The 269,525-nt window shown below is 41.5% G+C and overlaps 5 protein-coding genes and 205 non-coding genes across 211 annotated transcripts; 66 read left to right on the top strand and 144 right to left on the bottom strand.

Moving 5' to 3' along the window:
* The first annotated feature begins 18,609 nt into the window (after positions 1-18,609).
* Positions 18,610-20,076, top strand: LOC137394054 (uncharacterized). Its single transcript, XM_068080771.1, has one exon. It carries the CDS (start codon positions 18,610-18,612, stop codon positions 20,074-20,076), a length of 1,467 nt encoding a protein of 488 aa, XP_067936872.1.
* A 173-nt stretch (positions 20,077-20,249) lies between these two features.
* On the top strand, positions 20,250-22,784 carry LOC137394053 (uncharacterized). Its single transcript, XM_068080770.1, has one exon. The coding sequence runs from the start codon at positions 20,250-20,252 to the stop codon at positions 22,782-22,784; it is 2,535 nt and encodes an 844-aa protein (XP_067936871.1).
* A 25,623-nt stretch (positions 22,785-48,407) lies between these two features.
* Positions 48,408-48,487, bottom strand: Trnal-uag (transfer RNA leucine (anticodon UAG)). The gene has a single exon. It is a non-coding gene; the product is annotated as a tRNA-Leu (tRNA).
* Positions 48,488-48,859: 372 nt separating this feature from the next.
* Positions 48,860-48,931, top strand: Trnae-cuc (transfer RNA glutamic acid (anticodon CUC)). Its single transcript has one exon. It is a non-coding gene; the product is annotated as a tRNA-Glu (tRNA).
* A 238-nt stretch (positions 48,932-49,169) lies between these two features.
* Positions 49,170-49,251, bottom strand: Trnal-aag (transfer RNA leucine (anticodon AAG)). Its single transcript has one exon. It is a non-coding gene; the product is annotated as a tRNA-Leu (tRNA).
* A 1,213-nt stretch (positions 49,252-50,464) lies between these two features.
* Positions 50,465-50,544, bottom strand: Trnal-uag (transfer RNA leucine (anticodon UAG)). The gene has a single exon. It is a non-coding gene; the product is annotated as a tRNA-Leu (tRNA).
* Positions 50,545-50,916: 372 nt separating this feature from the next.
* On the top strand, positions 50,917-50,988 carry Trnae-cuc (transfer RNA glutamic acid (anticodon CUC)). Its single transcript has one exon. It is a non-coding gene; the product is annotated as a tRNA-Glu (tRNA).
* Positions 50,989-51,244: 256 nt separating this feature from the next.
* Trnal-aag (transfer RNA leucine (anticodon AAG)) lies at positions 51,245-51,326 on the bottom strand. Its single transcript has one exon. It is a non-coding gene; the product is annotated as a tRNA-Leu (tRNA).
* A 1,198-nt stretch (positions 51,327-52,524) lies between these two features.
* Trnal-uag (transfer RNA leucine (anticodon UAG)) lies at positions 52,525-52,604 on the bottom strand. Its single transcript has one exon. It is a non-coding gene; the product is annotated as a tRNA-Leu (tRNA).
* A 700-nt stretch (positions 52,605-53,304) lies between these two features.
* Positions 53,305-53,386, bottom strand: Trnal-aag (transfer RNA leucine (anticodon AAG)). Its single transcript has one exon. It is a non-coding gene; the product is annotated as a tRNA-Leu (tRNA).
* Positions 53,387-54,584: 1,198 nt separating this feature from the next.
* On the bottom strand, positions 54,585-54,664 carry Trnal-uag (transfer RNA leucine (anticodon UAG)). Its single transcript has one exon. It is a non-coding gene; the product is annotated as a tRNA-Leu (tRNA).
* A 372-nt stretch (positions 54,665-55,036) lies between these two features.
* Positions 55,037-55,108, top strand: Trnae-cuc (transfer RNA glutamic acid (anticodon CUC)). Its single transcript has one exon. It is a non-coding gene; the product is annotated as a tRNA-Glu (tRNA).
* Positions 55,109-55,364: 256 nt separating this feature from the next.
* On the bottom strand, positions 55,365-55,446 carry Trnal-aag (transfer RNA leucine (anticodon AAG)). Its single transcript has one exon. It is a non-coding gene; the product is annotated as a tRNA-Leu (tRNA).
* Positions 55,447-56,644: 1,198 nt separating this feature from the next.
* Positions 56,645-56,724, bottom strand: Trnal-uag (transfer RNA leucine (anticodon UAG)). The gene has a single exon. It is a non-coding gene; the product is annotated as a tRNA-Leu (tRNA).
* Positions 56,725-57,424: 700 nt separating this feature from the next.
* On the bottom strand, positions 57,425-57,506 carry Trnal-aag (transfer RNA leucine (anticodon AAG)). Its single transcript has one exon. It is a non-coding gene; the product is annotated as a tRNA-Leu (tRNA).
* A 1,198-nt stretch (positions 57,507-58,704) lies between these two features.
* On the bottom strand, positions 58,705-58,784 carry Trnal-uag (transfer RNA leucine (anticodon UAG)). Its single transcript has one exon. It is a non-coding gene; the product is annotated as a tRNA-Leu (tRNA).
* A 372-nt stretch (positions 58,785-59,156) lies between these two features.
* On the top strand, positions 59,157-59,228 carry Trnae-cuc (transfer RNA glutamic acid (anticodon CUC)). Its single transcript has one exon. It is a non-coding gene; the product is annotated as a tRNA-Glu (tRNA).
* A 256-nt stretch (positions 59,229-59,484) lies between these two features.
* On the bottom strand, positions 59,485-59,566 carry Trnal-aag (transfer RNA leucine (anticodon AAG)). Its single transcript has one exon. It is a non-coding gene; the product is annotated as a tRNA-Leu (tRNA).
* A 1,198-nt stretch (positions 59,567-60,764) lies between these two features.
* Positions 60,765-60,844, bottom strand: Trnal-uag (transfer RNA leucine (anticodon UAG)). The gene has a single exon. It is a non-coding gene; the product is annotated as a tRNA-Leu (tRNA).
* Positions 60,845-61,216: 372 nt separating this feature from the next.
* Positions 61,217-61,288, top strand: Trnae-cuc (transfer RNA glutamic acid (anticodon CUC)). The gene has a single exon. It is a non-coding gene; the product is annotated as a tRNA-Glu (tRNA).
* A 256-nt stretch (positions 61,289-61,544) lies between these two features.
* Trnal-aag (transfer RNA leucine (anticodon AAG)) lies at positions 61,545-61,626 on the bottom strand. The gene has a single exon. It is a non-coding gene; the product is annotated as a tRNA-Leu (tRNA).
* A 1,198-nt stretch (positions 61,627-62,824) lies between these two features.
* Trnal-uag (transfer RNA leucine (anticodon UAG)) lies at positions 62,825-62,904 on the bottom strand. The gene has a single exon. It is a non-coding gene; the product is annotated as a tRNA-Leu (tRNA).
* Positions 62,905-63,276: 372 nt separating this feature from the next.
* Trnae-cuc (transfer RNA glutamic acid (anticodon CUC)) lies at positions 63,277-63,348 on the top strand. The gene has a single exon. It is a non-coding gene; the product is annotated as a tRNA-Glu (tRNA).
* Positions 63,349-63,604: 256 nt separating this feature from the next.
* Positions 63,605-63,686, bottom strand: Trnal-aag (transfer RNA leucine (anticodon AAG)). The gene has a single exon. It is a non-coding gene; the product is annotated as a tRNA-Leu (tRNA).
* A 1,198-nt stretch (positions 63,687-64,884) lies between these two features.
* Trnal-uag (transfer RNA leucine (anticodon UAG)) lies at positions 64,885-64,964 on the bottom strand. Its single transcript has one exon. It is a non-coding gene; the product is annotated as a tRNA-Leu (tRNA).
* A 372-nt stretch (positions 64,965-65,336) lies between these two features.
* Trnae-cuc (transfer RNA glutamic acid (anticodon CUC)) lies at positions 65,337-65,408 on the top strand. Its single transcript has one exon. It is a non-coding gene; the product is annotated as a tRNA-Glu (tRNA).
* A 256-nt stretch (positions 65,409-65,664) lies between these two features.
* Trnal-aag (transfer RNA leucine (anticodon AAG)) lies at positions 65,665-65,746 on the bottom strand. Its single transcript has one exon. It is a non-coding gene; the product is annotated as a tRNA-Leu (tRNA).
* A 1,198-nt stretch (positions 65,747-66,944) lies between these two features.
* Trnal-uag (transfer RNA leucine (anticodon UAG)) lies at positions 66,945-67,024 on the bottom strand. The gene has a single exon. It is a non-coding gene; the product is annotated as a tRNA-Leu (tRNA).
* Positions 67,025-67,396: 372 nt separating this feature from the next.
* Positions 67,397-67,468, top strand: Trnae-cuc (transfer RNA glutamic acid (anticodon CUC)). Its single transcript has one exon. It is a non-coding gene; the product is annotated as a tRNA-Glu (tRNA).
* Positions 67,469-67,724: 256 nt separating this feature from the next.
* Positions 67,725-67,806, bottom strand: Trnal-aag (transfer RNA leucine (anticodon AAG)). The gene has a single exon. It is a non-coding gene; the product is annotated as a tRNA-Leu (tRNA).
* A 1,198-nt stretch (positions 67,807-69,004) lies between these two features.
* Positions 69,005-69,084, bottom strand: Trnal-uag (transfer RNA leucine (anticodon UAG)). Its single transcript has one exon. It is a non-coding gene; the product is annotated as a tRNA-Leu (tRNA).
* Positions 69,085-69,456: 372 nt separating this feature from the next.
* Trnae-cuc (transfer RNA glutamic acid (anticodon CUC)) lies at positions 69,457-69,528 on the top strand. Its single transcript has one exon. It is a non-coding gene; the product is annotated as a tRNA-Glu (tRNA).
* A 256-nt stretch (positions 69,529-69,784) lies between these two features.
* Positions 69,785-69,866, bottom strand: Trnal-aag (transfer RNA leucine (anticodon AAG)). Its single transcript has one exon. It is a non-coding gene; the product is annotated as a tRNA-Leu (tRNA).
* A 1,198-nt stretch (positions 69,867-71,064) lies between these two features.
* On the bottom strand, positions 71,065-71,144 carry Trnal-uaa (transfer RNA leucine (anticodon UAA)). Its single transcript has one exon. It is a non-coding gene; the product is annotated as a tRNA-Leu (tRNA).
* Positions 71,145-71,516: 372 nt separating this feature from the next.
* On the top strand, positions 71,517-71,588 carry Trnae-cuc (transfer RNA glutamic acid (anticodon CUC)). Its single transcript has one exon. It is a non-coding gene; the product is annotated as a tRNA-Glu (tRNA).
* A 256-nt stretch (positions 71,589-71,844) lies between these two features.
* Positions 71,845-71,926, bottom strand: Trnal-aag (transfer RNA leucine (anticodon AAG)). Its single transcript has one exon. It is a non-coding gene; the product is annotated as a tRNA-Leu (tRNA).
* Positions 71,927-73,124: 1,198 nt separating this feature from the next.
* Positions 73,125-73,204, bottom strand: Trnal-uag (transfer RNA leucine (anticodon UAG)). Its single transcript has one exon. It is a non-coding gene; the product is annotated as a tRNA-Leu (tRNA).
* Positions 73,205-73,904: 700 nt separating this feature from the next.
* On the bottom strand, positions 73,905-73,986 carry Trnal-aag (transfer RNA leucine (anticodon AAG)). The gene has a single exon. It is a non-coding gene; the product is annotated as a tRNA-Leu (tRNA).
* A 1,198-nt stretch (positions 73,987-75,184) lies between these two features.
* Trnal-uag (transfer RNA leucine (anticodon UAG)) lies at positions 75,185-75,264 on the bottom strand. Its single transcript has one exon. It is a non-coding gene; the product is annotated as a tRNA-Leu (tRNA).
* A 700-nt stretch (positions 75,265-75,964) lies between these two features.
* On the bottom strand, positions 75,965-76,046 carry Trnal-aag (transfer RNA leucine (anticodon AAG)). The gene has a single exon. It is a non-coding gene; the product is annotated as a tRNA-Leu (tRNA).
* A 1,198-nt stretch (positions 76,047-77,244) lies between these two features.
* Positions 77,245-77,324, bottom strand: Trnal-uag (transfer RNA leucine (anticodon UAG)). The gene has a single exon. It is a non-coding gene; the product is annotated as a tRNA-Leu (tRNA).
* A 372-nt stretch (positions 77,325-77,696) lies between these two features.
* Trnae-cuc (transfer RNA glutamic acid (anticodon CUC)) lies at positions 77,697-77,768 on the top strand. The gene has a single exon. It is a non-coding gene; the product is annotated as a tRNA-Glu (tRNA).
* Positions 77,769-78,024: 256 nt separating this feature from the next.
* Trnal-aag (transfer RNA leucine (anticodon AAG)) lies at positions 78,025-78,106 on the bottom strand. The gene has a single exon. It is a non-coding gene; the product is annotated as a tRNA-Leu (tRNA).
* A 1,198-nt stretch (positions 78,107-79,304) lies between these two features.
* Trnal-uag (transfer RNA leucine (anticodon UAG)) lies at positions 79,305-79,384 on the bottom strand. The gene has a single exon. It is a non-coding gene; the product is annotated as a tRNA-Leu (tRNA).
* A 372-nt stretch (positions 79,385-79,756) lies between these two features.
* On the top strand, positions 79,757-79,828 carry Trnae-cuc (transfer RNA glutamic acid (anticodon CUC)). The gene has a single exon. It is a non-coding gene; the product is annotated as a tRNA-Glu (tRNA).
* Positions 79,829-80,084: 256 nt separating this feature from the next.
* Positions 80,085-80,166, bottom strand: Trnal-aag (transfer RNA leucine (anticodon AAG)). Its single transcript has one exon. It is a non-coding gene; the product is annotated as a tRNA-Leu (tRNA).
* A 1,198-nt stretch (positions 80,167-81,364) lies between these two features.
* Positions 81,365-81,444, bottom strand: Trnal-uag (transfer RNA leucine (anticodon UAG)). The gene has a single exon. It is a non-coding gene; the product is annotated as a tRNA-Leu (tRNA).
* A 700-nt stretch (positions 81,445-82,144) lies between these two features.
* On the bottom strand, positions 82,145-82,226 carry Trnal-aag (transfer RNA leucine (anticodon AAG)). Its single transcript has one exon. It is a non-coding gene; the product is annotated as a tRNA-Leu (tRNA).
* A 1,198-nt stretch (positions 82,227-83,424) lies between these two features.
* Positions 83,425-83,504, bottom strand: Trnal-uag (transfer RNA leucine (anticodon UAG)). The gene has a single exon. It is a non-coding gene; the product is annotated as a tRNA-Leu (tRNA).
* A 372-nt stretch (positions 83,505-83,876) lies between these two features.
* Positions 83,877-83,948, top strand: Trnae-cuc (transfer RNA glutamic acid (anticodon CUC)). The gene has a single exon. It is a non-coding gene; the product is annotated as a tRNA-Glu (tRNA).
* Positions 83,949-84,204: 256 nt separating this feature from the next.
* Trnal-aag (transfer RNA leucine (anticodon AAG)) lies at positions 84,205-84,286 on the bottom strand. Its single transcript has one exon. It is a non-coding gene; the product is annotated as a tRNA-Leu (tRNA).
* Positions 84,287-85,484: 1,198 nt separating this feature from the next.
* Positions 85,485-85,564, bottom strand: Trnal-uag (transfer RNA leucine (anticodon UAG)). Its single transcript has one exon. It is a non-coding gene; the product is annotated as a tRNA-Leu (tRNA).
* Positions 85,565-85,936: 372 nt separating this feature from the next.
* Trnae-cuc (transfer RNA glutamic acid (anticodon CUC)) lies at positions 85,937-86,008 on the top strand. The gene has a single exon. It is a non-coding gene; the product is annotated as a tRNA-Glu (tRNA).
* A 256-nt stretch (positions 86,009-86,264) lies between these two features.
* Trnal-aag (transfer RNA leucine (anticodon AAG)) lies at positions 86,265-86,346 on the bottom strand. The gene has a single exon. It is a non-coding gene; the product is annotated as a tRNA-Leu (tRNA).
* Positions 86,347-87,544: 1,198 nt separating this feature from the next.
* Positions 87,545-87,624, bottom strand: Trnal-uag (transfer RNA leucine (anticodon UAG)). Its single transcript has one exon. It is a non-coding gene; the product is annotated as a tRNA-Leu (tRNA).
* A 372-nt stretch (positions 87,625-87,996) lies between these two features.
* Positions 87,997-88,068, top strand: Trnae-cuc (transfer RNA glutamic acid (anticodon CUC)). Its single transcript has one exon. It is a non-coding gene; the product is annotated as a tRNA-Glu (tRNA).
* A 256-nt stretch (positions 88,069-88,324) lies between these two features.
* Positions 88,325-88,406, bottom strand: Trnal-aag (transfer RNA leucine (anticodon AAG)). Its single transcript has one exon. It is a non-coding gene; the product is annotated as a tRNA-Leu (tRNA).
* Positions 88,407-89,604: 1,198 nt separating this feature from the next.
* Positions 89,605-89,684, bottom strand: Trnal-uag (transfer RNA leucine (anticodon UAG)). The gene has a single exon. It is a non-coding gene; the product is annotated as a tRNA-Leu (tRNA).
* Positions 89,685-90,384: 700 nt separating this feature from the next.
* On the bottom strand, positions 90,385-90,466 carry Trnal-aag (transfer RNA leucine (anticodon AAG)). Its single transcript has one exon. It is a non-coding gene; the product is annotated as a tRNA-Leu (tRNA).
* Positions 90,467-91,664: 1,198 nt separating this feature from the next.
* On the bottom strand, positions 91,665-91,744 carry Trnal-uag (transfer RNA leucine (anticodon UAG)). Its single transcript has one exon. It is a non-coding gene; the product is annotated as a tRNA-Leu (tRNA).
* A 700-nt stretch (positions 91,745-92,444) lies between these two features.
* Trnal-aag (transfer RNA leucine (anticodon AAG)) lies at positions 92,445-92,526 on the bottom strand. The gene has a single exon. It is a non-coding gene; the product is annotated as a tRNA-Leu (tRNA).
* A 1,197-nt stretch (positions 92,527-93,723) lies between these two features.
* On the bottom strand, positions 93,724-93,803 carry Trnal-uag (transfer RNA leucine (anticodon UAG)). Its single transcript has one exon. It is a non-coding gene; the product is annotated as a tRNA-Leu (tRNA).
* Positions 93,804-94,175: 372 nt separating this feature from the next.
* Trnae-cuc (transfer RNA glutamic acid (anticodon CUC)) lies at positions 94,176-94,247 on the top strand. Its single transcript has one exon. It is a non-coding gene; the product is annotated as a tRNA-Glu (tRNA).
* Positions 94,248-94,503: 256 nt separating this feature from the next.
* On the bottom strand, positions 94,504-94,585 carry Trnal-aag (transfer RNA leucine (anticodon AAG)). Its single transcript has one exon. It is a non-coding gene; the product is annotated as a tRNA-Leu (tRNA).
* Positions 94,586-95,783: 1,198 nt separating this feature from the next.
* On the bottom strand, positions 95,784-95,863 carry Trnal-uag (transfer RNA leucine (anticodon UAG)). The gene has a single exon. It is a non-coding gene; the product is annotated as a tRNA-Leu (tRNA).
* Positions 95,864-96,235: 372 nt separating this feature from the next.
* Positions 96,236-96,307, top strand: Trnae-cuc (transfer RNA glutamic acid (anticodon CUC)). Its single transcript has one exon. It is a non-coding gene; the product is annotated as a tRNA-Glu (tRNA).
* Positions 96,308-96,563: 256 nt separating this feature from the next.
* On the bottom strand, positions 96,564-96,645 carry Trnal-aag (transfer RNA leucine (anticodon AAG)). Its single transcript has one exon. It is a non-coding gene; the product is annotated as a tRNA-Leu (tRNA).
* A 1,198-nt stretch (positions 96,646-97,843) lies between these two features.
* Positions 97,844-97,923, bottom strand: Trnal-uag (transfer RNA leucine (anticodon UAG)). The gene has a single exon. It is a non-coding gene; the product is annotated as a tRNA-Leu (tRNA).
* Positions 97,924-98,295: 372 nt separating this feature from the next.
* Positions 98,296-98,367, top strand: Trnae-cuc (transfer RNA glutamic acid (anticodon CUC)). Its single transcript has one exon. It is a non-coding gene; the product is annotated as a tRNA-Glu (tRNA).
* A 256-nt stretch (positions 98,368-98,623) lies between these two features.
* On the bottom strand, positions 98,624-98,705 carry Trnal-aag (transfer RNA leucine (anticodon AAG)). Its single transcript has one exon. It is a non-coding gene; the product is annotated as a tRNA-Leu (tRNA).
* A 1,198-nt stretch (positions 98,706-99,903) lies between these two features.
* Positions 99,904-99,983, bottom strand: Trnal-uag (transfer RNA leucine (anticodon UAG)). The gene has a single exon. It is a non-coding gene; the product is annotated as a tRNA-Leu (tRNA).
* Positions 99,984-100,355: 372 nt separating this feature from the next.
* Trnae-cuc (transfer RNA glutamic acid (anticodon CUC)) lies at positions 100,356-100,427 on the top strand. The gene has a single exon. It is a non-coding gene; the product is annotated as a tRNA-Glu (tRNA).
* A 256-nt stretch (positions 100,428-100,683) lies between these two features.
* Trnal-aag (transfer RNA leucine (anticodon AAG)) lies at positions 100,684-100,765 on the bottom strand. The gene has a single exon. It is a non-coding gene; the product is annotated as a tRNA-Leu (tRNA).
* Positions 100,766-101,963: 1,198 nt separating this feature from the next.
* Trnal-uag (transfer RNA leucine (anticodon UAG)) lies at positions 101,964-102,043 on the bottom strand. Its single transcript has one exon. It is a non-coding gene; the product is annotated as a tRNA-Leu (tRNA).
* A 372-nt stretch (positions 102,044-102,415) lies between these two features.
* Trnae-cuc (transfer RNA glutamic acid (anticodon CUC)) lies at positions 102,416-102,487 on the top strand. Its single transcript has one exon. It is a non-coding gene; the product is annotated as a tRNA-Glu (tRNA).
* A 256-nt stretch (positions 102,488-102,743) lies between these two features.
* On the bottom strand, positions 102,744-102,825 carry Trnal-aag (transfer RNA leucine (anticodon AAG)). Its single transcript has one exon. It is a non-coding gene; the product is annotated as a tRNA-Leu (tRNA).
* Positions 102,826-104,023: 1,198 nt separating this feature from the next.
* On the bottom strand, positions 104,024-104,103 carry Trnal-uag (transfer RNA leucine (anticodon UAG)). Its single transcript has one exon. It is a non-coding gene; the product is annotated as a tRNA-Leu (tRNA).
* Positions 104,104-104,475: 372 nt separating this feature from the next.
* Positions 104,476-104,547, top strand: Trnae-cuc (transfer RNA glutamic acid (anticodon CUC)). Its single transcript has one exon. It is a non-coding gene; the product is annotated as a tRNA-Glu (tRNA).
* Positions 104,548-104,803: 256 nt separating this feature from the next.
* Trnal-aag (transfer RNA leucine (anticodon AAG)) lies at positions 104,804-104,885 on the bottom strand. Its single transcript has one exon. It is a non-coding gene; the product is annotated as a tRNA-Leu (tRNA).
* A 1,198-nt stretch (positions 104,886-106,083) lies between these two features.
* On the bottom strand, positions 106,084-106,163 carry Trnal-uag (transfer RNA leucine (anticodon UAG)). The gene has a single exon. It is a non-coding gene; the product is annotated as a tRNA-Leu (tRNA).
* A 372-nt stretch (positions 106,164-106,535) lies between these two features.
* Trnae-cuc (transfer RNA glutamic acid (anticodon CUC)) lies at positions 106,536-106,607 on the top strand. Its single transcript has one exon. It is a non-coding gene; the product is annotated as a tRNA-Glu (tRNA).
* Positions 106,608-106,863: 256 nt separating this feature from the next.
* On the bottom strand, positions 106,864-106,945 carry Trnal-aag (transfer RNA leucine (anticodon AAG)). The gene has a single exon. It is a non-coding gene; the product is annotated as a tRNA-Leu (tRNA).
* Positions 106,946-108,143: 1,198 nt separating this feature from the next.
* Positions 108,144-108,223, bottom strand: Trnal-uag (transfer RNA leucine (anticodon UAG)). The gene has a single exon. It is a non-coding gene; the product is annotated as a tRNA-Leu (tRNA).
* Positions 108,224-108,595: 372 nt separating this feature from the next.
* Trnae-cuc (transfer RNA glutamic acid (anticodon CUC)) lies at positions 108,596-108,667 on the top strand. Its single transcript has one exon. It is a non-coding gene; the product is annotated as a tRNA-Glu (tRNA).
* Positions 108,668-108,923: 256 nt separating this feature from the next.
* Trnal-aag (transfer RNA leucine (anticodon AAG)) lies at positions 108,924-109,005 on the bottom strand. Its single transcript has one exon. It is a non-coding gene; the product is annotated as a tRNA-Leu (tRNA).
* A 1,198-nt stretch (positions 109,006-110,203) lies between these two features.
* On the bottom strand, positions 110,204-110,283 carry Trnal-uag (transfer RNA leucine (anticodon UAG)). Its single transcript has one exon. It is a non-coding gene; the product is annotated as a tRNA-Leu (tRNA).
* A 372-nt stretch (positions 110,284-110,655) lies between these two features.
* Positions 110,656-110,727, top strand: Trnae-cuc (transfer RNA glutamic acid (anticodon CUC)). The gene has a single exon. It is a non-coding gene; the product is annotated as a tRNA-Glu (tRNA).
* A 256-nt stretch (positions 110,728-110,983) lies between these two features.
* Trnal-aag (transfer RNA leucine (anticodon AAG)) lies at positions 110,984-111,065 on the bottom strand. Its single transcript has one exon. It is a non-coding gene; the product is annotated as a tRNA-Leu (tRNA).
* Positions 111,066-112,263: 1,198 nt separating this feature from the next.
* On the bottom strand, positions 112,264-112,343 carry Trnal-uag (transfer RNA leucine (anticodon UAG)). The gene has a single exon. It is a non-coding gene; the product is annotated as a tRNA-Leu (tRNA).
* Positions 112,344-112,715: 372 nt separating this feature from the next.
* On the top strand, positions 112,716-112,787 carry Trnae-cuc (transfer RNA glutamic acid (anticodon CUC)). Its single transcript has one exon. It is a non-coding gene; the product is annotated as a tRNA-Glu (tRNA).
* A 256-nt stretch (positions 112,788-113,043) lies between these two features.
* Trnal-aag (transfer RNA leucine (anticodon AAG)) lies at positions 113,044-113,125 on the bottom strand. The gene has a single exon. It is a non-coding gene; the product is annotated as a tRNA-Leu (tRNA).
* A 1,198-nt stretch (positions 113,126-114,323) lies between these two features.
* Positions 114,324-114,403, bottom strand: Trnal-uag (transfer RNA leucine (anticodon UAG)). The gene has a single exon. It is a non-coding gene; the product is annotated as a tRNA-Leu (tRNA).
* A 372-nt stretch (positions 114,404-114,775) lies between these two features.
* Trnae-cuc (transfer RNA glutamic acid (anticodon CUC)) lies at positions 114,776-114,847 on the top strand. The gene has a single exon. It is a non-coding gene; the product is annotated as a tRNA-Glu (tRNA).
* Positions 114,848-115,103: 256 nt separating this feature from the next.
* Trnal-aag (transfer RNA leucine (anticodon AAG)) lies at positions 115,104-115,185 on the bottom strand. Its single transcript has one exon. It is a non-coding gene; the product is annotated as a tRNA-Leu (tRNA).
* A 1,198-nt stretch (positions 115,186-116,383) lies between these two features.
* Trnal-uag (transfer RNA leucine (anticodon UAG)) lies at positions 116,384-116,463 on the bottom strand. The gene has a single exon. It is a non-coding gene; the product is annotated as a tRNA-Leu (tRNA).
* A 372-nt stretch (positions 116,464-116,835) lies between these two features.
* On the top strand, positions 116,836-116,907 carry Trnae-cuc (transfer RNA glutamic acid (anticodon CUC)). Its single transcript has one exon. It is a non-coding gene; the product is annotated as a tRNA-Glu (tRNA).
* Positions 116,908-117,163: 256 nt separating this feature from the next.
* Positions 117,164-117,245, bottom strand: Trnal-aag (transfer RNA leucine (anticodon AAG)). Its single transcript has one exon. It is a non-coding gene; the product is annotated as a tRNA-Leu (tRNA).
* A 1,198-nt stretch (positions 117,246-118,443) lies between these two features.
* On the bottom strand, positions 118,444-118,523 carry Trnal-uag (transfer RNA leucine (anticodon UAG)). Its single transcript has one exon. It is a non-coding gene; the product is annotated as a tRNA-Leu (tRNA).
* A 372-nt stretch (positions 118,524-118,895) lies between these two features.
* Trnae-cuc (transfer RNA glutamic acid (anticodon CUC)) lies at positions 118,896-118,967 on the top strand. Its single transcript has one exon. It is a non-coding gene; the product is annotated as a tRNA-Glu (tRNA).
* Positions 118,968-119,223: 256 nt separating this feature from the next.
* Trnal-aag (transfer RNA leucine (anticodon AAG)) lies at positions 119,224-119,305 on the bottom strand. Its single transcript has one exon. It is a non-coding gene; the product is annotated as a tRNA-Leu (tRNA).
* A 1,198-nt stretch (positions 119,306-120,503) lies between these two features.
* On the bottom strand, positions 120,504-120,583 carry Trnal-uag (transfer RNA leucine (anticodon UAG)). The gene has a single exon. It is a non-coding gene; the product is annotated as a tRNA-Leu (tRNA).
* A 372-nt stretch (positions 120,584-120,955) lies between these two features.
* On the top strand, positions 120,956-121,027 carry Trnae-cuc (transfer RNA glutamic acid (anticodon CUC)). Its single transcript has one exon. It is a non-coding gene; the product is annotated as a tRNA-Glu (tRNA).
* A 256-nt stretch (positions 121,028-121,283) lies between these two features.
* Positions 121,284-121,365, bottom strand: Trnal-aag (transfer RNA leucine (anticodon AAG)). The gene has a single exon. It is a non-coding gene; the product is annotated as a tRNA-Leu (tRNA).
* Positions 121,366-122,563: 1,198 nt separating this feature from the next.
* On the bottom strand, positions 122,564-122,643 carry Trnal-uag (transfer RNA leucine (anticodon UAG)). The gene has a single exon. It is a non-coding gene; the product is annotated as a tRNA-Leu (tRNA).
* A 372-nt stretch (positions 122,644-123,015) lies between these two features.
* Trnae-cuc (transfer RNA glutamic acid (anticodon CUC)) lies at positions 123,016-123,087 on the top strand. The gene has a single exon. It is a non-coding gene; the product is annotated as a tRNA-Glu (tRNA).
* Positions 123,088-123,343: 256 nt separating this feature from the next.
* Positions 123,344-123,425, bottom strand: Trnal-aag (transfer RNA leucine (anticodon AAG)). Its single transcript has one exon. It is a non-coding gene; the product is annotated as a tRNA-Leu (tRNA).
* Positions 123,426-124,623: 1,198 nt separating this feature from the next.
* On the bottom strand, positions 124,624-124,703 carry Trnal-uag (transfer RNA leucine (anticodon UAG)). The gene has a single exon. It is a non-coding gene; the product is annotated as a tRNA-Leu (tRNA).
* Positions 124,704-125,075: 372 nt separating this feature from the next.
* Trnae-cuc (transfer RNA glutamic acid (anticodon CUC)) lies at positions 125,076-125,147 on the top strand. Its single transcript has one exon. It is a non-coding gene; the product is annotated as a tRNA-Glu (tRNA).
* A 256-nt stretch (positions 125,148-125,403) lies between these two features.
* On the bottom strand, positions 125,404-125,485 carry Trnal-aag (transfer RNA leucine (anticodon AAG)). Its single transcript has one exon. It is a non-coding gene; the product is annotated as a tRNA-Leu (tRNA).
* A 1,198-nt stretch (positions 125,486-126,683) lies between these two features.
* On the bottom strand, positions 126,684-126,763 carry Trnal-uag (transfer RNA leucine (anticodon UAG)). The gene has a single exon. It is a non-coding gene; the product is annotated as a tRNA-Leu (tRNA).
* A 372-nt stretch (positions 126,764-127,135) lies between these two features.
* Positions 127,136-127,207, top strand: Trnae-cuc (transfer RNA glutamic acid (anticodon CUC)). Its single transcript has one exon. It is a non-coding gene; the product is annotated as a tRNA-Glu (tRNA).
* A 256-nt stretch (positions 127,208-127,463) lies between these two features.
* On the bottom strand, positions 127,464-127,545 carry Trnal-aag (transfer RNA leucine (anticodon AAG)). The gene has a single exon. It is a non-coding gene; the product is annotated as a tRNA-Leu (tRNA).
* Positions 127,546-128,743: 1,198 nt separating this feature from the next.
* Trnal-uag (transfer RNA leucine (anticodon UAG)) lies at positions 128,744-128,823 on the bottom strand. Its single transcript has one exon. It is a non-coding gene; the product is annotated as a tRNA-Leu (tRNA).
* A 372-nt stretch (positions 128,824-129,195) lies between these two features.
* Positions 129,196-129,267, top strand: Trnae-cuc (transfer RNA glutamic acid (anticodon CUC)). Its single transcript has one exon. It is a non-coding gene; the product is annotated as a tRNA-Glu (tRNA).
* A 256-nt stretch (positions 129,268-129,523) lies between these two features.
* Trnal-aag (transfer RNA leucine (anticodon AAG)) lies at positions 129,524-129,605 on the bottom strand. Its single transcript has one exon. It is a non-coding gene; the product is annotated as a tRNA-Leu (tRNA).
* A 1,198-nt stretch (positions 129,606-130,803) lies between these two features.
* Trnal-uag (transfer RNA leucine (anticodon UAG)) lies at positions 130,804-130,883 on the bottom strand. Its single transcript has one exon. It is a non-coding gene; the product is annotated as a tRNA-Leu (tRNA).
* A 372-nt stretch (positions 130,884-131,255) lies between these two features.
* Trnae-cuc (transfer RNA glutamic acid (anticodon CUC)) lies at positions 131,256-131,327 on the top strand. Its single transcript has one exon. It is a non-coding gene; the product is annotated as a tRNA-Glu (tRNA).
* Positions 131,328-131,583: 256 nt separating this feature from the next.
* Positions 131,584-131,665, bottom strand: Trnal-aag (transfer RNA leucine (anticodon AAG)). Its single transcript has one exon. It is a non-coding gene; the product is annotated as a tRNA-Leu (tRNA).
* A 1,198-nt stretch (positions 131,666-132,863) lies between these two features.
* Trnal-uag (transfer RNA leucine (anticodon UAG)) lies at positions 132,864-132,943 on the bottom strand. Its single transcript has one exon. It is a non-coding gene; the product is annotated as a tRNA-Leu (tRNA).
* Positions 132,944-133,315: 372 nt separating this feature from the next.
* On the top strand, positions 133,316-133,387 carry Trnae-cuc (transfer RNA glutamic acid (anticodon CUC)). Its single transcript has one exon. It is a non-coding gene; the product is annotated as a tRNA-Glu (tRNA).
* Positions 133,388-133,643: 256 nt separating this feature from the next.
* Positions 133,644-133,725, bottom strand: Trnal-aag (transfer RNA leucine (anticodon AAG)). The gene has a single exon. It is a non-coding gene; the product is annotated as a tRNA-Leu (tRNA).
* A 1,198-nt stretch (positions 133,726-134,923) lies between these two features.
* Positions 134,924-135,003, bottom strand: Trnal-uag (transfer RNA leucine (anticodon UAG)). The gene has a single exon. It is a non-coding gene; the product is annotated as a tRNA-Leu (tRNA).
* Positions 135,004-135,375: 372 nt separating this feature from the next.
* Positions 135,376-135,447, top strand: Trnae-cuc (transfer RNA glutamic acid (anticodon CUC)). Its single transcript has one exon. It is a non-coding gene; the product is annotated as a tRNA-Glu (tRNA).
* A 256-nt stretch (positions 135,448-135,703) lies between these two features.
* Trnal-aag (transfer RNA leucine (anticodon AAG)) lies at positions 135,704-135,785 on the bottom strand. The gene has a single exon. It is a non-coding gene; the product is annotated as a tRNA-Leu (tRNA).
* Positions 135,786-136,983: 1,198 nt separating this feature from the next.
* Positions 136,984-137,063, bottom strand: Trnal-uag (transfer RNA leucine (anticodon UAG)). The gene has a single exon. It is a non-coding gene; the product is annotated as a tRNA-Leu (tRNA).
* A 372-nt stretch (positions 137,064-137,435) lies between these two features.
* Positions 137,436-137,507, top strand: Trnae-cuc (transfer RNA glutamic acid (anticodon CUC)). Its single transcript has one exon. It is a non-coding gene; the product is annotated as a tRNA-Glu (tRNA).
* A 256-nt stretch (positions 137,508-137,763) lies between these two features.
* On the bottom strand, positions 137,764-137,845 carry Trnal-aag (transfer RNA leucine (anticodon AAG)). The gene has a single exon. It is a non-coding gene; the product is annotated as a tRNA-Leu (tRNA).
* A 1,198-nt stretch (positions 137,846-139,043) lies between these two features.
* On the bottom strand, positions 139,044-139,123 carry Trnal-uag (transfer RNA leucine (anticodon UAG)). The gene has a single exon. It is a non-coding gene; the product is annotated as a tRNA-Leu (tRNA).
* Positions 139,124-139,495: 372 nt separating this feature from the next.
* On the top strand, positions 139,496-139,567 carry Trnae-cuc (transfer RNA glutamic acid (anticodon CUC)). The gene has a single exon. It is a non-coding gene; the product is annotated as a tRNA-Glu (tRNA).
* Positions 139,568-139,823: 256 nt separating this feature from the next.
* On the bottom strand, positions 139,824-139,905 carry Trnal-aag (transfer RNA leucine (anticodon AAG)). Its single transcript has one exon. It is a non-coding gene; the product is annotated as a tRNA-Leu (tRNA).
* A 1,198-nt stretch (positions 139,906-141,103) lies between these two features.
* Positions 141,104-141,183, bottom strand: Trnal-uag (transfer RNA leucine (anticodon UAG)). The gene has a single exon. It is a non-coding gene; the product is annotated as a tRNA-Leu (tRNA).
* A 372-nt stretch (positions 141,184-141,555) lies between these two features.
* Trnae-cuc (transfer RNA glutamic acid (anticodon CUC)) lies at positions 141,556-141,627 on the top strand. The gene has a single exon. It is a non-coding gene; the product is annotated as a tRNA-Glu (tRNA).
* Positions 141,628-141,883: 256 nt separating this feature from the next.
* On the bottom strand, positions 141,884-141,965 carry Trnal-aag (transfer RNA leucine (anticodon AAG)). Its single transcript has one exon. It is a non-coding gene; the product is annotated as a tRNA-Leu (tRNA).
* A 1,198-nt stretch (positions 141,966-143,163) lies between these two features.
* Trnal-uag (transfer RNA leucine (anticodon UAG)) lies at positions 143,164-143,243 on the bottom strand. The gene has a single exon. It is a non-coding gene; the product is annotated as a tRNA-Leu (tRNA).
* Positions 143,244-143,615: 372 nt separating this feature from the next.
* Positions 143,616-143,687, top strand: Trnae-cuc (transfer RNA glutamic acid (anticodon CUC)). Its single transcript has one exon. It is a non-coding gene; the product is annotated as a tRNA-Glu (tRNA).
* Positions 143,688-143,943: 256 nt separating this feature from the next.
* On the bottom strand, positions 143,944-144,025 carry Trnal-aag (transfer RNA leucine (anticodon AAG)). The gene has a single exon. It is a non-coding gene; the product is annotated as a tRNA-Leu (tRNA).
* Positions 144,026-145,223: 1,198 nt separating this feature from the next.
* Trnal-uag (transfer RNA leucine (anticodon UAG)) lies at positions 145,224-145,303 on the bottom strand. Its single transcript has one exon. It is a non-coding gene; the product is annotated as a tRNA-Leu (tRNA).
* Positions 145,304-145,675: 372 nt separating this feature from the next.
* Positions 145,676-145,747, top strand: Trnae-cuc (transfer RNA glutamic acid (anticodon CUC)). The gene has a single exon. It is a non-coding gene; the product is annotated as a tRNA-Glu (tRNA).
* Positions 145,748-146,003: 256 nt separating this feature from the next.
* Trnal-aag (transfer RNA leucine (anticodon AAG)) lies at positions 146,004-146,085 on the bottom strand. Its single transcript has one exon. It is a non-coding gene; the product is annotated as a tRNA-Leu (tRNA).
* Positions 146,086-147,283: 1,198 nt separating this feature from the next.
* Positions 147,284-147,363, bottom strand: Trnal-uag (transfer RNA leucine (anticodon UAG)). The gene has a single exon. It is a non-coding gene; the product is annotated as a tRNA-Leu (tRNA).
* A 372-nt stretch (positions 147,364-147,735) lies between these two features.
* Trnae-cuc (transfer RNA glutamic acid (anticodon CUC)) lies at positions 147,736-147,807 on the top strand. The gene has a single exon. It is a non-coding gene; the product is annotated as a tRNA-Glu (tRNA).
* Positions 147,808-148,063: 256 nt separating this feature from the next.
* On the bottom strand, positions 148,064-148,145 carry Trnal-aag (transfer RNA leucine (anticodon AAG)). The gene has a single exon. It is a non-coding gene; the product is annotated as a tRNA-Leu (tRNA).
* Positions 148,146-149,343: 1,198 nt separating this feature from the next.
* On the bottom strand, positions 149,344-149,423 carry Trnal-uag (transfer RNA leucine (anticodon UAG)). The gene has a single exon. It is a non-coding gene; the product is annotated as a tRNA-Leu (tRNA).
* Positions 149,424-149,795: 372 nt separating this feature from the next.
* Trnae-cuc (transfer RNA glutamic acid (anticodon CUC)) lies at positions 149,796-149,867 on the top strand. Its single transcript has one exon. It is a non-coding gene; the product is annotated as a tRNA-Glu (tRNA).
* Positions 149,868-150,123: 256 nt separating this feature from the next.
* On the bottom strand, positions 150,124-150,205 carry Trnal-aag (transfer RNA leucine (anticodon AAG)). Its single transcript has one exon. It is a non-coding gene; the product is annotated as a tRNA-Leu (tRNA).
* Positions 150,206-151,403: 1,198 nt separating this feature from the next.
* On the bottom strand, positions 151,404-151,483 carry Trnal-uag (transfer RNA leucine (anticodon UAG)). The gene has a single exon. It is a non-coding gene; the product is annotated as a tRNA-Leu (tRNA).
* Positions 151,484-151,855: 372 nt separating this feature from the next.
* On the top strand, positions 151,856-151,927 carry Trnae-cuc (transfer RNA glutamic acid (anticodon CUC)). Its single transcript has one exon. It is a non-coding gene; the product is annotated as a tRNA-Glu (tRNA).
* A 256-nt stretch (positions 151,928-152,183) lies between these two features.
* Trnal-aag (transfer RNA leucine (anticodon AAG)) lies at positions 152,184-152,265 on the bottom strand. The gene has a single exon. It is a non-coding gene; the product is annotated as a tRNA-Leu (tRNA).
* Positions 152,266-153,463: 1,198 nt separating this feature from the next.
* Positions 153,464-153,543, bottom strand: Trnal-uag (transfer RNA leucine (anticodon UAG)). Its single transcript has one exon. It is a non-coding gene; the product is annotated as a tRNA-Leu (tRNA).
* A 372-nt stretch (positions 153,544-153,915) lies between these two features.
* On the top strand, positions 153,916-153,987 carry Trnae-cuc (transfer RNA glutamic acid (anticodon CUC)). Its single transcript has one exon. It is a non-coding gene; the product is annotated as a tRNA-Glu (tRNA).
* A 256-nt stretch (positions 153,988-154,243) lies between these two features.
* Positions 154,244-154,325, bottom strand: Trnal-aag (transfer RNA leucine (anticodon AAG)). The gene has a single exon. It is a non-coding gene; the product is annotated as a tRNA-Leu (tRNA).
* Positions 154,326-155,523: 1,198 nt separating this feature from the next.
* Trnal-uag (transfer RNA leucine (anticodon UAG)) lies at positions 155,524-155,603 on the bottom strand. Its single transcript has one exon. It is a non-coding gene; the product is annotated as a tRNA-Leu (tRNA).
* Positions 155,604-155,975: 372 nt separating this feature from the next.
* On the top strand, positions 155,976-156,047 carry Trnae-cuc (transfer RNA glutamic acid (anticodon CUC)). The gene has a single exon. It is a non-coding gene; the product is annotated as a tRNA-Glu (tRNA).
* A 256-nt stretch (positions 156,048-156,303) lies between these two features.
* On the bottom strand, positions 156,304-156,385 carry Trnal-aag (transfer RNA leucine (anticodon AAG)). The gene has a single exon. It is a non-coding gene; the product is annotated as a tRNA-Leu (tRNA).
* A 1,198-nt stretch (positions 156,386-157,583) lies between these two features.
* On the bottom strand, positions 157,584-157,663 carry Trnal-uag (transfer RNA leucine (anticodon UAG)). Its single transcript has one exon. It is a non-coding gene; the product is annotated as a tRNA-Leu (tRNA).
* A 372-nt stretch (positions 157,664-158,035) lies between these two features.
* On the top strand, positions 158,036-158,107 carry Trnae-cuc (transfer RNA glutamic acid (anticodon CUC)). The gene has a single exon. It is a non-coding gene; the product is annotated as a tRNA-Glu (tRNA).
* Positions 158,108-158,363: 256 nt separating this feature from the next.
* Positions 158,364-158,445, bottom strand: Trnal-aag (transfer RNA leucine (anticodon AAG)). The gene has a single exon. It is a non-coding gene; the product is annotated as a tRNA-Leu (tRNA).
* Positions 158,446-159,643: 1,198 nt separating this feature from the next.
* Trnal-uag (transfer RNA leucine (anticodon UAG)) lies at positions 159,644-159,723 on the bottom strand. Its single transcript has one exon. It is a non-coding gene; the product is annotated as a tRNA-Leu (tRNA).
* Positions 159,724-160,095: 372 nt separating this feature from the next.
* On the top strand, positions 160,096-160,167 carry Trnae-cuc (transfer RNA glutamic acid (anticodon CUC)). Its single transcript has one exon. It is a non-coding gene; the product is annotated as a tRNA-Glu (tRNA).
* Positions 160,168-160,423: 256 nt separating this feature from the next.
* Positions 160,424-160,505, bottom strand: Trnal-aag (transfer RNA leucine (anticodon AAG)). The gene has a single exon. It is a non-coding gene; the product is annotated as a tRNA-Leu (tRNA).
* Positions 160,506-161,703: 1,198 nt separating this feature from the next.
* Positions 161,704-161,783, bottom strand: Trnal-uag (transfer RNA leucine (anticodon UAG)). Its single transcript has one exon. It is a non-coding gene; the product is annotated as a tRNA-Leu (tRNA).
* Positions 161,784-162,155: 372 nt separating this feature from the next.
* On the top strand, positions 162,156-162,227 carry Trnae-cuc (transfer RNA glutamic acid (anticodon CUC)). The gene has a single exon. It is a non-coding gene; the product is annotated as a tRNA-Glu (tRNA).
* Positions 162,228-162,483: 256 nt separating this feature from the next.
* Positions 162,484-162,565, bottom strand: Trnal-aag (transfer RNA leucine (anticodon AAG)). The gene has a single exon. It is a non-coding gene; the product is annotated as a tRNA-Leu (tRNA).
* A 1,198-nt stretch (positions 162,566-163,763) lies between these two features.
* On the bottom strand, positions 163,764-163,843 carry Trnal-uag (transfer RNA leucine (anticodon UAG)). The gene has a single exon. It is a non-coding gene; the product is annotated as a tRNA-Leu (tRNA).
* Positions 163,844-164,215: 372 nt separating this feature from the next.
* On the top strand, positions 164,216-164,287 carry Trnae-cuc (transfer RNA glutamic acid (anticodon CUC)). The gene has a single exon. It is a non-coding gene; the product is annotated as a tRNA-Glu (tRNA).
* A 256-nt stretch (positions 164,288-164,543) lies between these two features.
* On the bottom strand, positions 164,544-164,625 carry Trnal-aag (transfer RNA leucine (anticodon AAG)). Its single transcript has one exon. It is a non-coding gene; the product is annotated as a tRNA-Leu (tRNA).
* Positions 164,626-165,823: 1,198 nt separating this feature from the next.
* On the bottom strand, positions 165,824-165,903 carry Trnal-uag (transfer RNA leucine (anticodon UAG)). Its single transcript has one exon. It is a non-coding gene; the product is annotated as a tRNA-Leu (tRNA).
* A 372-nt stretch (positions 165,904-166,275) lies between these two features.
* On the top strand, positions 166,276-166,347 carry Trnae-cuc (transfer RNA glutamic acid (anticodon CUC)). The gene has a single exon. It is a non-coding gene; the product is annotated as a tRNA-Glu (tRNA).
* A 256-nt stretch (positions 166,348-166,603) lies between these two features.
* Positions 166,604-166,685, bottom strand: Trnal-aag (transfer RNA leucine (anticodon AAG)). The gene has a single exon. It is a non-coding gene; the product is annotated as a tRNA-Leu (tRNA).
* Positions 166,686-167,883: 1,198 nt separating this feature from the next.
* Positions 167,884-167,963, bottom strand: Trnal-uag (transfer RNA leucine (anticodon UAG)). The gene has a single exon. It is a non-coding gene; the product is annotated as a tRNA-Leu (tRNA).
* A 372-nt stretch (positions 167,964-168,335) lies between these two features.
* On the top strand, positions 168,336-168,407 carry Trnae-cuc (transfer RNA glutamic acid (anticodon CUC)). Its single transcript has one exon. It is a non-coding gene; the product is annotated as a tRNA-Glu (tRNA).
* Positions 168,408-168,663: 256 nt separating this feature from the next.
* On the bottom strand, positions 168,664-168,745 carry Trnal-aag (transfer RNA leucine (anticodon AAG)). The gene has a single exon. It is a non-coding gene; the product is annotated as a tRNA-Leu (tRNA).
* Positions 168,746-169,943: 1,198 nt separating this feature from the next.
* On the bottom strand, positions 169,944-170,023 carry Trnal-uag (transfer RNA leucine (anticodon UAG)). Its single transcript has one exon. It is a non-coding gene; the product is annotated as a tRNA-Leu (tRNA).
* Positions 170,024-170,395: 372 nt separating this feature from the next.
* On the top strand, positions 170,396-170,467 carry Trnae-cuc (transfer RNA glutamic acid (anticodon CUC)). Its single transcript has one exon. It is a non-coding gene; the product is annotated as a tRNA-Glu (tRNA).
* A 256-nt stretch (positions 170,468-170,723) lies between these two features.
* Trnal-aag (transfer RNA leucine (anticodon AAG)) lies at positions 170,724-170,805 on the bottom strand. Its single transcript has one exon. It is a non-coding gene; the product is annotated as a tRNA-Leu (tRNA).
* A 1,198-nt stretch (positions 170,806-172,003) lies between these two features.
* Positions 172,004-172,083, bottom strand: Trnal-uag (transfer RNA leucine (anticodon UAG)). Its single transcript has one exon. It is a non-coding gene; the product is annotated as a tRNA-Leu (tRNA).
* A 372-nt stretch (positions 172,084-172,455) lies between these two features.
* On the top strand, positions 172,456-172,527 carry Trnae-cuc (transfer RNA glutamic acid (anticodon CUC)). Its single transcript has one exon. It is a non-coding gene; the product is annotated as a tRNA-Glu (tRNA).
* Positions 172,528-172,783: 256 nt separating this feature from the next.
* Trnal-aag (transfer RNA leucine (anticodon AAG)) lies at positions 172,784-172,865 on the bottom strand. The gene has a single exon. It is a non-coding gene; the product is annotated as a tRNA-Leu (tRNA).
* A 1,198-nt stretch (positions 172,866-174,063) lies between these two features.
* Positions 174,064-174,143, bottom strand: Trnal-uag (transfer RNA leucine (anticodon UAG)). Its single transcript has one exon. It is a non-coding gene; the product is annotated as a tRNA-Leu (tRNA).
* A 372-nt stretch (positions 174,144-174,515) lies between these two features.
* Trnae-cuc (transfer RNA glutamic acid (anticodon CUC)) lies at positions 174,516-174,587 on the top strand. The gene has a single exon. It is a non-coding gene; the product is annotated as a tRNA-Glu (tRNA).
* A 256-nt stretch (positions 174,588-174,843) lies between these two features.
* Positions 174,844-174,925, bottom strand: Trnal-aag (transfer RNA leucine (anticodon AAG)). The gene has a single exon. It is a non-coding gene; the product is annotated as a tRNA-Leu (tRNA).
* A 1,198-nt stretch (positions 174,926-176,123) lies between these two features.
* Positions 176,124-176,203, bottom strand: Trnal-uag (transfer RNA leucine (anticodon UAG)). Its single transcript has one exon. It is a non-coding gene; the product is annotated as a tRNA-Leu (tRNA).
* A 372-nt stretch (positions 176,204-176,575) lies between these two features.
* Trnae-cuc (transfer RNA glutamic acid (anticodon CUC)) lies at positions 176,576-176,647 on the top strand. Its single transcript has one exon. It is a non-coding gene; the product is annotated as a tRNA-Glu (tRNA).
* Positions 176,648-176,903: 256 nt separating this feature from the next.
* Trnal-aag (transfer RNA leucine (anticodon AAG)) lies at positions 176,904-176,985 on the bottom strand. Its single transcript has one exon. It is a non-coding gene; the product is annotated as a tRNA-Leu (tRNA).
* Positions 176,986-178,183: 1,198 nt separating this feature from the next.
* Trnal-uag (transfer RNA leucine (anticodon UAG)) lies at positions 178,184-178,263 on the bottom strand. Its single transcript has one exon. It is a non-coding gene; the product is annotated as a tRNA-Leu (tRNA).
* A 372-nt stretch (positions 178,264-178,635) lies between these two features.
* Trnae-cuc (transfer RNA glutamic acid (anticodon CUC)) lies at positions 178,636-178,707 on the top strand. The gene has a single exon. It is a non-coding gene; the product is annotated as a tRNA-Glu (tRNA).
* A 256-nt stretch (positions 178,708-178,963) lies between these two features.
* Trnal-aag (transfer RNA leucine (anticodon AAG)) lies at positions 178,964-179,045 on the bottom strand. The gene has a single exon. It is a non-coding gene; the product is annotated as a tRNA-Leu (tRNA).
* A 1,198-nt stretch (positions 179,046-180,243) lies between these two features.
* Trnal-uag (transfer RNA leucine (anticodon UAG)) lies at positions 180,244-180,323 on the bottom strand. Its single transcript has one exon. It is a non-coding gene; the product is annotated as a tRNA-Leu (tRNA).
* A 372-nt stretch (positions 180,324-180,695) lies between these two features.
* On the top strand, positions 180,696-180,767 carry Trnae-cuc (transfer RNA glutamic acid (anticodon CUC)). The gene has a single exon. It is a non-coding gene; the product is annotated as a tRNA-Glu (tRNA).
* Positions 180,768-181,023: 256 nt separating this feature from the next.
* Trnal-aag (transfer RNA leucine (anticodon AAG)) lies at positions 181,024-181,105 on the bottom strand. The gene has a single exon. It is a non-coding gene; the product is annotated as a tRNA-Leu (tRNA).
* Positions 181,106-182,303: 1,198 nt separating this feature from the next.
* Trnal-uag (transfer RNA leucine (anticodon UAG)) lies at positions 182,304-182,383 on the bottom strand. Its single transcript has one exon. It is a non-coding gene; the product is annotated as a tRNA-Leu (tRNA).
* Positions 182,384-182,755: 372 nt separating this feature from the next.
* On the top strand, positions 182,756-182,827 carry Trnae-cuc (transfer RNA glutamic acid (anticodon CUC)). Its single transcript has one exon. It is a non-coding gene; the product is annotated as a tRNA-Glu (tRNA).
* Positions 182,828-183,083: 256 nt separating this feature from the next.
* Positions 183,084-183,165, bottom strand: Trnal-aag (transfer RNA leucine (anticodon AAG)). Its single transcript has one exon. It is a non-coding gene; the product is annotated as a tRNA-Leu (tRNA).
* Positions 183,166-184,363: 1,198 nt separating this feature from the next.
* Trnal-uag (transfer RNA leucine (anticodon UAG)) lies at positions 184,364-184,443 on the bottom strand. Its single transcript has one exon. It is a non-coding gene; the product is annotated as a tRNA-Leu (tRNA).
* A 372-nt stretch (positions 184,444-184,815) lies between these two features.
* On the top strand, positions 184,816-184,887 carry Trnae-cuc (transfer RNA glutamic acid (anticodon CUC)). The gene has a single exon. It is a non-coding gene; the product is annotated as a tRNA-Glu (tRNA).
* Positions 184,888-185,143: 256 nt separating this feature from the next.
* Trnal-aag (transfer RNA leucine (anticodon AAG)) lies at positions 185,144-185,225 on the bottom strand. Its single transcript has one exon. It is a non-coding gene; the product is annotated as a tRNA-Leu (tRNA).
* Positions 185,226-186,423: 1,198 nt separating this feature from the next.
* On the bottom strand, positions 186,424-186,503 carry Trnal-uag (transfer RNA leucine (anticodon UAG)). The gene has a single exon. It is a non-coding gene; the product is annotated as a tRNA-Leu (tRNA).
* A 372-nt stretch (positions 186,504-186,875) lies between these two features.
* Positions 186,876-186,947, top strand: Trnae-cuc (transfer RNA glutamic acid (anticodon CUC)). Its single transcript has one exon. It is a non-coding gene; the product is annotated as a tRNA-Glu (tRNA).
* Positions 186,948-187,203: 256 nt separating this feature from the next.
* Positions 187,204-187,285, bottom strand: Trnal-aag (transfer RNA leucine (anticodon AAG)). Its single transcript has one exon. It is a non-coding gene; the product is annotated as a tRNA-Leu (tRNA).
* Positions 187,286-188,483: 1,198 nt separating this feature from the next.
* Trnal-uag (transfer RNA leucine (anticodon UAG)) lies at positions 188,484-188,563 on the bottom strand. The gene has a single exon. It is a non-coding gene; the product is annotated as a tRNA-Leu (tRNA).
* Positions 188,564-188,935: 372 nt separating this feature from the next.
* Trnae-cuc (transfer RNA glutamic acid (anticodon CUC)) lies at positions 188,936-189,007 on the top strand. Its single transcript has one exon. It is a non-coding gene; the product is annotated as a tRNA-Glu (tRNA).
* Positions 189,008-189,263: 256 nt separating this feature from the next.
* On the bottom strand, positions 189,264-189,345 carry Trnal-aag (transfer RNA leucine (anticodon AAG)). Its single transcript has one exon. It is a non-coding gene; the product is annotated as a tRNA-Leu (tRNA).
* A 5,841-nt stretch (positions 189,346-195,186) lies between these two features.
* Trnal-uag (transfer RNA leucine (anticodon UAG)) lies at positions 195,187-195,266 on the bottom strand. The gene has a single exon. It is a non-coding gene; the product is annotated as a tRNA-Leu (tRNA).
* Positions 195,267-195,638: 372 nt separating this feature from the next.
* Positions 195,639-195,710, top strand: Trnae-cuc (transfer RNA glutamic acid (anticodon CUC)). Its single transcript has one exon. It is a non-coding gene; the product is annotated as a tRNA-Glu (tRNA).
* Positions 195,711-195,966: 256 nt separating this feature from the next.
* Trnal-aag (transfer RNA leucine (anticodon AAG)) lies at positions 195,967-196,048 on the bottom strand. The gene has a single exon. It is a non-coding gene; the product is annotated as a tRNA-Leu (tRNA).
* A 1,198-nt stretch (positions 196,049-197,246) lies between these two features.
* Positions 197,247-197,326, bottom strand: Trnal-uag (transfer RNA leucine (anticodon UAG)). Its single transcript has one exon. It is a non-coding gene; the product is annotated as a tRNA-Leu (tRNA).
* A 644-nt stretch (positions 197,327-197,970) lies between these two features.
* Trnal-aag (transfer RNA leucine (anticodon AAG)) lies at positions 197,971-198,052 on the bottom strand. The gene has a single exon. It is a non-coding gene; the product is annotated as a tRNA-Leu (tRNA).
* A 1,156-nt stretch (positions 198,053-199,208) lies between these two features.
* On the bottom strand, positions 199,209-219,779 carry LOC137394819 (monocarboxylate transporter 12-like). Its single transcript, XM_068081587.1, has 11 exons — positions 219,665-219,779; positions 218,305-218,388; positions 213,945-214,157; positions 212,151-212,294; positions 209,890-210,072; positions 209,240-209,357; positions 208,632-208,836; positions 207,677-207,902; positions 205,653-205,832; positions 204,434-204,559; positions 199,209-199,470 (listed from the first exon to the last, which is right to left on the bottom strand). The coding sequence occupies exons 2-11, from the start codon at positions 218,366-218,368 to the stop codon at positions 199,346-199,348; spliced, it is 1,584 nt and encodes a 527-aa protein (XP_067937688.1). The 5' UTR covers positions 218,369-218,388; positions 219,665-219,779; the 3' UTR covers positions 199,209-199,345.
* Positions 219,780-227,295: 7,516 nt separating this feature from the next.
* LOC137393204 (uncharacterized) lies at positions 227,296-257,559 on the top strand. The gene is made up of 12 exons (XM_068079652.1): positions 227,296-227,428; positions 227,838-227,935; positions 229,018-229,139; positions 229,994-230,165; positions 237,737-237,882; positions 238,373-238,455; positions 243,240-243,509; positions 244,471-244,592; positions 253,628-253,765; positions 255,920-256,002; positions 256,102-256,328; positions 257,420-257,559. The coding sequence occupies exons 1-12, from the start codon at positions 227,389-227,391 to the stop codon at positions 257,473-257,475; spliced, it is 1,557 nt and encodes a 518-aa protein (XP_067935753.1). The 5' UTR covers positions 227,296-227,388; the 3' UTR covers positions 257,476-257,559.
* Positions 257,560-257,762: 203 nt separating this feature from the next.
* On the bottom strand, positions 257,763-266,748 carry LOC137393205 (replication termination factor 2-like). Of its 2 annotated transcripts, none has more exons than XM_068079654.1 (7): positions 266,606-266,748; positions 264,276-264,359; positions 263,725-263,819; positions 258,856-259,047; positions 258,481-258,559; positions 258,186-258,300; positions 257,763-258,031 (listed from the first exon to the last, which is right to left on the bottom strand). In XM_068079654.1, the coding sequence occupies exons 2-7, from the start codon at positions 264,342-264,344 to the stop codon at positions 257,763-257,765; spliced, it is 819 nt and encodes a 272-aa protein (XP_067935755.1). In that variant the 5' UTR covers positions 264,345-264,359; positions 266,606-266,748. The 2 variants fall into 2 exon arrangements, with proteins under 2 accessions (XP_067935755.1, XP_067935754.1); XM_068079653.1 differs by having other exon boundaries at positions 257,763-258,034; positions 266,606-266,722.
* Between the last annotated feature and the right edge of the window lie 2,777 nt (positions 266,749-269,525).

Raw genomic sequence — 269,525 nt, 5'->3', positions numbered from 1 at the left:
TGCAGCACCCAAGTAATTGGTACCAAATAAAGGTGAAATATCTAAAATACGCACAAAACTTCCATTCCTGCTGTGAGTCACAGCGAAAGCTTTGTTCAAATGTGATTATTTCATTTTAAGCACCCAAGTATTAATAACGAATGATTAGTCTTTCCCGCTTTGTTCAGTGAAGGATAAGTCTATTGATAACTCTATAAATTTGCTATGTGCCAGGTAAAGAACTGCTCTAAATCACTTCTGAGAAAATTCTATACTGTACGTAGTATATGGTATAATGCAGGTAGGCTAAAGAATTCTTGGCCACACAAATTTTCTATTTATAGAACGCAAACTGCCTAAGAATGTTCTTGAAGCTATCACCTGCCTGCGCATGTTTTGAATTTAGTCTTTAGGCGGTATGTGGTCTTTGATTTTACACACGCTGTTGCTTTTGTCACAAGTTCATGTCATAGCCTGTCGTCAATACTCTATGTTTTACTAAACTATAAATGTTTTATTACCTTTGGCCTATTCCATGCCTTAGTTATACAGTAAATGCCTTACACGCAGCCCTACATGTATGTAGTGAGTGGTAAGTTACTAGGTGAGTGGCATTCGGAACACTCAGGCAGAGAACTTATGAATTGCTTATATGTGACCCAATAAAGTAATAACTTACCCAGAGCTCATGCATATACATGCAGCTAGTAACAACATCAGCGCAGAGACTTTATAGAGCATCATGAAGTCTGGGCGACCTATGCCAAATGGTTTTTTAAAGCAGTAAACATGATTTCGGTCATTGATATGATGAGCTAAATTTTTGGCATTGTTAAGATATTACTAAGCTATTGTTGAGCTGCACAGCTGAGATTCGAATGCTTGTAATGTTATGGATCACAGGCTTGTTCACAACAGGTAGAATATGTACAATGTATGTGGGAATTTGAGCAGAGTCTTTGTCTATAGCTAAATTTGTAACTTTATCTCTTGTTTACTTAACCAGTCTCTTGGTAGACCTAATCCAGTCTTGCCAGAGTTTTGCCTACAAGCAAGGGGCTAGATCCTGCCCACAACTATACTCGCTACCAAAGGGGCTACTTCAGCCACGGTTTAGCACTAAGTGCTATAGCAAATGGGCCTCTCCAGCCACGGTTTGCCAATTATTGAGTTGGGCGTGCCCGCCCACGGCTCAACAATCTGTCCAATGCTCATCGGGTTATTTCTACTGCAGGAGTACAACCTAGATCCTGGTCTAACTCTAGACCATGTACATAGAGCAGTGCAAAGCCAATTCAATCTAACCTACTAAGTAGGGATAGAGTTTGGAGTTGTAGGAGGTTCACACACATTCTGATTCTTGTTCACCAGAGCAGCAGCTGATTATATACATCTCATTTTACTCTGGTTGGCTGGACTGCGTCATCAAACGATAGCCAATTAGAAAACAAGAAAACAGATGCAGCATTGACTAATCAAAATCCAGGATTTCAAAAAACATTCAATCAGGAGAATGCTCAAAACAGGATACAACTAATACTGAAACAGAAAACAACGCGGCTACCCATGAGTTAACAGTATATAAAGTTATAATGGCAATCTTCAAACGTCCGTAACTCGGGGGTCGTTGTTCTAATTTTAATGTCCCTGCTACCATTAGATAGCTTATTTTCTGTTCTTCCTTTGCTATATAAGTTTGTATTTCTACTATGAGACAATGTTTAAAAACGGGCCTATTTTAGCCCACCCACAGAGGGCATTAGTAGAAGGTAAAAAAAGAGCCACAAACCTATAAAATATAATTGATTATGATTAAAAATGAGTATTAAATCTTTGGCAATAAGACTTAAAAAGAAATAAAATACAAGATAAAATGCGAGAATAGTACTACTGAGAACCATAATAAAATATATATATATATATACACAAAGTACTAAGCGGTACAGTAAGTTGCTAGTCAGTAGGCAAAAGTAATGAATAGAAAAGGAACCTTATTGAAAAAACCATTAAAAATCAGGTTTATGTTACAGTGGTGCAGCATTAATATACAGTGAATCCTAGGTTACAGCAATCCTGTCCAATTAATATAATGACATGTATATTGAAATGTTGGGAATCCAAGACGAAAAGAGACATTGATTCGTTAATACACTTTATCAGATTACCACCTAGAGTTTTAGGTTGTGGTCAAAGAAGAAAAAAGTTAATCAGCGAAATTTTCAGAGACCACAACATAAAACTTGTAATTAAAGGAAACCAACAAATTATTAACTTTCTAGAAGTAACTTTTATTTTGAGGCACAGTTATTACCTAAAAACCAGGCATCAGCATAACATAATACATATGTATATAAACACAGCAGCCACTCTGAAACCCTAATCAACAACTTCCTTATAAACATAAACAACCGACTCGGCACGCTGTCATCAAGCAATCATGAATTTGACAAAATGAAACAACCATACCAAGATGCACTAAAACAAAGCGGTTACAATAAAAATGAATTCCAACACACAACAGAACCAACAATAACAAACAAAAACTACAATAAACAGCGCAAAACAATTTGCCACAACATCTCATATAGCTCAAATGTGGCAACCAATCTACATGTAGGAATAAAATGCAGTCAAATTGTTAGAGGATGCTTTCACAAAGCGCATCCCTTTCACAAAATCTTTAACAAACACGCACTTAAAACCCGCTACTCATGCATGTTGAATATGAAAAGCTTAATAACCACAAAGCTTCGTTCAATCAGTGAAGTAAACAAAATCTGACAGAACTTAAAAAACGAGTTTGGATTTTAAGACAACAATAAAAACTTTGAGATAACTTTGAAAATGAAAGCACATGTCCAACTCTGCAACAACAGAACAAGATGCTGGAGCTTATGCCTATTGGAAAAGTAGTTCATAAAACTCAAACTAGAACTATCAATACTAAACAAAATGAATGAATTGACCTCAACATGCAGGCATGCGTAGAGTTATTTGTTTGGGAATTTTGTAAGTGCTGCCCCCCTATTGCGCCATTTTGGCAATACCATCGTCAGAGTCTGACGAGTGCTAAATGTGGTACAACATTGTAGCTACTGTAAGAAAAAGGGTCAACAATCATCTAACTTTAATATGCTGAAATCTCCGAGCTTAGAGTTTCTTTCCCTAACTTAGTTTTTTGAAAACGACATAAATTTATGTATATATATATATAACTTATCGTTATCAAATTAACAATATATAGTTTGATAATGATATATCAGGTTATATCATTATGGTTTTATATAAACACATGTATGTATATATATATATATATATATATATATATATATATATATATATATATATATATATATATATATATATATATATATACTAGCTGCATTACCCGTCTACAGGAGCAGATTCACGGGCAGCATAAGGTTTATTGAGAGTTGGCTTTCATACCGTAAAACAACTCCAAATATGCAGTTACATCTCCCTCTCTCCATCTCTCCCTCTCTCCCTCTTTCCTCTCTCTCCCTCTCCCCCTCTCTCCGTCTCTCCCCTCTCTCCCCTCTCCCTCTCTTCCCTCTCTCCCCTCTCTCTCTCTCTCCCTCCCTCCCTCCCTCTTCTCCCTCTTTCTCTCCCTCTCTCTCCGTCTCTCCTCCTCGCTCTCTCTCTCCTTCTCTCCCTCTTTCCCCTCTCTCCATCTCTCCCCTCTCTCTCCTCTCCCTCTCTCTCCCCTCTCTCTCCCTCCCTCTTCTCCCTCTTTTTCTCCTTCTCTCTCCCCCCTCTCCTCCTCGCTCTCCCTCTCTCTCTCCTTCTCTCCCTCTTTTCCCTCTCTCCGTCTCTCCCCTCTCTCCCCCTCTCTCCCCTCTCTCTCCCTCCCTCTTCCCTCTCTCCCTCTCTCTCTCCCTCTCTCTCTCCCCCCTCTCCCCCCTCTCCTCCTCGCTCTCCCTTTCTCTCCCTCCCTCTCTTTTTCCCCCCTCTCTCTCTCCCTCCCTCTTTCTCTCCCTTTCTTTCTCCTTCTCTCCCTCTTTCCCCTCTCTCCCTCTCTCCGTCTCTCCCCTCTCTCTCTCCCTCCCTCTTCCCCCTCTCCCTCTCTCTCTCCCTCTCTCTCTCCCTCTCTCTCTCCCCCCCTCTCCTCTTCGCTCTCCCTCTCTCTCCCCTTCTCTCCCTCTCTCTCTCTCTCCCCTCTCTCTCTCCCTCCCTCTTCCCCCTCTCTCTCTATCCATCTTTCTCTCCCTCTCTCTCTCTCCCCCCTCTCCTCCTCACTCTCTCTCTCTCTCCCCTTCTCTTCCTCTCTCTCTCCCTCTCTCTCTCCCTCTCTCTCTCCCTCTCTCTCTCCTTCTCTCCCCTCTCTCCCTCCCTCTCTCCCTCTCCCTCCCTCTTCCCCCTCTCCCTCTCTCTCCCTCTCTCTCTCCCCCCCCCCTCTCCTCCTCGCTCTCCCTCTCTCTCCCCTTCTCTCCCTCTCTCTCTCCCCCCCCTCTTCTCCTCCCTCTCTCTCCCTTTCTCTCCCTCTCTCTCTCTCCCTCTCTCTCTCTCTCTCTCTCCCTTAGTTCAACGCAACACATGCGGATAAACAACATTTTTGGTTTTTCTGTCGGGCGTATGAAGAAACAGTTTTCGGTGTGTGCCTACTTTTGAGCAGGCGACGTATAGCTGGTCATGGCTGATGCAAGGTGACAGTAAGTCGATAGCAGCTGCTCTCTTTCTTTTCACACTAGCGTATCGCAACCCTCGGAGTACTCGTGAAAGTTCTGTAATAGTAAGTTACAGTAGGCCTACTTGTAGCTGGAAAAAAATTAGTAACTCGGCTGCTGAAGGAAATGAACATGACCCACTATCACAAACAGCGGCAAATCCAACGTTATTAAGTAGTGGAGATGTGGCAATTCATAGACAATACAACGTCATATAAGAAACACTTACCTTTTTGATGTGGAAATTTAGTAGGTGAGAAATGCGTTTTTCCAGTGGCTCCAAGAAACAAACGTTTACGTGACCTTCTCGGTACACGTTGGCAGTAAATATTAATTGCATGTAAATAACTACTCGTTAATTTATTTTATTTAATGAATAGTACATTTGTATAGCTGTATAGACACCTTTGTATAGGCCGCAGAACTCAGGAAAGTTGTTTTTTAACACGGCAGAAAATTTGCCGTTAAAAAAGCGTGCTAACCGGGAATTTCGGTTAATGCGCCCGAGCGGTGAAAGAAAAACAACAGAATCGCCACACCTTTATATAAGCCGTTTGGCTCAAATCGTCAGAGAAAAGTAGCGGCTAATAGTCCATATTACGAAATTACGATAATTAGTACTCATATTAATTCGGTTGGCTTCGTTCGACCGAATGGAAAAAGAAAGACCGCTCTATAATTTATTTACCGTTACTACACATATTAATTCAGTTCGCTTCATACGACCGAAATTCGAACGACGATAAAAGGAAAGACCGCTCTATAAGGCGGACAATCAATCAATCACACAGACAACGATTGCCGTTTATATAGTAGATATATATATATATATATATATATATATATATATATCTACTATATAAACGGCAATCGTTGTCTGTGTGATTGAGTGTGTGATTGATTGTCAGTAGTATAGTGAGAGCAGATCTACACACACTAGGCGGAGCTTAGGGAGCAGGAAGTGACATCACATCAGGATCTGTTTGATTGACAGTTGGGGGGCGGAGCTAGGCGGTGTTGAGTCATGGTGTGAGTCATGGCGATCTGTGTGATTCGTGGTGCGAGTGAGTAATGGTGTGAGTTGGTTGGTGACGTCGCGGTGGTGGTGTCGGTGGCCGAGTGGTGAGTCGGGCCGCGAGACGATTCGCGGTTGTATTTGGGATTATCGGATTTCGTTGGCGTCCGGTAGAGGTCGCCCTTCCGTGCCGTTTCGGGGATTGACGGAGAGCTCGGTGGCGACGGGTTGACGGACGGTGGCGGATGGATTTCGAGATCGTCGGAGCTTGTATGTATTTTCTTTTTTCCGATCCCGAATGAGAATGATGTGTCTGCGAACGAATATTCATTTTGATTGTAAACTTCATAAATTCTGAAATTATCTATCGCCTCTAAGTCTTCATCAGGATTAAAACTTTTCAGAATTGACGGAGCATGCAATCTGAAGGAATTCAGAGAGAAATTAAAACAAAGATTATAAACTCTGTATATCAAGACAGTAATGAGTTAAGGAAATGATATTATGATTAAATTTTATATAGTTTATTTGATGATATATCATAGGGATTTAAACTTACTATCAATGGATATGTTATTGAATAAAAGTTTTGTATATAAAAATGCTAAAACATAATATAAAAAAGACTATTGAATTTCATTCAATCCCAATTTTCTTCTTCTTCTTTCATTGTCGAATGAGAATGAACTGTCTACAATCAAAACATACATTATTTTTAGTGAGATATAGTAAAAGTAAGACATACAATCAGATTAGATCATTCATTCAAACTAAAAATCAAATATAATGTAATACTTACTGAAGAAGAAGAAGATCCATCCTTTTTCTGAATGGAATCTTCCTGTTGAGATACGGGAGCCTGCAATTGCAATGATTACAGTCAGGATGGTTTACTATATCCTTGCTGAGATAGTAGACTCTACATTCACAATGGACTCCAACTTAAATTGTAAATTTCAATTGCATTAGTCATCGAATCATAGAATGATATGCAAGATGTAATGCAGACAGAATAGGATATGCAATCAGCTAGAGTAGGACATACAGACAATAAGAAAAACAAATATGTTACATCACATAGTCAGACTAGGACACACAGACAGAGGAGGATATTCAGTTAAAATAATCTGTTTTAATCTGAGTAGGGATATAACATACACTTTGCTAAGATATTGGAGTTTGCAATTGCAATGAATACAATCAGCCTAGAACACATAGTTACTACTCAGAAGAGAAGATTCATTGTATCATTCCTACATAACATCTAGATTGAATTTGTAGTACTTACTGTAAACCGTAATCTTCCGTTGAGATCTTGATAGAACTTTTCACGTAAGAGAAATCGACAAGCTTTTCGCTTCCGAACGCTTATTTCCATTCCATGAGAGCAGTAACCCCATCGCTTCACACATTTATCTACACAATGTAATCGTTCTTGAAATTTCCTTTTTCTGTTGTCTCTGGTACTCATTGTGAAGTTATGAACTGAATTGAAAAGGCATATTCGCTCGAAGGATTTATAACAAGTAGAAGTGTTGTCGTGGTTCAATAATTTTGTGATCTAATGATATATATAAACAGTTTTCGCGAAATTCACTTTCGCGAAATTCAATTTCGCGAAAGTTGACTATATAATATATATGTGTAATTTCGCGAAATCCAATTTCGCGAAATCCAATTTCGCGAAATCCAATTTCGCGAAATTCACTTTCGCGAAATTCAATTTCGCGAAAGTTGACTATATAATATATATGTGTAATTTCGCGAAATCCAATTTCGCGAAATCCAATTTCGCGAAATTCACTTTCGCGAAATTCACTTTCGCGAAATTCAATTTCGCGAAAGTTGACTATATAATATATATATGTGTGTAATTTCGCGAAATCCAATTTCGCGAAATCCAATTTCGCGAAATTCACTTTCGCGAAAGTTGACTATATAATATATATAATGTGTAATTTCGCGAAATTCAATTTCGCGAAATTCACTTTCGCGAAATTCAATTTCGCGAAAATCTGTTTACTATTTTCGCTTCATTAATTCCTTTGGACACACCCATCATTCTTCAATTCACTATATAAGCGTTGCATAATCTGATGGAATATTCTGCCTCATTAACCATCTCTTGATACCTACTTATATTTGAGAATTTGGGTCGATCGAGTGTTGATACCATAAGGCTTGTATGCTTCAGCTAGAATTCTGTTAGCCGGCTACTCGCGATTAAGTTTGTTGAGTGTCGCTGTTTTCAATGGCTGTTGTGTGGACAAGCGCCTTGGCATTCGACTTGATTGTTTTCCTAGGTTTACCTATGGAATTCTCCTGTTTGGTTTGGCTTAACCATTCCATAACAGTTTCTCGACCAGTAAATAGATGAAGATGATGAACTAGTAAAGGGGCATACATGGATTAATATGTGGATTATTTTGAGGATAGCTCCAACTCAGTGTGAGTATATCAATATATAAAACTTATATCAAAAAGTAAATAATATTCGGTTGTATTTGTTACCAACTTTATTTCGATATAAAGTATATATGTATATTCAATTGTAAAATATAGAAAAAAAAATTTATGTCAGATCTTCTAGTAATTTAACAATTTGGGAAGTTCCTTGAATATGTACATTGTCAACACCTTCATTTTCTTCGTTATTAAGACTTTTACTAATTTTTTTTTCATTCCAATCATATCTATCTAGTATAGTTTTTCGAACTACATGATCTCGTGTATCTGTTTCAGAAATTTTTAGCATAACTGTTAGAAAATCTTCTATTGAACATCCTCTGCTCCAAAATATTGCAAAGAGAAGACAGTAATCTCCACATGTTGTTGAAATAATTGTTTCCAATGAAACAACCTTGTTGCCAATGACGTGCAACTAAATTTTTGGTTCAACAATTCCATTTCTAATTATTTTTTCAAAAACGGTAAAACCAGACCGTTATCGTCATGACAATAAGAAACACACCGAGTTTGTTCAACGCAAAGAAAAGCGTCAGGAATTTTGTGAGAGTAAGAGTTGCTAAACAATTTTACACCTATCTTGTGGAGAATTTTGTTCTGAAGAAGATACATTTAAAAGTAAAACGATATATGTTTTCATTTTTTGAGATATTGCTTAAATACTAACGGTATATCGGATTTTTTTGAAAATCCGTTTGAATTAACTTGGGCAGAATAATCGTTTGGTCAACAATTAACGTGGTAGCGAAAGAGTTAATATACAAGTGAGCAGTGATTATAAATGTATATATAATAATAAAATGTGAGTAAGATAAAAGCTACTGAAGATACAATAAACAAAGCTAGGATTGTGCTAGTCCATGTTGATATACAAGGGAGCAGTGATTATAAATATATATATATATAATAAATCGTGAGTAAGATAAAAGCTACTGAAGATACAATAATCAAAGCAGGATTGTACTAGTCTATGTTGATGTACAAGTGGGCAATGATTATAAATGTATATATAATAATAAAATGAGAGTAAGATAAAAGCTACTGAAGATACAATAAACAAAGCTAGGACTGTACTAGTCCATGTTAATATACAAGTGAGCAGTGATTATAAATATATATATAATAATAAAATGAGAGTGAGTAATGTGAGTATATATAATAATACATTTTATTATTATATATAATTATAATCACTGCTCACTTGTATATTAACATGGACTAGCACAGTCCTAGCTTTGTTTATTGTATCTTCAGTAGCTTTTATCTTACTCACATTTTATTATTATATATACATTTATAATCATTGCTCACTTGTACACCAACATAAACTAGTACAATCCTAGTTTTTGTTTATTGTATCTTCAGTAGCTTTTATCTTACTCACATTTTATTATTATATATATTTATAATCACTGCTCCCTTGTATATCATCATGGACTAGTACAATCCTAGCTTTGATTGTATCTTCAGTAGCTTTTATCTTACTCACATTTTATTATTATATATACATTTATAATCATTGCTCACTTGTATATCAGCATGGCCTAGCACAATCCTAGTTTTGCTTATTTTATCTTTAGTAGATTTTATCTTACTCACATTTTATTATTATATATACATTTATAATCACTGCTCACTTGTATATTAACATGGCCTAGCACAATCCTAACTTTGTTTATTGTATCTTCAGTAGCTTTTATCTTACTCACATTTTATTATATATACATTTAAAATCATTGCTCACTTGTACATCAACAGGGTCTAGCACAATCCTAGCTTTGTTTTATTGTATCTTCAGTATCTTTTATCTTACTCACGTTTTATTATTATATATTCATTTATATTCGCTGCTCACTTGTATATTAACATAGACTAGCACAATCCTAGCTTTGTTTATTCTATCTTGAGTAGCTTTTATCTTACTCACATTTTATTATTATATATACATTTATAATCACTGCTCACTTGTACATTAACATGGACTAGCACAACCCTAGCTTTTATCTTACTCACATTTTATTATTATATATACATTTATAATCATTGCTCACTTGTATATCAACATGGCCTAGCACAATCCTAGTTTTGCTTATTGTATCTTTAGTAGTTTTTTATCTTACTCACATTTTAATATTATATATACATTTATAATCACTGCTCACTTGTATATCAACATGGACTAGCACAATCCTAGCTTTGTTTATTGTATCTTCAGTAGCTTTTATCAATTATTCTAAAGTGCTGTAAAAGATCATCAGGAGTGTTAATAAAGTACTGAGAATAAGTATGTGTACAATTATTATAAAGTGCTGTAAGAGAACATCAGGAGTATTAATAAAGTACAGAGAATAAGTATATGTACAATTATTATAAAGTGCTGTAAGAGATCATCAAGAGTGTTAATAAAGTACAGAGAATAAGTATATGTACAATTATTATAAAGTGCTGTCAGAGATCATCAGGATTGTTAATAAAGTACAGAGAATAAGTATATGTACAATTATTATAAAGTGTAGTAAGAGAACATCAGGAGTGTTATTAAAGTACAGATAATAAGTATATGTACAATTATTATAAAGTTCTGTAAGAGTTCATCAAGAGTGTTAATAAAGTACAGAGAATAAGTATATGTACAATTATTATAAAGTGCTGTAAGAGATCATCAGGTGTGGTAAAAAAGTACAGATAATAAGTATGTGTACAATTATTATAAAGTGTAGTAAAAGACCATCAAGAGTGTTAATAAAATACAGAGAATAAGTATATGTACAATTATTATAAAGTGCTGTAAGAGATCATCAAGAGTGTTAATAAAGTACTGAGAATAAGTATATGTACAATTATTATAAAGTGCTGTAAGAGATCATCAGGTGTGGTAAAAAAGTACAGATAATAAGTATGTGTACAGTTATTATAAAGTGTAGTAAAAGACCATCAAGAGTGTTAATAAAATACAGAGAATAAGTATATGTACAATTATTATAAAGTGTAGTAAGAGATCATCAAGAGTGTTAATAAAGTACAGAGAATAAGTATGTGTACAATTATTCTAAAGTGCTGTAAAAGATCATCAAGAGTGTTAATAAAGTACTGAGAATAAGTATGTGTACAATTATTATAAAGTGCTGTAAGAGATCATCAAGAGTGTTAATAAAGTACTGAGAATAAGTATATGTACAATTATTATAAAGCGCTGTAAGAGATCATCAGGTGTGGTAAAAAAGTACAGATAATAAGTATGTGTACAATTATTATAAAGTGTAGTAAAAGACCATCAAGAGTGTTAATAAAATACAGAGAATAAGTATGTGTACAATTATTATAAAGTGTAGTAAGAGATCATCAAGAGTGTTAATAAAGTACAGAGAATAAGTATGTGTACAATTATTCTAAAGTGCTGTAAAAGATCATCAGGAGTGTTAATAAAGTACTGAGAATAAGTATGTGTACAATTATTATAAAGTGTTGTAAGAGAACATCAGGAGTATTAATAAAGTACAGAGAATAAGTATATGTACAATTATTATAAAGTGCTGTAAGAGATCATCAAGAGTGTTAATAAAGTACAGAGAATAAGTATATGTACAATTATTATAAAGTGCTGTCAGAGATCATCAGGATTGTTAATAAAGTACAGAGAATAAGTATATGTACAATTATTATAAAGTTCTGTAAGAGTTCATCAAGAGTGTTAATAAAGTACAGATATTAAGTATAAGTACAATTATTATAAAGTGCTGTAAGAGATCATCAAGAGTGTTAATAAAGTACAGAGAATAAGTATATGTACAATTATTATAAAGTGCTGTAAGAGATCATCAGGAGTGTTAATAAAGTACAGAGAATAAGTATATGTACAATTATTATAAAGTACTGTAAGAGATCATTAGGAGTGTTAATAAAGTACAGAGAATAAGTATATGTACAATTATTATAAAGTGCTGTCAGAGATCATCAGGATTGTTAATAAAGTACAGATAATAAGTATATGTACAATTATTATAAAGTTCTGTAAGAGTTCATCAAGAGTGTTAATAAAGTACAGATATTAAGTATATGTACAATTATTATAAAGTGCTGTAAGAGATCATCAAGAGTGTTAATAAAGTACAGAGAATAAGTATATGTACAATTATTATAAAGTGCTGTAAGAGATCATCAAGAGTGTTAATAAAGTACTGAGAATAAGTATATGTACAATTATTATAAAGTGCTGTAAGAGATCATCAAGAGTGTTAATAAAGTGCAGAGAATAAGTATATGTACAATTATTATAAAGTGTATTAAGAGATCATCAGGAGTGTTAATAAAGTACTGAGAATAAGTATGTGTACAATTATTATAAAGTGCTGTAAGAGATCATCAAGAGTGTTAATAAAGTACAGAGAATAAGTATATGTACAATTATTATAAAGTACTGTAAGAGATCATTAGGAGTGTTAATAAAGTACAGAGAATAAGTATGTGTACAATTATTATAAAGTGCTGTAAGAGATCATCAAGAGTGTTAATAAAGTACTGAGAATAAGTATATGTACAATTATTATAAAGTGCTGTAAGAGATCATCAGGTGTGGTAAAAAAGTACAGAGAATAAGTATGTGTACAATTATTATAAAGTGTAGTAAAAGTCCATCAAGAGTGTTAATAAAATACAGAGAATAAGTATGTGTACAATTATTATAAAGTGTAGTAAGAGATCATCAAGAGTGTTAATAAAGTACAGAGAATAAGTATATGTACAATTATTATAAAGTGTATTAAGAGATCATCAGGAGTGTTAATAAAGTACTGAGAATAAGTATGTGTACAATTATTATAAAGTGCTGTAAGAGATCATCAAGAGTGTTAATAAAGTACAGAGAATAAGTATATGTACAATTATTATAAAGTACTGTAAGAGATCATTAGGAGTGTTAATAAAGTACTGAGAATAAGTATGTGTACAATTATTATAAAGTGTATTAAGAGATCATCAAGAGTGTTAATTAAGTACTGAGAATAAGTATGTGTACAATTATTATAAAGTGCTGTAAGAGATCATCAAGAGTGTTAATAAAGTACAGAGAATAAGTATATGTACAATTATTATAAAGTACTGTAAGAGATCATTAGGAGTGTTAATAAAGTACTGAGAATAAGTATATGTACAATTATTCTAAAGTGCTGTAAGAGATCATCAAGAGTGTTAATAAAGTACTGAGAATAAGTATATGTACAATTATTATAAAGTGCTGTAAGAGATCATTAGGGGTGTTAATAAAGTACAGAGAATAAGTATATGTACAATTATTATAAAGTGCTGTAAGAGATCATCAAGAGTGTTAATAAAGTACTGAGAATAAGTATATGTACAATTATTATAAAGTGCTGTAAAAGATCATCAGGAGTGTTAATAAAGTACTGAGAATAAGTATGTGTACAATTATTATAAAGTGTAGTAAAAGTCCATCAAGAGTGTTAATAAAATACAGAGAATAAGTATGTGTACAATTATTATAAAGTGTAGTAAAAGTCCATCAAGAGTGTTAATAAAATACAGAGAATAAGTATGTGTACAATTATTATAAAGTGTAGTAAGAGATCATCAAGAGTGTTAATAAAGTACAGAGAATAAGTATATGTACAATTATTATAAAGTGTATTAAGAGATCATCAGGAGTGTTAATAAAGTACTGAGAATAAGTATGTGTACAATTATTATAAAGTGCTGTAAGAGATCATCAAGAGTGTTAATAAAGTACAGAGAATAAGTATATGTACAATTATTATAAAGTGCTGTAAGAGATCATCAGGAGTGTTAATAAAGTACTGAGAATAAGTATGTGTACAATTATTATAAAGTGCTGTAAGAGATCATCAAGAGTGTTAATAAAGTACAGAGAATAAGTATATGTACAATTATTATAAAGTGCTGTAAGAGATCATCAAGAGTGTTAATAAAGTACAGAGAATAAGTATATGTACAATTATTATAAAGTACTGTAAGAGATCATTAGGAGTGTTAATAAAGTACTGAGAATAAGTATGTGTACAATTATTATAAAGTGCTGTAAGAGATCATCAAGAGTGTTAATAAAGTACTGAGAATAAGTATATGTACAATTATTATAAAGTGCTGTCAGAGATCATCAGGTGTGGTAAAAAAGTACAGAGAATAAGTATGTGTACAATTATTATAAAGTGTAGTAAAAGTCCATCAAGAGTGTTAATAAAATACAGAGAATAAGTATGTGTACAATTATTATAAAGTGTAGTAAGAGATCATCAAGAGTGTTAACAAAGTACAGAGAATAAGTATGTGTACAATTATTCTAAAGTGCTGTAAAAGATCATCAGGAGTGTTAATAAAGTACTGAGAATAAGTATGTGTACAATTATTATAAAGTGCTGTAAGAGAACATCAGGAGTATTAATAAAGTACAGAGAATAAGTATATGTACAATTATTATAAAGTGCTGTAAAAGATCATCAAGAGTGTTAATAAAGTACAGAGAATAAGTAGATGTACAATTATTATAAAGTGCTGTCAGAGATCATCAGGAGTGTTAATAAAGTACAGAGAATAAGTATATGTACAATTATTATAAAGTGTAGTAAGAGATCATCAGGAGTGTTATTAAAGTACAGATAATAAGTATATGTACATCTAATCTGATTGTATGTCTTACTTTTACTATATCTCACTAAAAATAATGTATGTTTTGATTGTAGACAGTTCATTCTCATTCGACAATGAAAGAAGAAGAAGAAAATTGGGATTGAATGAAATTCAATAGTCTTTTTTATATTATGTTTTAGCATTTTTATATACAAAACTTTTATTCAATAACATATCCATTGATAGTAAGTTTAAATTCCTATGATATATCATCAAATAAACTATATAAAATTTAATCATGATATCATTTCCTTAACTCATTACTGTCTTGATATACAGAGTTTATAATCTTTGTTTAATTTCTCTCTGAATTCCTTCAGATTGCATGCTCCGTCAATTCTGAAAAGTTTTAATCCTGATGAAGACTTAGAGTTCATGTAAATCTCACTTCGATCCAATATCATGAGAGCTGGTGTCAACCATTGAAATGATGAGGGAATGTTATACTTTTGAGGTTCGATGATCGAACATAATACCACACGCTCTCCCTTACGTTCAACGAAGAATTGCAACGCAATCTCACAATTGTCATTTTCTTCAGACTTATTTGCTTGTATTACTTCTAACGAAGCTGGAATATCCAAAACTTTTAGATCAATCCATTTCCATGGTTCTTGCATTTCCTCGGTTTTAAAAACTGTTGCAATAGGTGGCGTAATTTTCTCATCTCCTTCCATATAATTTTCCTTGGATTCGATTAACCGCTTTACTACCGAACTTTTTCTTGATGATCTTCGTAATGACGTAGTTCTGTTCAATCTAGACTTGGTTGGTCTTCTATACTCTCTTTGTTTCATATTCAATTGGGAAGTTCTTTCAGAAATAATGTCGATATTCATACTATTGGAAGTTGACTCCTCAGAAGCTCCAGTAACAATCAACACTAACTAATAATACTTCATCAATTTATACATTATCTTTAAAAAAGTAGTGGAACCATAACAGCGATGGATAATTTCAGAATTTATGAAGTTTACAATCAAAATGAATATTCGTTCGCAGACACATCATTCTCATTCGGGATCGGAAAAAAGAAAATACATACAAGCTCCGACGATCTCGAAATCCATCCGCCACCGTCCGTCAACCCGTCGCCACCGAGCTCTCCGTCAATCCCCGAAACGGCACGGAAGAGCGACCTCTACCGGACGCCAACGAAATCCGATAATCCCAAATACAACCGCGAATCGTCTCGCGGCCCGACTCACCACTCGGCCACCGACACCACCACCGCGACGTCACCAACCAACTCACACCATTACTCACTCGCACCACGAATCACACAGATCGCCATGACTCACACCATGACTCAACACCGCCTAGCTCCGCCCCCCAACTGTCAATCAAACAGATCCTGATGTGATGTCACTTCCTGCTCCCTAAGCTCCGCCTAGTGTGTGTAGATCTGCTCTCACTATACTACTATTGTCCGCCTTATAGAGTACCGTACTTTTCCGACTATTAGCCGCTACTAGGTATCTAGGGTGCGTTAACGGGATTCTCCGGTTAGTACATGCCTCTACTATACATAACCTATCCATCGTAGAGATGAACGATAAATACTGATATGCTAATATTGTATCTTTAGGAGTTGTTTTCTCAATATGTTGAGTTACCGATAACTTCCGAATATTGGTGATGCGATAGATTATAGAGCGGTCTTTCCTTTTTCGATTCGGTCGTACGAAGCAAACTTAATTAATATGAGTAAGTAGTAAAATTAAATTAGTAGTAAATATTAGCAGTGAATTAAATAAAATTTACTACACCATAAATAAATTAATGAGTAGTAAATTACATCTAATTAATATTTACTGCCAACCTGTACTGGGAAGGTCATGAACTGCGTAATCTAGCTAAAATTAGAAAGCGGAGGTAGTCTAGAATCTTGATATTCTACCAAACGACATCGTCAGTCTAACTCAACATCTTTTCTACTATTGCGTCTCAGGCTAGAACTTCCAGGTTTAAGGAAAGATCCAATAAGATTGTTACACGCTGGCAGGGTGTCTCTAACTAACCTGAGGTGGGAGATTCGGAGGACAAAAAGGTATTCTTTTGGAGTTTGGACTTCCAAAGCGGTGGACGCACTGGGATCGAGATCAACTCAATAACGCTTTTTGAATTATAGAAAATTTGAACTCAAGGTACTTTGAATTATTGCATTTATCAGTAATCGTGATTGATTGAGATAGCTACGCTAAGTTTGGTATACTGTTGTTATAGCATTGCCTTAGTTATAAAACCAGTAAAAGGAGCTATAACAATATCGTAGATTTTGCCAACATGTTAACAAGCACTGCTATGCAAAAAATTTGTTGTACCTATACATTGTGCATTTTAATTATCTGTGTAATCACAAAAATCAGAATCGGCTATCATATCATCGGCTATCAACATAAATAGTTATTTGTTTTTTAACTCGGACGCAATTAATGAACTCGCACAAAAAAGGTTCGTTTTTAAGTTGGCAATTCTCAAACAAAAATTTAACATTAAATTTTAGGCTAATTTTATAGAGCCATCTTAGGACAACACTGTCACTACCATAAAAGTCATAAAGATCGTTGGTTATGTTATCAACGAATAATAAAATTGCTGGGAAAGTCGCAAATATGCGTCTACGGGGGTCGACCTTAGAACACGCATAAATGAGTCTACTTCACTGAAAGGGTTGAAAACGTTGGATTTGCCACTGTTTGTGATAGTAAACATGTTCATTTCCTTCCGCAGCTGAATTATTTTTACTTATTTTCCAGCTACGAGTACTGCAGAACTACGGCTACTACAGAACTTGCACGGGTACTGCTACTGCATTTTACCTACTAAATTTTTACTTCAAAAAGGTAAACACTTCTCATTCCATGTTGTATTGTCTATGAATTGCCACACATCCACTACTTGAAAACGTTGGATTTGCCACTGTTCGTGGTAGTAAACATGTTCATTACCTTCCGCAGCTGACTTACTTTTACTTTTTTTTCTAGCTACGAGTACTACAGAACTACAGCTACTACAGAACTTGCACGGGCACTCCGAGTATTGCGATGGGCGTCGGTGAGAAGAAAGCGAGCAGCGTATATTACAAAAAAGCACACCATCTTATTCACTTTTAGAAACGCTTGAAGCAGTACAATGCCTTCCAAAAAGCCTACTGCCCAAACGCAAGAACAGATTGATTCCCGTAGAGAAAGAGACCGAATTCGCAAAGCAGCAGCTAGACGAGCAGAAACTGCAGAGCAAACACAGCTACGCCTACAACGAAACAGAACTGCTACTGCAGCTGCTAGAAGTGCAGAAACTGCAGAACAAACACAGCTGCACCTACAACGAAACAGAACTGCTATTGCAGCTGCTAGAAGTGCAGAAACTGCAGAGCTAACACAGCTACGCCTACAACAAAACAGAACTGCTACTGCAGCTGCTAGAAGTGCAGAAACGGCAGAGCAAACACAGCTACGCCTACAATAAGACAGAATAGCTACTGCATCTGCTAGAAGTGCGGAAACTGCAGAGCAAACACAGCTACGCCTACAACGAAACAGAATAGCAGCTGCTAGAACAGCAGAAACCGCTGAACAAACACAGGTACATCGAGAGCAGGCCGGCATAGATGCTGCAGCTGCTAGAAGTGCAGAGACTGCTGAGCCGACCCAGCAGCGACTCCCACGGCAAGATACACTAACTACAGCAGCTGCTTGGCCGCCACAACTTACCAGGCGCCGTGCATGGGCAGAAAACTTCGCACTTGACTACAATCCTGTAACACAGTATAGGGCCCATCAGAAATTTTTTATGGGACGAATGTCTAAAAAGTGTTCCAGATGTAATGCCTTACACTGGAAAGACGAAAGGCCAGGCATTTGTTGCAACAATGGGAAAGTTCGCCTACGACCATTCTCTGAGGATATTCCACCTGTATTGACTCGCCTATTCCAAGGCGCAAATCCTGATTCTGAACATTTTTTTGGGAATATACGAAAATATAACAGCTGTTTTCAAATGACATCATTTGGAGCTAAAACCATTGATGAGCCTGGATTTAACCCAAATTTCAAGGTTCAGGGTCAAATCTACCATTTGATTGGATCCTTGCTTCCGATACCGGGTGAGCAACCACAGTTCCTGCAAATCTATTTCATGGGTGACCAGCAGGCAGAGGCAGAACGTCGGCGTGGTATTGTTGAAGGAGTGCGATTAAACGTAATCCGTGAGCTGCAGGATGTTCTACACGAGCAAAATAAATATGTGCGTGATTTCAAAACTGCTCGGGAGAGGCTGCCTGAAAACACGGATGACTTGCGAATTGTCATTCATGCTGACAAACACCCTGTTGGAGAGCATGAAAAAAGATTCAATGCTCCTGTCATAGATGAAGTTGCCATTCAAATAGTTGGACAGCAGTTTGAAAGGCGGGATATTGTTCTGCAGTTACGCAGCAATGAACTGCAGAGGATATCTGAGACGCACAGAGCATATGACACCCTGCAGTATCCACTCATTTTCTGGCGAGGTGACGATGGCTACAACTTTCAGCTGCGACAGACTGACATTCGCACAGGAGAGCCAGGTACACGAAAAGTTTCTGCTATGGATTTTTATGCTAGCAGGCTGATGGTTCGTGATGGTAGCTTCAACTACATTCACAGGTGCCGAAAGCTGTTTTTGAAGTTTGCAGTTGATATGTACGCTAAAATTGAAACTGAAAGACTTAGCTTTATCCGCCACCATCAGACACGGCTAAGAGCTGATGACTACATCCACCTGCGTGATGCAGTGGCTGATGATCGCAATGCAAACCAACTAGGTAACGTGGTGATTTTACCTTCGTCTTTTACTGGTGGCCCACGCTACATGCATGAGCGTATGCAGGATGCCATGACATATGTGCGACATTACGGCAGACCAGACCTCTTCATCACATTTACCTGCAACAGCAAATGGGATGAGATTTCCAATGAATTGCTGCCTGGTCAGCAAAGCTATGACAGACACGATGTGGTTGCAAGAGTATTTCACCTAAAACTAAAGCAACTAATGGATTACATCACCACCGGTGCAATATTTGGCGCTGTGCAATGCCATATGTACACCATTGAATGGCAAAAACGTGGACTCCCTCATGCACACATTCTAATTTGGTTATGCGATCGCATCAGGCCAGAACAGGTTGATTGTGTCATTTCTGCAGAAATACCAAATCGAGTGGAAGACCCCAGCTATTTGAAATTGTCACCAAGCACATGGTACATGGTCCATGTGGCCAGGTAAACCCCGGTTCACCCTGCATGAAAGATGGCACATGTACCAAGAAGTACCCTAAGGCTCTCATTAAAGACACAGTTACTGGCATAGATGGGTATTCATTGTATCTTTATACAATGAATACCCATCTATGCCAGTAACTGTGTCTTTAATGAGAGCCTTAGGGTACTTCTTGGTACATGTGCCATCGTTCCGCTGATGATGGAGGTTTCACCAAACAACACACATTGCAAGCTGTTGGAGAGGCCTACGACATCACTTTGGACAATAGATGGATAGTGCCTTACTGCCCTTTGCTGTCCAAAGTATTCAATGCGCACATCAATGTCAAATTTTGCAACTCAGTGAAGTCCATCAAATACATTTGCAAATATGTCAACAAGGGTAGTGATCAAGCAGTGTTTGGCTTGGAAAGAGATGGAGCACAGGTTGATGAAGTAGCTCGCTATGAGAGTGGAAGGTACATCAGTGCAAATGAAGCGATGTGGCGCATCTTCAGTCTCCCCATTCATGCACGACACCTGACTGTTCAGCATCTGAGTGTCCATCTTGAGAATGGCCAGAGAGTGTATTTCACTGAAGCAAATCTTCAGCAACAACTTCAAGAACCACGTGACACTACCCTTACAGCCTTTTTCAAGCTTTGTACACTTGATGATTTTGCCAGGACGATTCTGTACTGCCAATTGCCAGCCTATTACACCTTTGACGCATCCACAAAATGCTGGAAGAGACGAGTTCATGGAGCTGCAGTGCCTGATCATCTTGGCATATATCAAACTGATGCCCTAGCACGAGTATACACTGTTCACCACAACAATCGTGAATGTTTCTTTCTTCGAATCATGCTACATCACGTGGTTGGCCCAATGTCCTTTCAGCATTTAAGAACTGTTGAAGGTCATGTCTGTGCTACTTTCCATGAAGCATGCAGGCGTTTGGGGCTATTGGAAGATGATGCACAGTGGAGGGAGGCCTTGGAAGAAGCTGCAACTGTACGGTCACCTGCCCAAATGCGCAAGTTGTTTGCTATTATGTTAAGCACCTGCCAGCTTTCTCACCTTCTTCAGCTGTGGGAAGAGTTTAAGGAACATTTGGCTGAAGACATCCTGTTTCATGAGCGACAACTGCTTCAGGATCAACAACTGCAGTTTACAGATAGAATGTTCAATATTGCTCTTATATTTATCGAGGACCAAGTGCTCGAGGTCACAAACAACAACCTCTCAGTTTATGGACTTCCCAGGCCTGTTAGAGTGGAGCAACCTGTTGTTTGCAGGGAAATATTACGCGAAACAGCGTATGACCGTGAAGAGCTTCGTTGCCATGTTGAAACCAATGAACCGCTGCTGCTGGAAGAGCAAAGAGCTGCATATAACACGGTTTTGGAGAAAATTGAACAAAACAGTGGCGGTGTGGTGTTTCTTCACGCACCAGGTGGGACCGGCAAAACCTTCGTCACTAATCTTATATTGGCGAAAGTACGAGAGTCTGGAAAAATTGCTTTGGCTGTAGCTTCATCTGGTATTGCAGCTACCTTACTCCCTGGTAGCCGCACTGTGCATTCAGCACTGAAACTGCCTCTTAATTTGGCCAGAACTGAGAATCCTGTGTGCAATATCAAAAAGAACAGCGGAACTGCCCAACTTCTGCAACGATGCGTTCTTATTGTGTGGGATGAGTGCACAATGTCGCACAAGCTCGCATTTGAAGCTCTAAATCTTACACTAAAGGACTTGCGTGAAAATAATAGACTTTTCGGTGGGGTAACTCTTTTACTTTCTGGAGATTTTTGCCAAACGTTGCCTGTCATACAAAGAGGCACACCCGCTGATGAGATAAATGTATGTATCAAAGCATCATTTTTGTGGCCGTCTGTTGTGCAGCTGCATTTGACAAGAAACATGCGTGCCGCTATTCTTGGCGACGAAACGAGTGCACATTTCGCTGCTGGACTGCTGCGTATTGGTGAAGGGCGTTTGCCAGTCAGTGCTGAGGATGGTTTGGTGTCACTTGATGGCTACGGCACTTTTGTGGATTCAACCGAAGAACTTCAGGAGAACGTCTACCCTAATCTGCGACAGAGGTTCCAAGATGTTTATTGGTTATCTGAGCGAGCTATTCTTTGCCCCCGGAATGATGCAGCTGCTGCCATAAACTCACAGCTTTTAGCCCAACTACCTGGCAATTCAAAAACCTTCACTTCTGTTGATACGTCGTTGACTGATGACGCTGCTGTAGAATATCCTGTGGAATTCTTAAACTCACTGGACTTGCCCGGACTTCCTGCTCACAAATTGCAGCTAAAGATAGGAACACCGATCATGCTTCTTCGCAACCTCAATCCTCCAAAGTTATGTAATGGCACTCGGCTAATTGTTGCGCAAATGTTTTCGCACGTAATTCAGGCCAAAATCATTTCAGCATCTGGTAGAGGAGAATACGTTTTTATTCCAAGGATCCCAATTATTCCAACCGATCTACCATTTGAATTTAAAAGGATTCAGTTCCCCATCAGAGTCTGCTTCGCTATGACCATCAACAAGTCGCAAGGTCAGTCTCTCAAAGTAGCTGGTATCGACTTACTGTCCCCCTGCTTTAGCCATGGCCAGCTGTACGTTGCCTGCTCAAAAGTAGGCACAAGCCGAAAACTGTATATTCATACACCCGACAGAAAAACCAAAAATGTTGTCTATCCACAAGTGTTGCGTTGATTAACATTGTCTTATTGTTATGTCATGCTTGCATTAAATTAACATTATACTGTTATTGTGTCATGCTATGTTCTTCATGTACTGCTATACCTACTTATTATCCACATGCAGCATTTTCTAGCATGTTTCTCAGTATATATATATTTTCATGCATTTGTTTTCCTTATTGTGTCTCATAAAAAGGCTATCATGTTGGCGTTGTTTTATTATTGTAAGGTGCTAATGCTGTATCTGCCTTGACATCGTACTGTCTGTCCTGTTATACATGTAAATTTTACTGATAAATTTTATTAACACAACCACATTACTGCAGCACTGTTTGTATATACCATGTCAAAACACAGGCTATAATAGGCGAAGAACTGGTAAGCCATGATTAGTGTTAGAAGTCTCCATTCGATGTAGAACTGTAGAAGTCATGTATAGTGCGTGTAGATGTCTTCATTCAATAAATGCTGGCGATAGCTCAGCAGTGCAATAGCAAAATATTTTGTAGAATTTCTTACAACACGCACAATTTTTCAATACTGCCAGTTTGAACAATTTCAGTTCGCCTAGCAATGTCAATTTAATTATCAGTTCTCTGTACAAAATAGGACAACTCCCATTTTAGTGGTTTGAGACTGATGCATTGTAGACTAGCTGTAAAACACATTGCAGAGTTCCTTTGTTCTCCCCAAAATGATTGACATGTATGACTGCGTATGCTGTCTGATCGGCCCAACAATTTCAGTAGACTGCATAGTTGGAGTTGTTTTACAGTATGAAAGACAACTCTCAATAAACCTCTTGCTGTACAAGAATCTGATCCCGTTGACGGGTAATGCAGCTAGTATATATAGAAAATTGTTTCCTCGCCCCGGCTAACCCATATGGGTAGGAATTTCTGCTCTAACTCGGGTCTCCTACCAGAGACCTGAGAGTTTGAGCAATCGCCTCAAGATCTTAGCTGTTCCCAATAGCGCACTTTTTTGCAACTCACCTGAGTTGATTGTTGTCGGTATCTGGGCAAGTCACATATTATGCGCCAGTGTTATTGCGTCCAGTGCCCCAATGACTACTGGAATTACAGTTGTTCTTACATCCCAGCATTTTTCAATCTCTTCTCCAAGAGGGAGGTATTTCTCTACCTTTTCTTTTTCTTGCTGGCTATATTGTAGTCATTGGGTACTGCTATATCTATTATAGTAGCCTTCTTGTTCTCCTTGTCCATCACCACTATATCTGGCTGGTTTGTTAGGACATGCTTGTCCATCCAGATGTAGAACTCCCAAATGATCTTAGCGCGGTCGTTTTCATTGACCTTACCAAGAGCTTCTCACCAGTGTTGTGGTTTATTAAGGCCATACTCATCACATAGACTTCTATACACAACACTTGCAACATGATTATGCCGCTTAGTGTATGCGTTTCCTGCTAGCTGCTTGCATCCACTGATGATGTGTTGGATGGTCTCAGGTGCATTTTTGCACAGTCTGCATCTAGGGTCGTCTCTAGTGTGATAGATTTTTGTTTGGAGTTGCCTTGTTGGGAGCACTTGCTCCTGGGCTGCCATGAATAGCGACTCTGTATTTGCCGTTAGGTTTCCTTTGTTCAGCCACATATATGTCTGGTGAAGATTACCAACCTTAGATATTGGTCGGTGGTAAGCACCATGAAGAGGTTTTATGTGCTAGTCAACTTCCTCATCATCACGGCGAAGGTCCATTGTCAGAGCAGCCGATTGAAATTCAGCTAGCAACTTATCTGAAATGGCCGTGGAGGCTGCATAGGCTTTGGTGCTTTGTTATTCCTCTTTCACTGTCTGCTGTACACTTTTGAGTCCCCTACTGCCATTTTTCCTATCGAGATACAATCTAGTAGTATCAGATTTTGGGACGAGTGCTCCATGCATGGTCAGCAGTTTACGAGTTGCTATATCTGTTTCCTTGATGACTTCCTCAGTCCACTTTATTATGCCTGCTGGATATCTTATTACTGGCAGTACGTAGGTGTTTATTGCCATGAATTGGTTCTTGGCATTGAGCTGGCTCCGTAGGACCTGCCAAAGGCATTTCTTGTATTTAGTAATGGCTTTGTGACGTACCTCGGCTTCGTGGTTGATGTTGCTTTGCATAGTCCCCAAGTACTTGTACCCTTCTTCTATATCTATGATGGTACCATTTGGCATTCATAGGCTATCTGTGAGAATAGAATGGTTCTTCTTAAGAATTAGTCTTCCACATTTCTCAATACCGAAGGTCATTCTGATGTCCTTGCTGTATACCTGAGTGAGGTGTATTAGCGAATCAATGTCCCTTTCTTTGTTAGCGTACAGCTTGATGTCATCCATGTAGAAGAGGTGGTTTATCTTGGTGCCACTTTTAGACTGGTACCCATAGTGAGTTTTCTCCAGTATATTGCTTAGAGGGTTTAGGCATATGCAGAAGAGCAGCGGTGATAAGGAGTCACCTTGATAGATGCCTCGCTTAATTTTTACACTCGCCAGATTTTTGCCATTAGCCTCCAGTTCCAACTTCCATTTGGTCATTGACATCTTGATGAATGCCACAAGAGCAGGGTTAACATTGTACATACTGAGACACTCAAGTATCCAACTATGGGGAATTGAGTCATAGGCCTTTTTGTAGTCGATCCAAGCCATGGCAAGATTGGTATGCCTTCTCCTGCTGTCTTGACAGACCGTCCGATCCACCAGTAACTGATGTTTGGCTCTTCGGGTGTTGCGCCCAATTCCTTTCTGAGCACTGGTCATATAGTAACTCATGTGCTTTTCCAGTTTGTCTGCAACTATTCCTGAGAGCAGTTTCCAGGTGGTGGCCAAGCATGTTATTGGTCAATAGTTTTTGGGAATCGGCCCCTGCTTTGGATCTTTTATCAGAAGTACAGTTCGTCCTTTGGTCAGCCATTCCGGATGGTCGCCTTCTTCTATTAGGCATTCCATCTGCTTAGCCATTCTAGTGTGAAGTGATGTCAATTTCTTCAACCAGAAGGCTTGAATCATGTCATGGCCAGGTGCTGCCCAGTTCTTCATACGCTGCACTCTGTCCACTTCGCTGATGATGAGTCCTTGCTGAGCCACAGTGTGTTGGTGGCTCTCTTTAAGCCTCTTCAGCCAATTTGCAGTGGTGTTATGAGTAGTCTCTTTTTCCCAGATATCCTTCCAGAACTTTGAGGTGCTGGATCGGGGGAGGATCTGACATTGACCTTCGCAGTTCACCTTTGAACTGAGAACACACTTCAGATGGATTATTGATAAACAGTTTGTTCATTCTCTTGTTATCCCGCTCTTTGATGTACCGCTTCAGTCGTGCCGAGAGTGCTACTAGCTGCTGTTTGGCAGATTCTAGAGCTTCTATTGTGGCTTCCCTTTTTGGACGCTCCAAACTGTGGTTAGATTTTTCACTGAGCTTAATAACTTTCTTGCGCAAGTCCTTGATCTTATTTTGTAGCCTCAGCTGCCAAGATGGAATGGCTTGAAGCCTTGTTGACAGTGGCTTAATACCCATCTCCTCCAAGACGACGGTTGCCGTACTGTAGATTAAGGCATTAGTCTCACTGATCGATTTAGTTAAGATCGACTCCAGTGCCAAGTTAATGTCTTCTAACAGCTTCTTGGGTATGGTCTTGCTAACTCTCCGTAGTGGTACCCTGCTTCCATAATCATTAGCAGCTGGCATCTTGTTGATGATATTTTCCGCAAGCTCCTTCACCCTTGGGTCAAGGTCAAAGTGCATGTCTTCTTCAACTTGTGAGTCAACACAAGATCGTGTATGTGTGACGGTGTGTGATGATATGCACTCTTCGTTAGTTGAGGTTACTTGGGTGAACTGTTCCCTAATTTCATCCACCTCAAGTTCTGATATGAGGTGCAGCTTGATTATGTTACTCCTCTGAGCTACAAGTTGCTTAGCGGTTAGTGGCAATTCAGGGCACATGTTTATTCACAGTTGGCGCATCCTTCCCATATAGCCCCACTTTTGAGGTTCACTCATAAAGTAGCACTGCATGAGGTCCGTGTTATCAGTCCAAGTCCATTTCATCCGTTTTGAACTAGTAGCCCATTTTCCACTGCCTTGTCCTGGTTCAGCTACAGGCAGCGCGGACCTTGTTTGACCGGGCGACGTCCGAGCCGGCATGGCTTTGATTATTGCACTCATCATAGAGGTTGTAGACATTATACAAGCAAGGGTCTTGTCTAAAGACCACCAGAAGGGTGCAGTTGTTGAGGTTTGAACTTAGGACCTAATGATCACTGTCCGGACACCTTACCAACTATGCTATCCATCGTGTATATATATATATATATACAGGCCTTGACTTGGACCGGCTCAACAAAACTTCAACTGTAGCGTTGATTTGCCATAAACTGCCACCTCTATTTAACCACCATTCTAAGAGAAGGGTTAGCAAATAGAGCACCACTCTCTAATTAGCCGCCACCTCTAATTGACCGCCACTTTGACATTATTTCATCTTTACAAGCCCATAATAGAAAGTGATCCATAGAAAAGTGTTCACAAAATCATACTAATAATGACTTGGTTACATCAATGACAATTACAGAAACTATTTCATTGTTTCTGTTTGTATCAAAAATTGTTTTCCAACTACAAAGCATTTCAGTTTTTTTCATTAAAACTTGGCGAACAACACCACATAAATAATAAAGAACTGTATCAGGCTAATAGTAGGTCCTCGTTTAGTTTCTTAATACTTTGACGTATGCAAAAAGCGGTTTTCTTTTACGATAGTATATGAATGACTAATTTTAGATGAAAAGTTGTGCTGAGCAAGCAAAACCTTTACGCGTTGCTTTTATGCAAAACACAACTCGTAAAAGCTGTGCTCTGCTAAAAGAGTTTTTAGACGCTAGTATTGACCAGCTCAGCATAGCTAAAGAAGAATTAAGGTCAGAAAAAATTGTGGCAGGTATTGGACAGTCAGAAGGTGCTCGTTTTATCGAAAGCAACAACCAGAATGCAACTGGCCGAGAAAATGATGCGCATACTTTGGTTTCAAAACTGTTAAATTTTGTTTCTGCATGTGTTATTAGTATGGTTTGTTCATGTCAATTGTTCATGAATATATATTTATGCATTTGACATATTTGTAAATTTAACCTGAATTTACACTACAACAATGTAAGGTTAAAAAATTATGTACTGTATAAAGCTTTTGCTCTTGGCTATTAAAAACTCCGTTGTTTACATTTCATAGGTCAAATGTGTAATTTCTTTGAGTTTAAAAAAAATTTTCAGAGCAATTCTTTGCCCGGCTAATCTAATGCCTAACAGCTGAGCACTTTTCCAAAAGTTGACGGAAGTTCTAGAGTAGTTTATGCATATGCTTGTGCGTGAGTAGCTATAGTTGGCAGAATGTAGAACTTCTGATTAAGTTACTTTTTTCAAACGTGTCAAATATTGTAAACTTCTTTATTCCTACTCGAATTCTACTGAACCTAGCGGAAAACTGCTATAGTAAAATTTTTTTCTGATGAGGATGAGATAGAACAGCAAGGCATCGCACGACTACTAAAGATTTCCCTGCCAACGAATAGGCATCTATAGAACATTTTCTTGCCGACGCACAGGCCCCCATCAAACATTTCCTTGTCGATGCACATAGACCTGCATATTTAAAGACATTGAATATTTACTCGCTGACCCGACAGACACGCAACTACTGAGCATTTCCAGCCGACATACTGTCATTGAGCACCCAGTGGGAGAACACACACCAATCGACAGACTAAGGAGAGCTAAGTTGTATCAATTACAAATTAAGCTGAAATAGATAGATTTGCGTTTGAATTAAATTAACTTTTGGATTACCTTAAGTTTTATATGTTCTTATAGCAAGATTTTCTAGAAATCAAAATAGGGATTTTCTAGAATTGGTATAGCAAAAATTTGAAACTGTTTGCAATTGTTCCTTTTTGTATTGCTACAATCTGCTCCTGCTGGCTTGCGAATTGGCTACTTGGGTAACTAGGGGGCTTGACACAGGACTGGTCTACTCGGTTTGTTTACTGGTTGCATGTGTACGTACGTGTATGTAGCTTAGCATTTATTTTAATGCATCAGCTCAAACAGAACATTGGGTTTGTGTTGCATATTTAATGGTATAATTTCAAAGCACAATCAAGTAGTATGATTGTGGTAAATCGAATTTAAAAAAAGGAGTTACTCTGAACTTGCTATTGAGCCCATTTCGAGCCACGGTGAGGCAAGCATGAGGAGAACACTCGTGACGACAAGAAGCTCTGAGCGAGGTAAAAGGTCATTGTTACACAAACACGTTACTAATCAGATCAACACAGAATTAGAAATCATGGAAAACTTTTTACAAGATTGTCACACAGTAGCCAAAATGAAAGAATTTTTTGATAAAATATATGAAGTGTTTCATGATATAAATGCTAAGTGGATAGAGTTAAACAGTCTGACAGAGGATAAAGAAAAGATAACAACTCTTAAAAACAAGTTTGCCTTTTTTGAAACAACAATTGATAAAAATAAGAGAGCCCTTTTTGAAAGGATAGAAGAGGCAACAAATGAGGATCTTGAAGATGATATAGATAGCAAGACTGAAAGAGAGTTGGAACAAGCGGCTGCCAAGTTCAAACAGCTCATGGCTAGAAAAAGGGCTAGAGTTCTGAACAAATCTTCTGTAGCAAGCACACCACTACCAAACAAAGAAAGAACTTCTCGATTAACAGAACCTACTCTAGCTCCTTCAATAGTCAAGACAAGTACGCATGGCTCAGAAACAAGCGAAATACAATCACTCACCAATGCATTGATTGCGACAATGAAGGCAACTATGAGCTCAACTCTAGAACCTGATGTTTTTCGAAGTTACCCTACCTCTTTTAGAAAATGGGAAATAGATTTTGATGTGTATGTAGAATCGGAAGGCCTCACATGACTTCAGCAGCTGAGACGCTTGAAAAGATTTGTGGCTGGCAAGGCATTTGAAGCAGTTAGTGGATACTTTCTAACTAACACAATGGAAGCTTACGCTGATGCTAGAAAAGATCAAAGGGATCGATTTGGGAAACAATACAATGCGGCTCATAGATCGAGAAAAAAGCTGGATAAATTCCAGAAGATTTGCCCCAGAGATGCCAGTTCTGCAAGAGGATTTTTGAATCTCTTAACACATGTCAAATCTGCTATGGGAAATTGTGAGAGCTTCGCACTCTAAATGACAGAAACCGAAACAAGCTGCTAGCTAGAAAGCTGTCAGAATAAATGCTCCGAGCCTGGGCAAAAAAGGTGAAAGCATATAAAAAGGACAAAGACCGCTACCCATCTTTTGGAAAGTTTGCAGACTTTGTAAAAGATCAAGTTGAAGATTTGGAGGAAGAGCAGAAAATCAGCATACAAAAAGCTAAGCAAGCAAAGTGGCATAGCGCCAATGCCTCTGGAAGAATGATAAAGGTCAATGCACAGCCAAACCCAACTAAATTACGCAGCTATGCAACAGGTGCTTCTAAGCCTACAGAATGCCTCTATTGCAAAAAGGCTCATCCTATCAAGAAATGCTGGGTCCTTGCAAAAATACCCCAAAAAAAGAAGTACTCTTTCTTTCATGAAAACGGGCTTTGCTTTGGATACGTGGAAAAAGGCCATAGATCTAAATATTGTCAAAGCAGGGCAACATGCTCAAAGACATGATGTGGAAAGAAGCACCCAACCGTACTTCACATGGATACCTCAATGATACTTAATAACTGGCAAACATCGAATCAGGCTGAAAGCTCGAAACCATTCAGGGATGGAACTGCTACACCAAAACAATCAATGAAAGAAGACAATAAAGAACATAAGCGCATACCTTAAAAAAAAAACTGGTGGCACAGGTAGCTGTCTCAGCATGATTCTGCCTGTGCATATTACGAATGATAAGAGTCCTGAAAAAATCAGACTTGCATATGCACTTTTAGACTCTGGTTCAGACCATTCATACATATCAAAGGACAAAGCGACATGTCTCGATTTGGATCCGATGAAAGAGCTAATAACTGTGGAGACTTTAGCAGGCGAAACCACTAAACAAGTTAGTTTCTATAAAGACATCAAAATTCAAGGCTACAAACAGATGGATTTGACTTACCTAGACGCATATGGCTTACGCAAGATTTCATGCAATCGTGATCATATTCCCCACAGGGGCAATGTAGCAAAATATGCTCATCTGAAGCAGTTTGAAAACAAACTGCCACCGTTGATGGACATCCCTATAGGAATTATGATAGGGACTAACTGTCCTGAAACTTTTGCACCACTAGAAGCCCAAGTCAAGGCCAAGGGCGTACCTTATGCTAGAAGATCTATGCTTGGCTGGGCTGTGTTTGGAGCTAAAAATAGAGGCAAGGAGATCGGAAACTTATTACACACTGTACGCACATTAAGATTGATGAGCATGTAATGATATCACAAAAAAGAACTGCAGCAGAAGCTAAAACTAGACCAATCAACCCCACGAGTTGTGAAAGGTGTTGACCCGGAAGTAAAGAAGGTGAAAATCACCAGAGCGACCAAGGCTTCATCTAATAAGCCTCTAGACCAGAAGATCGAAAAGTATGGCACCGTTGAGACGCTGATAAAATCGTTTGCACACTTGCAACAGCTCGGCCAAAATAAATCATTCAAAGTTGCTCTAATAAATCCAACCTGTTAAGACATTTCATCAGCACGAGCACTAGTCATCAAACTAACACAGAAAAGATATTTCCCAGAAAAGTTAAAACGCCTGAGGAATGGAGAACAAGTAGCAAGAGGTAGCTCACTGAAAGGGCTAAACTCATGTTTGGATGGTCAGGATGTGAAGAAGATTTGTGGGAGGGTAGCTAAATCCCCTTCGCTCACCGACCCCGAGAAGCATCCCAAAATCCTACCTAAAAATCACATCTTGAGGGACCTCGTCGTCAACCACTACCATAAAGAGTCCCACCACAAAGGTCTCACGTACACCTTGACGCTGATGAGATAAATGGCCATTGGTTCATATCAATAATGAAAGTAGCAAAACACCAGTTAGTAAAGTGCATTGTTTGTGCAAAGTTGAAAAGGAAACCAATGAAACAGCAGATGGGTGACTTGCCAGAGAATCGCACAAAATGCTCACTACAAATCTCACACGCTGGTATGGACTGCTTTGGTCCATACACAGTGAGAGACGTTAGAAAATAAACCAAGAAATATGGCGTAGTTTTTACGTGCATGTATAGTCAAGCTGTACGTATTGAGATGTTAAATAATCTCACATCTGACACTTTCCTCAATGCTTTACAATGTTTCATTTCTTTAAAAGTTACAGCGACGAGCCTCTGCTCAGACAATGGTACAAACTTTGTGGGAGCGAAGAACTTGATGGAGATGGAAGCCAAGAAGTATTTGACTGATAAAAGGATAGAATTCACGCTCAACACTCTTGGTGCGAGTCACCATAGGGAGGTCTGGAAGCGTCAGATTTGTACGATTCGGGCCGTTTTAAATGACAAATTTTGACAAAGCAACAGATTAGACGGTACCGAATTAAGAAGCACATTTTACGAAGTGGCTTCCGTCATCAATAACAGGCTGCTGGGGACGATCAACGTATCCAACTAAGATGAGGAACCAGTCACACCGAACATGATCATCACCGGAAAAAGGGAGGTGACCCCAGCGGCACCCGGACAATTTTATGAAGCAATTTATTGTCACTCCAGATAGAAGAAAGCACAATATATTGCTGGAGAATTTTGGCAAAAGTGGAAATTGGAGTATCTGGATAACATCATGCTCTGACAAACATGAACAAGAGCAGTCGATAGCCTCCAAGTAGGAGACCTGGTGTTGGTTGGTGATTCGAACGAACCAAGAAATTTCAGGCAACTGGAACACGTTGTGGAGGCATACCCAGAGAAGAACGGCTTAGTTCGTAAGGCAAGAGTTATGCTGGGAAACCGCCAGCTAGACAGAAAAGGAAGGAAAATGGGCGAACCGCACTATCTGGAGCGACCAATTCAAAAGCTGGTAAATCTATTGGAAGCGAAAGAATAGGTGTCAATATTTTGGTAACTCTACTGGTAGGTACATGTATATATTCTAATATATTATTAGTTGGTTTCTCCATACTAGGTATTAAAAGTTATAGACATAATTACTAGTTTAGCAATTCTACTTAGACGTATGTTTCTATGCATCATCAAACCTGACAGTGCCTTGCGACATGGTGGCATGTGTCTGTATCATTTAAAGCGTAGAACTTGGTATTTTATAATAAAAGGATCACGAGCTGTGACTTCTTTTTATTAACGGAAATATAAATTTGGTAGTTTTATATTTGGAGGGAGTGTAAAAGGTTACATGCACTTATCCGTGCATGTATCACACTTCCTAACATGACTCATTCCCAACGCTTTTGGTTTATGTACTCCGTGAACCCAATTCTTACTTAAATAGTAAATTGGCTTGTTGCCAACGAGCGACTCAGTTCAGCTTAGGCGAGTTTTGGTTTGAGCAATTTTAGGCAATGGACACTGTATATGCCTGGGGCAGCACTACCTGGTTTGTGATTGGATGGGGAGATCTGTTCAAATTGGGTTGACCCGTCTTGCGTTATTTAGCAGTGTTTCTTAGTGTTTGGCAATCCGCCACCAGGCAAGAGCAATCAGTTCACAGCTGACTTTACAGCGAGCAACATTAGTAAACTTTGAATTCCAATAATTTTATCACATTTTTCTAACAGTAACAGTACTTCGAGTTTGCAAATGGCAAAAGGTATGTTTTTTAATAATATTATTTCCTTGCCTTTTTAATACTTTGTAATTGTAATAATTTCTTATGCATTTTGAGAATTTGTGTGTTAATATTATGTGTATTTAGGAATTAGGGTATTTCCTGTTAATTTTAAGCTATTGTTGCCTTTGATACTTTGTAGATTTCATGGTTTGATGGTTAATAAACTTAATTACAAATCAGTGCATCGAAACTGTCCTACTCGCATTCTACTGAACCTAGCAGAAAACTTCTATAATAGGTATAACGCTAATGTAATTTCAAAGGTATAATATAATGTAATTTTGCATCAATCTAGTTCGCTGTGATAGATCATCAGATGTGTTCACAAAACAGAATAGGGTAACTGCAAAATGTTCGTAAATACAAAGGCTATTTATTGGTGCAGGTGATACAGCATCGATCCACCAACCCATATGTTTAGAGTTTAAGTATTGTCAAACGTTCTCTTTTATCTTAACCTTGCCTCCTGGATACAGATAGACGAAGAACAAGTAGTACTGCCTTTTTGTAAGATATGTTGTTGTTTTACTTTCTTGTGAACGTTTAAAATATTTGTGATTACTTTTACTTTGCAGAATAGACTTTGCTGTTTAAAAAAATGTATGCAAATCGTTGTAAATAAATTTCGAAGATGTGCGCTTCCCATTAACTTATTGTAAAATTACCTCAATCATGGTTCATAAAACTACTGAGATTTATCTGAAGAAGGAAAAAAGATTTCAATGCAAACCAATAATACTGTAGTTATGGCACAGCCCATAAATTAAAAAAGCATTGCCAGTTTTTTATTTTTGGTATGATCAAAGGGGTGTATAGGGTGATCAAAGGGGTGTATAGGGTGATCAAAGGGGTGTATAGCGGTTTACGATAGGTTCGTAGCTTGCAAGTGTATAATGCTGGAATTGATTCACTGATTTGGAGATAACTCTTTGCTGTTGTATTGAATCAACACCCAAACCGGTAAATCTACAATTGAACAACATAATTACAAGTTATTCCACTACAATACAAACAACAACGGTCTTATAAAAGATAGAAAACTGTCTACACAAACCTTTTGCCGTCTTTAAAAACACTCAAGGAGCTTCAAGTAGTTCAACGAAACCAATTACTGATAAATGTCAAAATGTTGTCATCAAAAACAGTTGCCTATTAATCATCAGTTGCGTATTACTCGTTGGAATTAAAAAATTATAATGTTAAGCTTGGATGGAGGGTAATTATCGGAAGTAAAAACATGTTGAGACACCGGGCCGGCCACCAAAGACAGTCCGATACCACTGCGCAATTATCAGCGCAGTTGGCCAAACACACCGCATGCTGGAACAGCTGTAGTGACACATCAGACCCAAACACAACAATGTTTTAATTAACAAAATACAATAAAGTTGGTGAGTTAGCGATAGACAGAAATGTTACTAAGGTTTACTTACAAGGTGAGTTTGGAAAAATCTTAGAACGGATTAAGCATATTATATGTATTTTACTGTCCCTATAAGGCAAAATTCTTATAACGTAATTGTTTCTGAGATGGAATATTTATGTTGTAGGATTACCTACTGTAATCTAAGTCTTCACTAAAACAATAGCAGAGTTTTGGGTCTGCTTAGTAATGCTTCTAGTGTAAGTATTTTAACTGATGTAAAGAGTTGCATCAGAAATATTCATCCCTGCAGTTAGTTGAACAATTGTAGTGTAGTGGTTCATATCGCTTGTCTTCATACCTGGAGGTTCCGAGATCGAATCCTTAACGAAGTGGATGTTTAATTGCTAAATTTCAGTTGCTATAACTACACAGACACTGAGATTTATCTATACCCAGGTGAATGCCTGGCATTACCCAGTAGTGAAAAAACATTGCACACCTTCGAGGTATACGTTCTCGCTATATTTCTATATCTTTATTGAGCGTCCTCATCGAAAACTTCCCATTTTGCGTTTAAACATTTGGCAGCAGTGGGATTCGGACTGGACTAAAAACAGTACTTTTAGACTGGTGCCTAAAACAAGCGCCTCAGACCACACAGCCATGCTACCCATGGTAATGTCTGAAAATATGGATGCTTTAATAGTGAAATTTCGAATGGCTAGGTAATTGATCATTTTTGTGAGATAAGAGTACAGCCTCATCAACCATCAATGGTTTTGCTGCGAGATTTTTTGAATCCCGAAAAGCTATGCTACTCGTATATTTGATCATTGCCAATTTTACAGAGGCGGCAATACGCAGCCGATTAAAGAAGGCATGGCCTAAGCGTTATCTTCATCTAATTATCATGGCAAGGACTATCCCATCTAGATGATGCAAAGAGTCAAGACATTCTGGCATTCGATTCGTAAGAAATTATCATTTACGATAATTGCTCTGCTGCGTATTATCTCACTGCCGTGGTCAGGGTTTGATTCCCCTTCTAGGAACTCTTACGTTTTTTTTACAAAATTTTATTGGTTGGTAACGTTATTTCTGTAAGTTTCAGTTCAAATAAATAAATTATAGTTATAGTTGAGCGTGACGAAAATGTTTCAATCCGTGGCAAAACGGGATGCGCGCAAGGATTATTTTGACGCCGTCTTCGTTTTTCATTCATTCATTATCTTGTCTAATTTTACATATTTTAGTAAAGTAGTAACATAAACTTATCTTTCAACTTTTTCCTTCAGAAAGTGGGCTACTCAAAAGGAGATGTTCCGTAGTCAGGAATTTGTGTTGAATTCAATTAGAATGTTTTTTACACCTATGTGTTTCGACATTTCTGAGCTAGAGAGCACTTTCGAAATGGGAGGAGACAAGTCCAAGTTTGCTTGGCAAACCTTACATATCAAACAAAGAAAACTATTTTATAATCTCGAACAATAATAAATGCTTTTATTTGATATTAGGTAAGTCAACTCTCAGCATTTTTTAACCCATGCCAGGGATGCAGCAAGACTCCTTGTTTCACTGTCTTGATCAGTCTGTTAATGAATCAGTCTGTAAATACAGACTAGAAAAAGATGTTAGTGTTTCCGATGCAGCAAGTTTTGAGATGCGTGAAAAGGCATGAAAGGCTGATTGGGAATGAGGGAAGTCACGAATGACATCATAACAGCAAGAATAAATTCATTCGCATTTCAAACCAACAAGCTAGTTAGTACATATTACCAGTGGTGCAGAAGCCTCCATCGAAGTGAAACAAGATCTTGAAATGGCAAATGTGATAGGAGAGAAACAGCTTTCAGAATTTACTCAGAAGAGGTTTAGCACCCAAAAGATTGATTTCCATGCATCCCTTAAATCAAACAAGCTCAAAACCTTCACCACATTACCATCAGCTAAGAAGAAATCAAAAGAAAAGTCCTAGAGTGTTTGCACCACAAGTGTCCTTTGGCGGGATATTGCCAAAGCCAAGGCCGGGTCGTAGTCTACACACACAAAAAAAACAACAAAGGTCCTCGTGGTTATGAGCAAAAACAAAAGTATCTACCCAAATATCTCACCAATCCGATGAGCAGCACATACAAAAACTAAACCAATTGACAGAGCCACCCATCATGTAAAAATATTCCAAGTTTCAAGTCATGTCTTGTACAACTCACCTTATGGTTTCTCAAAACTTGTCCCAAAGTCCTTATTAATTTGAGACTGTCAAATTGCTGTTTTAGAAACGATCGCTGCTAGCCTAACCTAACGTCCTGATTCAACATCTCACTTCTATCGGGGCATTGCAAAAAGAGGGAATCAAAAAGTTCGGGAGCACTCAGCAATGCCCCAATAATTACTGAGATGTTGAATTGGGACGTTAGGTTAGGCCAGCAGCGACCATTTTTAAAACAGCAATTGGACAGTCTCAAATTAATAGTGACTTCGGGACAAGTTTTGATAAACCATAAGGTGAGTTATGCAAGACATGACTTGAAACTTGGAATATTTTTACATGGTGGGTGGCTCTGTCAATTGGTTCAGTTTTTGTATGTGCTGCTCATCAGATTGGTGAGATATTTGGGTGGATACTTTTGTTTTTGCTCATAACTACGTGGATCTTTGTTGTTTTTTGTGTGTGTAGACTACGGCCCGGGCTCGACTTTGAAAATATCCCGCTAAAGGACCCCTGTGGTTTGCACAGATTGTTTGACCGTTTGTTAGTGATCAGCCAACAGCGTAACTTGAATTTGAGAAAAGTGTTTTCATTCTTTTTTGGCAACATCAGCTGGTCCCTGGCTAACTCTGATGGCTCTATATTGAAGACTGATAAGTTGGCTCTGATGGCTGCTGTCGAGAAAGATGTTGATGATCAACCATCAATCTATGTTAACCAGGATGAGCTACCAGTCTTCGAGGCTGTTTTGATTTATGCTATTCAGGCTCTGAAAGCTCCTCCAACTTTTGGCATGGTTGCAAGTCAGCTTTTGCAACAGATATTTAGTATTGCAAGCGTGTATCACACATGTCGTGTGGATTTTGTTTGTGCCACATACCTTAATATCAGCATTAAAGGAGGCGAGAGAAGTCGTAGAAGTGTGAAAAGGAGGCAGTAGGTTGCTTTATTTAGTTCAAACCAATCATTACCAAAACGGTCTGAATTTTTAGCAGATGGCTCAAACAAGACTGCCCTAGAAAAATTTTTGAAGAATACATGGAGCAAGTCAACAGTGAAGCAGAAACTACATCTTGTAATAGCTTTTTCTCAAGAATGCCACATGATTAGCTATGACCTTGATGAATTGATCGCTGTAAGCCTAGTAGATCCTTTGACGTCAGACCATGAAGAGGCAGATACCGCATGTTATCACATATCGCAAAGATAATGGAAGACAAACCCAGCTCAAAGGTTCTAATCAAGTGCCAGGACACAGATGTTTTCCTAATCTGTCTATCTTTAGTAGATGAGCCGCCATCACAGGAACTCATTTACTGTCGTGGTAAGAAGGAGCGGTTGAGATATGTAAACATAGGCTGTCTGTTCACCACCCTCACACCCGAATGATGCAAAAAACTGCTTGGACTCTATGCTCCAAGTGGATGTGACAGTGTAAGTGCATTCTATTCCAAAGGGAAGAAAACTTTTTTCAAGCTGCTAAAAAACAATCCTGAATTCTGTAACATACTGAAATCATTGGGAACAGATTTTGAAGTTGTTGGTGCAATAAGAGTCTCTATTGAGAGATTCATATGCAGATTGTATGGTGAAGAGACAAATGCCATCAATGAAGCACGGTATAAAATATTCCAATCACCGTCTTGCACATCACAATCAAACCTACCACCCACACTAGATGAGTTAAACCCCCATATATCTAGCGCTGCCTAGCGGGCCGTGATATGGAGAAAAGACAAGCAAACCATTATCAATGCCCCATCACCCCAGCCACATGGATGGTTTATGGAAGGTGGAGAGCTTAAAGCTAGATGGATGACACAACAACCAGCACCTTCTGATGTGCTCATAGACATGTTTTGTCAATGCACAACTGGGTGCCAGTCTCTTCGCTGTCAGTGCAACAATACAGACCTCAAGTGCATGGACATGTGCAGGTACAGCTGCTGTAGCGATAGAAATGAAGAAGATGGAGATGAAAGTAGTGATGCAAAAGACTCAGATGACTGTGAATTAGAAGGTTAGCATTCGAGTGGTATTGTAACCAGAGGTGTGCTTCACATTTGATTAAAATAAATATGCATGTGTATCAGACCGTATAAAAGACTGACTAATTGCGATTTCACTTACGTAATAAAGTACAAGGTTCAACATAATAAGCATTAATGATGAATATATGTATACTAAACTATTATATATACATACAATTATTATATGTAATATTATACGATATTATTTATAGGGTCTGAGTCTTTAAAATAGCTTTGCATTCTGTTATGCAGCTCAGTAACAATATGAGAGTTGCCGAATAACAAGGACAAACTGTTAAGCTGCCACAATATCAACCAAACTGGGAAGACATAATATTAAAAAATGCAATTATAACATTTTTCTAATATTTGAATAATAAATGTTTTGGTTTTATAAGAATTCATTCCAACTTGGGTTATTACTGATTATTTAGTATATACATTATATATGCCATTTTCATTATCACATTGTTGGTAAAAGCACATAAAACATTACATACATTTATTTATTTAAAATAATAACTAATTATATTGCTCAAAAATGGAGAATCTGAAAAACAAACACTTGAAATCAGCTTGAAAATCTGATCTAGATGCAACTCTTATCACATAGCCCACCTTCAAAGGAAATAAATCACTTTATTTGACAACTTTTTGATGCCTTCCTACTGCCTCCTATCTCGCATTTTTTGCTGAAACCTTTTCTAACATCGGCTTTACAAGAAAATATGGCTTCCAATGAGCAATGTCATACGCGCTGGGCGGGTCGTCGTCAGTTTTATCACCAGCATCCATACTAGGTGGTCTAGTGGCTAGGATCTGCCGGAGTTTCGAGAGTTTCAAGTCAAATAAATAAATTATAGTTATAGTTGTGCGCGACGAATATGTTTCAATCCGTGACAAAACGATGTACACGCGAGGATTATTTCGACACCATCTTCATTTTTCATTCATCATCTTGTTTAACTTTACACCTCTTGCGTCATCTTGCTAAAACTTCTTCTAACATCGGCGAGTAAAAATATTTGGCAGCGGTGGGATTCAAACCCACACTCCCCGAAGGGACTGGTGCCTTAAACAGCGCCTTAGACCGCTCGACCACACTACCTCATGCCATCAGCTGATGCGAATGTTCAGGCGTGAGTAGATGTGTAATATTAGTTTTAGCCCGCTCAGCACCCTTACAATATGCTCAAAATTTGCGAAATCTTCTCGGTATCATTGTAATCGCCAAGTCGCATCAGCTCTGCATCCTTATCGATTCGCGTAATGGCCTTGCCATGTTCGTACTGTGTCGCAGTGGCTGCATCGATATTTTCGTCCACGGTTCAATCGAACTGCATTCAACACCAATACCTCAAGACGTACGTTCTCGCTATATTTCTAATCTCTATCGATCGTCGGTGAACAGTGCCACTGAAAAGCGGATTCGGAAGCAGCCTTTTGCGGCTGTAGGATGCGCTGCAAACGGTCGAGCTTCTACTCGCATAGCGTTTTGAAACTACATATTTTCCAATAATCAGTATATGACGGCGACGTAGATGCAAAACTTTCTCTAGCCCACTTTTTATGTAACAGATCGGTGGAGCCATTACGGAAACAGCGAGAGAAAACTCGGGTGTCCTGGTGACGAGCATGATCGCTATGGTACGCGTATGTAAGCATGAAATGCTAATGCGTGACATGAGTTTTCGGACAGGCAAGCTTTTACATGAAAATATGGCTTCCACGGAGCAATGCCATATGCGCTGGGCGGGTCATCATCAGTTTTATCACCAGCCTCCATATCAGGTGGTCTAGTGGCTAAGATCCGGCTTTTCCACCGCCATGGTCGGAGTTCAATCTTCGTCTGGGAAGATGTGTTTCCTCCGGTGTCTTTTGTATTATCCGCGCAATACATTTAACCGCTACAAGCCGCACGAGTTTTTGAAATATTTTGCTTCCGCGAAACAACAAATTTACAGTTGGTGTAAAACTTCATGGCGAGAATCCGAAAAAGCAGTGATTTTTTGCGAACTAAACTACACTAGGAGACGCGACTGGGCATGCGCCAACGCTCGCTTTGTTGCTCCTCACGCTTATGGTCTATAGAACAATTTCGTCACTGCATCGTTCGTGATTTCATCAACGAGCGTTCTTCTTGGTTTCGCGTCAAGAACTTCATTGCAACCTTCCGTGAGATGTTCTATCGCAATTCGCATTGCAGATTATTGCGAGTTTTAAATAGGCGCTTCTCGCAACACTTTGCGCGCGTAGTTTGGGAAAAGAGCTGACGCCCAAAACGAGTGAGAATATTCCTCATTTCGAGATAAATCATTTGGCAGCAGTGGAATTTGTACCCACTCCCTTTTAGACTGACGCCTAAAACCAGCACCTTAGACCACTCGGCCATGCTACCCTCGGTGATGTCAGAAAATTATGGATGCCGTATTGGGGAAGTTTAGAATGGCTTGGTAATTGAGCAATTTTATTTCACATACTTCCGTACAGTTACTATATGCTTAATTGTTCGAACTTAGCTTTTGGCGGACACAAAAAGCTTTCCTTGACCTATCCTTATCCGCTTCCGACTACGCAAGCTCAGTTTTTGTTTGTCAACTGCAGTTGGAGCACGCACTGTTTCACAGAATTCTCTCTCTTCAGTCTCCAGTTCTGAAAACGGTAGGTACGTATCATGTTTGTCCCTCCTCGAGAGGGACATCATACCCCTTGCCTTCCTGTCAAGGCGTAGTCGGTGGACGAGTTTTTTTATACTCCGAAATTAACATTTTCTTACCTTGACTTGACTCGGTTGATTTGCACCCACCTAACCTTCGCCCTGTCCTTTTGAAAGGGGGATACCCAGGTCGGATTCTTCTTGTCTCACCCTCTTTAGCTCGGAGCACATGCTTAAGCCTCCTTATGAGTTATTGGTGGGATATCTGTTATATCAGAAATACTTAACTGAAAGGTCTCTGTTTATAATGGGTTGTCATGGCTCTCCTGGATCAAGTTTCCGTACCGCTGTGTCTTGAAACTTGAGAAAGAGGTTGTTACTTTGTTGTTAACGAAGATGTCAGGTCCTTCTCTTTTCTTTGACAGACAATCAAGAAGCAGAAGACCAGCCTCAACCAGTGACCATTGATGATGAGAACGGGACAGTGGAAGATGGCAAAGACATGTTCTTGAGGGAGCTGAAAAGGAAGATCTTTGAAGTACTCCCGGATTCCATACTACCCCCTCCAGATCATAAAGTAAAAAGGTATGGTAGCTTCCATGTATATCTAGTTGATATTGGTTATATTCCATGTTTATATCATGATAGATATAGTGGTTACATTGTCTTATAGATGTACATGATATATATCTAGATGAATAGATACTTATGAGTACATAACGACATTTTCTGTTCCCGTAAAACCAAGAATATCGCCGAACAGATGTTTTCTCATGACAGACCCCAAGGTGATGACGATACAGACTATAGTCTCCCCTTGTCTCAGGTCACGACTTCAGCCATAGAAACAAGCCTTCACATCAAAATATCCCAGAATAAGAGGGTTCCACGTATCAAACTACCAAGTACAGGGAGACACTCTCAAGTCGTCTTACAACCGCACTGATGATGGCGCTGCACTTCTGGGTAAGGCATCTAACAAAGCCCTCATTCCATGCAAATATATCGAGGATATGGAGACCCTTACAAAGCAGTTAATGCTTGTTGCTAATCATTCAGATTGGGTCCTTGGCAGCTCTGTTGCGCTTTTGCAACAGGGTGATACAGATGTAGTCATCAGATCGATTGAGAGCTTATGTCTTGCACAATCCCACACTGCTGCTTTGCTTGCACTCTTACTTGCTAATTTGGTGCATGTCAGGTGAGATCAGTTGGTCTCTACTTCTGCTCTTTACTCGGCCACCAAGTCTTCTTTGCTAAAGCTTGCCATGCCGCTTAATTCACCACTATTTGAAGAAAAGTTGGCTGATTTGACCTCACAAGAAACATCGACAGCATCCAACAGAGCGTTGACATCAATAGTCAAGCAGCAAAAATGGTCACTGCAACCAGCTGAACCAAAATCATAGAAAGAAGGTGACACTGGTGAAAAGAGTAGTTTTCAAAGTAAAGGAAAGGCGCCACAGAAAGGCAAATCCTTCAAAATTCAAAATACTCAAGAAGTCCGTCGAAAAAAAGGAGGCGGCTGTCTCACCAGTTACTGGCAGGTATGGAACAATCTGCCCAATGCTTCTACTTGGCTAATATATCTGTTAAAACATGGGTTACGTTTAAACACAAAAGCTCCTTTAAATTATCCAGTACCACAAACACTCTCAGAGGACTTGGTATCAGAGCTATTGGTTTTAGAGTCCAAAGGTGCCATAGAACCCGTCGCAGGAGACCACAAGGGTTTCTACAGCCAAATATTCTCAGTACCAAAGATAAAAGGGCATTTGAGAATAATTATAGACTTATCCAGACTGAACAATTGGCTCACTGCACCCAAATTCAAGATGGACAACATACAAACAGTACTAGCTGCTCTGGACAAGTCGATGTGGATGGTAAAGTTGGACCTTACCGATGCTTTTTTTCATATACCCATTCACACAGACAGCAGGAAGCTTCTACAGTTTATGATGAATGAATGACCAATGCAGTTCAAGGTTCTACCGTTCGGGTTATCTATAAGCCCTCTCACCTCCATGAAGGTCATCTCCACAGTAGCGGCTCACCTATGACAACGGGGGGGGGAGGGGGGAGGAGGGTGATGCTGATAACATACCTAGATGACTGGCTGATCTACAGCAAGTCAAGGGAGGTCTTACAGTCCCAGGTTTTGACCGCTACCAACCTGCTACAAGACCTGGGATTCCATATCAATTATAAGAAGAGCATGCTAAATCCCACACAAGTATGGACATTCCTAGGCTTCAATCTAGACACCAGGAGAGGATTAGCTCACCCATCTCAGGAGAATATCTTAAGACTGGCTACCATGTGTCGGGCGATAGCAAATAAGGGGGAGATAACTGCTCAAAGTTTCTTAGCGATGCTTGGTCTGATGAACTTCTGTGCTACGACATCGTGGAGAGCAAGGCTTTGAATGAGGCCACTGCAGTTCCACCTACTGAGTCACTGGAGAATGTCCAAAGGCCACCTACAAGATTCTGTGCCTATAACCAACTACATGAAAGAGCACCTAGCCTGGTGGACCACAGAAAACCTTCAACTAGGCACTCAAATGAATCCACCTTAAACGGATTGCGTGCTACAATCAGACGCCTCAGGATGGGGAGGTATATTCGACGAGGAAACAGCTCAAGGAAGGTGGGGGTCGTGGAAAAAGACTCCACATAAATGTTCTTGAACTCCTGGCACTCTACAAGTGCCTTCAAACTTTTCAGAAGAGTTTGCTCGGAAAAGTGGTCTTGTGCCAGAGAGACAACACAACAGTCGTAGCCTATGTAAAAAAACAAGGAGGGACCAGATTGCCACAGCTATACACCTTAATCTGGGAAATCCTGCACTGGTGCGACGAGAGGAAGATTACACTGAAGGCATACCATCTGCCTGGCAAACAGAATGTCATCGCAAACATGTTGAGTCGGGTGACTTCACCAACAGAGTGGTCGCGGCACCCTCAGGTGGTCAAGAGGATTTTCAAACAACGTGCTCTCCAATGGTGGATCTGTTTGCAACCAAGTTGAACAACAAGCTACCAATATACTTCAGCCCTATGAAGGACCATCAGGCAGCAGGAGTAGACGGAGTCAACCATGGACAGACTGTGGGGTAACGCGGATCCTCTCATAAACTTGCTCCCCTGGTACTGAGGAAAATTCTCCATTCTCAATATTGTCAGATCATAATTATAGTTCCAAACTGGCCCAGACGGAATTGGTTGACAGGACTGTTAGGACATGATCGGAGTTCAATCCCCGTCTGGGTTGATGTGTTTTCTCCGGTGTCTTTTGCATTATCCGCGCAATACATTTACCCGCTACAGGCGGTACGAGTTTTTAAAATATTTCGTTTCCGGAAAACGACAAATCTACAGTTGGTGTAAAAATTCATGATGAGAATCCGAACAGGAAGTATTTTTTTTGCGAACTAAACTACACTAGGAGACACAACTGAGCATGCGCCAACGCTCGCTTTGTTGCTCCTCACGCTTACGGTCTATAGAACGATTTCGTCACTGCATCATTCGCGGTTTCATCAACGAGTGTTTTTCTTGCTGTAGCGTCAAAAACTTCAGTGTAGCCTTCCGCGAGATGTTCTATCACCATTCCCATTCCAAATTATTGTGAGTTTTAAATATGCGCTTCTCGCAACACTTCACGCTCGTAGTTTGCGGGAAGAACTGACACCAAAAACGAGCGAGAATACTCCTCATTTCGCGATAAAAGATTTGGCAGCAGTGAGATTCAAACCCACACCCTTTCGGACTGGTGCCTAAAACCAGCGCCTTAGACCACTTGACCATACTACCCACAGTGTTGTCAGAAGAAGATGGATGCCGTATTGAGGAAATTTCAAATGGCTTGGTAATTGATCATTTTTGACAGATAAGAGTAGAGCCTCATCAACCATCAATGGTTTGCTGAGAGATTTCTAAGATCTCGAAAAGCTATGCTACTCGTATATTTGACCATTGCCAGTTTTACAGAAGCAGCAATATGCAGCTGATTAAAGAAGGCATGGCCTAAGCGTTATCCTTATCTAATTATCATCGGAAGGACTATCCCATCGAAATGGTGCCAAGAATCAAAACATTCCGGCTTTCCGGTGGAGAGAAGTTATCATTTACTATTAATGCTCTACTGCGTATCTTCTCTGGTCATTTGCTATAGTCAGCCATCCAAGGTGGTCAAGTGGGTAGATCCAGCGCACTCACCACCATGGTCGGGGTTCGATTCCCTCTCTAGGAACTCTTGTTTTTTGTTTTACAAAGCTTTAGTGGGTGATAACATTATTTCTGTAAGTTTCAAGTCAAATAAATTATAGTTATAGTTGGCGCGACGAATATGTTTCAATCCGTGACAAAACGATATACACGCGAGGATTATTTCGACACCATCTTCATTTTTCATTCATCATCTTGTTTAACTTTACACCTCTCGCGTCATCTTGCTAAAACTTCTTCTAACATCGGCGAGTAAAATAATGGGCAGCTGAGGGATTCAAACCCACACCCCCAAAGGGACTGGTGCCTTAAACAAGCGCCTTAGACCGCTCACCCACATTACCTCATACCATCAGCTGATGCGAATGTTCAGGCATGAGAAGATCCGTAATAGTAGTTTTAGCCTGCTCAGCACCCTTACAATGACGCTCAAAATTTGCGAAATTTTTTCAGTTTCATGGTATTCGCCAGGTCGCATCAGCTCTGCGTCCTTAACGATTCGCATAATGGCCTTGCTGTGCTCGTAATGCGACGCAGTGGCCGCAACGAAATTTTTGTCCACGGATCAATCGAATGGGATTCAACACCAGTACCTCAAGACGTATGTTGTCGCTATATTTCCAATCTTTATCAAGCGTCGGTGAGCAGTGCCACTGAAAAGCGGATTCGGAAACAGCCTTTTGAGGCTGTAGGATGCGCTGCGAACGGTCAGGCTTCTACTTTCATAGAAGTTTTGAAACTACATATTTTCCAATTATTGGTATATGACGGCGACCAAGATGCAAAACTTTCTCCAGCCCGCTTTTTATGTAACGGATCAATTAAGCCTTTACGGAAAAAGCGAGAGAAAATTCGGGTCTCCTTGTGACGAGCATGATCGCTATGGTATGCGTATGTAAGCATGGATTGCTAATGCGTGACATAAGTTTCTGAACCGGCGCGTTTTTACATGAAAATATGGCTTCCGCGGTGCAATGCCATATGCGCTGGGCGGGTCGTCATCAGTTTTATCACCAGCCTCCATATCAGGTGGCCTAGTGGTTAGGATCCGGCGTTTTCACCGCCATGGTCGGAGTTCAATCCCCGTCTGGGAAGATGTGTTTCCTCCTGTGTCTTTTGCATTATCCCAGCTGATTGTAGCCTGGCCGAGTGGTTTAAAGCGCTGGTTTGAGGCACCAGTCCGAAAGGGTGTTGGTTCGAATCCCACTGCTGCCAAATGTTTTATCGCGAAATGAGGAGTATTCTCGCTCGTTTTTGGCACCAGTTCTTTCCGCAAACTGGACGCGCGAAATATTGCAAGAAGCACGTATTTGAAACTCGCGATAATCTGGATTGTGAATGGTATTGGGACATCTCGCGGAAAGTTGCAATGAAGTTTTTGACGCGAAACAAAGAAAAACCCTCGTCGTTGAATTCACGAATGATGCAGTGACAAAATCGTCCTATAGACCATAAGTGTGAGGAACAACGAAGCGAGCGTTGGCGCGTGCCCAGTCGTGTCTCTTAGTGTAGTTGGGAGAGCAAAAAAATTACTGCCTTTTCGGATGCTCAGCATGAAGTTTTACACAAACTGTATACTGTATATTGTAGCCCGCTTTTTATGTAACGGATCGGTGGAGCCATTACGGAAACAGCGAGAGAAAACTCGGGTGTCCTGGCGACGAGCACGATCGCTAATGTACGCGTATGTAAGCATGGAATGCTAATGCGTGACATAAGTTTTCGAACAGGCGAGGTTTTACATGAAAATATGGCTTCCACGGAGCAATGCCATATGCGCTGGGCGGGTCGTCATCAGTTTTATATCAGGTGACCTAGTGGTTAGGATCCGGCGTTTTCACCGCCACGGTCGGAGTTCAATCCCCGTCTGGGAAGATGTGTTTCTTCCTGTGTCCTTTGTATTCTCCGCGCAATACATTTACCCGCTACAGTCTGTACGAGTTTTTAAAATATTTCGCTTCCGCAAAACGACAAATTTACAGTTGGTGTAAAACTTCATGACGAGAGTCCGAAAAGGCAGTAATTTTTTTGCGAACTAAACTACACTAGGAGACGCGACTGGGCATGCGCCAACGCTCGCTTTGTTGCTCCTCACGCTTACGATCAATAGAACGATTTCGTCATTGCATCGTATGTGATTTCATCAACGAGTTTTTTTCTTGGTTTCGCATCAAAAACTTCATTGCAACCGTCCGCGAGACGTCCTATCATCATTCGCATTGCACATTATCGCGAGTCTTAAATACGCGCTTCTCGCAACACTTCGCGCGTTGTTTGCGGGAAGAACTGACACCAAAAACGAGCGAGAATACTCCTCATTTCGCGATAAAACATTTGGCAGCAGTGGGATTCGAACCCACGCCCTTTCGGACTGGTGCCTAAAACCAGCGCCTTAGACCACTCGGCCATGCTACCCACGGTGATGCCAGAAAAATATGGATGCCGTATTGGCGAAACTTCGAATGGCTTGGTAATTGAGCAATTTTGTCAGATAAGAGTACAGCCTCATCAACCATCAATGGTTTTGCTGCGAGATTTTTTGAATCCCGAAGTGCTATGCTACTCGTATATTTGATCAATGCTAATTTAACAGAGTCAGCATTACGCCGCCGATTAAAGAAGGCATGGCCTAAGCGTTATCCTTATCTAATTATCATGGCAAGGACTATCCCATCGAGATGGTGATGAAAAGAGTCAAAATATTCCGGCATTCAATTACTAAGAAGTTATCATTTACGATAATTGCTCTGCTGCGTATTATCTCAGGTCATTTGCTATAGTCAGCCATCCCAGGTGGTCTAGTGGTTAGGATCCGGCGCTCTCACTGCTGTGGTCGGGGTTCGATTCCCCGTCTGGGAACTCTTCTCCTTTGTTTTACAAAATTTTATTGAGTGATAACATTATTTCTGTAAGTTTCAAGTCAAATAAACTATAGTTATAGTTGGTGCGACGAATATGTTTCAATCCGTGACTAAACGATATACACGTGAGGATTATTTTGACACCATCTTCATTTTTCATTCATCATCTTGTTTAACTTTACACCTTTCGCGTCATCTTGCTAAAACTTCTTCTAACATCGGCGAGTAAAAATAATTGGCAGCGGTGGGATTCGAACCCACGCCCCCGAAGGGACTGGTGCCTTAAACCAGCGCCTTAGACCGCTCGGCCACACTACCTCATACCATCAGCTGATGCGAGTTTTCAGGCGTGAGTAGATGCGTAATACTAGTTTTAGCCCGCTCAGCACCCTGACCATTGATGCTCAATTTTCGCGAAATGTTTTCACAATCATTGTAAATCGCCAAGTCGCATCAGTTTTCCGTCCTTAACAATTCGCGTAATGGCCTTGCCGTGTTCGTACTGCGACGCAGTGACCGCAACGATATCTTTGTCCACGGTTCAATCGAACTGCATTCAACACCAATACCTCAAGACGTACGTTCTCGCTATATTTCTAATCTTTATCGAGCGTCGGTGAACAGTGCCACTGAAAAGCGGATTCGGAAACAGCCTTTTGAGGCTGTAGGATGCGCTGCAAACAGCCAAGCTTCTACTTTCATAGCGTTTTGAAACTACATATTTTCTAATTATCGGTATACGACGGCGACCAAGATTCAAAACTTTCTCGAGCCCGCTTTTTATGTAACGGATCGGTGGAGCCATTACGGAAACAGCGAGAGAAAACTCGGGTGTCCTGGCGACGAGCACGATCGCTAATGTACGCGTATGTAAGCATGGAATGCTAATGCGTGACATAAGTTTTCGAACAGGTGAGGTTTTACATGAAAATATGGCTTCCACGGAGCAATGCCATATGCGCTGGGCGGGTCGTCATCAGTTTTATCACCAGCCTCCATATCAGGTGACCTAGTGGTTAGGATCCGGCGTTTTCACCGCCACGGTCGGAGTTCAATCCCCGTCTGGGAAGATGTGTTTCTTCCTGTGTCCTTTGTATTCTCCGCGCAATACATTTACCCGCTACAGTCTGTACGAGTTTTTAAAATATTTCGCTTCCGCAAAACGACAAATTTACAGTTGGTGTAAAACTTCATGACGAGAGTCCGAAAAGGCAGTAATTTTTTTGCGAACTAAACTACACTAGGAGACGCGACTGGGCATGCGCCAACGCTCGCTTTGTTGCTCCTCACGCTTACGATCAATAGAACGATTTCGTCATTGCATCGTATGTGATTTCATCAACGAGTTTTTTTTTTTGGTTTCGCATCAAAAACTTCATTGCAACCGTCCGCGAGACGTCCTATCATCATTCGCATTGCACATTATCGCGAGTCTTAAATACGCGCTTCTCGCAACACTTCGCGCGTTGTTTGCGGGAAGAACTGACACCAAAAACGAGCGAGAATACTCCTCATTTCGCGATAAAACATTTGGCAGCAGTGGGATTCGAACCCACGCCCTTTCGGACTGGTGCCTAAAACCAGCGCCTTAGACCACTCGGCCATGCTACCCACGGTGATGTCAGAAAAATATGGATGCCGTATTGGCGAAACTTCGAATGGCTTGGTAATTGAGCAATTTTGTCAGATAAGAGTACAGCCTCATCAACCATCAATGGTTTTGCTGCGAGATTTTTTGAATCCCGAAGTGCTATGCTACTCGTATATTTGATCAATGCTAATTTAACAGAGTCAGCATTACGCCGCCGATTAAAGAAGGCATGGCCTAAGCGTTATCCTTATCTAATTATCATGGCAAGGACTATCCCATCGAGATGGTGATGAAAAGAGTCAAAATATTCCGGCATTCAATTACTAAGAAGTTATCATTTATGATAATTGCTCTGCTGCGTATTATCTCTGGCCATTTGCCATAGTCAGCCATCCCAGGTGGTCTAGTGGTTAGGATCCGGTGCTCTCACCGCCGTGGTCGGGGTTCGATTCCCCGTCTGGGAACTCTTCTCCTTTGTTTTACAAAATTTTATTGAGTGATAACATTATTTCTGTAAGTTTCAAGTCAAATAAATTATAGTTATAGTTATAATTATAGTTATAGTTGGCGCGACGAATATGTTTCAATCCGTGACAAAACGATATACACGCGAGGATTATTTCGACACCATCTTCATTTTTCATTCATCATCTTGTTTAACTTTACACCTCTCGCGTCATCTTGTTAAAACTTCTTCTAACATCGGCGAGTAAAAATAATTGGCAGCGGTGGGATTCGAACCCACGCCCCCGAAGGGACTGGTGCCTTAAACCAGCGCCTTAGACCGCTCGGCCACACTACCTCATACCATCAGCTGATGCGAGTTTTCAGGCGTGAGTAGATGCGTAATACTAGTTTTAGCCCGCTCAGCACCCTGACAATTGATGCTCAATTTTCGCGAAATGTTTTCACAATCATTGTAAATCGCCAAGTCGCATCAGTTTTCCGTCCTTAACAATTCGCGTAATGGCCTTGCCGTGTTCGTACTGCGACGCAGTGACCGCAACGATATCTTTGTCCACGGTTCAATCGAACTGCATTCAACACCAATACCTCAAGACGTACGTTCTCGCTATATTTCTAATCTTTATCGAGCGTCGGTGAACAGTGCCACTGAAAAGCGGATTCGGAAACAGCCTTTTGAGGCTGTAGGATGCGCTGCAAACAGCCAAGCTTCAACTTTCATAGCGTTTTGAAACTACATATTTTCTAATTATCGGTATACGACGGCGACCAAGATTCAAAACTTTCTCGAGCCCGCTTTTTATGTAACGGATCGGTGGAGCCATTACGGAAACAGCGAGAGAAAACTCGGGTGTCCTGGCGACGAGCACGATCGCTAAGGTACGCGTATGTAAGCATGGAATGCTAATGCGTGACATAAGTTTTCGAACAGGCGAGGTTTTACATGAAAATATGGCTTCCACGGAGCAATGCCATATGCGCTGGGCGGGTCGTCATCAGTTTTATATCAGGCGACCTAGTGGTTAGGATCCGGCGTTTTCACCGCCACGGTCGGAGTTCAATCCCCGTCTGGGAAGATGTGTTTCTTCCTGTGTCTTTTGTATTCTCCGCGCAATACATTTACCCGCTACGGGCTGTACGAGTTTTTAAAATATTTCGCTTCCGCAAAACGACAAATTTACAGTTGGTGTAAAACTTCATGATGAGAGTCCGAAAAGGCAGTAATTTTTTGCGAACTAAACTACACTAGGAGACGCGACTGGGCATGCGCCAACGCTCGCTTTGTTGCTCCTCACGCTTACGATCAATAGAACGATTTCGTCATTGCATCGTATGTGATTTCATCAACGAGCTTTTTTCTTGGTTTCGTATCAAAACCTTCATTGCAACCGTCCGCGAGACGTCCTATCATCATTCGCATTGCACATTATCGCGAGTCTTAAATACGCGCTTCTCGCAACACTTCGCGCGTTGTTTGCGGGAAGAACTGACACCAAAAACGAGCGAGAATACTCCTCATTTCGCGATAAAACATTTGGCAGCAGTGGGATTCGAACCCACGCCCTTTCGGACTGGTGCCTAAAACCAGCGCCTTAGACCACTCGGCCATGCTACCCACGGTGATGCCAGAAAAATATGGATGCCGTATTGGCGAAACTTCGAATGGCTTGGTAATTGAGCAATTTTGTCAGATAAGAGTACAGCCTCATCAACCATCAATGGTTTTGCTGCGAGATTTTTTGAATCCCGAAGTGCTATGCTACTCGTATATTTGATCAATGCTAATTTAACAGAGTCAGCATTACGCCGCCGATTAAAGAAGGCATGGCCTAAGCGTTATCCTTATCTAATTATCATGGCAAGGACTATCCCATCGAGATGGTGATGAAAAGAGTCAAAATATTCCGGCATTCAATTACTAAGAAGTTATCATTTACGATAATTGCTCTGCTGCGTATTATCTCTGGTCATTTGCTATAGTCAGCCATCCCAGGTGGTCTAGTGGTTAGGATCCGGCGCTCTCACCGCCGTGGCCGACGTTCGATTCCCCGTCTGGGAACTCTTCTCCTTTGTTTTACAAAATTTTATTGAGTGATAACATTATTTCTGTAAGTTTCAAGTCAAATAAATTATAGTTATAGTTATAATTATAGTTATAGTTGGCGCGACGAATATGTTTCAATCCGTGACAAAACTATATACACGCGAGGATTATTTCGACACCATCTTCATTTTTCATTCATCATCTTGTTTAACTTTACACCTTTCGCGTCATCTTGCTAAAACTTCTTCTAACATCGGCGAGTAAAAATAATTGGCAGCGGTGGGATTCGAACCCACGCCCCCGAAGGGACTGGTGCCTTAAACCAGCGCCTTAGACCGCTCGACCACACTACCTCATACCATCAGCTGATGCGAGTTTTCAGGCGTGAGTAGATGCGTAATACTAGTTTTAGCCTCCTCAGCACCCTGACAATTGATGCTCAATTTTCGCGAAATGTTTTCACAATCATTGTAAATCGCCAAGTCGCATCAGTTTTCCGTCCTTAACAATTCGCGTAATGGCCTTGCCGTGTTCGTACTGCGACGCAGTGACCGCAACGATATCTTTGTCCACGGTTCAATCGAACTGAATTCAACACCAATACATCAAGACGTACGTTCTCGCTATATTTCTAATCTTTATCGAGCGTCGGTGAACAGTGCCACTGAAAAGCGGATTCGGAAACAGCCTTTTGAGGCTGTAGGATGCGCTACAAACAGCCAAGCTTCTACTTTCATAGCGTTTTGAAACTACATATTTTCTAATTATCGGTATACGACGGCGACCAAGATTCAAAACTTTCTCGAGCCCGCTTTTTATGTAACGGATCGGTGGAGCCATTACGGAAACAGCGAGAGAAAACTCGGGTGTCCTGGCGACGAGCACGATCGCTAAGGTACGCGTATGTAAGCATGGAATGCTAATGCGTGACATAAGTTTTCGAACAGGCGAGGTTTTACATGAAAATATGGCTTCCACGGAGCAATGCCATATGCGCTGGGCGGGTCGTCATCAGTTTTATATCAGGTGACCTAGTGGTTAGGATCCGGCGTTTTCACCGCCACGGTCGGAGTTCAATCCCCGTCTGGGAAGATGTGTTTCTTCCTGTGTCTTTTGTATTCTCCGCGCAATACATTTACCCGCTACGGGCTGTACGAGTTTTTAAAATATTTCGCTTCCGCAAAACGACAAATTTACAGTTGGTGTAAAACTTCATGACGAGAGTCCGAAAAGGCAGTAATTTTTTGCGAACTAAACTACACTAGGAGACGCGACTGGGCATGCGCCAACGCTCGCTTTGTTGCTCCTCACGCTTACGATCAATAGAACGATTTCGTCATTGCATCGTATGTGATTTCATCAACGAGCTTTTTTCTTGGTTTCGTATCAAAACCTTCATTGCAACCGTCCGCGAGACGTCCTATCATCATTCGCATTGCACATTATCGCGAGTCTTAAATACGCGCTTCTCGCAACACTTCGCGCGTTGTTTGCGGGAAGAACTGACACCAAAAACGAGCGAGAATACTCCTCATTTCGCGATAAAACATTTGGCAGCAGTGGGATTCGAACCCACGCCCTTTCGGACTGGTGCCTAAAACCAGCGCCTTAGACCACTCGGCCATGCTACCCACGGTGATGTCAGAAAAATATGGATGCCGTATTGGCGAAACTTCGAATGGCTTGGTAATTGAGCAATTTTGTCAGATAAGAGTACAGCCTCATCAACCATCAATGGTTTTGCTGCGAGATTTTTTGAATCCCGAAGTGCTATGCTACTCGTATATTTGATCAATGCTAATTTAACAGAGTCAGCATTACGCCGCCGATTAAAGAAGGCATGGCCTAAGCGTTATCCTTATCTAATTATCATGGCAAGGACTATCCCATCGAGATGGTGATGAAAAGAGTCAAAATATTCCGGCATTCAATTACTAAGAAGTTATCATTTATGATAATTGCTCTGCTGCGTATTATCTCTGGCCATTTGCCATAGTCAGCCATCCCAGGTGGTCTAGTGGTTAGGATCCGGTGCTCTCACCGCCGTGGTCGGGGTTCGATTCCCCGTCTGGGAACTCTTCTCCTTTGTTTTACAAAATTTTATTGAGTGATAACATTATTTCTGTAAGTTTCAAGTCAAATAAATTATAGTTATAGTTATAATTATAGTTATAGTTGGCGCGACGAATATGTTTCAATCCGTGACAAAACGATATACACGCGAGGATTATTTCGACACCATCTTCATTTTTCATTCATCATCTTGTTTAACTTTACACCTCTCGCGTCATCTTGTTAAAACTTCTTCTAACATCGGCGAGTAAAAATAATTGGCAGCGGTGGGATTCGAACCCACGCCCCCGAAGGGACTGGTGCCTTAAACCAGCGCCTTAGACCGCTCGGCCACACTACCTCATACCATCAGCTGATGCGAGTTTTCAGGCGTGAGTAGATGCGTAATACTAGTTTTAGCCCGCTCAGCACCCTGACAATTGATGCTCAATTTTCGCGAAATGTTTTCACAATCATTGTAAATCGCCAAGTCGCATCAGTTTTCCGTCCTTAACAATTCGCGTAATGGCCTTGCCGTGTTCGTACTGCGACGCAGTGACCGCAACGATATCTTTGTCCACGGTTCAATCGAACTGCATTCAACACCAATACCTCAAGACGTACGTTCTCGCTATATTTCTAATCTTTATCGAGCGTCGGTGAACAGTGCCACTGAAAAGCGGATTCGGAAACAGCCTTTTGAGGCTGTAGGATGCGCTGCAAACAGCCAAGCTTCAACTTTCATAGCGTTTTGAAACTACATATTTTCTAATTATCGGTATACGACGGCGACCAAGATTCAAAACTTTCTCGAGCCCGCTTTTTATGTAACGGATCGGTGGAGCCATTACGGAAACAGCGAGAGAAAACTCGGGTGTCCTGGCGACGAGCACGATCGCTAAGGTACGCGTATGTAAGCATGGAATGCTAATGCGTGACATAAGTTTTCGAACAGGCGAGGTTTTACATGAAAATATGGCTTCCACGGAGCAATGCCATATGCGCTGGGCGGGTCGTCATCAGTTTTATATCAGGCGACCTAGTGGTTAGGATCCGGCGTTTTCACCGCCACGGTCGGAGTTCAATCCCCGTCTGGGAAGATGTGTTTCTTCCTGTGTCTTTTGTATTCTCCGCGCAATACATTTACCCGCTACGGGCTGTACGAGTTTTTAAAATATTTCGCTTCCGCAAAACGACAAATTTACAGTTGGTGTAAAACTTCATGATGAGAGTCCGAAAAGGCAGTAATTTTTTGCGAACTAAACTACACTAGGAGACGCGACTGGGCATGCGCCAACGCTCGCTTTGTTGCTCCTCACGCTTACGATCAATAGAACGATTTCGTCATTGCATCGTATGTGATTTCATCAACGAGCTTTTTTCTTGGTTTCGTATCAAAACCTTCATTGCAACCGTCCGCGAGACGTCCTATCATCATTCGCATTGCACATTATCGCGAGTCTTAAATACGCGCTTCTCGCAACACTTCGCGCGTTGTTTGCGGGAAGAACTGACACCAAAAACGAGCGAGAATACTCCTCATTTCGCGATAAAACATTTGGCAGCAGTGGGATTCGAACCCACACTCTTTCGGACTGGTGCCTAAAACCAGCGCCTTAGACCACTCGGCCATGCTACCCACGGTGATGCCAGAAAAATATGGATGCCGTATTGGCGAAACTTCGAATGGCTTGGTAATTGAGCAATTTTGTCAGATAAGAGTACAGCCTCATCAACCATCAATGGTTTTGCTGCGAGATTTTTTGAATCCCGAAGTGCTATGCTACTCGTATATTTGATCAATGCTAATTTAACAGAGTCAGCATTACGCCGCCGATTAAAGAAGGCATGGCCTAAGCGTTATCCTTATCTAATTATCATGGCAAGGACTATCCCATCGAGATGGTGATGAAAAGAGTCAAAATATTCCGGCATTCAATTACTAAGAAGTTATCATTTACGATAATTGCTCTGCTGCGTATTATCTCTGGTCATTTGCTATAGTCAGCCATCCCAGGTGGTCTAGTGGTTAGGATCCGGCGCTCTCACCGCCGTGGCCGACGTTCGATTCCCCGTCTGGGAACTCTTCTCCTTTGTTTTACAAAATTTTATTGAGTGATAACATTATTTCTGTAAGTTTCAAGTCAAATAAATTATAGTTATAGTTATAATTATAGTTATAGTTGGCGCGACGAATATGTTTCAATCCGTGACAAAACTATATACACGCGAGGATTATTTCGACACCATCTTCATTTTTCATTCATCATCTTGTTTAACTTTACACCTTTCGCGTCATCTTGCTAAAACTTCTTCTAACATCGGCGAGTAAAAATAATTGGCAGCGGTGGGATTCGAACCCACGCCCCCGAAGGGACTGGTGCCTTAAACCAGCGCCTTAGACCGCTCGACCACACTACCTCATACCATCAGCTGATGCGAGTTTTCAGGCGTGAGTAGATGCGTAATACTAGTTTTAGCCTCCTCAGCACCCTGACAATTGATGCTCAATTTTCGCGAAATGTTTTCACAATCATTGTAAATCGCCAAGTCGCATCAGTTTTCCGTCCTTAACAATTCGCGTAATGGCCTTGCCGTGTTCGTACTGCGACGCAGTGACCGCAACGATATCTTTGTCCACGGTTCAATCGAACTGAATTCAACACCAATACATCAAGACGTACGTTCTCGCTATATTTCTAATCTTTATCGAGCGTCGGTGAACAGTGCCACTGAAAAGCGGATTCGGAAACAGCCTTTTGAGGCTGTAGGATGCGCTACAAACAGCCAAGCTTCTACTTTCATAGCGTTTTGAAACTACATATTTTCTAATTATCGGTATACGACGGCGACCAAGATTCAAAACTTTCTCGAGCCCGCTTTTTATGTAACGGATCGGTGGAGCCATTACGGAAACAGCGAGAGAAAACTCGGGTGTCCTGGCGACGAGCACGATCGCTAAGGTACGCGTATGTAAGCATGGAATGCTAATGCGTGACATAAGTTTTCGAACAGGCGAGGTTTTACATGAAAATATGGCTTCCACGGAGCAATGCCATATGCGCTGGGCGGGTCGTCATCAGTTTTATATCAGGTGACCTAGTGGTTAGGATCCGGCGTTTTCACCGCCACGGTCGGAGTTCAATCCCCGTCTGGGAAGATGTGTTTCTTCCTGTGTCTTTTGTATTCTCCGCGCAATACATTTACCCGCTACGGGCTGTACGAGTTTTTAAAATATTTCGCTTCCGCAAAACGACAAATTTACAGTTGGTGTAAAACTTCATGACGAGAGTCCGAAAAGGCAGTAATTTTTTGCGAACTAAACTACACTAGGAGACGCGACTGGGCATGCGCCAACGCTCGCTTTGTTGCTCCTCACGCTTACGATCAATAGAACGATTTCGTCATTGCATCGTATGTGATTTCATCAACGAGCTTTTTTCTTGGTTTCGTATCAAAACCTTCATTGCAACCGTCCGCGAGACGTCCTATCATCATTCGCATTGCACATTATCGCGAGTCTTAAATACGCGCTTCCCGCAACACTTCGCGCGTTGTTTGCGGGAAGAACTGACACCAAAAACGAGCGAGAATACTCCTCATTTCGCGATAAAACATTTGGCAGCAGTGGGATTCGAACCCACACCCTTTCGGACTGGTGCCTAAAACCAGCGCCTTAGACCACTCGGCCATGCTACCCACGGTGATGCCAGAAAAATATGGATGCCGTATTGGCGAAACTTCGAATGGCTTGGTAATTGAGCAATTTTGTCAGATAAGAGTACAGCCTCATCAACCATCAATGGTTTTGCTGCGAGATTTTTTGAATCCCGAAGTGCTATGCTACTCGTATATTTGATCAATGCTAATTTAACAGAGTCAGCATTACGCCGCCGATTAAAGAAGGCATGGCCTAAGCGTTATCCTTATCTAATTATCATGGCAAGGACTATCCCATCGAGATGGTGATGAAAAGAGTCAAAATATTCCGGCATTCAATTACTAAGAAGTTATCATTTACGATAATTGCTCTGCTGCGTATTATCTCTGGCCATTTGCCATAGTCAGCCATCCCAGGTGGTCTAGTGGTTAGGATCCGGCGCTCTCACCGCCGTGGCCGGGGTTCGATTCCCCGTCTGGGAACTCTTCTCCTTTGTTTTACAAAATTTTATTGAGTGATAACATTATTTCTGTAAGTTTCAAGTCAAATAAATTATAGTTATAGTTATAATTATAGTTATAGTTGGCGCGACGAATATGTTTCAATCCGTGACAAAACGATATACACGCGAGGATTATTTCGACACCATCTTCATTTTTCATTCATCATCTTGTTTAACTTTACACCTCTCGCGTCATCTTGCTAAAACTTCTTCTAACATCGGCGAGTAAAAATAATTGGCAGCGGTGGGATTCGAACCCACACCCCCGAAGGGACTGGTGCCTTAAACCAGCGCCTTAGACCGCTCGGCCACACTACCTCATACCATCAGCTGATGCGAGTTTTCAGGCGTGAGTAGATGCGTAATACTAGTTTTAGCCCGCTCAGCACCCTGACAATTGATGCTCAATTTTCGCGAAATGTTTTCACAATCATTGTAAATCGCCAAGTCGCATCAGTTTTCCGTCCTTAACAATTCGCGTAATGGCCTTGCCGTGTTCGTACTGCGACGCAGTGACCGCAACGATATCTTTGTCCACGGTTCAATCGAACTGCATTCAACACCAATACCTCAAGACGTACGTTCTCGCTATATTTCTAATCTTTATCGAGCGTCGGTGAACAGTACCACTGAAAAGCGGATTCGGAAACAGCCTTTTGAGGCTGTAGGATGCGCTACAAACAGCCAAGCTTCTACTTTCATAGCGTTTTGAAACTACATATTTTCTAATTATCGGTATACGACGGCGACCAAGATTCAAAACTTTCTCGAGCCCGCTTTTTATGTAACGGATCGGTGGAGCCATTACGGAAACAGCGAGAGAAAACTCGGGTGTCCTGGCGACGAGCACGATCGCTAAGGTACGCGTATGTAAGCATGGAATGCTAATGCGTGACATAAGTTTTCGAACAGGCGAGGTTTTACATGAAAATATGGCTTCCACGGAGCAATGCCATATGCGCTGGGCGGGTCGTCATCAGTTTTATATCAGGTGACCTAGTGGTTAGGATCCGGCGTTTTCACCGCCACGGTCGGAGTTCAATCCCCGTCTGGGAAGATGTGTTTCTTCCTGTGTCTTTTGTATTCTCCGCGCAATACATTTACCCGCTACGGGCTGTACGAGTTTTTAAAATATTTCGCTTCCGCAAAACGACAAATTTACAGTTGGTGTAAAACTTCATGACGAGAGTCCGAAAAGGCAGTAATTTTTTGCGAACTAAACTACACTAGGAGACGCGACTGGGCATGCGCCAACGCTCGCTTTGTTGCTCCTCACGCTTACGATCAATAGAACGATTTCGTCATTGCATCGTATGTGATTTCATCAACGAGCTTTTTTCTTGGTTTCGTATCAAAACCTTCATTGCAACCGTCCGCGAGACGTCCTATCATCATTCGCATTGCACATTATCGCGAGTCTTAAATACGCGCTTCCCGCAACACTTCGCGCGTTGTTTGCGGGAAGAACTGACACCAAAAACGAGCGAGAATACTCCTCATTTCGCGATAAAACATTTGGCAGCAGTGGGATTCGAACCCACACCCTTTCGGACTGGTGCCTAAAACCAGCGCCTTAGACCACTCGGCCATGCTACCCACGGTGATGCCAGAAAAATATGGATGCCGTATTGGCGAAACTTTGAATGGCTTGGTAATTGAGCAATTTTGTCAGATAAGAGTACAGCCTCATCAACCATCAATGGTTTTGCTGCGAGATTTTTTGAATCCCGAAGTGCTATGCTACTCGTATATTTGATCAATGCTAATTTAACAGAGTCAGCATTACGCCGCCGATTAAAGAAGGCATGGCCTAAGCGTTATCCTTATCTAATTATCATGGCAAGGACTATCCCATCGAGATGGTGATGAAAAGAGTCAAAATATTCCGGCATTCAATTACTAAGAAGTTATCATTTACGATAATTGCTCTGCTGCGTATTATCTCTGGCCATTTGCCATAGTCAGCCATCCCAGGTGGTCTAGTGGTTAGGATCCGGCGCTCTCACCGCCGTGGCCGGGGTTCGATTCCCCGTCTGGGAACTCTTCTCCTTTGTTTTACAAAATTTTATTGAGTGATAACATTATTTCTGTAAGTTTCAAGTCAAATAAATTATAGTTATAGTTATAATTATAGTTATAGTTGGCGCGACGAATATGTTTCAATCCGTGACAAAACGATATACACGCGAGGATTATTTCGACACCATCTTCATTTTTCATTCATCATCTTGTTTAACTTTACACCTCTCGCGTCATCTTGCTAAAACTTCTTCTAACATCGGCGAGTAAAAATAATTGGCAGCGGTGGGATTCGAACCCACGCCCCCGAAGGGACTGGTGCCTTAAACCAGCGCCTTAGACCGCTCGGCCACACTACCTCATACCATCAGCTGATGCGAGTTTTCAGGCGTGAGTAGATGCGTAATACTAGTTTTAGCCCGCTCAGCACCCTGACAATTGATGCTCAATTTTCGCGAAATGTTTTCACAATCATTGTAAATCGCCAAGCCGCATCAGTTTTCCGTCCTTAACAATTCGCGTAATGGCCTTGCCGTGTTCGTACTGCGACGCAGTGACCGCAACGATATCTTTGTCCACGGTTCAATCGAACTGCATTCAACACCAATACCTCAAGACGTACGTTCTCGCTATATTTCTAATCTTTATCGAGCGTCGGTGAACAGTACCACTGAAAAGCGGATTCGGAAACAGCCTTTTGAGGCTGTAGGATGCGCTACAAACAGCCAAGCTTCTACTTTCATAGCGTTTTGAAACTACATATTTTCTAATTATCGGTATACGACGGCGACCAAGATTCAAAACTTTCTCGAGCCCGCTTTTTATGTAACGGATCGGTGGAGCCATTACGGAAACAGCGAGAGAAAACTCGGGTGTCCTGGCGACGAGCACGATCGCTAAGGTACGCGTATGTAAGCATGGAATGCTAATGCGTGACATAAGTTTTCGAACAGGCGAGGTTTTACATGAAAATATGGCTTCCACGGAGCAATGCCATATGCGCTGGGCGGGTCGTCATCAGTTTTATATCAGGTGACCTAGTGGTTAGGATCCGGCGTTTTCACCGCCACGGTCGGAGTTCAATCCCCGTCTGGGAAGATGTGTTTCTTCCTGTGTCTTTTGTATTCTCCGCGCAATACATTTACCCGCTACGGGCTGTACGAGTTTTTAAAATATTTCGCTTCCGCAAAACGACAAATTTACAGTTGGTGTAAAACTTCATGACGAGAGTCCGAAAAGGCAGTAATTTTTTGCGAACTAAACTACACTAGGAGACGCGACTGGGCATGCGCCAACGCTCGCTTTGTTGCTCCTCACGCTTACGATCAATAGAACGATTTCGTCATTGCATCGTATGTGATTTCATCAACGAGCTTTTTTCTTGGTTTCGTATCAAAACCTTCATTGCAACCGTCCGCGAGACGTCCTATCATCATTCGCATTGCACATTATCGCGAGTCTTAAATACGCGCTTCCCGCAACACTTCGCGCGTTGTTTGCGGGAAGAACTGACACCAAAAACGAGCGAGAATACTCCTCATTTCGCGATAAAACATTTGGCAGCAGTGGGATTCGAACCCACGCCCTTTCGGACTGGTGCCTAAAACCAGCGCCTTAGACCACTCGGCCATGCTACCCACGGTGATGCCAGAAAAATATGGATGCCGTATTGGCGAAACTTCGAATGGCTTGGTAATTGAGCAATTTTGTCAGATAAGAGTACAGCCTCATCAACCATCAATGGTTTTGCTGCGAGATTTTTTGAATCCCGAAGTGCTATGCTACTCGTATATTTGATCAATGCTAATTTAACAGAGTCAGCATTACGCCGCCGATTAAAGAAGGCATGGCCTAAGCGTTATCCTTATCTAATTATCATGGCAAGGACTATCCCATCGAGATGGTGATGAAAAGAGTCAAAATATTCCGGCATTCAATTACTAAGAAGTTATCATTTACGATAATTGCTCTGCTGCGTATTATCTCTGGCCATTTGCCATAGTCAGCCATCCCAGGTGGTCTAGTGGTTAGGATCCGGCGCTCTCACCGCCGTGGCCGGGGTTCGATTCCCCGTCTGGGAACTCTTCTCCTTTGTTTTACAAAATTTTATTGAGTGATAACATTATTTCTGTAAGTTTCAAGTCAAATAAATTATAGTTATAGTTATAATTATAGTTATAGTTGGCGCGACGAATATGTTTCAATCCGTGACAAAACGATATACACGCGAGGATTATTTCGACACCATCTTCATTTTTCATTCATCATCTTGTTTAACTTTACACCTCTCGCGTCATCTTGCTAAAACTTCTTCTAACATCGGCGAGTAAAAATAATTGGCAGCGGTGGGATTCGAACCCACGCCCCCGAAGGGACTGGTGCCTTAAACCAGCGCCTTAGACCGCTCGGCCACACTACCTCATACCATCAGCTGATGCGAGTTTTCAGGCGTGAGTAGATGCGTAATACTAGTTTTAGCCCGCTCAGCACCCTGACAATTGATGCTCAATTTTCGCGAAATGTTTTCACAATCATTGTAAATCGCCAAGCCGCATCAGTTTTCCGTCCTTAACAATTCGCGTAATGGCCTTGCCGTGTTCGTACTGCGACGCAGTGACCGCAACGATATCTTTGTCCACGGTTCAATCGAACTGCATTCAACACCAATACCTCAAGACGTACGTTCTCGCTATATTTCTAATCTTTATCGAGCGTCGGTGAACAGTACCACTGAAAAGCGGATTCGGAAACAGCCTTTTGAGGCTGTAGGATGCGCTACAAACAGCCAAGCTTCTACTTTCATAGCGTTTTGAAACTACATATTTTCTAATTATCGGTATACGACGGCGACCAAGATTCAAAACTTTCTCGAGCCCGCTTTTTATGTAACGGATCGGTGGAGCCATTACGGAAACAGCGAGAGAAAACTCGGGTGTCCTGGCGACGAGCACGATCGCTAAGGTACGCGTATGTAAGCATGGAATGCTAATGCGTGACATAAGTTTTCGAACAGGCGAGGTTTTACATGAAAATATGGCTTCCACGGAGCAATGCCATATGCGCTGGGCGGGTCGTCATCAGTTTTATATCAGGTGACCTAGTGGTTAGGATCCGGCGTTTTCACCGCCACGGTCGGAGTTCAATCCCCGTCTGGGAAGATGTGTTTCTTCCTGTGTCTTTTGTATTCTCCGCGCAATACATTTACCCGCTACGGGCTGTACGAGTTTTTAAAATATTTCGCTTCCGCAAAACGACAAATTTACAGTTGGTGTAAAACTTCATGACGAGAGTCCGAAAAGGCAGTAATTTTTAGCGAACTAAACTACACTAGGAGACGCGACTGGGCATGCGCCAACGCTCGCTTTGTTGCTCCTCACGCTTACGATCAATAGAACGATTTCGTCATTGCATCGTATGTGATTTCATCAACGAGCTTTTTTCTTGGTTTCGTATCAAAACCTTCATTGCAACCGTCCGCGAGACGTCCTATCATCATTCGCATTGCACATTATCGCGAGTCTTAAATACGCGCTTCCCGCAACACTTCGCGCGTTGTTTGCGGGAAGAACTGACACCAAAAACGAGCGAGAATACTCCTCATTTCGCGATAAAACATTTGGCAGCAGTGGGATTCGAACCCACGCCCTTTCGGACTGGTGCCTAAAACCAGCGCCTTAGACCACTCGGCCATGCTACCCACGGTGATGCCAGAAAAATATGGATGCCGTATTGGCGAAACTTCGAATGGCTTGGTAATTGAGCAATTTTGTCAGATAAGAGTACAGCCTCATCAACCATCAATGGTTTTGCTGCGAGATTTTTTGAATCCCGAAGTGCTATGCTACTCGTATATTTGATCAATGCTAATTTAACAGAGTCAGCATTACGCCGCCGATTAAAGAAGGCATGGCCTAAGCGTTATCCTTATCTAATTATCATGGCAAGGACTATCCCATCGAGATGGTGATGAAAAGAGTCAAAATATTCCGGCATTCAATTACTAAGAAGTTATCATTTACGATAATTGCTCTGCTGCGTATTATCTCTGGCCATTTGCCATAGTCAGCCATCCCAGGTGGTCTAGTGGTTAGGATCCGGTGCTCTCACCGCCGTGGCCGGGGTTCGATTCCCCGTCTGGGAACTCTTCTCCTTTGTTTTACAAAATTTTATTGAGTGATAACATTATTTCTGTAAGTTTCAAGTCAAATAAATTATAGTTATAGTTATAATTATAGTTATAGTTGGCGCGACGAATATGTTTCAATCCGTGACAAAACGATATACACGCGAGGATTATTTCGACACCATCTTCATTTTTCATTCATCATCTTGTTTAACTTTACACCTTTCGCGTCATCTTGCTAAAACTTCTTCTAACATCGGCGAGTAAAAATAATTGGCAGCGGTGGGATTCGAACCCACGCCCCCGAAGGGACTGGTGCCTTAAACCAGCGCCTTAGACCGCTCGGCCACACTACCTCATACCATCAGCTGATGCGAGTTTTCAGGCGTGAGTAGATGCGTAATACTAGTTTTAGCCCGCTCAGCACCCTGACAATTGATGCTCAATTTTCGCGAAACGTTTTCACAATCATTGTAAATCGCCAAGTCGCATCAGTTTTCCGTCCTTAACAATTCGCGTAATGGCCTTGCCGTGTTCGTACTGCGACGCAGTGACCGCAACGATATCTTTGTCCACGGTTCAATCGAACTGCATTCAACACCAATACCTCAAGACGTACGTTCTCGCTATATTTCTAATCTTTATCGAGCGTCGGTGAACAGTGCCACTGAAAAGCGGATTCGGAAACAGCCTTTTGAGGCTGTAGGATGCGCTACAAACAGCCAAGCTTCTACTTTCATAGCGTTTTGAAACTACATATTTTCTAATTATCGGTATACGACGGCGACCAAGATTCAAAACTTTCTCGAGCCCGCTTTTTATGTAACGGATCGGTGGAGCCATTACGGAAACAGCGAGAGAAAACTCGGGTGTCCTGGCGACGAGCACGATCGCTAAGGTACGCGTATGTAAGCATGGAATGCTAATGCGTGACATAAGTTTTCGAACAGGCGAGGTTTTACATGAAAATATGGCTTCCACGGAGCAATGCCATATGCGCTGGGCGGGTCGTCATCAGTTTTATATCAGGTGACCTAGTGGTTAGGATCCGGCGTTTTCACCGCCACGGTCGGAGTTCAATCCCCGTCTGGGAAGATGTGTTTCTTCCTGTGTCTTTTGTATTCTCCGCGCAATACATTTACCCGCTACGGGCTGTACGAGTTTTTAAAATATTTCGCTTCCGCAAAACGACAAATTTACAGTTTGTGTAAAACTTCATGACGAGAGTCCGAAAAGGCAGTAATTTTTTGCGAACTAAACTACACTAGGAGACGCGACTGGGCATGCGCCAACGCTCGCTTTGTTGCTCCTCACGCTTACGATCAATAGAACGATTTCGTCATTGCATCGTATGTGATTTCATCAACGAGTTTTTTTCTTGGTTTCGTATCAAAACCTTCATTGCAACCGTCCGCGAGACGTCCTATCATCATTCGCATTGCACATTATCGCGAGTCTTAAATACGCGCTTCCCGCAACACTTCGCGCGTTGTTTGCGGGAAGAACTGACACCAAAAACGAGCGAGAATACTCCTCATTTCGCGATAAAACATTTGGCAGCAGTGGGATTCGAACCCACGCCCTTTCGGACTGGTGCCTAAAACCAGCGCCTTAGACCACTCGGCCATGCTACCCACGGTGATGCCAGAAAAATATGGATGCCGTATTGGCGAAACTTCGAATGGCTTGGTAATTGAGCAATTTTGTCAGATAAGAGTACAGCCTCATCAACCATCAATGGTTTTGCTGCGAGATTTTTTGAATCCCGAAGTGCTATGCTACTCGTATATTTGATCAATGCTAATTTAACAGAGTCAGCATTACGCCGCCGATTAAAGAAGGCATGGCCTAAGCGTTATCCTTATCTAATTATCATGGCAAGGACTATCCCATCGAGATGGTGATGAAAAGAGTCAAAATATTCCGGCATTCAATTACTAAGAAGTTATCATTTACGATAATTGCTCTGCTGCGTATTATCTCTGGCCATTTGCCATAGTCAGCCATCCCAGGTGGTCTAGTGGTTAGGATCCGGCGCTCTCACCGCCGTGGCCGGGGTTCGATTCCCCGTCTGGGAACTCTTCTCCTTTGTTTTACAAAATTTTATTGAGTGATAACATTATTTCTGTAAGTTTCAAGTCAAATAAATTATAGTTATAGTTATAATTATAGTTATAGTTGGCGCGACGAATATGTTTCAATCCGTGACAAAACGATATACACGCGAGGATTATTTCGACACCATCTTCATTTTTCATTCATCATCTTGTTTAACTTTACACCTCTCGCGTCATCTTGCTAAAACTTCTTCTAACATCGGCGAGTAAAAATAATTGGCAGCGGTGGGATTCGAACCCACACCCCCGAAGGGACTGGTGCCTTAAACCAGCGCCTTAGACCGCTCGGCCACACTACCTCATACCATCAGCTGATGCGAGTTTTCAGGCGTGAGTAGATGCGTAATACTAGTTTTAGCCCGCTCAGCACCCTGACAATTGATGCTCAATTTTCGCGAAATGTTTTCACAATCATTGTAAATCGCCAAGTCGCATCAGTTTTCCGTCCTTAACAATTCGCGTAATGGCCTTGCCGTGTTCGTACTGCGACGCAGTGACCGCAACGATATCTTTGTCCACGGTTCAATCGAACTGCATTCAACACCAATACCTCAAGACGTACGTTCTCGCTATATTTCTAATCTTTATCGAGCGTCGGTGAACAGTACCACTGAAAAGCGGATTCGGAAACAGCCTTTTGAGGCTGTAGGATGCGCTACAAACAGCCAAGCTTCTACTTTCATAGCGTTTTGAAACTACATATTTTCTAATTATCGGTATACGACGGCGACCAAGATTCAAAACTTTCTCGAGCCCGCTTTTTATGTAACGGATCGGTGGAGCCATTACGGAAACAGCGAGAGAAAACTCGGGTGTCCTGGCGACGAGCACGATCGCTAAGGTACGCGTATGTAAGCATGGAATGCTAATGCGTGACATAAGTTTTCGAACAGGCGAGGTTTTACATGAAAATATGGCTTCCACGGAGCAATGCCATATGCGCTGGGCGGGTCGTCATCAGTTTTATATCAGGTGACCTAGTGGTTAGGATCCGGCGTTTTCACCGCCACGGTCGGAGTTCAATCCCCGTCTGGGAAGATGTGTTTCTTCCTGTGTCTTTTGTATTCTCCGCGCAATACATTTACCCGCTACGGGCTGTACGAGTTTTTAAAATATTTCGCTTCCGCAAAACGACAAATTTACAGTTGGTGTAAAACTTCATGACGAGAGTCCGAAAAGGCAGTAATTTTTTGCGAACTAAACTACACTAGGAGACGCGACTGGGCATGCGCCAACGCTCGCTTTGTTGCTCCTCACGCTTACGATCAATAGAACGATTTCGTCATTGCATCGTATGTGATTTCATCAACGAGCTTTTTTCTTGGTTTCGTATCAAAACCTTCATTGCAACCGTCCGCGAGACGTCCTATCATCATTCGCATTGCACATTATCGCGAGTCTTAAATACGCGCTTCCCGCAACACTTCGCGCGTTGTTTGCGGGAAGAACTGACACCAAAAACGAGCGAGAATACTCCTCATTTCGCGATAAAACATTTGGCAGCAGTGGGATTCGAACCCACGCCCTTTCGGACTGGTGCCTAAAACCAGCGCCTTAGACCACTCGACCATGCTACCCACGGTGATGCCAGAAAAATATGGATGCCGTATTGGCGAAACTTCGAATGGCTTGGTAATTGAGCAATTTTGTCAGATAAGAGTACAGCCTCATCAACCATCAATGGTTTTGCTGCGAGATTTTTTGAATCCCGAAGTGCTATGCTACTCGTATATTTGATCAATGCTAATTTAACAGAGTCAGCATTACGCCGCCGATTAAAGAAGGCATGGCCTAAGCGTTATCCTTATCTAATTATCATGGCAAGGACTATCCCATCGAGATGGTGATGAAAAGAGTCAAAATATTCCGGCATTCAATTACTAAGAAGTTATCATTTACGATAATTGCTCTGCTGCGTATTATCTCTGGCCATTTGCCATAGTCAGCCATCCCAGGTGGTCTAGTGGTTAGGATCCGGCGCTCTCACCGCCGTGGCCGGGGTTTGATTCCCCGTCTGGGAACTCTTCTCCTTTCTTTTACAAAATTTTATTGAGTGATAACATTATTTCTGTAAGTTTCAAGTCAAATAAATTATAGTTATAGTTATAATTATAGTTATAGTTGGCGCGACGAATATGTTTCAATCCGTGACAAAACGATATACACGCGAGGATTATTTCGACACCATCTTCATTTTTCATTCATCATCTTGTTTAACTTTACACCTCTGGCGTCATCTTGCTAAAACTTCTTCTAACATCGGCGAGTAAAAATAATTGGCAGCGGTGGGATTCAAACCCACGCCCCCGAAGGGACTGGTGCCTTAAACCAGCGCCTTAGACCGCTCGACCACACTACCTCATACCATCAGCTGATGCGAGTTTTCAGGCGTGAGTAGATGCGTAATACTAGTTTTAGCCCCCTCAGCACCTTGACAATTGATGCTCAATTTTCGCGAAGTGTTTTCACAATCATTGTAAATCGCCAAGTCGCATCAGTTTTCCGTCCTTAACAATTCGCGTAATGGCCTTGCCGTGTTCGTACTGCGACGCAGTGACCGCAACGATATCTTTGTCCACGGTTCAATCGAACTGCATTCAACACCAATACCTCAAGACGTACGTTCTCGCTATATTTCTAATCTTTATCGAGCGTCGGTGAACAGTGCCACTGAAAAGCGGATTCGGAAACAGCCTTTTGAGGCTGTAGGATGCGCTGCAAACAGCCAAGCTTCAACTTTCATAGCGTTTTGAAACTACATATTTTCTAATTATCGGTATACGACGGCGACCAAGATTCAAAACTTTCTCGAGCCCGCTTTTTATGTAACGGATCGGTGGAGCCATTACGGAAACAGCGAGAGAAAACTCGGGTGTCCTGGCGACGAGCACGATCGCTAAGGTACGCGTATGTAAGCATGGAATGCTAATGCGTGACATAAGTTTTCGAACAGGCGAGGTTTTACATGAAAATATGGCTTCCACGGAGCAATGCCATATGCGCTGGGCGGGTCGTCATCAGTTTTATATCAGGCGACCTAGTGGTTAGGATCCGGCGTTTTCACCGCCACGGTCGGAGTTCAATCCCCGTCTGGGAAGATGTGTTTCTTCCTGTGTCTTTTGTATTCTCCGCGCAATACATTTACCCGCTACGGGCTGTACGAGTTTTTAAAATATTTCGCTTCCGCAAAACGACAAATTTACAGTTTGTGTAAAACTTCATGACGAGAGTCCGAAAAGGCAGTAATTTTTTGCGAACTAAACTACACTAGGAGACGCGACTGGGCATGCGCCAACGCTCGCTTTGTTGCTCCTCACGCTTACGATCAATAGAACGATTTCGTCATTGCATCGTATGTGATTTCATCAACGAGTTTTTTTCTTGGTTTCATATCAAAACCTTCATTGCAACCGTCCGCGAGACGTCCTATCATCATTCGCATTGCACATTATCGCGAGTCTTAAATACGCGCTTCCCGCAACACTTCGCGCGTTGTTTGCGGGAAGAACTGACACCAAAAACGAGCGAAAATACTCCTCATTTCGCGATAAAACATTTGGCAGCAGTGGGATTCGAACCCACACCCATTCGGACTGGTGCTTAAAACCAGCGCCTTAGACCACTCGGCCATGCTACCCACGGTGATGCCAGAAAAATATGGATGCCGTATTGGCGAAACTTCGAATGGCTTGGCAATTGAGCAATTTTGTCAGATAAGAGTACAGCCTCATCAACCATCAATGGTTTTGCTGCGAGATTTTTTGAATCCCGAAGTGCTATGCTACTCGTATATTTGATCAATGCTAATTTAACAGAGTCAGCATTACGCCGCCGATTAAAGAAGGCATGGCCTAAGCGTTATCCTTATCTAATTATCATGGCAAGGACTATCCCATCGAGATGGTGATGAAAAGAGTCAAAATATTCCGGCATTCAATTACTAAGAAGTTATCATTTACGATAATTGCTCTGCTGCGTATTATCTCTGGCCATTTGCCATAGTCAGCCATCCCAGGTGGTCTAGTGGTTAGGATCCGGTGCTCTCACCGCCGTGGCCGGGGTTCGATTCCCCGTCTGGGAACTCTTCTCCTTTGTTTTACAAAATTTTATTGAGTGATAACATTATTTCTGTAAGTTTCAAGTCAAATAAATTATAGTTATAGTTATAATTATAGTTATAGTTGGCGCGACGAATATGTTTCAATCCGTGACAAAACGATATACACGCGAGGATTATTTCGACACCATCTTCATTTTTCATTCATCATCTTGTTTAACTTTACACCTCTCGCGTCATCTTGCTAAAACTTCTTCTAACATCGGCGAGTAAAAATAATTGGCAGCGGTGGGATTCGAACCCACGCCCCCGAAGGGACTGGTGCCTTAAACCAGCGCCTTAGACCGCTCGGCCACACTACCTCATACCATCAGCTGATGCGAGTTTTCAGGCGTGAGTAGATGCGTAATACTAGTTTTAGCCCCCTCAGCACCTTGACAATTGATGCTCAATTTTCGCGAAATGTTTTCACAATCATTGTAAATCGCCAAGTCGCATCAGTTTTCCGTCCTTAACAATTCGCGTAATGGCCTTGCCGTGTTCGTACTGCGACGCAGTGACCGCAACGATATCTTTGTCCACGGTTCAATCGAACTGCATTCAACACCAATACCTCAAGACGTACGTTCTCGCTATATTTCTAATCTTTATCGAGCGTCGGTGAACAGTGCCACTGAAAAGCGGATTCGGAAACAGCCTTTTGAGGCTGTAGGATGCGCTACAAACAGCCAAGCTTCTACTTTCATAGCGTTTTGAAACTACATATTTTCTAATTATCGGTATACGACGGCGACCAAGATTCAAAACTTTCTCGAGCCCGCTTTTTATGTAACGGATCGGTGGAGCCATTACGGAAACAGCGAGAGAAAACTCGGGTGTCCTGGCGACGAGCACGATCGCTAAGGTACGCGTATGTAAGCATGGAATGCTAATGCGTGACATAAGTTTTCGAACAGGCGAGGTTTTACATGAAAATATGGCTTCCACGGAGCAATGCCATATGCGCTGGGCGGGTCGTCATCAGTTTTATATCAGGTGACCTAGTGGTTAGGATCCGGCGTTTTCACCGCCACGGTCGGAGTTCAATCCCCGTCTGGGAAGATGTGTTTCTTCCTGTGTCTTTTGTATTCTCCGCGCAATACATTTACCCGCTACGGGCTGTACGAGTTTTTAAAATATTTCGCTTCCGCAAAACGACAATTTTACAGTTGGTGTAAAACTTCATGACGAGAGTCCGAAAAGGCAGTAATTTTTTGCGAACTAAACTACACTAGGAGACGCGACTGGGCATGCGCCAACGCTCGCTTTGTTGCTCCTCACGCTTACGATCAATAGAACGATTTCGTCATTGCATCGTATGTGATTTCATCAACGAGCTTTTTTCTTGGTTTCGTATCAAAACCTTCATTGCAACCGTCCGCGAGACGTCCTATCATCATTCGCATTGCACATTATCGCGAGTCTTAAATACGCGCTTCCCGCAACACTTCGCGCGTTGTTTGCGGGAAGAACTGACACCAAAAACGAGCGAGAATACTCCTCATTTCGCGATAAAACATTTGGCAGCAGTGGGATTCGAACCCACACCCTTTCGGACTGGTGCCTAAAACCAGCGCCTTAGACCACTCGGCCATGCTACCCACGGTGATGCCAGAAAAATATGGATGCCGTATTGGCGAAACTTCGAATGGCTTGGTAATTGAGCAATTTTGTCAGATAAGAGTACAGCCTCATCAACCATCAATGGTTTTGCTGCGAGATTTTTTGAATCCCGAAGTGCTATGCTACTCGTATATTTGATCAATGCTAATTTAACAGAGTCAGCATTACGCCGCCGATTAAAGAAGGCATGGCCTAAGCGTTATCCTTATCTAATTATCATGGCAAGGACTATCCCATCGAGATGGTGATGAAAAGAGTCAAAATATTCCGGCATTCAATTACTAAGAAGTTATCATTTACGATAATTGCTCTGCTGCGTATTATCTCTGGCCATTTGCCATAGTCAGCCATCCCAGGTGGTCTAGTGGTTAGGATCCGGCGCTCTCACCGCCGTGGCCGGGGTTCGATTTCCCATCTGGGAACTCTTCTCCTTTGTTTTACAAAATTTTATTGAGTGATAACATTATTTCTGTAAGTTTCAAGTCAAATAAATTATAGTTATAGTTATAATTATAGTTATAGTTGGCGCGACGAATATGTTTCAATCCGTGACAAAACGATATACACGCGAGGATTATTTCGACACCATCTTCATTTTTCATTCATCATCTTGTTTAACTTTACACCTCTCGCGTCATCTTGCTAAAACTTCTTCTAACATCGGCGAGTAAAAATAATTGGCAGCGGTGGGATTCGAACCCACGCCCCCGAAGGGACTGGTGCCTTAAACCAGCGCCTTAGACCGCTCGGCCACACTACCTCATACCATCAGCTGATGCGAGTTTTCAGGCGTGAGTAGATGCGTAATACTAGTTTTAGCCCCCTCAGCACCTTGACAATTGATGCTCAATTTTCGCGAAGTGTTTTCACAATCATTGTAAATCGCCAAGTCGCATCAGTTTTCCGTCCTTAACAATTCGCGTAATGGCCTTGCCGTGTTCGTACTGCGACGCAGTGACCGCAACGATATCTTTGTCCACGGTTCAATCGAACTGCATTCAACACCAATACCTCAAGACGTACGTTCTCGCTATATTTCTAATCTTTATCGAGCGTCGGTGAACAGTGCCACTGAAAAGCGGATTCGGAAACAGCCTTTTGAGGCTGTAGGATGCGCTACAAACAGCCAAGCTTCTACTTTCATAGCGTTTTGAAACTACATATTTTCTAATTATCGGTATACGACGGCGACCAAGATTCAAAACTTTCTCGAGCCCGCTTTTTATGTAACGGATCGGTGGAGCCATTACGGAAACAGCGAGAGAAAACTCGGGTGTCCTGGCGACGAGCACGATCGCTAAGGTACGCGTATGTAAGCATGGAATGCTAATGCGTGACATAAGTTTTCGAACAGGCGAGGTTTTACATGAAAATATGGCTTCCACGGAGCAATGCCATATGCGCTGGGCGGGTCGTCATCAGTTTTATATCAGGCGACCTAGTGGTTAGGATCCGGCGTTTTCACCGCCACGGTCGGAGTTCAATCCCCGTCTGGGAAGATGTGTTTCTTCCTGTGTCTTTTGTATTCTCCGCGCAATACATTTACCCGCTACGGGCTGTACGAGTTTTTAAAATATTTCGCTTCCGCAAAACGACAATTTTACAGTTTGTGTAAAACTTCATGACGAGAGTCCGAAAAGGCAGTAATTTTTTGCGAACTAAACTACACTAGGAGACGCGACTGGGCATGCGCCAACGCTCGCTTTGTTGCTCCTCACGCTTACGATCAATAGAACGATTTCGTCATTGCATCGTATGTGATTTCATCAACGAGTTTTTTTCTTGGTTTCATATCAAAACCTTCATTGCAACCGTCCGCGAGACGTCCTATCATCATTCGCATTGCACATTATCGCGAGTCTTAAATACGCGCTTCCCGCAACACTTCGCGCGTTGTTTGCGGGAAGAACTGACACCAAAAACGAGCGAGAATACTCCTCATTTCGCGATAAAACATTTGGCAGCAGTGGGATTCGAACCCACGCCCTTTCGGACTGGTGCCTAAAACCAGCGCCTTCGACCACTCGGCCATGCTACCCACGGTGATGCCAGAAAAATATGGATGCCGTATTGGCGAAACTTCGAATGGCTTGGTAATTGAGCAATTTTGTCAGATAAGAGTACAGCCTCATCAACCATCAATGGTTTTGCTGCGAGATTTTTTGAATCCCGAAGTGCTATGCTACTCGTATATTTGATCAATGCTAATTTAACAGAGTCAGCATTACGCCGCCGATTAAAGAAGGCATGGCCTAAGCGTTATTCTTATCTAATTATCATGGCAAGGACTATCCCATCGAGATGGTGATGAAAAGAGTCAAAATATTCCGGCATTCAATTACTAAGAAGTTATCATTTACGATAATTGCTCTGCTGCGTATTATCTCTGGCCATTTGCCATAGTCAGCCATCCCAGGTGGTCTAGTGGTTAGGATCCGGCGCTCTCACCGCCGTGGCCGGGGTTCGATTTCCCATCTGGGAACTCTTCTCCTTTGTTTTACAAAATTTTATTGAGTGATAACATTATTTCTGTAAGTTTCAAGTCAAATAAATTATAGTTATAGTTATAATTATAGTTATAGTTGGCGCGACGAATATGTTTCAATCCGTGACAAAACGATATACACGCGAGGATTATTTCGACACCATCTTCATTTTTCATTCATCATCTTGTTTAACTTTACACCTTTCGCGTCATCTTGCTAAAACTTTTTCTAACATCGGCGAGTAAAAATAATTGGCAGCGGTGGGATTCGAACCCACGCCCCCGAAGGGACTGGTGCCTTAAACCAGCGCCTTAGACCGCTCGGCCACACTACCTCATACCATCAGCTGATGCGAGTTTTCAGGCGTGAGTAGATGCGTAATACTAGTTTTAGCCCGCTCAGCACCCTGACAATTGATGCTCAATTTTCGCGAAATGTTTTCACAATCATTGTAAATCGCCAAGTCGCATCAGTTTTCCGTCCTTAACAATTCGCGTAATGGCCTTGCCGTGTTCGTACTGCGACGCAGTGACCGCAACGATATCTTTGTCCACGGTTCAATCGAACTGCATTCAACACCAATACCTCAAGACGTACGTTCTCGCTATATTTCTAATCTTTATCGAGCGTCGGTGAACAGTGCCACTGAAAAGCGGATTCGGAAACAGCCTTTTGAGGCTGTAGGATGCGCTACAAACAGCCAAGCTTCTACTTTCATAGCGTTTTGAAACTACATATTTTCTAATTATCGGTATACGACGGCGACCAAGATTCAAAACTTTCTCGAGCCCGCTTTTTATGTAACGGATCGGTGGAGCCATTACGGAAACAGCGAGAGAAAACTCGGGTGTCCTGGCGACGAGCACGATCGCTAAGGTACGCGTATGTAAGCATGGAATGCTAATGCGTGACATAAGTTTTCGAACAGGCGAGGTTTTACATGAAAATATGGCTTCCACGGAGCAATGCCATATGCGCTGGGCGGGTCGTCATCAGTTTTATATCAGGTGACCTAGTGGTTAGGATCCGGCGTTTTCACCGCCACGGTCGGAGTTCAATCCCCGTCTGGGAAGATGTGTTTCTTCCTGTGTCTTTTGTATTCTCCGCGCAATACATTTACCCGCTACGGGCTGTACGAGTTTTTAAAATATTTCGCTTCCGCAAAACGACAATTTTACAGTTGGTGTAAAACTTCATGACGAGAGTCCGAAAAGGCAGTAATTTTTTGCGAACTAAACTACACTAGGAGACGCGACTGGGCATGCGCCAACGCTCGCTTTGTTGCTCCTCACGCTTACGATCAATAGAACGATTTCGTCATTGCATCGTATGTGATTTCATCAACGAGCTTTTTTCTTGGTTTCGTATCAAAACCTTCATTGCAACCGTCCGCGAGACGTCCTATCATCATTCGCATTGCACATTATCGCGAGTCTTAAATACGCGCTTCCCGCAACACTTCGCGCGTTGTTTGCGGGAAGAACTGACACCAAAAACGAGCGAGAATACTCCTCATTTCGCGATAAAATATTTGGCAGCAGTGGGATTCGAACCCACACCCTTTCGGACTGGTGCCTAAAACCAGCGCCTTAGACCACTCGGCCATGCTACCCACGGTGATGCCAGAAAAATATGGATGCCGTATTGGCGAAACTTCGAATGGCTTGGTAATTGAGCAATTTTGTCAGATAAGAGTACAGCCTCATCAACCATCAATGGTTTTGCTGCGAGATTTTTTGAATCCCGAAGTGCTATGCTACTCGTATATTTGATCAATGCTAATTTAACAGAGTCAGCATTACGCCGCCGATTAAAGAAGGCATGGCCTAAGCGTTATCCTTATCTAATTATCATGGCAAGGACTATCCCATCGAGATGGTGATGAAAAGAGTCAAAATATTCCGGCATTCAATTACTAAGAAGTTATCATTTACGATAATTGCTCTGCTGCGTATTATCTCTGGCCATTTGCCATAGTCAGCCATCCCAGGTGGTCTAGTGGTTAGGATCCGGCGCTCTCACCGCCGTGGCCGGGGTTCGATTCCCCGTCTGGGAACTCTTCTCCTTTGTTTTACAAAATTTTATTGAGTGATAACATTATTTCTGTAAGTTTCAAGTCAAATAAATTATAGTTATAGTTATAATTATAGTTATAGTTGGCGCGACGAATATGTTTCAATCCGTGACAAAACGATATACACGCGAGGATTATTTCGACACCATCTTCATTTTTCATTCATCATCTTGTTTAACTTTACACCTCTCGCGTCATCTTGCTAAAACTTCTTCTAACATCGGCGAGTAAAAATAATTGGCAGCGGTGGGATTCGAACCCACACCCCCGAAGGGACTGGTGCCTTAAACCAGCGCCTTAGACCGCTCGGCCACACTACCTCATACCATCAGCTGATGCGAGTTTTCAGGCGTGAGTAGATGCGTAATACTAGTTTTAGCCCGCTCAGCACCCTGACAATTGATGCTCAATTTTCGCGAAATGTTTTCACAATCATTGTAAATCGCCAAGTCGCATCAGTTTTCCGTCCTTAACAATTCGCGTAATGGCCTTGCCGTGTTCGTACTGCGACGCAGTGACCGCAACGATATCTTTGTCCACGGTTCAATCGAACTGCATTCAACACCAATACCTCAAGACGTACGTTCTCGCTATATTTCTAATCTTTATCGAGCGTCGGTGAACAGTGCCACTGAAAAGCGGATTCGGAAACAGCCTTTTGAGGCTGTAGGATGCGCTACAAACAGCCAAGCTTCTACTTTCATAGCGTTTTGAAACTACATATTTTCTAATTATCGGTATACGACGGCGACCAAGATTCAAAACTTTCTCGAGCCCGCTTTTTATGTAACGGATCGGTGGAGCCATTACGGAAACAGCGAGAGAAAACTCGGGTGTCCTGGCGACGAGCACGATCGCTAAGGTACGCGTATGTAAGCATGGAATGCTAATGCGTGACATAAGTTTTCGAACAGGCGAGGTTTTACATGAAAATATGGCTTCCACGGAGCAATGCCATATGCGCTGGGCGGGTCGTCATCAGTTTTATATCAGGCGACCTAGTGGTTAGGATCCGGCGTTTTCACCGCCACGGTCGGAGTTCAATCCCCGTCTGGGAAGATGTGTTTCTTCCTGTGTCTTTTGTATTCTCCGCGCAATACATTTACCCGCTACGGGCTGTACGAGTTTTTAAAATATTTCGCTTCCGCAAAACGACAAATTTACAGTTTGTGTAAAACTTCATGACGAGAGTCCGAAAAGGCAGTAATTTTTTGCGAACTAAACTACACTAGGAGACGCGACTGGGCATGCGCCAACGCTCGCTTTGTTGCTCCTCACGCTTACGATCAATAGAACGATTTCGTCATTGCATCGTATGTGATTTCATCAACGAGTTTTTTTCTTGGTTTCATATCAAAACCTTCATTGCAACCGTCCGCGAGACGTCCTATCATCATTCGCATTGCACATTATCGCGAGTCTTAAATACGCGCTTCCCGCAACACTTCGCGCGTTGTTTGCGGGAAGAACTGACACCAAAAACGAGCGAGAATACTCCTCATTTCGCGATAAAACATTTGGCAGCAGTGGGATTCGAACCCACGCCCTTTCGGACTGGTGCCTAAAACCAGCGCCTTCGACCACTCGGCCATGCTACCCACGGTGATGCCAGAAAAATATGGATGCCGTATTGGCGAAACTTCGAATGGCTTGGTAATTGAGCAATTTTGTCAGATAAGAGTACAGCCTCATCAACCATCAATGGTTTTGCTGCGAGATTTTTTGAATCCCGAAGTGCTATGCTACTCGTATATTTGATCAATGCTAATTTAACAGAGTCAGCATTACGCCGCCGATTAAAGAAGGCATGGCCTAAGCGTTATTCTTATCTAATTATCATGGCAAGGACTATCCCATCGAGATGGTGATGAAAAGAGTCAAAATATTCCGGCATTCAATTACTAAGAAGTTATCATTTACGATAATTGCTCTGCTGCGTATTATCTCTGGCCATTTGCCATAGTCAGCCATCCCAGGTGGTCTAGTGGTTAGGATCCGGCGCTCTCACCGCCGTGGCCGGGGTTCGATTCCCCGTCTGGGAACTCTTCTCCTTTGTTTTACAAAATTTTATTGAGTGATAACATTATTTCTGTAAGTTTCAAGTCAAATAAATTATAGTTATAGTTATAATTATAGTTATAGTTGGCGCGACGAATATGTTTCAATCCGTGACAAAACGATATACACGCGAGGATTATTTCGACACCATCTTCATTTTTCATTCATCATCTTGTTTAACTTTACACCTCTCGCGTCATCTTGCTAAAACTTCTTCTAACATCGGCGAGTAAAAATAATTGGCAGCGGTGGGATTCGAACCCACACCCCCGAAGGGACTGGTGCCTTAAACCAGCGCCTTAGACCGCTCGGCCACACTACCTCATACCATCAGCTGATGCGAGTTTTCAGGCGTGAGTAGATGCGTAATACTAGTTTTAGCCCCCTCAGCACCTTGACAATTGATGCTCAATTTTCGCGAAGTGTTTTCACAATCATTGTAAATCGCCAAGTCGCATCAGTTTTCCGTCCTTAACAATTCGCGTAATGGCCTTGCCGTGTTCGTACTGCGACGCAGTGACCGCAACGATATCTTTGTCCACGGTTCAATCGAACTGCATTCAACACCAATACCTCAAGACGTACGTTCTCGCTATATTTCTAATCTTTATCGAGCGTCGGTGAACAGTGCCACTGAAAAGCGGATTCGGAAACAGCCTTTTGAGGCTGTAGGATGCGCTACAAACAGCCAAGCTTCTACTTTCATAGCGTTTTGAAACTACATATTTTCTAATTATCGGTATACGACGGCGACCAAGATTCAAAACTTTCTCGAGCCCGCTTTTTATGTAACGGATCGGTGGAGCCATTACGGAAACAGCGAGAGAAAACTCGGGTGTCCTGGCGACGAGCACGATCGCTAAGGTACGCGTATGTAAGCATGGAATGCTAATGCGTGACATAAGTTTTCGAACAGGCGAGGTTTTACATGAAAATATGGCTTCCACGGAGCAATGCCATATGCGCTGGGCGGGTCGTCATCAGTTTTATATCAGGCGACCTAGTGGTTAGGATCCGGCGTTTTCACCGCCACGGTCGGAGTTCAATCCCCGTCTGGGAAGATGTGTTTCTTCCTGTGTCTTTTGTATTCTCCGCGCAATACATTTACCCGCTACGGGCTGTACGAGTTTTTAAAATATTTCGCTTCCGCAAAACGACAATTTTACAGTTTGTGTAAAACTTCATGACGAGAGTCCGAAAAGGCAGTAATTTTTTGCGAACTAAACTACACTAGGAGACGCGACTGGGCATGCGCCAACGCTCGCTTTGTTGCTCCTCACGCTTACGATCAATAGAACGATTTCGTCATTGCATCGTATGTGATTTCATCAACGAGTTTTTTTCTTGGTTTCATATCAAAACCTTCATTGCAACCGTCCGCGAGACGTCCTATCATCATTCGCATTGCACATTATCGCGAGTCTTAAATACGCGCTTCCCGCAACACTTCGCGCGTTGTTTGCGGGAAGAACTGACACCAAAAACGAGCGAGAATACTCCTCATTTCGCGATAAAACATTTGGCAGCAGTGGGATTCGAACCCACGCCCTTTCGGACTGGTGCCTAAAACCAGCGCCTTCGACCACTCGGCCATGCTACCCACGGTGATGCCAGAAAAATATGGATGCCGTATTGGCGAAACTTCGAATGGCTTGGTAATTGAGCAATTTTGTCAGATAAGAGTACAGCCTCATCAACCATCAATGGTTTTGCTGCGAGATTTTTTGAATCCCGAAGTGCTATGCTACTCGTATATTTGATCAATGCTAATTTAACAGAGTCAGCATTACGCCGCCGATTAAAGAAGGCATGGCCTAAGCGTTATTCTTATCTAATTATCATGGCAAGGACTATCCCATCGAGATGGTGATGAAAAGAGTCAAAATATTCCGGCATTCAATTACTAAGAAGTTATCATTTACGATAATTGCTCTGCTGCGTATTATCTCTGGCCATTTGCCATAGTCAGCCATCCCAGGTGGTCTAGTGGTTAGGATCCGGCGCTCTCACCGCCGTGGCCGGGGTTCGATTTCCCATCTGGGAACTCTTCTCCTTTGTTTTACAAAATTTTATTGAGTGATAACATTATTTCTGTAAGTTTCAAGTCAAATAAATTATAGTTATAGTTATAATTATAGTTATAGTTGGCGCGACGAATATGTTTCAATCCGTGACAAAACGATATACACGCGAGGATTATTTCGACACCATCTTCATTTTTCATTCATCATCTTGTTTAACTTTACACCTTTCGCGTCATCTTGCTAAAACTTTTTCTAACATCGGCGAGTAAAAATAATTGGCAGCGGTGGGATTCGAACCCACGCCCCCGAAGGGACTGGTGCCTTAAACCAGCGCCTTAGACCGCTCGGCCACACTACCTCATACCATCAGCTGATGCGAGTTTTCAGGCGTGAGTAGATGCGTAATACTAGTTTTAGCCCGCTCAGCACCCTGACAATTGATGCTCAATTTTCGCGAAATGTTTTCACAATCATTGTAAATCGCCAAGTCGCATCAGTTTTCCGTCCTTAACAATTCGCGTAATGGCCTTGCCGTGTTCGTACTGCGACGCAGTGACCGCAACGATATCTTTGTCCACGGTTCAATCGAACTGCATTCAACACCAATACCTCAAGACGTACGTTCTCGCTATATTTCTAATCTTTATCGAGCGTCGGTGAACAGTGCCACTGAAAAGCGGATTCGGAAACAGCCTTTTGAGGCTGTAGGATGCGCTACAAACAGCCAAGCTTCTACTTTCATAGCGTTTTGAAACTACATATTTTCTAATTATCGGTATACGACGGCGACCAAGATTCAAAACTTTCTCGAGCCCGCTTTTTATGTAACGGATCGGTGGAGCCATTACGGAAACAGCGAGAGAAAACTCGGGTGTCCTGGCGACGAGCACGATCGCTAAGGTACGCGTATGTAAGCATGGAATGCTAATGCGTGACATAAGTTTTCGAACAGGCGAGGTTTTACATGAAAATATGGCTTCCACGGAGCAATGCCATATGCGCTGGGCGGGTCGTCATCAGTTTTATATCAGGTGACCTAGTGGTTAGGATCCGGCGTTTTCACCGCCACGGTCGGAGTTCAATCCCCGTCTGGGAAGATGTGTTTCTTCCTGTGTCTTTTGTATTCTCCGCGCAATACATTTACCCGCTACGGGCTGTACGAGTTTTTAAAATATTTCGCTTCCGCAAAACGACAATTTTACAGTTGGTGTAAAACTTCATGACGAGAGTCCGAAAAGGCAGTAATTTTTTGCGAACTAAACTACACTAGGAGACGCGACTGGGCATGCGCCAACGCTCGCTTTGTTGCTCCTCACGCTTACGATCAATAGAACGATTTCGTCATTGCATCGTATGTGATTTCATCAACGAGCTTTTTTCTTGCTTTCGTATCAAAACCTTCATTGCAACCGTCCGCGAGACGTCCTATCATCATTCGCATTGCACATTATCGCGAGTCTTAAATACGCGCTTCCCGCAACACTTCGCGCGTTGTTTGCGGGAAGAACTGACACCAAAAACGAGCGAGAATACTCCTCATTTCGCGATAAAATATTTGGCAGCAGTGGGATTCGAACCCACACCCTTTCGGACTGGTGCCTAAAACCAGCGCCTTAGACCACTCGGCCATGCTACCCACGGTGATGCCAGAAAAATATGGATGCCGTATTGGCGAAACTTCGAATGGCTTGGTAATTGAGCAATTTTGTCAGATAAGAGTACAGCCTCATCAACCATCAATGGTTTTGCTGCGAGATTTTTTGAATCCCGAAGTGCTATGCTACTCGTATATTTGATCAATGCTAATTTAACAGAGTCAGCATTACGCCGCCGATTAAAGAAGGCATGGCCTAAGCGTTATCCTTATCTAATTATCATGGCAAGGACTATCCCATCGAGATGGTGATGAAAAGAGTCAAAATATTCCGGCATTCAATTACTAAGAAGTTATCATTTACGATAATTGCTCTGCTGCGTATTATCTCTGGCCATTTGCCATAGTCAGCCATCCCAGGTGGTCTAGTGGTTAGGATCCGGCGCTCTCACCGCCGTGGCCGGGGTTCGATTCCCCGTCTGGGAACTCTTCTCCTTTGTTTTACAAAATTTTATTGAGTGATAACATTATTTCTGTAAGTTTCAAGTCAAATAAATTATAGTTATAGTTATAATTATAGTTATAGTTGGCGCGACGAATATGTTTCAATCCGTGACAAAACGATATACACGCGAGGATTATTTCGACACCATCTTCATTTTTCATTCATCATCTTGTTTAACTTTACACCTCTCGCGTCATCTTGCTAAAACTTCTTCTAACATCGGCGAGTAAAAATAATTGGCAGCGGTGGGATTCGAACCCACACCCCCGAAGGGACTGGTGCCTTAAACCAGCGCCTTAGACCGCTCGGCCACACTACCTCATACCATCAGCTGATGCGAGTTTTCAGGCGTGAGTAGATGCGTAATACTAGTTTTAGCCCGCTCAGCACCCTGACAATTGATGCTCAATTTTCGCGAAATGTTTTCACAATCATTGTAAATCGCCAAGTCGCATCAGTTTTCCGTCCTTAACAATTCGCGTAATGGCCTTGCCGTGTTCGTACTGCGACGCAGTGACCGCAACGATATCTTTGTCCACGGTTCAATCGAACTGCATTCAACACCAATACCTCAAGACGTACGTTCTCGCTATATTTCTAATCTTTATCGAGCGTCGGTGAACAGTGCCACTGAAAAGCGGATTCGGAAACAGCCTTTTGAGGCTGTAGGATGCGCTACAAACAGCCAAGCTTCTACTTTCATAGCGTTTTGAAACTACATATTTTCTAATTATCGGTATACGACGGCGACCAAGATTCAAAACTTTCTCGAGCCCGCTTTTTATGTAACGGATCGGTGGAGCCATTACGGAAACAGCGAGAGAAAACTCGGGTGTCCTGGCGACGAGCACGATCGCTAAGGTACGCGTATGTAAGCATGGAATGCTAATGCGTGACATAAGTTTTCGAACAGGCGAGGTTTTACATGAAAATATGGCTTCCACGGAGCAATGCCATATGCGCTGGGCGGGTCGTCATCAGTTTTATATCAGGCGACCTAGTGGTTAGGATCCGGCGTTTTCACCGCCACGGTCGGAGTTCAATCCCCGTCTGGGAAGATGTGTTTCTTCCTGTGTCTTTTGTATTCTCCGCGCAATACATTTACCCGCTACGGGCTGTACGAGTTTTTAAAATATTTCGCTTCCGCAAAACGACAAATTTACAGTTTGTGTAAAACTTCATGACGAGAGTCCGAAAAGGCAGTAATTTTTTGCGAACTAAACTACACTAGGAGACGCGACTGGGCATGCGCCAACGCTCGCTTTGTTGCTCCTCACGCTTACGATCAATAGAACGATTTCGTCATTGCATCGTATGTGATTTCATCAACGAGTTTTTTTCTTGGTTTCATATCAAAACCTTCATTGCAACCGTCCGCGAGACGTCCTATCATCATTCGCATTGCACATTATCGCGAGTCTTAAATACGCGCTTCCCGCAACACTTCGCGCGTTGTTTGCGGGAAGAACTGACACCAAAAACGAGCGAGAATACTCCTCATTTCGCGATAAAACATTTGGCAGCAGTGGGATTCGAACCCACGCCCTTTCGGACTGGTGCCTAAAACCAGCGCCTTCGACCACTCGGCCATGCTACCCACGGTGATGCCAGAAAAATATGGATGCCGTATTGGCGAAACTTCGAATGGCTTGGTAATTGAGCAATTTTGTCAGATAAGAGTACAGCCTCATCAACCATCAATGGTTTTGCTGCGAGATTTTTTGAATCCCGAAGTGCTATGCTACTCGTATATTTGATCAATGCTAATTTAACAGAGTCAGCATTACGCCGCCGATTAAAGAAGGCATGGCCTAAGCGTTATTCTTATCTAATTATCATGGCAAGGACTATCCCATCGAGATGGTGATGAAAAGAGTCAAAATATTCCGGCATTCAATTACTAAGAAGTTATCATTTACGATAATTGCTCTGCTGCGTATTATCTCTGGCCATTTGCCATAGTCAGCCATCCCAGGTGGTCTAGTGGTTAGGATCCGGCGCTCTCACCGCCGTGGCCGGGGTTCGATTCCCCGTCTGGGAACTCTTCTCCTTTGTTTTACAAAATTTTATTGAGTGATAACATTATTTCTGTAAGTTTCAAGTCAAATAAATTATAGTTATAGTTATAATTATAGTTATAGTTGGCGCGACGAATATGTTTCAATCCGTGACAAAACGATATACACGCGAGGATTATTTCGACACCATCTTCATTTTTCATTCATCATCTTGTTTAACTTTACACCTCTCGCGTCATCTTGCTAAAACTTCTTCTAACATCGGCGAGTAAAAATAATTGGCAGCGGTGGGATTCGAACCCACACCCCCGAAGGGACTGGTGCCTTAAACCAGCGCCTTAGACCGCTCGGCCACACTACCTCATACCATCAGCTGATGCGAGTTTTCAGGCGTGAGTAGATGCGTAATACTAGTTTCAGCCCCCTCAGCACCTTGACAATTGATGCTCAATTTTCGCGAAGTGTTTTCACAATCATTGTAAATCGCCAAGTCGCATCAGTTTTCCGTCCTTAACAATTCGCGTAATGGCCTTGCCGTGTTCGTACTGCGACGCAGTGACCGCAACGATATCTTTGTCCACGGTTCAATCGAACTGCATTCAACACCAATACCTCAAGACGTACGTTCTCGCTATATTTCTAATCTTTATCGAGCGTCGGTGAACAGTGCCACTGAAAAGCGGATTCGGAAACAGCCTTTTGAGGCTGTAGGATGCGCTACAAACAGCCAAGCTTCTACTTTCATAGCGTTTTGAAACTACATATTTTCTAATTATCGGTATACGACGGCGACCAAGATTCAAAACTTTCTCGAGCCCGCTTTTTATGTAACGGATCGGTGGAGCCATTACGGAAACAGCGAGAGAAAACTCGGGTGTCCTGGCGACGAGCACGATCGCTAAGGTACGCGTATGTAAGCATGGAATGCTAATGCGTGACATAAGTTTTCGAACAGGCGAGGTTTTACATGAAAATATGGCTTCCACGGAGCAATGCCATATGCGCTGGGCGGGTCGTCATCAGTTTTATATCAGGCGACCTAGTGGTTAGGATCCGGCGTTTTCACCGCCACGGTCGGAGTTCAATCCCCGTCTGGGAAGATGTGTTTCTTCCTGTGTCTTTTGTATTCTCCGCGCAATACATTTACCCGCTACGGGCTGTACGAGTTTTTAAAATATTTCGCTTCCGCAAAACGACAAATTTACAGTTTGTGTAAAACTTCATGACGAGAGTCCGAAAAGGCAGTAATTTTTTGCGAACTAAACTACACTAGGAGACGCGACTGGGCATGCGCCAACGCTCGCTTTGTTGCTCCTCACGCTTACGATCAATAGAACGATTTCGTCATTGCATCGTATGTGATTTCATCAACGAGTTTTTTTCTTGGTTTCATATCAAAACCTTCATTGCAACCGTCCGCGAGACGTCCTATCATCATTCGCATTGCACATTATCGCGAGTCTTAAATACGCGCTTCCCGCAACACTTCGCGCGTTGTTTGCGGGAAGAACTGACACCAAAAACGAGCGAGAATACTCCTCATTTCGCGATAAAACATTTGGCAGCAGTGGGATTCGAACCCACGCCCTTTCGGACTGGTGCCTAAAACCAGCGCCTTCGACCACTCGGCCATGCTACCCACGGTGATGCCAGAAAAATATGGATGCCGTATTGGCGAAACTTCGAATGGCTTGGTAATTGAGCAATTTTGTCAGATAAGAGTACAGCCTCATCAACCATCAATGGTTTTGCTGCGAGATTTTTTGAATCCCGAAGTGCTATGCTACTCGTATATTTGATCAATGCTAATTTAACAGAGTCAGCATTACGCCGCCGATTAAAGAAGGCATGGCCTAAGCGTTATTCTTATCTAATTATCATGGCAAGGACTATCCCATCGAGATGGTGATGAAAAGAGTCAAAATATTCCGGCATTCAATTACTAAGAAGTTATCATTTACGATAATTGCTCTGCTGCGTATTATCTCTGGCCATTTGCCATAGTCAGCCATCCCAGGTGGTCTAGTGGTTAGGATCCGGCGCTCTCACCGCCGTGGCCGGGGTTCGATTCCCCGTCTGGGAACTCTTCTCCTTTGTTTTACAAAATTTTATTGAGTGATAACATTATTTCTGTAAGTTTCAAGTCAAATAAATTATAGTTATAGTTATAATTATAGTTATAGTTGGCGCGACGAATATGTTTCAATCCGTGACAAAACGATATACACGCGAGGATTATTTCGACACCATCTTCATTTTTCATTCATCATCTTGTTTAACTTTACACCTCTCGCGTCATCTTGCTAAAACTTCTTCTAACATCGGCGAGTAAAAATAATTGGCAGCGGTGGGATTCGAACCCACACCCCCGAAGGGACTGGTGCCTTAAACCAGCGCCTTAGACCGCTCGGCCACACTACCTCATACCATCAGCTGATGCGAGTTTTCAGGCGTGAGTAGATGCGTAATACTAGTTTCAGCCCCCTCAGCACCTTGACAATTGATGCTCAATTTTCGCGAAGTGTTTTCACAATCATTGTAAATCGCCAAGTCGCATCAGTTTTCCGTCCTTAACAATTCGCGTAATGGCCTTGCCGTGTTCGTACTGCGACGCAGTGACCGCAACGATATCTTTGTCCACGGTTCAATCGAACTGCATTCAACACCAATACCTCAAGACGTACGTTCTCGCTATATTTCTAATCTTTATCGAGCGTCGGTGAACAGTGCCACTGAAAAGCGGATTCGGAAACAGCCTTTTGAGGCTGTAGGATGCGCTACAAACAGCCAAGCTTCTACTTTCATAGCGTTTTGAAACTACATATTTTCTAATTATCGGTATACGACGGCGACCAAGATTCAAAACTTTCTCGAGCCCGCTTTTTATGTAACGGATCGGTGGAGCCATTACGGAAACAGCGAGAGAAAACTCGGGTGTCCTGGCGACGAGCACGATCGCTAAGGTACGCGTATGTAAGCATGGAATGCTAATGCGTGACATAAGTTTTCGAACAGGCGAGGTTTTACATGAAAATATGGCTTCCACGGAGCAATGCCATATGCGCTGGGCGGGTCGTCATCAGTTTTATATCAGGCGACCTAGTGGTTAGGATCCGGCGTTTTCACCGCCACGGTCGGAGTTCAATCCCCGTCTGGGAAGATGTGTTTCTTCCTGTGTCTTTTGTATTCTCCGCGCAATACATTTACCCGCTACGGGCTGTACGAGTTTTTAAAATATTTCGCTTCCGCAAAACGACAAATTTACAGTTTGTGTAAAACTTCATGACGAGAGTCCGAAAAGGCAGTAATTTTTTGCGAACTAAACTACACTAGGAGACGCGACTGGGCATGCGCCAACGCTCGCTTTGTTGCTCCTCACGCTTACGATCAATAGAACGATTTCGTCATTGCATCGTATGTGATTTCATCAACGAGTTTTTTTCTTGGTTTCATATCAAAACCTTCATTGCAACCGTCCGCGAGACGTCCTATCATCATTCGCATTGCACATTATCGCGAGTCTTAAATACGCGCTTCCCGCAACACTTCGCGCGTTGTTTGCGGGAAGAACTGACACCAAAAACGAGCGAGAATACTCCTCATTTCGCGATAAAACATTTGGCAGCAGTGGGATTCGAACCCACGCCCTTTCGGACTGGTGCCTAAAACCAGCGCCTTCGACCACTCGGCCATGCTACCCACGGTGATGCCAGAAAAATATGGATGCCGTATTGGCGAAACTTCGAATGGCTTGGTAATTGAGCAATTTTGTCAGATAAGAGTACAGCCTCATCAACCATCAATGGTTTTGCTGCGAGATTTTTTGAATCCCGAAGTGCTATGCTACTCGTATATTTGATCAATGCTAATTTAACAGAGTCAGCATTACGCCGCCGATTAAAGAAGGCATGGCCTAAGCGTTATTCTTATCTAATTATCATGGCAAGGACTATCCCATCGAGATGGTGATGAAAAGAGTCAAAATATTCCGGCATTCAATTACTAAGAAGTTATCATTTACGATAATTGCTCTGCTGCGTATTATCTCTGGCCATTTGCCATAGTCAGCCATCCCAGGTGGTCTAGTGGTTAGGATCCGGCGCTCTCACCGCCGTGGCCGGGGTTCGATTTCCCATCTGGGAACTCTTCTCCTTTGTTTTACAAAATTTTATTGAGTGATAACATTATTTCTGTAAGTTTCAAGTCAAATAAATTATAGTTATAGTTATAATTATAGTTATAGTTGGCGCGACGAATATGTTTCAATCCGTGACAAAACGATATACACGCGAGGATTATTTCGACACCATCTTCATTTTTCATTCATCATCTTGTTTAACTTTACACCTTTCGCGTCATCTTGCTAAAACTTCTTCTAACATCGGCGAGTAAAAATAATTGGCAGCGGTGGGATTCGAACCCACGCCCCCGAAGGGACTGGTGCCTTAAACCAGCGCCTTAGACCGCTCGGCCACACTACCTCATACCATCAGCTGATGCGAGTTTTCAGGCGTGAGTAGATGCGTAATACTAGTTTTAGCCTGCTCAGCACCCTGACAATTGATGCTCAATTTTCGCGAAATGTTTTCACAATCATTGTAAATCGCCAAGTCGCATCAGTTTTCCGTCCTTAACAATTCGCGTAATGGCCTTGCCGTGTTCGTACTGCGACGCAGTGACCGCAACGATATCTTTGTCCACGGTTCAATCGAACTGCATTCAACACCAATACCTCAAGACGTACGTTCTCGCTATATTTCTAATCTTTATCGAGCGTCGGTGAACAGTGCCACTGAAAAGCGGATTCGGAAACAGCCTTTTGAGGCTGTAGGATGCGCTACAAACAGCCAAGCTTCTACTTTCATAGCGTTTTGAAACTACATATTTTCTAATTATCGGTATACGACGGCGACCAAGATTCAAAACTTTCTCGAGCCCGCTTTTTATGTAACGGATCGGTGGAGCCATTACGGAAACAGCGAGAGAAAACTCGGGTGTCCTGGCGACGAGCACGATCGCTAAGGTATGCGTATGTAAGCATGGAATGCTAATGCGTGACATAAGTTTTCGAACAGGCGAGGTTTTACATGAAAATATGGCTTCCACGGAGCAATGCCATATGCGCTGGGCGGGTCGTCATCAGTTTTATATCAGGCGACCTAGTGGTTAGGATCCGGCGTTTTCACCGCCACGGTCGGAGTTCAATCCCCGTCTGGGAAGATGTGTTTCTTCCTGTGTCTTTTGTATTCTCCGCGCAATACATTTACCCGCTACGGGCTGTACGAGTTTTTAAAATATTTCGCTTCCGCAAAACGACAAATTTACAGTTTGTGTAAAACTTCATGACGAGAGTCCGAAAAGGCAGTAATTTTTTGCGAACTAAACTACACTAGGAGACGCGACTGGGCATGCGCCAACGCTCGCTTTGTTGCTCCTCACGCTTACGATCAATAGAACGATTTCGTCATTGCATCGTATGTGATTTCATCAACGAGTTTTTTTCTTGGTTTCGTATCAAAACCTTCATTGCAACCGTCCGCGAGACGTCCTATCATCATTCGCATTGCACATTATCGCGAGTCTTAAATACGCGCTTCCCGCAACACTTCGCGCGTTGTTTGCGGGAAGAACTGACACCAAAAACGAGCGAGAATACTCCTCATTTCGCGATAAAACATTTGGCAGCAGTGGGATTCGAACCCACGCCCTTTCGGACTGGTGCCTAAAACCAGCGCCTTCGACCACTCGGCCATGCTACCCACGGTGATGCCAGAAAAATATGGATGCCGTATTGGCGAAACTTCGAATGGCTTGGTAATTGAGCAATTTTGTCAGATAAGAGTACAGCCTCATCAACCATCAATGGTTTTGCTGCGAGATTTTTTGAATCCCGAAGTGCTATGCTACTCGTATATTTGATCAATGCTAATTTAACAGAGTCAGCATTACGCCGCCGATTAAAGAAGGCATGGCCTAAGCGTTATTCTTATCTAATTATCATGGCAAGGACTATCCCATCGAGATGGTGATGAAAAGAGTCAAAATATTCCGGCATTCAATTACTAAGAAGTTATCATTTACGATAATTGCTCTGCTGCGTATTATCTCTGGCCATTTGCCATAGTCAGCCATCCCAGGTGGTCTAGTGGTTAGGATCCGGCGCTCTCACCGCCGTGGCCGGGGTTCGATTTCCCATCTGGGAACTCTTCTCCTTTGTTTTACAAAATTTTATTGAGTGATAACATTATTTCTGTAAGTTTCAAGTCAAATAAATTATAGTTATAGTTATAATTATAGTTATAGTTGGCGCGACGAATATGTTTCAATCCGTGACAAAACGATATACACGCGAGGATTATTTCGACACCATCTTCATTTTTCATTCATCATCTTGTTTAACTTTACACCTTTCGCGTCATCTTGCTAAAACTTCTTCTAACATCGGCGAGTAAAAATAATTGGCAGCGGTGGGATTCGAACCCACGCCCCCGAAGGGACTGGTGCCTTAAACCAGCGCCTTAGACCGCTCGGCCACACTACCTCATACCATCAGCTGATGCGAGTTTTCAGGCGTGAGTAGATGCGTAATACTAGTTTTAGCCCGCTCAGCACCCTGACAATTGATGCTCAATTTTCGCGAAATGTTTTCACAATCATTGTAAATCGCCAAGTCGCATCAGTTTTCCGTCCTTAACAATTCGCGTAATGGCCTTGCCGTGTTCGTACTGCGACGCAGTGACCGCAACGATATCTTTGTCCACGGTTCAATCGAACTGCATTCAACACCAATACCTCAAGACGTACGTTCTCGCTATATTTCTAATCTTTATCGAGCGTCGGTGAACAGTGCCACTGAAAAGCGGATTCGGAAACAGCCTTTTGAGGCTGTAGGATGCGCTACAAACAGCCAAGCTTCTACTTTCATAGCGTTTTGAAACTACATATTTTCTAATTATCGGTATACGACGGCGACCAAGATTCAAAACTTTCTCGAGCCCGCTTTTTATGTAACGGATCGGTGGACCATTACGGAAACAGCGAGAGAAAACTCGGGTGTCCTGGCGACGAGCACGATCGCTAAGGTACGCGTATGTAAGCATGGAATGCTAATGCGTGACATAAGTTTTCGAACAGGCGAGGTTTTACATGAAAATATGGCTTCCACGGAGCAATGCCATATGCGCTGGGCGGGTCGTCATCAGTTTTATATCAGGTGACCTAGTGGTTAGGATCCGGCGTTTTCACCGCCACGGTCGGAGTTCAATCCCCGTCTGGGAAGATGTGTTTCTTCCTGTGTCTTTTGTATTCTCCGCGCAATACATTTACCCGCTACGGGCTGTACGAGTTTTTAAAATATTTCGCTTCCGCAAAACGACAATTTTACAGTTGGTGTAAAACTTCATGACGAGAGTCCGAAAAGGCAGTAATTTTTTGCGAACTAAACTACACTAGGAGACGCGACTGGGCATGCGCCAACGCTCGCTTTGTTGCTCCTCACGCTTACGATCAATAGAACGATTTCGTCATTGCATCGTATGTGATTTCATCAACGAGCTTTTTTCTTGGTTTCGTATCAAAACCTTCATTGCAACCGTCCGCGAGACGTCCTATCATCATTCGCATTGCACATTATCGCGAGTCTTAAATACGCGCTTCCCGCAACACTTCGCGCGTTGTTTGCGGGAAGAACTGACACCAAAAACGAGCGAGAATACTCCTCATTTCGCGATAAAACATTTGGCAGCAGTGGGATTCGAACCCACGCCCTTTCGGACTGGTGCCTAAAACCAGCGCCTTAGACCACTCGGCCATGCTACCCACGGTGATGCCAGAAAAATATGGATGCCGTATTGGCGAAACTTCGAATGGCTTGGTAATTGAGCAATTTTGTCAGATAAGAGTACAGCCTCATCAACCATCAATGGTTTTGCTGCGAGATTTTTTGAATCCCGAAGTGCTATGCTACTCGTATATTTGATCAATGCTAATTTAACAGAGTCAGCATTACGCCGCCGATTAAAGAAGGCATGGCCTAAGCGTTATCCTTATCTAATTATCATGGCAAGGACTATCCCATCGAGATGGTGATGAAAAGAGTCAAAATATTCCGGCATTCAATTACTAAGAAGTTATCATTTACGATAATTGCTCTGCTGCATATTATCTCTGGCCATTTGCCATAGTCAGCCATCCCAGGTGGTCTAGTGGTTAGGATCCGGCGCTCTCACCGCCGTGGTCGGGGTTCGATTCCCCGTCTGGGAACTCTTCTCCTTTGTTTTACAAAATTTTATTGAGTGATAACATTATTTCTGTAAGTTTCAAGTCAAATAAATTATAGTTATAGTTATAATTATAGTTATAGTTGGCGCGACGAATATGTTTCAATCCGTGACAAAACGATATACACGCGAGGATTATTTCGACACCATCTTCATTTTTCATTCATCATCTTGTTTAACTTTACACCTCTCGCGTCATCTTGCTAAAACTTCTTCTAACATCGGCGAGTAAAAATAATTGGCAGCGGTGGGATTCGAACCCACACCCCCGAAGGGACTGGTGCCTTAAACCAGCGCCTTAGACCGCTCGGCCACACTACCTCATACCATCAGCTGATGCGAGTTTTCAGGCGTGAGTAGATGCGTAATACTAGTTTTAGCCCGCTCAGCACCCTGACAATTGATGCTCAATTTTCGCGAAATGTTTTCACAATCATTGTAAATCGCCAAGTCGCATCAGTTTTCCGTCCTTAACAATTCGCGTAATGGCCTTGCCGTGTTCGTACTGCGACGCAGTGACCGCAACGATATCTTTGTCCACGGTTCAATCGAACTGCATTCAACACCAATACCTCAAGACGTACGTTCTCGCTATATTTCTAATCTTTATCGAGCGTCGGTGAACAGTACCACTGAAAAGCGGATTCGGAAACAGCCTTTTGAGGCTGTAGGATGCGCTACAAACAGCCAAGCTTCTACTTTCATAGCGTTTTGAAACTACATATTTTCTAATTATCGGTATACGACGGCGACCAAGATTCAAAACTTTCTCGAGCCCGCTTTTTATGTAACGGATCGGTGGAGCCATTACGGAAACAGCGAGAGAAAACTCGGGTGTCCTGGCGACGAGCACGATCGCTAAGGTACGCGTATGTAAGCATGGAATGCTAATGCGTGACATAAGTTTTCGAACAGGCGAGGTTTTACATGAAAATATGGCTTCCACGGAGCAATGCCATATGCGCTGGGCGGGTCGTCATCAGTTTTATATCAGGTGACCTAGTGGTTAGGATCCGGCGTTTTCACCGCCACGGTCGGAGTTCAATCCCCGTCTGGGAAGATGTGTTTCTTCCTGTGTCTTTTGTATTCTCCGCGCAATACATTTACCCGCTACGGGCTGTACGAGTTTTTAAAATATTTCGCTTCCGCAAAACGACAAATTTACAGTTGGTGTAAAACTTCATGACGAGAGTCCGAAAAGGCAGTAATTTTTTGCGAACTAAACTACACTAGGAGACGCGACTGGGCATGCGCCAACGCTCGCTTTGTTGCTCCTCACGCTTACGATCAATAGAACGATTTCGTCATTGCATCGTATGTGATTTCATCAACGAGCTTTTTTCTTGGTTTCGTATCAAAACCTTCATTGCAACCGTCCGCGAGACGTCCTATCATCATTCGCATTGCACATTATCGCGAGTCTTAAATACGCGCTTCCCGCAACACTTCGCGCGTTGTTTGCGGGAAGAACTGACACCAAAAACGAGCGAGAATACTCCTCATTTCGCGATAAAACATTTGGCAGCAGTGGGATTCGAACCCACGCCCTTTCGGACTGGTGCCTAAAACCAGCGCCTTAGACCACTCGGCCATGCTACCCACGGTGATGCCAGAAAAATATGGATGCCGTATTGGCGAAACTTTGAATGGCTTGGTAATTGAGCAATTTTGTCAGATAAGAGTACAGCCTCATCAACCATCAATGGTTTTGCTGCGAGATTTTTTGAATCCCGAAGTGCTATGCTACTCGTATATTTGATCAATGCTAATTTAACAGAGTCAGCATTACGCCGCCGATTAAAGAAGGCATGGCCTAAGCGTTATCCTTATCTAATTATCATGGCAAGGACTATCCCATCGAGATGGTGATGAAAAGAGTCAAAATATTCCGGCATTCAATTACTAAGAAGTTATCATTTACGATAATTGCTCTGCTGCGTATTATCTCTGGCCATTTGCCATAGTCAGCCATCCCAGGTGGTCTAGTGGTTAGGATCCGGCGCTCTCACCGCCGTGGCCGGGGTTCGATTCCCCGTCTGGGAACTCTTCTCCTTTGTTTTACAAAATTTTATTGAGTGATAACATTATTTCTGTAAGTTTCAAGTCAAATAAATTATAGTTATAGTTATAATTATAGTTATAGTTGGCGCGACGAATATGTTTCAATCCGTGACAAAACGATATACACGCGAGGATTATTTCGACACCATCTTCATTTTTCATTCATCATCTTGTTTAACTTTACACCTCTCGCGTCATCTTGCTAAAACTTCTTCTAACATCGGCGAGTAAAAATAATTGGCAGCGGTGGGATTCGAACCCACGCCCCCGAAGGGACTGGTGCCTTAAACCAGCGCCTTAGACCGCTCGGCCACACTACCTCATACCATCAGCTGATGCGAGTTTTCAGGCGTGAGTAGATGCGTAATACTAGTTTTAGCCCGCTCAGCACCCTGACAATTGATGCTCAATTTTCGCGAAATGTTTTCACAATCATTGTAAATCGCCAAGTCGCATCAGTTTTCCGTCCTTAACAATTCGCGTAATGGCCTTGCCGTGTTCGTACTGCGACGCAGTGACCGCAACGATATCTTTGTCCACGGTTCAATCGAACTGCATTCAACACCAATACCTCAAGACGTACGTTCTCGCTATATTTCTAATCTTTATCGAGCGTCGGTGAACAGTACCACTGAAAAGCGGATTCGGAAACAGCCTTTTGAGGCTGTAGGATGCGCTACAAACAGCCAAGCTTCTACTTTCATAGCGTTTTGAAACTACATATTTTCTAATTATCGGTATACGACGGCGACCAAGATTCAAAACTTTCTCGAGCCCGCTTTTTATGTAACGGATCGGTGGAGCCATTACGGAAACAGCGAGAGAAAACTCGGGTGTCCTGGCGACGAGCACGATCGCTAAGGTACGCGTATGTAAGCATGGAATGCTAATGCGTGACATAAGTTTTCGAACAGGCGAGGTTTTACATGAAAATATGGCTTCCACGGAGCAATGCCATATGCGCTGGGCGGGTCGTCATCAGTTTTATATCAGGTGACCTAGTGGTTAGGATCCGGCGTTTTCACCGCCACGGTCGGAGTTCAATCCCCGTCTGGGAAGATGTGTTTCTTCCTGTGTCTTTTGTATTCTCCGCGCAATACATTTACCCGCTACGGGCTGTACGAGTTTTTAAAATATTTCGCTTCCGCAAAACGACAATTTTACAGTTGGTGTAAAACTTCATGACGAGAGTCCGAAAAGGCAGTAATTTTTTGCGAACTAAACTACACTAGGAGACGCGACTGGGCATGCGCCAACGCTCGCTTTGTTGCTCCTCACGCTTACGATCAATAGAACGATTTCGTCATTGCATCGTATGTGATTTCATCAACGAGCTTTTTTCTTGGTTTCGTATCAAAACCTTCATTGCAACCGTCCGCGAGACGTCCTATCATCATTCGCATTGCACATTATCGCGAGTCTTAAATACGCGCTTCCCGCAACACTTCGCGCGTTGTTTGCGGGAAGAACTGACACCAAAAACGAGCGAGAATACTCCTCATTTCGCGATAAAACATTTGGCAGCAGTGGGATTCGAACCCACACCCTTTCGGACTGATGCCTAAAACCAGCGCCTTAGACCACTCGGCCATGCTACCCACGGTGATGCCAGAAAAATATGGATGCCGTATTGGCGAAACTTCGAATGGCTTAGTAATTGAGCAATTTTGTCAGATAAGAGTACAGCCTCATCAACCATCAATGGTTTTGCTGCGAGATTTTTTGAATCCCGAAGTGCTATGCTACTCGTATATTTGATCAATGCTAATTTAACAGAGTCAGCATTACGCCGCCGATTAAAGAAGGCATGGCCTAAGCGTTATCCTTATCTAATTATCATGGCAAGGACTATCCCATCGAGATGGTGATGAAAAGAGTCAAAATATTCCGGCATTCAATTACTAAGAAGTTATCATTTACGATAATTGCTCTGCTGCGTATTATCTCTGGCCATTTGCCATAGTCAGCCATCCCAGGTGGTCTAGTGGTTAGGATCCGGCGCTCTCACCGCTGTGGCCGGGGTTCGATTCCCCGTCTGGGAACTCTTCTCCTTTGTTTTACAAAATTTTATTGAGTGATAACATTATTTCTGTAAGTTTCAAGTCAAATAAATTATAGTTATAGTTATAATTATAGTTATAGTTGGCGCGACGAATATGTTTCAATTCGTGACAAAACGATATACACGCGAGGATTATTTCGACACCATCTTCATTTTTCATTCATCATCTTGTTTAACTTTACACCTTTCGCGTCATCTTGCTAAAACTTCTTCTAACATCGGCGAGTAAAAATAATTGGCAGCGGTGGGATTCGAACCCACGCCCCCGAAGGGACTGGTGCCTTAAACCAGCGCCTTAGACCGCTCGGCCACACTACCTCATACCATCAGCTGATGCGAGTTTTCAGGCGTGAGTAGATGCGTAATACTAGTTTTAGCCCGCTCAGCACCCTGACAATTGATGCTCAATTTTCGCGAAACGTTTTCACAATCATTGTAAATCGCCAAGTCGCATCAGTTTTCCGTCCTTAACAATTCGCGTAATGGCCTTGCCGTGTTCCTACTGCGACGCAGTGACCGCAACGATATCTTTGTCCACGGTTCAATCGAACTGCATTCAACACCAATACCTCAAGACGTACGTTCTCGCTATATTTCTAATCTTTATCGAGCGTCGGTGAACAGTACCACTGAAAAGCGGATTCGGAAACAGCCTTTTGAGGCTGTAGGATGCGCTACAAACAGCCAAGCTTCTACTTTCATAGCGTTTTGAAACTACATATTTTCTAATTATCGGTATACGACGGCGACCAAGATTCAAAACTTTCTCGAGCCCGCTTTTTATGTAACGGATCGGTGGAGCCATTACGGAAACAGCGAGAGAAAACTCGGGTGTCCTGGCGACGAGCACGATCGCTAAGGTACGCGTATGTAAGCATGGAATGCTAATGCGTGACATAAGTTTTCGAACAGGCGAGGTTTTACATGAAAATATGGCTTCCACGGAGCAATGCCATATGCGCTGGGCGGGTCGTCATCAGTTTTATATCAGGTGACCTAGTGGTTAGGATCCGGCGTTTTCACCGCCACGGTCGGAGTTCAATCCCCGTCTGGGAAGATGTGTTTCTTCCTGTGTCTTTTGTATTCTCCGCGCAATACATTTACCCGCTACGGGCTGTACGAGTTTTTAAAATATTTCGCTTCCGCAAAACGACAAATTTACAGTTGGTGTAAAACTTCATGACGAGAGTCCGAAAAGGCAGTAATTTTTTGCGAACTAAACTACACTAGGAGACGCGACTGGGCATGCGCCAACGCTCGCTTTGTTGCTCCTCACGCTTACGATCAATAGAACGATTTCGTCATTGCATCGTATGTGATTTCATCAACGAGCTTTTTTCTTGGTTTCGTATCAAAACCTTCATTGCAACCGTCCGCGAGACGTCCTATCATCATTCGCATTGCACATTATCGCGAGTCTTAAATACGCGCTTCCCGCAACACTTCGCGCGTTGTTTGCGGGAAGAACTGACACCAAAAACGAGCGAGAATACTCCTCATTTCGCGATAAAACATTTGGCAGCAGTGGGATTCGAACCCACGCCCTTTCGGACTGGTGCCTAAAACCAGCGCCTTAGACCACTCGGCCATGCTACCCACGGTGATGCCAGAAAAATATGGATGCCGTATTGGCGAAACTTTGAATGGCTTGGTAATTGAGCAATTTTGTCAGATAAGAGTACAGCCTCATCAACCATGAATGGTTTTGCTGCGAGATTTTTTGAATCCCGAAGTGCTATGCTACTCGTATATTTGATCAATGCTAATTTAACAGAGTCAGCATTACGCCGCCGATTAAAGAAGGCATGGCCTAAGCGTTATCCTTATCTAATTATCATGGCAAGGACTATCCCATCGAGATGGTGATGAAAAGAGTCAAAATATTCCGGCATTCAATTACTAAGAAGTTATCATTTACGATAATTGCTCTGCTGCGTATTATCTCTGGCCATTTGCCATAGTCAGCCATCCCAGGTGGTCTAGTGGTTAGGATCCGGCGCTCTCACCGCCGTGGCCGGGGTTCGATTCCCCGTCTGGGAACTCTTCTCCTTTGTTTTACAAAATTTTATTGAGTGATAACATTATTTCTGTAAGTTTCAAGTCAAATAAATTATAGTTATAGTTATAATTATAGTTATAGTTGGCGCGACGAATATGTTTCAATTCGTGACAAAACGATATACACGCGAGGATTATTTCGACACCATCTTCATTTTTCATTCATCATCTTGTTTAACTTTACACCTTTCGCGTCATCTTGCTAAAACTTCTTCTAACATCGGCGAGTAAAAATAATTGGCAGCGGTGGGATTCGAACCCACGCCCCCGAAGGGACTGGTGCCTTAAACCAGCGCCTTAGACCGCTCGGCCACACTACCTCATACCATCAGCTGATGCGAGTTTTCAGGCGTGAGTAGATGCGTAATACTAGTTTTAGCCCGCTCAGCACCCTGACAATTGATGCTCAATTTTCGCGAAACGTTTTCACAATCATTGTAAATCGCCAAGTCGCATCAGTTTTCCGTCCTTAACAATTCGCGTAATGGCCTTGCCGTGTTCCTACTGCGACGCAGTGACCGCAACGATATCTTTGTCCACGGTTCAATCGAACTGCATTCAACACCAATACCTCAAGACGTACGTTCTCGCTATATTTCTAATCTTTATCGAGCGTCGGTGAACAGTACCACTGAAAAGCGGATTCGGAAACAGCCTTTTGAGGCTGTAGGATGCGCTACAAACAGCCAAGCTTCTACTTTCATAGCGTTTTGAAACTACATATTTTCTAATTATCGGTATACGACGGCGACCAAGATTCAAAACTTTCTCGAGCCCGCTTTTTATGTAACGGATCGGTGGAGCCATTACGGAAACAGCGAGAGAAAACTCGGGTGTCCTGGCGACGAGCACGATCGCTAAGGTACGCGTATGTAAGCATGGAATGCTAATGCGTGACATAAGTTTTCGAACAGGCGAGGTTTTACATGAAAATATGGCTTCCACGGAGCAATGCCATATGCGCTGGGCGGGTCGTCATCAGTTTTATATCAGGTGACCTAGTGGTTAGGATCCGGCGTTTTCACCGCCACGGTCGGAGTTCAATCCCCGTCTGGGAAGATGTGTTTCTTCCTGTGTCTTTTGTATTCTCCGCGCAATACATTTACCCGCTACGGGCTGTACGAGTTTTTAAAATATTTCGCTTCCGCAAAACGACAAATTTACAGTTGGTGTAAAACTTCATGACGAGAGTCCGAAAAGGCAGTAATTTTTTGCGAACTAAACTACACTAGGAGACGCGACTGGGCATGCGCCAACGCTCGCTTTGTTGCTCCTCACGCTTACGATCAATAGAACGATTTCGTCATTGCATCGTATGTGATTTCATCAACGAGCTTTTTTCTTGGTTTCGTATCAAAACCTTCATTGCAACCGTCCGCGAGACGTCCTATCATCATTCGCATTGCACATTATCGCGAGTCTTAAATACGCGCTTCCCGCAACACTTCGCGCGTTGTTTGCGGGAAGAACTGACACCAAAAACGAGCGAGAATACTCCTCATTTCGCGATAAAACATTTGGCAGCAGTGGGATTCGAACCCACACCCTTTCGGACTGGTGCCTAAAACCAGCGCCTTAGACCACTCGGCCATGCTACCCACGGTGATGCCAGAAAAATATGGATGCCGTATTGGCGAAACTTTGAATGGCTTGGTAATTGAGCAATTTTGTCAGATAAGAGTACAGCCTCATCAACCATCAATGGTTTTGCTGCGAGATTTTTTGAATCCCGAAGTGCTATGCTACTCGTATATTTGATCAATGCTAATTTAACAGAGTCAGCATTACGCCGCTGATTAAAGAAGGCATGGCCTAAGCGTTATCCTTATCTAATTATCATGGCAAGGACTATCCCATCGAGATGGTGATGAAAAGAGTCAAAATATTCCGGCATTCAATTACTAAGAAGTTATCATTTACGATAATTGCTCTGCTGCGTATTATCTCTGGCCATTTGCCATAGTCAGCCATCCCAGGTGGTCTAGTGGTTAGGATCCGGCGCTCTCACCGCCGTGGCCGGGGTTCGATTCCCCGTCTGGGAACTCTTCTCCTTTGTTTTACAAAATTTTATTGAGTGATAACATTATTTCTGTAAGTTTCAAGTCAAATAAATTATAGTTATAGTTATAATTATAGTTATAGTTGGCGCGACGAATATGTTTCAATCCGTGACAAAACGATATACACGCGAGGATTATTTCGACACCATCTTCATTTTTCATTCATCATCTTGTTTAACTTTACACCTCTCGCGTCATCTTGCTAAAACTTCTTCTAACATCGGCGAGTAAAAATAATTGGCAGCGGTGGGGTTCGAACCCACGCCCCCGAAGGGACTGGTGCCTTAAACCAGCGCCTTAGACCGCTCGGCCACACTACCTCATACCATCAGCTGATGCGAGTTTTCAGGCGTGAGTAGATGCGTAATACTAGTTTTAGCCCGCTCAGCACCCTGACAATTGATGCTCAATTTTCGCGAAATGTTTTCACAATCATTGTAAATCGCCAAGTCGCATCAGTTTTCCGTCCTTAACAATTCGCGTAATGGCCTTGCCGTGTTCGTACTGCGACGCAGTGACCGCAACGATATCTTTGTCCACGGTTCAATCGAACTGCATTCAACACCAATACCTCAAGACGTACGTTCTCGCTATATTTCTAATCTTTATCGAGCGTCGGTGAACAGTACCACTGAAAAGCGGATTCGGAAACAGCCTTTTGAGGCTGTAGGATGCGCTACAAACAGCCAAGCTTCTACTTTCATAGCGTTTTGAAACTACATATTTTCTAATTATCGGTATACGACGGCGACCAAGATTCAAAACTTTCTCGAGCCCGCTTTTTATGTAATGGATCGGTGGAGCCATTACGGAAACAGCGAGAGAAAACTCGGGTGTCCTGGCGACGAGCACGATCGCTAAGGTACGCGTATGTAAGCATGGAATGCTAATGCGTGACATAAGTTTTCGAACAGGCGAGGTTTTACATGAAAATATGGCTTCCACGGAGCAATGCCATATGCGCTGGGCGGGTCGTCATCAGTTTTATATCAGGTGACCTAGTGGTTAGGATCCGGCGTTTTCACCGCCACGGTCGGAGTTCAATCCCCGTCTGGGAAGATGTGTTTCTTCCTGTGTCTTTTGTATTCTCCGCGCAATACATTTACCCGCTACGGGCTGTACGAGTTTTTAAAATATTTCGCTTCCGCAAAACGACAATTTTACAGTTGGTGTAAAACTTCATGACGAGAGTCCGAAAAGGCAGTAATTTTTTGCGAACTAAACTACACTAGGAGACGCGACTGGGCATGCGCCAACGCTCGCTTTGTTGCTCCTCACGCTTACGATCAATAGAACGATTTCGTCATTGCATCGTATGTGATTTCATCAACGAGCTTTTTTCTTGGTTTCGTATCAAAACCTTCATTGCAACCGTCCGCGAGACGTCCTATCATCATTCGCATTGCACATTATCGCGAGTCTTAAATACGCGCTTCCCGCAACACTTCGCGCGTTGTTTGCGGGAAGAACTGACACCAAAAACGAGCGAGAATACTCCTCATTTCGCGATAAAACATTTGGCAGCAGTGGGATTCGAACCCACACCCTTTCGGACTGGTGCCTAAAACCAGCGCCTTAGACCACTCGGCCATGCTACCCACGGTGATGCCAGAAAAATATGGATGCCGTATTGGCGAAACTTCGAATGGCTTGGTAATTGAGCAATTTTGTCAGATAAGAGTACAGCCTCATCAACCATCAATGGTTTTGCTGCGAGATTTTTTGAATCCCGAAGTGCTATGCTACTCGTATATTTGATCAATGCTAATTTAACAGAGTCAGCATTACGCCGCCGATTAAAGAAGGCATGGCCTAAGCGTTATCCTTATCTAATTATCATGGCAAGGACTATCCCATCGAGATGGTGATGAAAAGAGTCAAAATATTCCGGCATTCAATTACTAAGAAGTTATCATTTACGATAATTGCTCTGCTGCGTATTATCTCTGGCCATTTGCCATAGTCAGCCATCCCAGGTGGTCTAGTGGTTAGGATCCGGCGCTCTCACCGCCGTGGCCGGGGTTCGATTCCCCGTCTGGGAACTCTTCTCCTTTGTTTTACAAAATTTTATTGAGTGATAACATTATTTCTGTAAGTTTCAAGTCAAATAAATTATAGTTATAGTTATAATTATAGTTATAGTTGGCGCGACGAATATGTTTCAATTCGTGACAAAACGATATACACGCGAGGATTATTTCGACACCATCTTCATTTTTCATTCATCATCTTGTTTAACTTTACACCTTTCGCGTCATCTTGCTAAAACTTCTTCTAACATCGGCGAGTAAAAATAATTGGCAGCGGTGGGATTCGAACCCACGCCCCCGAAGGGACTGGTGCCTTAAACCAGCGCCTTAGACCGCTCGGCCACACTACCTCATACCATCAGCTGATGCGAGTTTTCAGGCGTGAGTAGATGCGTAATACTAGTTTTAGCCCGCTCAGCACCCTGACAATTGATGCTCAATTTTCGCGAAACGTTTTCACAATCATTGTAAATCGCCAAGTCGCATCAGTTTTCCGTCCTTAACAATTCGCGTAATGGCCTTGCCGTGTTCGTACTGCGACGCAGTGACCGCAACGATATCTTTGTCCACGGTTCAATCGAACTGCATTCAACACCAATACCTCAAGACGTACGTTCTCGCTATATTTCTAATCTTTATCGAGCGTCGGTGAACAGTACCACTGAAAAGCGGATTCGGAAACAGCCTTTTGAGGCTGTAGGATGCGCTACAAACAGCCAAGCTTCTACTTTCATAGCGTTTTGAAACTACATATTTTCTAATTATCGGTATACGACGGCGACCAAGATTCAAAACTTTCTCGAGCCCGCTTTTTATGTAACGGATCGGTGGAGCCATTACGGAAACAGCGAGAGAAAACTCGGGTGTCCTGGCGACGAGCACGATCGCTAAGGTACGCGTATGTAAGCATGGAATGCTAATGCGTGACATAAGTTTTCGAACAGGCGAGGTTTTACATGAAAATATGGCTTCCACGGAGCAATGCCATATGCGCTGGGCGGGTCGTCATCAGTTTTATATCAGGTGACCTAGTGGTTAGGATCCGGCGTTTTCACCGCCACGGTCGGAGTTCAATCCCCGTCTGGGAAGATGTGTTTCTTCCTGTGTCTTTTGTATTCTCCGCGCAATACATTTACCCGCTACGGGCTGTACGAGTTTTTAAAATATTTCGCTTCCGCAAAACGACAAATTTACAGTTGGTGTAAAACTTCATGACGAGAGTCCGAAAAGGCAGTAATTTTTTGCGAACTAAACTACACTAGGAGACGCGACTGGGCATGCGCCAACGCTCGCTTTGTTGCTCCTCACGCTTACGATCAATAGAACGATTTCGTCATTGCATCGTATGTGATTTCATCAACGAGCTTTTTTCTTGGTTTCGTATCAAAACCTTCATTGCAACCGTCCGCGAGACGTCCTATCATCATTCGCATTGCACATTATCGCGAGTCTTAAATACGCGCTTCCCGCAACACTTCGCGCGTTGTTTGCGGGAAGAACTGACACCAAAAACGAGCGAGAATACTCCTCATTTCGCGATAAAACATTTGGCAGCAGTGGGATTCGAACCCACGCCCTTTCGGACTGGTGCCTAAAACCAGCGCCTTAGACCACTCGGCCATGCTACCCACGGTGATGCCAGAAAAATATGGATGCCGTATTGGCGAAACTTTGAATGGCTTGGTAATTGAGCAATTTTGTCAGATAAGAGTACAGCCTCATCAACCATCAATGGTTTTGCTGCGAGATTTTTTGAATCCCGAAGTGCTATGCTACTCGTATATTTGATCAATGCTAATTTAACAGAGTCAGCATTACGCCGCCGATTAAAGAAGGCATGGCCTAAGCGTTATCCTTATCTAATTATCATGGCAAGGACTATCCCATCGAGATGGTGATGAAAAGAGTCAAAATATTCCGGCATTCAATTACTAAGAAGTTATCATTTACGATAATTGCTCTGCTGCGTATTATCTCTGGCCATTTGCCATAGTCAGCCATCCCAGGTGGTCTAGTGGTTAGGATCCGGCGCTCTCACCGCCGTGGCCGGGGTTCGATTCCCTGTCTGGGAACTCTTCTCCTTTGTTTTACAAAATTTTATTGAGTGATAACATTATTTCTGTAAGTTTCAAGTCAAATAAATTATAGCTATAGTTATAATTATAGTTATAGTTGGCGCGACGAATATGTTTCAATCCGTGACAAAACGATATACACGCGAGGATTATTTCGACACCATCTTCATTTTTCATTCATCATCTTGTTTAACTTTACACCTTTCGCGTCATCTTGCTAAAACTTCTTCTAACATCGGCGAGTAAAAATAATTGGCAGCGGTGGGATTCGAACCCACGCCCCCGAAGGGACTGGTGCCTTAAACCAGCGCCTTAGACCGCTCGGCCACACTACCTCATACCATCAGCTGATGCGAGTTTTCAGGCGTGAGTAGATGCGTAATACTAGTTTTAGCCCGCTCAGCACCCTGACAATTGATGCTCAATTTTCGCGAAATGTTTTCACAATCATTGTAAATCGCCAAGTCGCATCAGTTTTCCGTCCTTAACAATTCGCGTAATGGCCTTGCCGTGTTCGTACTGCGACGCAGTGACCGCAACGATATCTTTGTCCACGGTTCAATCGAACTGCATTCAACACCAATACCTCAAGACGTACGTTCTCGCTATATTTCTAATCTTTATCGAGCGTCGGTGAACAGTACCACTGAAAAGCGGATTCGGAAACAGCCTTTTGAGGCTGTAGGATGCGCTACAAACAGCCAAGCTTCTACTTTCATAGCGTTTTGAAACTACATATTTTCTAATTATCGGTATACGACGGCGACCAAGATTCAAAACTTTCTCGAGCCCGCTTTTTATGTAACGGATCGGTGGAGCCATTACGGAAACAGCGAGAGAAAACTCGGGTGTCCTGGCGACGAGCACGATCGCTAAGGTACGCGTATGTAAGCATGGAATGCTAATGCGTGACATAAGTTTTCGAACAGGCGAGGTTTTACATGAAAATATGGCTTCCACGGAGCAATGCCATATGCGCTGGGCGGGTCGTCATCAGTTTTATATCAGGTGACCTAGTGGTTAGGATCCGGCGTTTTCACCGCCACGGTCGGAGTTCAATCCCCGTCTGGGAAGATGTGTTTCTTCCTGTGTCTTTTGTATTCTCCGCGCAATACATTTACCCGCTACGGGCTGTACGAGTTTTTAAAATATTTCGCTTCCGCAAAACGACAAATTTACAGTTGGTGTAAAACTTCATGACGAGAGTCCGAAAAGGCAGTAATTTTTTGCGAACTAAACTACACTAGGAGACGCGACTGGGCATGCGCCAACGCTCGCTTTGTTGCTCCTCACGCTTACGATCAATAGAACGATTTCGTCATTGCATCGTATGTGATTTCATCAACGAGCTTTTTTCTTGGTTTCGTATCAAAACCTTCATTGCAACCGTCCGCGAGACGTCCTATCATCATTCGCATTGCACATTATCGCGAGTCTTAAATACGCGCTTCCCGCAACACTTCGCGCGTTGTTTGCGGGAAGAACTGACACCAAGAACGAGCGAGAATACTCCTCATTTCGCGATAAAACATTTGGCAGCAGTGGGATTCGAACCCACACCCTTTCGGACTGGTGCCTAAAACCAGCGCCTTAGACCACTCGGCCATGCTACCCACGGTGATGCCAGAAAAATATGGATGCCGTATTGGCGAAACTTCGAATGGCTTGGTAATTGAGCAATTTTGTCAGATAAGAGTACAGCCTCATCAACCATCAATGGTTTTGCTGCGAGATTTTTTGAATCCCGAAGTGCTATGCTACTCGTATATTTGATCAATGCTAATTTAACAGAGTCAGCATTACGCCGCCGATTAAAGAAGGCATGGCCTAAGCGTTATCCTTATCTAATTATCATGGCAAGGACTATCCCATCGAGATGGTGATGAAAAGAGTCAAAATATTCCGGCATTCAATTACTAAGAAGTTATCATTTACGATAATTGCTCTGCTGCGTATTATCTCTGGCCATTTGCCATAGTCAGCCATCCCAGGTGGTCTAGTGGTTAGGATCCGGCGCTCTCACCGCCGTGGCCGGGGTTCGATTCCCCGTCTGGGAACTCTTCTCCTTTGTTTTACAAAATTTTATTGAGTGATAACATTATTTCTGTAAGTTTCAAGTCAAATAAATTATAGTTATAGTTATAATTATAGTTATAGTTGGCGCGACGAATATGTTTCAATTCGTGACAAAACGATATACACGCGAGGATTATTTCGACACCATCTTCATTTTTCATTCATCATCTTGTTTAACTTTACACCTCTCGCGTCATCTTGCTAAAACTTCTTCTAACATCGGCGAGTAAAAATAATTGGCAGCGGTGGGATTCGAACCCACGCCCCCGAAGGGACTGGTGCCTTAAACCAGCGCCTTAGACCGCTCGGCCACACTACCTCATACCATCAGCTGATGCGAGTTTTCAGGCGTGAGTAGATGCGTAATACTAGTTTTAGCCCGCTCAGCACCCTGACAATTGATGCTCAATTTTCGCGAAACGTTTTCACAATCATTGTAAATCGCCAAGTCGCATCAGTTTTCCGTCCTTAACAATTCGCGTAATGGCCTTGCCGTGTTCCTACTGCGACGCAGTGACCGCAACGATATCTTTGTCCACGGTTCAATCGAACTGCATTCAACACCAATACCTCAAGACGTACGTTCTCGCTATATTTCTAATCTTTATCGAGCGTCGGTGAACAGTGCCACTGAAAAGCGGATTCGGAAACAGCCTTTTGAGGCTGTAGGATGCGCTACAAACAGCCAAGCTTCTACTTTCATAGCGTTTTGAAACTACATATTTTCTAATTATCGGTATACGACGGCGACCAAGATTCAAAACTTTCTCGAGCCCGCTTTTTATGTAACGGATCGGTGGAGCCATTACGGAAACAGCGAGAGAAAACTCGGGTGTCCTGGCGACGAGCACGATCGCTAAGGTACGCGTATGTAAGCATGGAATGCTAATGCGTGACATAAGTTTTCGAACAGGCGAGGTTTTACATGAAAATATGGCTTCCACGGAGCAATGCCATATGCGCTGGGCGGGTCGTCATCAGTTTTATATCAGGTGACCTAGTGGTTAGGATCCGGCGTTTTCACCGCCACGGTCGGAGTTCAATCCCCGTCTGGGAAGATGTGTTTCTTCCTGTGTCTTTTGTATTCTCCGCGCAATACATTTACCCGCTACGGGCTGTACGAGTTTTTAAAATATTTCGCTTCCGCAAAACGACAAATTTACAGTTTGTGTAAAACTTCATGACGAGAGTCCGAAAAGGCAGTAATTTTTTGCGAACTAAACTACACTAGGAGACGCGACTGGGCATGCGCCAACGCTCGCTTTGTTGCTCCTCACGCTTACGATCAATAGAACGATTTCGTCATTGCATCGTATGTGATTTCATCAACGAGTTTTTTTCTTGGTTTCGTATCAAAACCTTCATTGCAACCGTCCGCGAGACGTCCTATCATCATTCGCATTGCACATTATCGCGAGTCTTAAATACGCGCTTCCCGCAACACTTCGCGCGTTGTTTGCGGGAAGAACTGACACCAAAAACGAGCGAGAATACTCCTCATTTCGCGATAAAACATTTGGCAGCAGTGGGATTCGAACCCACGCCCTTTCGGACTGGTGCCTAAAACCAGCGCCTTAGACCACTCGGCCATGCTACCCACGGTGATGCCAGAAAAATATGGATGCCGTATTGGCGAAACTTCGAATGGCTTGGTAATTGAGCAATTTTGTCAGATAAGAGTACAGCCTCATCAACCATCAATGGTTTTGCTGCGAGATTTTTTGAATCCCGAAGTGCTATGCTACTCGTATATTTGATCAATGCTAATTTAACAGAGTCAGCATTACGCCGCCGATTAAAGAAGGCATGGCCTAAGCGTTATCCTTATCTAATTATCATGGCAAGGACTATCCCATCGAGATGGTGATGAAAAGAGTCAAAATATTCCGGCATTCAATTACTAAGAAGTTATCATTTACGATAATTGCTCTGCTGCGTATTATCTCTGGCCATTTGCCATAGTCAGCCATCCCAGGTGGTCTAGTGGTTAGGATCCGGCGCTCTCACCGCCGTGGCCGGGGTTCGATTCCCTGTCTGGGAACTCTTCTCCTTTGTTTTACAAAATTTTATTGAGTGATAACATTATTTCTGTAAGTTTCAAGTCAAATAAATTATAGCTATAGTTATAATTATAGTTATAGTTGGCGCGACGAATATGTTTCAATCCGTGACAAAACGATATACACGCGAGGATTATTTCGACACCATCTTCATTTTTCATTCATCATCTTGTTTAACTTTACACCTTTCGCGTCATCTTGCTAAAACTTCTTCTAACATCGGCGAGTAAAAATAATTGGCAGCGGTGGGATTCGAACCCACGCCCCCGAAGGGACTGGTGCCTTAAACCAGCGCCTTAGACCGCTCGGCCACACTACCTCATACCATCAGCTGATGCGAGTTTTCAGGCGTGAGTAGATGCGTAATACTAGTTTTAGCCCGCTCAGCACCCTGACAATTGATGCTCAATTTTCGCGAAATGTTTTCACAATCATTGTAAATCGCCAAGTCGCATCAGTTTTCCGTCCTTAACAATTCGCGTAATGGCCTTGCCGTGTTCGTACTGCGACGCAGTGACCGCAACGATATCTTTGTCCACGGTTCAATCGAACTGCATTCAACACCAATACCTCAAGACGTACGTTCTCGCTATATTTCTAATCTTTATCGAGCGTCGGTGAACAGTACCACTGAAAAGCGGATTCGGAAACAGCCTTTTGAGGCTGTAGGATGCGCTACAAACAGCCAAGCTTCTACTTTCATAGCGTTTTGAAACTACATATTTTCTAATTATCGGTATACGACGGCGACCAAGATTCAAAACTTTCTCGAGCCCGCTTTTTATGTAACGGATCGGTGGAGCCATTACGGAAACAGCGAGAGAAAACTCGGGTGTCCTGGCGACGAGCACGATCGCTAAGGTACGCGTATGTAAGCATGGAATGCTAATGCGTGACATAAGTTTTCGAACAGGCGAGGTTTTACATGAAAATATGGCTTCCACGGAGCAATGCCATATGCGCTGGGCGGGTCGTCATCAGTTTTATATCAGGTGACCTAGTGGTTAGGATCCGGCGTTTTCACCGCCACGGTCGGAGTTCAATCCCCGTCTGGGAAGATGTGTTTCTTCCTGTGTCTTTTGTATTCTCCGCGCAATACATTTACCCGCTACGGGCTGTACGAGTTTTTAAAATATTTCGCTTCCGCAAAACGACAAATTTACAGTTGGTGTAAAACTTCATGACGAGAGTCCGAAAAGGCAGTAATTTTTTGCGAACTAAACTACACTAGGAGACGCGACTGGGCATGCGCCAACGCTCGCTTTGTTGCTCCTCACGCTTACGATCAATAGAACGATTTCGTCATTGCATCGTATGTGATTTCATCAACGAGCTTTTTTCTTGGTTTCGTATCAAAACCTTCATTGCAACCGTCCGCGAGACGTCCTATCATCATTCGCATTGCACATTATCGCGAGTCTTAAATACGCGCTTCCCGCAACACTTCGCGCGTTGTTTGCGGGAAGAACTGACACCAAAAACGAGCGAGAATACTCCTCATTTCGCGATAAAACATTTGGCAGCAGTGGGATTCGAACCCACGCCCTTTCGGACTGGTGCCTAAAACCAGCGCCTTAGACCACTCGGCCATGCTACCCACGGTGATGCCAGAAAAATATGGATGCCGTATTGGCGAAACTTTGAATGGCTTGGTAATTGAGCAATTTTGTCAGATAAGAGTACAGCCTCATCAACCATCAATGGTTTTGCTGCGAGATTTTTTGAATCCCGAAGTGCTATGCTACTCGTATATTTGATCAATGCTAATTTAACAGAGTCAGCATTACGCCGCTGATTAAAGAAGGCATGGCCTAAGCGTTATCCTTATCTAATTATCATGGCAAGGACTATCCCATCGAGATGGTGATGAAAAGAGTCAAAATATTCCGGCATTCAATTACTAAGAAGTTATCATTTACGATAATTGCTCTGCTGCGTATTATCTCTGGCCATTTGCCATAGTCAGCCATCCCAGGTGGTCTAGTGGTTAGGATCCGGCGCTCTCACCGCCGTGGCCGGGGTTCGATTCCCCGTCTGGGAACTCTTCTCCTTTGTTTTACAAAATTTTATTGAGTGATAACATTATTTCTGTAAGTTTCAAGTCAAATAAATTATAGTTATAGTTATAATTATAGTTATAGTTGGCGCGACGAATATGTTTCAATCCGTGACAAAACGATATACACGCGAGGATTATTTCGACACCATCTTCATTTTTCATTCATCATCTTGTTTAACTTTACACCTCTCGCGTCATCTTGCTAAAACTTCTTCTAACATCGGCGAGTAAAAATAATTGGCAGCGGTGGGATTCGAACCCACGCCCCCGAAGGGACTGGTGCCTTAAACCAGCGCCTTAGACCGCTCGGCCACACTACCTCATACCATCAGCTGATGCGAGTTTTCAGGCGTGAGTAGATGCGTAATACTAGTTTTAGCCCGCTCAGCACCCTGACAATTGATGCTCAATTTTCGCGAAATGTTTTCACAATCATTGTAAATCGCCAAGTCGCATCAGTTTTCCGTCCTTAACAATTCGCGTAATGGCCTTGCCGTGTTCCTACTGCGACGCAGTGACCGCAACGATATCTTTGTCCACGGTTCAATCGAACTGCATTCAACACCAATACCTCAAGACGTACGTTCTCGCTATATTTCTAATCTTTATCGAGCGTCGGTGAACAGTGCCACTGAAAAGCGGATTCGGAAACAGCCTTTTGAGGCTGTAGGATGCGCTACAAACAGCCAAGCTTCTACTTTCATAGCGTTTTGAAACTACATATTTTCTAATTATCGGTATACGACGGCGACCAAGATTCAAAACTTTCTCGAGCCCGCTTTTTATGTAACGGATCGGTGGAGCCATTACGGAAACAGCGAGAGAAAACTCGGGTGTCCTGGCGACGAGCACGATCGCTAAGGTACGCGTATGTAAGCATGGAATGCTAATGCGTGACATAAGTTTTCGAACAGGCGAGGTTTTACATGAAAATATGGCTTCCACGGAGCAATGCCATATGCGCTGGGCGGGTCGTCATCAGTTTTATATCAGGTGACCTAGTGGTTAGGATCCGGCGTTTTCACCGCCACGGTCGGAGTTCAATCCCCGTCTGGGAAGATGTGTTTCTTCCTGTGTCTTTTGTATTCTCCGCGCAATACATTTACCCGCTACGGGCTGTACGAGTTTTTAAAATATTTCGCTTCCGCAAAACGACAATTATACAGTTGGTGTAAAACTTCATGACGAGAGTCCGAAAAGGCAGTAATTTTTTGCGAACTAAACTACACTAGGAGACGCGACTGGGCATGCGCCAACGCTCGCTTTGTTGCTCCTCACGCTTACGATCAATAGAACGATTTCGTCATTGCATCGTATGTGATTTCATCAACGAGCTTTTTTCTTGGTTTCGTATCAAAACCTTCATTGCAACCGTCCGCGAGACGTCCTATCATCATTCGCATTGCACATTATCGCGAGTCTTAAATACGCGCTTCCCGCAACACTTCGCGCGTTGTTTGCGGGAAGAACTGACACCAAAAACGAGCGAGAATACTCCTCATTTCGCGATAAAACATTTGGCAGCAGTGGGATTCGAACCCACACCCTTTCGGACTGGTGCCTAAAACCAGCGCCTTAGACCACTCGGCCATGCTACCCACGGTGATGCCAGAAAAATATGGATGCCGTATTGGCGAAACTTCGAATGGCTTGGTAATTGAGCAATTTTGTCAGATAAGAGTACAGCCTCATCAACCATCAATGGTTTTGCTGCGAGATTTTTTGAATCCCGAAGTGCTATGCTACTCGTATATTTGATCAATGCTAATTTAACAGAGTCAGCATTACGCCGCCGATTAAAGAAGGCATGGCCTAAGCGTTATCCTTATCTAATTATCATGGCAAGGACTATCCCATCGAGATGGTGATGAAAAGAGTCAAAATATTCCGGCATTCAATTACTAAGAAGTTATCATTTACGATAATTGCTCTGCTGCGTATTATCTCTGGCCATTTGCCATAGTCAGCCATCCCAGGTGGTCTAGTGGTTAGGATCCGGCGCTCTCACCGCCGTGGCCGGGGTTCGATTCCCCGTCTGGGAACTCTTCTCCTTTGTTTTACAAAATTTTATTGAGTGATAACATTATTTCTGTAAGTTTCAAGTCAAATAAATTATAGTTATAGTTATAATTATAGTTATAGTTGGCGCGACGAATATGTTTCAATTCGTGACAAAACGATATACACGCGAGGATTATTTCGACACCATCTTCATTTTTCATTCATCATCTTGTTTAACTTTACACCTTTCGCGTCATCTTGCTAAAACTTCTTCTAACATCGGCGAGTAAAAATAATTGGCAGCGGTGGGATTCGAACCCACGCCCCCGAAGGGACTGGTGCCTTAAACCAGCGCCTTAGACCGCTCGGCCACACTACCTCATACCATCAGCTGATGCGAGTTTTCAGGCGTGAGTAGATGCGTAATACTAGTTTTAGCCCGCTCAGCACCCTGACAATTGATGCTCAATTTTCGCGAAACGTTTTCACAATCATTGTAAATCGCCAAGTCGCATCAGTTTTCCGTCCTTAACAATTCGCGTAATGGCCTTGCCGTGTTCCTACTGCGACGCAGTGACCGCAACGATATCTTTGTCCACGGTTCAATCGAACTGCATTCAACACCAATACCTCAAGACGTACGTTCTCGCTATATTTCTAATCTTTATCGAGCGTCGGTGAACAGTGCCACTGAAAAGCGGATTCGGAAACAGCCTTTTGAGGCTGTAGGATGCGCTACAAACAGCCAAGCTTCTACTTTCATAGCGTTTTGAAACTACATATTTTCTAATTATCGGTATACGACGGCGACCAAGATTCAAAACTTTCTCGAGCCCGCTTTTTATGTAACGGATCGGTGGAGCCATTACGGAAACAGCGAGAGAAAACTCGGGTGTCCTGGCGACGAGCACGATCGCTAAGGTACGCGTATGTAAGCATGGAATGCTAATGCGTGACATAAGTTTTCGAACAGGCGAGGTTTTACATGAAAATATGGCTTCCACGGAGCAATGCCATATGCGCTGGGCGGGTCGTCATCAGTTTTATATCAGGTGACCTAGTGGTTAGGATCCGGCGTTTTCACCGCCACGGTCGGAGTTCAATCCCCGTCTGGGAAGATGTGTTTCTTCCTGTGTCTTTTGTATTCTCCGCGCAATACATTTACCCGCTACGGGCTGTACGAGTTTTTAAAATATTTCGCTTCCGCAAAACGACAAATTTACAGTTTGTGTAAAACTTCATGACGAGAGTCCGAAAAGGCAGTAATTTTTTGCGAACTAAACTACACTAGGAGACGCGACTGGGCATGCGCCAACGCTCGCTTTGTTGCTCCTCACGCTTACGATCAATAGAACGATTTCGTCATTGCATCGTATGTGATTTCATCAACGAGTTTTTTTCTTGGTTTCGTATCAAAACCTTCATTGCAACCGTCCGCGAGACGTCCTATCATCATTCGCATTGCACATTATCGCGAGTCTTAAATACGCGCTTCCCGCAACACTTCGCGCGTTGTTTGCGGGAAGAACTGACACCAAAAACGAGCGAGAATACTCCTCATTTCGCGATAAAACATTTGGCAGCAGTGGGATTCGAACCCACGCCCTTTCGGACTGGTGCCTAAAACCAGCGCCTTAGACCACTCGGCCATGCTACCCACGGTGATGCCAGAAAAATATGGATGCCGTATTGGCGAAACTTTGAATGGCTTGGTAATTGAGCAATTTTGTCAGATAAGAGTACAGCCTCATCAACCATCAATGGTTTTGCTGCGAGATTTTTTGAATCCCGAAGTGCTATGCTACTCGTATATTTGATCAATGCTAATTTAACAGAGTCAGCATTACGCCGCCGATTAAAGAAGGCATGGCCTAAGCGTTATCCTTATCTAATTATCATGGCAAGGACTATCCCATCGAGATGGTGATGAAAAGAGTCAAAATATTCCGGCATTCAATTACTAAGAAGTTATCATTTACGATAATTGCTCTGCTGCGTATTATCTCTGGCCATTTGCCATAGTCAGCCATCCCAGGTGGTCTAGTGGTTAGGATCCGGCGCTCTCACCGCCGTGGCCGGGGTTCGATTCCCCGTCTGGGAACTCTTCTCCTTTGTTTTACAAAATTTTATTGAGTGATAACATTATTTCTGTAAGTTTCAAGTCAAATAAATTATAGTTATAGTTATAATTATAGTTATAGTTGGCGCGACGAATATGTTTCAATCCGTGACAAAACGATATACACGCGAGGATTATTTCGACACCATCTTCATTTTTCATTCATCATCTTGTTTAACTTTACACCTCTCGCGTCATCTTGCTAAAACTTCTTCTAACATCGGCGAGTAAAAATAATTGGCAGCGGTGGGATTCGAACCCACGCCCCCGAAGGGACTGGTGCCTTAAACCAGCGCCTTAGACCGCTCGGCCACACTACCTCATACCATCAGCTGATGCGAGTTTTCAGGCGTGAGTAGATGCGTAATACTAGTTTTAGCCCGCTCAGCACCCTGACAATTGATGCTCAATTTTCGCGAAATGTTTTCACAATCATTGTAAATCGCCAAGTCGCATCAGTTTTCCGTCCTTAACAATTCGCGTAATGGCCTTGCCGTGTTCGTACTGCGACGCAGTGACCGCAACGATATCTTTGTCCACGGTTCAATCGAACTGCATTCAACACCAATACCTCAAGACGTACGTTCTCGCTATATTTCTAATCTTTATCGAGCGTCGGTGAACAGTACCACTGAAAAGCGGATTCGGAAACAGCCTTTTGAGGCTGTAGGATGCGCTACAAACAGCCAAGCTTCTACTTTCATAGCGTTTTGAAACTACATATTTTCTAATTATCGGTATACGACGGCGACCAAGATTCAAAACTTTCTCGAGCCCGCTTTTTATGTAACGGATCGGTGGAGCCATTACGGAAACAGCGAGAGAAAACTCGGGTGTCCTGGCGACGAGCACGATCGCTAAGGTACGCGTATGTAAGCATGGAATGCTAATGCGTGACATAAGTTTTCGAACAGGCGAGGTTTTACATGAAAATATGGCTTCCACGGAGCAATGCCATATGCGCTGGGCGGGTCGTCATCAGTTTTATATCAGGTGACCTAGTGGTTAGGATCCGGCGTTTTCACCGCCACGGTCGGAGTTCAATCCCCGTCTGGGAAGATGTGTTTCTTCCTGTGTCTTTTGTATTCTCCGCGCAATACATTTACCCGCTACGGGCTGTACGAGTTTTTAAAATATTTCGCTTCCGCAAAACGACAATTTTACAGTTGGTGTAAAACTTCATGACGAGAGTCCGAAAAGGCAGTAATTTTTTGCGAACTAAACTACACTAGGAGACGCGACTGGGCATGCGCCAACGCTCGCTTTGTTGCTCCTCACGCTTACGATCAATAGAACGATTTCGTCATTGCATCGTATGTGATTTCATCAACGAGCTTTTTTCTTGGTTTCGTATCAAAACCTTCATTGCAACCGTCCGCGAGACGTCCTATCATCATTCGCATTGCACATTATCGCGAGTCTTAAATACGCGCTTCCCGCAACACTTCGCGCGTTGTTTGCGGGAAGAACTGACACCAAAAACGAGCGAGAATACTCCTCATTTCGCGATAAAACATTTGGCAGCAGTGGGATTCGAACCCACGCCCTTTCGGACTGGTGCCTAAAACCAGCGCCTTAGACCACTCGGCCATGCTACCCACGGTGATGCCAGAAAAATATGGATTCCGTATTGGCGAAACTTCGAATGGCTTGGTAATTGAGCAATTTTGTCAGATAAGAGTACAGCCTCATCAACCATCAATGGTTTTGCTGCGAGATTTTTTGAATCCCGAAGTGCTATGCTACTCGTATATTTGATCAATGCTAATTTAACAGAGTCAGCATTACGCCGCCGATTAAAGAAGGCATGGCCTAAGCGTTATCCTTATCTAATTATCATGGCAAGGACTATCCCATCGAGATGGTGATGAAAAGAGTCAAAATATTCCGGCATTCAATTACTAAGAAGTTATCATTTACGATAATTGCTCTGCTGCGTATTATCTCTGGCCATTTGCCATAGTCAGCCATCCCAGGTGGTCTAGTGGTTAGGATCCGGCGCTCTCACCGCCGTGGCCGGGGTTCGATTCCCTGTCTGGGAACTCTTCTCCTTTGTTTTACAAAATTTTATTGAGTGATAACATTATTTCTGTAAGTTTCAAGTCAAATAAATTATAGCTATAGTTATAATTATAGTTATAGTTGGCGCGACGAATATGTTTCAATCCGTGACAAAACGATATACACGCGAGGATTATTTCGACACCATCTTCATTTTTCATTCATCATCTTGTTTAACTTTACACCTTTCGCGTCATCTTGCTAAAACTTCTTCTAACATCGGCGAGTAAAAATAATTGGCAGCGGTGGGATTCGAACCCACGCCCCCGAAGGGACTGGTGCCTTAAACCAGCGCCTTAGACCGCTCGGCCACACTACCTCATACCATCAGCTGATGCGAGTTTTCAGGCGTGAGTAGATGCGTAATACTAGTTTTAGCCCGCTCAGCACCCTGACAATTGATGCTCAATTTTCGCGCAACGTTTTCACAATCATTGTAAATCGCCAAGTCGCATCAGTTTTCCGTCCTTAACAATTCGCGTAATGGCCTTGCCGTGTTCCTACTGCGACGCAGTGACCGCAACGATATCTTTGTCCACGGTTCAATCGAACTGCATTCAACACCAATACCTCAAGACGTACGTTCTCGCTATATTTCTAATCTTTATCGAGCGTCGGTGAACAGTACCACTGAAAAGCGGATTCGGAAACAGCCTTTTGAGGCTGTAGGATGCGCTACAAACAGCCAAGCTTCTACTTTCATAGCGTTTTGAAACTACATATTTTCTAATTATCGGTATACGACGGCGACCAAGATTCAAAACTTTCTCGAGCCCGCTTTTTATGTAACGGATCGGTGGAGCCATTACGGAAACAGCGAGAGAAAACTCGGGTGTCCTGGCGACGAGCACGATCGCTAAGGTACGCGTATGTAAGCATGGAATGCTAATGCGTGACATAAGTTTTCGAACAGGCGAGGTTTTACATGAAAATATGGCTTCCACGGAGCAATGCCATATGCGCTGGGCGGGTCGTCATCAGTTTTATATCAGGTGACCTAGTGGTTAGGATCCGGCGTTTTCACCGCCACGGTCGGAGTTCAATCCCCGTCTGGGAAGATGTGTTTCTTCCTGTGTCTTTTGTATTCTCCGCGCAATACATTTACCCGCTACGGGCTGTACGAGTTTTTAAAATATTTCGCTTCCGCAAAACGACAATTTTACAGTTGGTGTAAAACTTCATGACGAGAGTCCGAAAAGGCAGTAATTTTTTGCGAACTAAACTACACTAGGAGACGCGACTGGGCATGCGCCAACGCTCGCTTTGTTGCTCCTCACGCTTACGATCAATAGAACGATTTCGTCATTGCATCGTATGTGATTTCATCAACGAGCTTTTTTCTTGGTTTCGTATCAAAACCTTCATTGCAACCGTCCGCGAGACGTCCTATCATCATTCGCATTGCACATTATCGCGAGTCTTAAATACGCGCTTCCCGCAACACTTCGCGCGTTGTTTGCGGGAAGAACTGACACCAAAAACGAGCGAGAATACTCCTCATTTCGCGATAAAACATTTGGCAGCAGTGGGATTCGAACCCACACCCTTTCGGACTGGTGCCTAAAACCAGCGCCTTAGACCACTCGGCCATGCTACCCACGGTGATGCCAGAAAAATATGGATGCCGTATTGGCGAAACTTCGAATGGCTTGGTAATTGAGCAATTTTGTCAGATAAGAGTACAGCCTCATCAACCATCAATGGTTTTGCTGCGAGATTTTTTGAATCCCGAAGTGCTATGCTACTCGTATATTTGATCAATGCTAATTTAACAGAGTCAGCATTACGCCGCCGATTAAAGAAGGCATGGCCTAAGCGTTATCCTTATCTAATTATCATGGCAAGGACTATCCCATCGAGATGGTGATGAAAAGAGTCAAAATATTCCGGCATTCAATTACTAAGAAGTTATCATTTACGATAATTGCTCTGCTGCGTATTATCTCTGGCCATTTGCCATAGTCAGCCATCCCAGGTGGTCTAGTGGTTAGGATCCGGCGCTCTCACCGCCGTGGCCGGGGTTCGATTCCCCGTCTGGGAACTCTTCTCCTTTGTTTTACAAAATTTTATTGAGTGATAACATTATTTCTGTAAGTTTCAAGTCAAATAAATTATAGTTATAGTTATAATTATAGTTATAGTTGGCGCGACGAATATGTTTCAATTCGTGACAAAACGATATACACGCGAGGATTATTTCGACACCATCTTCATTTTTCATTCATCATCTTGTTTAACTTTACACCTTTCGCGTCATCTTGCTAAAACTTCTTCTAACATCGGCGAGTAAAAATAATTGGCAGCGGTGGGATTCGAACCCACGCCCCCGAAGGGACTGGTGCCTTAAACCAGCGCCTTAGACCGCTCGGCCACACTACCTCATACCATCAGCTGATGCGAGTTTTCAGGCGTGAGTAGATGCGTAATACTAGTTTTAGCCCCCTCAGCACCTTGACAATTGATGCTCAATTTTCGCGAAACGTTTTCACAATCATTGTAAATCGCCAAGTCGCATCAGTTTTCCGTCCTTAACAATTCGCGTAATGGCCTTGCCGTGTTCGTACTGCGACGCAGTGACCGCAACGATATCTTTGTCCACGGTTCAATCGAACTGCATTCAACACCAATACCTCAAGACGTACGTTCTCGCTATATTTCTAATCTTTATCGAGCGTCGGTGAACAGTACCACTGAAAAGCGGATTCGGAAACAGCCTTTTGAGGCTGTAGGATGCGCTACAAACAGCCAAGCTTCTACTTTCATAGCGTTTTGAAACTACATATTTTCTAATTATCGGTATACGACGGCGACCAAGATTCAAAACTTTCTCGAGCCCGCTTTTTATGTAACGGATCGGTGGAGCCATTACGGAAACAGCGAGAGAAAACTCGGGTGTCCTGGCGACGAGCACGATCGCTAAGGTACGCGTATGTAAGCATGGAATGCTAATGCGTGACATAAGTTTTCGAACAGGCGAGGTTTTACATGAAAATATGGCTTCCACGGAGCAATGCCATATGCGCTGGGCGGGTCGTCATCAGTTTTATATCAGGTGACCTAGTGGTTAGGATCCGGCGTTTTCACCGCCACGGTCGGAGTTCAATCCCCGTCTGGGAAGATGTGTTTCTTCCTGTGTCTTTTGTATTCTCCGCGCAATACATTTACCCGCTACGGGCTGTACGAGTTTTTAAAATATTTCGCTTCCGCAAAACGACAAATTTACAGTTTGTGTAAAACTTCATGACGAGAGTCCGAAAAGGCAGTAATTTTTTGCGAACTAAACTACACTAGGAGACGCGACTGGGCATGCGCCAACGCTCGCTTTGCTGCTCCTCACGCTTACGATCAATAGAACGATTTCGTCATTGCATCGTATGTGATTTCATCAACGAGTTTTTTTCTTGGTTTCGTATCAAAACCTTCATTGCAACCGTCCGCGAGACGTCCTATCATCATTCGCATTGCACATTATCGCGAGTCTTAAATACGCGCTTCCCGCAACACTTCGCGCGTTGTTTGCGGGAAGAACTGACACCAAAAACGAGCGAGAATACTCCTCATTTCGCGATAAAACATTTGGCAGCAGTGGGATTCGAACCCACGCCCTTTCGGACTGGTGCCTAAAACCAGCGCCTTAGACCACTCGGCCATGCTACCCACGGTGATGCCAGAAAAATATGGATGCCGTATTGGCGAAACTTTGAATGGCTTGGTAATTGAGCAATTTTGTCAGATAAGAGTACAGCCTCATCAACCATCAATGGTTTTGCTGCGAGATTTTTTGAATCCCGAAGTGCTATGCTACTCGTATATTTGATCAATGCTAATTTAACAGAGTCAGCATTACGCCGCCGATTAAAGAAGGCATGGCCTAAGCGTTATCCTTATCTAATTATCATGGCAAGGACTATCCCATCGAGATGGTGATGAAAAGAGTCAAAATATTCCGGCATTCAATTACTAAGAAGTTATCATTTACGATAATTGCTCTGCTGCGTATTATCTCTGGCCATTTGCCATAGTCAGCCATCCCAGGTGGTCTAGTGGTTAGGATCCGGCGCTCTCACCGCCGTGGCCGGGGTTCGATTCCCCGTCTGGGAACTCTTCTCCTTTGTTTTACAAAATTTTATTGAGTGATAACATTATTTCTGTAAGTTTCAAGTCAAATAAATTATAGTTATAGTTATAATTATAGTTATAGTTGGCGCGACGAATATGTTTCAATCCGTGACAAAACGATATACACGCGAGGATTATTTCGACACCATCTTCATTTTTCATTCATCATCTTGTTTAACTTTACACCTCTCGCGTCATCTTGCTAAAACTTCTTCTAACATCGGCGAGTAAAAATAATTGGCAGCGGTGGGATTCGAACCCACGCCCCCGAAGGGACTGGTGCCTTAAACCAGCGCCTTAGACCGCTCGGCCACACTACCTCATACCATCAGCTGATGCGAGTTTTCAGGCGTGAGTAGATGCGTAATACTAGTTTTAGCCCGCTCAGCACCCTGACAATTGATGCTCAATTTTCGCGAAATGTTTTCACAATCATTGTAAATCGCCAAGTCGCATCAGTTTTCCGTCCTTAACAATTCGCGTAATGGCCTTGCCGTGTTCCTACTGCGACGCAGTGACCGCAACGATATCTTTGTCCACGGTTCAATCGAACTGCATTCAACACCAATACCTCAAGACGTACGTTCTCGCTATATTTCTAATCTTTATCGAGCGTCGGTGAACAGTACCACTGAAAAGCGGATTCGGAAACAGCCTTTTGAGGCTGTAGGATGCGCTACAAACAGCCAAGCTTCTACTTTCATAGCGTTTTGAAACTACATATTTTCTAATTATCGGTATACGACGGCGACCAAGATTCAAAACTTTCTCGAGCCCGCTTTTTATGTAACGGATCGGTGGAGCCATTACGGAAACAGCGAGAGAAAACTCGGGTGTCCTGGCGACGAGCACGATCGCTAAGGTACGCGTATGTAAGCATGGAATGCTAATGCGTGACATAAGTTTTCGAACAGGCGAGGTTTTACATGAAAATATGGCTTCCACGGAGCAATGCCATATGCGCTGGGCGGGTCGTCATCAGTTTTATATCAGGTGACCTAGTGGTTAGGATCCGGCGTTTTCACCGCCACGGTCGGAGTTCAATCCCCGTCTGGGAAGATGTGTTTCTTCCTGTGTCTTTTGTATTCTCCGCGCAATACATTTACCCGCTACGGGCTGTACGAGTTTTTAAAATATTTCGCTTCCGCAAAACGACAAATTTACAGTTGGTGTAAAACTTCATGACGAGAGTCCGAAAAGGCAGTAATTTTTTGCGAACTAAACTACACTAGGAGACGCGACTGGGCATGCGCCAACGCTCGCTTTGTTGCTCCTCACGCTTACGATCAATAGAACGATTTCGTCATTGCATCGTATGTGATTTCATCAACGAGCTTTTTTCTTGGTTTCGTATCAAAACCTTCATTGCAACCGTCCGCGAGACGTCCTATCATCATTCGCATTGCACATTATCGCGAGTCTTAAATACGCGCTTCCCGCAACACTTCGCGCGTTGTTTGCGGGAAGAACTGACACCAAAAACGAGCGAGAATACTCCTCATTTCGCGATAAAACATTTGGCAGCAGTGGGATTCGAACCCACGCCCTTTCGGACTGGTGCCTAAAACCAGCGCCTTAGACCACTCGGCCATGCTACCCACGGTGATGCCAGAAAAATATGGATGCCGTATTGGCGAAACTTTGAATGGCTTGGTAATTGAGCAATTTTGTCAGATAAGAGTACAGCCTCATCAACCATCAATGGTTTTGCTGCGAGATTTTTTGAATCCCGAAGTGCTATGCTACTCGTATATTTGATCAATGCTAATTTAACAGAGTCAGCATTACGCCGCCGATTAAAGAAGGCATGGCCTAAGCGTTATCCTTATCTAATTATCATGGCAAGGACTATCCCATCGAGATGGTGATGAAAAGAGTCAAAATATTCCGGCATTCAATTACTAAGAAGTTATCATTTACGATAATTGCTCTGCTGCGTATTATCTCTGGCCATTTGCCATAGTCAGCCATCCCAGGTGGTCTAGTGGTTAGGATCCGGCGCTCTCACCGCCGTGGCCGGGGTTCGATTCCCCGTCTGGGAACTCTTCTCCTTTGTTTTACAAAATTTTATTGAGTGATAACATTATTTCTGTAAGTTTCAAGTCAAATAAATTATAGTTATAGTTATAATTATAGTTATAGTTGGCGCGACGAATATGTTTCAATCCGTGACAAAACGATATACACGCGAGGATTATTTCGACACCATCTTCATTTTTCATTCATCATCTTGTTTAACTTTACACCTCTCGCGTCATCTTGCTAAAACTTCTTCTAACATCGGCGAGTAAAAATAATTGGCAGCGGTGGGATTCGAACCCACGCCCCCGAAGGGACTGGTGCCTTAAACCAGCGCCTTAGACCGCTCGGCCACACTACCTCATACCATCAGCTGATGCGAGTTTTCAGGCGTGAGTAGATGCGTAATACTAGTTTTAGCCCGCTCAGCACCCTGACAATTGATGCTCAATTTTCGCGAAATGTTTTCACAATCATTGTAAATCGCCAAGTCGCATCAGTTTTCCGTCCTTAACAATTCGCGTAATGGCCTTGCCGTGTTCCTACTGCGACGCAGTGACCGCAACGATATCTTTGTCCACGGTTCAATCGAACTGCATTCAACACCAATACCTCAAGACGTACGTTCTCGCTATATTTCTAATCTTTATCGAGCGTCGGTGAACAGTACCACTGAAAAGCGGATTCGGAAACAGCCTTTTGAGGCTGTAGGATGCGCTACAAACAGCCAAGCTTCTACTTTCATAGCGTTTTGAAACTACATATTTTCTAATTATCGGTATACGACGGCGACCAAGATTCAAAACTTTCTCGAGCCCGCTTTTTATGTAACGGATCGGTGGAGCCATTACGGAAACAGCGAGAGAAAACTCGGGTGTCCTGGCGACGAGCACGATCGCTAAGGTACGCGTATGTAAGCATGGAATGCTAATGCGTGACATAAGTTTTCGAACAGGCGAGGTTTTACATGAAAATATGGCTTCCACGGAGCAATGCCATATGCGCTGGGCGGGTCGTCATCAGTTTTATATCAGGTGACCTAGTGGTTAGGATCCGGCGTTTTCACCGCCACGGTCGGAGTTCAATCCCCGTCTGGGAAGATGTGTTTCTTCCTGTGTCTTTTGTATTCTCCGCGCAATACATTTACCCGCTACGGGCTGTACGAGTTTTTAAAATATTTCGCTTCCGCAAAACGACAAATTTACAGTTGGTGTAAAACTTCATGACGAGAGTCCGAAAAGGCAGTAATTTTTTGCGAACTAAACTACACTAGGAGACGCGACTGGGCATGCGCCAACGCTCGCTTTGTTGCTCCTCACGCTTACGATCAATAGAACGATTTCGTCATTGCATCGTATGTGATTTCATCAACGAGCTTTTTTCTTGGTTTCGTATCAAAACCTTCATTGCAACCGTCCGCGAGACGTCCTATCATCATTCGCATTGCACATTATCGCGAGTCTTAAATACGCGCTTCCCGCAACACTTCGCGCGTTGTTTGCGGGAAGAACTGACACCAAAAACGAGCGAGAATACTCCTCATTTCGCGATAAAACATTTGGCAGCAGTGGGATTCGAACCCACGCCCTTTCGGACTGGTGCCTAAAACCAGCGCCTTAGACCACTCGGCCATGCTACCCACGGTGATGCCAGAAAAATATGGATGCCGTATTGGCGAAACTTTGAATGGCTTGGTAATTGAGCAATTTTGTCAGATAAGAGTACAGCCTCATCAACCATCAATGGTTTTGCTGCGAGATTTTTTGAATCCCGAAGTGCTATGCTACTCGTATATTTGATCAATGCTAATTTAACAGAGTCAGCATTACGCCGCCGATTAAAGAAGGCATGGCCTAAGCGTTATCCTTATCTAATTATCATGGCAAGGACTATCCCATCGAGATGGTGATGAAAAGAGTCAAAATATTCCGGCATTCAATTACTAAGAAGTTATCATTTACGATAATTGCTCTGCTGCGTATTATCTCTGGCCATTTGCCATAGTCAGCCATCCCAGGTGGTCTAGTGGTTAGGATCCGGCGCTCTCACCGCCGTGGCCGGGGTTCGATTCCCCGTCTGGGAACTCTTCTCCTTTGTTTTACAAAATTTTATTGAGTGATAACATTATTTCTGTAAGTTTCAAGTCAAATAAATTATAGTTATAGTTATAATTATAGTTATAGTTGGCGCGACGAATATGTTTCAATCCGTGACAAAACGATATACACGCGAGGATTATTTCGACACCATCTTCATTTTTCATTCATCATCTTGTTTAACTTTACACCTCTCGCGTCATCTTGCTAAAACTTCTTCTAACATCGGCGAGTAAAAATAATTGGCAGCGGTGGGATTCGAACCCACGCCCCCGAAGGGACTGGTGCCTTAAACCAGCGCCTTAGACCGCTCGGCCACACTACCTCATACCATCAGCTAATGCGAGTTTTCAGGCGTGAGTAGATGCGTAATACTAGTTTTAGCCCGCTCAGCACCCTGACAATTGATGCTCAATTTTCGCGAAATGTTTTCACAATCATTGTAAATCGCCAAGTCGCATCAGTTTTCCGTCCTTAACAATTCGCGTAATGGCCTTGCCGTGTTCGTACTGCGACGCAGTGACCGCAACGATATCTTTGTCCACGGTTCAATCGAACTGCATTCAACACCAATACCTCAAGACGTACGTTCTCGCTATATTTCTAATCTTTATTGAGCGTCGGTGAACAGTACCACTGAAAAGCGGATTCGGAAACAGCCTTTTGAGGCTGTAGGATGCGCTACAAACAGCCAAGCTTCTACTTTCATAGCGTTTTGAAACTACATATTTTCTAATTATCGGTATACGACGGCGACCAAGATTCAAAACTTTCTCGAGCCCGCTTTTTATGTAACGGATCGGTGGAGCCATTACGGAAACAGCGAGAGAAAACTCGGGTGTCCTGGCGACGAGCACGATCGCTAAGGTACGCGTATGTAAGCATGGAATGCTAATGCGTGACATAAGTTTTCGAACAGGCGAGGTTTTACATGAAAATATGGCTTCCACGGAGCAATGCCATATGCGCTGGGCGGGTCGTCATCAGTTTTATATCAGGTGACCTAGTGGTTAGGATCCGGCGTTTTCACCGCCACGGTCGGAGTTCAATCCCCGTCTGGGAAGATGTGTTTCTTCCTGTGTCTTTTGTATTCTCCGCGCAATACATTTACCCGCTACGGGCTGTACGAGTTTTTAAAATATTTCGCTTCCGCAAAACGACAAATTTACAGTTGGTGTAAAACTTCATGACGAGAGTCCGAAAAGGCAGTAATTTTTTGCGAACTAAACTACACTAGGAGACGCGACTGGGCATGCGCCAACGCTCGCTTTGTTGCTCCTCACGCTTACGATCAATAGAACGATTTCGTCATTGCATCGTATGTGATTTCATCAACGAGCTTTTTTCTTGGTTTCGTATCAAAACCTTCATTGCAACCGTCCGCGAGACGTCCTATCATCATTCGCATTGCACATTATCGCGAGTCTTAAATACGCGCTTCCCGCAACACTTCGCGCGTTGTTTGCGGGAAGAACTGACACCAAAAACGAGCGAGAATACTCCTCATTTCGCGATAAAACATTTGGCAGCAGTGGGATTCGAACCCACGCCCTTTCGGACTGGTGCCTAAAACCAGCGCCTTAGACCACTCGGCCATGCTACCCACGGTGATGCCAGAAAAATATGGATGCCGTATTGGCGAAACTTTGAATGGCTTGGTAATTGAGCAATTTTGTCAGATAAGAGTACAGCCTCATCAACCATCAATGGTTTTGCTGCGAGATTTTTTGAATCCCGAAGTGCTATGCTACTCGTATATTTGATCAATGCTAATTTAACAGAGTCAGCATTACGCCGCCGATTAAAGAAGGCATGGCCTAAGCGTTATCCTTATCTAATTATCATGGCAAGGACTATCCCATCGAGATGGTGATGAAAAGAGTCAAAATATTCCGGCATTCAATTACTAAGAAGTTATCATTTACGATAATTGCTCTGCTGCGTATTATCTCTGGCCATTTGCCATAGTCAGCCATCCCAGGTGGTCTAGTGGTTAGGATCCGGCGCTCTCACCGCCGTGGCCGGGGTTCGATTCCCCGTCTGGGAACTCTTCTCCTTTGTTTTACAAAATTTTATTGAGTGATAACATTATTTCTGTAAGTTTCAAGTCAAATAAATTATAGTTATAGTTATAATTATAGTTATAGTTGGCGCGACGAATATGTTTCAATCCGTGACAAAACGATATACACGCGAGGATTATTTCGACACCATCTTCATTTTTCATTCATCATCTTGTTTAACTTTACACCTCTCGCGTCATCTTGCTAAAACTTCTTCTAACATCGGCGAGTAAAAATAATTGGCAGCGGTGGGATTCGAACCCACGCCCCCGAAGGGACTGGTGCCTTAAACCAGCGCCTTAGACCGCTCGGCCACACTACCTCATACCATCAGCTGATGCGAGTTTTCAGGCGTGAGTAGATGCGTAATACTAGTTTTAGCCCGCTCAGCACCCTGACAATTGATGCTCAATTTTCGCGAAATGTTTTCACAATCATTGTAAATCGCCAAGTCGCATCAGTTTTCCGTCCTTAACAATTCGCGTAATGGCCTTGCCGTGTTCCTACTGCGACGCAGTGACCGCAACGATATCTTTGTCCACGGTTCAATCGAACTGCATTCAACACCAATACCTCAAGACGTACGTTCTCGCTATATTTCTAATCTTTATCGAGCGTCGGTGAACAGTACCACTGAAAAGCGGATTCGGAAACAGCCTTTTGAGGCTGTAGGATGCGCTACAAACAGCCAAGCTTCTACTTTCATAGCGTTTTGAAACTACATATTTTCTAATTATCGGTATACGACGGCGACCAAGATTCAAAACTTTCTCGAGCCCGCTTTTTATGTAACGGATCGGTGGAGCCATTACGGAAACAGCGAGAGAAAACTCGGGTGTCCTGGCGACGAGCACGATCGCTAAGGTACGCGTATGTAAGCATGGAATGCTAATGCGTGACATAAGTTTTCGAACAGGCGAGGTTTTACATGAAAATATGGCTTCCACGGAGCAATGCCATATGCGCTGGGCGGGTCGTCATCAGTTTTATATCAGGTGACCTAGTGGTTAGGATCCGGCGTTTTCACCGCCACGGTCGGAGTTCAATCCCCGTCTGGGAAGATGTGTTTCTTCCTGTGTCTTTTGTATTCTCCGCGCAATACATTTACCCGCTACGGGCTGTACGAGTTTTTAAAATATTTCGCTTCCGCAAAACGACAAATTTACAGTTGGTGTAAAACTTCATGACGAGAGTCCGAAAAGGCAGTAATTTTTTGCGAACTAAACTACACTAGGAGACGCGACTGGGCATGCGCCAACGCTCGCTTTGTTGCTCCTCACGCTTACGATCAATAGAACGATTTCGTCATTGCATCGTATGTGATTTCATCAACGAGCTTTTTTCTTGGTTTCGTATCAAAACCTTCATTGCAACCGTCCGCGAGACGTCCTATCATCATTCGCATTGCACATTATCGCGAGTCTTAAATACGCGCTTCCCGCAACACTTCGCGCGTTGTTTGCGGGAAGAACTGACACCAAAAACGAGCGAGAATACTCCTCATTTCGCGATAAAACATTTGGCAGCAGTGGGATTCGAACCCACGCCCTTTCGGACTGGTGCCTAAAACCAGCGCCTTAGACCACTCGGCCATGCTACCCACGGTGATGCCAGAAAAATATGGATGCCGTATTGGCGAAACTTTGAATGGCTTGGTAATTGAGCAATTTTGTCAGATAAGAGTACAGCCTCATCAACCATCAATGGTTTTGCTGCGAGATTTTTTGAATCCCGAAGTGCTATGCTACTCGTATATTTGATCAATGCTAATTTAACAGAGTCAGCATTACGCCGCCGATTAAAGAAGGCATGGCCTAAGCGTTATCCTTATCTAATTATCATGGCAAGGACTATCCCATCGAGATGGTGATGAAAAGAGTCAAAATATTCCGGCATTCAATTACTAAGAAGTTATCATTTACGATAATTGCTCTGCTGCGTATTATCTCTGGCCATTTGCCATAGTCAGCCATCCCAGGTGGTCTAGTGGTTAGGATCCGGCGCTCTCACCGCCGTGGCCGGGGTTCGATTCCCCGTCTGGGAACTCTTCTCCTTTGTTTTACAAAATTTTATTGAGTGATAACATTATTTCTGTAAGTTTCAAGTCAAATAAATTATAGTTATAGTTATAATTATAGTTATAGTTGGCGCGACGAATATGTTTCAATCCGTGACAAAACGATATACACGCGAGGATTATTTCGACACCATCTTCATTTTTCATTCATCATCTTGTTTAACTTTACACCTCTCGCGTCATCTTGCTAAAACTTCTTCTAACATCGGCGAGTAAAAATAATTGGCAGCGGTGGGATTCGAACCCACGCCCCCGAAGGGACTGGTGCCTTAAACCAGCGCCTTAGACCGCTCGGCCACACTACCTCATACCATCAGCTGATGCGAGTTTTCAGGCGTGAGTAGATGCGTAATACTAGTTTTAGCCCGCTCAGCACCCTGACAATTGATGCTCAATTTTCGCGAAATGTTTTCACAATCATTGTAAATCGCCAAGTCGCATCAGTTTTCCGTCCTTAACAATTCGCGTAATGGCCTTGCCGTGTTCGTACTGCGACGCAGTGACCGCAACGATATCTTTGTCCACGGTTCAATCGAACTGCATTCAACACCAATACCTCAAGACGTACGTTCTCGCTATATTTCTAATCTTTATTGAGCGTCGGTGAACAGTACCACTGAAAAGCGGATTCGGAAACAGCCTTTTGAGGCTGTAGGATGCGCTACAAACAGCCAAGCTTCTACTTTCATAGCGTTTTGAAACTACATATTTTCTAATTATCGGTATACGACGGCGACCAAGATTCAAAACTTTCTCGAGCCCGCTTTTTATGTAACGGATCGGTGGAGCCATTACGGAAACAGCGAGAGAAAACTCGGGTGTCCTGGCGACGAGCACGATCGCTAAGGTACGCGTATGTAAGCATGGAATGCTAATGCGTGACATAAGTTTTCGAACAGGCGAGGTTTTACATGAAAATATGGCTTCCACGGAGCAATGCCATATGCGCTGGGCGGGTCGTCATCAGTTTTATATCAGGTGACCTAGTGGTTAGGATCCGGCGTTTTCACCGCCACGGTCGGAGTTCAATCCCCGTCTGGGAAGATGTGTTTCTTCCTGTGTCTTTTGTATTCTCCGCGCAATACATTTACCCGCTACGGGCTGTACGAGTTTTTAAAATATTTCGCTTCCGCAAAACGACAAATTTACAGTTGGTGTAAAACTTCATGACGAGAGTCCGAAAAGGCAGTAATTTTTTGCGAACTAAACTACACTAGGAGACGCGACTGGGCATGCGCCAACGCTCGCTTTGTTGCTCCTCACGCTTACGATCAATAGAACGATTTCGTCATTGCATCGTATGTGATTTCATCAACGAGCTTTTTTCTTGGTTTCGTATCAAAACCTTCATTGCAACCGTCCGCGAGACGTCCTATCATCATTCGCATTGCACATTATCGCGAGTCTTAAATACGCGCTTCCCGCAACACTTCGCGCGTTGTTTGCGGGAAGAACTGACACCAAAAACGAGCGAGAATACTCCTCATTTCGCGATAAAACATTTGGCAGCAGTGGGATTCGAACCCACGCCCTTTCGGACTGGTGCCTAAAACCAGCGCCTTAGACCACTCGGCCATGCTACCCACGGTGATGCCAGAAAAATATGGATGCCGTATTGGCGAAACTTTGAATGGCTTGGTAATTGAGCAATTTTGTCAGATAAGAGTACAGCCTCATCAACCATCAATGGTTTTGCTGCGAGATTTTTTGAATCCCGAAGTGCTATGCTACTCGTATATTTGATCAATGCTAATTTAACAGAGTCAGCATTACGCCGCCGATTAAAGAAGGCATGGCCTAAGCGTTATCCTTATCTAATTATCATGGCAAGGACTATCCCATCGAGATGGTGATGAAAAGAGTCAAAATATTCCGGCATTCAATTACTAAGAAGTTATCATTTACGATAATTGCTCTGCTGCGTATTATCTCTGGCCATTTGCCATAGTCAGCCATCCCAGGTGGTCTAGTGGTTAGGATCCGGCGCTCTCACCGCCGTGGCCGGGGTTCGATTCCCCGTCTGGGAACTCTTCTCCTTTGTTTTACAAAATTTTATTGAGTGATAACATTATTTCTGTAAGTTTCAAGTCAAATAAATTATAGTTATAGTTATAATTATAGTTATAGTTGGCGCGACGAATATGTTTCAATCCGTGACAAAACGATATACACGCGAGGATTATTTCGACACCATCTTCATTTTTCATTCATCATCTTGTTTAACTTTACACCTCTCGCGTCATCTTGCTAAAACTTCTTCTAACATCGGCGAGTAAAAATAATTGGCAGCGGTGGGATTCGAACCCACGCCCCCGAAGGGACTGGTGCCTTAAACCAGCGCCTTAGACCGCTCGGCCACACTACCTCATACCATCAGCTGATGCGAGTTTTCAGGCGTGAGTAGATGCGTAATACTAGTTTTAGCCCGCTCAGCACCCTGACAATTGATGCTCAATTTTCGCGAAATGTTTTCACAATCATTGTAAATCGCCAAGTCGCATCAGTTTTCCGTCCTTAACAATTCGCGTAATGGCCTTGCCGTGTTCCTACTGCGACGCAGTGACCGCAACGATATCTTTGTCCACGGTTCAATCGAACTGCATTCAACACCAATACCTCAAGACGTACGTTCTCGCTATATTTCTAATCTTTATCGAGCGTCGGTGAACAGTACCACTGAAAAGCGGATTCGGAAACAGCCTTTTGAGGCTGTAGGATGCGCTACAAACAGCCAAGCTTCTACTTTCATAGCGTTTTGAAACTACATATTTTCTAATTATCGGTATACGACGGCGACCAAGATTCAAAACTTTCTCGAGCCCGCTTTTTATGTAACGGATCGGTGGAGCCATTACGGAAACAGCGAGAGAAAACTCGGGTGTCCTGGCGACGAGCACGATCGCTAAGGTACGCGTATGTAAGCATGGAATGCTAATGCGTGACATAAGTTTTCGAACAGGCGAGGTTTTACATGAAAATATGGCTTCCACGGAGCAATGCCATATGCGCTGGGCGGGTCGTCATCAGTTTTATATCAGGTGACCTAGTGGTTAGGATCCGGCGTTTTCACCGCCACGGTCGGAGTTCAATCCCCGTCTGGGAAGATGTGTTTCTTCCTGTGTCTTTTGTATTCTCCGCGCAATACATTTACCCGCTACGGGCTGTACGAGTTTTTAAAATATTTCGCTTCCGCAAAACGACAATTTTACAGTTGGTGTAAAACTTCATGACGAGAGTCCGAAAAGGCAGTAATTTTTTGCGAACTAAACTACACTAGGAGACGCGACTGGGCATGCGCCAACGCTCGCTTTGTTGCTCCTCACGCTTACGATCAATAGAACGATTTCGTCATTGCATCGTATGTGATTTCATCAACGAGCTTTTTTCTTGGTTTCGTATCAAAACCTTCATTGCAACCGTCCGCGAGACGTCCTATCATCATTCGCATTGCACATTATCGCGAGTCTTAAATACGCGCTTCCCGCAACACTTCGCGCGTTGTTTGCGGGAAGAACTGACACCAAAAACGAGCGAGAATACTCCTCATTTCGCGATAAAACATTTGGCAGCAGTGGGATTCGAACCCACACCCTTTCGGACTGGTGCCTAAAACCAGCGCCTTAGACCACTCGGCCATGCTACCCACGGTGATGCCAGAAAAATATGGATGCCGTATTGGCGAAACTTCGAATGGCTTGGTAATTGAGCAATTTTGTCAGATAAGAGTACAGCCTCATCAACCATCAATGGTTTTGCTGCGAGATTTTTTGAATCCCGAAGTGCTATGCTACTCGTATATTTGATCAATGCTAATTTAACAGAGTCAGCATTACGCCGCCGATTAAAGAAGGCATGGCCTAAGCGTTATCCTTATCTAATTATCATGGCAAGGACTATCCCATCGAGATGGTGATGAAAAGAGTCAAAATATTCCGGCATTCAATTACTAAGAAGTTATCATTTACGATAATTGCTCTGCTGCGTATTATCTCTGGCCATTTGCCATAGTCAGCCATCCCAGGTGGTCTAGTGGTTAGGATCCGGCGCTCTCACCGCCGTGGCCGGGGTTCGATTCCCCGTCTGGGAACTCTTCTCCTTTGTTTTACAAAATTTTATTGAGTGATAACATTATTTCTGTAAGTTTCAAGTCAAATAAATTATAGTTATAGTTATAATTATAGTTATAGTTGGCGCGACGAATATGTTTCAATTCGTGACAAAACGATATACACGCGAGGATTATTTCGACACCATCTTCATTTTTCATTCATCATCTTGTTTAACTTTACACCTTTCGCGTCATCTTGCTAAAACTTCTTCTAACATCGGCGAGTAAAAATAATTGGCAGCGGTGGGATTCGAACCCACGCCCCCGAAGGGACTGGTGCCTTAAACCAGCGCCTTAGACCGCTCGGCCACACTACCTCATACCATCAGCTGATGCGAGTTTTCAGGCGTGAGTAGATGCGTAATACTAGTTTTAGCCCGCTCAGCACCCTGACAATTGATGCTCAATTTTCGCGAAACGTTTTCACAATCATTGTAAATCGCCAAGTCGCATCAGTTTTCCGTCCTTAACAATTCGCGTAATGGCCTTGCCGTGTTCCTACTGCGACGCAGTGACCGCAACGATATCTTTGTCCACGGTTCAATCGAACTGCATTCAACACCAATACCTCAAGACGTACGTTCTCGCTATATTTCTAATCTTTATCGAGCGTCGGTGAACAGTGCCACTGAAAAGCGGATTCGGAAACAGCCTTTTGAGGCTGTAGGATGCGCTACAAACAGCCAAGCTTCTACTTTCATAGCGTTTTGAAACTACATATTTTCTAATTATCGGTATACGACGGCGACCAAGATTCAAAACTTTCTCGAGCCCGCTTTTTATGTAACGGATCGGTGGAGCCATTACGGAAACAGCGAGAGAAAACTCGGGTGTCCTGGCGACGAGCACGATCGCTAAGGTACGCGTATGTAAGCATGGAATGCTAATGCGTGACATAAGTTTTCGAACAGGCGAGGTTTTACATGAAAATATGGCTTCCACGGAGCAATGCCATATGCGCTGGGCGGGTCGTCATCAGTTTTATATCAGGTGACCTAGTGGTTAGGATCCGGCGTTTTCACCGCCACGGTCGGAGTTCAATCCCCGTCTGGGAAGATGTGTTTCTTCCTGTGTCTTTTGTATTCTCCGCGCAATACATTTACCCGCTACGGGCTGTACGAGTTTTTAAAATATTTCGCTTCCGCAAAACGACAAATTTACAGTTTGTGTAAAACTTCATGACGAGAGTCCGAAAAGGCAGTAATTTTTTGCGAACTAAACTACACTAGGAGACGCGACTGGGCATGCGCCAACGCTCGCTTTGTTGCTCCTCACGCTTACGATCAATAGAACGATTTCGTCATTGCATCGTATGTGATTTCATCAACGAGTTTTTTTCTTGGTTTCGTATCAAAACCTTCATTGCAACCGTCCGCGAGACGTCCTATCATCATTCGCATTGCACATTATCGCGAGTCTTAAATACGCGCTTCCCGCAACACTTCGCGCGTTGTTTGCGGGAAGAACTGACACCAAAAACGAGCGAGAATACTCCTCATTTCGCGATAAAACATTTGGCAGCAGTGGGATTCGAACCCACGCCCTTTCGGACTGGTGCCTAAAACCAGCGCCTTAGACCACTCGGCCATGCTACCCACGGTGATGCCAGAAAAATATGGATGCCGTATTGGCGAAACTTCGAATGGCTTGGTAATTGAGCAATTTTGTCAGATAAGAGTACAGCCTCATCAACCATCAATGGTTTTGCTGCGAGATTTTTTGAATCCCGAAGTGCTATGCTACTCGTATATTTGATCAATGCTAATTTAACAGAGTCAGCATTACGCCGCCGATTAAAGAAGGCATGGCCTAAGCGTTATCCTTATCTAATTATCATGGCAAGGACTATCCCATCGAGATGGTGATGAAAAGAGTCAAAATATTCCGGCATTCAATTACTAAGAAGTTATCATTTACGATAATTGCTCTGCTGCGTATTATCTCTGGCCATTTGCCATAGTCAGCCATCCCAGGTGGTCTAGTGGTTAGGATCCGGCGCTCTCACCGCCGTGGCCGGGGTTCGATTCCCTGTCTGGGAACTCTTCTCCTTTGTTTTACAAAATTTTATTGAGTGATAACATTATTTCTGTAAGTTTCAAGTCAAATAAATTATAGCTATAGTTATAATTATAGTTATAGTTGGCGCGACGAATATGTTTCAATCCGTGACAAAACGATATACACGCGAGGATTATTTCGACACCATCTTCATTTTTCATTCATCATCTTGTTTAACTTTACACCTTTCGCGTCATCTTGCTAAAACTTCTTCTAACATCGGCGAGTAAAAATAATTGGCAGCGGTGGGATTCGAACCCACGCCCCCGAAGGGACTGGTGCCTTAAACCAGCGCCTTAGACCGCTCGGCCACACTACCTCATACCATCAGCTGATGCGAGTTTTCAGGCGTGAGTAGATGCGTAATACTAGTTTTAGCCCGCTCAGCACCCTGACAATTGATGCTCAATTTTCGCGAAACGTTTTCACAATCATTGTAAATCGCCAAGTCGCATCAGTTTTCCGTCCTTAACAATTCGCGTAATGGCCTTGCCGTGTTCCTACTGCGACGCAGTGACCGCAACGATATCTTTGTCCACGGTTCAATCGAACTGCATTCAACACCAATACCTCAAGACGTACGTTCTCGCTATATTTCTAATCTTTATCGAGCGTCGGTGAACAGTGCCACTGAAAAGCGGATTCGGAAACAGCCTTTTGAGGCTGTAGGATGCGCTACAAACAGCCAAGCTTCTACTTTCATAGCGTTTTGAAACTACATATTTTCTAATTATCGGTATACGACGGCGACCAAGATTCAAAACTTTCTCGAGCCCGCTTTTTATGTAACGGATCGGTGGAGCCATTACGGAAACAGCGAGAGAAAACTCGGGTGTCCTGGCGACGAGCACGATCGCTAAGGTACGCGTATGTAAGCATGGAATGCTAATGCGTGACATAAGTTTTCGAACAGGCGAGGTTTTACATGAAAATATGGCTTCCACGGAGCAATGCCATATGCGCTGGGCGGGTCGTCATCAGTTTTATATCAGGTGACCTAGTGGTTAGGATCCGGCGTTTTCACCGCCACGGTCGGAGTTCAATCCCCGTTTGGGAAGATGTGTTTCTTCCTGTGTCTTTTGTATTCTCCGCGCAATACATTTACCCGCTACGGGCTGTACGAGTTTTTAAAATATTTCGCTTCCGCAAAACGACAAATTTACAGTTTGTGTAAAACTTCATGACGAGAGTCCGAAAAGGCAGTAATTTTTTGCGAACTAAACTACACTAGGAGACGCGACTGGGCATGCGCCAACGCTCGCTTTGTTGCTCCTCACGCTTACGATCAATAGAACGATTTCGTCATTGCATCGTATGTGATTTCATCAACGAGTTTTTTTCTTGGTTTCGTATCAAAACCTTCATTGCAACCGTCCGCGAGACGTCCTATCATCATTCGCATTGCACATTATCGCGAGTCTTAAATACGCGCTTCCCGCAACACTTCGCGCGTTGTTTGCGGGAAGAACTGACACCAAAAACGAGCGAGAATACTCCTCATTTCGCGATAAAACATTTGGCAGCAGTGGGATTCGAACCCACGCCCTTTCGGACTGGTGCCTAAAACCAGCGCCTTAGACCACTCGGCCATGCTACCCACGGTGATGCCAGAAAAATATGGATGCCGTATTGGCGAAACTTCGAATGGCTTGGTAATTGAGCAATTTTGTCAGATAAGAGTACAGCCTCATCAACCATCAATGGTTTTGCTGCGAGATTTTTTGAATCCCGAAGTGCTATGCTACTCGTATATTTGATCAATGCTAATTTAACAGAGTCAGCATTACGCCGCCGATTAAAGAAGGCATGGCCTAAGCGTTATCCTTATCTAATTATCATGGCAAGGACTATCCCATCGAGATGGTGATGAAAAGAGTCAAAATATTCCGGCATTCAATTACTAAGAAGTTATCATTTACGATAATTGCTCTGCTGCGTATTATCTCTGGCCATTTGCCATAGTCAGCCATCCCAGGTGGTCTAGTGGTTAGGATCCGGCGCTCTCACCGCCGTGGCCGGGGTTCGATTCCCTGTCTGGGAACTCTTCTCCTTTGTTTTACAAAATTTTATTGAGTGATAACATTATTTCTGTAAGTTTCAAGTCAAATAAATTATAGCTATAGTTATAATTATAGTTATAGTTGGCGCGACGAATATGTTTCAATCCGTGACAAAACGATATACACGCGAGGATTATTTCGACACCATCTTCATTTTTCATTCATCATCTTGTTTAACTTTACACCTTTCGCGTCATCTTGCTAAAACTTTTTCTAACATCGGCGAGTAAAAATAATTGGCAGCGGTGGGATTCGAACCCACGCCCCCGAAGGGACTGGTGCCTTAAACCAGCGCCTTAGACCGCTCGGCCACACTACCTCATACCATCAGCTGATGCGAGTTTTCAGGCGTGAGTAGATGCGTAATACTAGTTTTAGCCCGCTCAGCACCCTGACAATTGATGCTCAATTTTCGCGAAATGTTTTCACAATCATTGTAAATCGCCAAGTCGCATCAGTTTTCCGTCCTTAACAATTCGCGTAATGGCCTTGCCGTGTTCGTACTGCGACGCAGTGACCGCAACGATATCTTTGTCCACGGTTCAATCGAACTGCATTCAACACCAATACCTCAAGACGTACGTTCTCGCTATATTTCTAATCTTTATCGAGCGTCGGTGAACAGTACCACTGAAAAGCGGATTCGGAAACAGCCTTTTGAGGCTGTAGGATGCGCTACAAACAGCCAAGCTTCTACTTTCATAGCGTTTTGAAACTACATATTTTCTAATTATCGGTATACGACGGCGACCAAGATTCAAAACTTTCTCGAGCCCGCTTTTTATGTAACGGATCGGTGGAGCCATTACGGAAACAGCGAGAGAAAACTCGGGTGTCCTGGCGACGAGCACGATCGCTAAGGTACGCGTATGTAAGCATGGAATGCTAATGCGTGACATAAGTTTTCGAACAGGCGAGGTTTTACATGAAAATATGGCTTCCACGGAGCAATGCCATATGCGCTGGGCGGGTCGTCATCAGTTTTATATCAGGTGACCTAGTGGTTAGGATCCGGCGTTTTCACCGCCACGGTCGGAGTTCAATCCCCGTCTGGGAAGATGTGTTTCTTCCTGTGTCTTTTGTATTCTCCGCGCAATACATTTACCCGCTACGGGCTGTACGAGTTTTTAAAATATTTCGCTTCCGCAAAACGACAAATTTACAGTTGGTGTAAAACTTCATGACGAGAGTCCGAAAAGGCAGTAATTTTTTGCGAACTAAACTACACTAGGAGACGCGACTGGGCATGCGCCAACGCTCGCTTTGTTGCTCCTCACGCTTACGATCAATAGAACGATTTCGTCATTGCATCGTATGTGATTTCATCAACGAGCTTTTTTCTTGGTTTCGTATCAAAACCTTCATTGCAACCGTCCGCGAGACGTCCTATCATCATTCGCATTGCACATTATCGCGAGTCTTAAATACGCGCTTCCCGCAACACTTCGCGCGTTGTTTGCGGGAAGAACTGACACCAAAAACGAGCGAGAATACTCCTCATTTCGCGATAAAACATTTGGCAGCAGTGGGATTCGAACCCACGCCCTTTCGGACTGGTGCCTAAAACCAGCGCCTTAGACCACTCGGCCATGCTACCCACGGTGATGCCAGAAAAATATGGATGCCGTATTGGCGAAACTTTGAATGGCTTGGTAATTGAGCAATTTTGTCAGATAAGAGTACAGCCTCATCAACCATCAATGGTTTTGCTGCGAGATTTTTTGAATCCCGAAGTGCTATGCTACTCGTATATTTGATCAATGCTAATTTAACAGAGTCAGCATTACGCCGCCGATTAAAGAAGGCATGGCCTAAGCGTTATCCTTATCTAATTATCATGGCAAGGACTATCCCATCGAGATGGTGATGAAAAGAGTCAAAATATTCCGGCATTCAATTACTAAGAAGTTATCATTTACGATAATTGCTCTGCTGCGTATTATCTCTGGCCATTTGCCATAGTCAGCCATCCCAGGTGGTCTAGTGGTTAGGATCCGGCGCTCTCACCGCCGTGGCCGGGGTTCGATTCCCCGTCTGGGAACTCTTCTCCTTTGTTTTACAAAATTTTATTGAGTGATAACATTATTTCTGTAAGTTTCAAGTCAAATAAATTATAGTTATAGTTATAATTATAGTTATAGTTGGCGCGACGAATATGTTTCAATCCGTGACAAAACGATATACACGCGAGGATTATTTCGACACCATCTTCATTTTTCATTCATCATCTTGTTTAACTTTACACATCTCGCGTCATCTTGCTAAAACTTCTTCTAACATCGGCGAGTAAAAATAATTGGCAGCGGTGGGATTCGAACCCACGCCCCCGAAGGGACTGGTGCCTTAAACCAGCGCCTTAGACCGCTCGGCCACACTACCTCATACCATCAGCTGATGCGAGTTTTCAGGCGTGAGTAGATGCGTAATACTAGTTTTAGCCCGCTCAGCACCCTGACAATTGATGCTCAATTTTCGCGAAATGTTTTCACAATCATTGTAAATCGCCAAGTCGCATCAGTTTTCCGTCCTTAACAATTCGCGTAATGGCCTTGCCGTGTTCGTACTGCGACGCAGTGACCGCAACGATATCTTTGTCCACGGTTCAATCGAACTGCATTCAACACCAATACCTCAAGACGTACGTTCTCGCTATATTTCTAATCTTTATCGAGCGTCGGTGAACAGTGCCACTGAAAAGCGGATTCGGAAACAGCCTTTTGAGGCTGTAGGATGCGCTACAAACAGCCAAGCTTCTACTTTCATAGCGTTTTGAAACTACATATTTTCTAATTATCGGTATACGACGGCGACCAAGATTCAAAACTTTCTCGAGCCCGCTTTTTATGTAACGGATCGGTGGAGCCATTACGGAAACAGCGAGAGAAAACTCGGGTGTCCTGGCGACGAGCACGATCGCTAAGGTACGCGTATGTAAGCATGGAATGCTAATGCGTGACATAAGTTTTCGAACAGGCGAGGTTTTACATGAAAATATGGCTTCCACGGAGCAATGCCATATGCGCTGGGCGGGTCGTCATCAGTTTTATATCAGGTGACTTAGTGGTTAGGATCCGGCGTTTTCACCGCCACGGTCGGAGTTCAATCCCCGTCTGGGAAGATGTGTTTCTTCCTGTGTCTTTTGTATTCTCCGCGCAATACATTTACCCGCTACGGGCTGTACGAGTTTTTAAAATATTTCGCTTCCGCAAAACGACAAATTTACAGTTGGTGTAAAACTTCATGACGAGAGTCCGAAAAGGCAGTAATTTTTTGCGAACTAAACTACACTAGGAGACGCGACTGGGCATGCGCCAACGCTCGCTTTGTTGCTCCTCACGCTTACGATCAATAGAACGATTTCGTCATTGCATCGTATGTGATTTCATCAACGAGCTTTTTTCTTGGTTTCGTATCAAAACCTTCATTGCAACCGTCCGCGAGACGTCCTATCATCATTCGCATTGCACATTATCGCGAGTCTTAAATACGCGCTTCCCGCAACACTTCGCGCGTTGTTTGCGGGAAGAACTGACACCAAAAACGAGCGAGAATACTCCTCATTTCGCGATAAAACATTTGGCAGCAGTGGGATTCGAACCCACGCCCTTTCGGACTGGTGCCTAAAACCAGCGCCTTAGACCACTCGGCCATGCTACCCACGGTGATGCCAGAAAAATATGGATGCCGTATTGGCGAAACTTTGAATGGCTTGGTAATTGAGCAATTTTGTCAGATAAGAGTACAGCCTCATCAACCATCAATGGTTTTGCTGCGAGATTTTTTGAATCCCGAAGTGCTATGCTACTCGTATATTTGATCAATGCTAATTTAACAGAGTCAGCATTACGCCGCTGATTAAAGAAGGCATGGCCTAAGCGTTATCCTTATCTAATTATCATGGCAAGGACTATCCCATCGAGATGGTGATGAAAAGAGTCAAAATATTCCGGCATTCAATTACTAAGAAGTTATCATTTACGATAATTGCTCTGCTGCGTATTATCTCTGGCCATTTGCCATAGTCAGCCATCCCAGGTGGTCTAGTGGTTAGGATCCGGCGCTCTCACCGCCGTGGCCGGGGTTTGATTCCCCGTCTGGGAACTCTTCTCCTTTGTTTTACAAAATTTTATTGAGTGATAACATTATTTCTGTAAGTTTCAAGTCAAATAAATTATAGTTATAGTTATAATTATAGTTATAGTTGGCGCGACGAATATGTTTCAATCCGTGACAAAACGATATACACGCGAGGATTATTTCGACACCATCTTCATTTTTCATTCATCATCTTGTTTAACTTTACACCTCTCGCGTCATCTTGCTAAAACTTCTTCTAACATCGGCGAGTAAAAATAATTGGCAGCGGTGGGATTCGAACCCACGCCCCCGAAGGGACTGGTGCCTTAAACCAGCGCCTTAGACCGCTCGGCCACACTACCTCATACCATCAGCTGATGCGAGTTTTCAGGCGTGAGTAGATGCGTAATACTAGTTTTAGCCCGCTCAGCACCCTGACAATTGATGCTCAATTTTCGCGAAATGTTTTCACAATCATTGTAAATCGCCAAGTCGCATCAGTTTTCCGTCCTTAACAATTCGCGTAATGGCCTTGCCGTGTTCGTACTGCGACGCAGTGACCGCAACGATATCTTTGTCCACGGTTCAATCGAACTGCATTCAACACCAATACCTCAAGACGTACGTTCTCGCTATATTTCTAATCTTTATCGAGCGTCGGTGAACAGTACCACTGAAAAGCGGATTCGGAAACAGCCTTTTGAGGCTGTAGGATGCGCTACAAACAGCCAAGCTTCTACTTTCATAGCGTTTTGAAACTACATATTTTCTAATTATCGGTATACGACGGCGACCAAGATTCAAAACTTTCTCGAGCCCGCTTTTTATGTAACGGATCGGTGGAGCCATTACGGAAACAGCGAGAGAAAACTCGGGTGTCCTGGCGACGAGCACGATCGCTAAGGTACGCGTATGTAAGCATGGAATGCTAATGCGTGACATAAGTTTTCGAACAGGCGAGGTTTTACATGAAAATATGGCTTCCACGGAGCAATGCCATATGCGCTGGGCGGGTCGTCATCAGTTTTATATCAGGTGACCTAGTGGTTAGGATCCGGCGTTTTCACCGCCACGGTCGGAGTTCAATCCCCGTCTGGGAAGATGTGTTTCTTCCTGTGTCTTTTGTATTCTCCGCGCAATACATTTACCCGCTACGGGCTGTACGAGTTTTTAAAATATTTCGCTTCCGCAAAACGACAAATTTACAGTTGGTGTAAAACTTCATGACGAGAGTCCGAAAAGGCAGTAATTTTTTGCGAACTAAACTACACTAGGAGACGCGACTGGGCATGCGCCAACGCTCGCTTTGTTGCTCCTCACGCTTACGATCAATAGAACGATTTCGTCATTGCATCGTATGTGATTTCATCAACGAGCTTTTTTCTTGGTTTCGTATCAAAACCTTCATTGCAACCGTCCGCGAGACGTCCTATCATCATTCGCATTGCACATTATCGCGAGTCTTAAATACGCGCTTCCCGCAACACTTCGCGCGTTGTTTGCGGGAAGAACTGACACCAAAAACGAGCGAGAATACTCCTCATTTCGCGATAAAACATTTGGCAGCAGTGGGATTCGAACCCACGCCCTTTCGGACTGGTGCCTAAAACCAGCGCCTTAGACCACTCGGCCATGCTACCCACGGTGATGCCAGAAAAATATGGATGCCGTATTGGCGAAACTTTGAATGGCTTGGTAATTGAGCAATTTTGTCAGATAAGAGTACAGCCTCATCAACCATCAATGGTTTTGCTGCGAGATTTTTTGAATCCCGAAGTGCTATGCTACTCGTATATTTGATCAATGCTAATTTAACAGAGTCAGCATTACGCCGCCGATTAAAGAAGGCATGGCCTAAGCGTTATCCTTATCTAATTATCATGGCAAGGACTATCCCATCGAGATGGTGATGAAAAGAGTCAAAATATTCCGGCATTCAATTACTAAGAAGTTATCATTTACGATAATTGCTCTGCTGCGTATTATCTCTGGCCATTTGCCATAGTCAGCCATCCCAGGTGGTCTAGTGGTTAGGATCCGGCGCTCTCACCGCCGTGGCCGGGGTTCGATTCCCCGTCTGGGAACTCTTCTCCTTTGTTTTACAAAATTTTATTGAGTGATAACATTATTTCTGTAAGTTTCAAGTCAAATAAATTATAGTTATAGTTATAATTATAGTTATAGTTGGCGCGACGAATATGTTTCAATCCGTGACAAAACGATATACACGCGAGGATTATTTCGACACCATCTTCATTTTTCATTCATCATCTTGTTTAACTTTACACATCTCGCGTCATCTTGCTAAAACTTCTTCTAACATCGGCGAGTAAAAATAATTGGCAGCGGTGGGATTCGAACCCACGCCCCCGAAGGGACTGGTGCCTTAAACCAGCGCCTTAGACCGCTCGGCCACACTACCTCATACCATCAGCTGATGCGAGTTTTCAGGCGTGAGTAGATGCGTAATACTAGTTTTAGCCCGCTCAGCACCCTGACAATTGATGCTCAATTTTCGCGAAATGTTTTCACAATCATTGTAAATCGCCAAGTCGCATCAGTTTTCCGTCCTTAACAATTCGCGTAATGGCCTTGCCGTGTTCGTACTGCGACGCAGTGACCGCAACGATATCTTTGTCCACGGTTCAATCGAACTGCATTCAACACCAATACCTCAAGACGTACGTTCTCGCTATATTTCTAATCTTTATCGAGCGTCGGTGAACAGTGCCACTGAAAAGCGGATTCGGAAACAGCCTTTTGAGGCTGTAGGATGCGCTACAAACAGCCAAGCTTCTACTTTCATAGCGTTTTGAAACTACATATTTTCTAATTATCGGTATACGACGGCGACCAAGATTCAAAACTTTCTCGAGCCCGCTTTTTATGTAACGGATCGGTGGAGCCATTACGGAAACAGCGAGAGAAAACTCGGGTGTCCTGGCGACGAGCACGATCGCTAAGGTACGCGTATGTAAGCATGGAATGCTAATGCGTGACATAAGTTTTCGAACAGGCGAGGTTTTACATGAAAATATGGCTTCCACGGAGCAATGCCATATGCGCTGGGCGGGTCGTCATCAGTTTTATATCAGGTGACTTAGTGGTTAGGATCCGGCGTTTTCACCGCCACGGTCGGAGTTCAATCCCCGTCTGGGAAGATGTGTTTCTTCCTGTGTCTTTTGTATTCTCCGCGCAATACATTTACCCGCTACGGGCTGTACGAGTTTTTAAAATATTTCGCTTCCGCAAAACGACAAATTTACAGTTGGTGTAAAACTTCATGACGAGAGTCCGAAAAGGCAGTAATTTTTTGCGAACTAAACTACACTAGGAGACGCGACTGGGCATGCGCCAACGCTCGCTTTGTTGCTCCTCACGCTTACGATCAATAGAACGATTTCGTCATTGCATCGTATGTGATTTCATCAACGAGCTTTTTTCTTGGTTTCGTATCAAAACCTTCATTGCAACCGTCCGCGAGACGTCCTATCATCATTCGCATTGCACATTATCGCGAGTCTTAAATACGCGCTTCCCGCAACACTTCGCGCGTTGTTTGCGGGAAGAACTGACACCAAAAACGAGCGAGAATACTCCTCATTTCGCGATAAAACATTTGGCAGCAGTGGGATTCGAACCCACGCCCTTTCGGACTGGTGCCTAAAACCAGCGCCTTAGACCACTCGGCCATGCTACCCACGGTGATGCCAGAAAAATATGGATGCCGTATTGGCGAAACTTCGAATGGCTTGGTAATTGAGCAATTTTGTCAGATAAGAGTACAGCCTCATCAACCATCAATGGTTTTGCTGCGAGATTTTTTGAATCCCGAAGTGCTATGCTACTCGTATATTTGATCAATGCTAATTTAACAGAGTCAGCATTACGCCGCCGATTAAAGAAGGCATGGCCTAAGCGTTATCCTTATCTAATTATCATGGCAAGGACTATCCCATCGAGATGGTGATGAAAAGAGTCAAAATATTCCGGCATTCAATTACTAAGAAGTTATCATTTACGATAATTGCTCTGCTGCGTATTATCTCTGGCCATTTGCCATAGTCAGCCATCCCAGGTGGTCTAGTGGTTAGGATCCGGCGCTCTCACCGCCGTGGCCGGGGTTCGATTCCCCGTCTGGGAACTCTTCTCCTTTGTTTTACAAAATTTTATTGAGTGATAACATTATTTCTGTAAGTTTCAAGTCAAATAAATTATAGTTATAGTTATAATTATAGTTATAGTTGGCGCGACGAATATGTTTCAATCCGTGACAAAACGATATACACGCGAGGATTATTTCGACACCATCTTCATTTTTCATTCATCATCTTGTTTAACTTTACACCTCTCGCGTCATCTTGCTAAAACTTCTTCTAACATCGGCGAGTAAAAATAATTGGCAGCGGTGGGATTCGAACCCACGCCCCCGAAGGGACTGGTGCCTTAAACCAGCGCCTTAGACCGCTCGGCCACACTACCTCATACCATCAGCTGATGCGAGTTTTCAGGCGTGAGTAGATGCGTAATACTAGTTTTAGCCCGCTCAGCACCCTGACAATTGATGCTCAATTTTCGCGAAACGTTTTCACAATCATTGTAAATCGCCAAGTCGCATCAGTTTTCCGTCCTTAACAATTCGCGTAATGGCCTTGCCGTGTTCCTACTGCGACGCAGTGACCGCAACGATATCTTTGTCCACGGTTCAATCGAACTGCATTCAACACCAATACCTCAAGACGTACGTTCTCGCTATATTTCTAATCTTTATCGAGCGTCGGTGAACAGTGCCACTGAAAAGCGGATTCGGAAACAGCCTTTTGAGGCTGTAGGATGCGCTACAAACAGCCAAGCTTCTACTTTCATAGCGTTTTGAAACTACATATTTTCTAATTATCAGTATACGACGGCGACCAAGATTCAAAACTTTCTCGAGCCCGCTTTTTATGTAACGGATCGGTGGAGCCATTACGGAAACAGCGAGAGAAAACTCGGGTGTCCTGGCGACGAGCACGATCGCTAAGGTACGCGTATGTAAGCATGGAATGCTAATGCGTGACATAAGTTTTCGAACAGGCGAGGTTTTACATGAAAATATGGCTTCCACGGAGCAATGCCATATGCGCTGGGCGGGTCGTCATCAGTTTTATATCAGGTGACCTAGTGGTTAGGATCCGGCGTTTTCACCGCCACGGTCGGAGTTCAATCCCCGTCTGGGAAGATGTGTTTCTTCCTGTGTCTTTTGTATTCTCCGCGCAATACATTTACCCGCTACGGGCTGTACGAGTTTTTAAAATATTTCGCTTCCGCAAAACGACAAATTTACAGTTTGTGTAAAACTTCATGACGAGAGTCCGAAAAGGCAGTAATTTTTTGCGAACTAAACTACACTAGGAGACGCGACTGGGCATGCGCCAACGCTCGCTTTGTTGCTCCTCACGCTTACGATCAATAGAACGATTTCGTCATTGCATCGTATGTGATTTCATCAACGAGTTTTTTTCTTGGTTTCGTATCAAAACCTTCATTGCAACCGTCCGCGAGACGTCCTATCATCATTCGCATTGCACATTATCGCGAGTCTTAAATACGCGCTTCCCGCAACACTTCGCGCGTTGTTTGCGGGAAGAACTGACACCAAAAACGAGCGAGAATACTCCTCATTTCGCGATAAAACATTTGGCAGCAGTGGGATTCGAACCCACGCCCTTTCGGACTGGTGCCTAAAACCAGCGCCTTAGACCACTCGGCCATGCTACCCACGGTGATGCCAGAAAAATATGGATGCCGTATTGGCGAAACTTTGAATGGCTTGGTAATTGAGCAATTTTGTCAGATAAGAGTACAGCCTCATCAACCATCAATGGTTTTGCTGCGAGATTTTTTGAATCCCGAAGTGCTATGCTACTCGTATATTTGATCAATGCTAATTTAACAGAGTCAGCATTACGCCGCCGATTAAAGAAGGCATGGCCTAAGCGTTATCCTTATCTAATTATCATGGCAAGGACTATCCCATCGAGATGGTGATGAAAAGAGTCAAAATATTCCGGCATTCAATTACTAAGAAGTTATCATTTACGATAATTGCTCTGCTGCGTATTATCTCTGGCCATTTGCCATAGTCAGCCATCCCAGGTGGTCTAGTGGTTAGGATCCGGCGCTCTCACCGCCGTGGCCGGGGTTCGATTCCCCGTCTGGGAACTCTTCTCCTTTGTTTTACAAAATTTTATTGAGTGATAACATTATTTCTGTAAGTTTCAAGTCAAATAAATTATAGTTATAGTTATAATTATAGTTATAGTTGGCGCGACGAATATGTTTCAATCCGTGACAAAACGATATACACGCGAGGATTATTTCGACACCATCTTCATTTTTCATTCATCATCTTGTTTAACTTTACACCTCTCGCGTCATCTTGCTAAAACTTCTTCTAACATCGGCGAGTAAAAATAATTGGCAGCGGTGGGATTCGAACCCACGCCCCCGAAGGGACTGGTGCCTTAAACCAGCGCCTTAGACCGCTCGGCCACACTACCTCATACCATCAGCTGATGCGAGTTTTCAGGCGTGAGTAGATGCGTAATACTAGTTTTAGCCCGCTCAGCACCCTGACAATTGATGCTCAATTTTCGCGAAACGTTTTCACAATCATTGTAAATCGCCAAGTCGCATCAGTTTTCCGTCCTTAACAATTCGCGTAATGGCCTTGCCGTGTTCCTACTGCGACGCAGTGACCGCAACGATATCTTTGTCCACGGTTCAATCGAACTGCATTCAACACCAATACCTCAAGACGTACGTTCTCGCTATATTTCTAATCTTTATCGAGCGTCGGTGAACAGTGCCACTGAAAAGCGGATTCGGAAACAGCCTTTTGAGGCTGTAGGATGCGCTACAAACAGCCAAGCTTCTACTTTCATAGCGTTTTGAAACTACATATTTTCTAATTATCGGTATACGACGGCGACCAAGATTCAAAACTTTCTCGAGCCCGCTTTTTATGTAACGGATCGGTGGAGCCATTACGGAAACAGCGAGAGAAAACTCGGGTGTCCTGGCGACGAGCACGATCGCTAAGGTACGCGTATGTAAGCATGGAATGCTAATGCGTGACATAAGTTTTCGAACAGGCGAGGTTTTACATGAAAATATGGCTTCCACGGAGCAATGCCATATGCGCTGGGCGGGTCGTCATCAGTTTTATATCAGGTGACCTAGTGGTTAGGATCCGGCGTTTTCACCGCCACGGTCGGAGTTCAATCCCCGTCTGGGAAGATGTGTTTCTTCCTGTGTCTTTTGTATTCTCCGCGCAATACATTTACCCGCTACGGGCTGTACGAGTTTTTAAAATATTTCGCTTCCGCAAAACGACAAATTTACAGTTTGTGTAAAACTTCATGACGAGAGTCCGAAAAGGCAGTAATTTTTTGCGAACTAAACTACACTAGGAGACGCGACTGGGCATGCGCCAACGCTCGCTTTGTTGCTCCTCACGCTTACGATCAATAGAACGATTTCGTCATTGCATCGTATGTGATTTCATCAACGAGTTTTTTTCTTGGTTTCGTATCAAAACCTTCATTGCAACCGTCCGCGAGACGTCCTATCATCATTCGCATTGCACATTATCGCGAGTCTTAAATACGCGCTTCCCGCAACACTTCGCGCGTTGTTTGCGGGAAGAACTGACACCAAAAACGAGCGAGAATACTCCTCATTTCGCGATAAAACATTTGGCAGCAGTGGGATTCGAACCCACGCCCTTTCGGACTGGTGCCTAAAACCAGCGCCTTAGACCACTCGGCCATGCTACCCACGGTGATGCCAGAAAAATATGGATGCCGTATTGGCGAAACTTCGAATGGCTTGGTAATTGAGCAATTTTGTCAGATAAGAGTACAGCCTCATCAACCATCAATGGTTTTGCTGCGAGATTTTTTGAATCCCGAAGTGCTATGCTACTCGTATATTTGATCAATGCTAATTTAACAGAGTCAGCATTACGCCGCCGATTAAAGAAGGCATGGCCTAAGCGTTATCCTTATCTAATTATCATGGCAAGGACTATCCCATCGAGATGGTGATGAAAAGAGTCAAAATATTCCGGCATTCAATTACTAAGAAGTTATCATTTACGATAATTGCTCTGCTGCGTATTATCTCTGGCCATTTGCCATAGTCAGCCATCCCAGGTGGTCTAGTGGTTAGGATCCGGCGCTCTCACCGCCGTGGCCGGGGTTCGATTCCCTGTCTGGGAACTCTTCTCCTTTGTTTTACAAAATTTTATTGAGTGATAACATTATTTCTGTAAGTTTCAAGTCAAATAAATTATAGCTATAGTTATAATTATAGTTATAGTTGGCGCGACGAATATGTTTCAATCCGTGACAAAACGATATACACGCGAGGATTATTTCGACACCATCTTCATTTTTCATTCATCATCTTGTTTAACTTTACACCTTTCGCGTCATCTTGCTAAAACTTCTTCTAACATCGGCGAGTAAAAATAATTGGCAGCGGTGGGATTCGAACCCACGCCCCCGAAGGGACTGGTGCCTTAAACCAGCGCCTTAGACCGCTCGGCCACACTACCTCATACCATCAGCTGATGCGAGTTTTCAGGCGTGAGTAGATGCGTAATACTAGTTTTAGCCCGCTCAGCACCCTGACAATTGATGCTCAATTTTCGCGCAACGTTTTCACAATCATTGTAAATCGCCAAGTCGCATCAGTTTTCCGTCCTTAACAATTCGCGTAATGGCCTTGCCGTGTTCCTACTGCGACGCAGTGACCGCAACGATATCTTTGTCCACGGTTCAATCGAACTGCATTCAACACCAATACCTCAAGACGTACGTTCTCGCTATATTTCTAATCTTTATCGAGCGTCGGTGAACAGTGCCACTGAAAAGCGGATTCGGAAACAGCCTTTTGAGGCTGTAGGATGCGCTACAAACAGCCAAGCTTCTACTTTCATAGCGTTTTGAAACTACATATTTTCTAATTATCGGTATACGACGGCGACCAAGATTCAAAACTTTCTCGAGCCCGCTTTTTATGTAACGGATCGGTGGAGCCATTACGGAAACAGCGAGAGAAAACTCGGGTGTCCTGGCGACGAGCACGATCGCTAAGGTACGCGTATGTAAGCATGGAATGCTAATGCGTGACATAAGTTTTCGAACAGGCGAGGTTTTACATGAAAATATGGCTTCCACGGAGCAATGCCATATGCGCTGGGCGGGTCGTCATCAGTTTTATATCAGGTGACCTAGTGGTTAGGATCCGGCGTTTTCACCGCCACGGTCGGAGTTCAATCCCCGTCTGGGAAGATGTGTTTCTTCCTGTGTCTTTTGTATTCTCCGCGCAATACATTTACCCGCTACGGGCTGTACGAGTTTTTAAAATATTTCGCTTCCGCAAAACGACAAATTTACAGTTGGTGTAAAACTTCATGACGAGAGTCCGAAAAGGCAGTAATTTTTTGCGAACTAAACTACACTAGGAGACGCGACTGGGCATGCGCCAACGCTCGCTTTGTTGCTCCTCACGCTTACGATCAATAGAACGATTTCGTCATTGCATCGTATGTGATTTCATCAACGAGCTTTTTTCTTGGTTTCGTATCAAAACCTTCATTGCAACCGTCCGCGAGACGTCCTATCATCATTCGCATTGCACATTATCGCGAGTCTTAAATACGCGCTTCCCGCAACACTTCGCGCGTTGTTTGCGGGAAGAACTGACACCAAAAACGAGCGAGAATACTCCTCATTTCGCGATAAAACATTTGGCAGCAGTGGGATTCGAACCCACGCCCTTTCGGACTGGTGCCTAAAACCAGCGCCTTAGACCACTCGGCCATGCTACCCACGGTGATGCCAGAAAAATATGGATGCCGTATTGGCGAAACTTTGAATGGCTTGGTAATTGAGCAATTTTGTCAGATAAGAGTACAGCCTCATCAACCATCAATGGTTTTGCTGCGAGATTTTTTGAATCCCAAAGTGCTATGCTACTCGTATATTTGATCAATGCTAATTTAACAGAGTCAGCATTACGCCGCTGATTAAAGAAGGCATGGCCTAAGCGTTATCCTTATCTAATTATCATGGCAAGGACTATCCCATCGAGATGGTGATGAAAAGAGTCAAAATATTCCGGCATTCAATTACTAAGAAGTTATCATTTACGATAATTGCTCTGCTGCGTATTATCTCTGGCCATTTGCCATAGTCAGCCATCCCAGGTGGTCTAGTGGTTAGGATCCGGCGCTCTCACCGCCGTGGCCGGGGTTTGATTCCCCGTCTGGGAACTCTTCTCCTTTGTTTTACAAAATTTTATTGAGTGATAACATTATTTCTGTAAGTTTCAAGTCAAATAAATTATAGTTATAGTTATAATTATAGTTATAGTTGGCGCGACGAATATGTTTCAATCCGTGACAAAACGATATACACGCGAGGATTATTTCGACACCATCTTCATTTTTCATTCATCATCTTGTTTAACTTTACACCTCTCGCGTCATCTTGCTAAAACTTCTTCTAACATCGGCGAGTAAAAATAATTGGCAGCGGTGGGATTCGAACCCACGCCCCCGAAGGGACTGGTGCCTTAAACCAGCGCCTTAGACCGCTCGGCCACACTACCTCATACCATCAGCTGATGCGAGTTTTCAGGCGTGAGTAGATGCGTAATACTAGTTTTAGCCCGCTCAGCACCCTGACAATTGATGCTCAATTTTCGCGAAATGTTTTCACAATCATTGTAAATCGCCAAGTCGCATCAGTTTTCCGTCCTTAACAATTCGCGTAATGGCCTTGCCGTGTTCGTACTGCGACGCAGTGACCGCAACGATATCTTTGTCCACGGTTCAATCGAACTGCATTCAACACCAATACCTCAAGACGTACGTTCTCGCTATATTTCTAATCTTTATCGAGCGTCGGTGAACAGTACCACTGAAAAGCGGATTCGGAAACAGCCTTTTGAGGCTGTAGGATGCGCTACAAACAGCCAAGCTTCAACTTTCATAGCGTTTTGAAACTACATATTTTCTAATTATCGGTATACGACGGCGACCAAGATTCAAAACTTTCTCGAGCCCGCTTTTTATGTAACGGATCGGTGGAGCCATTACGGAAACAGCGAGAGAAAACTCGGGTGTCCTGGCGACGAGCACGATCGCTAAGGTACGCGTATGTAAGCATGGAATGCTAATGCGTGACATAAGTTTTCGAACAGGCGAGGTTTTACATGAAAATATGGCTTCCACGGAGCAATGCCATATGCGCTGGGCGGGTCGTCATCAGTTTTATATCAGGTGACCTAGTGGTTAGGATCCGGCGTTTTCACCGCCACGGTCGGAGTTCAATCCCCGTCTGGGAAGATGTGTTTCTTCCTGTGTCTTTTGTATTCTCCGCGCAATACATTTACCCGCTACGGGCTGTACGAGTTTTTAAAATATTTCGCTTCCGCAAAACGACAAATTTACAGTTGGTGTAAAACTTCATGACGAGAGTCCGAAAAGGCAGTAATTTTTTGCGAACTAAACTACACTAGGAGACGCGACTGGGCATGCGCCAACGCTCGCTTTGTTGCTCCTCACGCTTACGATCAATAGAACGATTTCGTCATTGCATCGTATGTGATTTCATCAACGAGCTTTTTTCTTGGTTTCGTATCAAAACCTTCATTGCAACCGTCCGCGAGACGTCCTATCATCATTCGCATTGCACATTATCGCGAGTCTTAAATACGCGCTTCCCGCAACACTTCGCGCGTTGTTTGCGGGAAGAACTGACACCAAAAACGAGCGAGAATACTCCTCATTTCGCGATAAAACATTTGGCAGCAGTGGGATTCGAACCCACGCCCTTTCGGACTGGTGCCTAAAACCAGCGCCTTAGACCACTCGGCCATGCTACCCACGGTGATGCCAGAAAAATATGGATGCCGTATTGGCGAAACTTCGAATGGCTTGGTAATTGAGCAATTTTGTCAGATAAGAGTACAGCCTCATCAACCATCAATGGTTTTGCTGCGAGATTTTTTGAATCCCGAAGTGCTATGCTACTCGTATATTTGATCAATGCTAATTTAACAGAGTCAGCATTACGCCGCCGATTAAAGAAGGCATGGCCTAAGCGTTATCCTTATCTAATTATCATGGCAAGGACTATCCCATCGAGATGGTGATGAAAAGAGTCAAAATATTCCGGCATTCAATTACTAAGAAGTTATCATTTACGATAATTGCTCTGCTGCGTATTATCTCTGGCCATTTGCCATAGTCAGCCATCCCAGGTGGTCTAGTGGTTAGGATCCGGCGCTCTCACCGCCGTGGCCGGGGTTCGATTCCCTGTCTGGGAACTCTTCTCCTTTGTTTTACAAAATTTTATTGAGTGATAACATTATTTCTGTAAGTTTCAAGTCAAATAAATTATAGTTATAGTTATAATTATAGTTATAGTTGGCGCGACGAATATGTTTCAATCCGTGACAAAACGATATACACGCGAGGATTATTTCGACACCATCTTCATTTTTCATTCATCATCTTGTTTAACTTTACACCTTTCGCGTCATCTTGCTAAAACTTCTTCTAACATCGGCGAGTAAAAATAATTGGCAGCGGTGGGATTCGAACCCACGCCCCCGAAGGGACTGGTGCCTTAAACCAGCGCCTTAGACCGCTCGGCCACACTACCTCATACCATCAGCTGATGCGAGTTTTCAGGCGTGAGTAGATGCGTAATACTAGTTTTAGCCCGCTCAGCACCCTGACAATTGATGCTCAATTTTCGCGAAACGTTTTCACAATCATTGTAAATCGCCAAGTCGCATCAGTTTTCCGTCCTTAACAATTCGCGTAATGGCCTTGCCGTGTTCCTACTGCGACGCAGTGACCGCAACGATATCTTTGTCCACGGTTCAATCGAACTGCATTCAACACCAATACCTCAAGACGTACGTTCTCGCTATATTTCTAATCTTTATCGAGCGTCGGTGAACAGTGCCACTGAAAAGCGGATTCGGAAACAGCCTTTTGAGGCTGTAGGATGCGCTACAAACAGCCAAGCTTCTACTTTCATAGCGTTTTGAAACTACATATTTTCTAATTATCGGTATACGACGGCGACCAAGATTCAAAACTTTCTCGAGCCCGCTTTTTATGTAACGGATCGGTGGAGCCATTACGGAAACAGCGAGAGAAAACTCGGGTGTCCTGGCGACGAGCACGATCGCTAAGGTACGCGTATGTAAGCATGGAATGCTAATGCGTGACATAAGTTTTCGAACAGGCGAGGTTTTACATGAAAATATGGCTTCCACGGAGCAATGCCATATGCGCTGGGCGGGTCGTCATCAGTTTTATATCAGGTGACCTAGTGGTTAGGATCCGGCGTTTTCACCGCCACGGTCGGAGTTCAATCCCCGTCTGGGAAGATGTGTTTCTTCCTGTGTCTTTTGTATTCTCCGCGCAATACATTTACCCGCTACGGGCTGTACGAGTTTTTAAAATATTTCGCTTCCGCAAAACGACAAATTTACAGTTGGTGTAAAACTTCATGACGAGAGTCCGAAAAGGCAGTAATTTTTTGCGAACTAAACTACACTAGGAGACGCGACTGGGCATGCGCCAACGCTCGCTTTGTTGCTCCTCACGCTTACGATCAATAGAACGATTTCGTCATTGCATCGTATGTGATTTCATCAACGAGCTTTTTTCTTGGTTTCGTATCAAAACCTTCATTGCAACCGTCCGCGAGACGTCCTATCATCATTCGCATTGCACATTATCGCGAGTCTTAAATACGCGCTTCCCGCAACACTTCGCGCGTTGTTTGCGGGAAGAACTGACACCAAAAACGAGCGAGAATACTCCTCATTTCGCGATAAAACATTTGGCAGCAGTGGGATTCGAACCCACGCCCTTTCGGACTGGTGCCTAAAACCAGCGCCTTAGACCACTCGGCCATGCTACCCACGGTGATGCCAGAAAAATATGGATGCCGTATTGGCGAAACTTCGAATGGCTTGGTAATTGAGCAATTTTGTCAGATAAGAGTACAGCCTCATCAACCATCAATGGTTTTGCTGCGAGATTTTTTGAATCCCGAAGTGCTATGCTACTCGTATATTTGATCAATGCTAATTTAACAGAGTCAGCATTACGCCGCCGATTAAAGAAGGCATGGCCTAAGCGTTATCCTTATCTAATTATCATGGCAAGGACTATCCCATCGAGATGGTGATGAAAAGAGTCAAAATATTCCGGCATTCAATTACTAAGAAGTTATCATTTACGATAATTGCTCTGCTGCGTATTATCTCTGGCCATTTGCCATAGTCAGCCATCCCAGGTGGTCTAGTGGTTAGGATCCGGCGCTCTCACCGCCGTGGCCGGGGTTCGATTCCCCGTCTGGGAACTCTTCTCCTTTGTTTTACAAAATTTTATTGAGTGATAACATTATTTCTGTAAGTTTCAAGTCAAATAAATTATAGTTATAGTTATAATTATAGTTATAGTTGGCGCGACGAATATGTTTCAATCCGTGACAAAACGATATACACGCGAGGATTATTTCGACACCATCTTCATTTTTCATTCATCATCTTGTTTAACTTTACACCTTTCGCGTCATCTTGCTAAAACTTCTTCTAACATCGGCGAGTAAAAATAATTGGCAGCGGTGGGATTCGAACCCACGCCCCCGAAGGGACTGGTGCCTTAAACCAGCGCCTTAGACCGCTCGGCCACACTACCTCATACCATCAGCTGATGCGAGTTTTCAGGCGTGAGTAGATGCGTAATACTAGTTTTAGCCCGCTCAGCACCCTGACAATTGATGCTCAATTTTCGCGAAACGTTTTCACAATCATTGTAAATCGCCAAGTCGCATCAGTTTTCCGTCCTTAACAATTCGCGTAATGGCCTTGCCGTGTTCGTACTGCGACGCAGTGACCGCAACGATATCTTTGTCCACGGTTCAATCGAACTGCATTCAACACCAATACCTCAAGACGTACGTTCTCGCTATATTTCTAATCTTTATCGAGCGTCGGTGAACAGTACCACTGAAAAGCGGATTCGGAAACAGCCTTTTGAGGCTGTAGGATGCGCTACAAACAGCCAAGCTTCTACTTTCATAGCGTTTTGAAACTACATATTTTCTAATTATCGGTATACGACGGCGACCAAGATTCAAAACTTTCTCGAGCCCGCTTTTTATGTAACGGATCGGTGGAGCCATTACGGAAACAGCGAGAGAAAACTCGGGTGTCCTGGCGACGAGCACGATCGCTAAGGTACGCGTATGTAAGCATGGAATGCTAATGCGTGACATAAGTTTTCGAACAGGCGAGGTTTTACATGAAAATATGGCTTCCACGGAGCAATGCCATATGCGCTGGGCGGGTCGTCATCAGTTTTATATCAGGTGACCTAGTGGTTAGGATCCGGCGTTTTCACCGCCACGGTCGGAGTTCAATCCCCGTCTGGGAAGATGTGTTTCTTCCTGTGTCTTTTGTATTCTCCGCGCAATACATTTACCCGCTACGGGCTGTACGAGTTTTTAAAATATTTCGCTTCCGCAAAACGACAAATTTACAGTTTGTGTAAAACTTCATGACGAGAGTCCGAAAAGGCAGTAATTTTTTGCGAACTAAACTACACTAGGAGACGCGACTGGGCATGCGCCAACGCTCGCTTTGTTGCTCCTCACGCTTACGATCAATAGAACGATTTCGTCATTGCATCGTATGTGATTTCATCAACGAGCTTTTTTCTTGGTTTCGTATCAAAACCTTCATTGCAACCGTCCGCGAGACGTCCTATCATCATTCGCATTGCACATTATCGCGAGTCTTAAATACGCGCTTCCCGCAACACTTCGCGCGTTGTTTGCGGGAAGAACTGACACCAAAAACGAGCGAGAATACTCCTCATTTCGCGATAAAACATTTGGCAGCAGTGGGATTCGAACCCACGCCCTTTCGGACTGGTGCCTAAAACCAGCGCCTTAGACCACTCGGCCATGCTACCCACGGTGATGCCAGAAAAATATGGATGCCGTATTGGCGAAACTTTGAATGGCTTGGTAATTGAGCAATTTTGTCAGATAAGAGTACAGCCTCATCAACCATCAATGGTTTTGCTGCGAGATTTTTTGAATCCCGAAGTGCTATGCTACTCGTATATTTGATCAATGCTAATTTAACAGAGTCAGCATTACGCCGCCGATTAAAGAAGGCATGGCCTAAGCGTTATCCTTATCTAATTATCATGGCAAGGACTATCCCATCGAGATGGTGATGAAAAGAGTCAAAATATTCCGGCATTCAATTACTAAGAAGTTATCATTTACGATAATTGCTCTGCTGCGTATTATCTCTGGCCATTTGCCATAGTCAGCCATCCCAGGTGGTCTAGTGGTTAGGATCCGGCGCTCTCACCGCCGTGGCCGGGGTTCGATTCCCCGTCTGGGAACTCTTCTCCTTTGTTTTACAAAATTTTATTGAGTGATAACATTATTTCTGTAAGTTTCAAGTCAAATAAATTATAGTTATAGTTATAATTATAGTTATAGTTGGCGCGACGAATATGTTTCAATCCGTGACAAAACGATATACACGCGAGGATTATTTCGACACCATCTTCATTTTTCATTCATCATCTTGTTTAACTTTACACCTCTCGCGTCATCTTGCTAAAACTTCTTCTAACATCGGCGAGTAAAAATAATTGGCAGCGGTGGGATTCGAACCCACGCCCCCGAAGGGACTGGTGCCTTAAACCAGCGCCTTAGACCGCTCGGCCACACTACCTCATACCATCAGCTGATGCGAGTTTTCAGGCGTGAGTAGATGCGTAATACTAGTTTTAGCCCGCTCAGCACCCTGACAATTGATGCTCAATTTTCGCGAAACGTTTTCACAATCATTGTAAATCGCCAAGTCGCATCAGTTTTCCGTCCTTAACAATTCGCGTAATGGCCTTGCCGTGTTCCTACTGCGACGCAGTGACCGCAACGATATCTTTGTCCACGGTTCAATCGAACTGCATTCAACACCAATACCTCAAGACGTACGTTCTCGCTATATTTCTAATCTTTATCGAGCGTCGGTGAACAGTGCCACTGAAAAGCGGATTCGGAAACAGCCTTTTGAGGCTGTAGGATGCGCTACAAACAGCCAAGCTTCTACTTTCATAGCGTTTTGAAACTACATATTTTCTAATTATCGGTATACGACGGCGACCAAGATTCAAAACTTTCTCGAGCCCGCTTTTTATGTAACGGATCGGTGGAGCCATTACGGAAACAGCGAGAGAAAACTCGGGTGTCCTGGCGACGAGCACGATCGCTAAGGTACGCGTATGTAAGCATGGAATGCTAATGCGTGACATAAGTTTTCGAACAGGCGAGGTTTTACATGAAAATATGGCTTCCACGGAGCAATGCCATATGCGCTGGGCGGGTCGTCATCAGTTTTATATCAGGTGACCTAGTGGTTAGGATCCGGCGTTTTCACCGCCACGGTCGGAGTTCAATCCCCGTCTGGGAAGATGTGTTTCTTCCTGTGTCTTTTGTATTCTCCGCGCAATACATTTACCCGCTACGGGCTGTACGAGTTTTTAAAATATTTCGCTTCCGCAAAACGACAAATTTACAGTTTGTGTAAAACTTCATGACGAGAGTCCGAAAAGGCAGTAATTTTTTGCGAACTAAACTACACTAGGAGACGCGACTGGGCATGCGCCAACGCTCGCTTTGTTGCTCCTCACGCTTACGATCAATAGAACGATTTCGTCATTGCATCGTATGTGATTTCATCAACGAGTTTTTTTCTTGGTTTCGTATCAAAACCTTCATTGCAACCGTCCGCGAGACGTCCTATCATCATTCGCATTGCACATTATCGTGAGTCTTAAATACGCGCTTCCCGCAACACTTCGCGCGTTGTTTGCGGGAAGAACTGACACCAAAAACGAGCGAGAATACTCCTCATTTCGCGATAAAACATTTGGCAGCAGTGGGATTCGAACCCACGCCCTTTCGGACTGGTGCCTAAAACCAGCGCCTTAGACCACTCGGCCATGCTACCCACGGTGATGCCAGAAAAATATGGATGCCGTATTGGCGAAACTTTGAATGGCTTGGTAATTGAGCAATTTTGTCAGATAAGAGTACAGCCTCATCAACCATCAATGGTTTTGCTGCGAGATTTTTTGAATCCCGAAGTGCTATGCTACTCGTATATTTGATCAATGCTAATTTAACAGAGTCAGCATTACGCCGCCGATTAAAGAAGGCATGGCCTAAGCGTTATCCTTATCTAATTATCATGGCAAGGACTATCCCATCGAGATGGTGATGAAAAGAGTCAAAATATTCCGGCATTCAATTACTAAGAAGTTATCATTTACGATAATTGCTCTGCTGCGTATTATCTCTGGCCATTTGCCATAGTCAGCCATCCCAGGTGGTCTAGTGGTTAGGATCCGGCGCTCTCACCGCCGTGGTCGGGGTTCGATTCCCCGTCTGGGAACTCTTCTCCTTTGTTTTACAAAATTTTATTGAGTGATAACATTATTTCTGTAAGTTTCAAGTCAAATAAATTATAGTTATAGTTATAATTATAGTTATAGTTGGCGCGACGAATATGTTTCAATCCGTGACAAAACGATATACACGCGAGGATTATTTCGACACCATCTTCATTTTTCATTCATCATCTTGTTTAACTTTACACCTCTCGCGTCATCTTGCTAAAACTTCTTCTAACATCGGCGAGTAAAAATAATTGGCAGCGGTGGGATTCGAACCCACGCCCCCGAAGGGACTGGTGCCTTAAACCAGCGCCTTAGACCGCTCGGCCACACTACCTCATACCATCAGCTGATGCGAGTTTTCAGGCGTGAGTAGATGCGTAATACTAGTTTTAGCCCGCTCAGCACCCTGACAATTGATGCTCAATTTTCGCGAAATGTTTTCACAATCATTGTAAATCGCCAAGTCGCATCAGTTTTCCGTCCTTAACAATTCGCGTAATGGCCTTGCCGTGTTCGTACTGCGACGCAGTGACCGCAACGATATCTTTGTCCACGGTTCAATCGAACTGCATTCAACACCAATACCTCAAGACGTACGTTCTCGCTATATTTCTAATCTTTATCGAGCGTCGGTGAACAGTACCACTGAAAAGCGGATTCGGAAACAGCCTTTTGAGGCTGTAGGATGCGCTACAAACAGCCAAGCTTCTACTTTCATAGCGTTTTGAAACTACATATTTTCTAATTATCGGTATACGACGGCGACCAAGATTCAAAACTTTCTCGAGCCCGCTTTTTATGTAACGGATCGGTGGAGCCATTACGGAAACAGCGAGAGAAAACTCGGGTGTCCTGGCGACGAGCACGATCGCTAAGGTACGCGTATGTAAGCATGGAATGCTAATGCGTGACATAAGTTTTCGAACAGGCGAGGTTTTACATGAAAATATGGCTTCCACGGAGCAATGCCATATGCGCTGGGCGGGTCGTCATCAGTTTTATATCAGGTGACCTAGTGGTTAGGATCCGGCGTTTTCACCGCCACGGTCGGAGTTCAATCCCCGTCTGGGAAGATGTGTTTCTTCCTGTGTCTTTTGTATTCTCCGCGCAATACATTTACCCGCTACGGGCTGTACGAGTTTTTAAAATATTTCGCTTCCGCAAAACGACAATTTTACAGTTGGTGTAAAACTTCATGACGAGAGTCCGAAAAGGCAGTAATTTTTTGCGAACTAAACTACACTAGGAGACGCGACTGGGCATGCGCCAACGCTCGCTTTGTTGCTCCTCACGCTTACGATCAATAGAACGATTTCGTCATTGCATCGTATGTGATTTCATCAACGAGCTTTTTTCTTGGTTTCGTATCAAAACCTTCATTGCAACCGTCCGCGAGACGTCCTATCATCATTCGCATTGCACATTATCGCGAGTCTTAAATACGCGCTTCCCGCAACACTTCGCGCGTTGTTTGCGGGAAGAACTGACACCAAAAACGAGCGAGAATACTCCTCATTTCGCGATAAAACATTTGGCAGCAGTGGGATTCGAACCCACACCCTTTCGGACTGGTGCCTAAAACCAGCGCCTTAGACCACTCGGCCATGCTACCCACGGTGATGCCAGAAAAATATGGATGCCGTATTGGCGAAACTTCGAATGGCTTGGTAATTGAGCAATTTTGTCAGATAAGAGTACAGCCTCATCAACCATCAATGGTTTTGCTGCGAGATTTTTTGAATCCCGAAGTGCTATGCTACTCGTATATTTGATCAATGCTAATTTAACAGAGTCAGCATTACGCCGCCGATTAAAGAAGGCATGGCCTAAGCGTTATTCTTATCTAATTATCATGGCAAGGACTATCCCATCGAGATGGTGATGAAAAGAGTCAAAATATTCCGGCATTCAATTACTAAGAAGTTATCATTTACGATAATTGCTCTGCTGCGTATTATCTCTGGCCATTTGCCATAGTCAGCCATCCCAGGTGGTCTAGTGGTTAGGATCCGGTGCTCTCACCGCCGTGGCCGGGGTTCGATTCCCCGTCTGGGAACTCTTCTCCTTTGTTTTACAAAATTTTATTGAGTGATAACATTATTTCTGTAAGTTTCAAGTCAAATAAATTATAGTTATAGTTATAATTATAGTTATAGTTGGCGCGACGAATATGTTTCAATTCGTGACAAAACGATATACACGCGAGGATTATTTCGACACCATCTTCATTTTTCATTCATCATCTTGTTTAACTTTACACTTTTCGCGTCATCTTGCTAAAACTTCTTCTAACATCGGCGAGTAAAAATAATTGGCAGCGGTGGGATTCGAACCCACGCCCCCGAAGGGACTGGTGCCTTAAACCAGCGCCTTAGACCGCTCGGCCACACTACCTCATACCATCAGCTGATGCGAGTTTTCAGGCGTGAGTAGATGCGTAATACTAGTTTTAGCCCGCTCAGCACCCTGACAATTGATGCTCAATTTTCGCGAAACGTTTTCACAATCATTGTAAATCGCCAAGTCGCATCAGTTTTCCGTTCTTAACAATTCGCGTAATGGCCTTGCCGTGTTCCTACTGCGACGCAGTGACCGCAACGATATCTTTGTCCACGGTTCAATCGAACTGCATTCAACACCAATACCTCAAGACGTACGTTCTCGCTATATTTCTAATCTTTATCGAGCGTCGGTGAACAGTGCCACTGAAAAGCGGATTCGGAAACAGCCTTTTGAGGCTGTAGGATGCGCTACAAACAGCCAAGCTTCTACTTTCATAGCGTTTTGAAACTACATATTTTCTAATTATCGGTATACGACGGCGACCAAGATTCAAAACTTTCTCGAGCCCGCTTTTTATGTAACGGATCGGTGGAGCCATTACGGAAACAGCGAGAGAAAACTCGGGTGTCCTGGCGACGAGCACGATCGCTAAGGTACGCGTATGTAAGCATGGAATGCTAATGCGTGACATAAGTTTTCGAACAGGCGAGGTTTTACATGAAAATATGGCTTCCACGGAGCAATGCCATATGCGCTGGGCGGGTCGTCATCAGTTTTATATCAGGTGACCTAGTGGTTAGGATCCGGCGTTTTCACCGCCACGGTCGGAGTTCAATCCCCGTCTGGGAAGATGTGTTTCTTCCTGTGTCTTTTGTATTCTCCGCGCAATACATTTACCCGCTACGGGCTGTACGAGTTTTTAAAATATTTCGCTTCCGCAAAACGACAAATTTACAGTTTGTGTAAAACTTCATGACGAGAGTCCGAAAAGGCAGTAATTTTTTGCGAACTAAACTACACTAGGAGACGCGACTGGGCATGCGCCAACGCTCGCTTTGTTGCTCCTCACGCTTACGATCAATAGAACGATTTCGTCATTGCATCGTATGTGATTTCATCAACGAGTTTTTTTCTTGGTTTCGTATCAAAACCTTCATTGCAACCGTCCGCGAGACGTCCTATCATCATTCGCATTGCACATTATCGCGAGTCTTAAATACGCGCTTCCCGCAACACTTCGCGCGTTGTTTGCGGGAAGAACTGACACCAAAAACGAGCGAGAATACTCCTCATTTCGCGATAAAACATTTGGCAGCAGTGGGATTCGAACCCACGCCCTTTCGGACTGGTGCCTAAAACCAGCGCCTTAGACCACTCGGCCATGCTACCCACGGTGATGCCAGAAAAATATGGATGCCGTATTGGCGAAACTTCGAATGGCTTGGTAATTGAGCAATTTTGTCAGATAAGAGTACAGCCTCATCAACCATCAATGGTTTTGCTGCGAGATTTTTTGAATCCCGAAGTGCTATGCTACTCGTATATTTGATCAATGCTAATTTAACAGAGTCAGCATTACGCCGCCGATTAAAGAAGGCATGGCCTAAGCGTTATCCTTATCTAATTATCATGGCAAGGACTATCCCATCGAGATGGTGATGAAAAGAGTCAAAATATTCCGGCATTCAATTACTAAGAAGTTATCATTTACGATAATTGCTCTGCTGCGTATTATCTCTGGCCATTTGCCATAGTCAGCCATCCCAGGTGGTCTAGTGGTTAGGATCCGGCGCTCTCACCGCCGTGGCCGGGGTTCGATTCCCTGTCTGGGAACTCTTCTCCTTTGTTTTACAAAATTTTATTGAGTGATAACATTATTTCTGTAAGTTTCAAGTCAAATAAATTATAGCTATAGTTATAATTATAGTTATAGTTGGCGCGACGAATATGTTTCAATCCGTGACAAAACGATATACACGCGAGGATTATTTCGACACCATCTTCATTTTTCATTCATCATCTTGTTTAACTTTACACCTTTCGCGTCATCTTGCTAAAACTTCTTCTAACATCGGCGAGTAAAAATAATTGGCAGCGGTGGGATTCGAACCCACGCCCCCGAAGGGACTGGTGCCTTAAACCAGCGCCTTAGACCGCTCGGCCACACTACCTCATACCATCAGCTGATGCGAGTTTTCAGGCGTGAGTAGATGCGTAATACTAGTTTTAGCCCGCTCAGCACCCTGACAATTGATGCTCAATTTTCGCGCAACGTTTTCACAATCATTGTAAATCGCCAAGTCGCATCAGTTTTCCGTCCTTAACAATTCGCGTAATGGCCTTGCCGTGTTCCTACTGCGACGCAGTGACCGCAACGATATCTTTGTCCACGGTTCAATCGAACTGCATTCAACACCAATACCTCAAGACGTACGTTCTCGCTATATTTCTAATCTTTATCGAGCGTCGGTGAACAGTGCCACTGAAAAGCGGATTCGGAAACAGCCTTTTGAGGCTGTAGGATGCGCTACAAACAGCCAAGCTTCTACTTTCATAGCGTTTTGAAACTACATATTTTCTAATTATCGGTATACGACGGCGACCAAGATTCAAAACTTTCTCGAGCCCGCTTTTTATGTAACGGATCGGTGGAGCCATTACGGAAACAGCGAGAGAAAACTCGGGTGTCCTGGCGACGAGCACGATCGCTAAGGTACGCGTATGTAAGCATGGAATGCTAATGCGTGACATAAGTTTTCGAACAGGCGAGGTTTTACATGAAAATATGGCTTCCACGGAGCAATGCCATATGCGCTGGGCGGGTCGTCATCAGTTTTATATCAGGTGACCTAGTGGTTAGGATCCGGCGTTTTCACCGCCACGGTCGGAGTTCAATCCCCGTCTGGGAAGATGTGTTTCTTCCTGTGTCTTTTGTATTCTCCGCGCAATACATTTACCCGCTACGGGCTGTACGAGTTTTTAAAATATTTCGCTTCCGCAAAACGACAAATTTACAGTTTGTGTAAAACTTCATGACGAGAGTCCGAAAAGGCAGTAATTTTTTGCGAACTAAACTACACTAGGAGACGCGACTGGGCATGCGCCAACGCTCGCTTTGTTGCTCCTCACGCTTACGATCAATAGAACGATTTCGTCATTGCATCGTATGTGATTTCATCAACGAGTTTTTTTCTTGGTTTCGTATCAAAACCTTCATTGCAACCGTCCGCGAGACGTCCTATCATCATTCGCATTGCACATTATCGCGAGTCTTAAATACGCGCTTCCCGCAACACTTCGCGCGTTGTTTGCGGGAAGAACTGACACCAAAAACGAGCGAGAATACTCCTCATTTCGCGATAAAACATTTGGCAGCAGTGGGATTCGAACCCACGCCCTTTCGGACTGGTGCCTAAAACCAGCGCCTTAGACCACTCGGCCATGCTACCCACGGTGATGCCAGAAAAATATGGATGCCGTATTGGCGAAACTTCGAATGGCTTGGTAATTGAGCAATTTTGTCAGATAAGAGTACAGCCTCATCAACCATCAATGGTTTTGCTGCGAGATTTTTTGAATCCCGAAGTGCTATGCTACTCGTATATTTGATCAATGCTAATTTAACAGAGTCAGCATTACGCCGCCGATTAAAGAAGGCATGGCCTAAGCGTTATCCTTATCTAATTATCATGGCAAGGACTATCCCATCGAGATGGTGATGAAAAGAGTCAAAATATTCCGGCATTCAATTACTAAGAAGTTATCATTTACGATAATTGCTCTGCTGCGTATTATCTCTGGCCATTTGCCATAGTCAGCCATCCCAGGTGGTCTAGTGGTTAGGATCCGGCGCTCTCACCGCCGTGGCCGGGGTTCGATTCCCCGTCTGGGAACTCTTCTCCTTTGTTTTACAAAATTTTATTGAGTGATAACATTATTTCTGTAAGTTTCAAGTCAAATAAATTATAGTTATAGTTATAATTATAGTTATAGTTGGCGCGACGAATATGTTTCAATCCGTGACAAAACGATATACACGCGAGGATTATTTCGACACCATCTTCATTTTTCATTCATCATCTTGTTTAACTTTACACCTCTCGCGTCATCTTGCTAAAACTTCTTCTAACATCGGCGAGTAAAAATAATTGGCAGCGGTGGGATTCGAACCCACGCCCCCGAAGGGACTGGTGCCTTAAACCAGCGCCTTAGACCGCTCGGCCACACTACCTCATACCATCAGCTGATGCGAGTTTTCAGGCGTGAGTAGATGCGTAATACTAGTTTTAGCCCGCTCAGCACCCTGACAATTGATGCTCAATTTTCGCGAAATGTTTTCACAATCATTGTAAATCGCCAAGTCGCATCAGTTTTCCGTCCTTAACAATTCGCGTAATGGCCTTGCCGTGTTCGTACTGCGACGCAGTGACCGCAACGATATCTTTGTCCACGGTTCAATCGAACTGCATTCAACACCAATACCTCAAGACGTACGTTCTCGCTATATTTCTAATCTTTATTGAGCGTCGGTGAACAGTACCACTGAAAAGCGGATTCGGAAACAGCCTTTTGAGGCTGTAGGATGCGCTACAAACAGCCAAGCTTCTACTTTCATAGCGTTTTGAAACTACATATTTTCTAATTATCGGTATACGACGGCGACCAAGATTCAAAACTTTCTCGAGCCCGCTTTTTATGTAACGGATCGGTGGAGCCATTACGGAAACAGCGAGAGAAAACTCGGGTGTCCTGGCGACGAGCACGATCGCTAAGGTACGCGTATGTAAGCATGGAATGCTAATGCGTGACATAAGTTTTCGAACAGGCGAGGTTTTACATGAAAATATGGCTTCCACGGAGCAATGCCATATGCGCTGGGCGGGTCGTCATCAGTTTTATATCAGGTGACCTAGTGGTTAGGATCCGGCGTTTTCACCGCCACGGTCGGAGTTCAATCCCCGTCTGGGAAGATGTGTTTCTTCCTGTGTCTTTTGTATTCTCCGCGCAATACATTTACCCGCTACGGGCTGTACGAGTTTTTAAAATATTTCGCTTCCGCAAAACGACAAATTTACAGTTGGTGTAAAACTTCATGACGAGAGTCCGAAAAGGCAGTAATTTTTTGCGAACTAAACTACACTAGGAGACGCGACTGGGCATGCGCCAACGCTCGCTTTGTTGCTCCTCACGCTTACGATCAATAGAACGATTTCGTCATTGCATCGTATGTGATTTCATCAACGAGCTTTTTTCTTGGTTTCGTATCAAAACCTTCATTGCAACCGTCCGCGAGACGTCCTATCATCATTCGCATTGCACATTATCGCGAGTCTTAAATACGCGCTTCCCGCAACACTTCGCGCGTTGTTTGCGGGAAGAACTGACACCAAAAACGAGCGAGAATACTCCTCATTTCGCGATAAAACATTTGGCAGCAGTGGGATTCGAACCCACACCCTTTCGGACTGGTGCCTAAAACCAGCGCCTTAGACCACTCGGCCATGCTACCCACGGTGATGCCAGAAAAATATGGATGCCGTATTGGCGAAACTTCGAATGGCTTGGTAATTGAGCAATTTTGTCAGATAAGAGTACAGCCTCATCAACCATCAATGGTTTTGCTGCGAGATTTTTTGAATCCCGAAGTGCTATGCTACTCGTATATTTGATCAATGCTAATTTAACAGAGTCAGCATTACGCCGCCGATTAAAGAAGGCATGGCCTAAGCGTTATCCTTATCTAATTATCATGGCAAGGACTATCCCATCGAGATGGTGATGAAAAGAGTCAAAATATTCCGGCATTCAATTACTAAGAAATTATCATTTACGATAATTGCTCTGCTGCGTATTATCTCTGGCCATTTGCCATAGTCAGCCATCCCAGGTGGTCTAGTGGTTAGGATCCGGCGCTCTCACCGCCGTGGCCGGGGTTCGATTCCCCGTCTGGGAACTCTTCTCCTTTGTTTTACAAAATTTTATTGAGTGATAACATTATTTCTGTAAGTTTCAAGTCAAATAAATTATAGTTATAGTTATAATTATAGTTATAGTTGGCGCGACGAATATGTTTCAATCCGTGACAAAACGATATACACGCGAGGATTATTTCGACACCATCTTCATTTTTCATTCATCATCTTGTTTAACTTTACACCTTTCGCGTCATCTTGCTAAAACTTCTTCTAACATCGGCGAGTAAAAATAATTGGCAGCGGTGGGATTCGAACCCACGCCCCCGAAGGGACTGGTGCCTTAAACCAGCGCCTTAGACCGCTCGGCCACACTACCTCATACCATCAGCTGATGCGAGTTTTCAGGCGTGAGTAGATGCGTAATACTAGTTTTAGCCCGCTCAGCACCCTGACAATTGATGCTCAATTTTCGCGAAACGTTTTCACAATCATTGTAAATCGCCAAGTCGCATCAGTTTTCCGTCCTTAACAATTCGCGTAATGGCCTTGCCGTGTTCGTACTGCGACGCAGTGACCGCAACGATATCTTTGTCCACGGTTCAATCGAACTGCATTCAACACCAATACCTCAAGACGTACGTTCTCGCTATATTTCTAATCTTTATCGAGCGTCGGTGAACAGTGCCACTGAAAAGCGGATTCGGAAACAGCCTTTTGAGGCTGTAGGATGCGCTACAAACAGCCAAGCTTCTACTTTCATAGCGTTTTGAAACTACATATTTTCTAATTATCGGTATACGACGGCGACCAAGATTCAAAACTTTCTCGAGCCCGCTTTTTATGTAACGGATCGGTGGAGCCATTACGGAAACAGTGAGAGAAAACTCGGGTGTCCTGGCGACGAGCACGATCGCTAAGGTACGCGTATGTAAGCATGGAATGCTAATGCGTGACATAAGTTTTCGAACAGGCGAGGTTTTACATGAAAATATGGCTTCCACGGAGCAATGCCATATGCGCTGGGCGGGTCGTCATCAGTTTTATATCAGGTGACCTAGTGGTTAGGATCCGGCGTTTTCACCGCCACGGTCGGAGTTCAATCCCCGTCTGGGAAGATGTGTTTCTTCCTGTGTCTTTTGTATTCTCCGCGCAATACATTTACCCGCTACGGGCTGTACGAGTTTTTAAAATATTTCGCTTCCGCAAAACGACAAATTTACAGTTTGTGTAAAACTTCATGACGAGAGTCCGAAAAGGCAGTAATTTTTTGCGAACTAAACTACACTAGGAGACGCGACTGGGCATGCGCCAACGCTCGCTTTGTTGCTCCTCACGCTTACGATCAATAGAACGATTTCGTCATTGCATCGTATGTGATTTCATCAACGAGTTTTTTTCTTGGTTTCGTATCAAAACCTTCATTGCAACCGTCCGCGAGACGTCCTATCATCATTCGCATTGCACATTATCGCGAGTCTTAAATACGCGCTTCCCGCAACACTTCGCGCGTTGTTTGCGGGAAGAACTGACACCAAAAACGAGCGAGAATACTCCTCATTTCGCGATAAAACATTTGGCAGCAGTGGGATTCGAACCCACGCCCTTTCGGACTGGTGCCTAAAACCAGCGCCTTAGACCACTCGGCCATGCTACCCACGGTGATGCCAGAAAAATATGGATGCCGTATTGGCGAAACTTTGAATGGCTTGGTAATTGAGCAATTTTGTCAGATAAGAGTACAGCCTCATCAACCATCAATGGTTTTGCTGCGAGATTTTTTGAATCCCGAAGTGCTATGCTACTCGTATATTTGATCAATGCTAATTTAACAGAGTCAGCATTACGCCGCCGATTAAAGAAGGCATGGCCTAAGCGTTATCCTTATCTAATTATCATGGCAAGGACTATCCCATCGAGATGGTGATGAAAAGAGTCAAAATATTCCGGCATTCAATTACTAAGAAGTTATCATTTACGATAATTGCTCTGCTGCGTATTATCTCTGGCCATTTGCCATAGTCAGCCATCCCAGGTGGTCTAGTGGTTAGGATCCGGCGCTCTCACCGCCGTGGCCGGGGTTCGATTCCCCGTCTGGGAACTCTTCTCCTTTGTTTTACAAAATTTTATTGAGTGATAACATTATTTCTGTAAGTTTCAAGTCAAATAAATTATAGTTATAGTTATAATTATAGTTATAGTTGGCGCGACGAATATGTTTCAATCCGTGACAAAACGATATACACGCGAGGATTATTTCGACACCATCTTCATTTTTCATTCATCATCTTGTTTAACTTTACACCTCTCGCGTCATCTTGCTAAAACTTCTTCTAACATCGGCGAGTAAAAATAATTGGCAGCGGTGGGATTCGAACCCACGCCCCCGAAGGGACTGGTGCCTTAAACCAGCGCCTTAGACCGCTCGGCCACACTACCTCATACCATCAGCTGATGCGAGTTTTCAGGCGTGAGTAGATGCGTAATACTAGTTTTAGCCCGCTCAGCACCCTGACAATTGATGCTCAATTTTCGCGAAATGTTTTCACAATCATTGTAAATCGCCAAGTCGCATCAGTTTTCCGTCCTTAACAATTCGCGTAATGGCCTTGCCGTGTTCGTACTGCGACGCAGTGACCGCAACGATATCTTTGTCCACGGTTCAATCGAACTGCATTCAACACCAATACCTCAAGACGTACGTTCTCGCTATATTTCTAATCTTTATCGAGCGTCGGTGAACAGTACCACTGAAAAGCGGATTCGGAAACAGCCTTTTGAGGCTGTAGGATGCGCTACAAACAGCCAAGCTTCTACTTTCATAGCGTTTTGAAACTACATATTTTCTAATTATCGGTATACGACGGCGACCAAGATTCAAAACTTTCTCGAGCCCGCTTTTTATGTAACGGATCGGTGGAGCCATTACGGAAACAGCGAGAGAAAACTCGGGTGTCCTGGCGACGAGCACGATCGCTAAGGTACGCGTATGTAAGCATGGAATGCTAATGCGTGACATAAGTTTTCGAACAGGCGAGGTTTTACATGAAAATATGGCTTCCACGGAGCAATGCCATATGCGCTGGGCGGGTCGTCATCAGTTTTATATCAGGTGACCTAGTGGTTAGGATCCGGCGTTTTCACCGCCACGGTCGGAGTTCAATCCCCGTCTGGGAAGATGTGTTTCTTCCTGTGTCTTTTGTATTCTCCGCGCAATACATTTACCCGCTACGGGCTGTACGAGTTTTTAAAATATTTCGCTTCCGCAAAACGACAATTTTACAGTTGGTGTAAAACTTCATGACGAGAGTCCGAAAAGGCAGTAATTTTTTGCGAACTAAACTACACTAGGAGACGCGACTGGGCATGCGCCAACGCTCGCTTTGTTGCTCCTCACGCTTACGATCAATAGAACGATTTCGTCATTGCATCGTATGTGATTTCATCAACGAGCTTTTTTCTTGGTTTCGTATCAAAACCTTCATTGCAACCGTCCGCGAGACGTCCTATCATCATTCGCATTGCACATTATCGCGAGTCTTAAATACGCGCTTCCCGCAACACTTCGCGCGTTGTTTGCGGGAAGAACTGACACCAAAAACGAGCGAGAATACTCCTCATTTCGCGATAAAACATTTGGCAGCAGTGGGATTCGAACCCACACCCTTTCGGACTGGTGCCTAAAACCAGCGCCTTAGACCACTCGGCCATGCTACCCACGGTGATGCCAGAAAAATATGGATGCCGTATTGGCGAAACTTCGAATGGCTTGGTAATTGAGCAATTTTGTCAGATAAGAGTACAGCCTCATCAACCATCAATGGTTTTGCTGCGAGATTTTTTGAATCCCAATGTGCTATGCTACTCGTATATTTGATCAATGCTAATTTAACAGAGTCAGCATTACGCCGCCGATTAAAGAAGGCATGGCCTAAGCGTTATCCTTATCTAATTATCATGGCAAGGACTATCCCATCGAGATGGTGATGAAAAGAGTCAAAATATTCTGGCATTCAATTACTAAGAAGTTATCATTTACGATAATTGCTCTGCTGCGTATTATCTCTGGTCATTTGCCATAGTCAGCCATCCCAGGTGGTCTAGTGGTTAGGATCCGGCGCTCTCACCGCCGTGGCCGGGGTTCGATTCCCCGTCTGGGAACTCTTCTCCTTTGTTTTACAAAATTTTATTGAGTGATAACATTATTTCTGTAAGTTTCAAGTCAAATAAATTATAGTTATAGTTATAATTATAGTTATAGTTGGCGCGACGAATATGTTTCAATCCGTGACAAAACGATATACACGCGAGGATTATTTCGACACCATCTTCATTTTTCATTCATCATCTTGTTTAACTTTACACCTCTCGCGTCATCTTGTTAAAACTTCTTCTAACATCGGCGAGTAAAAATAATTGGCAGCGGTGGGATTCGAACCCACGCCCCCGAAGGGACTGGTGCCTTAAACCAGCGCCTTAGACCGCTCGGCCACACTACCTCATACCATCAGCTGATGCGAGTTTTCAGGCGTGAGTAGATGCGTAATACTAGTTTTAGCCCCCTCAGCACCTTGACAATTGATGCTCAATTTTCGCGAAGTGTTTTCACAATCATTGTAAATCGCCAAGTCGCATCAGTTTTCCGTCCTTAACAATTCGCGTAATGGCCTTGCCGTGTTCGTACTGCGACGCAGTGACCGCAACGATATCTTTGTCCACGGTTCAATCGAACTGCATTCAACACCAATACCTCAAGACGTACGTTCTCGCTATATTTCTAATCTTTATCGAGCGTCGGTGAACAGTGCCACTGAAAAGCGGATTCGGAAACAGCCTTTTGAGGCTGTAGGATGCGCTGCAAACAGCCAAGCTTCAACTTTCATAGCGTTTTGAAACTACATATTTTCTAATTATCGGTATACGACGGCGACCAAGATTCAAAACTTTCTCGAGCCCGCTTTTTATGTAACGGATCGGTGGAGCCATTACGGAAACAGCGAGAGAAAACTCGGGTGTCTTGGCGACGAGCACGATCGCTAAGGTACGCGTATGTAAGCATGGAATGCTAATGCGTGACATAAGTTTTCGAACAGGCGAGGTTTTACATGAAAATATGGCTTCCACGGAGCAATGCCATATGCGCTGGGCGGGTCGTCATCAGTTTTATATCAGGTGACCTAGTGGTTAGGATCCGGCGTTTTCACCGCCACGGTCGGAGTTCAATCCCCGTCTGGGAAGATGTGTTTCTTCCTGTGTCTTTTGTATTCTCCGCGCAATACATTTACCCGCTACGGGCTGTACGAGTTTTTAAAATATTTCGCTTCCGCAAAACGACAAATTTACAGTTTGTGTAAAACTTCATGACGAGAGTCCGAAAAGGCAGTAATTTTTTGCGAACTAAACTACACTAGGAGACGCGACTGGGCATGCGCCAACGCTCGCTTTGTTGCTCCTCACGCTTACGATCAATAGAACGATTTCGTCATTGCATCGTATGTGATTTCATCAACGAGTTTTTTTCTTGGTTTCGTATCAAAACCTTCATTGCAACCGTCCGCGAGACGTCCTATCATCATTCGCATTGCACATTATCGCGAGTCTTAAATACGCGCTTCCCGCAACACTTCGCGCGTTGTTTGCGGGAAGAACTGACACCAAAAACGAGCGAGAATACTCCTCATTTCGCGATAAAACATTTGGCAGCAGTGGGATTCGAACCCACGCCCTTTCGGACTGGTGCCTAAAACCAGCGCCTTAGACCACTCGGCCACGCTACCCACGGTGTTGCCAGAAAAATATGGATGCCGTATTGGCGAAACTTCGAATGGCTTGGTAATTGAGCAATTTTGTCAGATAAGAGTACAGCCTCATCAACCATCAATGGTTTTGCTGCGAGATTTTTTGAATCCCGAAGTGCTATGCTACTCGTATATTTGATCAATGCTAATTTAACAGAGTCAGCATTACGCCGCCGATTAAAGAAGGCATGGCCTAAGCGTTATCCTTATCTAATTATCATGGCAAGGACTATCCCATCGAGATGGTGATGAAAAGAGTCAAAATATTCCGGCATTCAATTACTAAGAAGTTATCATTTACGATAATTGCTCTGCTGCGTATTATCTCTGGCCATTTGCCATAGTCAGCCATCCCAGGTGGTCTAGTGGTTAGGATCCGGCGCTCTCACCGCCGTGGCCGGGGTTCGATTCCCCGTCTGGGAACTCTTCTCCTTTGTTTTACAAAATTTTATTGAGTGATAACATTATTTCTGTAAGTTTCAAGTCAAATAAATTATAGTTATAGTTATAATTATAGTTATAGTTGGCGCGACGAATATGTTTCAATCCGTGACAAAACGATATACACGCGAGGATTATTTCGACACCATCTTCATTTTTCATTCATCATCTTGTTTAACTTTACACCTCTCGCGTCATCTTGCTAAAACTTCTTCTAACATCGGCGAGTAAAAATAATTGGCAGCGGTGGGATTCGAACCCACGCCCCCGAAGGGACTGGTGCCTTAAACCAGCGCCTTAGACCGCTCGACCACACTACCTCATACCATCAGCTGATGCGAGTTTTCAGGCGTGAGTAGATGCGTAATACTAGTTTTAGCCCCCTCAGCACCCTGACAATTGATGCTCAATTTTCGCGAAGTGTTTTCACAATCATTGTAAATCGCCAAGTCGCATCAGTTTTCCGTCCTTAACAATTCGCGTAATGGCCTTGCCGTGTTCGTACTGCGACGCAGTGACCGCAACGATATCTTTGTCCACGGTTCAATCGAACTGCATTCAACACCAATACCTCAAGACGTACGTTCTCGCTATATTTCTAATCTTTATCGAGCGTCGGTGAACAGTGCCACTGAAAAGCGGATTCGGAAACAGCCTTTTGAGGCTGTAGGATGCGCTGCAAACAGCCAAGCTTCAACTTTCATAGCGTTTTGAAACTACATATTTTCTAATTATCGGTATACGACGGCGACCAAGATTCAAAACTTTCTCGAGCCCGCTTTTTATGTAACGGATCGGTGGAGCCATTACGGAAACAGCGAGAGAAAACTCGGGTGTCCTGGCGACGAGCACGATCGCTAAGGTACGCGTATGTAAGCATGGAATGCTAATGCGTGACATAAGTTTTCGAACAGGCGAGGTTTTACATGAAAATATGGCTTCCACGGAGCAATGCCATATGCGCTGGGCGGGTTGTCATCAGTTTTATATCAGGTGACCTAGTGGTTAGGATCCGGCGTTTTCACCGCCACGGTCGGAGTTCAATCCCCGTCTGGGAAGATGTGTTTCTTCCTGTGTCTTTTGTATTCTCCGCGCAATACATTTACCCGCTACGGGCTGTACGAGTTTTTAAAATATTTCGCTTCCGCAAAACGACAAATTTACAGTTTGTGTAAAACTTCATGACGAGAGTCCGAAAAGGCAGTAATTTTTTGCGAACTAAACTACACTAGGCGACGCGACTGGGCATGCGCCAACGCTCGCTTTGTTGCTCCTCACGCTTACGATCAATAGAACGATTTCGTCATTGCATCGTATGTGATTTCATCAACGAGTTTTTTTCTTGGTTTCGTATCAAAACCTTCATTGCAACCGTCCGCGAGACGTCCTATCATCATTCGCATTGCACATTATCGCGAGTCTTAAATACGCGCTTCCCGCAACACTTCGCGCGTTGTTTGCGGGAAGAACTGACACCAAAAACGAGCGAGAATACTCCTCATTTCGCGATAAAACATTTGGCAGCAGTGGGATTCGAACCCACGCCCTTTCGGACTGGTGCCTAAAACCAGCGCCTTAGACCACTCGGCCATGCTACCCACGGTGATGCCAGAAAAATATGGATGCCGTATTGGCGAAACTTCGGATGGCTTGGTAATTGAGCAATTTTGTCAGATAAGAGTACAGCCTCATCAACCATCAATGGTTTTGCTGCGAGATTTTTTGAATCCCGAAGTGCTATGCTACTCGTATATTTGATCAATGCTAATTTAACAGAGTCAGCATTACGCCGCCGATTAAAGAAGGCATGGCCTAAGCGTTATCCTTATCTAATTATCATGGCAAGGACTATCCCATCGAGATGGTGATGAAAAGAGTCAAAATATTCCGGCATTCAATTACTAAGAAGTTATCATTTACGATAATTGCTCTGCTGCGTATTATCTCTGGCCATTTGCCATAGTCAGCCATCCCAGGTGGTCTAGTGGTTAGGATCCGGCGCTCTCACCGCCGTGGCCGGGGTTCGATTCCCCATCTGGGAACTCTTCTCCTTTGTTTTACAAAATTTTATTGAGTGATAACATTATTTCTGTAAGTTTCAAGTCAAATAAATTATAGTTATAGTTATAATTATAGTTATAGTTGGCGCGACGAATATGTTTCAATCCGTGACAAAACGATATACACGCGAGGATTATTTCGACACCATCTTCATTTTTCATTCATCATCTTGTTTAACTTTACACTTTTCGCGTCATCTTGCTAAAACTTCTTCTAACATCGGCGAGTAAAAATAATTGGCAGCGGTGGGATTCGAACCCACGCCCCCGAAGGGACTGGTGCCTTAAACCAGCGCCTTAGACCGCTCGACCACACTACCTCATACCATCAGCTGATGCGAGTTTTCAGGCGTGAGTAGATGCGTAATACTAGTTTTAGCCCCCTCAGCACCCTGACAATTGATGCTCAATTTTCGCGAAGTGTTTTCACAATCATTGTAAATCGCCAAGTCGCATCAGTTTTCCGTCCTTAACAATTCGCGTAATGGCCTTGCCGTGTTCGTATTGCGACGCAGTGACCGCAACGATATCTTTGTCCACGGTTCAATCGAACTGCATTCAACACCAATACCTCAAGACGTACGTTCTCGCTATATTTCTAATCTTTATCGAGCGTCGGTGAACAGTGCCACTGAAAAGCGGATTCGGAAACAGCCTTTTGAGGCTGTAGGATGCGCTGCAAACAGCCAAGCTTCAACTTTCATAGCGTTTTGAAACTACATATTTTCTAATTATCGGTATACGACGGCGACCAAGATTCAAAACTTTCTCGCGCCCGCTTTTTATGTAACGGATCGGTGGAGCCATTACGGAAACAGCGAGAGAAAACTCGGGTGTCCTGGCGACGAGCGCGATCGCTAAGGTACGCGTATGTAAGCATGGAATGCTAATGCGTGACATAAGTTTTCGAACAGGCGAGGTTTTACATGAAAATATGGCTTCCACGGAGCAATGCCATATGCGCTGGGCGGGTCGTCATCAGTTTTATATCAGGTGACCTAGTGGTTAGGATCCGGCGTTTTCACCGCCACGGTCGGAGTTCAATCCCCGTCTGGGAAGATGTGTTTCTTCCTGTGTCTTTTGTATTCTCCGCGCAATACATTTACCCGCTACGGGCTGTACGAGTTTTTAAAATATTTCGCTTCCGCAAAACGACAAATTTACAGTTGGTGTAAAACTTCATGACGAGAGTCCGAAAAGGCAGTAATTTTTTGCGAACTAAACTACACTAGGAGACGCGACTGGGCATGCGCCAACGCTCGCTTTGTTGCTCCTCACGCTTACGATCAATAGAACGATTTCGTCATTGCATCGTATGTGATTTCATCAACGAGCTTTTTTCTTGGTTTCTTAGCAAAACCTTCATTGCAACCGTCCGCGAGACGTCCTATCATCATTCGCATTGCACATTATCGCGAGTCTTAAATACGCGCTTCCCGCAACACTTCGCGCGTTGTTTGCGGGAAGAACTGACACCAAAAACGAGCGAGAATACTCCTCATTTCGCGATAAAACATTTGGCAGCAGTGGGATTCGAACCCACACCCTTTCGGACTGGTGCCTAAAACCAGCGCCTTAGACCACTCGGCCATGCTACCCACGGTGATGCCAGAAAAATATGGATGCCGTATTGGCGAAACTTCGAATGGCTTGGTAATTGAGCAATTTTGTCAGATAAGAGTACAGCCTCATCAACCATCAATGGTTTTGCTGCGAGATTTTTTGAATCCCGAAGTGCTATGCTACTCGTATATTTGATCAATGCTAATTTAACAGAGTCAGCATTACGCCGCCGATTAAAGAAGGCATGGCCTAAGCGTTATCCTTATCTAATTATCATGGCAAGGACTATCCCATCGAGATGGTGATGAAAAGAGTCAAAATATTCCGGCATTCAATTACTAAGAAGTTATCATTTACGATAATTGCTCTGCTGCGTATTATCTCTGGCCATTTGCCATAGTCAGCCATCCCAGGTGGTCTAGTGGTTAGGATCCGGCGCTCTCACCGCCGTGGCCGGGGTTCGATTCCCCATCTGGGAACTCTTCTCCTTTGTTTTACAAAATTTTATTGAGTGATAACATTATTTCTGTAAGTTTCAAGTCAAATAAATTATAGTTATAGTTATAATTATAGTTATAGTTGGCGCGACGAATATGTTTTAATCCGTGACAAAACGATATACACGCGAGGATTATTTCGACACCATCTTCATTTTTCATTCATCATCTTGTTTAACTTTACACTTTTCGCGTCATCTTGCTAAAACTTCTTCTAACATCGGCGAGTAAAAATAATTGGCAGCGGTGGGATTCGAACCCACGCCCCCGAAGGGACTGGTGCCTTAAACCAGCGCCTTAGACCGCTCGACCACACTACCTCATACCATCAGCTGATGCGAGTTTTCAGGCGTGAGTAGATGCGTAATACTAGTTTTAGCCCCCTCAGCACCCTGACAATTGATGCTCAATTTTCGCGAAGTGTTTTCACAATCATTGTAAATCGCCAAGTCGCATGAGTTTTCCGTCCTTAACAATTCGCGTAATGGCCTTGCCGTGTTCGTATTGCGACGCAGTGACCGCAACGATATCTTTGTCCACGGTTCAATCGAACTGCATTCAACACCAATACCTCAAGACGTACGTTCTCGCTATATTTCTAATCTTTATCGAGCGTCGGTGAACAGTGCCACTGAAAAGCGGATTCGGAAACAGCCTTTTGAGGCTGTAGGATGCGCTGCAAACAGCCAAGCTTCTACTTTCATAGCGTTTTGAAACTACATATTTTCTAATTATCGGTATACGACGGCGACCAAGATTCAAAACTTTCTCGCGCCCGCTTTTTATGTAACGGATCGGTGGAGCCATTACGGAAACAGCGAGAGAAAACTCGGGTGTCCTGGCGACGAGCGCGATCGCTAAGGTACGCGTATGTAAGCATGGAATGCTAATGCGTGACATAAGTTTTCGAACAGGCGAGGTTTTACATGAAAATATGGCTTCCACGGAGCAATGCCATATGCGCTGGGCGGGTCGTCATCAGTTTTATATCAGGTGACCTAGTGGTTAGGATCCGGCGTTTTCACCGCCACGGTCGGAGTTCAATCCCCGTCTGGGAAGATGTGTTTCTTCCTGTGTCTTTTGTATTCTCCGCGCAATACATTTACCCGCTACGGGCTGTACGAGTTTTTAAAATATTTCGCTTCCGCAAAACGACAAATTTACAGTTTGTGTAAAACTTCATGACGAGAGTCCGAAAAGGCAGTAATTTTTTGCGAACTAAACTACACTAGGAGACGCGACTGGGCATGCGCCAACGCTCGCTTTGTTGCTCCTCACGCTTACGATCAATAGAACGATTTCGTCATTGCATCGTATGTGATTTCATCAACGAGTTTTTTTCTTGGTTTCGTATCAAAACCTTCATTGCAACCGTCCGCGAGACGTCCTATCATCATTCGCATTGCACATTATCGCGAGTCTTAAATACGCGCTTCCCGCAACACTTCGCGCGTTGTTTGCGGGAAGAACTGACACCAAAAACGAGCGAGAATACTCCTCATTTCGCGATAAAACATTTGGCAGCAGTGGGATTCGAACCCACACCCTTTCGGACTGGTGCCTAAAACCAGCGCCTTAGACCACTCGGCCATGCTACCCACGGTGATGCCAGAAAAATATGGATGCCGTATTGGCGAAACTTCGAATGGCTTGGTAATTGAGCAATTTTGTCAGATAAGAGTACAGCCTCATCAACCATCAATGGTTTTGCTGCGAGATTTTTTGAATCCCGAAGTGCTATGCTACTCGTATATTTGATCAATGCTAATTTAACAGAGTCAGCATTACGCCGCCGATTAAAGAAGGCATGGCCTAAGCGTTATCCTTATCTAATTATCATGGCAAGGACTATCCCATCGAGATGGTGATGAAAAGAGTCAAAATATTCCGGCATTCAATTACTAAGAAGTTATCATTTACGATAATTGCTCTGCTGCGTATTATCTCTGGCCATTTGCCATAGTCAGCCATCCCAGGTGGTCTAGTGGTTAGGATCCGGCGCTCTCACCGCCGTGGTCGGGGTTCGATTCCCCGTCTGGGAACTCTTCTCCTTTGTTTTACAAAATTTTATTGAGTGATAACATTATTTCTGTAAGTTTCAAGTCAAATAAATTATAGTTATAGTTATAATTATAGTTATAGTTGGCGCGACGAATATGTTTCAATCCGTGACAAAACGATATACACGCGAGGATTATTTCGACACCATCTTCATTTTTCATTCATCATCTTGTTTAACTTTACACCTTTCGCGTCATCTTGCTAAAACTTCTTCTAACATCGGCGAGTAAAAATAATTGGCAGCGGTGGGATTCGAACCCACGCCCCCGAAGGGACTGGTGCCTTAAACCAGCGCCTTAGACCGCTCGACCACACTACCTCATACCATCAGCTGATGCGAGTTTTCAGGCGTGAGTAGATGCGTAATACTAGTTTTAGCCCCCTCAGCACCCTGACAATTGATGCTCAATTTTCGCGAAGTGTTTTCACAATCATTGTAAATCGCCAAGTCGCATCAGTTTTCCGTCCTTAACAATTCGCGTAATGGCCTTGCCGTGTTCGTATTGCGACGCAGTGACCGCAACGATATCTTTGTCCACGGTTCAATCGAACTGCATTCAACACCAATACCTCAAGACGTACGTTCTCGCTATATTTCTAATCTTTATCGAGCGTCGGTGAACAGTGCCACTGAAAAGCGGATTCGGAAACAGCCTTTTGAGGCTGTAGGATGCGCTGCAAACAGCCAAGCTTCAACTTTCATAGCGTTTTGAAACTACATATTTTCTAATTATCGGTATACGACGGCGACCAAGATTCAAAACTTTCTCGCGCCCGCTTTTTATGTAACGGATCGGTGGAGCCATTACGGAAACAGCGAGAGAAAACTCGGGTGTCCTGGCGACGAGCGCGATCGCTAAGGTACGCGTATGTAAGCATGGAATGCTAATGCGTGACATAAGTTTTCGAACAGGCGAGGTTTTACATGAAAATATGGCTTCCACGGAGCAATGCCATATGCGCTGGGCGGGTCGTCATCAGTTTTATATCAGGTGACCTAGTGGTTAGGATCCGGCGTTTTCACCGCCACGGTCGGAGTTCAATCCCCGTCTGGGAAGATGTGTTTCTTCCTGTGTCTTTTGTATTCTCCGCGCAATACATTTACCCGCTACGGGCTGTACGAGTTTTTAAAATATTTCGCTTCCGCAAAACGACAAATTTACAGTTTGTGTAAAACTTCATGACGAGAGTCCGAAAAGGCAGTAATTTTTTGCGAACTAAACTACACTAGGAGACGCGACTGGGCATGCGCCAACGCTCGCTTTGTTGCTCCTCACGCTTACGATCAATAGAACGATTTCGTCATTGCATCGTATGTGATTTCATCAACGAGTTTTTTTCTTGGTTTCGTATCAAAACCTTCATTGCAACCGTCCGCGAGACGTCCTATCATCATTCGCATTGCACATTATCGCGAGTCTTAAATACGCGCTTCCCGCAACACTTCGCGCGTTGTTTGCGGGAAGAACTGACACCAAAAACGAGCGAGAATACTCCTCATTTCGCGATAAAACATTTGGCAGCAGTGGGATTCGAACCCACACCCTTTCGGACTGGTGCCTAAAACCAGCGCCTTAGACCACTCGGCCATGCTACCCACGGTGATGCCAGAAAAATATGGATGCCGTATTGGCGAAACTTCGAATGGCTTGGTAATTGAGCAATTTTGTCAGATAAGAGTACAGCCTCATCAACCATCAATGGTTTTGCTGCGAGATTTTTTGAATCCCGAAGTGCTATGCTACTCGTATATTTGATCAATGCTAATTTAACAGAGTCAGCATTACGCCGCCGATTAAAGAAGGCATGGCCTAAGCGTTATCCTTATCTAATTATCATGGCAAGGACTATCCCATCGAGATGGTGATGAAAAGAGTCAAAATATTCCGGCATTCAATTACTAAGAAGTTATCATTTACGATAATTGCTCTGCTGCGTATTATCTCTGGCCATTTGCCATAGTCAGCCATCCCAGGTGGTCTAGTGGTTAGGATCCGGCGCTCTCACCGCCGTGGCCGGGGTTCGATTCCCCATCTGGGAACTCTTCTCCTTTGTTTTACAAAATTTTATTGAGTGATAACATTATTTCTGTAAGTTTCAAGTCAAATAAATTATAGTTATAGTTATAATTATAGTTATAGTTGGCGCGACGAATATGTTTCAATCCGTGACAAAACGATATACACGCGAGGATTATTTCGACACCATCTTCATTTTTCATTCATCATCTTGTTTAACTTTACACCTTTCGCGTCATCTTGCTAAAACTTCTTCTAACATCGGCGAGTAAAAATAATTGGCAGCGGTGGGATTCGAACCCACGCCCCCGAAGGGACTGGTGCCTTAAACCAGCGCCTTAGACCGCTCGGCCACACTACCTCATACCATCAGCTGATGCGAGTTTTCAGGCGTGAGTAGATGCGTAATACTAGTTTTAGCCCGCTCAGCACCCTGACAATTGATGCTCAATTTTCGCGAAATGTTTTCACAATCATTGTAAATCGCCAAGTCGCATCAGTTTTCCGTCCTTAACAATTCGCGTAATGGCCTTGCCGTGTTCGTACTGCGACGCAGTGACCGCAACGATATCTTTGTCCACGGTTCAATCGAACTGCATTCAACACCAATACCTCAAGACGTACGTTCTCGCTATATTTCTAATCTTTATCGAGCGTCGGTGAACAGTGCCACTGAAAAGCGGATTCGGAAACAGCCTTTTGAGGCTGTAGGATGCGCTACAAACAGCCAAGCTTCTACTTTCATAGCGTTTTGAAACTACATATTTTCTAATTATCGGTATACGACGGCGACCAAGATTCAAAACTTTCTCGAGCCCGCTTTTTATGTAACGGATCGGTGGAGCCATTACGGAAACAGCGAGAGAAAACTCGGGTGTCCTGGCGACGAGCACGATCGCTAAGGTACGCGTATGTAAGCATGGAATGCTAATGCGTGACATAAGTTTTCGAACAGGCGAGGTTTTACATGAAAATATGGCTTCCACGGAGCAATGCCATATGCGCTGGGCGGGTCGTCATCAGTTTTATATCAGGTGACCTAGTGGTTAGGATCCGGCGTTTTCACCGCCACGGTCGGAGTTCAATCCCCGTCTGGGAAGATGTGTTTCTTCCTGTGTCTTTTGTATTCTCCGCGCAATACATTTACCCGCTACGGGCTGTACGAGTTTTTAAAATATTTCGCTTCCGCAAAACGACAAATTTACAGTTGGTGTAAAACTTCATGACGAGAGTCCGAAAAGGCAGTAATTTTTTGCGAACTAAACTACACTAGGAGACGCGACTGGGCATGCGCCAACGCTCGCTTTGTTGCTCCTCACGCTTACGATCAATAGAACGATTTCGTCATTGCATCGTATGTGATTTCATCAACGAGCTTTTTTCTTGGTTTCTTAGCAAAACCTTCATTGCAACCGTCCGCGAGACGTCCTATCATCATTCGCATTGCACATTATCGCGAGTCTTAAATACGCGCTTCCCGCAACACTTCGCGCGTTGTTTGCGGGAAGAACTGACACCAAAAACGAGCGAGAATACTCCTCATTTCGCGATAAAACATTTGGCAGCAGTGGGATTCGAACCCACACCCTTTCGGACTGGTGCCTAAAACCAGCGCCTTAGACCACTCGGCCATGCTACCCACGGTGATGCCAGAAAAATATGGATGCCGTATTGGCGAAACTTCGAATGGCTTGGTAATTGAGCAATTTTGTCAGATAAGAGTACAGCCTCATCAACCATCAATGGTTTTGCTGCGAGATTTTTTGAATCCCGAAGTGCTATGCTACTCGTATATTTGATCAATGCTAATTTAACAGAGTCAGCATTACGCCGCCGATTAAAGAAGGCATGGCCTAAGCGTTATCCTTATCTAATTATCATGGCAAGGACTATCCCATCGAGATGGTGATGAAAAGAGTCAAAATATTCCGGCATTCAATTACTAAGAAGTTATCATTTACGATAATTGCTCTGCTGCGTATTATCTCTGGCCATTTGCCATAGTCAGCCATCCCAGGTGGTCTAGTGGTTAGGATCCGGCGCTCTCACCGCCGTGGCCGGGGTTCGATTCCCCATCTGGGAACTCTTCTCCTTTGTTTTACAAAATTTTATTGAGTGATAACATTATTTCTGTAAGTTTCAAGTCAAATAAATTATAGTTATAGTTATAATTATAGTTATAGTTGGCGCGACGAATATGTTTTAATCCGTGACAAAACGATATACACGCGAGGATTATTTCGACACCATCTTCATTTTTCATTCATCATCTTGTTTAACTTTACACTTTTCGCGTCATCTTGCTAAAACTTCTTCTAACATCGGCGAGTAAAAATAATTGGCAGCGGTGGGATTCGAACCCACGCCCCCGAAGGGACTGGTGCCTTAAACCAGCGCCTTAGACCGCTCGACCACACTACCTCATACCATCAGCTGATGCGAGTTTTCAGGCGTGAGTAGATGCGTAATACTAGTTTTAGCCCCCTCAGCACCCTGACAATTGATGCTCAATTTTCGCGAAGTGTTTTCACAATCATTGTAAATCGCCAAGTCGCATCAGTTTTCCGTCCTTAACAATTCGCGTAATGGCCTTGCCGTGTTCGTATTGCGACGCAGTGACCGCAACGATATCTTTGTCCACGGTTCAATCGAACTGCATTCAACACCAATACCTCAAGACGTACGTTCTCGCTATATTTCTAATCTTTATCGAGCGTCGGTGAACAGTGCCACTGAAAAGCGGATTCGGAAACAGCCTTTTGAGGCTGTAGGATGCGCTGCAAACAGCCAAGCTTCTACTTTCATAGCGTTTTGAAACTACATATTTTCTAATTATCGGTATACGACGGCGACCAAGATTCAAAACTTTCTCGCGCCCGCTTTTTATGTAACGGATCGGTGGAGCCATTACGGAAACAGCGAGAGAAAACTCGGGTGTCCTGGCGACGAGCGCGATCGCTAAGGTACGCGTATGTAAGCATGGAATGCTAATGCGTGACATAAGTTTTCGAACAGGCGAGGTTTTACATGAAAATATGGCTTCCACGGAGCAATGCCATATGCGCTGGGCGGGTCGTCATCAGTTTTATATCAGGTGACCTAGTGGTTAGGATCCGGCGTTTTCACCGCCACGGTCGGAGTTCAATCCCCGTCTGGGAAGATGTGTTTCTTCCTGTGTCTTTTGTATTCTCCGCGCAATACATTTACCCGCTACGGGCTGTACGAGTTTTTAAAATATTTCGCTTCCGCAAAACGACAAATTTACAGTTTGTGTAAAACTTCATGACGAGAGTCCGAAAAGGCAGTAATTTTTTGCGAACTAAACTACACTAGGAGACGCGACTGGGCATGCGCCAACGCTCGCTTTGTTGCTCCTCACGCTTACGATCAATAGAACGATTTCGTCATTGCATCGTATGTGATTTCATCAACGAGTTTTTTTCTTGGTTTCGTATCAAAACCTTCATTGCAACCGTCCGCGAGACGTCCTATCATCATTCGCATTGCACATTATCGCGAGTCTTAAATACGCGCTTCCCGCAACACTTCGCGCGTTGTTTGCGGGAAGAACTGACACCAAAAACGAGCGAGAATACTCCTCATTTCGCGATAAAACATTTGGCAGCAGTGGGATTCGAACCCACACCCTTTCGGACTGGTGCCTAAAACCAGCGCCTTAGACCACTCGGCCATGCTACCCACGGTGATGCCAGAAAAATATGGATGCCGTATTGGCGAAACTTCGAATGGCTTGGTAATTGAGCAATTTTGTCAGATAAGAGTACAGCCTCATCAACCATCAATGGTTTTGCTGCGAGATTTTTTGAATCCCGAAGTGCTATGCTACTCGTATATTTGATCAATGCTAATTTAACAGAGTCAGCATTACGCCGCCGATTAAAGAAGGCATGGCCTAAGCGTTATCCTTATCTAATTATCATGGCAAGGACTATCCCATCGAGATGGTGATGAAAAGAGTCAAAATATTCCGGCATTCAATTACTAAGAAGTTATCATTTACGATAATTGCTCTGCTGCGTATTATCTCTGGCCATTTGCCATAGTCAGCCATCCCAGGTGGTCTAGTGGTTAGGATCCGGCGCTCTCACCGCCGTGGTCGGGGTTCGATTCCCCGTCTGGGAACTCTTCTCCTTTGTTTTACAAAATTTTATTGAGTGATAACATTATTTCTGTAAGTTTCAAGTCAAATAAATTATAGTTATAGTTATAATTATAGTTATAGTTGGCGCGACGAATATGTTTCAATCCGTGACAAAACGATATACACGCGAGGATTATTTCGACACCATCTTCATTTTTCATTCATCATCTTGTTTAACTTTACACCTTTCGCGTCATCTTGCTAAAACTTCTTCTAACATCGGCGAGTAAAAATAATTGGCAGCGGTGGGATTTGAACCCACGCCCCCGAAGGGACTGGTGCCTTAAACCAGCGCCTTAGACCGCTCGGCCACACTACCTCATACCATCAGCTGATGCGAGTTTTCAGGCGTGAGTAGATGCGTAATACTAGTTTTAGCCCGCTCAGCACCCTGACAATTGATGCTCAATTTTCGCGAAATGTTTTCACAATCATTGTAAATCGCCAAGTCGCATCAGTTTTCCGTCCTTAACAATTCGCGTAATGGCCTTGCCGTGTTCGTACTGCGACGCAGTGACCGCAACGATATCTTTGTCCACGGTTCAATCGAACTGCATTCAACACCAATACCTCAAGACGTACGTTCTCGCTATATTTCTAATCTTTATCGAGCGTCGGTGAACAGTGCCACTGAAAAGCGGATTCGGAAACAGCCTTTTGAGGCTGTAGGATGCGCTACAAACAGCCAAGCTTCTACTTTCATAGCGTTTTGAAACTACATATTTTCTAATTATCGGTATACGACGGCGACCAAGATTCAAAACTTTCTCGAGCCCGCTTTTTATGTAACGGATCGGTGGAGCCATTACGGAAACAGCGAGAGAAAACTCGGGTGTCCTGGCGACGAGCACGATCGCTAAGGTACGCGTATGTAAGCATGGAATGCTAATGCGTGACATAAGTTTTCGAACAGGCGAGGTTTTACATGAAAATATGGCTTCCACGGAGCAATGCCATATGCGCTGGGCGGGTCGTCATCAGTTTTATATCAGGTGACCTAGTGGTTAGGATCCGGCGTTTTCACCGCCACGGTCGGAGTTCAATCCCCGTCTGGGAAGATGTGTTTCTTCCTGTGTCTTTTGTATTCTCCGCGCAATACATTTACCCGCTACGGGCTGTACGAGTTTTTAAAATATTTCGCTTCCGCAAAACGACAAATTTACAGTTGGTGTAAAACTTCATGACGAGAGTCCGAAAAGGCAGTAATTTTTTGCGAACTAAACTACACTAGGAGACGCGACTGGGCATGCGCCAACGCTCGCTTTGTTGCTCCTCACGCTTACGATCAATAGAACGATTTCGTCATTGCATCGTATGTGATTTCATCAACGAGCTTTTTTCTTGGTGTTGTATTGTAGTTGTTGTATTGTATTATCACAATAAGTCTTGTATCACAGAAAACACAGCTAACAGGTAAGAAGCACATAAAGGAACTGACTTAGTTAGCAAGCCCATAGCTATGGGTTATTAGACAATTATGCGATTATAGCACAGCTAAAAGAAAGCTGACTGCACAGCTAATATGTAACACATCTCCCTCACTATTCTGAGTTTATGGTTAGTCATGACCTTGTTAGAACTTAGAACTGTCATAGTAATCAGGTCGTCTTCTATTACGAGTAGGATATCTGGGACTTTGTACTGGCCTCTCATCAGGTACAGATTGGGCAGGTTGGATGTTAAAATCATTTGAAGCTGTGATGATATTGTCATTGGTCGATGTATCATTAACTTGAAGTCTAGCTTGTAGCTGATTGGCATGTCGTCTCCATACACCACGGTCTGTTCGCACAGCATACAGTATGTTACCCAGCTTGTTAATTATCGTTCCAGGTATCCACTTAGGTCCAGAGCTATAGTTCCTTGCATAAACCAAAGAGTCTACTTCATACCGTGATGATGTAGAAGATGCTTGACCTGGTGAAAGAGTTTTCTTGTTCTGAATTGGTTTCAGCAAGGTCAGAGTATTTCTCGGCTGTCGTCCATGTAGAACTTCAGCAGGTGATTTCCAGTTCAAAGAGGGATGAGGTAAACATCTGTAAGTGGTTAAAAACAGTTGTAGGGCAGTCTTGATTTTCTCCCCTCCTGCACAATTCTTCTCTACAGATTGCTTAAGAGTCTGGACAAATCTCTCCGCTTCTCCATTCGATGCAGGATGGAATGCGGGAGATGTTATATGTTTAATGCCATGCATGGTGCAGAACTGGTCAAATTCATTTGACACGAATTGTGGGCCGTTGTCTGTAACAATAGTCCGAGGAAGACCTTCATGTACAAAGATCTGTCGTAGCACGCCAATTGTGTCCTTAGAAGTAGTTTTTCCTACATCTAGCATAGCAACGTACGGATATCGGGAATGTGCATCTACACAAACCAACCACATCTGACCTTTAAAAGGTCCTGCATAATCCAAATGAATTCGTTCCCATGGTAGTTGGGTGGACGGCCAACTTTGGTAAGTCTTGGCTGGGTCATTAGCACAGATTCGGCAAGGTTCACAAGCTTTGATTAGCTGTTCTATGTCTGCATTGATGCTAGGCCACCATGCGTATCGACGAGCAAGCTGTTTTACTCTTTCTACACCCCAGTGTGATGTATGCAGCAAGTCTAACACTTTACTCTTCAGAGCCTGTGGAATGACAACTCTAGTAGTGCCATCACGTTGCAAAAGCACAGCCTCCCCATGAACAAAAAGAGACTCCCTCATATTCCAATATGGCCGCAAATGTTCATAGCTAGCTGTAAGCTTACTGGGCCAAAGGCCATTCAGTATCCACTCTTTCACTATCTGTAGTGATGTGTCTTTCATGGTTTCTTGTTTAACAGCCTCATCGTCAAGGGGACCATGATCGAGCTCCTCTTGTATAGTGTGTGAGACCTCAATGCTCTCCTTCTCTTCATCATGGTCAAACTTCGGGTCTGCCCCTATAGGTAACCTGGACAAGCCATCTGCATTGCCGTGCTGTGCTGTAGGTTTGTACCTGATGTCATACTGATAAGCCATCAGTGTGAGGGCCCATCTCTGCAGTCGCTGAGCTGTTAAAACGGGGATATTCTTTTCTGGTGAAAACATGGCAACCAGGGGTTTATGATCAGTAATGAGCGTGAAACGTCTCCCATATAGATACTGTCTAAACTTAGTCACTCCATAGATGATAGAAAGCGCTTCTTTCTCTATCTGTGAGTAATTCTTTTGGTGCACGCTCAATGTCTTTGATGCATGTGCTAGTGGTCTTTCAGCTCCATTTTCCTCTTGTAGGAGTACTGCCCCAATTCCATAGTTAGATGCGTCTGTTGCTAGAACCAGCGGTTTACTCTGGTCAAAATGGGTAAGTTTGGTAGCCTTGATGACACTTTCTTTAAGAACATGGAAGGCCTTGTCACACTCGTCAGTCCAGTCAAACTCGACATTTTCACGAAGAAACTTGTAGAGGGGGGCTGCTTTGCTAGACAGGTCAGCAATGTATGAGCCATAATAGTTGATCTTGCCCAAAAACGCCTGTAGCTGTTGTAAGTTCTGTGGTCGTGGAAGCTGTTCAATAGCCTCTATTGCAGAATTCGAGGGAGTCTTGCCGTTCTTGTCTATTATGTGACCTAGGTATTCAACAGCATTCTTAAAGAACTCGCATTTCTCTCTTTGTATGCGGAGCCCATACTCCTGTAGTCTAGCTAAGAGTTTGTCGAGGTTAGACCAGTGCTCACTCTCACTGCTACCAGTGACAATCAGATCATCCAAGTATGCTGCAACTCCAGGTAAGTCAGCAATCATTGAGTCCATGCATCGCTGAAACTGTGCAGGGCTTGATGCCAATCCAAAACACATCCTGTTGTAGCGAAACAAACCACATTGAGTGTTGATGACACACAACTTCTTTGCATTATCATCTAACTCTAGTTGCAAGTAGGCATCTGCCAGGTCTATCTTGGAAAAGTGTACCCCGCCTCTCAACTTCTCTAGCAACTCTTCAAGGCTTGGTAATGGGTGTTGATCAATTGATATTTGTTGGTTCAACATCTTGAAATCACCACATATACGCACTCTTCCATTTGGTTTGGAAACTGCTACTATTGGAGCAGCATAATCACTAAAGTCCACATGTTCCAAAACACCAGCTTTAACTAATCGATCTAGCTCTTCTTTTACAGCTTGGCGTCTAGAGAATGGCACTACACGAGGTTTAGAAAAGCTTGGTGTGCTTCCTGGTTTCAAGCGTACTGGTACTTTTACCTTTTTACATCGGCCAAGACCTGTCTTGAAGACATCAGAGTACTTAGAGGAGAGTGCAGCGATTTTGTCCCTAAATCCAGTAGGGTTACTTCCTGTGACAGTACAGGTAACATCACAACTACCCTGTGTCAATATAGCTAGCCCCTGCTGAGAGAGACCGAATTTGTCACTCCAATCTAGACCAAAAAGGTTTGAGCCTTGTGTTGTGTTTACAACAAGAAGTTTGAGATTTTGTTTTTCCACATCTCCTACCTTCACACTAACTGAACATTGTCCTTTAATCTGTAACTCACTCTGCCCATATGCTTTAAGATGGGTACTGACAGGTAAGAGGGGGGGTGATCCAAGACTTTGGTAGCCTTGCAAATCAACTATAGAGCAAGTAGCCCCTGTGTCCCATTGAAACATTGCATCATGACCATTGACAACAGTTTTGATCCAAACCTTTCTATTGACTCGTTGGAAAAGATTATCTGAAACTGCATGTACTGAATGATAAGGTTCACTTGCATCAGTGAGCACACTTAACACAGAGTTTTCAACTGTCCTAGCAGACTGTTCTGTCTGACTTTGTGTTGCTGTCTTAGCCATACAGACAGCCTCAATGTGACCTTTGACCTCACATTTCCTGCAGACAAATGCTCTGCAGGGACAATTTTTTCTGTCATGTTTAATGTAACAGCTAGGGCAAGACTTCAACATACCTGTGTTCTGTGCATTAGCTTGTTGCTTTCCAATGGTTTGTTGACCTCGGCGTGATCTTTGCTTGTACTGACCTGACATTTTGTTTACTGTGTCTTCGATAGTTGGAGAAGTTGTCTCCCCCTTGAGAATTTTATCGGTCTCCGTTGTCTTGATGAATGCTGTAGCCTTCTTAAGAACATCATTAAGAGAGGGATCAGCATCAAGTAGACACTGGCGACGTACATCAGCATGTGGCGTCTCTTTAATGATTATGTCACGAATTTGTTCATCAACATAACTAGTGCCACAGCCTGTGCTTTTGCACGTGAAAGCACAGTGCCGTGCGAGTCCACGAAGTTCTGCAGCCCAATCAACATAGGACTGACCAGTCTTCATCTTACATTGAGAAAATTCAAATCTTGCTGCCTGAACATGTATGGTATCTGCAAAGTGTTCATTAAGTTTCTCCGACAACTCAGTAAATGACTTGCTTGTAATATCCTCTGCGCCAAATAAGTTTGACAACAAGTCGTATGTCTCAGCTCCTACCCAAGATAGTAAGCATGCTCGTTTCTGACTGTCATCTACCACCCGATACACATTAAAGTGCTGATTGAAACGTTGAAGGTACTGGTTCCATTTTTCTTTACCCCTGTTGTATGCTTCAAACTTGGGTATGGCGACAGCTACTGGTATTGATGCAGCACTATCACTCTTGGTAGCTTCAAACAAGGAGATAAACTGCTTCTGTAGATCAGCGTTTCGCTGCTGGAACTGTTGTTGCTGTTTCTGCATAGCATCGATCAAAGCTTTTATGTTAGGATCCATAGCAAGACAATAGAAAAATGCTGGCTGTGAGTCCACAATGTTCGTTCCTGACACCAGTTGTTGTATTGTAGTTGTTGTATTGTATTATCACAATAAGTCTTGTATCACAGAAAACACAGCTAACAGGTAAGAAGCACATAAAGGAACTGACTTAGTTAGCAAGCCCATAGCTATGGGTTATTAGACAATTATGCGATTATAGCACAGCTAAAAGAAAGCTGACTGCACAGCTAATATGTAACACTTGGTTTCTTAGCAAAACCTTCATTGCAACCGTCCGCGAGACGTCCTATCATCATTCGCATTGCACATTATCGCGAGTCTTAAATACGCGCTTCCCGCAACACTTCGCGCGTTGTTTGCGGGAAGAACTGACACCAAAAACGAGCGAGAATACTCCTCATTTCGCGATAAAACATTTGGCAGCAGTGGGATTCGAACCCACGCCCTTTCGGACTGGTGCCTAAAACCAGCGCCTTAGACCACTCGGCCATGCTACCCACGGTGATGCCAGAAAAATATGGATGCCGTATTGGCGAAACTTCGAATGGCTTGGTAATTGAGCAATTTTGTCAGATAAGAGTACAGCCTCATCAACCATCAATGGTTTTGCTGCGAGATTTTTTGAATCCCGAAGTGCTATGCTACTCGTATATTTGATCAATGCTAATTTAACAGAGTCAGCATTACGCCGCCGATTAAAGAAGGCATGGCCTAAGCGTTATCCTTATCTAATTATCATGGCAAGGACTATCCCATCGAGATGGTGATGAAAAGAGTCAAAATATTCCGGCATTCAATTACTAAGAAGTTATCATTTACGATAATTGCTCTGCTGCGTATTATCTCTGGCCATTTGCCATAGTCAGCCATCCCAGGTGGTCTAGTGGTTAGGATCCGGCGCTCTCACCGCCGTGGCCGGGGTTCGATTCCCCATCTGGGAACTCTTCTCCTTTGTTTTACAAAATTTTATTGAGTGATAACATTATTTCTGTAAGTTTCAAGTCAAATAAATTATAGTTATAGTTATAATTATAGTTATAGTTGGCGCGACGAATATGTTTCAATCCGTGACAAAACGATATACACGCGAGGATTATTTCGACACCATCTTCATTTTTCATTCATCATCTTGTTTAACTTTACACCTTTCGCGTCATCTTGCTAAAACTTCTTCTAACATCGGCGAGTAAAAATAATTGGCAGCGGTGGGATTCGAACCCACGCCCCCGAAGGGACTGGTGCCTTAAACCAGCGCCTTAGACCGCTCGGCCACACTACCTCATACCATCAGCTGATGCGAGTTTTCAGGCGTGAGTAGATGCGTAATACTAGTTTTAGCCCGCTCAGCACCCTGACAATTGATGCTCAATTTTCGCGAAATGTTTTCACAATCATTGTAAATCGCCAAGTCGCATCAGTTTTCCGTCCTTAACAATTCGCGTAATGGCCTTGCCGTGTTCGTACTGCGACGCAGTGACCGCAACGATATCTTTGTCCACGGTTCAATCGAACTGCATTCAACACCAATACCTCAAGACGTACGTTCTCGCTATATTTCTAATCTTTATCGAGCGTCGGTGAACAGTGCCACTGAAAAGCGGATTCGGAAACAGCCTTTTGAGGCTGTAGGATGCGCTACAAACAGCCAAGCTTCTACTTTCATAGCGTTTTGAAACTACATATTTTCTAATTATCGGTATACGACGGCGACCAAGATTCAAAACTTTCTCGAGCCCGCTTTTTATGTAACGGATCGGTGGAGCCATTACGGAAACAGCGAGAGAAAACTCGGGTGTCCTGGCGACGAGCACGATCGCTAAGGTACGCGTATGTAAGCATGGAATGCTAATGCGTGACATAAGTTTTCGAACAGGCGAGGTTTTACATGAAAATATGGCTTCCACGGAGCAATGCCATATGCGCTGGGCGGGTCGTCATCAGTTTTATATCAGGTGACCTAGTGGTTAGGATCCGGCGTTTTCACCGCCACGGTCGGAGTTCAATCCCCGTCTGGGAAGATGTGTTTCTTCCTGTGTCTTTTGTATTCTCCGCGCAATACATTTACCCGCTACGGGCTGTACGAGTTTTTAAAATATTTCGCTTCCGCAAAACGACAAATTTACAGTTGGTGTAAAACTTCATGACGAGAGTCCGAAAAGGCAGTAATTTTTTGCGAACTAAACTACACTAGGAGACGCGACTGGGCATGCGCCAACGCTCGCTTTGTTGCTCCTCACGCTTACGATCAATAGAACGATTTCGTCATTGCATCGTATGTGATTTCATCAACGAGTTTTTTCCTTGGTTTCGCATCAAAAACTTCATTGCAACCGTCCGCGAGACGTCCTATCATCATTCGCATTGCACATTATCGCGAGTCTTAAATACGCGCTTCTCGCAACACTTCGCGCGTTTTTTGCGGGAAGAACTGACACCAAAAACGAGCGAGAATACTCCTCATTTCGCGATAAAACATTTGGCAGCAGTGGGATTCGAACCCACGCCCTTTCGGACTGGTGCCTAAAACCAGCACCTTAGACCACTCGGCCATGCTACCCACGGTGATGCCAGAAAAATATGGATGCCGTATTGGCGAAACTTCGAATGGCTTGGTAATTGAGCAATTTTGTCAGATAAGAGTACAGCCTCATCAACCATCAATGGTTTTGCTGCGAGATTTTTTGAATCCCGAAGTGCTATGCTACTCGTATATTTGATCAATGCTAATTTAACAGAGTCAGCATTACGCCGCCGATTAAAGAAGGCATGGCCTAAGCGTTATCCTTATCTAATTATCATGGCAAGGACAATCCCATCGAGATGGTGATGAAAAGAGTCAAAATATTCCGGCATTCAATTACTAAGAAGTTATCATTTACGATAATTGCTCTGCTGCGTATTATCTCTGGCCATTTGCCATAGTCAGCCATCCCAGGTGGTCTAATGGTTAGGATCTGGTGCTCTCACCGCTGTGGCCGGGGTTCGATTCCCCGTCTGGGGACTTAATTATGTAAGTTTCAAGTCAAATAAATTATAATTATAGTTGGTGCGATGAAATTGTTTCAATCCGTGACAAAACGATATACACGCGAGGATTATTTCAATGGCATCTTCGTTATTCATATTCATCATCTTGTTTAACTTCATGCCTCTCGCGTCATCTTGGTAAAACTTCTTCTAACATCGGCGAGTAAAATTAATTGGCAGCGGTGGGATTCAAACCCACACCCCCGAAGGGACTGGTGCCTTAAACCAGCGCCTTAGACCGCTCAGCCACACTACCTCATGCCATCAGCTGATGCGAGTGTTCAGGCGTGAGTAGATGCATAATACTAGTTTTAGCCCGCTCAGCACCCTGACAATTGATGCTCAAGTTATCGAAATTTTTTAAGAATCTTTGTAAATCGCCAAGTCGCATCAGTTTTCCGTCCTTAACGATTCGCGTAATGGCCTTGCCGTGTTCGTACTGCGATGCAGTGACCGCAACGATATTTTTGTCCACGGTTCAGTCGAATGGCTTTCAACACCCATACCTCAAGACGTACGTTCTCACTATACTTCTAATCTTTATCGAGCATCGGTGAACAGTGCCACTGAAAAGCGGATTCGGAAACAGCTTTTTCAGGCTGTAGGATGCGCTGCAAACGGTCAAGCTTCTAATTTCATAGCGTTTTGAAACTACATATTTTCCAATTATCGGTATATGACGGCGACCAAGATGCAAAACTTTCTCTAGTCATTTTTTTATGTAACGGATCGGTGGAGCCATTACGGAAACAGCGAGAGAAAACTCAGGTGTCCCGGTGACGAGCGTGATCGCTAAGGTACGCGTATATAAGCAATTGTATTGCTGCGAGATTTTTTGGATCCTGAAGTGCTATGTTACTCGTATATTTGATCATTGCTAATTTTACAGAGTCAGCATTTCGCAGCCGATTAAAGAAGGCATGGCCTAAGCGTTATCCTTTTCTAATTTTCATGGCTAGGACTATCCCATCGAGATAGTGATGAAAAGAGTCAAAATATTCCGGCATTCAATTACTAAGAAGTTATCATTTACGATAATTGTTCTGCTGCGTATTATCTCGTGTCATTTGCTATAGTCAGCTATCCCAGGTGGTCTAGTATTCAGGATCCGCACCCTCACCGCTGTGGCAGGGGTTCAATTCACCGTCTGGCCTTTCACTTGTAAAACTCTAATGTTTAGTTTTGCAATATGTTTTTGGTTACAAAGCCGCTTATTAAAATTCATATCCAATATATGCTATGGTAGAAATAGGTATTCAATCTCACTATGTTTTTAAACCATGTCTTACCGTATTTTTGAGCATTATTTCTTTTTCGTGTTGAGTTCTGTGTATTTCACTGTACATAAATGTTCAGGCGAGAGGGAGTCATGCAATGGTTAATGCATATTGTGTTTTATTCATTTAGATAGTCAGCATTATTTCAAAACCAATATGCAAATTATCTTTGCCAAATTGTTTGGATATGCTTGTAACAATTTTTTCTATTTTCCGAAACCTTACATATATATTTTCGTCAAGATTTTTCGTAGGCACATTTCTCAACTGTTTCACTTTCTCATCTTCTTGCAATATGGTAAGTGAAGTGTGAACTGCATAAGTCCACTCAGCATGATAAATGCTCCTCCAGTATACATTGTCATGTCATACTTTCCTGTCAGATCAAACAGTTTTCCTGTAAATAAATAAATGGTTTGTTATTTGGCTATCAGTGGTGCTGCTTCTCTATATTTATTTATGTCTACATTTTATGTTATGTTTTTATGTTATTTTATGTTGACAATTTTGCCTATTTTCCACCACAGATGCGTTGAAGACCTTAAAAATGGCAAATGTGTAGGACAAGGTCTTATGTTTGAATTAGATCCTCATTGGTTTGTAAACTAGTTTAGCGAACAAAATAACCAACCACTACTGTCTGTTAAAACTTGGGCATTTGTGTAGCGTGAGATCTCATGTTGAATGAGATGTTGGTACATTTTTTGCATGATGTTCAAAACAGTATAGCTAAGCATATTGCCAGCACCCAGAAAAACATTACAACCATATTATATTGGTGCGTGCTACTTATTGTCAACCATTAAATTCTATGCAGCGATATCGAGGTCTCGTGGAAGCATGAGTTGTTAGCAACACCAGACTGCACTGACATCTTCGAGTCAGCGTGCACCTTTTGGATTTTTTCCACGTAGTAACTATTATAGATATAGTAATAACTAGCTGTGCTACCCGGCGTTTCCAGGATAATAAAAAAGTCTGGACAGAAAATTGATTTGTATTTAACATATAACAACATTTCCCATTGTAACTTTCAAACTACATATCATGAGAGAAGTGTTTTGTGTAGTTGAAATAAATTAAGAGAAAAATGAAAACAACTGTAAAGGTTTTAAAACTTTGTCAAACAACTGTAACTTTTAAGCTATTATCCTGGCACATTGCCAATGGAAAATTGTGGTAAGCTGCTAGGTTTCTAATGACAGTACTTCTGCCGTTGCGCCAGTATTGTTGTCCAGCTGCAGTTATTCTAATAATAGCTATAGCCGCAATGCAGACAAACATACGACACACGGACATACTTTGAAAAATATATATATAGATAAATAGATAAATAAAAATAAAGGGAAGCATTGATGAATTTAGACTCGTGCCGTTTTGCTTATTGAAACCATAGAATTGAGTCAGTTCGTCTGTACTGAGAGTAAAGAGTGGATTCAACTCAATTTTACTGGTAGGGTGTTCCAGTTTAGATTTTTGATCATTTGTATGACTTTTTATGTACATTATAGACTTTTAGCAAACCTATACATATCTATCTCTACATATGAGGGAATCTGCAGCATGTCCGCACAGCTCATTTTGGCACCGCTTGGCTATAAGGCGCTCAAGTAGTACTCAACAGTGCTTATAGGTATTTCATTTTTGGCTTTAAACTTAGATCTATAACAGGCATGTGTAAGTGACATCGTTGATGAAGAAGGGTGGAAAACAATGACTTTTTAGCAATAAAACTACAAATATCAATTTAGCAAGTGCAACTATAGCAGGTCTATATTGCTTAAAATCTCAACAGCCATATAGTTGTTATCGTACAATGTAAGAGAAATGGTCAAAGTCATGGGAAAGAAACAAAAGCTTGAAACTAGCAAGAGCGGAGTAACTGGTATGATAATTGCAAATATAATGTAAAAAATATCAATGTAAAAAAATTCATAAAAACAACTTTTGATGATCTTAAACTCACATAGTTTAAAGTAGATTAGATTTGTATCTCTATCGCAGCACCTCTATGTACGCTCTGTACTCTATCGCAGCACCTCTATGTACGCTCTGTATCTCTATCGCAGCACCTCTATGTACGCTCTGTACTCTATCGCAGCACCTCTATGTACGCTCTGTATCTCTATCGCAGCACCTCTATGTACGCTCTGTACTCTATCGCAGCACCTCTATGTACGCTCTGTACTCTATCGCAGCACCTCTATGTACGCTCTGTATCTCTATCGCAGCACCTCTATGTACGCTCTGCATCTCTATCGCAGCACCTCTATGTACGCTCTGTACTCTATCGCAGCACCTCTATGTACGCTCTGTATCTCTATCGCAGCACCTCTATGTACGCTCTATATCTCTATCGCAGCACCTCTATGTACGCTCTGTACTCTATCGCAGCACCTCTATGTACGCTCTGTACTCTATCGCAGCACCTCTATGTACGTTCTGTACTCTATCGCAGCACCTCTACGTACGCTCTGTACTCTATCGCAACACCTCTATGTACGCTCTGTACTCTATCGCAGCACCTCTATGTACGCTCTGTACTCTATCGCAGCACCTCTATGTATGCTCTGTACTCTATCTCAGCACCTTTATGTACGCTCTGTACTCTATCGCAGCACCTCTATGTACGCTCTGTACTCTATCGCAGCACCTCTATGTACGCTCTGTACTCTATCGCAGCACCTCTATGTACGCTCTGTACTCTATCGCAGCACCTCTATGTACGCTCTGTACTCTATCGCAGCACCTCTATGTACGCTCTGTATCTCTATCGCAGCACCTCTATGTACGCTCTGTACTCTATCGCAGCACCTCTATGTACGCTCTGTATCTCTATCGCAGCACCTCTATGTACGCTCTGTACTCTATCGCAGCACCTCTATGTACGCTCTATATCTCTATCGCAGCACCTCTATGTACACTCTGTATCTCTATCGCAGCACCTCTATGTACGCTCTGTACTCTATCGCAGCACCTCTATGTACGCTCTGTCTAATCTCTTTAATTGCTAAAGCCTAGTTCCCATATACATCGCAAAGCACCGGCGACAGCACCGAAGGCTATTAGCAGTTAAATGTGAACCTACGCGCCGGGGACCGCCGGTAGTGTCCGGCGGCAATGCAATAGTTTAGCGCTGTTCAAATTTCACGATAGGCCGCAGGCAACCCTATCCCGAAATGCGCTGTACAGGTGAAGGTCACCATTATCGAAACGGCATGGCGCGCGAACATTTTATTTGATTACGCGATTATGTTTAGCGATGCAGCTTATATGTGAACAGTTGCCGCCTAGCGTCGCAAGCGTTTTGCTGCGTAAGTTACCGCCAGAGTCTCGCAATCGATATGGGAACCAGGCTTAAGACAGAAAGGCCTCAGACGTCATAATTGTAGAGCGGTATACTAGCTGTGCTACCCGGCGTTGTTCGAGTATTAAAAATCAGCTTATAAACAATGAGAGGTAATGAGGGTTGCTTGCCACTTGCTATTAGCCTGGCACATTGTCAATGGATAATTTGAGTAAATACTAATAAGAGCTACCCCTCTTCGTGACATTAAGCTATCACTTCGTCGTGAGCAAAAGCGTTAGAGTATTTGTTCCTATATAGCGACATATATTGCCTAACAATTTACCTATCAAGCTCGCGTGGCTGAGCTGGTAAGGCAGTTGGACTGGCAAACAGGAGTTTTTGCTTTACGGATTTTTTAGTCCTAGATTTTAATAGCTATAGCTAGACATAAACAACGACAAAAAACTTTGAGAAATATATATATAAATTATTTAGATATAATATTTCTATCATGTATATAGAATATGTATGATAGAAATATTGGAGCAATGGTAGTTTTGCAATGAAATGCCTGTAATTATCGGTGAATTGGTAGCTTAACAGTAATTCAGTTATTATAGTGTCAATTGTTTATTAGAGATGACTAAATCATTCAGCTACCAGATCACTAGATTCAGCTACCTCAGTTCATCGGCTATAATTCTAGGGATTAGAGATGTGATGGCAGAAATGCTGCAAGATGCCATAATTAATATATCGAAAAAAATGAAAACCCAGTTGTTTGACCTTTTGGCTTATATGTAGAGCTGTGTCATTTGGTAACCAATACAGACCTACTGAACCTATTGACCTGCTGCTGATAGACAGAAAACCAAAAATTAAATCTGTTTTTCTTTGCATATAGCACAGAAACAAACTGGAAAAATATTGTTTAATTTTCTTCGGCATTTTTACCATACAGTGCATTAAGCAGACTTGAGATGAAAAGCTTTAAACAGAAGTGAAAGGCACAAACATTACTAAACGCTACATTTCATTTCGTTAATGTTAATCAACTGCTGCGTATAGAAGTATATCATCAATACAGTAAACGCTCCTACAGCATGAATAACCAGTTCTGCGAATGTTTATGTAGTAAGAATTTAGCTTTATTTGAACAGTAAAATACATGTAAATTGCCTAATCTGTTCTAAGATCTTCTCAAACTCACCGTTTTGGCCACTCAAAAAGGAAGAAACTAGACATAACTATTAAATTTACTGATTGTGCAGTAACTAGTATTATTGGTTTGTATCTACCACTTTTCTCTTCTTCTATATCGCTTTCACTTGGTTTAGGGTCAATGATTATTGTAATTTTGCAACAAGTTGAGGTGAGCACACACTTTCAATGTCAATTTACATCAATTTTTTCTTCTTTTGTTTTAGACAGCAAAGTCTATTCTACAAAAAAAAATAATACAAAATATTTACTGTCTAAAACAAAGTAAACAAAAATATATCTTTACTAAAATAAAAATCAGTTTCTCCATGGTCTATCCGACGCCAGGGTTAAAGGTTAAGATAAAAGACAGCTAATGACGAGACTTAAACCCGTGACATTCAGTTTGGTAGACTGACACTCTAAATCAATCGACCGTTTTTAAGTATTTCTGAATAATTGTGCAGCTACTTATTCTCTGCACTTTATCGGCACACCTGATGTTCTCTCACGACGCACTAGACTGGCATTGTCCTAGTACTGTATATATAATAGTGATAACCCTGTGCATCGTTTCCTCTCCCAAGTACAACGAGAGATGAATCAATTTTTCAAGGCCAACTACTAGATATCTATTATTCAAATCGAATTTGAGAACTTTAGCCGATTTCTCACTTTACATTATATGGAAATTAAAACCAAAAAATGTAAAGTTAAAACTTTTCATAGATTTTTCACGTTAAGTGGAATTTACAATAAAGAAGGTTTATGTTGGAGGAGCGTGTACAGTATCTCTAGAGGGCTATAACACAGACCAGCTCTTAGCTTGCTAGCAAGTAGTAACTAGTATAAATATAAAACTTTTGCTTACCTAGTAATGGAGGTCCCACTATTGCTGTTACACCTTTTAATAAATTTAGGAAGCTGAGAACATTCGTCAGTTTCTCTAAGCCGACGAGGTTGCATATTATCACAGTAAAGAGACAGCTATATGATGCTACAAAAGTACATGGAATCCAGATTTACGCCTATAGTTCTATCACTTTTAAAGTGATAAATCACAGTTCAACATCATTAAGTTTGTTGAAACTTTTGTTTTAGACAAGGGCTGTCAAATCATTTTGTGTTTCCAAAACTTGTATTCCCCTCTCAATGTTTAGATGATTCAATACGTTTTTGAAAGGATGGTCTCAACAACCATCTATCAAGGCAAATCCTGATGTAATTGGACAGAATTTTTTAGATTGTTACAGTACGAAAAGCAAGGTGTGAGTTGTTAGAATTAAAAATCTAGCTGCATGCACTTTTCTAATTGATCAACAGAACCAGTCTAGTAAGAAGTAAAGAATTGTCATACTTTCATAAGTGTTGATATTTCAAATTTGGTTATGTTAATCTGAATAAAGTTGCTAAATTCCACTTCGTAAGTTCTTACTTATGGTTCATCAGGCATAATATTTATTAGGCCTATTCAAGTTCCTCTCCTGTTATTGTTATAATTCTTATTAACTTATTGTTAAAGTGAGTAGTTTTGTACGTCTTTACTCTGTCGATTGATGTATTCAGCATTTATTTTTATCAGTGATTTTTGACGATTGTGTACCGATAACCATGAAGTCAGAGAAGTCTTCCTTACACGAAAATACCTTACGCTACAATTAGCCTATTTATTCTTCTCACAACCAAAACTTTAAAGTATTTTAATCTTTTTTTGAAATTTGTCAAGAGTCTTAAGAATTATAACTGTATACTTGTATAGAAATTTAAATTTTATAAAAGCGTTGTAAAGGATTACATGTGAAAAAGTACTAAAAATCTATTTTATGTCAAGTTTTTTAAACATAGATATAATGATCAACTCATAGACATAACCTCACCTTCACGCACTAACATGGTCAGAATCTAGTACATCAAATCAGGTGTGAGGTGAGTGATGATTTTTAACAATTCAACTAACAACTTAGCCTCAATAAACAATTCAATCTTACCCATGTTCAGTTTAGCTATTTAGTAGGTCTTTAGTAACATGATAAAACCTGTGCTTCCAATTGACTCCATGTACAAATAGCTTCGTTCAAATAAAGGCTTACCTATTAAGAATGCGTATGAGCAGACTACAACTGTCATGCTCAAGAAATCAGTGCAGAAAGGAAGAGTGATGACTGAGACTCCAGCCAAAGTGATGGCAACATTATTGACGAGGAGGACCGAAACTCCTGGTATATTTGCTAGAAGGCTGAGTAGTAGTCGTCCAGCTGTGTTGAGAATACCTGTTGTTAACACAATATAACTTGTGTGTTAGCATTGGTAGGGCAGCCCAATCATAGATCTACTGTTAAGCCCATACATGTAAATCGCAAAATCAAACAAGAAGGAGTTTCACAAGCTGTAAAGATATTTCGTATTTGTCAATGGTATTTGCAAGATAAACCATCTCAATTCAGGTGCAAATCTTTGAACAAAACAGTTCATTCTTTGAAGTTTTCTAGATGTATTGTTAAAAATAGAGAATACAATAATAACACTTGTGATTATAAAAAAAAATTTTAAATCTTTATTGTTTCAGCATGATACAAAAAAGTTTTAATATAAATAGTAGAACACATAAGAAGCAACATTATAAAAGTTTATTGCGCGAGTACCGTGATCATCTTCATTTAATTGGGTAAACCTGATTGAAAAACTAAAATTCTTAGAAAAATCATCCAAGCCATTTAATATATGTATGGAATTGAGTGCCATATAAAAAGGAAAAGTTCATAGGTCAAATGGATGACTATGAGTCTGAGGTAAACAGAACAGGTGGAGTATATGTAAGAATCTCTTTTGCGTTATTGATAAAACGGTTAAAAGACATTTCAATGAGTTTCATAAAGTTCAGCCAGATAATGAATGTAAAGCTTGTATTTGCCTGTAATTCATATGACATCACTTAGTCATTCACTTCGTCTGGAGTTCTAGTTTTCGTGTTACGATACTCATATGTACATCTACGCATTTAAGTAAGCGATGTCTACCTCAGAGTCCCACTTGTAAAAACAACTGAATTATTTAACGTTGTAATCAGCTGGTTTGAATGTTTTTCAATACAGATTCTGTAATTAGATTTTATCGAAAAGGCGGAGAATCTAACTTCCCAAATGAACTCAATACTGTCTAGACGCTAGCAAGATTTTGATTTTCTAGCATTGTTTTGCCGTACTTGTTGGTTTAAACTACCATAACGAGAAAATGTGACAGAAGTATTGCAGTCATTACAACTAAATTGCTAATAAGTCACTGAGCAATGTACATGTATATTTATATTGCTTATACACGTTTATACAAACATATTCGTGCTTACCAGCCAGCATCTATATATATATATTTCTCAAAGTATGTCTGTGTGTCGTTTGTCTGTCTGCATTCCGACTATAGCTATTATTAGAATAACAGCAGCTGGACAACAATGCTGACGCAATGTCATGGAGTACTGTCATTAGAAGCCTAGCAGCTTACTGCAATTTTCCATTGGCAATGCGCCATGGTAATAGCTTGGAAGTTACAGTTGTTTGACAAAGTTCTAAAACCCTTACAGTTGTTTTCATCTTTCTCTTAATTTATTCCAACTACACAAAACACTTCTCTCATGATATGTAGTTTGAAAGTTAGAATGGTAAATGTTGTTATATGTTAAATACAAATCAATTTTCTGTCTAGAATTTTTTATCACTCGGGTAGCACAGCTAGTATATGCTAAGACTCATGAGTATGAATATATAAATATTTGTTAATGAACTTTCCTTCAATTTCGTTTTTCAGTAAGTAATTCAATTCGCAGAATAATACACCAGATTGAAATTGAATCTTGTCATTTGAGATTGGGGTGAGGCAACTCCCGGTGTAACAACTAAAATTTTTCAGGCTATTAAAGATTAAACTCAATAGTGAGCCAATATTCCACTTTTCATCTGTGTTACTTTTCCTTTTTTAAACTGATATTAGTGTATTATTTATACCCTTTAGTTATGCACTAATTTGTATTATTATTTTTAGTTCTGACTATACATTCCGAGTTAGAATAAGCAGTTACTATTTGATGACCTGCAACAAAATGTAGCAAACCTGTTCATACCCATGAGGCTGAGGATGAATGCGCCATCGGCTAGGGAAATCCCCATCTCAATCGCTTTTGGTACTATAAATATAATAGGCACAAAATGCCCAAATATTACAAACACGTTTGCAACTCCCAACATCAATATTCCTGGGCACTTTAACACACTCCAATCCATGAGGTCTTCTATTACATCAGCGACGGGTTTTGGTAGACAGTTTGTCTGGCGTTCTTTTTCATCCTTCTACAGGATAATTAGATAACAAGGTCTAAGTCTGTCAACAATATTGAAAGTACGAGTTTGCTAAGATATCATCTTCAAAGCTTTCAAAAAATTAGCATGACTTTATGTGGTTATGAAGAGTTTGTTAGCAAATGTCTACTAAACATATTTTCCAAGGCAGTTGAAATATTATATTTTCTTAGTAAGGTTGCTTTTTATCCGTTCTTTCCTAGTTTTTGGCTTTCTATTGCAGTTAAAATTTTATGAATGCCAAAATTGATATACTATTACATTGATAAATATATCAGTGCAATTGCTTACAACAACCAAATTAGCTAAACTATGCAAATAGTAGGTCAAGTCATGAAAATTTTTATTGACTGCAGATGTTTTTTTAAAGGCTTGCTCATCATTGGTTGAAGCATTCAAGGATAACTTACATAAGCAGCAACTCACCAGCACATTAAAGTTATCTGGTAATAGTCTAGCATGAAAAGTACCACACAAGAAAATTATATGCTCCCCAAAACATGTACATGTAGATGTTATAAAAGTGCTTTCATTCACCAATTTAAAAAAACCAACAATTTCCTGATGAAAGGGAAAAGGTAAAAAAGATAGTTACATCAATAACTTTCTATGTAGTATCGCAGTTGCCAATGCAAAAACTCTTCTCAAGTCTGATCAAGTAAACCACTTTGAGAAACTGAGCAAACATAAATGAGTTACAAAAAGAAACAAGTTTATTACCTGAAAATAAGTCGCAGTGTTTGATTGACTACTAAAGTTGGAAGGTAGACAAGAGTTGCCCTGGAGCACACTACACGCGGAGCCGCTGATGAATATGTTGCTCATCCCAACTGGAGTGACCAGCTCTTGCTCAGATACAAAGTTGCTATTTTTATCAAAGGATCTTTTGCTGTCGTATATGAGTCTGCTTCCATCAATGCTGCCACTACAACACGTTTACTTGACTAGCTGACCTTCCCACTCCCAGGATACAAGTGACTAAAGATAAAGACTAAGATCATAGGGAATGTACATTACTTAGTAGAGCGCGCTGTTGTCTCCGTCTTCCTACCATTGCTTGAGATTGAGATTTTGCACTATTTGATTTAGTGGTACTAAACAAGAACACAACATTTGAGGATAACTTGATCTTCATTAGTTGGAGCAAAACCTCTCAAAAAACTTATCCTTATCGCAACAAGATCAGGACATAACCTTTGTAACTAAAACATTTAATCATCTGTTCAGAATGAAAAAAATATTTTTTATATTTCAATCTCGTGTGAAAAACAAATTAGCTGTGTTGATGGGATATTTCAGCTAATTAGATTATAATATATTTTATAAACCTCAGCTGTTCTTGGGAAGAGTTTGTCTCTATACTAGTATCTTCTTTTGCTTCAACAGAACGTCTGGGTAAAGGAGTCATCAAGGAACAGGTAATACAGCATTGCAATAACAATCCAGCTGCAAAATAATATTCCATCAATTAATTATTTGAAAACACAAGGTAAAATACAATTTCAAAACTGTGAAACCATGTAAAGGGTTCAATATTAGTTACCATGTAAGAATTGAATGATTAATTTGGTTTATTAGCATTATACTTTATACCATGACCATAGGTGATCAGATCTTAGAATTGTTCAGTTGCCCAACAATCAAGGACTTTAATATAAGGGATTCAGAATTTTAGCGGTTGTTTGCTGAGACAGCCTCAGATTAGTAAGGGTAAGGCCTGCGATCAACCACTTCATCAAAACTACTTGATCTTAAAAACATTTCAAATAAAATCTGCTTTTTTAACACATAACATCGTCTATCAATCGTCTATCAATCGTCTTTCGATGTCAGCAATCAATGATCACAAAAGATATTCCTATGACTTAGATATCAGTGACTATCGCAGAAGCATGAACAGGGAATTCTATGAAATGAGGAATACATGTAAATATATAAAATTATCTCTTAAAATTACATATAATTATATGAGTAATACCAATAAAGAGTTGTGCACCCTTCCAACTATATTCGTCTAGTAAAAGCTTTGTTAAAGGAACAATGCCTAGAACTCCGATTCCTGCTCCACTTGTGGCCATTCCAGTAGCCATTGCCCTTTTCTTCTCAAAATACTGTCCCACAATTACGGCAGACTGCAGGTAGATGACTCCAAATGAACAGCCTGCGTGAAAAACATGACATTAATACTCCGCTTATTTAATGGGTATTTTATAGATTAAATTAGCAAAACGTAAAACAAGGTGAAGAAAAATCTTGTTTCTTTTAACAAAAGAAGTTGCAACATGTAATGACTTGAATATTTACTTTTCCATATTGGTAGTCATTAATCATATTAAAGTTCCTAACTAGTCTGATGCTTTTTATTGGTTCTTTTTCATATCTACTCACTAAATAAAGTATCTAATTCTTTTCTTGTTGCCAGATTTCTCTGCACCACTATTGGTTTGTACTATCCAGTATGGGACACTAATTGCTACCATCATTAAAATTAACAGATAAATTGTCAATTGATGCTGAATCATTTACTATAAAATCAATAATTCTCGATGGCATGTTAGTCGCTTCAAACACTAGTTTTTGATACGTTATACTCATCAGTAGTAATTAGTTTTGATTTGTTATGATAGCTGGTTGTATTGGGCATTTTTCGCTGGTCTTTTTAAAATAGTTTTAACAGAGCATGTGTGTGTGTGTGTGTGTTACCTTGTTCTAATATAGTTTTAGTCTGTATTTCAAAGCTGCCCAAATACAAAATCTAGAGGTAATGTTTTGCTGCATTCACAGTTGTTGCATGCGGTAATCAACAGGCATGCTGAGCTGTATGTTTTTATCTTGAAATATTATTTGTGGCAAATCATAGATATGACACAGAATTATGGCATAATATGTTAATATTTAATAGTTTTTAGTTAATAGTTAATATTCTGCATGCTTATATTTTGTTTCTCCAGCAGTCAGCGCTTGCAAATTTATTGATTTCTGGTTGTTTAGCTATATAGAAAACTTAATAATGGATTAATTTATATTATCTGTAGTTTATTGGCTGGTGGCTGTTAGAGTTCTTTTGACAACTTAATTCTATTTAAAAAGTCATTACTTTGAGACAGATTCAAAAATCCTACAATACTTTTAAGTTCGTTAGTCATAAAAATCTAAAAATAATTATTTTGGAAATGTTCTCTACAACCTTGTTTATATGATGTTTTTAACAATGTTTTTTTAACTAATTTGCAAATAGATATTCAGAAATTTGTTAGCAAAACAATGTTAGCTTAATAACGAATTAGCGAACTTTCAAAACAGTTTGTTTTGGAAACTATGACTAACTTGCCATACTATATCTGGCAGCAATGAAAAATACAAATCATATGCTGGGCAATAAATAATGACAATAACAAATAGTACAATGTGTATAATTTCAAATTTCTTACAAACATGTATTCAATGCTATTAAAATAATTTATAAAGTAGAATAACTGAAGGACTTAATAGTAATTATTTTAAACAATGAGGTCGGTTTGATAGACCTTGCTAACATAGTAGCTATATGTATTTTCATTTTAGTAAGGTAAAGTGATTTGCAATAATAGACAAAAAATGCGGTACGTTTTGCCAGATGTTGCCATTAGAGTTCCTTTTGTAACCTTTTATAGATTTTTTGGCTAAGGAATCTCATTTGATCTGTTTTATAGTTGGAAAGTTTTTATGCTGTGTTTAGTAGAATCATGATGTTCAGCTGTACCTATGCCAGCAGTTCACAAAATGTAAAGGTGATGGCTTTAACGTTATAACCGAACAGCTCTCTGCCCAAAATGCATCAAAAATCGTGTGTTTAGTCACCCTCTGTTACTAACTTCTTAAGTGCTGTAATGGACAAAAGGCTGTTTTATCCATATACTCCAAAAGCTAACAATAGATGCTGTATGATTGCGCCAAATCACATTGACAGCCAAAATGTAGACAGATTCCAAATTATTTCTTTTCCATTATTATCACTATCATTATTCCTATTTTAGTTTCTACACATACTGTTCATCTCCTAAAAATAGCTGTTGATGAAAGTGCAATACTACCCTGTTTGTTTACTGAAACTATTATTTCCTATAATGTGGTGGGCGTTTACGGTATCATCTTGAGAATATTATGAAAAATGCTGCTACCAGATACAGAAATGTATTAACTGCTAAGCTGGAGTGATATGGAAAATTAAAATTGATGATATTTAATCAAAGAACAAACCTCCTACAAAGCCTAGCATGATGCTCAAAAAATGCAGATTTGGAGCCAATGAGCTCAAGGCAATGGATAGAGAGCCAATCAATGAAGCTGCTAATCCTGTGTTTCTGCAGCCGTATATCTTGATGAGTGGTGCACCGATCAGCCCTACAAAACCATTGAGTATTTTAGAAGTGCGCTAAAGTGTCTACTTCGCAGTGGCTGCCATCTTGTGGAAATCAAATGTTCACCTCACTTTGTATTATCCGCTGTCAGACATTTGAGTATTTTATAGTCCTTTCATTGAATAGATGCATAATAATAATAATAATGTGTATAAACAATCAGTTGTTCAGAGCTAAAAGCATTCTAAATCAAGTGAAAGACGATGAATAATTACAATAACATCTTATTATTTTGTTTTAAAAAGTCAGCGATGTCTCAAATAGTCATACATAGCTTATTAATAACGTAAACATCAGCAATAGTCACAATTGGATTGGTTCCTCACAGCAGTTTAAAAAACCTGTAAAGACATTTTCGTATAGCACTTACATTTGTCATAATATTTTGCTATTAATTGCACAACCCAAGCTGCTTAGCAAGCATTAAACACATTCTACGGTATTTTTCCAGCTCAGCTTTTACTTTTCCATACTTCAGTTTTTTCTCTTTTACTTTTACTTTAGAGCAGTTATTGCAGCCAATTGACTACCCGTAGAGCGTAAGTGTAAAAAAGTAACTAGGTAATAGTGTAATCCAGAAGAAGCTCCTATACTGCAAACCTATAACATAAGTTCCACAAAATGCAAAGAATTTATATAAAGTTTTTATCATACTACATAAAAAATTCCATATAACGTATTTCGTGAAGCTGGTGAAAGCTCTCCATTTTGATTTGAATAACAAGTATCTCGTAGTTAACCTTTAAAATATGGCTTTATCACTTGCCGCACTTATTAACGAAAACGATGTGTATATTTATCTCAACTTGTATATCGGTACCCTGGTAGTCTAGTTCACCGTGAGAGATCATTAGGTGTGTCGATAAAGGACAGAGAATAAGTAACTGCATAAGTATTCAGAAATACTTAAAAGTGATGAATTGGGGCTGAATGTCACGAGCCGAGCCGTAGCCTTGTTAAAAACTATATTTGATTCTAACCTCAAACCTTGCCGACGGATAGACGGACAGACAGACACCACTCTTACTACATATAGTGGAGAAATATTTCTGTTTTACTTTATTTTAGACATATAAAAAAAAATTTTATCATTTTTTCCGTGGAATAAGCCTCGCTGTTTGAAAAATCGATATTGGCATTTAAGGTTTTTGTAATCCTTATACTGATCACCGTAATCATGGACTATAAATCGAGTGAAATTTATGAGCATAAAGAAAAAGATTTGTTGATACAAACCAATAATAATACAGTTATTATACAGCCATTAAATTAAATAATTGAACTCAGTTTGTTCAAGGGCCAAAGGAGTGGGTTTGGAAAGATCTTAGAACATATTTGGAAGTTTATATGTATTTTACTGTTCATATAGCGCAAAATCCTTATAACTTTATCTTTTATAATTGTTAACCATCAAAACATAATTATTTACATTGTAAAAGCGTCTACTGTAGGAACTCTACTTGACCAGTAGCGTTGTATGTTTTGGTAGCTAAATACTAAAAGTTGTATTGTATCTGCTTTTGCATGTAGAATATAAAACTGCGAAGTTAGCATGAGTTTCATGACCTATGCTAGTGAGCCCGTAGGCACACAGCCAGTCACTGTCCAATGTGTATATCACAGATAAACATACCTATTAGATAAGATGAGCCAATAAGCAGAGAGCTGATGAGACTTGTTAATCCTATGCTGACATGGAAATAGGCAGCGTACTCGATAAGGAAAAGTCCAAGGCTATAGAAAATACCATCGAGTATGCAGTGATTGATAAATGACGCGAGTGTGACCACCCAGCCCCAACCGCCATCAGGAGGAGCGCCTGTCTCACTTGTTTTAATATCTTCATCTGTAATGAGATATCACGGCTAATAGACAATATGATTCCGGTTAATAGACAATATGATTCCGCACTCGTCTTTTATGCTTGAGTGCTATCCCGGTCATGTCCAGCCTGAAAAACAATATCTTCAAACCCAGCTTGATCCAATAGATTCATTATTGAACAATCAGGTCCCAACAAAGACTTTATTGCAACAGTATGTGAAAACGTTATGCAAATATATGTATGTAATGGTTTGTAAAAAGTGATGGTTTAGGCAGGCACAGTTACTATATACAGGTGACAGAGGTAGAGGCAGAGGCATATATAGAAAGGGTAGAGACTTTTACGGTGTGGGTGAATACACAGAGTGGCAATACATGTTATAGTAGCTCGTATAGTTAGGGTGCAGATGGAAGAAGGTTATTAGTGATGTCTATACTTGGTTGGTTTCAATAATACAAGACAAAATTTTTTATAAAAATTGCAAACTTCATGTTATTTCCATACATAATTGTACAAGAGCTGTAATAAAAATAGGTTGAATATTTTTAAATTGACTAATAATGGTTTTGTGCTGAGCAATATTCTTACCACCAATAAAATAGAAGAATAAAGAGAACCCAAGACCGTTCAGTAATGTGAGGGGCCCACTTTGAAATGGACATTCTCTACATATCCAATACAGCTAGTAATACGGCTCATAGTAGTTAATGTCACCTGCAGCTGTGTAAATAATGGCTGTAGTAACCAGTAACTCCTACAAAGTAAAGTATTTATTTATGACAACAATGGTGCCACGAATTAGTGGTTTTGTCTCTGCTCATTCAGTTAGATTTATTGATGGGATTTATTTAAATTTATATATTTTATCTACCAAATGGAGCTGTTCAATTCAACTCGGTGGTATTCTACCAAATGGAGATGTCCAATTCAACTAGTGGTATTCTACCAAATGGAGCTGTCCAAGTCAGCTGGTGGTATTCTACCAAATGGAGATGTCCAATTCAACTGGTGATATTCTACCAAATGGAGATGTCCAATTCAACTGGTGGTATTCTACCAAATAGAGCTGTTCAATTCAACTGGTGGTATTCTACCAAATGGAGCTGTCCAAGTCAGCTGGTGGTATTCTACCAAATGGAGATGTCCAATTCAACTGGTGATATTCTACCAAATGGAGATGTCCAATTCAACTGGTGGTATTCTACCAAATAGAGCTGTCCAAGTCAGCTGGTGGTATTCTACTAAATAGAGCTGTCCAAGTCAACTGGTTGTATTCTACCAAATGGAGATGTCCATTTCAACTGGTGGTATTCTACCAAATGGAGATGTCCAATTCAACTGGGTGGTATTCTACCAAATGGAGCTGTCCAAGTTCAACTGGATAGCTTTGGGCTAAAGCCTTCTATAACCACAATCATGATCTCCTGTTTTGTAATTTAGTTTTTTGTTAACACATGGATGCATTGAGTGCAAGAGAGAGAGCTCGTTATGCTAATTTAGACCGACTTTATGGCTGTAAAAGCTCAGTATACATATGTACATAAGTAAGTACATATGTACATAGGTAAGTACATTTGTACATAGGTAAGAAAATGCGTGAATCGACTTCTGCAAGAAATTAAAAAGAACTTTGAAATCAGTTTTATCTGACAAAACCTTAGTTGATTCTCCCATCAAAACTTAATTTTTATTGTTTAGGTCTACAATTGCTGACTCAATTATATCCTAATCAGGTTATCTCGAGACACTTTATCCTTGAGTGAAGTGCTTCAAACCAACTGATACCAACAGATCTAGTGGTGGAACGTTAGCTTCGCCAAACTTATGCAAGCCAACTTTTCTTCTCATTATTTCCCTCATTTATATACTGTTCAGGCTATATTACTCCTATCAGCTTAGTTATTGCCCTCAATTGGTATATTATAGTTAGGACATGCGTCAGTATCACTTGAGGAGGGAGATGTTTAGCTAGGGGAAACATGTACATAGCGGTGAAGAACAGTACCAAAGCTAGAGTGAAAAAGGAAAGCACATACATATCTACATATGTATAGGCTTTCAAAGCATATTCTGTTGATTTCAAAGCATATATATACATGCATCGAAATCAACAGCTGACAGGCTACAGCAATATATATCAGGTATATCTATATATATATATTTCTCCAAGTCCGTGTGTTCGTTGGAAATCCGGCTTTAGATCTTGAAATAAATATTACGTATTGACGAAGATTCGATCTCGCACCAAGCCATTCACAGGTCTTACGTCTAGCCCACTGGACTATGGAAGTCAAATTTGCTGGCTAACCAATATAAGGCATGATATCAGAGCTATACCTAACTGCTTTACGTATGACGCGGGTCATAGCATAACGCCACGAGCGGTTCGCTGACATTATTACACTGCCTAATGGCCCTAATAGCAAAACTCTCACTACTTCTCATTGTTTATAAGACAAAAAGCTTTTCTCACGATATGTAGTTTGAAAGTTAGAATGGCAAATGTTGTTATATGATAAATACAAATCAATTTTCTGTCCAAATACTCTTCTATTACACGGGCAACGCCGGGTGACAGGGCTAGTACATGTATATACAAGTATATATCTTATATCTATATGAATAAATTTCTGTTTTTGTTTATTATTTGTCTGTCTGTGATTTGTGTGTTTGGTTATAGCGATGAAGGTATTAGAATTAAAAATCTGCTTAGCACTGGATTTGAACTTACAGCCTCCAATTCTTCAGACACTACATCTATTACACTACACACCCAACTCGCGAAACTATGAAATAACTGTACACATCACAATTATTATACCTGCTAATTTTTAATGCGGATTGGTGAAAATAGCACAATTCACGCTTCAGCTGGCAGGCTTGAAAATCATGGTTGCATAAGAGATCAGGACACAGTCTTTTTTCCTAACACTAGCTTCGGGGAGTAGACACAGCTTTTGTTATGGTAAAGTTAAGCTTAAGCTACTCAAATTCATTGGGTAAAGAAACTTCGCTAATTAAAAATAAATTTTTGTGCTTAAACTTTTTGTATTACCCGTGCAAAGTTGGGTTTTCATTTAGTATATATACACATGTACATATAATTATATGTAATATTCATAATATATGAAATGTTTAAAGGTAGGTGAATTTTGACTTGACCAATGACTTGTTCTAATTCACTGCAAAATAATCATAAGAAAAAATTTTAAATCTTCTGTTTTCAGTTGTCTTTGCTGAAGAAATTATATTGACAGGGGAGATAAATCACGAAACGTGATTTTTGTCAGGTTTATCCAAGAGGTAGTAATGGCATCTGCAGCAACTTTCCATTTATGAAATGTTTTCACCCAAATTAGTCTAAACCACTTCAAAAAGGCACACTGAAAGGGGTGCCAACAGAACTTCAATTCTAAAGCCCTTTCATCAGCTTGGCCCACAGCCTAGTATAGATATTGGCCATCAAGGTCAAGGCCTAGTTCAAGTCACCCTTAGTCAGCATCATATTTAATAGCTTTTTTATGCGATCCTTACACGTCAGGTGCAATGTTTACGCCTTGATTCATTTCCTCATTGCTATGTTATTACAGAGACTCTACGCCTGCTAATTCACCGCAAGGATGTAGATAGTATTGCTTGTATAAACAATACATCGCTTGTGAGTGTCTATTTTTTACTTTGTTTTTTATGAAGACATTTTATAGGCTCCTTATATAAGGAAACTATTGAGACTTCCTCATAGCTTCTGCTTTGTAGATAAGCAGGTAGACAACACTAAGTTCTTATCTAAAGGAGTTCTTTTCTAAAAGAGGTCCTTATTCTTTCCGATGCTTCTCGTGTTCACTTAGACAACAAACTCCTATATTTTCGATGCATTATTTTAATAGAGGCTGTCTCTATTTCAACAATTCTATTAGTTTTTGCTGTCTAAAACTGTAGACAGTTTAATCGACTTATTAACAGAGCTCCAGCAACAATGCTCACATTTTTATGTATCGCTAAGAAACATTCCATCAGAATTTGCGGCCACCAGATATACAATTCATAGCCTGTTGCATATCGCATTGACGACCTGCCATGACTCATCCTTCAAACCTTCCCAAACACTGCAGGGTAAATGCCGTGAGCTACCAACCACCATGTCACCATGTTAAATATAAGCATCTACCTTGGCATGATATATTGTTTGGTGTTGCTTCAAGTATGTCTTCTCCGTTGAAGGATGATGACATCCGATCACTTGATTCTTTTTCTGTGAAAAGACAATTGATGTTGGCTCGTCACTCTCATCAGACTTAATTATTCAAAGCTGCAACTTTTTAAAGCTTAAACTAATTCTACTTACAATGGAGTGTTTTAAGTTACTTTCATCAGCTCGGTAGCGGCATGATTGAACTAAGGAAGTTAACGAGAAAAAGGAGAACACCCTTAGTAATTTTAAAATTCTGCACAATTATACAGTTAGTGGCCCAGTTATATTATGGCGCCGCGCAAGTGTCTGATCGTAAGTGCAAACGTAATTTTTTTTTAAATCATTTCACGTCGACGTTGCATAGTGACAACAGATGAACATAATTTAGAGAAGGACCCTTGCATATGGGCTTAAAAATTCAACTGTTAGAGAATAGAAAGCTGTTTGTCTTAAACCATTGAAAATCAACAGGTGACAGGCTAGAGCAGGTGCATCTATGCACGAAAGATGCACCAGCAGTGTGTAGAAGTTATTAATATCAACATACACATCTTTGTTATAAGAAACTTGAGTAGATTTGCTTCCTTTTGACATGATACGGTGAAAATTCAATCAATCACTGATTGTCTGCCAGTTTAGTTTACAATCACTATAGCCTTTTTTAGATGTGCTGTACTTTTTAATACTCTCATGGTTGGTATACATGGGGTTATCTGGGCATTTAGTAGACTCGGTACTTTCACTAATATGAACTAGGGCAGAACTCGTTACATTCTATTGAATATTTTATAGTCTGATCATTATCTGAGCCGTCTGAGCTTGCGGTTACAGATGAGAGTCAGACGTTATTTATGGTTATGCAACTTGTTAAAAGTTCGGTCTCAAATTTCCTTTAGTTTTTGAACTTTGCTCAAGACATGCATAAATATACATGTTGTCATAGCAAGCACTGATATAGCAAGCCTCAAGACACATAGATAATTTTGTTTTTATAGCAATTACTGTTATAGCAAACCTTACGACACATACATACATGAAGATATCCTTGTTGCCGTAGCAAGCATAGCTATAGCAAGCCGCAAGACATATAGATATTCTTGTTGTTATAGCAAGCAGTTTTAACAAGCCTCAAAACACATAAATTCAACATGTACATAGATATTAATGTTTTTATAGCAAACACTGATACAGCAAACCTCAAGATATGTGTAATTGTGTTGTCATAAAAAGCCCAGTTATAACAATATACTGCTCCAAGTGCTTAAATAGACATAATAAACTGATAAATAAACTGTAAACTGATTTTGTGCTAGAAAGCCTTGGCAATGTCACTCACTCTGTCACGCTCGTAATTTCTGATCAAAAAAGCTTTCAACACCCTTTGACACATCTAGCAAGTGCTTGTAACTTTGAGGAGCAGGTCAAAGCCAATGCCCTAGGTTAGTGTTTACTCTATACCACACTAACCTTGCGCACGCAGAAGAGCAGCACACCATAACTCGAATGAGCATAACTCATTAATAGAAGTTTCTCGCTTCATAAAGTAACAAATTATGTTGTAGCATTTCTACATGACTTGGCTGGTTTAAGGTTTGTATGTTGGTAAACATGTTTTCTAGCTTGAGCATTCGTAAATACATATATTTTGAGTTTTATCTACATGTAGATCAATAGTCAAAGTATGGCACTCTTTGTTTACTGTTGTTTTATTTTAGCACACAAAGCATATGCGGGTGAAGTTTGGATGAGATCGTCTAAAAAATGGCGAATTGCATAGCGTTTACAGGACTAACAGACAGACACAATAGCAAGGTGGAAATTATTGATGTAGATAAAAGATAGTTAAAAATTATGACTAGAGTTTTGCTTGTTGTAGAAGCTACACTCACAAGAAGTATGCTGCCTGTTTTGGAACAATAGGTAATATGATGAAAATGAGACAGAGAGAAAGGGAGATAAAATGAGTGTGAGAGAGGGAGGAAGAGGGAGAGGGAGAGAGAGAGGGAGAGAGAGGGAGAGAGAGAGGGAGAGAGAGGGAGATAGAGAGTGGGAGAGAGGGAGAGGGAAAGGGAGAGAGATGAGAAAGAGGGAGAGAGAGGGAGAGAGAGAGAGATGAGGAGAGAGGGAGAGAGAGGGAAAGAGAGAGAGGAAGAGAGAGAGGGAGAGAGAGAGGGAGAGAGAGAGGGAGAGAGGGAGAGAGAGGGAGAGAGGGGGAGAGAGAGGGAGAGAGAGAGAGGGAGAGAGAGGGAGAGAGAGGGAGAGAGAGGGAGAGAGAGGGAGAGAGAGGGAGAGAGAGGGCGAGAGTGGGAGAGAGAGAGAGAGAGGGAGAGAGGGAGAGAGGGAGGGAGAGATGGAGGGAGGGAGGAGGGAGGGAGGGAGGGAGGGAGGGAGGAGGGAGGGAGGGAGGGAGAGAGAGGGAGAGAGAGATGAGAGAGAGGGAGAGTTCACTTGGTTGAAGACTGCAAACCCTCAATACTAAGGAAGGCCATGAAAGCAAAAAGAACAGAAAGAGTTATCAAAGTAGAAATAGACTTACTCTTTTTCTTAAATATAATTGAAGGTCTTTAATTATAATAATCAATCATAAATACCATCATAGCTCACAGCTGGTTGACCCTAGTGTCTAATAAACCCTCATCTTTAGAGTTAATAGAAAAATTGTAATAACTTATTCTCACTTATTTTTTGGGAGAAAAGTAAGTGATGCACCGTTACTAATACTTGTGTCATGCATTCAATAGATGATCAAAAAAACTTTAATCCATCTCTATTACTTTTATACTTTTTGCAGTTCGTAGCTAGTTTCCTTTTTGCATAATACAGTTTCAGGTAATCCTACTTACTGTAATGAGAGATTACAAATGTGAAGAACTGTTCTCATGACGGTGTTTTAAAAAGTATATGCAGTCGGCTTGCCACCTCTATTTTCAGCAGACGAGTTTCTTGTATTTAAATACGAATATTGTGCTTATCTAATCGGGAGACGAAATATTTAAGCTAGGTGGCAGATGCTACCCTGGTTGTCAGAGACAGATCTAAGTAGCCGGCAAGGACTGGTTCTAAAGAAATGGTTATTTACCTGGGTTTGATCGAGCCCTGGGGGTTCGGTGAGTCAGTCTCAGGGGTTCGGTGAAGGTCATTTAAAGGCAACAGCAGAAGTCACACTGATTTGCAAGTTCATGTCTTCATAAAAATATGTGTAATTTGTTGTGAGTTCATCGAATGTATTGATTTTGTTCTTTGAACAAAGGAATGTTAATACACAGTTCATTTTGTGCACCAGTAGAAAATATACCTGTTTTGAATGTGAAAAAAAGACATTTTATTTTTTAATAAAGGGTTTGGTCCAACTGCATATGAAACTCATTGGTTTTAGTTCATCCAACAAGGTCAAGCACCACTACTCTAGAGTAACCAGAGCGTACTTGACTATATCTGTTCTTTGAATACACACAACTACAATTCTTTTTAGAAACACTTAGATATCTGATGTATCGTGATATAAATGCAAGAGCCACAAGACAGTATAACAATGGCAAAAGAGTGCATGGCTTCAACGGTGTCACATTCACATCAAATAAATGTTTTATTTACGCGTGATTAGCTATCTGAAAAACTAAAAACAGTCTCATGAAGCAGCCGTAAGCAGCAGTAAGTTTTAAAACATGTCAAAAGATTAACGCTACATACAGTGCCAGACAACAATTAACCTATAATTACTTTTACTGCAGTTCTAAGCTCTCACCTGTTTCCATGTTGACGGCTAACGGTATAGTGCTGGCAGACGCAAGCCTCATCCACCGCCTGTAAGCAGTATGCTGCCTAAGTCTGCATGCGGGCAGCGTGCCTAGGTCAGCACGCTGGCAGCGTAGTAAGCCTAACGGTGTTTATTCGCATAGCAGCTAATTTAATTCAGGGTTCACTAATAAAGCTGGTGCGCCCGAAACTGGTGCAAAGAATGAGATCTACGCTTGAAGGAAATCTAAGGATCCGCAGAATAGACAAAAGTCACAACTGTGTCATTGGTTACTTCATCAATAGCAATATCCAACTATTTAGATTTGTTAGTCTAACTTTGAGATTTAGATTTGTTAGTCTAACTTTGAGATTACCATTTATTAAAAATAGTAGTCAAATTTGAAGGTTTTACTCATAAGCTTTGCCAGCCACATAATGACAGCGAGAATCATTATATGTAGGTGTAATGCTGGTGATTATTATAAAATATGGTTATTTCTCCTGCTACCAAATGAGAGTTATCCGTGTATCTAAAAATTAGATAAGCACCTTTTCTCAATCATTCACTTATATATATGTCATGGCTTGAATCTGATGAAAAGATCAGCCACAAACTATAAAACGACCAATTTGTACTTTTACTCAATTGACAAGATGCTTTCAAAGTTTGCCCTTATGGACTCTGCCGTTATTTTACTTGGTGTTGGACGGTGCTTGTTTGTAGTCTGGGCAGAGCAGACGAGACAATAGGTCACGAGTGAGCAGCGTGCCAAATGTTGCGCACCCTGACTGATGAATATGATACTTTAATCATTATAACATCTGCGAATACTTATGCAGTAATAATATGGTGAGATATCACTGCGTGCCTTGAAACACATAGTTAGATGATATCTGATATGCATACAAAAATAATATACCAAATCATTATATGGTGAATTGAATTAAACATTGAATTGGGTTAAACGTTTGCTGTTATTGAAACTATTAAATATGGGATGCCAGTGAGCAATGTCCTTGATGGACAGGTGAGTATGACTCAACATTTTATAGCTCACCAAAAATGGTAAATCCCAAGCGCTTTTAGATTTTGGGCAAACATCACGGTGGTACAAAATTGGCATGATACAAAAAAATAAATTAATAATAAATTTAATAGAGACTATTGTATTAGCAATAATAATTGGTAAAATGGAGAAGGTGCTGTTTATACAAGTTTGACAGTTTAGATACACAGCAGTGTAATCATCAGCACACACTGATAGAGCTCTACGTTAATCTTTACTATGATAAGAGTTGTAACAATGACAGGAGTAATTTAATAAAAATTGGCCCTGTTTGGACTGGTTTTTATTTTACAAAAAATATTATTCATCCTCATCATGTAAAACTAGGTTAATGACAGACATACACATTAGCTGTAGCCATTAGAAAACCCATAATAGTAATTATAATAACAATAATAATAATAATAATTGTAAAGGTAACACCAATAAACAAAGAAAGACCAAGTGAAAGAAAAAGAACAAACACTAATAACAATGTAGCCTACTGACATTTAGAGATAGAAGTGAATCACATCTAGAAAACAGAAAATAGAAATCAAAGCACTTTTGGCTATCCGTCATCAGAGTGGCTGGACAAGCAGAAGCGGATGAGAAGCATCTAGTAAACTGGTTGCTGGGGTCAGTTAACTGGGGTCAGTGATAATGAAACACTGGCCCACCACAGATAGCAGCGTTATTACCTGCTCAAGGTAAGAAAACTCTTTGGCACTAATAACAATGGTTTGAACATAGACTGCTCATACTAAGCAATGACACAATAGAGAAGAAGACAACTCCAGATTGTCAAAATAAGAGAGCTACCATAGAGAGGCAACTCTAAAGTTGACTAACATGTTAGTTTATAGTTAATAATATAGGTAAGGGGAAAATAATATCTGGATTATAGAAGGTTTCAATATAAGATATACTAAACTGCCGAATCAGGTAAAAATAACATATATTACTAAAAATTCCACTGTCATGCAGCCCACGACCAAAGTGATATTGGAAAAAAAAGAAAGGGTACTGATGGTTGAGAAATGCAATATTAGCAGTCAAATGGCACTGCAGTGCAATAGGATAACTGCAATAGTGGCTGTAATGTACCGGGTGTGGGTGTTATTATATACAACAAATAGCAATAATGAAAGGAAAAGATTATATGTTTATATCTCTCCCCCTGCAATAGGAGAAATGCAATATTGGCCAATATTAAAAGTAAAATGCAATGATATTATTAGAATAACCAATATTATTAATATAGTAATAATATAAAACCAATGCACAATTTTGTTTACATTTCAAAACGTCATAGCTAACAATATCACGAAGTTGTGATATTTACATAGATTTTTAAAAATTCTGTACTACGTAGTCATTGTTCTGTAGTCATCCAAACTTATAATTAATTATTGTAATAATCTTATAAGAACCGTTAGAAAAAATATCATCGTCATTTTCTTTACTTACACTGCGTTGGACATCAGTTAGAATACCAAAGTACTCAAAATTGTCTAAAATGTCAGTTACTTTGAAATCGGCAAAAATGAAACGATTTCAGTACTCCTAACTTAATTACAGAAACCTTCGGCAATTCGACAATGCTATAGACTGGTGAAACGTGCACGTTATTTTTTTGGTGAAATGTGCACGACTTAATCGTTCTATTCTCTGTCGCTCGGCGTTTTAATTTCCGGTCTTAACTTTGATAAAAGTGAGGCTTAGCAAGTTTTAATAACGATTTTCGGCCAAATAAATCTGTCTATTTATGTATAATCCGATCAGATGGGTTAGTTTTAGGAATTTGCGGTAACCTTTCAAAGGCTTGGTAACACATTTAAATAGGTTTATATGCGTTTTGTATCATTATTATATTTAAACGACTACTGAAAAATAGTTAAATTTGTTGATAAGATTTCGTTACAAGGGTTTGGTGACGGCCGTTAACGGATAATTTTTCGGGAGTTTTGTGCACATGTGCATTTATCATAAATCTCCCAAACCAATCGCTTCGCTCATGTTCGGTCGTGGGACAACAAAGTGTAGATGAAGAAGTAGTTATTAAACAGGAGGTCAAAAGTCTAAGCTTTGATCCGAAAAATACATAAGAGAAAGACGAGAATGATACAGATAATAATTGTATCAGGTGAGGCTCTTCATGATAACACAAAATAGAGTACCACCTTTGGAGCATAGGAAGCATCTAGTCGATGAAGGATATATTGGAAGTATTTGCATGTAGTCGATGAAGGAGATACTGGAATTAGAAAATAAATTAAAGTTACTCTTTAAGACACTCAAATGACGCATATAAAATCAGAAGTTAGCACATTAGACTTGGACTATGTACAGACTTGACAGCATTGAACTATGTGGAAGCACTAACAGAACAAACAACAAACTACAAAAGGACAAGATATATTGATGACTGTAGTAGTTGAAATAATAAAGCATGACCTGAAAGTAGTGAGATTAATGTGATTAATGAAAGATTGAAACTATAAAATTAAACCAACAGTTTATTATCAACTGAAGATATCTTTGTGAGTACATTCAATAAAAACACTGCATTGGAATAAAAACAATAATAATAGTAGTAAAAATAGTAATAAGATTAATAAAAGTAATAATAGTAATAACGATAATAATGATAATAATAGTAATAAAAGGGGATTATTCTTTACTATCATTACTATTATGGCTATTTTAAAGACTCTGTATTATTACCAATAATAACAATCTAGCATCAATGAGATGATCAAACTTCTGAACTAAAAATAAAAACTATTTTTAAAATTCACACAAAATTAGTAACAATAGATGATAGTAATAGGAAGAACAATTTCAGGTTTCCTGTTTGCGCAGGCGTCTGGACCCGGTGACAGAAAAGAAGGCTATTCAAGTTAAATGAGCAGAGCAGCTGAAAGTATTGACCAGTGACTAGTAACTAGTGATCAGTGACCAATGACTGGAGACCAGTGACCAGTGACTGGAGACCAGTGATCAGTGACTGGAGACCAGTGACCAGTCACCAGTGTCCAATGACTGGAGACGATGGATCAGTGCCTGGAGAACAGTGACCAGTGCCTGGAGACCAGTCACCAATCACCAGTGACAAATGACTGGAGACCAGTGATCAGTGACCAGTGGTAATTCCATTACCATTTATTGGTAATTCCATTACCATTTATTGGTAATTCCATTACCAATAAACAGCAAGAAATGAGCAAACATTTCCAATGGAGATTCATAAATACATATTAAGGTTTTCAGGCTAACTAAAAACCTTGTTTACTACTTGCTATATTTGTATCAAATGCATTTTTATATATCTAACCTCCACTTTAGCATTTGCATTGTTATAATACTCAGTGTGCGTTACTGCAATGTTTTCCGATGGTAAATTGGCTAGCAAAAAGGTGTAGAGTGCAAAGCTTAATATTCAATACTGTTACAGCATAACAAATTAACAAGCTAGGTGCCTCCAGATGTGTTATGGAAAGTGCAATTTTATATTTTTTTGTCAGCACCATTTATTTTCGAATGTGATGAGTAAAATTTAGGGCCTAAACATTTTTCCCGTTTAGGAGAATTGTCATATTGTTGTAAAATTTTACTAAAAACCCAATTTGCATAACAAAGGCGTCAGAAAATTGCTTCTAATGGCACAAATACATAAACTGTGTACACTTGAGCAATATTAACTGCTTCAATTATGGCTATTGAAATTATACAGCTTTCACATCAGTTATAGATAGGGGAACTTTATGAGGACCACTCTCATGCTCATTGTGTTTTATGTAAAACAAAGTAAAGTCAGCAAACATCTAATTCAAAAGTTGATGTACTCAAATTTCATCACATATATGTATTATTTTGCAACTCTCTTCCAGTTTCATGTTTCAGCATTGTGCTATTACTGAATAACGGCTAGAGTTGTCAAATTCACCCTGAAGCTGCTCACGCATTACATTTTGTAATTGTTCTCTCTATCTCAATCTGCGCGGTTCTTTAATGCGTGACCAATTAGCTATCGAAAATTACTGTCAATGTTAACAATTGGCTGGACATGAAGACCTAGCGCAAAACAGACCGACGCATGCGATATTATTGTCGGTATTATTTTTAGCTTAATGTTAGCGGACGGTAATCACCTTCGGACTACAGTTCTTTTGCTCGTTTGAGAAATTAACTCGCTCTTCGCACTAATCAGAAATACCCACGCAATTTTAACACCACTATATGATCCGAAAATACTCCATGGTTTTGATCCAAAATGCCAGAAACTGAAAGAGTCAGCTTTAGACCCGCTAATGGTTAGATAATATTTTCATTTTAATTATAACAGGGTTGAGCTTAGCAAACTCAACTTAGTATTTCTTCCTTCCAACATTCAACATATACTTTAAAAATTAGTTTTACTTTTTACAATGTGATAATTCAAGTAGTAGCTTGTAGGCTTAAGCAAAATTGCTCAGATTTAGTCTTATCGCAATCCAAATGTTTAGGAGATCGATTTGTTGCATCAACATTTGCAATACTTTATTTTTGCCTTGTTTCTTTACAAGATCTTTTAATTGCAAGATAGGTCTGCTGATCGGTGCAGTTTTGATCAGTATGGTTTCAGAGTTTAACATTGCTTAAATTGCAGAGCAAAGCTTCGTAACTTATGTGAACAATTAGGCTTTGTTTTTGTAGTTTTGTTTTTAACTGTACATTTTACAGAAATGTCTTCTAAAGTTAGACTTCCTTCTTCCTATTCAAGATGTTCTTGCAAGCAAAGACCAATGAACTGTATACTTCCCCATCTTATGAACAGACAGGTTGGTATCATGTGCTGCAGTACCTAGTACGAAAGGACTTCTGAGTTTGTCAGAGTCTTAAACCATTAGGCCTACAATTGTCTCAGGTGTGCCAGGATAAATTTACTAGATTAAAGCTAAATTTTTGTAATTTTGCATAGCCATTGTTTTTTCAGGTTTCACAAACCATCTCAACACAAGTACAAATAAGGCCCATTACTTCAGCAAGCATTTGCGGTGCACACAATGTTAGGATAATAACTTATGTGTACTATAGGATTACATGAATATTTAAACTTTTAACTTGCTATATTCATGAAAGAGTTGTAAGGGGGGTATGCTATACCCCTCTTAATTCCTGGTGGTATAGCATACCCATGAAATATACTATACTCACCAAATCAGGTGAAACTTCCTCATGATTATGATCATAATTATGAAAGCATTTGCAGTACAATTGTAAATAATTTAGTATAGTTCTGTCATGTCATTTTAATGTGAAATATTTTACCTTACAAACTGCTCCCAGTGTGTTTTGTAAATTAGGAATCAACTTGTTTAAGTATATGCAAATATTTAGAGTGTCAGCAGTTTATTTGGTCAGAGTTCTTCTATTTTGGCTTATGTTAGAATTTTACAATAGAAATGTGTTTACCACTATAAGTGAAAAATAAAAAACCATACGACAGCCGCACGCATGTATATTTCACGCCTAGTTATTTGCACAAGCTGTCGGTGATGTCAGTCGGTTTCTGTAGCTGATAATTGGAACATTTGAAGTTTTTATTATGTGTTCTAGCTGGAGTTATGTTGAATAACAGATGAACAGCCATAGCATCCCTTTGCGTTACAACTCCAAATTCTACCACTGTCTTCTATGTGCACCAAACAAAAGCAATCAAATATGATATGTGCTCTATAATACTGCGCCTGTGCGTAGCTTTATGGACACAAAATTTTGTTGCCGAGTCTTGTCTAAATTCAGTAGCATTGTTTGTTACTTTGGAACTATTACTGAATTATCGTTCTTTATTACGCATGTGTTACTCCATGGTTATCATTACTGTAATTTATATTCACCGTTAAATGCTATGTTTTACCAGCTGACTGGAAAGCCGATGTCACAATCAAAGCAGTTTCTCAGAGCAACTATTAAATGTCTTCGTACAGCAGTCAAACCAAGAAGACTGCAAGATCTAGTTCAGTCTATCAGACAACTTCACAAGTACATATTGGCTCAACTTACTCTTGTATAGAATGCTAACAAAATCATGGAATTATAATTTACACTTGATGATTTGCTTGACTTCCTGAAGCCATTATTGTAATGACAGAAACCTTGAAGAATGTTACAAATGTCTATTTATTGTTTCATTTTCTGTGTTTTATGCAGCTGTTGATGCTGCTGTGAATGTTTGACTCTGGCTGGTAGTATTTAGCCATGCTCGAGTGGGTGTCATGGAGTTACAGTTTGAGCTACTAGAGCAACCATTTGCTATACAATTATGAACTAGATTTTGTTTCTAATTTAAGTTGAATGTCAAATGCTCCTACTCAGTGTTACAAGACTACCATTTTATTTCTATCTCTAGTTGAAGCATTCAAGTCTATGGATGGTACTTGCATACTCTATGTATTGTGATATACCCTGATATGGCATATACAGCCAGACCTTGACATACAAAGTTAATCTATTGCGGTATTTAATTTGTTTGTCAAAAGAGATAGAATTTTGAGCAAATATTTTATAAGCTTTTATTATATTTAGTTTAATTCATTCCAGTGCCCAAAAAACAATGCTAAATACTTCCAAGTAGTAACATGTTACATTAAAACGGAAACATATAAAGTTGTAAAGTCTAATTTCAATTTTATCATTTTTTACTTTCAAAGTTGTAATTTCTGCAAGTTTAGTGTTGGAGATTATTGTGATTGTCAAGACAATTGTTCATGAACATTTTACATCGCATGTTGAAAAAATTATATACAGATTCAAGTTGGAGTAGAGATTTGACTGCCTTCATTCATTATATAACCCTCACAGCAATTCATCAGCAAACCTTTCATATTATTGCATAGGAGAGTCTTCTTGGGCTTCCTCAAGGGCAGCCACTGGCTCGTCTCCTACCAGTATATCAGGCAAGATGAGAACTCCATCACTCCATTTGAGTTGGATCAGCTGCCTAACCAGGCGCCTTCTGACTACCTCCTAGAGTTTTGGCTCTACCATCCCAATAAGCCTCTCGAGCTGGTGAGTGGAATGTTACTATCACAACTTGTATTCTGTCTACATATTCATGTTTGTTAGTATAAACTGACTAGTCTTTTAATAATCTTCAGACAGGAGTTGCATACTGTTAGCCATGGCATTTTTTGTGGGTCTGTATTCCATTGGTTGTCTCAGTAATATATCTTTGTGCTGTAATATCTCATGCTATTGGTTTGTGCTGTAATATCTCATGCTATTGGTTTGTGCTGCATTATCTCATTCTATTGGTTTGTGCTATAATATCTCATGCTATTGGTCTGTGCTGTAATATCTCATTCTATTGGTCTGTGCTGTAATATCTCATGCTATTGGTTTGTGCTGTAATATCTCATTCTATTGGTTTGTGCTATAATATCTCATGTTATTGGTCTGTGCTGTAATATCTCATTCTATTGGTTTGTGCTGTAATATCTCATGCTATTGGTTTGTGCTGCAATATCTCATTTTATTGGTTTGTGCTGCAATATCTCATTTTATTGGTTTGTGCTGTAATATCTCATGCTATTGGTCTGTGCTGTAATATCTCATTCTATTGGTCTATGCTATAATATCTCATGCTATTGGTTTGTGCTGTAATATCTCATTCTATTGGTTTGTGCTGCAATATCTCATGCTATTGGTTTGTGCTGCAATATCTCATTCTATTGGTTTGTGCTGTAATGTCTCATTTTATTGGTTTGTGCTGTAATATCTCATGCTATTGGTTTGTGCTGTAATATCTCATGCTATTGGTCTGTGCTGTAATATCTCATGCTATTGGTTTGTGCTGTAATATCTCATTCTATTGGTTTGTGCTGTAATATCTCATGCTATTGGTTTGTGCTGCATTATCTCATTCTATTGGTTTGTGCTGTAATATCTCATGCTATTGGTCTGTGCTGTAATATCTCATTTTATTGGTTTGTGCTGTAATATCTCATTTTATTGGTCTGTGCTGTAATATCTCATTCTATTGGTTTGTGCTGTAATATCTCATGCTATTGGTCTGTGCTGTAATATCTCATTCTATTGGTTTGTGCTATAATATCTCATTTTATTGGTTTGTGCTGTAATATCTCATTTTATTGGTCTGTGCTGTAATATCTCATTCTATTGGTTTGTGCTGTAATATCTCATGCTATTGGTCTGTGCTGTAATATCTCATTCTATTGGTTTGTGCTATAATATCTCATGCTATTGGTTTGTGCTGTAATATCTCATTCTATTGGTTTGTGCTATAATATCTCATGCTATTGGTCTGTGCTGTAATATCTCATTCTATTGGTCTGTGCTGTAATATCTCATGCTATTGGTTTGTGCTGTAATATCTCATTCTATTGGTTTGTGCTATAATATCTCATGTTATTGGTCTGTGCTGTAATATCTCATTCTATTGGTTTGTGCTGTAATATCTCATGCTATTGGTCTGTGCTGTAATATCTCATTCTATTGGTTTGTGCTGTAATATCTCATGCTATTGGTCTGTGCTGTAATATCTCATTCTATTGGTTTGTGCTATAATATCTCATGCTATTGGTTTGTGCTGTAATATCTCATGCTATTGGTTTGTGCTGTAATATCTCATGCTATTGGTTTGTGCTATAATATCTCATGCTATTGGTCTGTGCTGTAATATCTCATTCTATTGGTTTGTGCTATAATATCTCATGCTATTGGTTTGTGCTGTAATATCTCATGCTATTGGTTTGTGCTGTAATATCTCATGCTATTGGTCTGTGCTGTAATATCTCATTCTATTGGTTTGTGCTGTAATGTCTCATTTTATTGGTTTGTGCTGTAATATCTCATGCTATTGGTTTGTGCTGTAATATCTCATGCTATTGGTCTGTGCTGTAATATCTCATGCTATTGGTCTGTGCTGTAATATCTCATTCTATTGGTTTGTGCTGTAATGTCTCATTTTATTGGTTTGTGCTGTAATATCTCATGCTATTGGTTTGTGCTGTAATATCTCATTCTATTGGTCTGTGCTGTAATATCTCATTTTATTGGTTTGTGCTGTAATATCTCATTTTATTGGTTTGTGCTGTAATATCTCATTTTATTGGTTTGTGCTGTAATATCTCATTTTATTGGTTTGTGCTATAATATCTCATGCTATTGGTTTGTGCTGTAATGTCTCATTTTATTGGTTTGTGCTGTAATATCTCATGCTATTGGTTTGTGCTGTAATATCTCATGCTATTGGTCTGTGCTGTAATATCTCATTCTATTGGTTTGTGCTGTAATATCTCATTCTATTGGTTTGTGCTGTAATGTCTCATTTTATTGGTTTGTGCTGTAATATCTCATGCTATTGGTTTGTGCTGTAATATCTCATGCTATTGGTTTGTGCTGTAATATCTCATGCTATTGGTCTGTGCTATAATATCTCATTTTATTGGTTTGTGCTGTAATATCTCATTCTATTGGTTTGTGCTGTAATATCTCATGCTATTGGTTTGTGCTGTAATATCTCATGCTATTGGTTTGTGCTGTAATATCTCATGCTATTGGTTTGTGCTGCAATATCTCATTTTATTGGTTTGTGCTGCAATATCTCATTTTATTGGTTTGTGCTATAATATCTCATGTTATTGGTCTGTGCTGTAATATCTCATGCTATTGGTTTGTGCTGTAATATCTCATGCTATTGGTCTGTGCTGTAATATCTCATTTTATTGGTTTGTGCTATAATATCTCATGCTATTGGTTTGTGCTGTAATGTCTCATGTTATTGGTTTGTGCTGTAATATCTCATGCTATTGGTCTGTGCTATAATATCTCATTTTATTGGTTTGTGCTGTAATATCTCATTCTATTGGTTTGTGCTGTAATATCTCATGCTATTGGTTTGTGCTGTAATATCTCATGCTATTGGTTTGTGCTGTAATATCTCATGCTATTGGTTTGTGCTGCAATATCTCATTTTATTGGTTTGTGCTGCAATATCTCATTTTATTGGTTTGTGCTGCAATATCTCATTTTATTGGTTTGTGCTATAATATCTCATGTTATTGGTCTGTGCTGTAATATCTCATGCTATTGGTTTGTGCTGTAATATCTCATGCTATTGGTCTGTGCTATAATATCTCATTTTATTGGTTTGTGCTGTAATATCTCATTCTATTGGTTTGTGCTGTAATATCTCATGCTATTGGTTTGTGCTGTAATATCTCATGCTATTGGTTTGTGCTGTAATATCTCATGCTATTGGTTTGTGCTGCAATATCTCATTTTATTGGTTTGTGCTGCAATATCTCATTTTATTGGTTTGTGCTATAATATCTCATGTTATTGGTCTGTGCTGTAATATCTCATGCTATTGGTTTGTGCTGTAATATCTCATGCTATTGGTCTGTGCTGTAATATCTCATTTTATTGGTTTGTGCTATAATATCTCATGCTATTGGTTTGTGCTGTAATATCTCATGTTATTGGTTTGTGCTGTAATATCTCATGCTATTGGTCTGTGCTATAATATCTCATTTTATTGGTTTGTGCTGTAATATCTCATTCTATTGGTTTGTGCTGTAATATCTCATGCTATTGGTTTGTGCTGTAATATCTCATGCTATTGGTTTGTGCTGTAATATCTCATGCTATTGGTTTGTGCTGCAATATCTCATTTTATTGGTTTGTGCTGCAATATCTCATTTTATTGGTTTGTGCTATAATATCTCATGTTATTGGTCTGTGCTGTAATATCTCATGCTATTGGTTTGTGCTGTAATATCTCATGCTATTGGTTTGTGCTGTAATATCTCATGCTATTGGTTTGTGCTGCAATATCTCATTTTATTGGTTTGTGCTGCAATATCTCATTCTATTGGTCTGTGCTGTAATATCTCATTTTATTGGTTTGTGCTGTAATATCTCATTTTATTGGTTTGTGCTGTAATATCTCATTTTATTGGTTTGTGCTGTAATATCTCATTTTATTGGTTTGTGCTATAATATCTCATGCTATTGGTTTGTGCTGTAATGTCTCATTTTATTGGTTTGTGCTGTAATATCTCATGCTATTGGTTTGTGCTGTAATATCTCATTCTATTGGTTTGTGCTGTAATATCTCATGCTATTGGTTTGTGCTGCAATATCTCATTTTATTGGTTTGTGCTGCAATATCTCATTTTATTGGTTTGTGCTATAATATCTCATGTTATTGGTCTGTGCTGTAATATCTCATGCTATTGGTTTGTGCTGTAATATCTCATGCTATTGGTTTGTGCTGTAATATCTCATGCTATTGGTTTGTGCTGTAATATCTCATGCTATTGGTTTGTGCTGTAATATCTCATGCTATTGGTTTGTGCTGCAATATCTCATTTTATTGGTTTGTGCTGCAATATCTCATTTTATTGGTTTGTGCTATAATATCTCATGTTATTGGTCTGTGCTGTAATATCTCATGCTATTGGTTTGTGCTGTAATATCTCATGCTATTGGTTTGTGCTGTAATATCTCATGCTATTGGTTTGTGCTGCAATATCTCATTTTATTGGTTTGTGCTGCAATATCTCATTTTATTGGTTTGTGCTGTAATATCTCATTTTATTGGTTTGTGCTATAATATCTCATGTTATTGGTCTGTGCTGTAATATCTCATGCTATTGGTTTGTGCTGTAATATCTCATGCTATTGGTTTGTGCTGTAATATCTCATGCTATTGGTTTGTGCTGCAATATCTCATTTTATTGGTTTGTGCTGCAATATCTCATTTTATTGGTTTGTGCTGTAATATCTCATGCTATTGGTTTGTGCTGTAATATCTCATGCTATTGGTTTGTGCTGTAATATCTCATGCTATTGGTCTGTGCTGTAATATCTCATTCTATTGGTTTGTGCTGTAATATCTCATTCTATTGGTTTGTGCTGTAATGTCTCATTTTATTGGTTTGTGCTGTAATATCTCATTTTATTGGTTTGTGCTGCAATATCTCATTTTATTGGTTTGTGCTGTAATATCTCATTTTATTGGTTTGTGCTATAATATCTCATGTTATTGGTCTGTGCTGTAATATCTCATGCTATTGGTTTGTGCTGTAATATCTCATGCTATTGGTTTGTGCTGTAATATCTCATGCTATTGGTTTGTGCTGCAATATCTCATTTTATTGGTTTGTGCTGCAATATCTCATTTTATTGGTTTGTGCTGTAATATCTCATGCTATTGGTTTGTGCTGTAATATCTCATGCTATTGGTTTGTGCTGTAATATCTCATTCTATTGGTTTGTGCTGTAATATCTCATGTTATTGGTCTGTGCTGTAATATCTCATTCTATTGGTCTGTGCTGTAATATCTCATTTTATTGGTTTGTGCTGTAATATCTCATTTTATTGGTCTGTGCTGTAATATCTCATTCTATTGGTTTGTGCTGTAATATCTCATGCTATTGGTCTGTGCTGTAATATCTCATTCTATTGGTTTGTGCTATAATATCTCATGCTATTGGTTTGTGCTGCAATATCTCATTTTATTGGTCTGTGCTGTAATATCTCATTCTATTGGTTTGTGCTGTAATGTCTCATTTTATTGGTCTGTTCTGTAATATCTCATTCTATTGGTTTGTGCTGTAATATCTCATGCTATTGGTCTGTGCTGTAATATCTCATTCTATTGGTTTGTGCTGTAATGTCTCATTCTATTGGTTTGTGCTGTAATATCTCATTCTATTGGTCTGTGCTGTAATATCTCATTTTATTGGTTTGTGCTGTAATATCTCATTTTATTGGTCTGTGCTGTAATATCTCATTCTATTGGTTTGTGCTGTAATATCTCATGCTATTGGTCTGTGCTGTAATATCTCATTCTATTGGTTTGTGCTGTAATATCTCATGCTATTGGTTTGTGCTGTAATGTCTCATTTTATTGGTTTGTGCTGTAATATCTCATGCTATTGGTTTGTGCTGTAATATCTCATTCTATTGGTTTGTGCTGTAATATCTCATGCTATTGGTTTGTGCTGTAATATCTCATGCTATTGGTTTGTGCTGCAATATCTCATTCTATTGGTTTGTGCTGCAATATCTCATTTTATTGGTTTGTGCTGCAATATCTCATTTTATTGGTTTGTGCTATAATATCTCATGTTATTGGTCTGTGCTGTAATATCTCATTCTATTGGTTTGTGCTGTAATATCTCATGCTATTGGTTTGTGCTGTAATATCTCATGCTATTGGTTTGTGCTGTAATATCTCATGCTATTGGTTTGTGCTGCAATATCTCATTTTATTGGTTTGTGCTGCAATATCTCATTTTATTGGTTTGTGCTGTAATATCTCATGCTATTGGTTTGTGCTGTAATATCTCATGCTATTGGTTTGTGCTGTAATATCTCATGCTATTGGTTTGTGCTGTAATATCTCATGCTATTGGTTTGTGCTGCAATATCTCATTTTATTGGTTTGTGCTATAATATCTCATGTTATTGGTCTGTGCTGTAATATCTCATTCTATTGGTTTGTGCTGTAATATCTCATTCTATTGGTTTGTGCTATAATATCTCATGCTATTGGTTTGTGCTGTAATGTCTCATTTTATTGGTCTGTGCTGTAATATCTCATGCTATTGGTTTGTGCTGTAATATCTCATGCTATTGGTTTGTGCTGTAATATCTCATGCTATTGGTTTGTGCTGCAATATCTCATTTTATTGGTTTGTGCTATAATATCTCATGTTATTGGTCTGTGCTGTAATATCTCATTCTATTGGTTTGTGCTGTAATATCTCATTCTATTGGTTTGTGCTGTAATATCTCATGCTATTGGTTTGTGCTGTAATGTCTCATTTTATTGGTTTGTGCTGCAATATCTCATTCTATTGGTCTGTGCTGTAATATCTCATGCTATTGGTCTGTGCTGTAATATCTCATGCTATTGGTCTGTGCTGTAATATCTCATTCTATTGGTTTGTGCTGTAATATCTCATTTTATTGGTTTGTGCTATAATATCTCATGTTATTGGTCTGTGCTGTAATATCTCATGCTATTGGTCTGTGCTGTAATATCTCATTCTATTGGTTTGTGCTATAATATCTCATGCTATTGGTTTGTGCTGTAATATCTCATTTTATTGGTTTGTGCTATAATATCTCATGCTATTGGTTTGTGCTGTAATATCTCATTTTATTGGTTTGTGCTGTAATATCTCATGCTATTGGTTTGTGCTGTAATATCTCATTCTATTGGTTTGTGCTGTAATATCTCATTTTATTGGTCTGTGCTGTAATATCTCATTCTATTGGTTTGTGCTGTAATATCTCATGCTATTGGTCTGTGCTGTAATATCTCATTCTATTGGTCTGTGCTGTAATATCTCATTTTATTGGCATGTGCTGTAATATCTCATGCTATTGGTATGTGCTGTAATATTTCATGCTATTGGTTAATACTGGATGCATGTAAAAGTATTCATATAATCTTTTTCCAGATCAAATGTTTTGGAATATCTGACTGTACACAATGATTTAATTTGTTTTGTTCACCACTTGATATATTAGTTATCAAAATTGAGCAAACACTTTTTGTAATATTTTGCACTATTCTGACCCAGTTGCTACATTGTTGTAGAAATATGTAAGAAATTTATTCCCTGATCTGGATAGTGGCTGTATAAGCTACCTTGATGAGTCCATGTTCTCCGTCTACCAGTGGATAGACGATCCCCGGTATCTTCTTGTTTTCGGAGAGAGAGTTTTCTACCATGATGAACAATGGTCAGGCTTTCATTTGTTGACTCTATTTGTATCTGCCCTGTTTTCTACGAATTCTCTTTTACACCACGTAATGCAAATGGCAAGCTTTCGCCATTTTCTCTAGGTCTGGTTTGTTTAATATTAATTTTTCTGTTGAGTCGGAGGTGCCATTCTTCAGCTGAATGATGCTTTGTGGTTTCTTAACTAGGTTATTTAGCTTTTATGTTAGTGCATTAACCTTTGAAATGATATAGTTTACAAATATTATTTATTCTTACTATTCTTATAATTGATATGCATTGTTTAGCTTGTATCTTCTAATCTTACTAGAGTGTCACTTGCTCCGGTTTTAATTTATTCTGTTCTCATGCAGCTGTTAGTTGCCATTCATATAAAGTTGTCAAATGACAAGTGTCATTGGTAGCTAGGCCTATTGTATATTCATAAATCATCACATACATGACTGTCTCGCTTCTCTCCACCACTCCTAATCTCGAGCTTGTCTTTGCAGTGTGGACAAAGGCTCTCTTCTGTCTATCACATACCTGCCAGTACCTGCCATCACTCCTCAACCTTGTTCCATGTGCTTGAAGAGTAAGTTTGCTTGTTTGTTATGCTGCCAATTGTGTTACGAGATGTTGAGTTATGTAATAAATATTCAGCTAACAGTTGATTCCAGCTAACATAAAAGAAGAGCTTTTAGGTGTAAAGGTAACAAGTGAAACAAATCTGTTTTTTTACAATTAAAAATATTGTAATAACACTGACAATCATTTTGAAATTAATTAAATGTCTATTGTTAGCGCTGTCTTATTCTTTCATCGTGAGAGCTTTCCATTCTGAAAAATGATTGTTGCGTTTGTATCATCCAGTATAACATTCAACATAGGATCCAGTCTCTGCGTGGAAGTAGCTGTTGCATTTTTGTAGAGGAACTTGGCTGCTGCATAATTTTTATAAGGATTCCAAAAAGTCTGTCTAAAAGTAACTTATTAAAATTGTATCTCTAAAATATCTCCTTTGAAGTGGATTGTGCAGTAAAGGTTACTGCTGCAAAATGTTACTGAAACATTGGCACAATTGCACAAGTCTACATTTGTTACACAGTTAGCTTTTATGAAAGTAAATTAGCCAAAATATACCAAATATAAGATTAACCAAATATAGGTGATATAAAGGCATTGCCATATTGCATACACTATACACATTGAAGTATAAATATATTGAAAACTATCAGGGAAACAATTACTAATATTTGTTATATTAGAAACAGTAATTTTTACATTTTCTGCTGCATCTTTGACATAAAATTCAATTTGTGATCCTGATATATCAGCTGAAATTTTTAGATTTGCTGTTTGAATTTGTCAGAAATGTAAGAAGTTATGTCGCATTTACATTTTTGTTATTATGCATTTTTAAGTAAACATTCCAATCTAAAGTTATTCAACATTTTTTAAATTACTGTTGTTACCATTGATTTTGTTAACAGTAACTTTATGTTGAAAGGTCAAAAAACTATTTGTAATATTTTTGTGGACCAGTAAAGATATCTATTGAATGATTTTTTATATATAAATATGGGTACACTAAAGGCCTGATACAAAATCAATATATTTTTAAAAATTCAAATGCTAAATGGTAGAGTTGTCCCGATTTTATTATCTGTATCGGTGCCGATATGGGTGTTAAGTACCTGAATTGATATCGGCCGATCGTTTCTTCAAAAATTTGAAACTTCATATACTTTACTGATCAACTATTTAGTAGAAAATAGTAATTTAGCTTGTTACACTGATAAAGATCATCACCTGCAAACTCCTTACTCTTACCTAATAAATTCTGGGCCTGCCACATGATTTATTTCATGTCTATAGCCTGAGATCAACATCAACACAGCTGAGGAATCTTTTTGCTTTAGTCAGGACGTGATCACAAAGTGTGGTATTTCCCAATTACAGCGGTGAGATTTATTGCAGCCAATCACGAACAAGATAACAAAGGAGGAAAACACGAATGCAGTGTAATATTTCTGTTTACTAGCATTACTAAAGCAATTTGAGCAGACAATGCATAAAGTTATCTATCTCTCTCTTGATCCTGACAATACAATGTCTCATTTGTATCATATAAAATAACCCCAGTGGCTTATCGGTGTTTAGCCTGTTCTTCATCATCTGTGGCAAATGAGTCCCTCTTCAGTACGACTGGCTACATTGATAGTGATATAAGAGACTTACTAAGAGAATTGAATCACTAACATTAATTAAAAGAAACATTTATTTGCTCTAAACTTGTACAGACGCAGCAATTCGTTCAGCAATAGCAGAGAGACTTCATTATCACAGAAAGAGCTGTACTACAAACAATAATTACAATTATTAATTACAAGTTACAAGAAATATGGACTGTTTTGTTACTACATGCACGGTATGTCAGTATGTGAATATATCTCTTTTTTTTATAAATACAAATAAATACGTTATTATTTATATTTTCTATAATGACATGAACAATTATCTATGCAACACAAAATATCTGAATCAGATAATTTTTTAATAATAATCGGTATATTGGATCGGTATCTGAATCGGCTGGTAATTTAGAATCGGGGCATCTTTACCAAATGAGCTAATCCATGGCGAGGTGTGTCATCTACTTTTAGGGTTTCATGAAAATAAATGTATAATGTGGTCTAGATAAATAGATTTTTAGGCCTATGAACTTTTGACTAAATAATGCAAAGTTCAGCACATATGCATTACAAGCATTTGATTATCATCATCGCGGTGGCATTTTTATTTTTTTGTTTCAATTTAATTTAGACAGCCCAACCGCCGTTGATTTTGAAGTATAATGCGATTTGCTCTACAATTCAAATAATAATTTTACTCTCAACGCTCACACCCAAATGTCTTGAAAGATACCTCAGTGAACTTGAATTGTAATATTATATCTAGTAATAGAGATATAACCATTTTTGAGTCTTTTTTGGTACTAATAAATTTGTTAGTCACGAGTGAGAGTGATCTGTAATATATCTTTGATAATTGATCTTATTAGCCGTGCACTTCCACATTTTTCTATCAGGATCTTCTAGGCTTAATTTTACTTGGTGGCCGTTGTATATGCTTCAGCAATGTATTTTACTCCTCCACCAAGTGATAGTTAATTTGTGTAAAATTAACAAAATTTGGTCACGTAGTAAAATTAAAAGGTGCTAATGAATTACAGGATCAGCTGTGATGACTAGTTCTGTCTAACAGGCAGATGAAAAATATAACTACCTCAAACAAGTAGATAAGACATACATCTGTCTCCAACTAGTAGATGAGACATACAACTGTCTCCAACTAGTAAATGAGACATACAACTGTCTATAACTAGTAGATAAGACACACAACTGTCTCTAACTAGTAGATGGGACATACAACTGTCTCTAACTAGTGGATAGGACCTACAACTGTCTCCAACTAGTAGATGGGACATACAACTGTCTCCAACTAGTAGATGAGACATACAACTGTCTATAACTAGTAGATAGGACACACAACTGTCTCTAACTAGTAGATGGGACATACAGTCATACTTCAACTTACGAGCTTAATGCGTTCCGAGACTGAGCTCGTATGTCAATTTACTCGCATGTTGGTGCAATTTATTTATATATAGAACAATTAAATATATATTGATTGGTTTCCATACTCTAAAAAAAGCAAATAAAACACTCAAAACAAAATATTGTAACAGAAGAACATGTTGGTTATTGTCCTAACGTACTAAATGCTTTCAAAAAGCAACAAATAAAAAATAATGCAAGGAAATGTGATTAATTAAAATGTAAAATTAAATACATACAATAGCAGTGAACACTCGCATTTGCCAGGGAGGGAGATATAAGTTATCCTTCGTTACGACAGTTGACCTTGATAAATTTGGATTTTATCAAAGTGTTAAAAGACAAACTTAGAAGCAAACCTAAAAGCAAACTTTCATTTTCAACTAAACGTAATTAAAATTTCTTCGGCGTTCATAGTTTGAAATTTCTCGCTGGTTAGCGAGAAATTTTTCCTTTTTTCGCTTTCACGACTAGCCGGCCGTTTTAAGATAAACCTTATCTAAGGACGTTTGCCTTTGTCGCCCTTGCAACATGTTGCGATTAGGACGAACACAGGTGTCGTCACAAATGGTTAACGCACGACCACTAGCCAACTTGTCCGAATGTCTATTAAACAGTTTGGATAGATAGCGCCGGCCTTTTCACATAGCATCGTTTCAGTTACGCTGTCACCGGCCAATTGTTTGTCCAATGCCATCAGCGGTCGTGAAGATCGCTGCACCGTTTAGAAACTATGGTTAGTCCTTTTGCGAACTAAATGCCCTGAATATAATCCTTCTGTTTGATAATTATGAATGTATTTCTGTCATATTGCCGAGCTAGCTGAAACACGCATACACATTTCGCATATTTTTCAATATTTTTCCGTTTAATATCGACTGTTATCATTTGCTTTTTCTTTGTATTATCTTTCATTTTACTGGCAAACTTTCGGTCTACGCACAGTACTTTTAATTCACATAATTCTGCACAGAAAATCGTGCACAAAAAACACGGTACAACAGTATAACCTGAGCAGTTGAAAAATACAGAGTGATGCTGTTCTCATAAAACACCTCTGGCATACTTGGCAACTGACTCAAGTGCTCGTATCTCAAACATGGCTCGTATGTTAGCGCTAAAACTTGCTTGAAAGCTGGCTCGTATCTCAAGTTTCTCGTACGTTGGAGCACTCGTAAGTTGAAGTATTACTGTACAACTGTCTCTAACTAGTGGATAGGACCTACAACTGTCTCCAACTAGTAGATGAGACATGCAACTGTCTTTAACTAGTAGATGAGACATGCAACTGTAGATAACAAACAGATGAGAAGTACAGTAAATACTTTTAGGTACTGTTTACAATTTATCTTTTTATCCATCTTTAACTCAAAATAAAACAATTTGGAAACTGATTTTATTCTGCGAATTTTGAGTAAAAAGAAATTTAGTTGGTTCATTTTTTAGCAAAATGATAACCGAATATCCAAATTTTATTGTGGCTAAAGCTTGAGTGGCTCTGTTAACTCGAGTGGCTCTGTATGGCTTAATGTCTCACTGGAGTCCCACACAAAGGTGTTAGCAGATTAATAACATCAGGTCACAGGCCCGCTTGAATTTTGATTCACATACCAAAATTAATACCCAATTTTTAATAATTGTGGGGTGATTTGTAGTTTTTTCTCGAGTGAGCAACTCATACAATAGCTGTGAAATCTCAAGTGTGAAAATGTTTATAAATGGTTAATATAGCTTAGCAAATTTTTCATCTCTTCGCTAGGTGAATCTACATCGACATTCAGCTGTGTTAAACATGACTCTCTACTTAACTTTTTTGGGCATCTGGCCACCCGTCACCAGCTTGATGCTGAGAAACATTTAAAAAGACCCAACACATTGTACTTGAATCTGTCTGACCAGACATTATACTGCGTATCCATATCACACTCTGCTCTTTCTGGGCCAGCTGTAGTGCACAACTGCTATGGCAATCTTGTATCTAATATCAGGACCACAGTCTACTCTGGCTACACTACGTCGAATGCATCAGGTCAGTGTTTTGGTTCTTGAAAATTTTTCATTGTAGAATTTTGAAGCTATAAGTAGCTTTTATGAATTCATTAATAACACAACACCTATGACATGAGACAGCCATTATATGTAACATCCCACTTCTATCATGTCTGTTAGCGAGTTAAACTGAGCCTTGACCTCGGCTTAGTCCTCCTAGACATGTTTGCAGGCGAGGCTAATCAGCTGTGCATTATTTTTGCCAATCACTCTATTTAGCAGAGTATTAGCTTTGTATTATTTAGAGTATTAGCTAAAAAGCCAGCATTTCATGCATGATAGGCTGAGTGTAACACATGATAGGCCGAGTGTAACACATGATGGGCCGAGTGTAACACATGATAGGCTGTGTGTAACACATGATAGGCTGTGTGTAACACATGATAGGCTGAGTGTAACACGTGATAGGCCGAGTGTAACACGTGATAGGCCGAGTGTAACACGTGATAGGCTGTGTGTAACACATGATAGGCTGTGTGTAACACATGATAGGCTGTGTGTAACAAATGATAGGCTGAGTGTAACATATGATAGGCTGAGTGTAACACGTGATAGGCCGAGTGTAACACGTGATAGGCCGAGTGTAACACGTGATAGGCTGTGTGTAACACATGATAGGCTGAGTGTAACATATGATAGGCTGAGTGTAACACATGCTATTAGCCTTGAATACTTTAATCCTAGTAGAATCAAAGCATCTATTTATTTTATTTGTTGTTGAATGATGTTATTTATTCATCTGCTAGAAATTCAATTGATAAATGAATAGTCTTTTAAACTGTTACAAATGATTTGTTCTAAATAACTGAGAACTGTCCTCGCAGTTATAAATCACAGTATTATAAAATAAATGTGTGTATGCATGCGAGACACTAACATGTTGTGCTAGTTGAAATGTTTCGTGCAACAGCTGAATAAAATTGGGATCACTCATTTTGTAGAGGTCAATGGAGTGAGTGAAGCATGTGATGACTTCAGTATCAAATGTACGACCAACAAAGGCCTTCACTATCTGCCTCTCGAGGCTGACAGGCTGACACCAAACACAGCTAATTCTGTTGATGTATGTAAGCTTTATGTGGCTTATCTTTAGCGGCATATGTCACCTCTGTGCAGCTTTTTATGTTGGTTTAATCTACATTTGTGTGTACTGTGTAGCTAATCCTCTGCTTCTTTTAAAGAGCCGTCTTCATTGTGTAGGTTGACTTTATTCAGTGTAGGTTTTTATTGTGTAGGTTGACTTTATTCAGTGTAGATCTTTATTGCGTACGTTAACTCTATTGAGTGTAGGTCTTTATTGTGTAGGTTGACTCTTTTGAGTGTAAGTCTTGATTGTGTAGGTTCACTGAGATGACTCTATATAGAGTAGGTCTTCATTTAGTAGATTTTCTTGATATGAAGCAGGTCTCCATTGTGGAGGTTGCTTCTAAATGGAACGAGTTTTTATTGTGTAGGTTATTTCTAATTGGACAGATGCTTCATGCTGAGGTTACTTCTAAATGGATTGATGTTTCATTGCTGAGGTTACTTCTGAATGGGACAGATGTTTCATTGCTGAGGTTACTTCTAAATGGACAGATGTTTCATTGCTGAGGTTACTTCTAAATGGACAGATGTTTCATTGCTGAGGTTACTTCTAAATGGACAGATGTTTCATTGCTAGGTTACTTCTAAATGGTCAGATGTTTCATTGCTGAGGTTACTTCTAAATGTGACAGATGTTTGATTGCTGAGGTTACTTCTAAATGGACAGATGTTTCATAGCTGAGGTTACTTCTAAATGGGACAGATGTTTCATTGCTAGGTTACTTCTAAATGGACAAATGTTTCATTGCTGAGGTTACTTCTAAATGGACAGATGTTTCATTGCTGAGGTTACTTCTAAATGGACAGATGTTTCATTGCTGAGGTTACTTCTAAATGGACAGATGGTTCATTGCTGATGTTACTTCTAAATGGACAGATGTTTCATTGCTGAGCTTCTAAATGGAACAGATGTTTCATTGCTGATGTTACTTCTAAATGGATAGATGTCTCATTGCTGAGGTTACTTCTAAATGGACAGATGTTTCATAGCTGAGGTTACTTCTAAATGGACAGATGTTTCATTGCTGAGGTTACTTCTAAATGGGACAGATGTTTCATTGCTAGGTTACTTCTAAATGGACAAATGTTTCATTGCTGAGGTTACTTCTAAATGGACAGATGTTTCATTGCTGAGGTTACTTCTAAATGGACAGATGTTTCATTGCTGAGGTTACTTCTAAATGGACAGATGTTTCATTGCTGAGGTTACTTCTAAATGGACAGATGGTTCATTGCTAGGTTACTTCTAAATGAACAGATGTTTCATTGCTAGGTTACTTCTAAATGGACAGATGTTTCATTGCTGAGGTTACTTCTAAATGAACAGATGGTTCATTGCTGAGGTTACTTCTAAATGGACAGATGTTTCATTGCTAGGTTACTTCTAAATGGACAAATGTTTCATTGCTGAGGTTACTTCTAAATGGACAGATGTTTCATTGCTGAGGTTACTTCTAAATGGACAGATGTTTCATTGCTGAGGTTACTTCTAAATGGACAGATGTTTCATTGCTGAGGTTACTTCTAAATGGACAGATGGTTCATTGCTAGGTTACTTCTAAATGAACAGATGTTTCATTGCTAGGTTACTTCTAAATGGACAGATGTTTCATTGCTGAGGTTACTTCTAAATGGACAGATGGTTCATTGCTGATGTTACTTCTAAATGGACAGATGTTTCATTGCTGAGCTTCTAAATGGAACAGATGTTTCATTGCTGATGTTACCTCTAAATGGATAGATGTCTCATTGCTGAGGTTACTTCTAAATGGACAGATGTTTCATAGCTGAGGTTACTTCTAAATGGACAGATGTTTCATTGCTGAGGTTACTTCTAAATGGACAGATGTTTCATTGCTGAGGTTACTTCTAAATGGGACAGATGTTTCATTGCTAGGTTACTTCTAAATGGACAAATGTTTCATTGCTGAGGTTACTTCTAAATGGACAGATGTTTCATTGCTGAGGTTACTTCTAAATGGACAGATGTTTCATTGCTGAGGTTACTTCTAAATGGACAGATGGTTCATTGCTAGGTTACTTCTAAATGAACAGATGTTTCATTGCTAGGTTACTTCTAAATGGACAGATGTTTCATTGCTGAGGTTACTTCTAAATGAACAGATGGTTCATTGCTGAGGTTACTTCTAAATGGACAGATGTTTCATTGCTAGGTTACTTCTAAATGGACAAATGTTTCATTGCTGAGGTTACTTCTAAATGAACAGATGTTTCATTGCTGAGGTTACTTCTAAATGGACAGATGTTTCATTGCTGAGGTTACTTCTAAATGGACAGATGTTTCATTGCTGAGGTTACTTCTAAATGGACAGATGTTTCATTGCTGAGGTTACTTCTAAATGAACAGATGTTTCATTGCTGAGGTTACTTCTAAATGGACAGATGTTTCATTGCTGAGGTTACTTCTAAATGAACAGATGGTTCATTGCTATGTTACTTCTAAATGGACAGGTGTTTCATTGCTGAGGTTACTTCTAAATGAACAGATGGTTCATTGCTGATGTTCCTTCTAAATGGACAGATGTTTCATTGCTGAGCTTCTAAATGGAACAGATGTTTCATTGCTGATGTTACTTCTAAATGGATAGATGTTTCATTGCTGAGGTTACTTCGAAATGGGACAGATGTTTCATTGCTGAGGTTACTTCTAAATGGACAGATGTTTCATTGCTGAGGTTACTTTTAAATGAACAGATGGTTCATTGCTAGGTTACTTCTAAATGAACAGATGTTTCATTGCTAGGTTACTTCTAAATGGACAGATGTTTCATTGCTGAGGTTACTTCTAAATGGACAAATGTTTCATTGCTGAGGTTACTTCTAAATGGACAGATGTTTCATTGCTGAGGTTACTTCTAAATGGACAGATGTTTCATTGCTAGGTTACTTCTAAATGGACAGATGTTTCATTGCTGATGTTACTTCTAAATGGATAGATGTTTCATTGCTGAGGTTACTTCGAAATGGGACAGATGTTTCATTGCTGAGGTTACTTCGAAATGGGACAGATGTTTCATTGCTGAGGTTACTTCTAAATGGACAGGTGTTTCATTGCTAGGTTACTTCTAAATGGACAGATGTTTCATTGCTGAGGTTACTTCTAAATGAACAGATGGTTCATTGCTAGGTTACTTCTAAATGGATTGATGTTTCATTGCTGAGGTTACTTCTAAATGAACGATGGTTCATTGCTAGGTTACTTCTAAATGGATTGATGTTTCATTGCTGAGGTTACTTCTAAATGAACAGATGGTTCATTGCTAGGTTACTTCTAAATGAACAGATGGTTCATTGCTGATGTTACTTCTAAATGGACAGATGGTTCATTGCTAGGTTACTTCTAAATGGATTGATGTTTCATTGCTGAGGTTACTTCTAAATGAACAGATGGTTCATTGCTAGGTTACTTCTAAATGGATTGATGTTTCATTGCTGAGGTTACTTCTAAATGAACAGATGGTTCATTGCTAGGTTACTTCTAAATGAACAGATGTTTCATTGCTGAGCTTCTAAATGGAACAGATGTTTCATTGCTGATGTTACTTCTAAATGGATAGATGTTTCATTGCTGAGGTTACTTCGAAATGGGACAGATGTTTCATTGCTGAGGTTACTTCTAAATGGACAGATGTTTCATTGCTGAGGTTACTTTTAAATGAACAGATGGTTCATTGCTAGGTTACTTCTAAATGAACAGATGTTTCATTGCTGAGGTTACTTCGAAATGGGACAGATGTTTCATTGTTGAGGTTACTTCGAAATGGGACAGATGTTTCATTGCTGAGGTTACTTCTAAATGGACAGGTGTTTCATTGCTAGGTTACTTCTAAATGGACAGATGTTTCATTGCTGAGGTTACTTCTAAATGAACAGATGGTTCATTGCTAGGTTACTTCTAAATGGATTGATGTTTCATTGCTGAGGTTACTTCTAAATGAACGATGGTTCATTGCTAGGTTACTTCTAAATGGATTGATGTTTCATTGCTGAGGTTACTTCTAAATGAACAGATGGTTCATTGCTAGGTTACTTCTAAATGAACAGATGGTTCATTGTTGATGTTACTTCTAAATGGACAGATGGTTCATTGCTAGGTTACTTCTAAATGGATTGATGTTTCATTGCTGAGGTTACTTCTAAATGAACAGATGGTTCATTGCTAGGTTACTTCTAAATGGATTGATGTTTCATTGCTGAGGTTACTTCTAAATGAACAGATGGTTCATTGCTAGGTTACTTCTAAATGAACAGATGTTTCATTGCTGAGCTTCTAAATGGAACAGATGTTTCATTGCTGATGTTACTTCTAAATGGATAGATGTTTCATTGCTGAGGTTACTTCGAAATGGGACAGATGTTTCATTGCTGAGGTTACTTCGAAATGGGACAGATGTTTCATTGCTGAGGTTACTTCTAAATGGACAGATGTTTCATTGCTGAGGTTACTTCTAAATGGACAGATGTTTCATTGCTGAGGTTACTTCTAAATGGATTGATGTTTCATTGCTGAGGTTACTTCTAAATGAACAGATGGTTCATTGCTGATGTTACTTCTAAATGGACAGATGTTTCATTGCTGAGCTTCTAAATGGAACAGATGTTTCATTGCTGATGTTACTTCTAAATGGATAGATGTTTCATTGCTGAGGTTACTTCGAAATGGGACAGATGTTTCATTGCTGAGGTTACTTCGAAATGGGACAGATGTTTCATTGCTGAGGTTACTTTTAAATGGACAGATGTTTCATTGCTGAGGTTACTTCTAAATGGGACAGATGTTTCATTGCTGAGGTTACTTCTAAATGGGCAGATGTTTCATTGCTGATGTTACTTCTAAATGGAACAGATGTTTCATTGCTGATGTTACTTCTAAATGGACAGATGTTTCATTGCTGAGGTTACTTTTAAATGAACAGATGTTTCATTGCTGATGTTACTTCTAAATGGAACAGATGTTTCATTGCTGATGTTACTTCTAAATGGACAGATGTTTCATTGCTGAGGTTACTTCTAAATGAACAGATGGTTCATTGCTAGGTTACTTCTAAATGGACAGATGGTTCATTGCTGATGTTACTTCTAAATGGACAGATGTTTCGTTGCTGAGCTTCTAAATGGAACAGATGTTTCATTGCTGATGTTACTTCTAAATGGATAGATGTTTCATTGCTGAGGTTACTTCGAAATGGGACAGATGTTTCATTGCTGAGGTTACTTCTAAATGGACAGATGTTTCATTGCTGATGTTACTTCTAAATGGAACAGATGTTTCATTGCTGATGTTACTTCTAAATGGACAGATGTTTCATTGCTGAGGTTACTTCTAAATGAACAGATGGTTCATTGCTGAGGTTACTTCGAAATGGGACAGATGTTTCATTGCTGAGGTTACTTCTAAATGAACAGATAGTTCATTGCTGATGTTACTTCTAAATTGACAGATGTTTCATTGCTGAGGTTACTTCTAAATGAACAGATGGTTCATTGCTGAGGTTACTTCTAAATGGATTGATGTTTCATTGCTGAGGTTACTTCTAAATGAACAGATGGTTCATTGCTGATGTTACTTCTAAATGGACAGATGTTTCATTGCTGAGCTTCTAAATGGAACAGATGTTTCATTGCTGATGTTACTTCTAAATGGATAGATGTTTCATTGCTGAGGTTACTTCGAAATGGGACAGATGTTTCATTGCTGAGGTTACTTCGAAATGGGACAGATGTTTCATTGCTGAGGTTACTTTTAAATGGACAGATGTTTCATTGCTGAGGTTACTTCTAAATGGGACAGATGTTTCATTGCTGAGGTTACTTCTAAATGGGCAGATGTTTCATTGCTGATGTTACTTCTAAATGGAACAGATGTTTCATTGCTGATGTTACTTCTAAATGGACAGATGTTTCATTGCTGAGGTTACTTTTAAATGAACAGATGTTTCATTGCTGATGTTACTTCTAAATGGAACAGATGTTTCATTGCTGATGTTACTTCTAAATGGACAGATGTTTCATTGCTGAGGTTACTTCTAAATGAACAGATGGTTCATTGCTAGGTTACTTCTAAATGGACAGATGGTTCATTGCTGATGTTACTTCTAAATGGACAGATGTTTCGTTGCTGAGCTTCTAAATGGAACAGATGTTTCATTGCTGATGTTACTTCTAAATGGATAGATGTTTCATTGCTGAGCTGAGGTTACTTCGAAATGGGACAGATGTTTCATTGCTGAGGTTACTTCTAAATGGACAGATGTTTCATTGCTGATGTTACTTCTAAATGGAACAGATGTTTCATTGCTGATGTTACTTCTAAATGGACAGATGTTTCATTGCTGAGGTTACTTCTAAATGAACAGATGGTTCATTGCTAGGTTACTTCTAAATGGACAGATGTTTCATTGCTGAGGTTACTTCTAAATGAACAGATGTTTCATTGCTGATGTTACTTCTAAATGGAACAGATGTTTCATTGCTGATGTTACTTCTAAATGGACAGATGTTTCATTGCTGAGGTTACTTCTAAATGAACAGATGGTTCATTGCTGAGGTTACTTCTAAATGGATTGATGTTTCATTGCTGAGGTTACTTCTAAATGAACAGATGGTTCATTGCTGATGTTACTTCTAAATGGACAGATGTTTCATTGCTGAGCTTCTAAATGGAACAGATGTTTCATTGCTGATGTTACTTCTAAATGGATAGATGTTTCATTGCTGAGGTTACTTCGAAATGGGACAGATGTTTCATTGCTGAGGTTACTTCGAAATGGGACAGATGTTTCATTGCTGAGGTTACTTTTAAATGGACAGATGTTTCATTGCTGAGGTTACTTCTAAATGGGACAGATGTTTCATTGCTGAGGTTACTTCTAAATGGGCAGATGTTTCATTGCTGATGTTACTTCTAAATGGAACAGATGTTTCATTGCTGATGTTACTTCTAAATGGACAGATGTTTCATTGCTGAGGTTACTTTTAAATGAACAGATGTTTCATTGCTGATGTTACTTCTAAATGGAACAGATGTTTCATTGCTGATGTTACTTCTAAATGGACAGATGTTTCATTGCTGAGGTTACTTCTAAATGAACAGATGGTTCATTGCTAGGTTACTTCTAAATGGACAGATGGTTCATTGCTGATGTTACTTCTAAATGGACAGATGTTTCGTTGCTGAGCTTCTAAATGGAACAGATGTTTCATTGCTGATGTTACTTCTAAATGGATAGATGTTTCATTGCTGAGGTTACTTCGAAATGGGACAGATGTTTCATTGCTGAGGTTACTTCTAAATGGACAGATGTTTCATTGCTGATGTTACTTCTAAATGGAACAGATGTTTCATTGCTGATGTTACTTCTAAATGGACAGATGTTTCATTGCTGAGGTTACTTCTAAATGAACAGATGGTTCATTGCTAGGTTACTTCTAAATGGACAGATGTTTCATTGCTGAGGTTACTTCTAAATGAACAGATGTTTCATTGCTGATGTTACTTCTAAATGGAACAGATGTTTCATTGCTGATGTTACTTCTAAATGGACAGATGTTTCATTGCTGAGGTTACTTCTAAATGAACAGATGGTTCATTGCTGAGGTTACTTCGAAATGGGACAGATGTTTCATTGCTGAGGTTACTTCTAAATGAACAGATAGTTCATTGCTGATGTTACTTCTAAATTGACAGATGTTTCATTGCTGAGGTTACTTCTAAATGAACAGATGGTTCATTGCTGAGGTTACTTCGAAATGGGACAGATGTTTCATTGCTGAGGTTACTTCTAAATGGACAGATGTTTCATTGCTGATGTTACTTCTAAATGGACAGGTGTTTCATTGCTGAGGTTACTTCTAAATGGGACAGATGTTTCATTGCTGATGTTACTTCTAAATGGACAGATGTTTCATTGCTGAGGTTACTTCTAAATAGGACAGATGTTTCATTGCTGAGGTTACTTCTAAATGAACAGATGGTTCATTGCTAGGTTACTTCTAAATGGACAGATGTTTCATTGCTGAGGTTACTTCTAAATGAACAGATGTTTCATTGCTGATGTTACTTCTAAATGGAACAGATGTTTCATTGCTGAGGTTACTTCTAAATGGACAGATGTTTCATTGCTGAGGTTACTTCTAAATGAACAGATGGTTCATTGCTGAGGTTACTTCGAAATGGGACAGATGTTTCATTGCTGAGGTTACTTCTAAATGAACAGATAGTTCATTGCTGATGTTACTTCTAAATTGACAGATGTTTCATTGCTGAGGTTACTTCTAAATGAACAGATGGTTCATTGCTGAGGTTACTTCGAAATGGGACAGATGTTTCATTGCTGAGGTTACTTCTAAATGGACAGATGTTTCATTGCTGATGTTACTTCTAAATGGACAGGTGTTTCATTGCTGAGGTTACTTCTAAATGGGACAGATGTTTCATTGCTGATGTTACTTCTAAATGGACAGATGTTTCATTGCTGAGGTTACTTCTAAATGGGACAGATGTTTCATTGCTGATGTTACTTCTAAATGGACAGATGGTTCATTGCTGAGGTTACTTCTAAATGGGACAGATGTTTCATTGCTGAGGTTACTTCTAAATGGACAGATGTTTCATTGCTGAGGTTACTTCTAAATGGACAGATGTTTCATTGCTGAGGTTACTTCTAAATGGACAGGTGTTTCATTGCTGAGGTTACTTCTAAATTGACAGATGGTTATTGTGAAAGTCATTTTTAAATGGGGCAGGCATAAATGTGCAACAGAGCCTGCACGAAATGCATACTCTATGCATACTTAATGAATGTTTCATAAAACGATTTTAAGGGAAAATCTTTCAGTATTTGTTTTAGCTTTGGTGGGTTGTGCAATAGGTTTGGCAGTTTGGCAGACATCAGCAGCATTTATACCTATTTTATTATGATTGTAATTATACATAACATATCTTTGAGTAGCTAGGCATCAACTTATCTCCGTCCCGATTACTTCTCTCAGCTTTACCTAGTGGTGAGGCGCAGCTGGATAGATCTGGAGTTATTCATCATTGACCAAGTCTTCCCTATCATGAGAGAGCAAACGAGCTGGTACAATTCAGACTGTGTGCTCAAGGACTGGACCGCTGAGTACATAGAGGTTAGTGTACTTTTCTCTTGACCAAATAATTGAATAAAGCATGATAAATCTCTATCGTTCAGTAATGGTTCATCTCTTTATCTTGTTTATCCCGCTACTCAAACCGTACTATGGGTAGGTCATGAGCCCTTGTTGAATCATATTCTTAAAAAACTAAGCATGATTAGGACCATTTCGGCTAAGGAGAGTGTTCTGTGATATAACTTCATTTTGAATGGATTTATAATTAGATCACACGTAACATCGATTGCACAGGTTTCCGGCACTGGCTGACTTTGACATTGCCTGTATCATTAGTACCAGATAAATATATTATTATCACCATTCTTAAGGGCACCCGGCTATTGTATTCCAATGTATGTTACAATTTTTCATCCAAAAGTTAATTTACAGAATAAATTTTTATTCTATTACCAGCAGCGGATAACATTACAAACTGAGGTTTTAGTAATATTTTTGAGTAATTCTGCCTAAATACCAGGTTCTATCTACATTTTCAAGTCATGAAAATTGATAGAAAGAATTAAGGTCTGCTGTTTTCAGTCTGTAAATATCGACCGGAAACAGCTGTGGTGCTTTATAATTATACTGGTGAATGCCTGGCATTGCCTGGGTAACAAAAATTTTTTTCACAAAAATTTTCTTTTTACTCTTACCATTCTAACTTTCAAATGGTTTTTGTTTATTTATGTGTGTGCTATAAATTTTTATCAAGTTTATGCTATATATACATTTTATTTGTAGCATTTTGGACAAGTCTGGATACGTATTTTCCTTTTAGTAGTACAAGCGTGCTACTAAAGCGTGCGTAGTTTAACTAATCGCAATTACATATTGGCATTTGTAAAAATTATGTGTCCAAATATTCCATAGTATGGCACGTAGGCTGTGTGGCACCATGGATACCACGCATGTCCGCAGATGAGGGGTTTCAGTGTTCAATTCCAGTGTGAAGCGGTTTTTTCGTTCCTAAGACTATCATAAGAACCGAACATATGGATGACAGACAAATGAACACAAATTTAGATTTATATAGATTAAAATAGCTCGTTCTAGATTATCTAAAAATTGTTCGTTCAAAATCCTTATTCATAAAAGCAGAGCACGCGCTGATGGCTTTAAACACACGACTCCCGAGAATAGCTAATATTTGCCGACCATTTATGAACATCCTGTTTGTGTAAAGGAAGAATGTCTTGCTTGTGCACTCCACGACATGTACACACTAGCTAATAAGTGTAAGTCTATAATCATTGGTCAAAGTTAATGCGGGAGGCATAAATATGGCGCATACTTCTTGGTGTTTGTGGAATCTGCTTGAAAATTGCGTTATAATTATCGCCCGTGTTGGGTAACCATAACAACGTAACGTGGCGATTAGGTAAGGTAAAATGTATAAGAATGGCACTAACATAAGAGGTTTTTTGAGCTAATTGTTGGCGTAGACATTGTAACTCACAAGTATGTGTTTTGCCAAAAATGACATTACATCACAACGTGGAATTGGCATCATGACTGTTTTTTGTGTCCAAAACTTTTTTTTAATATCAAAATCATTAACGAAGAACGAAATATTGATACGGCAGAGCGTGTGGCCAAAGCCGGTGGGGGCCAATCCTACTAGCTCCGGCATAGCCAGGCTGAGCCTCCCTATCACGTCAGGAGGCTCGGCCATCAATGAGTCAGGTCGGTAAGCCAAGAAGACGAATAAAGATCGTGGAAAAGATAATAAAGGGGCGAGGCCTATCAAGAGAAGACACTTATATAAAGGACAGGCCGATATTGCTAGAACAGAGTTGTACACGCATACACTCTGCATGCTTGTTTATTGTTGACATTCATGTATTATTGTATACTTATTATTAAATTATATATTCTTGTGGTTAAATGCTCAGTGTGTCTATTTGCTTTGCTTGTCTTGCGGAGAGTAAAGGACCGGACCGAGTCCTTTACAATATCATGATTATATTGGTATGAATAGATGCAGTTTTAAAAGGCTGTCAGTTAACCTTTAATCCCTAAGCATAAAGCATCGGAAAGGACCCATGATGTTTTTTAAAGAAATGTCAGTTCAGTTAGTCTTGCTTCTCTTCTCACGAGCCTATCTTTCTCAACTCCCCGTTTCTTGGATTCTGCATTTGTAAATTGTTGCAGATTTGTGCAGAAACTGGCAAAGCTGTTTGTGAGGTAACATTTAAAATCGGAGAAGACCCGAGATATTTCGACCATTTAGCCAGGTAAGGTACTGAACATCTTGCCTTCTCTTTGAGTTAATGCTTATTATTAATAAAGAGAAATGCGTGATGGTAACAAACAGCTGCACGTGTATATCATAGGCATATATGTTCCGTGACATTCATATGGGATGTGCAATCGGGCAAGGTGGAGATAAACCAGTTTGATGAGGGAATTCTCATTATGGATGACAAGGTGGAACTCGGAGAGAGGTTGTTAACAAAACGGGCTAGGAATCCTGGATGGGTTGCCAAGCTTGCTCAGAAACACCGGCAGCCCAAGGCAGAAAAGGCGGTGATTGAACTTAATAATGTGCCTTATATGCGAGGTTAGTGGCTGTATCTTTGTTGAATCCTGGTGCACAGCTACATTTTGTATTGTCCACTAGCGCGGCTAATTAAGCTCGATTATAGTTTATTAAATATATCCTATGTATAGTAGATCTTCCTATAACGTAAACCTCTAACTATAACGTAAATATATGTAAAGTTTTTGATTGGGTCAAGTCGATGCAAGTTCTCAAATTTGGTTTGAATAACGAGAATCCCATAACTAGCCTTGAAAATATAAATTTCTTTCTCACTGCGCTTGCAAGAGAGAACGGTGCATAGGGTTATCTGTATTATATATTCTAGAATGCTGACAGTATAGTGTGTCGTGGAGAGATTGTCTGGTATGTCGATAAACCCAGAGAATAAGTAGCTGCATAATTATTCATAAATACCTAATGGCTGCCAATTAGAGCAGGTGTTAGAGTGTCGGTATACTTTATTGCAAAATACTTTATTGAAATTGACATTGAAGGTGTGATGACCCCTTAACCTATCATAAACCACCATAATAATGGACCCTAAACTGAGTGGAAATGATAAAAAAGAGAAAAAGTTGTCAATTCAAGCCGATAACACTACAGCTACTGTAGAGTCATTAAATTAAAAAGTTAAGTCTGGTGGTTTCATTTTTAAAAGGCTAAAGTATGAGTTTAAGAAGATTTTAGAACAGATTAGGCAATTTACATGTATTTTACTGTTTGTATAACATAAAATCCCTATAACGTAATCGTTCCCCTAACAGATTATTTACGTTGTAGGACTGTCTACTGTGTTTTATAGTATCTTAAGTATTTCTAGCCCTCATATTTGGTACTAAGAATAACAAGAGCTTGAAATTTAAATATCAATGGGTTGTAAATCTGTTTTGGCTTACCAAAAACACTAAAGAAGGAACTCAGGTTTCAATAGTTATTTGCCTGCTCTCTCGACTATAAGTCATAATGACATTAACTATTGACTTGAAAGAAATACCAAATCGCCTGATATAGCCACGACTTCAGTTAGATATGTTACTTAACAGGCTAATATTTAAACTTCATGAGTATTGACTCTACTGACACGCGTAACCAGGTTGACGTGCTTGCAGGAGAGAGCCTATCGAGACTGGTGAGTCTAGACAGAACGGCTGTAATAACACTCTGAAATAAAACTCCTCTGTCTTCGGCGCGTCAAGCTCCTAAGACTACTCTAGTCAAACTGTTTCCTCACCCGGTGCCCGTGTCAGCCCTCACAGCAATCTCGCAATAGCCATTGAGGCGTTTGTATTACCTCAATAATTGTATATTGTGCAACAGCAGATATGTATATGACTGTACTTGAAGAGGAAGCATTCAACTGTGAGATTTTAGCTAGTTTTAGTAAAAATACCTAAAGAATAAGGAATAATAATAATAAGGAATAATTAGTAGTCAGCAGTCAGCAAAAGTGATTCACCTTCTGGCTAACACTGCGGCCCAACCAGGATGAATCTGTGGGTTGGTAGAGCTATCTTGTCCAACATGTTTACTTTTGTGTCTATGTCTTCTGTCCTTTTTGTCTTTTTTTCTTTTATGTTTAGAATCCTTTTTACGTATTTTTTTCTCGGGTTCATGTGTGCCGCCTGAGCTTATGTCTTTATTTGTAACCGATACAGAGCTAGTGGTGCCCAGTGAGTGCTCATGGGGTATGAACTTCTCATTATCCATTGTTCTCTTTGAACCTGCTGAAAATACAAATTCCTATTTATCTTACCACGGATGTATTTTATTGTTGACTCGCCCCTTGCATCTAGGAGCAAACAAATATCTGATGGCTTATACAACTGTATATATTCAATGTATGATGTATTCAATGTGCTTATAATGGGAACTTACCGACACACTGTGTCCTCTCAGATTTACGCTGCTCCATTCGACTCTTTATTAAATCAAACTCTTCATCCGTAGGATTTATAATGACAATATCTGTAGACGTATAGTCTATACCGCACTGTAACCATAGAATTTACTTCAGACAGTTTTGGTCAGAATCTCCTAGGCTACATTATTCCTCTGTATGATATTGTTTCTGTTTATACATAATCGACATAAAAACCTCATTGTAAAATTTTCTATGATTTATTATTTTGGCACTTGTACAAATTATATACTTTTATAATTGGTTGCTTACCTTGTGACATTGCATAGACTTTACCTCCTTCATGCCTCTCTCAGACAAGACACACCCACATCTCCATAGACATATAAACCTGTGCACCACATTATGATTAGCAATATTACAATGAGAAAGGATTATCTGATCAGGCCAGGGTTTTTCTTTCTGCGTTGATCAGCATGTTATTTTAGTTCTAGTGTAACATAAACATTCTCTATGGCGGCTAACCATGTCTTGACAAATTCTATTTAATTGAACATAAGTTCTAGACCTTAAAGTTTTGGTTTGGGTAAAACGGTTGGTCACGTAAGGTGCAGCTATATATTAGTGTTGCATTGTTAATACACCTGGTATACTGGGTATCTCAATAAAACAGGTAAAATGCTATACTTGTGTTTGCCGTTCATCTCGAGGCCAGTAATAGGACAGATATAGGGAGCATCAGACTCTCCTTTTGACATGTTGTCTGTCAGCTGCAGCTCTTTGACATCTCTGAGTGACTCGATGTGCTTCATTTCCTTGCATTTGCTGGCAGTTGACTTTCCAAGTAAAAGCTCCAGTATTGAACTTTTATTAAATAGCCTGAGGAATGTAAAAACCAATGAATAGTCTAGCTGGTGTTTGTGTCTAGTCAAGTCTTAATGAATAGTCTAGCTGGTGCTTGTGTCTAGTCAAATCTTAATGAACAGTCTAACTGGTGTTAGTGTCTAGTCAAGTCTTAATGAATAGTCTAACTGGTGTTTGTGTCAAGTCTTAATGATTAGTCTAGCGGTTGTTTGTGTCTAGTCAAGTCTTAATGATTAGTCTAGCTGGTGCTTGTGTCTAGTCGAGTCTTAATGAATAGTCTAGCTTGTGTCTAGTCAAGTCTTAATGAATAGTCTAGCGGGTGTTTGTGTCTAGTCAGGTCTTAATGAATAGTCTAGCTGGTGCTTGTGTCTAGTCAAGTCTTAATGAATAGTCTAGCTGGTGCTTGTGTCTAGTCAAGTCTTAATGAATAGTCTAGCTGGTGTTTGTGTCTAGTCAAGTCTTAATGAATAGTCTAGCTGGTGCTTGTGTCTAGTCAAGTCTTAATGAATAGTCTAGCTGGTGTTTGTGTCTAGTCAAGTCTTAATGAATAGTCTAGCTGGTGTTAGTGTCTAGTCAAGTCTTAATGATTAGTCTAGCTGGTGTTTGTGTCTAGTCAAGTCTTAATGAATAATCTAACTGGTGCTTGTGTCTAGTCAAGTCTTAATGATTAGTCTAGCTGGTGTTTGTGTCTAGTCAAGTCTTAATGAATAGTCTAGCTGGTGCTTGTGTCTAGTCGAGTCTTAATGAATAGTCTGGCTGGTGCTTGTGTCTAGTCAAGTCTTAATGAATAGTCTAGCTGGTGTTTGTGTCTAGTCAAGTCTTAATGAATAGTCTAGCTGGTGTTTGTGTCTAGTCAAGTCTTAATGATTAGTCTAGCTGGTGTTTGTGTCTAGTCAAGTCTTAATGAATAGTCTAGCTGGTGCTTGTGTCTAGTCGAGTCTTAATGAATAGTCTGGCTGGTGCTTGTGTCTAGTCAAGTCTTAATGAATAGTCTAAGTGGTGTTTGTGTCTAGTCAAGTCTTAATGAATAGTCTGGCTGGTGCTTGTGTCTAGTCAAGTCTTAATGAATAATGTGGGTTAATTATAATTGTGGTTAAGTGTAAACGTGATACCTGATTTATGTATTTCATTGTAACTAGCAACAGTAGCTCCAACAAAAAACCTTGGAGTACATGAAGAAGGCTACAGTTGCATCCTAGCAAATAACTAATAGTGTTTATAATAGAACTCGGGCAGCCAGACCATGGTGACCACAAAGACTGGAAAGGTTGCCAAATAACAGCAAGGGCACGTGAGTATAGTATACCATGCATGTGAAAACACAATGTTCAGTTCTAATCTGTTACCAGTACAGTATGGTGAAAGCTTTGTAAAACTTGAGACAAAGAAATTTTGTAAATCCACATACCCAAAAATAATTGATAACCCTACAAATAAAAACAGTTACATAGATTTTCCAACATACGATGTACAGAAATGATGCTTTAAGATTTAGCACATTTTATGTGTCACACGTTATCTTAAAGATGTGATTACATCAAAAAAGCTGATCAAATGAAATTAAGATCCATAAAAGGCTAAAACATCAACTACAATTTAAAGTCATTTTTGTCGTTGTAAACTAACCCTGTCCCGAGATATAAGGGTTTGAATGAGATCATTTTTTGAAATGCTCAGATTCGAGCGAGGCTTTATTCGTGACGTATATAGTGATACATATGGGAAGAGTCCACGAACGATAAATATAAGATCTCTTCTTTAGCCAATCATCAACACAAATTTTTTATTTAGGTCATAATAAATGTTATCGCTCGTAAAACGCATTCTCTGTGATCTCGAAGATTCTTGTCATTATTAGTTTTACTCAAGTACTAGATCGAACATCGACATTGTAATTTAACTTACTGAATTAATTGACATAATTAATTTACTGAATTACTGCATTGACACGTTTTATTGACGAACAACAAAATTGTAACAATGCTTTCAGTTCCAACGAAGGTGACTCAGAGTTTTCTGAGCATCAGGCAGTTAAATATTGGGGTAGACAGCTTATGGTTAAAGCTGACAGGCGTCAGCATCGTTAGGAAAATAGGAGAATGGAGGTAAAGTTATTTTTAACTTTGAGTCTCCTATATACATTGTATATACTAAAGGTAATAATTTTAGTACTCATGAATACATTTACTAATTAATAAAATTATTATTTTTTGCTATCACCAATCATCTTTTCATAACTTTTTAATCATTTCACCTAACTATAATATTTGCTTCAAATTTTCTTTGACAGTTTTAGCTAGTAAATTAGATTTATGATTAAAATCTACGTTCACTTTTTACTTGTAGAAAGTAAGAAAAATCAATTGATCAATGCTCATCTTTAATTGCCCGAAACAAAGATTCGAATTGTTGGCTTGGCGTCCTTATGCTTTTGTTAATCATTCACTTATTTTAAAAATTACACTCGCAATCTATCTAACTCCCAAATTGAAAGCTTTCAGTAGATACGCATTAGAACGACATATCTATGAATGACATATATTTATTACATTTGTTTTATTCATTACAGAATGTTTATGTGGCGCCACTAGCGTGGCAGTTGAGTCAGTCTGGAAACTGCCATAAATGGAAAAGAGAGACACAAATGTGCTGCACCAACCATGATATGTTTTGTTTGAGTTTGCTGCAGAAGAGTAATTTGTACTATTATATGAGCTGAAACTATGTGAGTGTCCACGACTTGGATGGATGTTTTTAATAAAAAATTTATGCGAAGATGACATTTTTTGGCTTGTAAAAATTGTATAATAAAACAATATTGTTGAAGACAATGAAAACATGATTTGCAGAACATATTGAATACATGATAGCCCCGTTGACATCTGTGCTGAAATCTTGTCTGATAGATGGATTTATGACGTGTAATCAGAGCTGTATTGGTAGGTACTTTTGCATAGCTCGACTCAATTCCAACGGACCAAATATTAAGAGATCAAAAGATTTTATGCTCCACGCTACAAAGTGAAAACAGGTGAGTCCACAAACCGCCAACCAGGTGCAAGAATGGCATTATTAATCCTTTGCCAGAATCGGTGGGTTAATTGGTTTCAAAGAAATTGACGTTTTGCGTTCATTATTTTGGTCAACACATAAAACCGTTTGTTTTGTACTTGAATCAACTAATCAAATGTGACCAGTAAATTTTTTTCTACAAATTGATACTAATGATGACTCGATAACGTTGACAATACATGATTTTTTTAGGGATGCAGTTGGTATCGCCAACTGCATCCCTAAAAAATGAATACGCATCTTTGAAATGTATATGTATTCAAACATACGTATTTATTTCAAAGATGCGGCTTGCTTATTTTATTTAGTAATCAATTTCGAGTGTGGGTAACAACTGAGAACTTCGCTGATACAAAGGCTGCGATGAAATAAGTTAACTCAATGACCAAATTACTGTAGACTGACAGAATCGTAGTCGATAATCAAACGTTTACACAGCATTTAGAGGAAACTAATACGACAAATGTTTAATTTCCCTTATTTGAGACGTTTGAGACATTTATAATAATGTATCTGTAGCTAGATTTAAAAATTTATCCTTGCAATCATGAGCAAATACAAAATAAAATATATGCCAATAGAGGACTAGACTTATATCGCAATAGCCGATGTAAATACGAGATATAGAGACAGACTGTTTCACTATATACATCTTTTAGGGCAAGTCTGGGCACATCTTTTTCTGAGCATTTTTACAGCGATCATTTTTTGTCGATTTCATTCTTCAAATATCTTGACAATGAGATCGCCTAAAACAACAAACACCGTTTCAACTGATAGAAAAAATCAATTTTCTGTTAAAATCAACTAAAATTTGACGCAATCACATCTGTAAAAGGCGATGAGTTTTCTGTATGCATATTACTTTTGCAAGAATGCTGTGATGAAGCAGAGACATTTGAAACACTTCTGACTGAGCCCTACTCGCACTCGTCGTCTACTCGCACTCGTCGTCTACTCGCACTCGTCGTCTACTCGCACTCGTCGTCTACTCGCACTCGTCGTCTACTCGCACTCGTCGTCTACTCGCACTCGTCGTCTACTCGCACTCGTCGTCTACTCGGACTCGTCGTCTACTCGCACTCGTCGTCTACTCGGACTCGTCGTCTACTCGGACTCGTCGTCTACTCGGACTCGTCGTCTACTCGCACTCGTCGTCTACTCGGACTCGTCGTCTACTCGGACTCGACGTCTACTCGGACTCGACGTCTACTCGGACTCGACGTCTACTCGGACTCGTCGTCTACTCGGACTCGTCGTCTACTCGGACTCGTCGTCTACTCGGACTCGTCGTCTACTCGGACTCGTCGTCTACTCGGACTCGTCGTCTACTCGGACTCGTCGTCTACTCGGACTCGTCGTCTACTCGGACTCGTCGTCTACTCGGACTCGTCGTCTACTCGCACTCGTCGTCTACTCGCACTCGTCGTCTACTCGCACTCGTCGTCTACTCGCACTCGTCGTCTACTCGCACTCGTCGTCTACTCGCACTCGTCGTCTACTCGCACTCGTCGTCTACTCGCACTCGTCGTCTACTCGCACTCGTCGTCTACTCGTACTCGTCTTCTACTCGTACTCATCTTCTACTCGTACTCGTCGTCTACTCACTCATCAACTTACATGCCAAGCTGACAAATGACGATCGGCTTGTGCAGCGGCGTCTGAGTTATAGTGCAGTTGCTCCATTTGTGAAGAGTATCAGCAGCTTTGTCCTTCTGCAAAAGCAGGTAAAGATGTTGGACAATAAAAGGGTGTTGCAGTGTTCTGATTTAATCATTCATTAGTTGAAAAGCAAGTTTTCTAAGGAGAAACCTTTTCATGAAACGCCTAAATACTCAAATAAGTTGCAGTACAAACAAAAAATGTTGCTGAGGCAAGAAATGACTAACATTTAAATCACACAAGCGAATCTAGCTGTTATGCCAAAACATACAGAATACAGGTTCATTTAAAACAGCATATTTCCAATTGTGACAGTCTGTTTCCAAACAAGCTACATTTGATAATATCAATTTCATAATGAGTGGCATAGCTGAATTTTAAATAATGCTGTTAGGCCTACTCATAGATTACCATCAATGCATCATAATTTACTATGCTGAGTATCATAATTGGAACTTCTATATCTTCCCACGCTAATCACTAAACCTGTGTATTGCGTGTGGTGTTACCTGCTCAGGTCTCTTCTTCACTTGAACCAATTCACCTCGGGTAGGTATCGTACCTCCATCCAGCCCCATTTCACGTCATACAGTCTAAAATTCATCTGCAATTATTTGTCTTCAACCGTAATCATAATTTCAACAATCTAGTTTGCTGCTTAGTTTATCACAGTTTCCCAAACGGACTTAATGAGTTTAGAGTTTTGCAGAACAAAGGAACTTTGTATTCATCGGCAAATTAGACGTCTAATTCGCTCAGACCATTGATTCTTACAGCAAAACCATAAATTAGATCCGTTAGAAGATAACCAAATTTATATAAATTAGTAAAATGCCGTAACTTAGAAGAATGGTATGTTGCTGTCATCCATAGTTCCCCATTTCCAAAACAGAACTAAATTGTTTTATTTATAGTGTAAACCTAACTTTGTTTGTTACATACTTTATTATGGATGCACTACAACCTATGTAGTGTCACAAGCTCTACACACTCTCCTTCTCATCAACCTCTCCATAAAGTCAACAATTTTAAAAATTTAAGCCTCCTGATTAGAAAAGCGCCGGTCACTACGGTAGCTCAATTGTCTGCTAAACCGTATAACTTGTTTTTGTAAAGTTGTCGCTCCCTGGTTCTATACTAGATTATCAAGTTTTAGAACAAAGACATTGGTCACCTCCTGGACAGTCATAAAGCGAGTGAAGTTGCATTGATATGTTCTTGGCTGAAGCGGACAGTCTTTTGGAGTATGTTATCTGAGACGATTTGATGTGACAACACAAATTTTTACTAAACCCAACAATTGAACTCGTTTCTCATTGTGGCTGGCCAAACTTATGAGGTTCAGCGATGATTGAAGAGGCAATGGCTGACTCCACAAACCCTTAGAAAGCTCTTAGCGTGATGATCTGGTAATGTGTAAAGTGAGCTGACTGAAAAACCCTAATTTAAATCCCTGCTCACCTTGGAGAGCTATGCTCCATTTTGCACATTGAACACTGGCAAGTTGGTCAATTTATATAGGTTTTTATGTATGCCAAGACTCTCTGATCCCCTGTCCTTGCTCCTCTACATTTACAGGGAACTTGGAAAGTTTGTGTCTACGGTTGTTCTGAACTGCAAGATGATCCCAATCTGCTATTTCACATGTTCAGCTCACAAGAAATGTTATTACTTTTAATAGATTAAAAGCTTTACACAAAACTAGATTATCTCTCCACTTTTCATCTCATAGAAAAACCACAAAAGTTCTGTAGGCAAGTACTGCAAAGGCTTTGCTACAGCATTATGCTGAATCCTTTCCTAGTCAGTTGGCAGTATATGATAGATTATTTACATCATATGCAGTGTTGCCACGGCGTAAATTTCTTGTAGTTGTAAAGAACAAGCATATGCCTTGCATAAATTCGCAAATATCTTGTAGAATTCTAGCAGAGCTTCCAATATAGAACTCTCACTCATCAGCAGTGATATTGTGTCAATCAAAATCAACAAAATATTTTAATAGGCATGAGAATGTCAGGATATCCAGCATTCATCGTCTCTACCTCTACAGCTGCTTCTAGGGCTTCCAGTACATTGCACTCCTTTGCAACCCTTATTAAATATATATATATAATAAACATATATATATATACATTATAGATATACTGTATATATACAATGATATATATAACTTATTTGCTGTTATAGATATGAACAAGGTCTTGGAGGATCACTTACTTACTTTCCAATTGATCCTAAGCGCCCGTTCAAGGCATATAAGGTATATTAACCTGTATCACCGTGTATTAACTGAGCTCTGAGTAAAGTGAATCAAAGTATAGTTGTTTGCATAAAATGAGGGTAATAAAGTGGTAAAAACTATATATATATATATATATATATATATATATATTTATTTATTTATGTATCATCAGTCCGATTGTCTAAGGCCAAAGGTGATATAAACGATATATATGAGTATCTGTGCATATCAGTGAGTAATATACTTCAACTTGGTTTTTAATGCGATTGTAAAAGCTAAATCGCCACATAACTCTTACGCTTACGCAACTCTTGTGTTCTGATTTCATATGCACAAGCTGTTTTCAGCAATTTCACTGCTGCTTTTCGTGATGCTTTGTGCTACGGACCATCAACCAGGCCAAGCTGACAGCATGGCCTCGGCCGTACCTACTGGCCCTACTTCGGCCACAGCCCACAAGACCAACGGACTAAGATTTATCAGTTATGCCATTAACTAAGAAATAAAATAAATTCAATAACAACTGACTGACATGAGCTACAAACTCAATGACGTTCCAATAATTCTTATTTTAAACCCTCCGCAGATGCTTACCCTAGTCTTGAGAGCTGGCAACATGAAATTCTCAAGTCCATTCAGCAACTAGCATTTTATTTCGTTGCTACGTTAATTCGACTTAGTAAAAGCTAAATTGTAGTTATTTTTGGTGGGGTGAATATCAGGCTACGAATATGGGGCGAATATGTAGTATCCAATTATCGTAGGATAATGCACTGCGTTGATCGACGCCAAATTATACAATGTTGCGCACTTAAAAAAGTTGGGTACGGTGGCTTTCCAAAAGATACCTAAACAAATTTTAGTATACGCATCTATTGAAGACTGGTGCGCCATTTGTGATTTGCCAGTAGAAAAGTTAAATGCTTTATTTTCTTTCCAAAATGCTTATTCATTCATTTCTTTCTAATTCTTTCCTAGACATCCTCATCAATCTGAATCAACTAGAATTTCTATAGTTCTCTTACTTTGAAACATACTTACATGATTACTTCTGTCTATTATACACGTAACACGCCTTCGAATTCATCATCATGATCCAAGCATTAACTCCTGTGTCTATGTCTTGTGTTTATGGACAGATGTAAGTATATTTCAGAGTGATAGTAAGTCAAAGAATGAATGAAACTTAAATTGATTCAAATTGATGAGATGTCTAGAAAAAAAACTAGAAGGAAATGAATGAATCTATAGGCATTTCAAAGGAAAATAAAGATAACAACCATTTTTACTGGCAAATCACAAAGAGCAAATGGCGCACCAGTCTTCGATACGCATCAATGTACACGCCGAATGCATATTGTTGACAACCAATTGTGGCCTGGGATATCTAAATGAAATTAGCTTTTTATTGTAACTGATGACGTTTTTTTACCTCTTCAATAACCAAGGCTAGCCAAACGAGTATGCACACCCGCTTTCAATGTTAACAAGTTGAATGCACCGCTATTTCACGAAGAAGAAATTTTGTAGTTGCTTTTGGCGTTATTCAACACCATACAAAAATCGTTTTACTGTGTTAAGATATTTATATACTACATTTACATAATACATTGTTGTTTCAGGTACTTTCATAGGTTCATTGGTTTGTACTGTGTTTCACAAAGTTTCGTAATTTTATTTGTTATCAAACAGTTGCTCATCCTGACTGTTATCGAGGAAAATTTGAGTGCAACTTGATCACACAGAGCTGCTCATACATGCTAGCCTCCATTTTCAATTACAATGCTACAACAAACACAAACTATTAGTTAGATTCAAATTGCTGATAGCTAGGAAGTGAGCAAAAGATAGATGCATTTTTAAATTTTTCATATTTGTAATGGCTTGCTATAGCATCTAGCTTGTCGAGTGACCTGTAATGGAAAATTGAATAATTCAGTAGTATTGGCGTTAGGTTTTTGAAAGCATCATGCTGAACTTACCATTCTTTCTCACAAAAGTTTATTTCAGAATTTTATCTTTAGTAGCCATTGGGGTAACGTAATAAATAGTTTGTTTCATTTTCAAACATACTATTTTAATCTTGCTCCAATAATTAATTTACATTAGTCATACCTTGACATATGCGCTTAATTTGTTTCGGTACTGAGCTCATATGTCAATTTCCTCGCATCTCAAGACGCTATTTTCTATATAAAATATCTAAGTATGAATTATCCGTTAGCATACTATGAAAATAGAAACACCTTAACAGGATATTAGTATTACTGTGGAAAAAACATTTTTAATTGTTGTAATTCAGTACATTCGTCAAAAAGTAACAATTACCTATTTTGTTGTTATGATCTGCATTAAGATGTAGCATCACTATGTACACTACTCTATGGATATTTTACCTTCGAGACAAGTGCTGTGGATAACGACTGTCTGAGAGAGACTGGAGAGTAACGTATTTGTTACACTAAAGTTTTATAACCCTAGGTAATAGAAACTTTGAATTTAACCTGAACAGATTTAGCTTACTAAACACACATTTGAAACTAAGTTTTAAATTTTTACAAAACTCGTCTTTTCGTCTTATTTTTTTAGTATCCGTTTCTGGTTAGCTCCGTTTGCCTCATGTTCACTATTGCTTTCAGCCAACCTTTTAAAAAAATTTTCAAACTGATTCGAGAATGATCAAGCAATGCTGTTCTCAAAAGTGGCCTCTCGCATACTTGGCCATATATTTCAATGGCCATCGACAACTGACTTGCATGCTTGTATCTCAAAAATTACTCTTATCTCAAGGAAGAAATTTGCTTGAACATCTGCTTGTATTTTGAGGTTCTCGCATGTCGGGGCACTTGTATGTAGAGGTATGACTGTGGTTGAAGATTCAATCTCATATTCATGTGTTTTACAAATATTCAATTCTATGCCAGCTGCTTGTTGATTAATCTTTACTATAGCACATTATTTGAAGTAGTAAAATGGTAGCAGTCATGTGTGAAACCACAATAGATACGCGTGTGCCTATGAGTTCTATTGAAAGTGCATCAATAACAATGAATAGTCATTTTTGTCATTGGCATTCTTTCAAATACAATCATAACTAAGTTTATTATTACTTTTTTTTCATGGTGTTTGGTGCGGTGATATACAGCTTGGCTTAGCTCAATAAATGACTAATCAAATTTACCAGACGTAATTGTAATTTTAGAGTTTGATTCTAGATCTATGCTATCTTGTATATGAGTACAAATACTTTGACTATCTCATATCAACCCATAGTTGAATCGCCAAAGATTTTCAACTTTTTGAATGCCTTTTAGAGGACTAAAAGTGTTGTCTTCAGTATGAACAGACTTTCTGAAATCTAGGAAAATGTTCATAATCCGGTTTCAACAAATATTTACCACACCGCAATTATAATAGTAAGCTAGTATAATTGTTTAATGACTTATGACTAGCACAGCTAGAATGCAAAGAACAATCAACACTAAAATATGCTATGATTATCAGTTAATTGATT

Source organism: Watersipora subatra, chromosome 4 (assembly GCF_963576615.1).
Source record: "Watersipora subatra chromosome 4, tzWatSuba1.1, whole genome shotgun sequence".
Taxonomy (NCBI): domain Eukaryota; kingdom Metazoa; phylum Bryozoa; class Gymnolaemata; order Cheilostomatida; family Watersiporidae; genus Watersipora; species Watersipora subatra.
Note: the sequence above shows the minus strand (reverse complement) of the source record. Positions and strands in the feature narration are given on the sequence as shown.

Excerpts from the sequence above, each read along its gene's own strand:
- LOC137394053 (XM_068080770.1), top strand. The coding sequence starts at position 20,250 with ATGTGCCATCGTTCCGCTGATGATGGAGGTTTCACCAAACAACACACA.
- LOC137394054 (XM_068080771.1), top strand. The coding sequence starts at position 18,610 with ATGTCTAAAAAGTGTTCCAGATGTAATGCCTTACACTGGAAAGACGAA.
- LOC137393204 (XM_068079652.1), top strand. The coding sequence starts at position 227,389 with ATGCCAGAAACTGAAAGAGTCAGCTTTAGACCCGCTAATG. Across the intron at positions 229,140-229,993 it reads TCTATCAGACAACTTCACAA|GAGAGTCTTCTTGGGCTTCC; the intron begins GTACATATTGGC and ends ATTATTGCATAG. Across the intron at positions 243,510-244,470 it reads CACTACGTCGAATGCATCAG|AGGTCAATGGAGTGAGTGAA; the intron begins GTCAGTGTTTTG and ends CTCATTTTGTAG.
- LOC137393205 (XM_068079653.1), bottom strand. The coding sequence starts at position 264,344 with ATGGGGCTGGATGGAGGTACGATACCTACCCGAGGTGAATTGGTTCAA. Across the intron at positions 263,820-264,275 it reads TGAAGAAGAGACCTGAGCAG|AAGGACAAAGCTGCTGATAC; the intron begins GTAACACCACAC and ends CTGCTTTTGCAG. Across the intron at positions 259,048-263,724 it reads GTCATTTGTCAGCTTGGCAT|GCTATTTAATAAAAGTTCAA; the intron begins GTAAGTTGATGA and ends TACATTCCTCAG.
- LOC137394819 (XM_068081587.1), bottom strand. The coding sequence starts at position 218,368 with ATGTCATCATCCTTCAACGGAGAAGACATACTTGAAGCAACACCAAAC. Across the intron at positions 210,073-212,150 it reads CATGCTAGGCTTTGTAGGAG|GCTGTTCATTTGGAGTCATC; the intron begins GTTTGTTCTTTG and ends TTTTTCACGCAG. Across the intron at positions 204,560-205,652 it reads CTCATACGCATTCTTAATAG|CATCATATAGCTGTCTCTTT; the intron begins GTAAGCCTTTAT and ends GTACTTTTGTAG.